Genomic DNA, 288,358 nt, shown 5'->3' with positions numbered 1-288,358 from the left:
TTAAGTAAGCTGAATTTTCTCAAATTTGTCCAACTCAGAAGGAAATGTACTATCTTAATTTGTGCTGCTTGGATTGACAGCTTGACTCTGAAAATACGGTTAAGCTTCCCTTTCCAACTCTTCATGACATTTCTATCATCACAGGTTTGGGTTTCTAAGTAGGAAATTCCTTCACGTAGAAAAAGCAGTAATGTACAATATCAACTATTCCTCACACCCAGCCGCTTCCCTAAAGACACTGCTACACTGACACTACTATCTGTTATTTGTTTGCATCTTTGCCGTTTAGCCCAGGCATTTATTTTGGGATGAAGGCAATATGCCCTCGTTTCTTCATACGCTGTCAATCATATCACCGTTGTTTTCCTTTTTTTCAGAGGCTTTGAACGTTGTCAGTAGGACTCTACAGTGGAAGATGACATTTTAATTTCAAAAGGCCTGACAGGAAGGCATGGGCAATATGAGCAGAGGTCTTCCTGTCTGCAGAGTGCTTTCAGAAAGAATAACCACAGACGACAGTCTTCCTGGGGGCAGCAACAGCATCCTCGAGACAGTGAGAAGCAGACAGGATGTGTAGGCATTGGGACTGGAAGAGTGTTATGGTACTGAGGAATAAATACTCACAGTGAGACCTCAGAACTCAGGGGAATCCCTCCCTCCCGAAGGTAGGCTGTGTTGAGATCAACCTGGCAGAGACAAAGGTTCTGTATTGCACTCCCAATAATACACCCCTTTCTGTGACATTTTATGTACTTTTATATTAAATTAATATACATTTGGTTACATTATTCTTATTATGAACAACTCTGGCCATTGAAATGTTCAAATATGTCATTTTATCACAACTCAGGATATGACACAGGAGGCGGATGAATCAGTTCTCCGATAATTTATCATAACACGCAAAGGGCAGGTCAAGGACAGGTAAAGGTTCGTAACCAGGTCAGAGGAGTCCGACAGGTACAGGACGGCAGACAAGCTCAGGGTCAGGGAAGGCAGAAAGGTCAGAAACGCAAAAGCTAAAAACAGAAACTAGAGCGCATGGACAAATAGGAAAGATGCTGAGACAACCTGACGAAACATGACCAACTGGCAAAAGACCAACAGAAAACGCAGGTATAAGTACACAGGGGATAATATGAGACACCTGGTGGGGGGTGGAGACAAGGGTGTGACACATTTTTAAAGCACCCCAGGGATGGGTAAAATAATCTGTAAAAAGAGCAAGCTATGGCCCTGAGATGTGTCACTACGCTGGATCAGCAGAAGCCCTCCCGTCACCATCATTATGAGCTAGTTAGCCATCACTAATGTGGATCTGCTTCAGTTTACACTCACTTTCATTTACTGGCAACAATGTGATTTTTATAGACCCTCTCTCTCTCTCTCTCTCTCTCTCATATGCAGTAAATGATGCTATAAAATAGATTTTATGGCTGCTTAGTAGCATTCAGGCAGCTGTCATAGGACAGCTTTTATATGTGTCACATTATATGCAGCTTTCCACATCAGTCCCCAGATGCTCATCAGAACCGTCCCTATTTGATCCAAATGACAGACATACAAGTAATGTTAATGTTTATCATTGGGACCGAGGCCTCTTAATCATGTCAACAAAGTCTGTTGGGTTTTTGATTACTCACCGCCACCCATAAAACATCGTTTTTTTTCAAGGCTCTTTTAGAAGGTGAGAGGATCTGTGTCCAATCTCCATTGTGCCTTCCTGGTATTCATTATCTACATGATGGAGTTCTCTCTGTGACCCTGACTGTCCTGACTGTCCTGAACAGTAATATCAATGGGCTGTATAAAAGCATTATTCATACTAATGCCTGCGGAGACCTCTGCTTCACTCTTGTTCTCTCTCTCTCTCTCTCTCTCTCCCTCTCTCTGCACCGTGCCACTGATGGAACGAGGGTCCAGTTAGTGGCATCAATCTGCAGGCGAGGCGCAGATAGAGGAGTGACACAGGCCCCATCTCTCACACACAGCCCTGCTCTGGTTGTGACATTAAGCTGGGAGATGATGGGGGGGTGTGACAGGGAGAGAAGGAGGAGGGATGGGGGCCCTCCATCAGAGGCAAGGCTCTGTCAATGCTTGTCTCTACAGTACTTTTTTATTGGACTTTAAGTCCCCGAAAAGCATATTGCAAACTGCCGCTCACAAATTCCCATTTCCAGGTCCCTTGCTGCGTGATAAAAAGTGGGAGATCATTCCAATTCAAATGTAATTTTAGCTTAGAAGAGTGCAGAGTTATTTTCTCCATTATAAAAAAGATAACCAATGTCTAGATGTTACCGTGAGTTTCTATTCTATTGCAGTAACACAGAGCTCTATGTCTTACTGTATTTGTTTTCATTACCATCCACTCAGAGTCATGGTTGACATAGATGGATATTGTTTTGGTTGCTGCCTGTTTAATTATCTCTCTCGTTCTCTGCAGACATCAATCCCTGGCTGTTAATGAGAGTGGTTATTGCAGTAATCATTCAGTGCTGATAAAAGTGAATGTCCTTGTGGGAGGAAATCAGTTGCTGCTGATACAGTCAACCTGGAATGAAACACTGGGCTCCTACCTGCCTGCCGCACCGCTGCGAAACGCTAATCACCTGGTCCCCAAATCTCATTTGTTGTTAATTGAAATTACCTTTTTTTATTCAATCAAACCAATAACTCATCTGGTGTGCACAGCATTTTAGGCCCATCTGGGGAGACTAGATAATGATTTTCAATACACTATAATTATATCTCTCTAACATTATTCTAACAAATGCAAAAATACAAATGCTCTTACTCAGTTCGCGAGGCACATCTTCTTTTCTTTGGAGGAAAAAACAGGAATATATTCCATTGAACATACTGTGTGGTAAACAGCTACAGCTGCAATCTATAGACGTATTCTCTATTCAATCTTTGACTTCTCTCATGTCAATTGAGGTTCATGATGGTTGGTTCTAAGGAATGTAACTTCAATACTGTGTATCTTCATTATATACAGCCGGCATTCAGGTCAAAATATACATGCAGTAGTTTTTATTAGAAATAGGTGGAATAGGCTCTGTCCATTACCCAAAGCACTGTGAAATAACTGTTCAGCATGCCTTCCACTTAATCCCTCCTGCTGTCAGTACAAGAGAGCAAGGAGCAGCCTTGGCAAGGGAATATAACGACACAAGGAGAGATCCAGATGCAGACACAGGAGGCAGATGGTTTGACTCTCTGATGTTTATTGAACAACTAGGGGCAGGTAAGAGGCAGGTCGAGGACAGGCAAGAGTTCATAACCAGGTCAGAGTCCAAACGGTACAGGGCGGCATGCAGGCTCGAGGTCAGGGACAGGCAGAATGGTCAGGCAGGCGGGCTCAGTGTCAGGGCAGGCAAAAGGTCTGAATCGGGAGGACTAGAAAAGCGTGACTAGGACAAAAAAGGACCTTGGAAAACCCATGGTTGACTTGGCAATACACAACGAACTGGCAACAGACAAACAGAGAACACAGGTACAAATACACTGAGGGTAATAAGATGGGTGACACCTCAAGGGGGGAGGAGACAATCCCAAGGACAGGTGAAACAGATCAGGGTGTGACAGAATAGTACTAGCTACATGTAGGATCTTAATTTGAGCCAGTTTGCTGCTTCAGGAAAATAATCCTGCAGCAATAGGACATTTGAATTATTATGTGAATTGTAATTAATGTAAATTTGTGTAGGGGTTGATACATTTGTCCTAAGGGAAAATCAAGTCTGAAATGTTAAAGTGGAAATTACAGACTTCAGAAGCATTTTAAAACCTTTAACACACTACACATTTTATATTTCCTGTATTACAGGAAGGTTATCTTGTAACAGGCTGATCAAATTAAGATCCTATATCTGTATGTCATACTGTATATGGACAGCAATGAATATGTTGTAGAGTTTGCTCTGCCTGACCACAGTGTTCCAGGGAGCCCAATAAACCTGTCACCTCTGGTAACTCCCTAATCACCGATATTACTACATATTACATCCACCCAGAGACGGCGACAAGAGCGTAACCATGTCAACCGCACTCCGCCACAGATTGGCCCCTGTGGTGTATTGGCCTGGACAGTGATCCATCTCTCCAGGGATCAAAGACACATCAGAGGGCCGTGGGGCCAGCTACAGTATCTGCCAGGGATAAAAATAGAGGTGGAACACAAAGAAAAACAAATGTGAGTCAGCATCCTTGATTTTCTGTCCACCTGTAGAAGAATGTGTCAAAACAGTGTACAGAGAACTGTTGATACCATATCAAAATGTTTTTCATCTAGGATGGGATCAGGTCTGTTTAATCACACATTATTCTTTGAAGGAGAATTTCCGAAGAGCATTATTTGGATCTGTTGTAATGAGTAGATGTAATTTGTTATTTGCAGGCTCTTTGACTGTTCTGCGCTTACAAATGCATGGACCAAAATAGAACAAAGTTTCACATTACTCAAATGAGCACATTACAGATGTAGGATCTTAATTTGAGCCAGTTTGCTACAGTAGGGACATAATCCTGCAGCAACAGGAAATGTGAATTATTATGTGGATTATATTTAATGGATGTTTTTGTAGGGGTTGATCATTTTTTAAAGGGAAAACCAAGTCTGAAATTTCAAAGTGGAAATTACAAACTTCAGAAGCCTTTTTAAACCTCAAAAACACTACAAGCTGTATATTTCCTGCATTGCAGGATAGTTATCCTGCAACAGGGTGATCAAATTAAGATCCTACATCTGCAGCTGCATACAAAGCTTTTATTTCTACAATATTTCTCTCAGAAGGACAAACCTTCAAAACAATCAACAGAAAATGGAGGAGTGACAGGTTCATTATCAGGATGGGAGTATTAGAGCATGTTTGTCTCCCAGAAGAGGAACACGATAGTGTCCTGGGGAACCCATGTCAACCTAGGTAATAACTATACCTCACTTGTCCTCAGCAATTCTCAGCACACATCCATGCTCTACAGAAACTCCTCCAGAATATATCCAGTGACAGTAAATCCCCTCGCTCGTAAACACGCACGCACGCATGCACGCCCGAATGCACAGACACACACACACACACACACACATATATATGCAAACAGGTAATTTAATGAGAAGAAACTTGCCCCCCGCCCATCCATTACACTCCTGTATATCTGTTGAATCATTCAGGCAAATATTAAGACCATTTATTAGTAATAGAAACTAGTTAGAGCAGTGTTTCTCTTGATTGTCCTAATTAGTTTCCTCTTCAGGGATATGTCTGCTCAGGTTGACAAGGTGTAACTAACTCAGTGTATCTTGGTCAGTCAATCCACTTACAAAGCCCATTAATCCTCCCTGGTTCTATCCCAAGACGACACCACAAACTGTGCTCTAAAATACCTGAAATTACTCACAAATTATGTATTATATCAAACACCTCCAATAATGTTGTTAAATTTGATCACACATGCATTTCTGAAAATGGCAGCAAGGTACTGATGCAGTTTATATAATTTGTTTTGAAACATAAGAATGTTGAAAAGGTCTGAGTAATCACTTAACATCTATTAGGTCTATGTCGGGCAGTATATACAGTGGGAGAACAAGTATTTGACACACTGCCGATTTTGCAGGTTTTCCTCCTTACAAAGCATGTATAGGTTTGTAATTTTTATCATAGGTACACTTCAACTGTGAGAGACGGAATCTAAAACAAACATCCAGAAAATCACATTGTATTTTTAAGTAATTAATTAGCATTTTATTGCATGACATAAGTATTTGATACATCAGAAAAGTAGAACTTAATATAGAGGAATGGGAGAAGGTCATGTGGTCTGACGAGACAAAAATAGAGCTTTTTGGTCTAAACTCCACTCGCCGTGTTTGGAGGAAGAAGAAGGATGAGGACAACCCCAAGAACACCATCCCAACCGTGAAGCATGGAGGTGGAAACATCATTCTTTGGGGATGCTTTTCTGCAAAGGGAACAGGACGACTGCACCGTAGTGAGGGGAGGATGCCCTCAATGGGGCCATGTATCGCGAGATCTTGGCCAACAACCTCCTTCCCTCAGTAAGAGCATTGAAGATGGGTCGTGGCTGGGTCTTCCAGCATGACAACGACCCGAAACACACAGCCAGGGCAACTAAGGAGTGGCTCCGTAGCCAAATCGACGCTGGGCCAATTGTGCGCCACCCTATGGGATTCCCAATCACGGTTGGTTGAGATACAGCCTGGAATCAAACCAGGGACTGTAGTGACGCTTATAGCACTGAGATGCAGTGCCTTAGACCGCTGCACCACTCGAGAGTCCATTGATTACTTTTTTCAAATCTAATCAGTTTTCCACATTGACTCAACCTCATCACATTGAAAATGTTTTGTTGAAATGACGTGTAAACAACGTTGACTCAACCCAGTCGGATGGACCTCCTACCACTCACAGACATTGTAAATCCTATTTGTCACAGGACTGTGTGTGGAGCTTAATTAGTTGAATTAATATGGCTTGTGGTTGTATACAATATAATACATCTATTAAAGTAAACAATGAGGGAATGAAGGGTATAGGGATCCTCTTGATTCACCATCAACAGTCAGAGAGAAATATTAGTTTTCCTGTAATAAGGTATTTCCTGCCTGATCAGAGCTTTCATGTAGTTTTGTCAGAATTCAGCACTGAATTGTGCCACACAATTTATAAGGTTATAAGTAGTGAGAAAAGCTCTGTTAAAAAATGTCCCCTTGCATACTCAGGGAAAATACCCTCCACTCAGTGTCATCTCCCTGCTCCTTACCCTGTGTTTGCTCTCACTTAGTTGTGCTGTCTTAGCAAAGTGAGTTCTCAAGGAGAAACATACACTTCCTGTGTCCTTGGAGAACTTTTGCTCACTGCTCTGAGGCAAACTCCTCTCTCTGATCTGCTGTGTATCACAACGGCACCCTGCCCTCCTACCTCAGACACCACTCGGGTACAGGCACTGACGAATAGTGCAGAGAGATAAATCTGGATCTCGGAGAAGCATTCTCTGGCGTATCTGAGATGACACTCCCCACATGGGGCTCCCATAGTCACAATGAGTAATGTGTTGCTGAAGTGGCCTATGGGTGGGGAATACAGATGCATGGTGCCGTCAGAGAAGAGATATACTGCAGAAGATGAATAAGGTTCATGAAGTGATGTAGTTGCTGTATGCACATGTCCTCTGGGGTCTGGTATATACACGTAGATCTTTCTTAATCAGAGTTGGTTTTAGGGGAAACTGCACAAGCAGAGAGGTGATGAGCTCCATACTATGTTGCTGATACTATCTCTGTCTTACCTTCCGTTCTTGAGGGGGTTGACCTCACCACATTTGCCTTTGAACGTTTCAAATCAAATTGATTTATAAAGCCCTTCTTACATCAGCTGATATCTCAAAGTGCTGTACAGAAACCCAGCCTAAAACCCCAAACAGCAAGCAATGCAGGTGTAGAAGCACGGTGGCTAGGAAAAACTCCCTAGAAAGGCCGGATCCTAGGAAGAAACCTAGAGAGGAACCAGGCTATGAGGGGTGGCCAGTCCTCTTCTGGCTGTTCCCGGATGGAGATTATAACAGAACATGGCCAAGATGTTCATAGATGACCAGCACGGTCAAATAATAATAATCACAGTGGTTGTCGAGGGTGCAACAGGTCAGCACCTCAGGAGCAAATATCAATTGGCTTTTCATAGCCGATCATTCAGAGTATCTCTACCGCTCCTATGGTCTCTAGAGAGTTGAAAACAGCAGGTCTGTGACAGGTAGCACGTCCGGTGAGCAGGTCAGGGTTCCATAGCTGCAGGCAGAACAGTCTAAACTGGAGCAGCAGCACGGCCAGGTGGACTGTGGACAGCAAGGAGTCATCATGCCAGGTAGTCCTGGGGCATGGTCCTAAGGCTCAGGTCCTCTGAGAGCGAGAAAGAAAGAGAAGAGAATTAGAGAGAGCACACAGGACACCGGATAAGACAGGAGAAATACCCCAGATATAACAGACTGACCCTAGCCCCCCGACACAATCTACTGCAGCTTAAATACTGGAGGCTGAGACAGGAGGGGTCGGGAGACACTGTGGCCCCACCCGATGATACCCCCGGACAGGGCCAAACAAGCAGGATATAACCCCACCCACATTGCCAAAGCACAGCGCCCACACTACTAGAGGGATATCTTCAACCACCAACTTACCATCCTGAGACAAGGCCGAGTATAGCCCACAAAAATCTCCGCCACGGCACAACCCAACTTTTGAGTTGCACTGTCCTACAATTTTCTGCTGTTTATGGATGAATTAGGAAATGCTGCTGTGGAGGTGTCTATCACTCAGATGTGCTCAGCCGGTATGTCATTAACTCTGCCTCCAGCCCTTGTGTATGCAAAGGTTACTGGAATCAATTGGAATTCGGCGACAGAAGGGCCTTTCAAGATTGGAAATTAAATTCCCATCATCGTGAAAGAAATCTGTTACCCACAAAATATCATGCTGTTCAGAACAGATCATAGGCAGCACATAAATTATTGGCCATTTGAATTATGGAATGCTGACATTTCCTTTACATTTTTCACTGTCGGCCTGACACGGTATAAAGGTTAATTGCATTATGTGGCCATCGCTGCTTTTGTTTCCCAGTGCACACAACAACGGAGTACTGATTATTCAGTATCATTACACTGTTCCCATTCACTCAATATTAATCCTACTCATATCACTGTTAGTCCTGGTTTAGGCTTTGCCCTGTTGGAGTCAGACTGGGCCCAAGCTCTGTGGGAAATGTGTGGTCATGCTGGTCTATGTCCCCTCATCACTAATTGATAAGCTTTGTTCTCTTAGCTGGGACTTCATGCTTCAGCTTGAATGACCAGCATTGTGGGTATTTCACCTCTCTGTTTGTACCTCCATCCATCACCCACCAACATGGCTTTAGAAATGGTGACCAGGCAGACAGATGGTCTAATCTAGAACAGGCCTGCATTCCACCACACTCTGAATACGTCTAAGAATGAGTCTCACTGGAGGCATGGAGCTCATGAATTTCTTTCCCATGTAGGCCTGGGATAAAGCACTCACACAGGGTTCTGCAGTGGCCCAGCCCATCCCCATTCACTCCCCATAGAGCCCAGGGTCAGAGTCCCATGGCAGGGTCAGGTGACAGGTGCTGGATCATGAATATGGATGGCGCCTCTCCATCTGCGCCACTGCAGTCTGTAAACAAGTAGACAGCACTGGCTGGTATCTGAGTCTCAATGAGTAGCACATGTTGTCCTGGGAGTTTGGATATCAAAAAGTGCAATGCACAGTCATATGTAAATCTGAAGTCCTCAAAGAGATGTGATTACACTACAGTTTAAGATAACTACTACAATACTTGTATTGTGAAACAAAAACCTGTAATTGTTTGTAATGTTACGTGCTTCTTTTAATTAAGTTAATAAAACTTTTGGGTTTGGTGAGTCGTTGGCCGAACATTATTTACAAATATAAAAGGTAATATAACAGCTTTTGGTTTTTTTCTTCATAAAATTGCACTTCAAACATGAATCAAATTATAATACTAATATAAGATCTTAATTTTATCTACTTGAGCGCACGTGAATTTTATACTCTTTTGTTGCTAATAATATTCGTGCACAGCAATGTATTTCAGTTTTTAAAATGGTTTAAGTTTGCATTTTCTTTTAAGTGTTAAATGTCAAACTTGATTTTCCTTAACAAAAAGTATTAACCTCTACAAAAATGTGTATGAATTATAATGCACATAATAATTCACATTTCCTGTTGCTGCAGGTTTATTTTCCTGCTCTAGCAAACTGTCTCAAATTAAGATCCTACAGCTGTATATCTTGACATCTACAACACATTTTGAGTACATCTGTATTACAATTATTAACAGTGTAGCATAGAAACTGCAACCAAGTGTCTATGTTCATAAGGCTAATAGCCTGAATATGTGCAGGGTGTAACAATTTGTTTTTGAATCAGTAAGTGACTGAAATGCATCGGAAAGGTATTGGAAAGTTCAGGAAAGGGAAACTCATCAGGTAATAATTGTGTCTGTAGAAAAGAAGATTGCATCGCTTTCAATCACAGTTCCTTCTCCTGCGTGGCGGATGAGCATTGTACAAGGAAATAGATAAGTGTGTGTTATTGAGAATCTTACCTTTCAGAAATGGGGTCATGAGATCTAAAAGCTCCAACTGTTCAAAATCTAAAGCCAAAGTAGAAAGAAGAGAACAGAAACTGCTCTGTTTATTTCAACCACATACAGGAGGTTACTCACATGACTACAAAAAAAGAACATTCAGGAACCTTCTGGCGGGTCATACCAAACTTCGTTCCCAGTTTGGTCGGACCTACTCTACATTGTGTTAACTGATTCTCATTGATTGAATGTTTAGGATGTGGGAAATGTTTCATGTAATTGCTGGGCAGATGAACATCTTAGCCAGTGGTATGAATCTTTGATAACAGTCCCTCGGGGACTTATCAGCCCTATCTGAGTCAGCCTAACTCATTCCTCTGGGAGGTTTTCTGTACAGCTCGGTTTAGTCACCTCCTAATGATGTGGAAGGTACTTGATGGGAGTATAAACAGAAGACCCTCTGTGTTGCTAAAGTTTTTAACTGAGAGGTGGCAAAGGGCGCACAGCTGAACAGAAGACAGACATGTTAGCAATACACATGGTGATGTGTAGCTCAGTGGAGATTGGTGACTTGAAAAATTGAGGAGGGTGGGAGACCCACGGCATTGGAACGAAACGCACGGAGACCACAAGGTGTGTTTCAAAAATCAAAGATTCATTATTTTAACCTAAAGCATTTAATAAAGTCAAATAAAATACATTATAAAAATATATTATGGGGAAGGGGAATGAGAGGGCTACTTACAGTGTTGGAAAGGAATCACAGCAGTGATTGAATGAGGGTATGTGGCATGAGTTGGTGTTCAGAGGCATGACCATTGCAGGACAGGATTTTACGGGGAAGACAAAAAAACAACACTACACAGTTAAACAAAAGAGCTAAGAATGAGTTAGTCCAAGCAAGGAGTAAAATATTTGATGTGCAATGTGATTGTGTATGGGATTGACTCTACACACAGTAATGAGAGAAAATTGATATGGGTACTCACAGTGCTTGGAAGGGAAACATTCAATGTGCCAGTGGATGAGTGGTCACATGAGATATTGTTGCTTCAGTTCATGTCAGGAGAAAGTTGACAATGGTAGTGGAGTGGAGTAGTCATCACCTCTTAATCAGGGAACACGAGGGGACTAAGCTGTAAATGCAAATAGCAGATACAGTGGGGCAAAAAAAGTATTTAGTCAGCCACCAATTGTGCAAGTTCTCCAACTTAAAAAGATGAGAGAGGCCTGTAATTTTCATCATAGGTACACGTCAACTATGACAGAAAAAATCCAGAAAATCACATTGTAGGATTTTTAATGAATTTATTTGCAAATTATGGTGGAAATTTGATCACATTCACATTTTCTCCTGACCCACAAATGGACTATAAATGCATCACGTTACCAATTAGTTTACCCTGACCAGATGTACAGGGTGCATAGGCTGTATGCAGCTGCTCTAATTAGGAGCCTACAGTTGATCAGATGAACAAGTAGTCTCGTTTTCATCTCACACAGCATGTCAGATTTCTAATGTTTAGGTGTAGCTAGGCTCCAGCAACATTTATGTCATGTGTTATTGCTTGTGTCTGTCTGGAGTGATTATGTGTGATCATCTTTGCTAAATAAATACCGGAAGAAAGTGCAAAACCTACTTGAGCGCACGTGAAAAAATGTGCTGCAGCAACCTCTCTCTTTAATCTAACTTTAAATGGATGATGCGATGGAAGCTATCAAATCACTCAGAATTGTTTTTTGACATCCCAGAAAATATGTTCAGCGTGTAAAGCATCGTAATGCGCAATTACAGGCAGCTTGACGATAGGCTCAGGGTTAAGCAGCTTTTCATTTGATACCCATTGGTATTGAACGCCCTCACTTTTTCATCCTTCTTCATGAAACTGATCTCAGGCAGAGGTCGACCCTCGCTTTTAATTCACACCTTTTCAGTGTACCCCAGAGAATGAAAGGGGTTCTTCAACAAAAAACACACTCCCGCTGGTAGCTAGCTAGATACTGAAGTTAGCAAGGAAAAATTGAAATAAATTGCACTAACTGGACACAAAAATAGAGTTCTAAACCCAAGAAAACTATTTGTAATATACATCCTCCATCTCCTGTAATTTGAAAAAAATTATTTGAATTGAATAATGTCCCAAAAATGCTCAACCATCACTCTTCACTCTTTATCTCTATCCAACAAATGTCACAAAGCTTCTCAACACATAAAACCCACATAATGCTCTGTGGCACCATCCCAATACAACACACTAGGTTCGTTCTCTGATCCTACATCTATGATTGGCTGGACAACATGTCAGTTCATACTGCAAAAGCTTTGATTGGTTGGAGGACCTCCTCCGGAATTGGTCATAATTACAATGTATGTCTATGGAAGGGGATGAGGCCTACCAGCCTCCTAGGTTCTGTATTGAAGTCAATGTAGCCCGAGGAGGACGGAAACTAGCTGTCATCCGGCTAAACCATGGTGCTAGGGCGGCAGGTAGCCTAGTGGTTAGAGCGTTGGACTAGTAACCGAAAGGTTGCAAGATCAAATCCCCGAGCTGACAAGGTAAAAATGGATTCTTCTGAACAAGGCAGTTAACCCACTGTTCCTAGGCAGTCATTGAAAATAAGAATTTGTTCTTAACTGACTTGCATAGTTAAATAAAGGTAAGAAAAATCAAAATACTTTGTCCTTCCACCACCATAGCATTTGGCAATCAGTCCCACTGGAGGAAAAATAACCCCAGCGGTATGGCCAAATCTAATCCCACTCTCTGCGTCAAGTTGGAGGTGAATACCACTACTTCTCTATGTTGAAAATATTCAAACTTGTACAAGTTCAAAAAAGGCCATGGTGGCGAAGTAAATACTGGAATGGTTGATTTGCAGTGAAATAATGTGCAAAGTAGAGATAGAATAAATACAGTAGGGAGATAAATAAATACAATAGGGAAAGAGGTAGTTGTTTGGGCTAAATTATAGATGGTCTATGTACAGGTGCAGTAATATGTGAGCTGCTCTGACAGCTGGTGCTAAAAGCTAGTGAAGATGCATGTGTTTCCAGTTTCAGAGATTTTTGTAGTTGCAGTCATTGGCAGAGGCGGCCAAATGAAGTATTGGTTTTGGGGGAGCGTGTGCTACAGGTGGGTGCTGCTATGGTGACCAGCGAGCTGAGATAAGGGGGGACTTTACCTAGCAGGGTCTTGTAGATGACCTGGAGCCAGTGGGTTTGGCGATGAGTATGAGGCGAGGGCCAGCCAACAAGAGCATACAGGTCGCAGTGGTGGGTAGCATATGGTGCTTTGGTGACAAAACGGATGGCACTGCATCCAATTTATTGAGTAGGGTGTTGGAGGCTATTTTGTAAATGACATTGCTGAAGTCGAGGATTGGTAGGATAGTCAGTTTTACAAGGGTATGTTTGAAGCTCGCCTGGAGGGTTGTTAACACATTGTCCAAAGAAGGGCCAGAAGTATACAGAATGGTGTCGTCTGCATAGTTGTGGATCAAAGACTCACCAGCAGCAAGAGCGACATCATTGATGTATACAGAGAAGAGAGTAGGTCCAAGATTTGAACCCTGTGGCACCCCCATAGAGACTGCCAGAGGCCCGGACAACAGACCCTCCGATTTGACACACTGAACTCTATCAGAGAAGTAGTTGTTGAACCAGGCGAGGCAATCATTTGAGAAACCAAGGCTGTCGAGTCTGCCGATGAGGATGTGGTGATTGGCAGAGCCGAAAGCCTTGGCCAGGTCAATAAATACGGCTGCACAGTATTGTTTCTTATCGATGGCGGTTAAGATATCGTTTAGGACCTTGAGCGTGGCTGAGGTGCACCCATGACCAGCTCTGAAACCAGATTGCATAGCGGAGAAGGTGAGATTTGAAATGGTCGGTAATCTGTTTGTTCACTTGGCTTTCGAAGACTTTAGAAAGCCATGGTAGGATAGATATAGGTATGTAGCAGTTTGGGTCAAGATTGTGTCCCCCTTTGAAGTGGGGGATAACCGCAGCTGCTTTCCAATATTTGGGAATCTCAGACGACACGAAAGAGAGGTTGAATAGGCTAGTAATAGGGGTGGCAACAATTTCGGAAGATAATTTTAGAAAGAAAGGGTCCAGATTTTGCAGCTGTTTCAGAACATCAGCTGACTGGATTTGGGAGAAGGAGAAATGGGGAAGGCTTGGGTGAGTTGCTGTGGGGAGTGCAGTGCTGTTGACTGGGCTGGGGTAGGGGTAGCCAGGTGGAAAGCATGGCCAGCTGTAGAAAACTGCTTATTTAAATTCTTAATTATAGGGGATTTATTGGTGGTGACAGTGTTTCCTATCTTAGTGCAGTGGGCAGCTGGGAGGAGGTGTTATTATTCTCCATGGACTTTACAGTGTCCCAGAACTTTTTTGAGTTTGTGTTGCAGGAAGAAAATTTCTGCTTGAAAAAGCTAGCCTTGGATTTTCTAACTGCCTGTGTATATTGGTTTCTAGCTTCCCTAAAAAGTTGCATATCACGGGGGCTGTAAAAAATAACCAGGCATCCTCTGCTGACGGGATGAGATCAATATCCTTCCAGGATACCCCGGCCAGGTCGATTAGAAAGGCCTGCTCGCTGAAGTGTTTCAGGGAGCGTTTGACAGTGATGAGTGGAGGTCGTTTGACCACTGACCCATTACGGATGCAGGCAATGAGGCAGTGATCACTGAGATCTTGGTTAAAAACAGCAGAGGTGTATTTAGAGGGCAAGTTGGTTGGGATGATATCTATGAGGGTGTCCGTGTTTACGGCTTTGGGGTGGTACCTGGTAGGTTCATTGATAATTTGTGTGAGATTGAGGGCATCAAGCTTAGATTGTAGGATGGCTGGGGTGTTAAGCATGTAAATATGGATTTGTTTGTCATGTTTTTATGATGAAATAAGTAAGAACACTTACCACATTTTCCTGATCCATCGTAGTATGATATTTCAAATAGGAAAAAACATATTTTCTTCTTGGTGCTACTCAAATAAAGAGAGAGTTCCTGTACAGCCCTCCCAGGGTCTTACACTTGATGTTCTGTAAAGATGGCTGGCTGCCAGTTACACTGACTCAGTATGTCTGCCATACTGCATTTTAAGACTGAAACCCCTAAAAAAAAAAAAAAAGAAACATATCCAACTCTGGGTTTCATTTCAGCTTAACATCAGTGATACGGATCACTTGATACTGTCCATAGTCATACTGATGAATAATTTATAATAAAATCCTTACCACAGGCCATGATTGAAAAATTCTAACCTTTCAATGTACTAAACAAAAATTCATTATAATGTATGTGGCTATGTGGATGACATCTATAAAAGAGATCGGTTACAGATTAATTTGGCTGTATTAACAGTTTGATGTTGGCAAGCAGACACTGTAGAGTATGGACATGCTGGCTGATTTTCTGCAGCCATCATTCCACTGGATATGGGAGAACACTGTAAAGATGAAGGAACACAAGAACTAAACAAAAAAGTTTTCAGAGACTCCCAGCAGACATAATCTTTGATCAGATTATATGGATTAAAGTATGTTGTTTACACAACATTAAGTATTTTAAGAGGATTTCTGGTTGTTATGCTATATTTTGGAAAATAGTAATTTTGGGTATTTAAAACAAATATCTTAATACTCACTTTAAGGTTTGTAGAATGGAATGCTATGATATTCATAGCATTTTGGTATTCCAAATGTAATACCTTGACCTTTTTGATTAGTGCTAGGATTGTGGGAAGAATCCTGTTTGTACAATAAGGAATAGCTGCTGCTTCGGCAAAAGCTAATGGGGATCCGAATAAACATTCATACAGATTCTGTCATGCTCCCAATGGAATATTCATGGGGAGGTGTGAAGTATGTGAAGTATGTGTGCAGGATTCTGTTCAGTGAGAATAAAGCAGAATCAACTCTAGACCCTACTAGTTATGTGCCCTTTTTGGTTCTGTGCTTGACGGGCGTTTTCAGAGGTGAGCTTCTATGAATTTGTCCTATAGTACTTTTGTGCCTCTGTCCGTGGAGCTGCAATCACCACGAGAGACTCTGGAGTGCTGTGGAGCATTTCCTGAAAGAGGTAAAACACATACAAATACACCTAGGGAGTATAACAGCCTCACAGCTGCAGTCTAAACGTTTCCCTACAGGCCCAGGGATATTACTCTGAAGGATAGTCTATACAAGTTTATAAAAACATGGGGCAGGTAGGATCTTGGTAGGATCTTGATCTGTCTTATGGATCCAGTGGGAGGTTTATTTCTACACATTACTTTATATCCTCTCTCTCTTACTCTTTATCTTAGACACTGCCTTTCTAATCCGTTGAACAGAAAACAAACCCCTCTCAGGCTAGGCATCCCTTACTGCTCTGTGGGTGATGGCTGTACACTATAGCAGCCTATGGAAGACAACCAGTCAACCCAGCAAGCTAACACAACAGCCCATTCAGCAACCCACTCAGGTCAGCGATGTCTGTTTGTCCCTCCCGGATAAGTATGACGGTACCCCATCTAATGCTGTGCTCCCTCTACTTTACACACCAAATGGGAGCCCCCACCACCGAGGTCCAAGGTTGCCACGCTTATTTCTCTTCTGACTGGCTGGGAACTTTATTGACCAGACCCTTGCCTCTCTTAACATAATCTCACACCCACTCTCCTCTCCTTTCCCGGTTCAAGCCCTCGATAGTTGGCCATTAAGATCCAGAGACTGTGTTTAGCACGATGTCTGGTCACTACGATTACTTGGTGATGTCATTTGGTTTAGCCAATGCTCCGTCAGCGTTCCAGGCATTCGTTAACGAGGTGTTCAGGGACATGCTCGGACGCCAGGTGGTCGTGTATATCGATGACATCCTGGTCTACTCGGCTACCCTGGAGGATCACATCACTCACGTTCGAGCAGTCCTGGAATGCCTCCTGGCTAACCACCTGTTTGGCTGAGAAGTGTCAATTTTATCAGAAGGCTGTCTCCTTAGGCTACCAAGTCAGCCCGCGGGGAGTGAGAATGGATGACAAGAAGGTAGATGCGGTCAGGTCATGGCCAGTCCCAACCACCATAAAAGGGGTTACAATGGTTTTTGGGGTTTGCCAACTTTTCTGCCGTTTCATCAGGAACATCAGCTCAGTTGCAGCCCCTCTCACCTCAAGGGTGGTCGCCATGGGTTGGTGTGGAGCCTAGCAGCTGACGGGGCCTTCCGTCTACTCAACGGACGTTTCACCTCCGACCCATTGCTCAAACGCCCAGATCCCACGATCTCCTTTGTGATGGAGGTGGATGCTTCAGAGGTGGGTGTGGGGGTAGTTCTGTCTCAACAACAGGATAATCTACAAAATGTTATTCGTGTGCATATTACTCTAAAAAACTGTACCCTGCAGAGACGAATTTACAACTTCGGTGAAGTTGGCAATAGAGGAGTGGCTGGAGGACGCCAAGGAACCATACGTCATCCTAACCAACTATCGGAACCTGGAGTACATATGGACAGCGAGGAGGCTGAATACGCGCCAAGCAAGGTGGGCCCTTTTCTTCACAATGTTCGACTTCACGCTGACCTATCGCCCATGTTAAAAAAACACAAAGGCTCTATGATTCGGGAGAGGGTCCTGTCCAGAATGCACCTATAATCCCATTCTCCCGAGTTGTAGCTCCTGTGGTCTGGGATGTAGATGTGGACATTTGCCAGGCTCTGGAGAGGGAGCCCGGACCCACTAACTGTCCTCCCGAGCACATCTACGTTCCCATGGGGATAAGGGACCGGCTGCTGACCTGGGCACACACAGCTGTTGTTGCTGGACATCCAGCTCTGAGAAGTACTGGTGGTCCACCTTGGCGCAGGACATCACTCGTTATATCAACTCCTGTTCCGTATGTGCCCAAACTAAATCCCCACTGGAACGCTCAGGCAGGGAAACTCCTTCCTCTTCTCATTCCTCAGCATCCCTGGTCCCATCTATCCATTGACTTTGTTACTGATCTCCCCTCTGATGGTTTCACCCCAATTGTGGTGGTTGTAGATAGATTTTCAAAATCCTGTAGTTATGGAGAGCCTTTATGGAGAAGCTCGGGGTCACGGTCAGCTTCACGTCCGGGTATAGGCCTCAGTCCAACGGGCAGGTGGAGAGGATGAACCAGGAGCTGGTGAGGTTGCTTTGGAGTCACTGTCAGGACTGGAAGGGAGAGTGGGCTCGATTCCTTGCATGGGCGGAGTAAGCCCAGAAATCGCTACGTCACTCCTCCACTGGGTTGACCCCCTTCCAGTGTGTTCTGGGTTTTCAGCCTGCCCTGGCTCCATGGACCCCAGGCCAGCCCAAAGCTCCAGCGGTTGATGGCACACAGAGGTGTGGAGCAACGCTCACGTGAGACTCCAGCGCGCCGTCCACAGTCAAAAGGAGCAGGCAGATTGCCACCGCAGTGAGACCCCCGTGTACCACCCTGGGGATTGTGTCTGGCTTTCTACCAGAAACCTCCCACTTCGCCTTCAAGAAGCTTAGCACCCGGTGTGTGTGTGGCTGTTCAAGGTTCTCTGGAGGGTCAATGAGGTGACAGGTTCCCAGTGACTAGCATTTCTCCATCAGATCTCTACTGGGCTCCCGACGTCGTGGGGGTCGGCTCCGGTATCTGGTGGACTGGGTATGGCCCAGAGGAGCAGTGTTGTTCTGGTGGAGGACATTCCCAACATCATCCATGATTTCCACCTTCACCGCCCGGACCAGCCCACTCCTCATCCTCGGGGCCATCCCTCTGGTCGGCGTCGTCCTGCGGCTGGACATCAGTGGGGGGTACTGTCACATCTACTCCCGCTCCTCCCCTCCGGTGTTGGATATCACCGGTATACAAACCACCGATCCTGGGATCAATCATTACACAGACCTGCACTCCATTACCTCCCCTATATCTGGCACTCCCTTAGGTTCTTTCCCCAGTCAGTATTGTTTGTTTCATGTCTATACACTTCTCATGTTTGTTATGTTGTTCAATGTTCCATTTATTATTAAACTCACCACCTGCACTTGCTTTCCAACTCCCAGGGTATACATTAGAGTTCCTTTGCATTTGCTGAGTATTCATTTAATTTCTTCCATCTCCAGTGATGCAGAGGCCCTCTCCCAGGAGGAGATGGGGGAGGATTCCTGTTTCACTGATGCTTCCACTATCACCATCTTTTATTTAAAAAAGGCAAGTCAGATAAAAACAAATTCTTATTTACAATGACGACCTCCCTCAGACAAACCCTAATGACGCTGGGCCAATTGTGTGCTTCCCGATGGGACTACCAATCACAGCCAGTTGTGTTACAACCTGGAATCGAACCAGGGTCTGTAACCAGGGTCTGAGATGCAGTGCCTTAGAGCACTGCCCCACTCGGGAGTGACCGCTTACAGTCAACCTCATACTGGAAGTTTGCTTATTCAAATACTTTGAGGTGGATGGTTTACATTTATATCAGGGCTATGTACACCTCTAGGAAGAGGGAACACAACACCCTGCTACAACTCAACTCCCTGTGGAGTGAATGCGGTATGGGACTGTAGGTGCGAGTAAGGATGACAAAAGGCAGAGAATTTACCGTTTACTGGGAATTTATTCCTTCATACGGTAATATGGGGAAAAGGGGCTGGACGGAACCAAAGCAAGGAAAGTAAATGTCAAAGCCCCCTCTGCTACCATACCTGCCTACCCACTAGCACCATCTGGTGCACTAACCAAAATACAGGGGGTGGTCCACCCAGGTCTTACCTAGTGTGCATAGACAGTAAACTACTACGGGTATATGTATGCCCGCAGGCCTCTTGCCTAAGCACTCCCAAGGTGCCTTCCCCTTCCCCCCTGGGAACAACAACAGAATAACAAAAACAATTTCAATAATTAAACCACTGCATCCTATTGACACAACAGACACAACCAATCAGCTCTCTCACTCACCCAACACAGGACACTAATCATCTCTCTCTCCTAACAACAACCAACACAGACTATCACCCTCATCGCTCTTCTCTCAGCAATTGTCTGTCTTCTCAGCAACAGAACACTGGCTTATATAGATGGAAAAGGAGTTGGTAATTGAAGACAGCTGCGTCCTCTGACGAGAGGGCGGGGTCAGCTCCAATTTGCCATGGAGTCAACCAATCAGCTGCTTGGGGGATTCCAGGAAGCCATCTTGAAACACACACATACAAATACACAAACCACAACACAGAAACTGGGGATCGTAACAATCAGCATTTCTTACCTGAGTATTTCTGTTAGCTATGTATTTTCTGTGTGTGTGTGAAATCAAAATGAAATCAAATGAAATTTGATTGGTCACTCACATATTTAGCAGATGTTATTGCAGGTATAGCAAAATGCTTGTGTTCCTAGCTTCAACAGTGCGTTAGTATCTAAAAACAATTCACAATTTATGAAATAAATTAGCTTGAGCAATGTCAGAGTGGCATTGACTAAGCCACTGAATTGCGACTCCACTTTGTCTCTGTACTGATGTTTTGCCTGTTTGATTGCCTTACGGAGGGAAAAGCTATACTGTTTGTATTCGGCCATATTCCCAGTCACCTTGCCATGGTTAAATGCGGTAGTTCTCACTTTCAGTTTTGCACGAATGCTGCCATCTATCCATTGTTTCTGGTTTGGGTATGTTTGAATAGTCACAGTGGGTACAACATCTCCTATACACTTCCTAAGGAACTCAGTCACTGTATCCGTGTATTTGTCGATGTTATTCTCAGAGGCTACCCAGAACATATCCTTGTCCAAGTGATCAAAACAATCTTGAAGCATGGATTCCGATTGTTCAGACCAGCGTTAAATAGATCTTAGAATGGGTATTTCCCATTTGAGTTTCTGCCTATAGGAAGGGAGGAGCAAAATGGAGTCGTGATCAGATTTGCCAAAGGGAGGGCAGGGGTGAGCCTTGTAGGCAGTGTGGAAGGAAATTTGCAACACAAACAAACATGGAAGAGACTGAATGTGACACAGAGTATGGAGACAAGGAGCTCGTACCTAAAAGAGGGGCAACTTCGGTCGCATGGCCGTGGTTTAGGTATGAAAAGTCTGACACGGACCAGAAAACTGTGGACTGCAAAATATGCAACAGGCTCAAACACCACTAACCTATTTTACCACCTACGGAAGAATCATGTGAAGCAGTATGGAGAAAGTCTACGGATGAGACCCAAAAAAGTACAGTCGAGTGCTCAAAACATACCCCCGACTCAAACGTTGCAAGATGGTTTTGCCCACAGCACACCATATGGCAAAGAATCACAAATATGGAAGAAGATAACTGCTGCCATTAAAACTTACATCTGCAAAGACATGGCCCCAATTTACATGGTCGAGAAATGGGGGTTTCCTGAGTTGGTGCTAACCCTCGACCCAAGGTACCAAATGCAAATTGATATGTGACACGTATTAATGCCCAAATAATATGCAAAGCAGGCAAGCCCCAAAAAATATAAATATATTTTAGGCCTATAATTATTTTGTTTGCAACTATAGTTGAAGTGTTTTCTATTTACCTTTTTAGATGTTATACATTCATATTTTATATTTTGTTACATGACTAATTGAAAATGTGCACAAGTTCTAAATAAAATAAAGAATCAAATATGAGAAAGTACCTTTTTATTTGTTGAGTATAATTCAAAATGATAAGACATAGGCCTTTACAAGTGGTCATTTTATATAAGTTATTTATTCATAGAATTTACAGAAAATGTGCTATATCGTGATATGCGTTGTTATCGGGATATGAAATTACCTATATCAGGATATGAGATTTTGACCATATCGCCCAGCCCTAATACACGGCTGTGACTATAACCAAAGATAATTCTCCTGTGAGGTAATACAGTCTGCATTTGATTGTGAGGTATTCTAGGCTTCTTCCGTACACAATGTACGGAGAACCCAGATGGCTGTATGGATGGGGACAGTATATCCCGAGAGTGCCATGTTTCCGTGAAACAGAGTATGTTACAATCCCTGATGTCTCTCTGGAAGGAGATCCTCGCCCTGAGCTTGTCTACTTTATTATCCAGAGACTGAACATTATGATTAATATACTCAGAAGCGGTGGATGGTGTGCACGCCTCCTGAGTTGGACTAGAAGTCCACTCTGAGAAGCTCTTCTCCGCCAGCTATGTTTTGGAGCAACCTCTGGAATAAGTTAAATTGCCCTGGGGGGTACGAACAAAGGATCTTATTCGGGAAAGTCGTATACCTGGTCGTAATGCTGGTGAGTTACAGTCACTCTGATGTCCAAAAGTTATTTCCGGCTGCATGTATTAACACCCAGAACATTCTGGGCTAATAATGTAAGAAATAGCACACAAAAAAACGAAATACTGCAAAGTTGCTTAGGAGCTAGAAGCAGAGCTGCCATATCTGTCGGCGCCATCTTACAGGTATTGTGTCGGTGTGTGTGTGTACGTTCATGCATGTTTGTTTGTGTGTAAGAGAGAGAGATGAAATAAATACATATTAGACCTGAGGGAGACAGAAAGAGCACAGGCATGCAGGAGAGATGAGGTTCCCCCAGTCAGGGAAAGGACAGGCTGCATAGCCAACGTCAAGCCATCAAATCTGCCTGGCAACTGTAGCTCATTATCAGTCTGCCTGTGAGATCTCTCTCTACCAGACTTTTCCTATCCCTATCACTCATGACCCTGTTATTCCCAGACATCCACTTCCTGATTCTCACATTTGACCCAAGGTCACCACATAGCCTGAGTATAGAGCCATTCTGAACTCAGAAACACTATAATGGGGGATTATAGTGCTGTTTTACAAGTCACAAGTAAGTCTCAAGTCTTAGCACTCAAGTCCCAAATCAAGACAGGCAAGTCCGAGTCAAGTCTCAAGTCAAGACCGTCAAGTATCAAGTCAAGTCTCAAGTCTTTAACTTTAAGTTTCGAGTCCTAAACAAGTCATAATGTGCTCTTTTTTCACCTTTATTTAACCAGACAGGCTAGTTGAGAACAAGTTCTCATTTACAACTGTGACCTGGCCAAGATAAAGCAAAGCAGTTCGACACATACAACAACACAGACTTACACATGGCATAGACAAACATACAGTCAATTATACAATATAAAAAAGTCTATATACAGTGTGTGCAAATGAGGTAAGATAAGGGAGGTAAGGCAATAAATAGGCCATGGTGGTGAAGTAATTACAATATACAAATAAAGCACTGGAGTGATAGATGTGCAGGAGATGAATGCGCTTTCGTGTGCTCTTCACCAAATGTAATACCATTTCACATTTTTAACATTAGTAATAGTTAGCATATTACATTTAAGCAAATCATGAATGCTTTTAAATATACGTATTACTTTCCAAATAAACATTATATTTCCATGGAAATACATGAGTAGCCATGAGAAAGACTCCCCCCCCCAATAGTGATCGACTATCGAGGATCGCAATGGGTCTGATATAGGCTTGCACACAATCGCCCAACCTTGTTTAGGAAAGTCAGGCAGGATTTAGGCTACCAACTGCCTAGCCAGTTGTAGCTCAATCTTGGGTGCAATGGTCTCGCACTGACTGACTGTGTGGAGGCTCATTGATTTAACTTTACGCTAGCCTACATGATACACTAGTAAAGTAATAAAATATATAGCTGTCGGCTATATTAGCCACAACTTACCGTTTTTTGTGCAGCTTCAAATGTTGGAAATTGTTGCGCCTTCATCTGTAATTTTCTTCCCGCATGTTTCAGCGTTGTCTTTATATCCAAAAATAATAATTTGGGGTATCATCATTCCAAGGGCTCCATCTGAATTCCCCCGCCGACTGTCAAGGTCACCGGTCTTCTAACCATCGCTGATCCATCTTTCATTTTCCATTGGTTTTGTCTTTATTTTCTACACACCTTGTTTTCATTATCCAATTACATGTTCATGTATTTAACCCTCTGTCTCCCCCATGTTTGTTGTGCATGATTATTTCTATGTTCAGTTCGGTTCATGATGGCTGGTTTTTTGATGGGTGCTGTGTTCCCCCGAGCATTATATTTGCCGTTGGTATTCGGTCAAGTGTGTTTGTCTACCTTGTGCCATTATTTTTTGAGTAAAGTATGTTGCTCACTCATTTTGCTCTCCTGCACCTGACTTCATGCACCAGCTACACTCACCTTCTGACACCGACGTTCCTCTGCACTGCCACTTGCAACTTTTTCTCAGCTGGCATAATTTGATTGGCTGCTGTCCGATTCAAACTGTAATCCGTTAAATGAAGAGTTGATGTGCTGCACACTTTTTTTAATAGCATCATTTTTAATATTTGGGCTTGGGGAGGGTATCAAGGAGGGAGGGACTGTGAGGAGACACACACAAACACGCGTGCACACACTGACAAACACATTTTTAGTTGTTGTATTGTTTGTACTAATATTATTATATATTTTTTATATCATTGTATTTTACATTTGTGTGACTGTCCCTGTCTATCAGTGTATCAGTGTTTTGTTACTTGTCATGTTTTGTGGTTTTTGTGGACTCCAGGAAGAATAGGCACTGCTTTCGCAAAAGGTGATGGGGATCCTAATAAACCAATAAATGAATAAACCAATGAACCGCACCTGGATGGTTAATTACTGAAAGGGTGGGGTGGGGTGAGGTGAGGGGTGACAGTGGGGACACTCAAACATAGAGGCACACACTCAGACTTTCACACATATGCATACACACACACACACACACACACACACACACACACACACACACACACACACACACACACACACACACACACACACACACACACACACACACACACACACACACACACACACACAGACAGACAGACATGTGAATGTGTCAGATGTTCATGTCCTGTGAACTAATGGAACCAGATTGTTTATGTGCTGGTTATGAAGAACACAACTGTGGATTCCTCAATTAGCCTATCAGAAGCTTCTAAAGCCATGATTCCAATTTTTGGAATATTCCAAGCTGTTTAAAGGCACAGTCAACTTTCCTTTTTTTTTAAAGGGGTGGATCAGCTTAATATTGCGGAAAGAATATTGGTTCCATCAATGTAATTGTCTGCATCATTTCCAATCGCCCATATATATTTTTGGTAAATATATATATATATATATCCATACACGCATGCATACAGTGGGGCAAAAAAGTATTTAGTCAGCCACCAATTGTGCAAGTTCTCCCACTTAAAAATATGAGAGAGGCCTGTAATTTTCATCATAGGTACACTTCAACTATGACAGACAAAATGAGAAAAAATCCAGAAAATCACATTGTAGGATTTTTAATGAATTTATTTGCAAATTATGGTGGAAAATAAGTATTTGGTCACCAACAAACAAGCAAGATTTCTGGTTCTCACACACCTGTAACTTCTTCTTTAAAAGGCTCCTCTGTCCTCCACTCGTTACATGTATTAAACATTTCTTCAAAAAATACCGTTTTTTTTTATCAATTAGTATATTTGAATTTAACCACAATGTTTGTTGTATTATTTGTTCTGTCTTTTCAGGTGGATTAAACTGAAATTGCAACCAACTTTCTAAGGCTTGTTTAAAAAATAAAGATATTTTGGAGATGATTTCCTTTTCAAACAACGGAAAGTGGGCCGGTGTAATCTGAATAAAGGGAGAAAGGCCCTTCTTGAACATAGGATGAGACATTCGTACCAATTTACTAGAGAACCAGTTTGGATTTAAGTATAACTTTTGTATGACTGATGCCTTTAGTGAGAGGTCTAATGCGTTAATATTTAATAATTTCTGCCCTCCGAATTCATATTTGTTATATAAATAGGCTTGCCGTTCCAAATAAAATGGAATATTTTATGTTCATATAATTGAAAAAGCAGGTCACTAGGTGTAGGCAAAACCATAAGCAAATAGGTCAACTGTGATATGGCTAAAGAGTTAATCAGGGTGATTTTTCCACAAATGGACAGGTATTTTCCTTTCCATGGTAGCAAGATCTTATCTATTTTTGCTAACTTTCTATAAAAATGTATTCAAGTGAGATAATTTTTTTATTTGGGGATTTGTATACCGTCCACATCTCAGTCAGACCATTTTATTGGTAAATAAAATGTTGTGATCCAATACGTAATACGTAATCCAACACTTATCATAATTTCTTTTTTTCATCTAAAATTGTTGAATGAGTTTCCTGTAAACAATAGATATTATATTCCTTCTCTTTTAGCCAGGTAAATACTGATCGTCTTTTCTTATTATCTGCTAGGCCATTACATTTGTAACTGGCTATACTTATTTCACCACTTACCATAATGAGACAACGTTCAAAATATATGTTTGTAAATGTACCATTGAAAAGTAACATGATGATTGAGTGTCTATATAGCTGTACCATGATATTTGCATTGCTAATAAGTAGCAATTGGTCCCTACTATTCCACCCGCTAAAAGCCCTCCTCATCTGAGTTGGGTTGTCATCCCAATGCCCGGCAGACCACCCCCGACCCCCCGTATCCCATAGCCCTGAACAGACTGGGATCCATCATTTGAAAAGAGCACACAGTGCCATTTACCGAATTGAAGTAGATCAACTGCATTCAGGTAGGTGTCTAGGGTATAGGGTTGTGGACTGTACCATTAAATAAGGATCATAAATAAATCATTAGATATAATTTATTTTTAAAATGTAGTTCCCCATGATAGGACAATAAATAAATCAAATGTATAATTTATTTTAAAACGGTTCCACCATGATAGGACAATAAATAAATAAGACATATAATTCATTATAAAAGTATATCCATCATCTGAACAACATTGAAAACCCTCTCATACCCCGGCTCACAGCAATACATTGGTTCTGGGATATGCAACCATTTCATTACTCACTCACTCAACTTTCCCAAACATAATAAATAAAATAAAAAAATAAACACACACCACACCATCCACACATACTGTGCCTTCTGTTTTATCTTCACCATGTTGAATTAGTGCTTGTGTGTTTCAATTAGTTATATGTGAAGATATATACAAAATATATTTTTTTAATTGTATTGTTACAATCCATATCCAGGCTAGAATTGTGTTTCATTATTTTCCTCTTCTATGAGAACTTTGTAATTTTAAAAATAACCATGGAGTAGTCTTTGTGTCTCTGAACAAGTGGTTATCAATATATAGTTTATCAACGACGAGAGCTACTCGTTTCCCTTTTAATCTATTTTCTTTGAAAATTGTATACAGAACTTTACGCCATTCTGCAATTTCCTTCGGGAACTGATCATTCATGACAATTTTGGTCCCAGCAAGTCTTTTACCCAGGCTTTTAACCATTATTTTATCTTTAAATTAAGCAGATTGGGCGTTCATACCTTTGGCCTCTCTGTCCGAAGCGGTGTACACGTTCAAGTTGGATTTTGTCACTAGCTTCGTGTGGGATCTGAAGCTCTGTAAGGAGGAACTCTAACTACAGATTCAGGAACTTCCCCTTCTTTCTCCTGGATATCTGTAAGTACCAGATTCTCTCTAATGGATCTAGTTTGTATGTCCAGTAAGGCTTCTCTCACAATGGTTTTCTCCTTTTTAATTTCATTCACTTCGGTTTCAATCTTATTGACTGTCCCTTTTAGCTTGTTTGTTTCCTTCTCCAATGTCGCAGCTTTTTCATCACTCATCGCGAGGCTTGCCCTCAACTCTTTTATATCCTTACTAACTAATTCAAGTATACCCAGTTTGTCATTTATTGATTTTAACAGATCGGTTTCGACCTTCACCATTCCCGGTGGTGAAAATATTATATTGTCTGTGTCGGTAGAAGAGTCACGTTTTCGTTTTGGAATCGGTTCCCCTGTCTTACTCTCCGTCATGATTGGGTGTTGCTTGTTTTCGTAATATTTGTCGATAAATGTCTCTACTCCTAAGATTTGTTTTGTGTTATTATCCAGATTGAAGGTTATCACCCACCAGATTGTGTAGTGCTAATATTTTAGTCTATCTTGCCAATATTGAATATTACGTTTTATCTTGAGGTGTTCTACATAACATCCTTCAGTCCACCATTTACCTGTCTGCCTTCAATCCGCATGTAAGTGTTAAGTGTAGACACGACCGAACACAAGGCACAGTCATCTTAGTGTATGTAAACTTCAGACCCACTGAAATTGTGATACAGTGAATTATAGGTGAAATAATCTGTCTGTAAACAATTGTTGTAAAAATTACTTGTGTCGTGCACAAAGTAGATGTCCTAACCGACTTGCCAAAACTATAGTTTGTTCACAATAAATTTGTGGAGTGGTTGAAAAACTAGTTTTAATGACTCCAACCTAAGTGTATGTAAACTTCCAACTTCAACTGTATGTCTTGGATGTCAGGAAGCTTGTTCGCAGTGATGTACTGGGCCATACGCACTACCCTCTATAGAGCCTTACGGTCAGATGCTGAGCAGTTGCCATACCAGGCGGAGATGCAACTGGTCAGGATGCTCTCGATGGTGTAGCTATTGAACTTTTTGAGGATCTGGGGACCCATGACAAATCTTTTCAGTCTCTTGTGGAGGAAAATGTGTTGTCAAGCCCTCTTTGCAACTGTCTTGGTGTGTTTGGACCATGATAGTTTGTTGGTGATGTGGACACCAAGGAACTTGAAACTGTCGACTCGCTCTACTTCAGCCCCATCGATGTTAATGGGGTTCTGTTCGACCCTCTTTTTCCTCTGATCTCCTCCCTATAGGCTGTCTCAACATTGTCGGTGATCAGGCCTACCACTGTTGTGTCGTCAGTAAACTTAATGATGGTATTGGAGTCGTGTTTGGCTATGCAGTCGTGGGTGAACTGGGAGTACAGGAGGGGACTAAGCACGCACACCTGAGGGGCCCCAATGTTGAGGATCAGAGTGGCAGATGTGTTGTTGCCTATCCTTACCACCTGGGGGTGGACCATCAGGAAGTCCTGGATCCAGTAGCAGAGAGTGGTGTTTAGTCCCAGGGTCCTTAGCTCAGTGATGAGTTTGGTGGGTATCATGGTGTTGAACGCTGAGCTGTAGTTAATGAACAGTAATCTCACATAATTGTTCCTTTTGTCCAGGTGGGAAATGGCAGTGTGGAGTGCATTAGAGATTGCATCATCTGTGGATCTGTTGGGGTGGTATGCAAATTGGTGTGGGTCTAAGGTTTCCTGCATGATGGTGTTGATGTGAGCTATGACCAACCTTTCAAAGCACTTCATGGCTACCGACATGAGTGTTACGGGGTGTCATCATTTAGGCAGGTTACCTTCGCTTTCTTTGGCACAGGGACTATGGTGGCCTGTTTGAAACATGTAGGTATTACAGACTCAGTCAGGGAGAGGTTGAAAATATCAGTGAAGACACTTGCCAGTTGGTTTTTGTATGCTCTGTGAATGTTGACCTGTTTAAAGGTCTTGTTCACATCGGCTACGGAGAGCGTGATCACACAGTCGCCCGGAACAGCTGGTGCTCTCATGCATGCTTCAGTGTCGCTTGCCTCAAAGCAAGCATAAAAGGCATTTAGCTCGTCTCATAGGCTCGTTTCACTGGGAAGTTTGTGGCTGGGTTTCCCTTTGTAGTCCGTAATAGTTTTCAATCCCTACCACAGTCCTATATTGACGCTTTGCCTTTTTGATGGTTTGTCTGAGGGCATAGAATAATTTATTCTAGGTGTCCGGATTAGTGTCCCGCTCCTTGAAAGCGGCAGCTCTAGCCTTTAGCTCAGTGCGGATGTTGCCTGTAATCCATGACTTCTGGTTCGGATATGTACGTACTGTTACTGTGGGGACAATGTCATGAATGCACTTATTGATGAAGCCGGTGACTGAGGTGGTGTACTCCTCAATGCCGTCGTATGAATCCCGGAACATATTCCAGTCTGTGCTAGCAAAACAGTCCTGTAGCGTAGCATCGCGTCATCTGACCACTTCCGTTTTGAGAGAGTCACTGGTACTTTGTGCTTTCGTTTTATCTTGTAACCAGGAATCAGGAGAATATAATTATGGTCAGACTTGCCAAATGGAGGGCGAGGGAGAACTTTGTGTGCATCTCTGTGTGGTGTGTAAAGGTGGTCTAGTTTTTTTTCTCCCTCTTCTTGCACATGTGACATGGTAGAAATGAGGTAAAGTGGATTTAAGTTTGCCTGCATTAACGTCCCTGGCCACTAGGATCACCGCTTCTGGGTGAGCATTTTCTTTTTGCTTATGGCCTTATACAGCTTGTTGAGTGTGGTCTTAGTGCCATCATCGGTGTATGGTGGTAAATAGGCAGCTACGAATAATATAGATAGTGTGGTCTACAGCACATTAAAACTTTTTACGGCTGAAATCCTGTTAATGGGATCGATTTAACAACAGCCAGTGAAAGTGTAGGGCGCCAAATTCGAACAACAGAAATCTCATAATTACAATTCCTCAAACATACAAGTATTATACACCATTTTAAAGATAGACTTGTTATTAATCCCACCACAGTGTCCGATTTCAAAAGGCTTTACAGTGAAAGCACACCATATGATTATGTTAGGTCAGCACCTAGTCACAGAAAAACAGCCAAAGGAGTCACAAAAAGCAGAAATAGAAATCAAATGAATCACTAACCTTTGATGATCTTCATCAGATGACACTCATAGGACTTCATGTTACACAATACATATATGTTTTGTTCGATAAAAGTTCATATTTATGAACTATATTTATAAAATATTTATATTTTGCTTCCAAAACATCCGGTGAATTTGCAGAGAGCCACATCAATTTACAGAAATAGTCATCATAAATGTTGATGAAAATACAAGTGTTATACATGTAATTAAATATATACTTCTCCTTAATGCAACCGCTGTGTCAGATTTCAAAAAAGCTTTACGGAAAAAGCACACCATGCAATAATCTGAGTACAGCGCTCAGAGACCAAAACAAGCCATGTTGTGGAGTCTACAGAAGTCAGAAATAGCATTATAAAGATTCACTTACCTTTGATGATCTTCATCGGAATGCACTCCCAGGAATCCCAGTTCCACAATAAATGTTTGTTTTGTTCGATAAAGTCCCAAATTTATGTCCAAATACCTCCTTTTTGTTTGCGTGTTTAGTTCACAAATCCAAATTCATGAGGCGCAGGAACTTAGTTCAGACGACAGTTCCATTACAGTTCGTAGAAACATGTCAAACGATGTATAGAATCAATCTTTAGGATGTTTTTATCATACATCTTCAATACTGTTTCAACCAGACAATTCCTTTGTCTATAGAAAGGAAAAAGAACGCAGCTAACTCTCTCTGGCTCATGGCATTCTGCCAGACACCTGACTCAAACAGCTCTTATTCGCTCCCCCTTCACAGTAGAATCCTGAAACAAGGTTCTCAAGACTATTGACATCTAGTGGAAGCCTTAGGAATTGCAACCGGACCAAATTTTACACTGTATATTGGTTAGGCAAAGACTTGAAAACCTACAAACCTCAGATTTCCCACTTCCTGGTTGGATTTTTTCTCAGATTTTTCCCAGCCATATGAGTTCTGTTATACTCATAGAGATCATTCAAACAGTTTTAGAAACTTCAGAGTGTTTTCTATCCAAATTGACTAATAATATGCATATTTTAGCTTCTGGGCCTGAATAGTAGGCAGTTTACTCTGGGCACCTTATTCATTGAAGCTACTCAATACTGCCCCCCAGCGATAAGAAGTTAAGAGGTATTCTACTTGAGGCGAGCAATGCCTCGTGACTTCTTTAATATTAGACATTGCACACCAGCAGTTATTGACATATACAGTGCCTTGCGAAAGTATTCGGCCCCCTTGAACTTTGCGACCTTTTGCCACATTTCAGGCTTCAAACATAAAGATATAAAACTGTATTTTTATGTGAAGAATCAACAACAAGTGGGACACAATCATGAAGTGGAACGACATTTATTGGATATTTCAAACTTTTTTAACAAATCAAAAACTGAAAAATTGGGCGTGCAAAATTATTCAGCCCCTTTACGTTCAGTGCAGCAAACTCTCTCCAGAAGTTCAGTGAGGATCTCTGAATGATCCAATGTTGACCTAAATGACTAATGATGATAAATACAATCCACCTGTGTGGAATCAAGTCTCCGTATAAATGCACCTGCACTGTGATAGTCTCAGAGGTCCGTTAAAAGCGCAGAGAGCATCATGAAGAACAAGGAACACAACAGGCAGGTCCGAGATACTGTTGTGCAGAAGTTTAAAGCCGGATTTGGATACAAAAAGATTTCCGAAGCTTTAAACATCCAAAGGAGCACTGTGCAAGCGATAATATTGAAATGGAAGGAGTATCAGACCACTGCAAATCCACCAAGACCTGGCCGTCCCTCTAAACTTTCAGCTCATACAAGGAGAAGACTGATCAGAGATGCAGCCAAGAGGCCCATGATCACTCTGGATGAACTGCAGAGATCTACAGCTGAGGTGGGAGACTCTGTCCATAGGACAACAATCAGTCGTATATTGCACAAATCTGGCCTTTATGGAAGAGTGGCAAGAAGAAAGCCATTTCTTAAAGATATCCATAAAAAGTGTATTTTAAAGTTTGCCACAAGCCACCTGGGAGACACAACAAACATGTGGAAGAAGGTGCTCTGGTCAGATGAAACCAAAATTGAACTTTTTGGCAACAATGCAAAACGTTATGTTTGGCGTAAAAGCAACACAGCTGAACACACCATCCCCACTGTCAAACATGGTGGTGGCAGCATCATGGTTTGGGCCTGCTTTTCTTCAGCAGGGACAGGGAAGATGGTTAAAATTGATGGGAAGATGGATGGAGCGAAATACAGGACCACTCTGGAAGAAAACCTGATGGAGTCTGCAAAAGACCTGAGACTGGGACGGAGATTTGTCTTCCAACAAGACAATGATCCAAAACATAAAGCGAAAATCTACAATGGAATGGTTCAAAAATAAACATATCCAGGTGTTAGAATGGCCAAGTCAAAGTCCAGACCTGAATCCAATCGAGAATCTGTGGAAAGAACTGAAAACTGCTGTTCACAAATGCTCTCCATCCAACCTCACTGAGCTCGAGCTGTTTTGCAAGGAGGAATGGGAAAAAATGTCAGTCTCTCGATGTTCAAAACTGATAGAGACATACCCCAAGCGACTTACAGCTGTAATCGCAGCAAAAGGTGGCGCTACAAAGTATTAACTTAAGGGGGCTGAATAATTTTGCACGCCCAATTTCTCAGTTTTGATTTGTTAAAAAAATTTGAAATATCCAATAAATGTCGTTCCACTTCATGATTGTGTCCCACTTGTTGTTGATTCTTCACAAAAAAATACATTTTTATATCTTTATGTTTGAAGCCTGAAATGTGGCAAAAGGTCGCAAAGTTCAAGGGGGCCGAATACTTTCGCAAGGCACTGTAGACAAACACCCCCGCCCATCGCCTTACCAGACGTAGCTGCTCTGTCCTACCGATGCACGGAGAAGCCAGCTAGCTCTATATTATCCGTGTCGTCAATTAGCTACGTAACGGTGAAACATAAGATATTACAGTTTTTAAATGTCCCGTTGGTAAGATAGTCTTAATTGTAGATCGTACAGTTTTTTTTCCAATGATTGCATGTTGGACAGTAACACGTAAGGTAGTGGTGGTTTACCTACTCGACTGCAAATTCTTACAAGGCACCCCGCCCTCCTCTGCCTTTTTCTCTGTATTTTCTTCACGCGGATGACAGGGATTTTGGCCTTGTCTAGACAAAGCAGTATATCCTTCGCGTCAGACTCATTAAAGAAAACATCTTTGTCCAGTTCGAGGTGAGTAATCGCTGTTCTGATGTCGAGAAGCTTTTTTCGGTCATAAGAGACAACATTATGTACAAAATGAGTTACAAACAAATCAAATCAAATCAAATCAAATGTATCTATATAGCCCTTCGTACATCAGCTGATATCTCAAAGTGCTGTACAGAAACCCAGCCTAAAACCCCAAACAGCAAGCAATGCAGGTGTAGAAGCACGGTGGCTAGGAAAAACTCCCTAGAAAGGCCAAAACCTAGGAAGAAACCTAGATTGGAACCAGACTATGTGGGGTGGCCAGTCCTCTTCTGGCTGTGCCGGGTGAAGATTATAACAGAACATGGCCAAGATGTTCAAATGTTCATAAATGACCAGCATGGCCCAATAATAATAAGGCAGAACAGTTGAAACTGGAGCAGCAGCACGGCCAGGTGGACTGGGGACAGCAAGGAGTCATCATGTCAGGTAGTCCTGAGGCATGGTCCTAGGGCTCAGGTCCTCCGAGAGAGAGAAAGAAAGAGAGAAAGAGAGAATTAGAGAGAGCACACTTAAATTCACACAGGACACTGAATAGGACAGGAGAAGTACTCCAGATATAACAAACTGACCCTAGCTGACCCCCGACACATAAACTACTGAAGCATAAATACTGGAGGCTGAGACAGGAGGGGTCAGGAGACACTGTGGCCCCATCCGAGGACATCCCCGGACAGGGCCAAACAGGAAGGATATAACCCCACCCACCTTGCCAAAGCACATCCCCCACACCACTAGAGGGATATTTTCAACCACCAACTTACCATCCGGAGACAAGGCTGAGTATAGCCCACAAAGATCTCCGCCACGGCACAACCCAAGGGGGGCGCATTTCTTTGTTTCTTGGGACCTAGAACAAGCATCTCTGTTTTGTCCGAGTGTAAAAGTAGAACGTTTGCAGCCATCCACTTCCTTATGTCTGAAACACATGCTTCTAGCGAGGGCAATTTTGGGGCTTCACCATGTTTCATTGAAATGTACAGCTGTGTGTCATCTGCATAGCAGTGAAAGTTAACATTATGTTTTCGAATGACATCCCCAAGAGGTAAAATATATAGTGAAAACAATAGTGGTCCTAAAATGGAACCTTGGGGAACACCGAAATTTGCAGTTGATTTGTCAGAGGACAAACCATTCACAGAGACAAACTGATATCTTTCCGACAGATAAGATCTAAACCAGGCCAGAATTCGTCCGTGTAGACCAATTTGGTTTCCAATCTCTCCAAAAGAATGTGGTGATCGATGGTATCAAAAGCAGCACTAAGGTCTTGGAGCACGAGGACAGATGTAGAGCCTCGGTCTGATGCCATTAAAAGGTAATTTACCACCTTCACAAGTGCAGTCTCAGTGCTATGATGGGGTCTAAAACCAGACTTAAGCATTTCGTATACATTGTTTTGTCTTCAGGAAGGCAGTGAGTTGCTGCCCAACAGCCTTTTCTAAAATGTTTGAGAGGAATGGAAGATTCGATATAGGCCGATAGTTTTTTATATTTTCTTGGTCAAGGTTTGGCTTTTTCAAGAGAGGCTTTATTACTGCCACTTTTAGTGAGTTTGGTACACATCCGGTGGATAGAGAGCCGTTTATTATATTCAACATAGGAGGGCCAAGCACAGGAAGCAGCTCTTTCAGTAGTTTAGTTGGAATAGGGTCCAGTATGCAGCTTGAAGGTTTAGAGGCCATGATTATTTTCATCATTGTGTCAAGAGATATACTACTAAAACACTTGAGCGTCTCTCTTGATCCTAGGTCCTGGCAGAGTTGTGCAGACTCAGGACAACTGAGTTTTGAAGGAATACGCAGATTTAAAGAGGAGTCCGTAATTTGCTTTCTAATAATCATGATCTTTTCCTCAAAGAAGTTCATGAATTTATCTCTGCAGAAGTGAAAGCCATCCTCTCTTGGGGAATGCTGTTTTTTAGTTAGCTTTGCGACAGTATCAAAAAGGAATTTCGGATTGTTCTTATTTTCCTCAATTAAGTTAGAAAAATAGGATGATCGAGCAGCAGTAAGGGCTCTTCGGTACTGCACGGTACTGTCTTTCCAAGCTAGTCGGAAGACTTCCAGTTTGGTGTGGCGCTATTTCCGTTCCAATTTTCTGGAAGCTTGCTTCAGAGCTCGGGTATTTTCTGTGTACCAGGGAGCTAGTTTCTTATGAGAAATGTTTTTAGTTTTTAGGGGTGCAACTGCATCTAGGGTATTGCGCAAGGTTAAATTGAGTTCCTCAGTTAGGTGGTTAACTGATTTTTGTCCTCTGGCGTCCTTGGGTAGACAGAGGGAATCTTGAAGGACATCAAGGAATCTTTGTGTTGTCTGTGATTTTATAGCACGACTTTTGATGTTCCTTGGTTGGGGTCTGAGCAGATTATTTGTTGCAATTGCAAACGTAATAAAATGGTGGTCCGATAGTCCAGGATTATGAGGAAAAACATTAAGATCCACAACATTTATTCCATGGGACAAAACTAGGTCCAGAGTATGACTTTGACAGTGAGTGGGTCCAGAGACATGTTGGACAAAACCCACTGAGTCGCTGATGGCTCCGAAAGCCTTTTGGAGTGGGTCTGTGAACTTTTCCATGTGAATATTAAACTCACCAAAGATTAGAATATTATCTGCCATGACTACAAGGTCCGATAGGAATTCAGGGAACTCAATGAGGAACGCTGTATATGGCCCAGGAGGCCTGTAAACAGTAGCTATAACAAGTGATTGAGTAGGCTGCATAGATTTCATGACTAGAAGCTCAAAAGACGAGAACGCCATTTTTTTTTTTGTAAATTGAAATTTGCTATCGTAAATGTTAGCAACACCTCCGCCTTTGCGGGATGCACAGGCGATATGGTCACTAGTGTAGCCAGGAGGTGAGGCCTCATTTAACACAGTAAATTCATCAGGCTTAAGCCATGTTTCAGTCAGGCCAATCACATCAAGATTATGATCAGTGATTAGTTCATTGACTATAATTGCCTTTGAAGTAAGGGATCTAACATTAAGTAGCCCTATTTTGAGATGTGAGGTATCATGATCTCTTTCAATAATGACAGGAATGGAAGAGGTCTTTATCCTAGTGAGATTGCTAAGGCGAACACCGCCATGTTTAGTTTTGCCCAACCTAGGTCGAGGCACAGACACGGTCTCAGCCTGCTGCCTGGCCTGCACCCTATTTCATTGTGGAGCTAGAGGAGTTAGAGCCCTGTCTATGTTGGTAGATAAGATGAGAGCACCCCTCCAGCTAGGATGGAGTCCGTCATTCCTCAGCAGGTCAGGCTTGGTCCTGTTTGTGGGTGAGTTCCAGAAAGAGGGCCAATTATCTACAAATTCTATCTTTTGGGAGGGGCAGAAAACAGTTTTCAACCAGCGATTGAGTTGTGAGACTGCTGTAGAGCTCATCACTCCCCATAACTGGGAGGGGGCCAGAGACAATTACTCGATGCCGACACATCTTTCTAGCTGATTTACACACTGAAGCTATGTTGCGCTTGGTGATCTCTGACTGTTTCATCCTAACATCGTTGGTGCCAACGTGGATAACAATATCTCTATACTCTCTACACTCGCCAGTTTTAGCTTTAGCCAGCACCATCTTCAGATTAGCCTTAACGTCGGTAGCCCTGCCCCCTGGTAAACACTGTATGATCGCTGGATGATTCGTTTTAAGTCTAATACTGCGGGTAATGGAGTCGCCAATGACTAGAGTTTTCAATTTGTCAGAGCTAATGGTGGGAAGCTTCGGTGTCTCAGACCCCGTAACGGGAGGAGTAGAGACAAGAGAAGGCTCGGCCTCTGACTCCGACTCGCTGCTTAATGGGGATGTGAAAACAATGTGGAAAAAAACAAACAAAATAGCACAGTTGGTTAGGAGCCTGCAAAACGGCAGCCATCCCTTCTGGCGCCATTATTAGATTAGAGGATAGTCTAACCTTCTTTCTATTGGCCAGTGCATTAAAGCTGTTATGTCTAAACTGCCCTAATCTTCCTTTATTACGAGCAAGGATGGGACGTTAAATGGAGATGAAAGAACAGAACAATCCATATCTGCAATTTGCACTACCTCTGCATTAGCTAGCAGATTAAAAGGACAAGTTGCTCTCAATATTCTGCGGAGGCTCTGCCTTAAGTCTGCAGTACATTCTCACTCTCATCTCAGAGTGAAATATGAACAGACTTCAATCAGCCAGTGGAGGAGAGCGGATGGTGTGAGGCTCGACAGTGGTAATTAAAGTGCTGCATTATGGAGGAAACTTCAGAGACATGCAGAGGAGAACAGACCTTTAGACAAGTCTGGGTAGTGCAGGGATGTGCTCTGTTGCAGGAAAGACACGTGAAGACATGTTGCTGAATGTTGAGGAGGTCATGTTCCAAGAGTGAAAGGTCACACTATACGGCAGCAAGACAATGTTTGACATGTCTGAGAGGAGGAATGTTTGAGCTCCTTCACCCTGGATCTGCAGATACTACTCAGTATAACAGCAAGATGAGGCTGAGTGAATGTCTCCATCTGGTCCTGCTTCCTCAGAGAAGTGTCAGTAGGCCCATACATGGCTGACGGGCAGTGGTCTTGACAGGCTGACCTCCCTGCTGCCTCACAGATAAATGCCATGTCACTCTGGCCAGGCATCATACTCACACTCTGATCAGAGTCTCTCACTGGCCCTCTCACTTCTACACATTATCCTGGAAATGAGCAACCATCAGTCACATTAATCTCACTCTGTCTTATCACTGTCCATCATCGGACATGTGTTGTTTAGCCTAAGATTTATTTGTTTTAGTTTTTACAGCTATCTACAGAGCTTAATTTAATCACACTGTTGCGGGGTAACTTTCCTGCAATGCAGGACATTTTAAACTTTTAGCGTATTTGAGGTTTAAAAAGGCTTCTGAAGTTTATAATTTCCACTTTGAAATGTAAGACTTGATTTTCCCTTATGAAAAATGTATCAACCCCTTCAAAACTGTCCATTAATTTTAATCCACATAATCATGTCCATTTCCTGTTGCTGCAGGATGATTATCCTGCTGTAGCTCAAATTAAGGTCCTACATCTGTATATCAAAGCACTCTTAAAAAGTATTAGTTACTTTTAAGTATTCCTTACATAGTCCATATTCTGAGCTGTTTTAGTTTCCCCCTCACTCCCCCTTACATTTCCCATAAACAACCCAGTCATTCAATTGCAGCTGGCAGCTGTGAGAGCGATAGCGATTTGGTCATTCCAGAGGCTGTTCCTTTGTGAGATCAAGCGGTATTAGAAACTGAGACACAGAGCACAAATGTGTTTGTTGTTTCTGCTCCCCAAGCTCTCCTTTGAAGCTGGTTATGTGATGTGGACTTTGGTATTCACAGAGACTCATCCTCTGGGCAGTTGACAGGGCCTGATAAACCACCCTGTTTAATGCACAAGTTAATGGGAGGAATCAATAGCAGGCATCGATACAGAGAATACAAATCACCGGAATTAAAGCAGGGCGCGCTTGCCCAATAGTCTATCATTACTGGAGCATTACTGTCCACACATCCCAGCGTGATATGCCTAGAGAGAGTGAGAAGGTCCACTCATCCCAGCGTGATATGCCAAGAGAGAGTGAGAGGGTCCACACATCCCAGCGTGATATGCCTAGAGAGAGTGAGAAGGTCCACACATCCCAGCGTGATATGCCTAGAGAGAGTGAGAGGGTCCACACATCCCAGCGTGATATGCCTAGAGAGCGTGAGAGGGTCCACACATCCCAAAAGTGATATGCCTAGAGAGAGTGAGAGGGTCCACACATCCCAGCATGATATGCCTAGAGAGAGTGAGAGGGTCCACACATCCCAGCGTGATATGCCTAGAGAGAGTGAGAGGGTCCACACATCCCAGCGTGATATGCCTAGAGAGAGTGAGAGGGTCCACACATCCCAGCGTGATATGCCTAGAGAGGGGTAGCTGTGCAAGATGCAGGCTTCTTCCTGATTCCTCTCTACCTATTTAATGAATTCATCTGTGCCCATCCAGCTCCAGACAGCCTGTGTTTTCACTGCAGCTTCTCTCTGACAGGGCCAGAGCTTGCCATCTGTCTTCATCTCTCTCTGTGGGCAGAGACGGACAAATGGACGTGGGCATGGGAGGAGAAGTGAAAATAAGACCTTTTCTCCCCACCTGTCCCCGCTTTGAAACCATGGCTCATGCACATTCTGCAATATCTACCTCTTGGTGTAGCCTACAATTTAAACTGTTTTGTTTCTCCTTCCAGAAAGGAGGAATACTCAGAGTAATTTTGTTAAAGGCTTGGTATCATTCCTTAATGTATCATGTTTGACCAGTTAATCAGTCCACAAATGCATATGTCTTTTTATGCCTAGGGATCCTAGATAGATGGTAGATACGGTTCAGTATTAAAGCTTTAAACCTGCAATGATTTTAGTTTCAACCTGACATGTTCACTTTCAACCGTAGTAAATTACTTGCCAGTTATAAACCTTAGATATCAAGAGTGTGCATGTCTCCTCTCTATAATGTGGTGGAATGCATTGGGATTATGGTGCTTTAAAGTGAAGAACACTTAAAGATACAATCCAGGATCTTCAAAGCTTACACATTTGTAATTGAACATTGAACCTCTGGAGCATCACTGGAGCACCTCTGGAGAACAGGCAGTGGGAGAACGCCAAGGAGGGAGGGTTCTTTTTCTTGATTTTTTCTTGTGAGAAAGTCTGCTCTCTTTACATCCATCCATCTCCTGCTCGCTTTACATCCATCCATCTCCTGCTCTCTTTACATCCATCCATCTCTTGCTCTCTTTACATCCATCCATCTCCTGCTCGCTTTACATCCATCCATCTCCTACTCTCTTTACATCCATCCATCTCCTGCTCTCTTTACATCCATCCATCTCCTGCTCTCTTTACATCCATCCATCTCCTGCTCGCTTTACATCAAGGCTTTATCATGAAATCAAGTAAAGTGACATTCTTGAAAATACATTTGACCATTTTGACATTTACAGACCACGGTAAGGATTGTTTGACAGAAACGGCACAACATTTAGGTCTACTCTATACAACATGACATGGATTGCTTGGAGTGTAAAGGGGCCAATATTGTTCTAATAAATAACAATTTTGTTTATTCCATGTGTAACTCTGTGTGGTTGTATGTGTCGAATTGCTACCCAGGTCGCAGTTGCAAATGAGAACTTGTTCTCAACTAGCCTACCTGGTTAAATAAAGGTGAAATAAAATAAATGTAAAGAGAGCAGGAGATGGATGGACGATAGAGGTAGAAGAGCAAGTATTCATGCAGGCAAGAAAAGCAACAAATTAATGGGTTGCATATTAAACAGCTCTAATTAGAGGAACTTAACAACAGCAAAACAAAGAGGTACACTGTCTCCCAACAAAAGCACCATTTCAGACGTCAAGGATGGAAGAGGTGTGTGTGTGTGTGTGTGTGTGGGGGGGGGGGGGGCGTTCTCCCACTGCGCAGACCTAGCGCCTGCCTATGTTCGCGACATAACAATCCTCGAACAGATGGTGCTCTGCTTGAGCGAGAATGACCAGCACCATCCAGCAGCCAATCGGAAGCAGCTGACTCGTTTGGACAGCGGTTCTCATATTTTCCTTGAAGGAGCACTAGGTTACGGTCGAAGAGGAGAATATCCGCAGACAACTAGTCAGTGAGGTTGCAGGTGGCGTTTCGAAGCGTTTAGATGTCTCTACAATCTACACCATGCTCTCCTCAAGGTTAGCCTACATGGGAACCGTGCCTGAATGAATATATAAACGACAAACCGCTGAAAATAGGCTACCCGTTGCTGCTTGAATGGAATAGATTAAGAAATGTTTTACACGATAATATTAAAGGAATCCGATTAGGCTATATATGTATTTATTGGATTTATTTGTTGGGTATGTAGGTTATTGACGCATAGAGGTGAAGGCTATTTGCACAAACCTTAAGTTACTGATGTCCAAATAAACGGGATGCAACTGAGAAGAGAGGGGCTTGCATGTCAATGAGGTGAGCCCTTATACTTCACTTGATTTATTTTGTATGAACAAAGTCAGAATATATTAAACTGAAGCTGCTTCTTCTGTAGCCTGCTATATCATCTTTCGAGGTATTGTGCAGTAGTATGAGAACAGGTGGATGTGAATGTTATGGAAGCAGGAACTCTGTTGCCGGACACTTACCTCCACAATAAGGTTGTGGCCAGGGGGTCATAGTATGCTATCAATTTTTCTGGAAATGTATCATTTTCCCTAACAAAATGGTATTTGTTTGCCAACAACATACCGTTACTGCATCTCTGCAAGGGCTTTATGTGCATGGGATGGAGGGACACACTGGCAATATTATACGAAGGAATAACTAATAGGCAATCGGTTTCTATAATAATGTCATATTATAGGCTATCTATATAATTAATAAGGAGTAGCCCTACGACTACTCTGCATCTGCTGTTCTATATCTGCATTTATAGTATTGTGATTTGGCTATATCCCAATCAGAAATATTACATTTTCAATCTCAATGCGTCAAATAACATGCTCGGAAACAAACTTTGATCCTCCTGCGGCACCGCTCACCGCTGCAACGTTGCAAAAATGTGATTTGCATATACATGTGAATGCATGTGGGCAAATGTCTCGATTCTTCCATTATCGGCAGAATAAATCGAACAGGAGACAGGTCTTCAAGAAAAAAAAGTCAAGAGAACGGGGTTATAAAGAGGGGCAGGGAGTGGGGTAGCCTATTGTCATTTTAAGAAACGCCTCTGCCGTTTTGCAGCTGTTGCTCCTGTGTAATAGCTGAGGTTAACTCAAACTGTTGTCTCAGAAGCTTCTTATTCACCCTTTGAATGTCCAACAGTGTTAACAACACTAAGGCTAGCCCATGGTAGTGAAACAGTATCTTTGGCACTGTTTTAACCCTCTTGTTGTGTTCGTTTCATGTTTAATTAATTCTGTGTTCCCGGTCCAAAATGACCGCCCCATTATAGCTGATTATAAATCCATAATAATACATATATTGTCACCTAATGTTGTGTTAGATCTTTTTACCAACTTAAGTTCTTGTGAACATTACACATTTTGAACTTCTATTTTCTATTCATGGCCTGTAGGCCTCATTGACCTGAGCTCATAGAACTTGTTTTTTAGTTTAAAAAAGCATAATACATGGATTATTTTTTACTATAACAAATACTCAGATGAAACATATTGTGCTATTTATAAGAGACTACTTTGTGTCAAAGTTTACAAGGAGTCTCTCCTCCTAACCAGGGTCATGATCAAATATATTACAGTATGTTTCAGGAGTCTCACACACAGTATATCGTTTGGATCACTGTGCTGCCACAGAATGAACTGTGAGCAAGGCCTCAAAAAAGCTTTATAAACCAGAGCTGCGAGAAAAGTTCTATATATTATTGAAAAAATGTTGCCATTGTTTGTGAGAATGCCAACAGGTGTGGTTCCTGTGGGGCGAATATTCTATTGGGGAAATGTTCCCGTGGGGGTTGCCATGGAAGCCAAGAAGGGGAGTGAGGTGTGTGTGTGTGTGTGTATGCTCAAATACACATGCATGTGGGGGTCTGGGAGAGGAAGTGTGAATGGGCATGTGCCTGAACTCAATTTTATACACTAATTGTCGTCTCACCCATTCATCTCTAATGACCGGTCATATTTGACCAGGAACACCACAGGTGTACAAAAGTTAAATAAAACACCCAAAATTGAATGAAAATCATCAAAATGTATTTTGTGTGTTCGGATGCCCTGTGTGGACAAAGTCATGGAACTTTGTGACAATCAGATTAAATTAACTACATTTTTCAGAGAGAACTGGTTGGTCCAATTTGACCGGAACACAGCAGGAGTGTTAAGGAGTTCAGTTGTGTTATCAGTCAGTCTGTTAAAGTTGTAATTCGTTAGTATCACTTAGATACAGAGTTCCATTGTTTTATACCCTGTCATAAATTGGTTGCTATGGTATCAAGTTGCCTGTGCTATAAGTACCAAATCATCACTTTGCCCACTGAGCCTCGGTCAGTGTTGGCAATACGACATAGACACTGAAAAATAAAGTGTTGAGTATGACCTTTTCTTACAGCAGGTCAAATAAAGAGATGTCATCCTAAAGACAACACTGGACCTTGTTTGGAGCCCTATGTGATATGTTGAGATACAATCTCATGTCAGATGGATCTTGAGAAACAGACAGTGAACAGCAGGGACATCCATTTCTCAAAACTCAAAGTATTAGGAGGGGAAGAGGAGTGGCAAGGTGCCTGAAGAAGGTTTTGGCTTTTTTTCTTTCGGTAAACCCTGTGGGCATAACTCCCCCTCCAACAAGCACACACACACACACACACACACACACACACACACACACACACACACACACACACACACACACACACACACACACACACACACACACACACACACACACACACACACACACACACACACACACACACACACACACACACACACACACACACACACACACACACACACACACACACACACACACACACTCCTTCAACTCATAGCGGTGAGAACCGTCTGTGACAAAGGCCTGATAATAGGGTGTGTGTGTCTGTCCACCAGGTAGGGTTATTAGGAGACATTGAGAATACTACAATGTCCTCCACCATGGAGAAGAGAGTTCCCTTGGGGCTGGGGAGAGGGGGGCTGGGGATGGAAAGGGAGGGGAGGGGGGAGTGAAGGTGTTGCAGCTCATGCTTCTCCCATTATTCTTGTAAAAAGGGTCAACACATTAGGATCTCAGAGGTAAGGCATGGTGCAGGCTAGGCAGCTGTTAAACTAATTATGTTCTCATAATCTGCTGAAGGAATCATTCTGTGCAGAGTGTAACTTTTACAGTGGGCTTATGGGCCCAAACCCCCCAGGCTTAGTAGTTGGACATTGCTGTTGTATTTTGTATTTTCTCAGTGCGGAGGGCACAGGCCACAAATACAAGCATACATTTCAGGTAACACTTCCCTTTACAGTATTTTTATTACTGGAAAGACTCAACACTCCTGTCTCACAGATAGTTTATTACCTCTGCAGAGGTGTAAAATGAAGAGTTAACAGTCCTTGGTTTGATGTAGGTGAATTTATCATATTCTAATCTAGACTACAATCAAAATGCAGCTTTTCGTGTTAATGCTATGGACATGAAGCAGCTGAACCCTTTTATGCAGGACATAACTTCAGTCTTCAGCCAGCCAGCTGTCTCTGCTTGTATTATACTGTATTCTGAAACAACACACGTTTTCCCCCTTAACCCTCCTGTATGTAGTAACATATTACCCCTCTACCACACTTTTAGGGGAATATAGTTATTTTAATCCTTTCTGGGGGGGTTTATCTTCTGTGGTAGTTACCAATTATCTTTGCCAATCCCAGCCCACCAGACTGTTCGCCTCTTAAAGTGGTGTAAATGTTCATGGGCTTTTAGGAATCAGCATGACAGATTCAGCGTTTTTTTTAAATCTTGGACTTTATGTTTGCACTACTCAAATGAATCAAAAGAGTGTGTGGAAAATCTAATTTCTAATTTTATATTGGTCCTTGTCACTTAATCATAAAGTCACCATAGGAAGTTTTTCCTTGAGTGTGAGTGTCCGTTTAGAAGAGCCATTTGTGATGGTGGAGAATTGACTTATTCGATTTATTTGGTTTTCCCTAAGGGAAGCCTTATCTTGGTTATGTTTATTATGTCAGAATTATGTGATCGGATTGTATGTCTTCTATTGCTCACATCTCTGGAAGGATTACGCCCTGTGAACACAGGATTGGAAAAGTAAACACCTTTCTCCTGGGGGAAAAAAAGGATTTCGCTCCTCAGCACATATCAAAGACCTGCTGTCTGACAGCCAGGGTACAAAGCAAATCATTAACCATAAGCATTCAAAAATAATCCTGTAACTCAAATCTTTATCAATTGTCAGTTTGTATTCATGTATTCTTTGCATAATTCTATTTGATCTGACAACTAGAGGTACTGAAGTGAAGTGAACTATTAGATGTTGCTGGACATTCTCTTCTGTTTGATTATGCAGGTTTTATTGTAATGTATAACTATATAACAAGAGTATAGCTAACAATTTAATCCAAAAAACTCTATGTTGTTAGTATAGTATATGTAGTCTGAGATTGTGTACCAGATATTTATTGTGCTCTTGTCCCCTTAGGGTTTGGTTGAAATACTGTGTATGAATGAATAATTTTTCCTTACATACCTTCCTTTGTTTAGTTTAGATGAATGTGAATAGACTCACACAATACTGCATCATTAAGGTAAATATGCAGTGACTTCAACCTCACTTCTATTAGACCTATAGTAAACTGAGTACAGTCCTTACGGAAACCAAAGAGAGCACAATTATTGTCATTACCATCTATTCAAAATGATTACATCGAATGAAAGCCAACATGGAAACTTTTAAATGAAATAGAAAATCATTCTGTAACATTGACCGCAATAACTTTTTTATTGGTGTTGAAAACACATTTTGTTCGAGACTGTTTTGCAAAAGAAATATGTCCCTCCATTGGACCCATAAGTGGTGGAAGTGGACTTTGTGTTCTTGACAAAGAACATTTTCTGGATTTACATGCCATTTTTGTTGTCACAGCAGGCAAGCTATGACTACTGTACATACCAGGAACCATAGATCCCCAAGAATCATGTCCACCAGGGAGTTTTGCAGTTATATGTCCTGTGCTAAAGTAGCATTGAACCCATATGAATTCATACACATACTCCATCTCAATAGTACTACAGACACCTGTGATCTTCAAATCACTTACCCATAGGATCACATAGTTTACTGTGACTACTGTAAGGTTAAGTAGGTTAAGTACCCAATTGGAAGATACAAAGAGCTTTCTGTTTCCTTCCATGTTGTGTTGTTTTCTTCCCCCTGATGTGTGGATGTGGAGGCCAGGTTTCAAGGCTGGTTTCCTCTGCATGCTTGGTTTCCTCTGGCTCTGAGCCCTCTGTGGGCTGTGTCAGGGTAGTCTCAACGCAGCTTTACAGCTGTTTATTAATACAGCATCTGCAAAGTTCACAAGCTCTCTTCAACTGTATTGTCATGGTTCCAGACACTAATTGTCACGTTCTGACCATAGTTCTTTTGTGTTTTCTTTGTTTTAGTGTTGGTCAGGACGTGAGCTGAATGGGCATTCTATGTTTTGTGTTTCTATATTGGGTTTGTTGTTTGGCCTGATATGGTTCTCAATCAGAGCCAGGTGTTTGTCATTGTCTCTGATTGGGAACCATATTTAGGTAGCCTGTTTTGTGTTGGGTCTTTGTGGGTGGTTGTCTTCTGTCTTTGTGTCTATGCACCAGATAGGACTTTTTCGGTTTTTCACATTTGTTGTGTGGTATTTTGTAGTGTTCACGTTTATGGTCTTTATTAAACATGTTGAACACTAACCACGCTGCATTTTGGTCCTCCTCTCCTTCAACGGAAGAAAACCGTTACACTAATGATACTCCCACCCCACTTAGACTTTCATATACATTTGTTAAATGTCACCCCCCTTGTAAAACTGAAATTTTTCCAATATAACTATTTTGATACTTGTGATAAATGTCACTGTTATCTCTGTCCGACATTTCAAAATGGAAACACTAACATTGGTTTTGTGTACACTGGTTTGGACTGTTGTCAAGGGAACCTATGAGAGCATGAAATAAACAAAACAAATTGTGGTTGAGTCAATATTGGATTTATCTATGGGTTTAACCTTTGGCTTAGACCTTCATTTGAAGCTTAATGACAATATTTAAACTAAAGCCTTTTTTTGGAATACAAAGTCTTAGATGAAATGATGCCCTCGTAAATGTTATCTCTCACACTGAAATGGTCCCTCTAATGTGGTTTGGAGTCATGGACAGAATCTCAGACTAACCCCACTAACCCATAGATATCAGATTTAAACCAATGGTATCACTGGGAATCCTTTATCCAAAGTTTGTTAAACATTTTAGGGTCCAGTGAGCATATTTTGAATACTCTAAAACAGAGTTCCCCAGCTGGCGGCCCACGCATGTTTTTGGTCCCAAGTATTCCGAGCCAAAAATAAATACATGCTGAAGTTGTCCAGCATTTATGAAGTTGTTTATTATTTTTTTTCATTGTTGATATGAAATACTGCAAAAACACCAGGAAATCAGCTCCAAGTTATTTACATTTTTGGAACTCTGTTCCACACACAATAGGGATTGTATACAAATGTAAGCGAGGTTTTAAATTATAATGTTTTAGTCAAATATTACATCTCAGCCTAGTTGATGATCCTTGCCCTAAAACCTCAGGATTTAGCAACTTGATTTATTTTACTGCAATTTCCTTTTGGAAGCAAGGCATCCTTGGCAGACATTTTTCGCTTTGCTGTATTTTTGATGCACTGTTGACTACATCTAAGCCTATTTAAGCCTATCAGTAATGGCTGTTTATAAACAGTGAATAAACATGATGAGGTAGGTTACAGACATTTGTAGTTAAAGAACACAGTGATCTCTATCTCTCCTGAGGGTTACATTTCCTCAAACTGATTTCTGACTCCACTAATCCTGATGGGTCAAGTCAATCTTAACCACTCACTCTGCCTTAGCATAAGAAACATGTCTGTATTACAAGTATTTCACCCCTTATTTCACCCTGTCCCGGAAGAAAAATCCCCTGTGCAGGAGGAGCTTGAACTTGTTTCATGTCACCCTTGCTCTGTTGCCAGACAGTTTTGCACTCTGATGAATACGCAGCGCTCTTCTTTCAAAGCCTCTTAGCAATATCTTCTTAAGTGAGTGTTGATCACAGATGTTGTTTGGTTGTAAGGCCTATGGCACTGTAGTACTAATGTATGTCTCTTCCATGGAAAGGGATACACTCTTCAGTAAATTCACCTAATTAGGTTAGGGGATTTCTCAGGGAGTGTTGCTCAGATTATAATGCCATACAGGACTCCGCCACGGTAGAACCAGCTAGCCTGGATATGGTGGCAGACCTTTCTGATTCCAACCTCCGCATTATATACGTTTACTATAAAAACAGAAAAGGTTGGTACTCATAGTAAAGAACTAATGTAAACCCTCTTCTCAGTTCAAATGGTCCTAATGCTTCAGTAGTTTCAGGGAGGAATCAGTACTTATTGATTTCCACATGCCACTTTCAGAACTCAATTACAGAGCCTTGTAGTTGCTCAAGTGTGCATATGTGCCAGCCTCTCCTCGGAAATCACTAACACTCTTTAGTGACGGTAGCAAAAGCTTAGGAACCAACTCAATAGTCAGTGAAATCATTATTCTGAAGAACATTACCACAATAAAATTATATTTTAATTGATATAACATATTCACTTTAGGTTTAAAGGTATTGTGGCCCATTTGTTAGAGTCGGAACTATAGTGCTATATGGGATGGCAAGATGCCTGGTGCTCCTGTTATGAGCTGCTCTTCTCCAGACTAGACCGTTGGGCCAGATTCTGGCTTCACAAGTCCTTCTCCTAAAATCTCTCTCCTTGGATAAAAATCATTCTGGATTATCACAATTTATTTGAATAAGTGACTGTTGAGGCTGAAGAGAAGTGTGAGGTATGTTCAACAAAATGCTGTGCTTGCAATGCTCACTGAAGGCTTCTCTCAGAAACACCCTAAATATGTTCAAAGAAATCCATCATATTTCTGTACCAAAACTAGGACACAGTGGACCCTTCATTAATAATCTAGGAACTTTTTATTTTTTTATACTTACGTATCTCAGAGTATTTAATGATGTGTGAAGAAGCTAATGATCTATTCCTGATGGGCCTATTGGATAGATGAGAGCGCTCAATGGAATTTGATCTTTGTCCAAATATACAAGTTCTGATGGGTGTTTTTAGTATTATTGTACATGCATTAAAACGAGCTGATTTCACATTTTTCCTCATAACTGATGATGCTGCATAATTCATATTAACAATCTCTCAGATGAAGATGTAAACAGAAGGCTTGCTCTCAACATCATCAGGAGCTGTGTTACGATCATGTTTTATTTAACATGACTGACATGTAACTTTCGGTAATATTATGTGACTGGACGTATGATACAGTGTACCCTTACATATACCCCTGACAATAGTTTTCATCAACTCCCTTTGTCTCATACATATCATTTTGTTATGCTATTTGTGCTCCTTTGTGTCCTTGTGTTAAACTAAACTATAGTGACTCAGTCTTTTTTTTAAATTTTTTTGTCTTTGTTTTACAGACTCACCTTGCAGTCCTGAGGTATTGATGAAAGAAAAACTCTGAACAGTGGGAGACTCACTGTAACACTGGAACTGTTTCATTGGAACCCCCTGGGCATATTTTTCCATCTGGATCATTTTAGAGGGATTCACCTACAGGTCAACACCCCCTCTGGTTAATGACAATCACACAGCTCCCTCCAAGTTCATCTACCCCTTCTGGTGTCCAACCCTGTGGGTTTAGACAGGTGAACGCAGACAGACAGCATGGCTAGAGGGAGGTTTATCTACTGTCTACTAGGCCAGTTGTTCACTGGCCTGATTCTGTTTTCCGTTGGACTATCCTCAATCCAGAGAGATAATGATTGTCCCCAGCAGTGTGTATGCGAGATCCGACCCTGGTTCACCCCTCAGTCCACCTACAGAGAAGCCACGACGGTGGACTGCAATGATCTCCGTCTCACACACATCCCAGGCAACCTGTCCAGTGACACGCAGGTGCTCCTCCTGCAGAGCAACTACATCGCCAGGACCAGTGAGGAACTGGAGCAGCTATACAACCTGACAGAGTTGGACCTGTCTCAGAACAACTTCAGCGGCATCCATGACGTGGGCCTCAGCAACATGTCCCAGCTCACCACCCTGCACCTGGAGGAGAACCAGATCACTGAGATGCCTGACTACTGCCTGCAGGACCTCAGCAACCTGCAAGAGCTCTACATCAACCATAACCAGATCAACATTATCTCCCCCAATGCCCTCTCTGGCCTGCACAACCTGCTCAGGCTCCATCTAAACTCTAACAGGCTCAAGGCCATCAACAGCCGCTGGTTTGAGTCTACTCCCAATCTGGAGATCCTCATGATCGGGGAAAACCCTATAGTTGGCATTCTGGAGTTTAACTTCAAGCCTCTTGTAAACCTGAGAAGCTTGGTTCTGGCTGGAATGGATTTAACAGACATTCCTGGAAATGCCTTTGTGGGACTAGATAACCTAGAGAGTCTCTCCTTCTACGACAATAAGCTAGTCAGAGTTCCTCAAAACGCTCTTCAGAAACTACCTAACCTCAAGTTCTTGGACTTGAACAAAAACCCTGTGCACAAAATTCAAGAGGGGGACTTGAAGAACATGCTGAGGCTGAAAGAGCTGGGCATTAACAACATGGGGGAGCTGGCCTGCATTGACCGCTTTGCCCTTGATAACCTCCCTGAGCTCACCAAGCTGGAAGCCACTAACAACCCCAAGTTCTCCTACGTGAACCGCCAGGCCTTCCGTGACCTCCCCGCCTTGGAGAGTCTCATGTTGAACAACAACGCCCTTAACGCCCTCTACCAGTCCACTGTGGACTTCCTGCCCAACCTGCGTGAGATCAGTATCCACAGCAATCCCATGCGATGCGACTGCGTCATCCAGTGGATGAGCTCCAACAAGACTAGCATCCGCTTCATGGAGCCCCTCTCCATGCTCTGTGCCATGCCAGCCAAGGTCAGAGGGCAGCATGTGAGGGAGGTGCTCCAGCAGGACTCAGCAGCGCAGTGCCTGCCGATGATCTCCCACGACACATTTCCCAACCACCTGAACCTGGACATCGGCATGACTGTGGATCTGGACTGCCGAGCCATGTCCCAGCCCGAACCGGAGATCTACTGGGTCACGCCCATGGGGAACAAGGTGATGATAGACACCATGTCTGAGAAGTACAGCCTCAGTAGCGAAGGAACGCTACGCATCTCTCACATCCAGGTAGAGGACTCTGGCAGGTACACCTGTGTGGCACAAAATGTTGAGGGGGCAGACACTCGGGTGACTGCTGTTAGGGTGAATGGTACTCTCTTAGACAGCACCCAGCTGATGAAGATCTATGTGAAGCAGACTGAGTCCCACTCTATCCTAGTCTCCTGGAAGGTCAACTCCAATGTCATGACCTCCAACCTCAAGTGGTCATCTGCCACCATGAAGATAGACAACCCCCACATCACCTACACAGCCAGGGTCCCGGTGGATGTCCATGAGTATAACCTCACACACCTACAGCCTGCCACCAAGTATGAGGTGTGTCTCACCGTCTCCAACATCCACCAGCAGACGCAGAAGTCCTGTGTCAACGTCACAACGAAGCATGCAGCCTTTGCTGTGGAGATATCCGATCAAGGCACTAACACTGCTCTCGCAGCTGTCATGGGAACCATATTCGGCATCATCAGCCTGGCCTCTATGGCTGTGTACATTGCCAAGCGGTGGAAGAGGAAAAACTACAATCACTCCCTGAAAAAGTACATGCAGAAAACATCCTCCATCCCACTCAATGAGCTCTACCCTCCCCTCATCAACCTGTGGGAGGTAGACAGTGAGAAGGACAAAGAGGTGTCCTCCTCCTCAGAGACCAAACCCAGCCAAGTGGACACTACACAGAGCTACTATATGTGGTGATAGCTACTGGGTCGTTCCACCAATTCGGTGCCTTTTGAGAAGTGTAACTTGGTAAAAAAAAATGTTTGATTTCACCTAATATTATCATTCTGTCATAAAGAGCACATGTTGAACTTCATTAAAAACACATTTTCTCATCTCAAAAGGTTAAATATAAAATTACTATGGTAAGTGTCTATTAAGTGCCAAATAAAGTAACAGGGTTGACGGTAACAGGGTTGACAATTTCATCTAATATCAGCCATAAATCCCCTTGTGACAGGGGGAATGGAAGCGTGTTGTGTACAACAGGGAATGCAAGCTTCACAACAAAATTGAAGTTGTTGAAATATTTCTAGCCTGTCTATTGGTAACATGCTCAGTTTTCAACCCGCTCAGTTTTCCACCCTCTCAGTTGTCCACCCCAAAACTCCAGAGAATGGCCAAAAAGAGTAGAAGCAGCTCACCTGCTTTTACACTTTTTTATATATACATATATATGTATATATAAAAGGAGAGTTCAGTTTACGTAACAAGGTTGACCTTAAAAATAAGGGACAGATGAAAATGAATCACTAATCACATTAAATAAATAATAATCTTTTGAAATGACTTTGTCAAAGTAACAATAGCCAAAAAAAGTATAACTTTACAATGATGGTGAAAACTTGGAGAAATGTTGGGGTTAAGTGGGTTCAAATCTTCCTAGAAGTCAGGTCACCGAGGGGGCACAGAGGGTCATGTAAAAATGCTGATTTTTTTTTACTTTACCAATTCTTTATTCATATGGAAAATCAGATTAATTTAATTCTCCATGTGGTCTATATTAATAAAGGGCACTTCATTTAATAAACAGAATTTAAAAATTAAATATTGTTCCACAATTTCTACTTAAAATATCAAAGGGATGCAAAAGGCACTCATTTCGTGGAATGACCCTACTATATGGTGAAAGACACTACATGTGGGGTAAATCAGAAATAATTTTCTTATAGGAGCACAAGGACATTTCTTTCGCTTCTTTGTGTGACAGTAATATTACTTGTTTTTCTTCTGTTTTCTGCTTTGCTCATATGAGGCAAAGGACTGACTAGTATTTCAGACTTTTTAGCATAGCACATTGCCTTTCTTCTCATGCTCCCTTTTTGACACTCAATATGACAACTTTGTTTAGCTCCCAGGACTTGGTAGTCACTGTGCTTTATTTTTAGTACTTGTTTTGATAGCACAGCATGGGTATTGTAAAGGATTCAGTCTGGATCAGCTTGCAGGAGCTGGAATTGGATCCATTTAGATTTCTTTCTCTGGCATTATTCTTAGAGAATGCAATGTTTTTTTCTCGTAAAACAGTTTAACTGTTAACTGTTGTGCACTGAAATATATAAACCAATTTGTCTATGGACTCCAATATAAGCTGACAAAGTACGTTTAGACTAGATATACTGTCTATTGAAAAACGTTAGCAATCGTTCTGTAATGTTGTATCAACTATAATTTGAACAACTTTTTTGACATTAGTAAACATTAATTTTTTATTTAGAACTTAAGTTTGCAGAGAAAACACTGTAAACCAGCAATATAAATATGAATGTTTATTAACTTGGTAAGTAGACATAAGGCTTTTTAAATTCTCAGAATATTTTATTTCATTTTGCTAGAATCTGTCAACGATCACTGATTTTGTTGTGATTTACACACGCAAATATGTTGTATATTGAGGAACAAGCAAAAATAAAATGTATTTTCCTCATATTTTTTATACGATTTCCAGGCCATGTGTCATTATTTGCAGGCTATGCTATGTCAGATATTTAAAACAGGAAAAAATCTACTTTAGAAACATTTATTTATTAGTATGCACTAATTTACCATAATTCCATATGACTATCAAACTTGAATAAAAATGAAAACATCCTCTGCGGGGAGATAAAAATGTGTTTTACAGGATGACATAATGTCAATCAGTTTGAGAGTAGGTGTAGGCACAGTGTAGATTGTGTTAAAGAGAGTGAAGAGATATAACGACAGAGATTGAAATGCTGCTAAAAGCAATTATCAGAGCATAATTCATATCTGCCCGTTTAGTCTCCAAATACTGTTGTAAAAAGCCTACGAGGAGCAAACAACCCTCCGTATGGGGATAAATGTCAAGACAAGCCTCCCAAGCTGATTGACTCCTATATTTCATTGGACACAGATGCCAGATCTTCAGGGTTTACATGCTGCCCACTGCCATTAATGACATGAAGGGCAACAGTGTCCTCCCTTGTCTTGTCCAGTCACCAGGATGAGACGAGATGGGTGTGGGGAGCAGGGAGAGGAGAATATGAAGTGGCCGAGCATAGATCAAAGGAGGAAGTGATTATGGATAATGGGCACAATTAAGCAGCACAGATTGCTGCATTTCTAACAGTCAGCAGCCCTGCCTTAATCAGACAGATGCTAGCAGCTTCCAATTCTCTGCATTCCTAATACAGTACGAGATGGAATTTCACAGGGGTCTAGAGGAGCATAACTGAGCCTTCTGAATGATTTTGTGTTTATGTGTAGTTCTCCATTTGGTTTTTACATTAATGTAGATTTCCATGGTAGAGATGGAATCAAACATCAGTCTGTTTCTCATCCACCATAACTGCTCTTTCACCAATAAGCTCACTGGGAGGTGAAGAGGAGGAGGGAAAATGAAGGTTAATGTTGAATGTTAATGATGAATCCTCTGCCACTTCAGTGCAGTGACTTTTTCGTAGCAGGTTAGGAGAACTTACGCAGCACGCTAGGATAATTAACGTAGCAGGTTAGGAGACTGAGGTTAAGGTTAGGAAAAGGGTTTTAGGGTTAGCGAAAATGCTCTCCTAAGTTGCTACGAAAAGTCACTTCCGGTCGTAGCTGTATCGAAGTGGTGTGAAAAGAGTGTGTCCCCTGTCACTCAACAGCTTTCTCATTGAAAATCAAATTTCATTGGCTCTGTCTCTAGGAAGGTCTGGGCCTATTGGGAGTTGATCATGCAGGAAGGCTATGTTGGTGTTTGATGTTGATTGACAGCTAAGAGCGTTGTAGAGCAATCAGACCATCTCAGTCGGTGTTCCCCTGATAACATGTTCATCACTCTGTTCTCTCAGTCGCTCTAACTGTCCCTCCCTATTTGTATCATCAGAGACCATCTCATAAACTCTAATGTACTACTTCACTGCAGAAAAATGAATAAGCAGGGCAGTAGAAGTAGTATATCTGCTACAGAATCTTTATGAATGTAATGGATGTGAGATTATGTCAACGTTTTAACCAGGTAGGCTAGTTGAGAACAAGTATTGGTGTTGTCTAAAATTATGGGATCTCTCACCTAGATATCAGTAAAATAACCTTGCAACCTTGCAAGCACCACCAAGGACATATTCATAACAACACTTGTCCTATTGTTTCCTGTCAAACCTTTTGAATCCATTTAGGAAATGTTGTTACTCATGTTACATTTTTATTTGTCATTGAATTGCTGCAACAAAACTGGCTAACATTTTATTTCCATTTCCATTATGCCTCAGAACATGCACTAGGTGTGTCCTCTCTCTCTCTCTCTCTCTCTCTCTCTCTCCCTCCCTCCCTCTCTTCCTCTATGTTTCTCTGACTAGTGAGATGCCAGGAGAAGTTGTGAGGAGATGTCATTAAATGTCACAGACCCTTTGGGGAGACTTATGTCCTGTGTTGTGTTGGGGCTGACAGAGCACAAGGCAAGGCTGTGTTTATGGGCATCTGACGATCGGAATGGAACTGTGATGCCAATCAATGAGTTATTTTGAAAATGTGTGTGGTTGTCTGCGCCATGTCCCATCCGAAAGGCATGTTTCCATGACAACCCCCGAACTGAGTACACCTTTTGAAGGAGGGGACCACAAAAACACCATGTACACTTTCACAGGTGTGTAGAGAGAAAAAAACAGTTGCCTTGGCATTAGAGGGCATGTATACGTACACTTAAGGCTAGGCATGCTGACCCAATGTGTTAATAAGCCATGCTTTTGAAGGAGCGTGGAAAGAACTACATGGATCAAAGTCAAGACAAGAATTTACTGAGAGTAGCTGTGATTTCATTGCGTTGGATTATTCTTACAATTCAGATAAATGCCAATGCACAGGTTGGCTGTGTCTGTGTTTCTGCCAATATTGCCTAAATCTTTTTCATTTGTCAAATCTGACAGAATGGGGACACCCCTAAATCTATGGCGACAAATGGAGATCAAATTTAAAGAGATATATTTGGCGAGGCTCTGGAGCAATAACTGAAACCAGATTAAGCGCTCCCTAATGACTGAAATATAAGCCTAATACTGTCTGTTGGCATAGTGTGTGGGAATACAGCTGGAGATTTGTCATATTCATGTTTCAGCCCAGAGCATGTTCTAGGTGGCTGGTGAGTCAGTGCTGGTGTCTGAGTTCTCTTTGCTGCTCTACTGGACTGTGGAGCTGGCAGCAGTGCAGCAGTCCAAAGCTGAGGTGACCTTCTGTCTCTGCCTCGACTCACAGCCCAGCTATCAGCTCTCCCCCAACAGGCCCATGGCCGCCGGCGCTCACTGAGAGAAATTAATCAAAATGTAATCTTTCTGCTCAGCGTGAGGAGGAAGCCAAGGCCTGCGCCAGGACCTGACACTTTCTATTAGACCGGCCCATTTAACAGAGATAGTAGCTCCTTTAAGAGGCAGGAAGTAACTTCCTGTAGGCACATATTTGTTCAGCAGCGTTCAGTAGATATTAAAGGGAAACTGGATATACAGTAGAGCCTAGGTACACCTATATAAATGCTGACTTTGGCCAATTGATTATTATCGGCAAGGGGATAAGTTTCCTTTATATCAAAGAAGAGGTTTTCAACTTATGAGAGGTGTCTATTGTATAAATAATAAGAAGAAAGTTTATCAAATGAAGATCGCAATAGCTGGGTGGAGGAAGTCACAGCGAGCATGAGAAATCACTGAGCAGCAACTGCTGTGGCTTAACTTTCTCTAAAATTGCTTTTCAGCCAACACAAAAGGTTATGCAATTTAAATATAACATTGTATGATTGACATGAAATGCATTTTCACAAAACACATTTTATGAAACTCTTGGTAACTCGATTTGTTTTCAGAATGCCTCCATAAAGTTACAGATACAAGTGTCAGCTGGAATGAAGGCTGTGCTTTGCCTTTCATGGAATGGTTGTGCCTTATGCTACAACAGATTGACCTTCATGGAATCTTGAGTGAAAGAGCAATTACTCATTCATATCTGAAGGCTTTTATGCCTAACAGATATGAATCATGATTTCTGTCATAATCTAAATAAGGACAATGATTGTAAGCAAATAACTCGGGACTGTGAATTAATCTTCCTCCAAATCCATTGGAGAAGTGATTTGACATGTTAATTAGCATCCCTGAATTGCTCACTCTGCTTAAATTAATGACAGCACATTACAAATTCCTAGACACATAATGTCACTTTTAACAGTGACGCTGGTAACATTTCCCTCCCTTTAATCGAAAGGTTCTCTTTCTCAAGTGACCTGCCTGTCACCACCAGCACAAGGTGTGGGTGTGGGGGAGTTGTTACCATGGCAACATTGATTTCTTTGTCTCCCCCTGGGATTTGACTTAATAAATATTGTTTAGATAACGAATATAATTACCTTGTTCATATAAAGAGTTTGTGAATGGGCTGTGATTTAATGCTCATCAGATTTATGTCCATGAACATAATCCCATTTTAGACGAGGGATAATTATGGAGTATCATGTATCAGGCCATTAAAATAAGGATTTGGAAGCTTATACTGTATTGCTGGCAGATTAGTTTCCGATATTTTGGACATTAATAGACTATGTGTATGTGGAGGCTGCTGAGATGAGGACGGCTCATAATAATGGCTGGAATGGAGTCAATGGAATGGTATCAACCACATGGAAACTACTTCTTTGATACCATTCCATTTAAGAGTGGCTGACCCAGTGCTTCAGTGGTCTTCAGAGATGTGGAGGTTTGGAACCTTTAGTTGGCTCTCCCTATTTGATTTCTAGAAAAACGATCCTTTTTATCTGATCTTCCCTGTTTTTGTTTTGCTCCATTATTTTGGTTTGCTTCCTTAAAGTCTTAACGTTTGGTGTGGGTTTTTCTTTTGTTTGCCTCTTAGTGGGCATATTTATTGGGTGCTCATGGGGGGCGTCATTTAGGTCCCAGTTGTTGTTGCTATGTAACTATCAGTGGACACCTCATGAGTGCCTTTTAGAACCCCTCTTAAAACACCACCTGTTTTGGGTTTTCTTGCTGGGGAACGTAACAAAATGGGGGCTCGTATCTTGTTTCCCATGGTAGTATGGTAGTCGCTCTAATCACCTACTCTGACGCTTTGCTGTGCGCAGATAGTTGAGTGTTCAAAATACACATTTTGTGGTTGAGTTTCCGTGACTGACATCCACCCCGAGGGGTTATAAGATTGATTGAAACATTTTGAAAGTTGCATAACACAGGCAAAAAAATGTAAAATCCATGGACTTTAAGTTGGAAGAATTTCTGGAAACCCTACATGGGAGATACTAGATACATGCATGAAGGCAAATCTGCTCCTCATTACAAAGCATTATGACATCAGGGTGACATCTGGTGATCCAAAAGCAGTAGTCAAAGAGTTGATCTGTACTGTTTTGGTGGAGGAAGAAATCCTTCTGGAAAGGGAGGATGATGAAAAGTGTCCTACGGGTGGTAGAGTACACCCCATATACGTACAACTGAGAGAGGAAGAACTAAAGCCAAAATGGGAGCAACAGAAATTAGAGTTGAAGCACAGGAAAAGACAAGATAAGTTGATTGAAAGAGTTGGAGCTGGAAATAAGACAATGGGAGATAGATCTGGAAGTACTCAAGTCAGGCCATCCTGCACCCTCAACAGTTTGGTTTTGGTCGGAGTAGTCAGCTTGTACTGCATTTCAACCAAAAAGGAGGTGGATGTATATTTTACTTGAGCGGATTGCCACATCCCTAAAATGGCCGCGTGGCATTTGGTCACTGCTCCTCCAAAGTGTTCTTGTGGGAAAAGCTCCGAAAGTGTACGGCGCTTTATCTCTTGACCATAGTTCAGATTAAGGCACTGTTAAAGCTGCTATCTTTCGGGCTTACGAGTTGATCCCAGAGGCATTCTGTCTTTAGTAATTTATGAAAGACAGAATCACAAAGCCATGTTGAGTTCGCAAGGGAACAAGCTTATCTTTTTGATCGGTGTTGTGGTTCTCAAGAGGTCAAGGGCCTGGAGGATTTAAAGAAAATCATACTTCTCGAGCAGTTCCAGAATTGCCTTCACGAAAGGGTTGCTATTTCTTTTGTTTGCCTCTTAGTGGGATAATTTAGTGAGCACTCATGGTGGGTGTCGCTATGCTGTTGTTGTTGCTATGCATCTTTCAATGGTCACCTCCATAAGTGTCTTTTATAACTCCTTTTAAAACCCCTCCTGTTTTGTTTTGGTTGTTGTCAATAACTCTTTGTTAGTTCCCCCTTCTGTTTGGGTGACCTTTTTGGGTTTCTTGCTGGGGAAGGTAACAGTATATACAGTATTATAGTTCAAGAATGAACCCCCATAATTTGTATTATTTTTCATAGGTCTCCCAAGTTAAAGGGTTTGCTCTTGTAGTCAACTTAGGTAAGAGAGATGGATATTAAGTGAACACAGGACACAGAGATGAAGGACACATCAAAGACCCAGTAGCTCTGCAGAGCAAAAACTTCTAGGCAGAGACAGCTAAATTGACCTTCAAATTGCTGTCATATATGAAAACACTCCGGAGTTCTCATGGAAGCATTTAGGGGCCCTTAGTCTGCCTGTGTCTACAGCTGGACATGTAATGGGCTACTATAACAGAGGTGGTTCCAGACTAAAACTGGATTTGCTTGTTTACTTAATTTGTATGTAGGGTTGCACATTTTGGGGAATATTCAGAGGTGGAAACTTTCCGTGCGAATTAACGGGAATATATTTGCAACCCTATTTGTATGACATGATTTCTCCCCCAACACGATCTCCAATCTCTCTCCTCAATCTCTCTCTCTTTTACTCGCTCTCTCTCTCTCTCTGTCTCTTTATACTTTGTAATAGATAAAGGAGATAGAAAGTTTTTTTTTTTTTTAATTCGATCAGCTAAAACATGAATATAAATTACTACTTTGTTCTATGTTCTCATGGTTGTGTCTGTTGACTGATGTTGTTGTAGTTCTGCCCACAGATTGGTCTCTGTGGTGATGCACTCTTTGTTGTGTTTGGAAGAGTTAATTGGGGGTGAACTAGCTGTACTAGCTCAGTGAAACTACCAAATGTACTTTATTTCAGAATCGTTCATCCTCTGTTAAATTCATAATGAATCGGGTGGACTGATTTTACTGTTGTATTGTATTCTCCCAAGGCCTCATTAAAATAATCAGTTGGCTTGCGGTGCAGTGTGTGCATTGCTGCGGGAAGATGTTTTGGGGTGGGGCTGCTGTCGAGGGGGGAGTGGGTATTTTCCTCCACTCATACAGGAGTAATAAAGACCTAGTGCACTAATTTGGTAGGATTTGTTTTTGGTATGGATATATATACTGTATATGTTTATATTTTTATTTATTTATCAGGGGGTGCTGCAGCTATGGCTATGAGTGTGTATAAATGTCACTGTTTGAGGACCTTTCAATTAATTATCAATGGAATAATATAGTAATAAACACCGGAGATGTCCAATAAAACAAAACAGGAGCCTTAAATCCCTGGATGGTCACTGGAATCAATGAGAGTGACTGGGGAATCTGTGTTAATACAGGTCTGTCTGTAAAACGGCCACTTCTCAGAGGGAAAAGCTATCAATCCACACCTCCCATTATACCTTGAACTCCCTCTTCATAGGCTGTCTTCCTCTCCTGCTGCTCCTGCCATATTTATGTGCCCGAGGATACGATCAAAGATGGTTCCACTCCATCACCCTTCTGATGGCCTAATTACTGATAGAAAGGAAACCTATTTATCAGCTCATCGTGTGTGAGTGTGTGCATGCATGTGCATTTGTGTGTGTGTGTGTGTGTGTGTGTGTGTGTGTGTGTGTGTGTGTGTATGTGTGTGTGTGTGTGTGTGTGTGTACTTACAGGCCCTTGTTTTTGCAACCTCAGCTAATATCCTTACTACAGTCAGCATCTTTTTGACGGTTCTTATGTCACTTCTAAGTTTTCACCTCACTCACTGACCTCGGCAATAAAAAGCAGGTCACAAAACATCTGCTATAATTTCTAATCCATTCATTTGTATGTAAACCTCCCTATGCAATTAAACTGTTAGATAAAATAAGGCACTTTCTATCTAGAAATCTAGCCCAAGGCACAACAATTAGGTAATTCAAGAGTGAAGATATACCTGACCGCCAAGAAAAGTATCCACAGACACACGGCTGAGGTATACGGGCCAGGAAACATGTTGACGGTCGTCACTCTTTCCCAGAGATATTATTTCATCATATGTGAATATTGTCACCTGTGAGGCTGTGCAGTTGCTCTTTTGTTTCTCTTAAAAAAATTACAGTTCAGCTTAATTACAGATTTGAGCCAAAGAGCCATGTTCATCATGTTTTCAATTTGAATATGGAACAAATGTTATTTGCATTGCTTGTGATAAACAGGTCTGAAGTGTTTCTCATTTTACACAAAATGTACTAGAGCTGTACAGTACTGATGTGATGACATTGAGAATGTTCCCCAATGTTTTGCTATTGTCTGCTGTAGCAATCATTCTCCTTTTGTAATTGGTGTAAATTGACTTCTCTCAGACAGCCCATTTCATGCCTGTGTGGTTTGTGTGGGCAGTTGACAGGCTGGTGGGAGAAATATGGAGCCACAATGATTGCAAAATCATAATTGAAGAATGAGCAATGCTCAGCATAGACTACAAAGTTGTATATCATCACTCATTGCTTAATTTCTACACTTAACAAGCACTATACATACTGGTACAAAAAGATGAATAATGGAATATGATATCAAACATGGGTTTCTTAACCTCTGTAAGTGCTGGTAGTCCCCTCTGTGGACTGGGGTTAAATATTGATTCAGCTGACAGCGTCTGTGAGTGCTCTTCATAAGCCAATTGGCTAAGACAGAGCAGTTTTGTGAAATATGTATTATCAGCAGGTCATGACTTGTACAATACAGGGTTGTTTCCCTTTCGACCAAGAGAACTGCTTATAGAATCTTCACCAATATGGTCACGGAACAATTCCTTTTCTGTTGTATTCAGGAGCAAGCATGCAACTCAAGTGATCATCTGTCAATTATCCAACACTTACTGTTGATTGCTCACTGATCTGACAGTCTTTTGTGAATGCTCGTTTCTCTACTGAGGGATTCAGCACCAAGCTACAGTGTGTGGGAGGGAGAAAGTGAAAGGAAGCGAGACTCTCTCTCTCCATGTGTTTTCTCTGCAGAGCTCAGAAAGTGGTAAATTACTTAGTAATTGCTGTGCTCAAATAGCAGAGCCCTCTACCAGAGCAGTGATGTGTACCTATTTTGGTGACCGGTTGGAACGTAATATTCCAAAAGCACTGAGACATGTTTTATGCCATAAGGCTTTTCAGTACATATACAATGTTGCCATAACAACACAATCATCATTATTAGTGCATGGCTAAATATCTGTTTTTCCTGGTATTTCAACTCCCAACACAGTAGTAGACTCTCATCACTGAGCTCCTCTGAGCAGGTATCAGTGGAAAAGTAAAAGACCTCAACAGGACGGGGGGAAAGCAGCTATTGACCCAGTGAGGCTTCAGTGCCATGAAAGTACTTACCAGAAGAAAATCAATCTCCTGAACATCGAAAGGATGTTTTGATAGGAAATCAACACTTCTTAATCTTTACTGCAATATCTGTAAATGTATTAATGAGATCACCTTGTTGGAATTAGATCAATCTGACATAAGTGATACAGTAAATACATATTGCCCACACTCAAGGAGAGTCTTTAAAAATTCTATAAAGCCATCACTTTAGGGGTTGGCTATTCTCAATGTGGGGGATTTTTTTTTTTTACTGACTTCTTTAGGCAAGGCACTCATGGGGGAAGTTTACTGTAATACTCCCTAGGAGTATTGTTTTCTAAAAGAACCTGAAAACATGCTTCCTCTAACTCATGTTCATGTGCATCATATAAACGTCACCTGCAGAAACAATTAAAAGATCAGTCTGGCTCTGTTTAACTTTGTAAATTACACTCCTCAAGGGCTTATTTGTTATAGGGAACACCGGTTGTGTTTTGTTTATATCTTTGTGAAATTGCTGTCAAAATATGTTAAAATCGACATGAATAAATATCAAACCATTATGTTATCCATATTTCTGGGGAAACTGGCTACTATTTTTAGGGTCTCACTCTCTCTCTATGTCTGTCTCTCTGTCTCTTTCTATCTCTCTCTCTCTCTCTCTCTCTGTCTCTCTCTCTCGCTCACCCCACCTCTCTCCCTCTGTCAATTCTCTCAGTTTAATTCAATTCAATGTAAGGGCTTTATTGGCATGGGAAACACATGTTGACAAAGCAAGTGAACTAGAGAATAAACAAAAGTGAAGAAAAAAAAAAAATAATAATATTATATGCAAATATGCATATATTATATGCAAATAGTTCAAGTACAGAAGGGAAAATAAATAAACATTAATATAAGATTGTATTTACAATGGTGTTTGTTCTTCACTGGTTGCCCTTTTCTTGTGGCAACAGGTCACAAATCTTGCTGCTGTGATTGCACATTGTGGTATTTCATCCACAAAATATGGGAGTTGGATTTGTTTTTGAATTCTTTGTTGGTCTGTGTAATCTGAGGGAAATATGTGTCTCTAATATGGTCATACATTTGTCAGGAGGTTAGGAAGTGCAGCTCAGTTTCCATCTCATTTTGTGGGCAGTGTGCCCCATTGCCTGTATTCTCTTGTGTGCCAGGTCTGTCTTCGGCAGCCTTTCTCAATAGCAAGGCTATGAACACTGAGTCTGTATATAGTCAAAGATTTCCTTAAGTTTGGGTCAGTCACAGTGGTCAGGCATTCTGCCACAATCTACTCTCTGTTTTTGGCCAAATAGCATTCTAGTTTGCTCAGTTTTTTTGATAATTCTTTCCAATGTGTCAAGTAATTATCTTTTTGTTTTCTCATGATTTGGTTGGGTCTAATTGTGTTGCTGTCCTGGAGAAAAGAGACGTTCAATTCTACAACCACCTAAAAAGAAGCGATTCCCAACCTCTGATAACAAAGCCATCACCTACAGAGAAATTAACCTGGAGAAAAGCTTAGTTGTCCTAAGCAAGCTGGTCTTGGGGCTCTGTTCACAAACACAAGCAGACCCCACAGAGCCCCAGGACCAGCTTGCTTAGGGGGCTTTTCTCCAGGTTAATTTCTCTGTAGGTGATGGCTTTGTTATCAGAGGTTGGGAATCGCTTCTTTTTAGGTGGTTGTAGAATTTAACGTCTCTTTTCTGGATTTTGATCATTAGCGGGTATGGGCCTAAGTCTGCTCTGCATGCATTATTTGATGTTTTACATTGTACACTGAGGATATTTTGCAGGATTCTGCATGCAGAGTCTCAATCTGGTGTTTGTGTTACGAATCCCGCCGAAGATGGTGCCTCTTCCTGTTCGGGCGGCGCTCGGCGGTCGTCGTCGCCGGCCTACTAGCTGCCACCGATTCCCCGATTCCCTACTTTAGTTGTCCGATTAGTTGCACCTGTTTCGTGTTTAGGTTTTGGTTGTGGGCTATTTAAACCCGGTAGGCCCGCCGGCTTTTGTGCAGGCTTGTTTTTCTGTTTATGGTGTGTGATTATTTTGTGGATTCCTTTTTTCCGAACAGTTTCGTCCTGTTTGTTGGACTGGGTCTTTATGCGCCCTTGTGTGTGTCTCCCGACATCCACCACAGCTCCCCCACAGACGACGCAACCCACTCCTCCAACGTCATCGTCTGGTCCCAGTGCGTTTTGTCTCACGCCCGCGAGGGAGTACGATGGAGCGGCGGCTGGGTGCCAGGGTTTTTTGCTCCAGCTTGAGCTCTACCTGGCTACCTTTCGTCCAACTCCCTCAGGTGAGGAGAGTGTGAGCCAACGTTGTCTGGAACGGCCCAGACTCGGCTCGGGACCACTACCCGGAGTTTCACCTTAGACAGGAGACAAGGACACTGTTTCACCTCAGACAGGAGACGAGGAGCACGCAAGACTTTGCCTTGGCGTTCCGGACCTTGGCTGCTGGTGCGGGGTGGAATGACAGGGCCCTGATGGACCACTACCGATGCAGCCTCCGGGAGGACGTCCGCAGGGAGCTAGCTTGTCGGGACACCACACTCTCCCTCGACGAGCTTATAGACATGTCAATCCGACTGGGCAACCTGCTAGCTGCCCGCGGGCGTTCAGAGGGGGTCCTGTCAGTTCCACCTCGCAGCCCTCCGATGGAGTTGGGAGGAGCTGCATCTAGGGGGACTGGGAGAGGAGGCTCCTCCTGCACCTACTGCCGCCGGAGAGGACACACTTCGGACCGGTGCTGGAGGAGTCCGTCTGGTAGTCGAGATAGCAGGCGGAACACTTCTCGGCCACCCCAGATGAGTAGGCACCAAACTCACCCAGAGCTCCCTGTTGGTCACATGTTTTTATTTTTATTTTTCCCTGTGTTTTTTCTCTCTCTCCAGCATAAGGCGCTAGTCGATTCAGGCGCAGCTGGGAGTTTTATGGATCGCGGACTCGCCCGTAAGTTGGGGATTCCGTTGGTGCAGATAGACCCACCTTTCCCTGTGCACTCCTTAGATAGTCGACCGTTAGGGTCAGGGCTGGTCAGGGAGGCCACGATTCCACTGGACATGGTAACGCAGGGGGATCATAGGGAGCGGATCAGTTTCTACCTTATTGATTCACCTGCGTTTCCAGTGGTGTTGGGGATTCCCTGGCTGGCTATTCACAATCCCCTCATTTCCTGGAAAGAGGGGGCTCTTCAGGAGTGGTCAGAGGAGTGTTCAGGTAGGTGTATGGGAGTTTCCATCGGTGCCACGTCGGTGGAGGGTCCAGACCAGGTTTCCACTGTGCGCATTCCCCCAGAATATACCGATTTGGCTATCACTTTTTGTAAAAAAAAGGCGACCAAATTACCACCCCATCGACGGGCGGATTGCGTGATAAACCTCCAGTAGAACGCTGCACTTCCCAGGAGTCACGTGTACCCATTGTCACAGGAGGAGACTTTGGCTATGGAGACATATGTCACGGAATCTCTGAGACAGGGGTACATTCGGCCCTCCATGTCACCCGTCTCCTCAAGTTTCTTTTTTGTGAGGAAAAATGAGGGAGGACTGCGTCCGTGCATTGATTATGGAGGTCTAAATTCGATCACAGTGGGATTTAGTTATCCGCTACCTCTCATCGCTACGGCGGTGGAATCATTCCCGGAGAACGTTTTTTCACGAAACTGGACCTCAGGAGCACGTATAATCTGGTGCGTATTCAGGGGGACACGAGTGGAAAACAGTGTTTAGTACCACATCAGGCCACTATGAGTACCTCGTCATGCCGTATGGAATAAAGAATGCTCCAGCCGTCTTTCAATCATTTGTAGATGAGATTCTCAGGGACCTGCACGGGCAGGGTGTGGTGGTATACATTGATGACATCTTGATCTATTCTGCCACACGCGCCGCGCATGTCTCCCTGGTACGCAAGGTACTTGGGTGACTGCTGGAGCATGACCTATACGTCAAGGTTGAGAAATGTGTGTTCTCCAAACAAGCTGTTTCCGTCCTCGGTTATCGCATTTACACCTCGGGGGTAGTGATGGAGTGTGACCGCGTTAACGGCGTGCGTAATTGGCCGACTCCGACCACGGTAAAGGAGGTGCAGCGGTTTTTAGGGTTTGCCAATTACTACGGATGTTTATCCGGGGTTTTGGCCAAGTGGCGGCGCCTATTACCTCACTGCTGAAGGGGGGGCCGGTGCGTTTACGGTGGTCGGCCGAGGCAGATGGAGCTTTCAACCAGTTGAAGGCGCTATTTACTGACACGCCCGTGTTGGTGCATGCGGACCCTTCGTTAGCATTCATAGTGGAGGTGGATGCGTCCGGGGCTGGGGTTGGAGCCGTGCTGTCACAGCGCTCGGGCACGCCACCGAAGCTCCGCCCCTGCGCTTTCTTTTCTAAGAAGCTGGGTCCGGCGGAGCGGGACTATGATGTGGGGGACCGGGAGTTGCTAGCTATGGTAAAAGCCCTGAAGGTGTGGAGACACTGGCTTGAGGGGGCTAAGCACCCTTTCCTCATCTGGACTGACCACCGCAATCTGGAGTATATCCGAGCGGCGAGGATACTGAATCCTCGTCAGGCTAGGTGGGCCATGTTCTTTACCCAATTTAGATTTTACGATCTCTTATAGACCAGGTTCCCTCAACACTAAGGCCGACGCGCTGTCCCGTCTCCATGACACTGAGGACCGGTCCATCGATCCTACAGCCAGTTTCGTCCTGTCTGTTGGACTGGGTCTTTATGCACCCTTGTGTGTGTGGCGTGACCGTCTCTCTGTTTTTTGGAAATAAAAGATCCACATCTTTGAACTACCCTGCTCTCTGCGCCTGACTCCTCCACACACTACCTCTAGAAGCTGTTACAGTTTGTCCCATTTAAGAATTCTTGGTTGTTGAGCGGACCCCAGACCTCACAACCATAAAGGGCAATGGGTTCTATAACTGATTCAAGTATTTTTAGCTAGATCCTAATTGGTATGTCTAATTTTATGTTCCAATTGATGGCATTGCCTTGTCTCTCAGATCATTCACAGCTTTGTGGAAGTTACCTGTAGCGCTGATGTTTAGGTCGAAGTATGTATAGTTTTTTGTGTGCTCCACAGGTCTCAAACATAAAAAAAAACATTAAAAAAAATACAGCAAGAGTCGCAGCACAGAATGAAGAAATAAAATAGTACTAAAATGTGTATTGGTTAGTTTCACCACTGTTGTTAGGTGTCTAGATGGAATTTGTGTTTGTGGTCCCGGCAACTGGACCTTTTTTGGATCACCATTATTTTTTGTCTTACTGAGATTTATTGTCAGGGCCCAGGTCCGACAGTATCTGTGCAGAAGATCTAGGTGCTGCGGTAGGCCCTCCTTGGTTGGGGTCAGAAGTACAAGATTATCAGCAAACAGGAAACATTTGACTTCAGATTCTAGTAGGGTGAGGCCGGGTGCTGCAGACTGTTCTAGTGCCCTCGCTAATTCGCTGATATATATGTTGAAGAGGGTGGGGCTTAACCTGCATCCCTGTCTCACCTGCCGGCCCTGTGGAAAGAAATGTGTGTGTCATACCCTGATCTGTTGCCAGTTCGTCTTGTCTTCTCAGGTCTTACCAGTGTGTTTTCCCGTCTCCCTGCTTTCTCAAGTTCTGTTTCCTAGTTTCCCCGGTTCTGACCATTCTGCCTGCCCTGACCCCGAGCCTGTCTGTACCTTCCTGACTCTGATCCCTTTACGAACCTCTGCCTGTCTTGACCCCAAGCCTGCCTGCTGTTCTGTACCTTATTGACTCTGCCCTGGGTTATGGACCTCTGCCTGCCTTTGACCTGTCATTTGCCTGCCCCCTGATTGGTTCAGTATACATCTGTGACTCTAGCTGTCTGCATCTGGGTCTTATCCTGAGTTCTGATAGTGTGTGTTTTTTGGCAATTTTAACCACACACTGTCATGTTTTTCCCCCAACACCACTTTCCTTCAATTTGTATAGCAGGCCCTCGTGCCAAATCGAGTCGAAAGCTTTTCTGAAATCAACAAAGCATGAGAAGAATTTGCCTTTGTGTTGGTTTGTTTGTTTGTCAATTTGTGTGTGCAGGGTGAATACTTGATCTGTCGTTCAGTAATTTGGCTAAAAGCCAATTTGACATTTGCTCAGTACATTGTTTTCACTGAGGAAATGTACGAGCCTTTTGTTAATGATAATGCAGAAGATTGCCGTTGACGCATGTCCTATGGTAGTTATTGGGGTCAAATTTGTCTGAACTTTTGTGGATTGGGGTGATCAGTCCTTGCTTCCAAATATTGGGGAATATGCCAGAGCTTAGGAGGATGTTAAAGAGTTTAAGCCAATTGGAATTTGTGGTCTGTATATTTTATAATTTCATTTAGGATACTGTAAGGGTTCCGTAACGACAGACGCTGGGAGATGGGAAGCAAGTACAGGGTGAGGATTTAGCAATGAATAGACATGAAACTAAACAAGAACAGCATCTGGACAAGAGAAACAAAACAACAGCAATGCAGACACAGGGATGAAACTGAGGAAGTGACAGATATAGGGGAGGCAATCAATTATGTTATGGAGTCCAGGTGAGTCTGATGACTGGTGCACGTAAAGATGGTGACGTGTGTGTAATGATGAGCAGCCAGGCAGCCTCGAGTACAAGAGAGAGGGAGCGGGAGCAGATGTGACAGGATACCATCAACCCCACAGGCCTTTTTGGGTTGGAGGGTTTGTATTTTGTCCTGTAGTTTATTCAATGTAATTGGAGAATCCAGTAGGTTCTGGTAGTCTTTAATAGTTGATTCTAAGATTTGTATTTGATCATGTATATGTTTTTGCTGTTTGTTCTTTGTTATAGAGCCAAAAAGATTGGAGAAGTGGTTAATCCATACATCTCCATTTTGGATAGATAACTCTTTGTGTTGTTGTTTGTTTAGAGTTTTCCAATTTACCAGAAGTGGTAAGATTGTATGGATTCTTCAGTTACATTGAGCTGATTTCTGATGTGACGTGCCATCTTTTTCCGTAGTGTATTTCTATATTGTTTTAGTAATTCACCATAATGAAGGCGTAGGCTCAGGTTTTCTGGATGTCTATGTGTTTGGTTGGATAGGTTTCTCAATTTCTTTCTTAGGTGTTTGCATTCTTCATCAAACCATGTGTCATTGTTGTTAATTTTCTTAGGTTGTCTGCTTGATATTTTTAGATTTGATAGGGAAGCTGAGAGGTCAAATATACTGTTGAGGTTTTCCACTGCTAAGTAAATTTCCAGGAAATTGTCTAGAAGGGATTGAATATGTTGTTGCCTAATTGTTTTATGGTAGATTTCCATTTATAGCTTTTGTTAATATTGTTCAATTCCTTTGGCTTTTATGCCTCATGATTAAGCAAAGCTCTGTTCGAGTAGTGTGTGTGTAACGAATCTCCTCTTCGTCTGAGGAAGAGTAAGAAGGATCGGACCAATATGCAGCGTGGTAAGTGTCCTTCATAATTAATTAACTGAACGCACGAAACAAAATAACAAATGGACAAAACGAAACAGCTCTGTAAGGTGACATACACTAAACAGAAAACCACCACCCACAAACAAGAGTGGGAAAACAGGCTACGTAAGTATGGTTCTCAATCAGAGACAACGATTGACAGCTGCCTCTGATTGGGACCCATACCAGGTCAAACACATATAAATACCAAACATTGAACAAAAACATTGAATGCCCACCCCAACTCACGCCCTGACCAACCTAAAATAGAAACATACAAAAGGATGTAACATACAAAAGGTCGTGACAGGACGTGACAGTGTGGTTTTGCTGTGATCTGATAGAGCGTTCAGTCAGTCCACTGACAACCCTAAGAGACTCTGGGTTGAGGTCAGTGTTAAAGTAGTTTACAGTACTACTGCCAAGAGATGAGCTATAGGTGTACCTACCATAGGAGTCCCCTCAAAGCCTACCATTGACTATGTACATACCTAGCGTCCGACAGAGCTGCAGGAGTTGTGACCCGTTTTTGTTGGTTATGTTGTCGTAGTTGTGTCCAGGGGTGCATATAGGGGAGGGAATGCGGTCACCTCCAGGTAGGTGTTTGTCCCCCTGTGTGCTGAGGGTGTTGAGTTCTTGTCCAGTTCTGGCATTTAGGTCGCCACAGACTATTACATGTCCCTGAGCCTGGAAATGGTTGGGGATTCTATAGGGGATATAGGTAGCACACATGAGGATGTTGTTCTCTGTTCAGATAATTTCCTTATTAATTTCTAGCCAGATGTAAAATTGTCCTGTTTTTACTAATTTAATAGAGTGGGTTAGGTCTGCTCTATACCAAATAAGCATACCCCCTGAGTCTCTTCCCTGTTTCACACCTGCTTTTTTGGTGGATGGGACTACCAGCTCTTTGTAACCTAGAGGGCAACCAGTCTCCTTTTTACCATGTTTCTTGCAGGATGACAATGTCTGTTTTTCCAGTTTCTTTGATGAACTCTGGGTTCCTGCTCTTAGGCCAAATGCAGATTACCTGGGGTGGGCAGAAGGGGCATAGGTATGATATGGGGGTGTGGCCAGGGTTTGCTTGGGGTGGTCTTAGCTGGTTGGGGTGTGGCTGGTGATGCTGTGGTCTCTCTATCTCTCTCAATTTCAATGTCAATTTATTGACATGGAAAACATATGTTTACATTGCCAAAGCAAGTGAAATAGGTAATAAACCAAACAAATTAACATGAAACATTACAAATCACTGGATCACGTTGTCCAGAATATGGACCGCTGGGAGAGACAGGGAGTTCATCCAGTGCCTCCACCAGCACAACCAGGGTATATCCTGGGCGCCCCTTTACCACCTGAACCCAGTGGGATCCGTCTACCCATGCCACGGGGATACGACGGAAGTCCTGCCAACTGCCAGGGTTTCCTCCTCCAATTAAACCTTTATCTGGCCACTGTCCAACCAGCTCCATCGGACCATGAGAAGGTTTTCTCCCTCGTCTTGTGCCTCACCGGGAAAGCACTGGAGTGGGCCAGCGCCGTGTGTGAAGATGCGGCGTTGGACCATTTTCAGGAGTTCACCCGCCTTTTCCGGGCAGTGTTCGACCACCCACCTGAGGGCAGAGCGGCGGATGAGCATCTCTATTATCTGAGGCAGGAGACGAGGAGCGCGCAGGAGTTTGCTCTGGAGTTTAGGACCCTGGCTGCCGGCGCGGGATGGAACAACAGGGCCCTGATTGACCATTACCACTGCAGTCTACGCGAGGACATCCGTCAGGAGCTGGCCTGCAAAGACACCACCCTCACCTTCGACCAGCTGGTGGACCTTTCCATCCGGCTGGACAACATGCTGGCTACTCGCGGACGTCCAGATTGGGGTCTAGTGGTTCCATCCTCTCACACCCCCTCTCCGATAGCTGGGAGGAACGGTGCGCAGGGAGACCGGAGGGGGTTCCTGCTCGTGCACCATCTGTAGCCGCAGAGGGCACACTGCTGGTCGGTGCCGGGTTGGTTCCTCTGGGAATCGAGGCAGCAGGCAGGGCGCTCTTGCATCACCCCAGGTGAGTTGGCACCATTCTCACCCAGAGCCCTTTGTCGCACATATATTTGTGTCTGTCACTTTTCCTGATTTCTTTTCCCTTTGTTCCCAGCATAAGGCATTCGTAGATTCAGGCGCGGCTGGGAATTTCATTGATTAAGTGTTAGCTTATAGTTTAGGGACTCCTATTGTTCCCATGGATGTACCTTTCCCATTCACGCCTTAGATAGTCGACCAATAGGGTCAGGGCTTGTCAGGGAGACCACCGCTCTTTTGAGTATGGTGACGTGGGGGGGTCACACGGAAAATATTAGTATTTTCCTTATTGACTCTCCTGTGTATCAAGTGGTGCTAGGCCTACCCTGGTTAGCTTTTCATAACCCCACTATTTCTTGGCCACAGAGGGGTCTCACGGGGTGGTCGCAGGAGTGCTTAGGTAGGTGTTTAGGGGTTTTCGTTGGTGCTACTATGGTGGAAAGTCCAGACCAGGTCTCCACCGTGCACATCCCCACAGAATATGCCAATTTGGCTCTCGCCTTCTGTAAAAAGAAGGTGACTCAATTACCACCTCAATTACCACCTCATCGAGGGATTGTGCGATAGATCTCCTGGTAGACGTTGCACTTCCCAGGAGTCACGTGTATCCCTTGTCGCAAGCAGAGACGGTGGCTATGGAGACATACAGTATGTCTCCGAATCCCTGCGTCAGGAGTACATTCGGGCCTCCACTTCACCCTTCTCCTCAAGTTTCTTTTTTGTGAAGAAGAAGGATGGAGGTCTGCGCCCGTGCATTGATTATAGAGGTCTAAATCAAATCACGGTGAGGTACAGTTACCCGCTACCTCTTATTGCCACGGCGATTGAGACAATGCACGTGGCACGCTTCTTCACTAAACTGGATCTCAGGAGTGAGTACAACCTGGTGCGTATCCGAGAGGGAGAAGAGTGGAAGACGGCATTTAGTACCACCTCAAGGCATTATGAGTACCTCGTCATGCCGTACGGGTTGATGAATGCTCCATCAGTCTTCCAATCCTTTGTAGACGAGATTTTCAGGGATCTGCACGGGCAGGGTGTAGAGGTATATATTGATGACATTCTGATATACTCCGCTACACACGCCGAGCATGTGTCCCTGGTACGCAAGGTGCTTGGTCGCCTGTTGGAGCATGACCTGTATGACAAGGCTGAGAAATGCTTGTTCTTTCAACAGTCCGTCTCCTTCCTAGGGTATCGCATTTCCATGTCAAGGAGTGGAGATGGAGAGTGACCGCATTGCGGCCGTGCATGACTGGCCGACTCCCACCACAGTGAAGGAAGTGCAGCGATTCTTAGGGTTTGCCAACTACTACCGGAGGTTTATCTGGGGTTTTGGTCAGGTGGCTGCTCCCATTACCTCAATGCTGAAGGGGAGCCTGGTGCGCTCCCAGTGGTCAGCTGGGGCGGACGGGGATTTTTTTGGCACTTGAAGACTGTGTTTACCTCGGCTCCTGTGTTGGCTCATCCGGATCCCTCTTTGGTCTTCATAGTGGAGGTGGACGCCTCCGAGGCTGGGATAGGAGCTGTGCTCTCTCAGTGCTCGGGTACGCCACTGAAACTCTGCCCCTGTGCTTTCTTCTCTAAGAAGCTCAGCCCGGCGGAGCGAAACTATGATGTGGGGGACCTGGAGCTGTTGGCTGTCGTTAAAGCTTTGAAGGTGTGGAGACATTGGCTTGAGGGGGCTAAACACCCCTTTCTCATCTGTACTAACCACCGCAATCTGGAGTACATCCGGGCAGTGAGGAGACTGAATCCTCGTCAGGCAAGGTGAGCCATGTTTGTCACCCGTTTTGTGTTTACCCTCTCTTACAGACCAGGTTCCCAGAACGTCAAGGCAGACACACTGTCCCAGCTATATGACACAGAGGAGCGGTCCATGGATCCCACCCCCATACTCCCAGTCTCTTGCTTGGTGGCGTCGATAGTGTCGGAGCTGGACGCGGACATTGAGCGGGCGTCACGTGCAGAGCCCACTCCCCCTAAGTGTCCAGCTGGGCGTCTGTACGTTCCGTCTGCTGTCCGCGATCTGCTGATCTACTGGGCTCACATGTCATCCTGGGGTCGGTCGGACGGTGCGCTGTCTTGGTGGGAAGTACTGTTGGCCCACTTTAGAAAGAGATGTAAGGGTTTATGTTTCCTCCTGCTCAGTGTGCGCCCAGTGCAAGGCTCCTAGACACCTGCCCAGAGGTAAGTTACAACCCTTACCCGTTCCACAATGGCCGTGGCCTCACCTGTCGGTGAATTTTATAACCGATCTTCCACCTTCATTCACAGTGTAAGACCACGATCCTGGTCGTTGTGGATAGTTTTTCTAAGTCCTGTCATCTCCTCCCTCTGCCCGGTCTCCCTACAGCCCTACAAATTGCTGAGGCCCTGTTTACACCCGTCTTCCGGCACTACGGGGTGCCTGAGGATATAGTGTCTGATCGGGGTCCCCAATTTACGTCAAGGGTCTGGACGGCGTTCATGGAACGTCTGGGGTCTCGGTAGGCCTTACCTCAGGTTTTCACCCCGAAAGTAACGGGCAGGTAGAGTGAGTTGGAGTGAACCAGGATGGTAGAGTGAACCAGGATGTGGGTAGGTTTCTGAGGTTTTATTGTCAGGACCGGCCGGGGGAGTGGGCGGCGTTCGTGCCCTGGCAGAGATGGCCCGGAACTCGCTCTGCCACTCCTCCACTAACCTTTCTCCATTTCAGTGTGTATTGGGGTATCAGCTGGTTCTGGCTTCATGGCATCCGAGTCAGACAGAGGCTCCTGCGGTGGACGACTGGTTCCAAAAAGTTGGGGCAGTGAGCGCAGTGAGCACTGGGGGACAGGGTCTGGCTCTCGACCTGCCCCTCCGCCTGCCCTGCCGGAAGCTGGGTCCGCGGTTTGTGGGGCCATTTAAAGTCCTCAGGAGGGTGAACGAGGTATGTTTTAGGTTACAGCTTCCCAACAATTACCGTATTAACCCCTCGTTCCATGTGTCTCTCCTCAGGCCAGTGGTGGCTGGCCCGCTCCAGGAGGCTGAGGTGCGGGAGGTTCCTCTGCCCCCTCTGGATATTGAGGGGGTCCGTTCGACCCATCCTGGATTCGAGACGTCGGGCGAGGGACCTTCAGTACCTCGTGGACTGGGAGGGGTACGGTCCGGAGGAGGGGTTCCGGTGGAGGACGTGTTAGATCCTTCCCTGCTACGAGAGTTCCACCGTCTCCATCCGGATCGCCCTGCGCCTCGTCCTCTGGGTCGTCCCCGAGGCCGGTGTCGACGCGCGGCTCTCCTTGTTCGGGCGGTGCTCGGCTGTCAACGTCACCGGTCTTCTAGCCATCATTGATCTATGTTTCATTTTCCATTGGTTTTGTCTGGTCTTCTTACACACCTGGTTCCAATCCCATTCATTAAGTGTTGTGTATTTAACCTTCTGTTTCCCCTCATGTCCTTGTCAGAGATTGTTTATTGTTGTGTTTTATGGATTGGTGTGCGACGGGTTCTTGTACCCACATTTATTTTATTATGGACTTTGTTTTTGGAGTTTGTTTTAAGTTGTTAAAATACTCCAATTATACCAAGTTTAATTCTCCTGCACTTGACTTCCCTGCCACCTACATATACGATGTGACAATCACAAAATGTCCAAAATAATAAAGACATTATGTCTATATACAGCGTTGTAATGATGTGCAAATAGTTAAAGTACAAAAGGGAAAATAAATAAACATAAATATAGGTTGTATTTACAATGGTGTTTTATCTTCACTAGTTGCCATTTTCTTGTGGCAACAGGTCACAAAATATTGCTGCTCTATCTGGTCAATAAAGACATTTCAAATGTCATATTATGTCTATATACAGTGTTTCTCCCTCTTCTCCCCCCCCCCCCCCCCCCCCCCCCCCCTCTCTCTCCCTCCCTGTCACGTTCTGACCATCGTTCGTGTGTGTTTTCCTTGTTTTAGTGTTGGTCAGGACGTGAGCTGGGTGGGCATTCTATATTGTGTGTCTGGTTTGTCGATTTCTATGTCTGGCCTGATATGGTTCTCAATCAGAGGCAGGTGTTAGTCATTGTCTCTGATTGGGAACCATATTTAGGTAGCCTGTTTGGTGTTGGGTTTTGTGGGTGATTGTTCCTGTCTCTGTGTTTGCACCAGATAGGACTGTTTAGGTTTTTTCATTTTATTATTTTGTAGTTTATTCATGTATAGTTTTCCTTCATTAAAAAACCATGAATAACAACCACGCTGCATTTTGGTCCGACTCTACTTCGCCTAAAGAAAACCGTTACAGAATCACCCACCACAGCAGGACCAAGCGGCGTGGTGAAAGGCAGCAGGAGCAGCGTAAAGAGGAATGGACATGGGAGGACGTTTTGGACGGCAAGGGTTGTTACACTTGGGAGGAGATACTGGCTGGAAGAGATCGCCTCCCATGGGAACAGGTGGAGGCACTTAGGAGAGCAGAGGCAGCCGGAGAGAGGAGCCGGTGATACGAGAGAACACGGTTGGCAAGGAAGCCCGGGAGTCAGCCCCAAAAATGTATTGGGGGGGGCTCACAGGGAGTATGGCTACGCCAGGTAGGAGACCTGCGCAAACTCCCTGTGCTTAGCCCGGTGCGGTACATTCCAGCTCCGCGTATCGGCCGGGCTAGAGTGAGCATCGAGCCAAGTGCCATGAAGCCGGCTCTACGCATCTGGTTTCCAGTGCGTCTCCTTGGGCCGGCTTACATGGCACCAGCCTTGCGCTCGGTGTCTCCGGTTCGCCTGCATAGCCCAGTGCGGGCTATTCCACCTCGCCGCACTGGCAGGGCGACCGAGAGCATTCAACCAGGTAAGGTGCAGCTCCCCGCACCAGGCATCCTGTGCGTGTTCTCGGCCCAGTACCACCTGTGCCAGAACCACGCATCAGGCCTACAGTGCGCCTCGCCTATCTAGCGCTGCCAGAGCCTTCCTCCTCTACAGCTCTGCCGGAGTCTCCCGCCTGTTCAGCGCAGTTGGAGCCTTCCTCCTCTCCAGCGCTGCTGGAGTCTCCCGCCTGTTTAGCGCTGCCAGAGTCTCCAGTCTGCAAGGAGCTGCCAGTCTGCAAGGAGCTGCCAGTCTGCAAGGAGCTGCCAGTCTGCAAGGAGCTGCCAGAGCTGCCAGTCTGCAGGATGCTGCCAGAGCTGCCAGTCTGCAAGGAGCCGCCAGAGCTGCCAGTCTGCAAGGAGCCGCCAGAGCTGGCAGTCTGTATGGAGCAGCCAGTCTGTATGAAGCAGCGAGGGCCGCCAGTCAGCATGGAGCAGCCAGAGCCGCCAGTCAGCATGGAGCAGCCAGAGCCGCCAGTCAGCATGGAGCAGCCAGAGCCGCCAGTCAGCATGGAGCAGCCAGAGCAGCCAGTCAGCATGGAGCAGCCAGAGCCGCCAGTCAGCATGGAGCAGCCAGAGCCGCCAGTCAGCATGGAGCAGCCAGAGCCGCCAGTCAGCATGGAGCAGCCAGAGCCGCCAGTCAGCATGGAGCAGCCAGAGCCGCCAGTCAGCATGGAGCAGCCAGTCAGCATGGAGCAGCCAGTCAGCATGGAGCAGCCAGTCAGCATGGAGCAGCCAGAGCTGCCAGTCAGCCAGGATCTTCCAGATCCACCAGTCAGCCAGGATCCGCCAGTCAGCCGGGATCTACCAGAACTGCCAGTCAGCCGGGATCTACCAGAACTGCCAGTCAGCCGGGATCTGCCAGAACTGCCAGTCAGCCGGGATCTGCCAGAACTGCCAGTCAGCCGGGATCTGCCAGAACTGCCAGTCAGCCAGGATCTGCCAGAACTGCCAGCCAGGATCTGCCAGAACTGCCAGCCAGCCGGGATCTGCCAGAGCCAACTACCTGCCTGGGCTTCCTCTCAGTGCTGAGCTTCCTCTCAGTGCCGAGCTTCCCCTCAGTCCCGAGCTTCCCCTCAGTCCCGAGCTTCCCCTCAGTCCCGAGCTTCCCCTCAGTCCCGAGCTACCCCTCAGTCCCGAGCTACCCCTCAGTCCCGAGCTACCCCTCAGTCCCGAGCTACCTCAGTCCCGAGCTGCCCCTCAGTCCAGTGGGGCCCTTGGTGAGGACTACTAGGCCAAGGTCGGCGGCGAGGGTTGCCTATCTAGGGACGCTAAGGAGGTGGACTAAGACAATTATGGAGTGGGGTCCACGTCCAGCGCCAGAGCCGCCACCGCGGACAGATGCCCACCCACACCCTTCCCTATAGCTTTAGGTTGTGCGTTCGGAGTCCGCACCTTGGAGGGGGGGGTACTGTCACGTTCTGACCATCGTTCGTGTGTGTTTTCCTTGTTTTAGTGTTGGTCAGGACGTGAGCTGGGTGGGCATTCTATGTTGTGTGTCTGGTTTGTCTATTTCTATGTCTGGCCTGATATGGTTCTCAATCAGAGGCAGGTGTTAGTCATTGTCTCTGATTGAGAACCATATTTAGGTAGCCTGTTTGGTGTTGGGTTTTGTGGGTGATTGTTCCTGTCTCTGTGTTTGCACCAGATAGGACTGTTTAGGTTTTTTCATTTCATTATTTTGTAGTTTATTCATGTATAGTTTTCCTTCATTAAAAAAACATGAATAACAACCACGCTGCATTTTGGTCCGACTCTACTTCGCCTAAAGAAAACCGTTACACTCCCTCCCTTTCCCACTCTCTCTCTCACCCCCCACCCTCCCTTCCCATCCACCTGTTTACATTACCAAAGCAAGTGGAATAGACAAACAAACGGGAAATAAACCATCAGAAATGAACAGTAAACATTACACAAGTTTTATAAGAATATAGACATTTCAACTGTTATGTTATTGGCTATTTACACTGTTGTAACAATGTGCAAGTAGTTGAAATATGAAAGGAAAAATAAATACACTGATAAATATAGGTTGTATTTACAATGTTTGTGCTCCACTAGTTGCTCTACTACTCTCTTCCTCTCTTTCACTCTCTCTCCCCATCCCCTCTCCCTCTTCCTCTCTTTCACTCTCTCCCCATCCCCCTCCCTCCCTCCATCTTCCTCTCTTTCTCTCTCTCTCTCCCCATCCCCCTCTCTCTCTCCCCATCCACCCCTCCCTCTCTCTCTTCCTCTCTCTCTCTCTCTCCCCCATCCCCCCTTCCTCTTCCTCTCTTTCACTCTCTCTCCCCATCCCCCTCCCTCCCTCTTCCTCTCTTTCACTCTCTCTCCCCATCCCCCTCCCTCCCTCTTCCTCTCTTTCACTCTCTCTCCCCATCCCCCTCCCTCCCTCCCTCTCCCTCTTCCTCTATTTCACTCTCTCTCTCTCCCCATCCCCCTCTCTCTCTTTCTCTCTCTCTTTCTCTCGTGGACACAGAGGTTAAAAAACAATCAGTACATCAAATGTACATATCTTTAAAGCCCTTTTTACATCACCAGTTGTCACAAAGTTCTTATACAGAAACCGAGCCTAAAACCCCAAAGCACAAAAAATGCAGATGTAGAAGTACTGTGGTTAGGAAAAAATCTCTAGAAAGGCAGGAACCTAGGAAGAAACCTATAGAGGAACCAGGCTCTGTGGGGTGGCCATTCCTCTTCTAGCTGTGCCAGGCAGATATTATAAGAGTACAGGGCCATTAAGGCCAGATCGTTCTTCAAGCTTCCAAAGGGTCTGAGGTCAGTTAAATTTGCTCCTGGGTCTGTGTTTTATTACCAGGGGATTGAGGTGAAGCTCTCCTTGACATCATCGCTGCTCTGTCACCGAGAAATACCTCAGATGACAAATATCACCATTTGTCAGCTACACTTTTCATGACTTATTTTGTCAGTGCATCGATCTCGCTTTAAAATATGTCTGGAACACATCTAAACATCATAATAGCACTCACAGTTATCTTTTCAACTGCCAGTGATTTAGAGATATCAATGTTACTGTAAACAGAAATAAAACTATGGTGAGCAAAACAGTTGCTGTAGGACTCCATGATGGGGGGGAACCATAGAATCTCTCCAGGGTATCTAACATCATGTTCAGTTGATAATGACTCCTTTGACATCCCACTGAGCATAGTCCAATATGTCTTTAAAACAATGTTAAGTTCAAACCCTGACAAATGAGGCAATATATTTTTTTTGTCTCTCCACAACTTAACAAGGTTTACTATATCCCATCTGTAACATGGATTTTGATCCATAGCAGGGTAAGTGGAAGTTGAAAATGAATCGATTGGATTCAGGGAGTTTCAGGGAGTGGAGACTCTTGAGCTTGGCTGGGCACGCTGCTCGCGAATTGCTCAAGGCCATAGGACGGGAAAATAATGATACTTATTTAGTTTGATATTATAAAAAACTATTCAAGATGTAATTTAGCATGTATTTAATGTGCATTCTCTATCCTCTTCATAGGATAACTGAATGTATATATTATATTGTATTTATATGTTCTATTGATTGTTTATTTTTGTTATTGTCTGAGCTGTAACGTCAATGCCTGTGCTTCTATTTTCTGCACTCACCCAGACCTATCTTCATCCTTCTAGCCTGACACTCAACCACACAGTACACGAAGGCCAAGGTCCATCCCTCTCCATTACTTCAATTCCAGCCAGATTAAGGGTTCAATTCTTTTCAAATCAGCAGAATGTTCTCTATTATGACCTCAACCTTTCTTCTCCATCTTTGTGAGATACAAATCTGTGGAATGGCTCTCTCCTCTCCTCCTTCCCCTGGGCCTCCTCCTCCTGGGCAGGCAGCAGTAACCTGCAGTCAGAAGAGAAGAGAAGAAGAGAAGAGAGAAGAGAGGACAAGGGAGCTGAGTAATGGGTGAGACGTCACTTTTGGGTTTTTCTGTGAAGAAATATCATCATGACACCTTCAGAGAGTCTCTCACCAGTGGCTTGTTCAGACTTGCAACACCAGGCATGTGATTCCCTTGGTTCCCCCTGCGTTAACATGAAAGACTCGTGTCCTCTATTCCACTACTGTATGAACATCTAGTCGGCTGTTTTGTTGCTGCTGTAATGTTCATCATCAGTTGTATTTAGCTGGGTAACAATTTAGTCATCAGACTTCACGCGACTGTAATAGACAGTTGAGTTTGTGCTCCAACAGTGATGGTTTAAAAACACTGCAAACCTTGGGGGGGGAGGATGACCATGCCTGACTCTACCTAATTGCTTTGTGAAATGTTGTCATGTGAGTAAATCATGCTGCTGTTGCTGTTGCCTAGCAGCAGAGGAAGTCTTCTGACAAGTCTCTGAGGATGCCTGCTCCAGGGCGTGAAAATTCAAGCTGAAGCCATTCTACACACAGACCTACATACAACCTTCATGTCACTTCACTGGAGAGGGAGGAAAAGTTTGTCAACATGTTTGTACATTGTGTCAATGTACATTACCTACATGTCTGTTAATGTGTTTAATTATTCTATATTTGTTTCTATGTTTTCTTTCTTTTTTACCTTTCACCAATCCTTCTTGTTTGGCAACCTCTGTTGTTTCCAGAAGCTGTGCTCCTCTTTGTTTCATTGGCAGTGGGTCCGTGGCCTTTTATGCACTGGGAGAACCGTGATGGGAGGCTCCTTTGAGAAGCACAGGGAAATGGCACAGGCAGAGTCCTAGTAATCAAGCCCATTCAGGCTAACAAAGGGAAACGGGGGTAGCCTTTGAAATGTTGTTTTTTTTTGTTCTCCAAAGTCAAACAAGACAGTGAGCAGCATGCCACAGCAACTTTCCCCACAAGCTGAGAGCAGCATCACTGGCAATTTGAAGCCAAGTCAATCAACAGAGAAGCAGAGGACATGGTCTATCATGGTTTTGATTCACTGGCTGTCCAACCACATGTATTATGCCCTTCAAAGTCCAGGTCTTCTGTGATGTTGTCTTCTCATTAAACACAAAATAGTTCATTAAAGATCCCCAACAAGCTCTGTCAACAGGAGAACAGAAGGTAAGGGATGTACTTCATCCTATTGTCAAGCACTATTGTGAGCGCCAGACAATGTAAAGTCATTTTAATTACATAGAGACCTTAATTAAGAAAAACAAGCTGGTACTTCTGGTACTTTAGCACCAATTTTCAAATGGGAAGTCAAAACACATTCCCTCTTTCTCAGTGCACATTACTTCCCTCTCTTTTATTGGATAGCAAACTCCCATTGGTAAATGTAATGTATTTGTGTGGACTGAGTTTACAGCACTCGGGGAATCCAGAGAGATAAACTTCAAGCTGTGCGGGTAGAATGTTATACAGTCTAGCTAAATACTATTTCAACCTGTACTGTTTGCTTATTTTTCAGCAGACAGGGAGGCAGGAGCACACAGTAAGAGGACAAACGTGCTGATCGGAGTTTGAAAAAGTGAATATTTTATAGAGATTGGAGGACATAAGAAAAAAATATATATACTGCATTTGCTGACTGTACAGACCTGGGCTCATCGATCAGTTAATCATTATGACAGCCATCAATAATCTTAAACGCTCTGTCCATATCTAAAGTCAGTTTCCCTAAAAAGTAATCTTGTTGGTGAGCATCTACTGTCCTCTTCAATGCCCTAACGGCATTCATTTGGTTTACATTATATTTCATTCCCAGGAGAAATTCAGTAAAACTCAAAATCACGAATTTAGTTTTTTCACACGGATATTGTAAACGAGAGAGGATAGCGGGAGTATTCTCAGAGGAAGAGGACAAACGGTCAGTTGTGTGTGCAGCTGAGATGCCAGCCAGCAATGTTGCAATGTGACCTCTCTCCATCTGCTTCCTTCAGCCACTTGAGTCCAAAACTATGCATTTATTATGTATGACAACATGGAAACAACATCATGCCATGGTACGGATATAGCTGAAAACTGCCAAAATGACTCCCCTGAAAATAAAATACAATTCTGCATCCTGTCCAACATCTATGCCTTTGTACAAAAAGCAAACTTAAAGGAAATCCTGATGACTGCAATGTTTGTTTTAAGGCCAGGCAGTATCTCTCCCAGCAGTATCACACCATATTGGACAGGATAGTGACTGAGGAAGAAGGTAAACAGAAGCCTGGAATCACGACTTTCCTTCTTAATTTCCTATCCACTCCCCATGGGTCTGAGGAACAGATGGAGCGTGGTGCTCCCAAACCCCATCATTACAGGATGGATGATGTCACTCACTGGCAGGACGGCAGGGTTGCTTCCAATGTTGTTCATTTGGTGTGTCATTATCTCCAAGGTAACACTGGTCAACCTGTTGCATCCTGACTGCTTGCATCACTGCCTGGCATCCGATCGTAAGGCGCTACAAAGGATAGTGCGTACGGTCCAGTACATCACTGGAGCCAAGCTTCCTGACATCCAGGACCTATATACTAGGTGGTGTCAGAGGAAGGTCCCAAAAATGGTCAAAGAATCCAGTCACCCAAGACATAGAGTGTTCTCTCTGCTACCGCACGTCAAGCGGTACCGGAGTGTAAAGTCTAGGTCCAAAAGGCTCCTTAACAGCTTCTACCCCCAAGCCATAAGACTGCTGAACAATTAGTCAAATGGTCACCCGGACTATTTACATTGACCCCCTTCCTTTGTTTTTGCACTGCTGCTACTTGCTGTTTATTACCTATGCAGCGTCACTTTTTTTTACTTTTTTTTTTTTTTTTACTTTACTTTATTTTTAACTTTACTTTATTTTTTACTTTACTTTATTTAGTAAATATTTTTTTAACTCTATTTTCTCAAAACTGAATTGTTGGTTAAGGGCTTGTATGTAAGCAGTTCATTTGGCTCATGTGACACATAAAATTTATTTGATTTGAGAGGAAGGGAAGGTCCTTGCTCCTCATTCACGCATGTGTCAGGTTGTCCCCCTCACTCTCCAGCTGGGTTCAAACTAATTTGTTTGTGCTCATATGATGTGGGAACCACAGTGCACGTTTCCCTCCTATGGCCATGTTTTATTAGCTCGATAACAATGGCCTACCGTGATTCATTACGCGATGACTGTACTTGGGTAGCTTTGTCAAGTCTCACAGCGCCACCTACTGCAAAAAATTGCATAAATGCATAGTGAGATTGTGCTCCAAGGCCGCTAGGTGGCGACATTGTAAAACATTCACACTAGACTTTCCGGAAGCGTCTCTACTTTCAGTGTTGTAGTGCCTTTTCTCGGTTGACATGTTTCTCTAGCTTGCTAAATTTGAGAGCTGAACATTTAGCGAGAAAATATGAGTATAATAAAGGTTTTTGATCAGTATTTGTGCAAGGGTCTCGAAAATGTTCCAGTTTTACGAGAGGGTAATGTCAGCAAAGAAGAATATTCTGCATTTCAGGTAAAATGCTTTATTGTAGCTAGTCGTAGCTGACTGGTTAGCCCATGCCAATACAACGAGCCAGCAATCTAACTTAGAAATAGTTCGGCACCATTATTCCACGTGTGTAATTGTTTATATGGATAAACCATAGTTACTTGGCCTATGCTACACTTTGATAATGAAACTATTGCATCTTCTTGCATTGGTGCTTGTAAACAATGCTCTGATGAGAACCATGTTGAAGTCAATGAAGTAGCAGTATTCTTTATATTCTGGGGGAAATAACAAAAGGTGCAACAACCTAATTTCTTTGTAATATGAACATTTAGAAATGTTTTCTTAGAATTAGCAACATCATGTCTGGTCGAGGACCTAAAATCAGTTGCGGTCAGTTCCGTTTAAGATGAGGGAGGACGTTTTTTTTTTAGTGAGCATGGCCTTCTTTCTATTATAGCATAAGGATGACTGTCATTCATCTTCCATTCACCCAGTTCAATGTAACAGCGATAGGTTTAGGCTACTACATGATACTAACATTTTCTCTATACCCATCATGAGGTTGCTACAACCTAGCCTATGAATTAAAGTTTATAACATAGGTGACACACTGACGGTGACATTCAATACCGCCTTGCACACTCTTGCCTGCATGTAGCTGATATAGGGTGTAATCATTAGTCCAAAAGTTGCAAACAAGAGTTTCTATTGGACAAATGTAGGTATGTTTATCCCCATTGTGTTCCATTTGCTTCTATTTAAGAAACATTTTTCAACAGAATCAGCGGAATGAATACACTCCATATCACACGTAAACACAGTTCACGTTCATAGTATTACTTCTCGCATGTGCTCTCCTCCTCTCACCTCTTCCATTCCCTTGTGGACTTCAATACACAACACATCAGCAGTATGTGACCAGGCAACAAACAAAAAAACATTCCAAGCCAAACCGCTACATACAGCCTACATCGTTGTCACCATATTTGCTAAAGTAACGTCATAGTCAGCATAGCTAATCTAATTAACTCGTTAGTATACCCGCTACAATAATGCAGTAATGTTAGTGTACAGTCAGTAAGCAGTTACACCGGTGGGCCCCGGTGGCAATACATTTGTAAAACCAGAAGCTTACCTTGAGTTGGAAGAGTTCCAGTGTTGTGTTTGATGTCATAGCCAGCTAGCTAACATAGCATCCCTCTGTTTGAGCAGGGTGTTTCAGTAGGCTGAACTAGCTAGCTTCATTTGCTAGTTAAGTCAATGAAACTGAAAGTGAAAAAAAGTCTCTATTTCTCTCTTGCTTCTCCTTCATTTTGGAAGAAATAAATGTTTTCAAAACTGTTAAACTATTGTCTTTATCTCTCTTTGAGGCAACTACTCACCACATGTTATGCACTGTAGTGCTAGCTAGCAGTAGCTTATGCTTTCAGTACTAGATTCATTCTCTGATCCTTTTGATTGGGTGGACATGTCAGTTCATGCTGCAAGAGCTCTGATAGGTTGGAGGACATCCTCCAGAAGTTCATAATTACTGTGCAAGTCTATGGAAGGGGGTGATATCCACAATCCTCCTAAGTTTTGTATTGAAGTAAATGTACAGAGAGGAGGACAAAAGCTAGCTGCACTGGCTACACCATGGTGCTACAGAGTGCTTTGGAGGCTACTGTAGACCTTCTTTGCAAAATAGTGTGTTTTAATCAATTATTTGGTGACTTAATTATATTTAGTATAGTTTCATCTAAAAAGGATCACTTTTTTAATGTTTATTTTATTTTTATGAAATTCACTGAGGAGGATGGTCCTCCACTTCCTCTTCTGAGGATCCTCCACTGTTTAAAACCAATGAAACCCATTGGAAACTGTGTGGTAATGATAATGGGCCTACATTTATACAGTTACTTGACTGTGTCCAGCTCACTAATAATCACCTACATTGAAATTAGATAGTCAGGGAGTATTGCAAATTTCAAATACAATGGCTAGAGGATCATCTTTTGCAAATTCTAATGGCAATGAAATAATTTATAACAAATTTTCAGTGTGGCTCTCCGGACCTCATTGAAGACCAAATGCGGTCCCCAGGGCAAAATTTGTTTGACACCCCTGCTGTAGACACCGGTATAAAGAACAGCTGTAGTTCTTCATTCAGGCTGTCTAAACTGTTTTCTGCCAGCTGGTGGCAGCACAATATCATCCCTGGCCACCACTTGGACTGTCTGGGTGAAATAGAGAGAATCTGAAATAGGCTATTGTAACTACTGAACCTTCGGAACTGCACCACTTTACAATCTCCTTACATGTCTTTCTCTTTGAGATTTTCACCACGGCTTGCTTAAAGGAACATAGCTATGCAGGATTGGATGATATTACAGGGAAGAAAAAACATAGCTTCTATGTGTGATTGAATAAACTATGTCCTCTAAACAAGTGAAATCCCCCAGAGCCTAATATCTTGAGTGTTTTTTTATTTTTATTTTTTTAATTGGTCTGATTACCTTTGTATCTGATAAAAATCTTCAGTCCTCTCTCCTCCATCTGTCTCCTTGGTTTCAGTATTCTCCAGAGAACATCCAGGGGCCGGGATGTGACATAGACCCCAGTGAGGTGACTCTTCCTGGATGCTCCTGCTACGCCCACTCCTGCCTTAGAGAGAGCTGCTCCTGCCTGCAGACTTACGGACAGACATGCAGACAAACGTACGACAGCCATGGCCGACTCCAAGACCAGGGGGATACGGAGACTGGTTACTGCAGGCCTGTGTTTGAGTGTAACGCCTTGTGTGGCTGTAGTGAGGCCTGCTGTAACCGGGTGGTCCAGAGAGGCCTGGGGCTCAAGTTGTGTGTCTACCCCACAGAGGACAGAGGCTGGGGCATGCGAGCGCTGGAGCCCATCCCCTGTGGAACCTTTGTGTGTGAGTATGCCGGGGAGGTGATTGGCTTTGAGGAGGCCAGACGCAGACAGCTTGCTCAGGGGCTTGAGGACAACAACTACATAATTGCTGTGCGGGAGTATGCTGGTCAGGGCCCGGTCAGTGAGACCTTTGTGGACCCAACTGTGGTTGGGAATGTGGGGCGTTTTCTGAACCACTCCTGCCAACCCAACCTGTTCATGGTGCCTGTCCGGGTGCACTCCCTGGTGCCCAGGCTGGCCCTGTTTGCTGGCCGGGACATCCCCCCTCAGGAGGAGCTCACATTTGACTACTCAGGGGGCTATAGCAATACACCCTCTGTGGAGAGGTTGGTCCAGAGTGACCCTGGGACAGAGGCCAGTGAGACAGGTACCCTCCAGAGGAAACCATGCCACTGTGGTGCCCAGAACTGTTCCCAATTTCTGCCACTGGATTTATCTGTTCTCAACAATTAGATTAGAGGGATGCATTTATTTGGTAAATGTTTATACATTCATGTTTTGTTATTTGAAGTGATCATGTTGTACTGGAAAGGAGAGACACTTTGCACTGAACCCTTTTTTTGTTGTTTCTGTTGAATACAACTCTCTGTTGAATCACTAACACAGGCTTCTGAGGCATTCATCCTATGCTTACCAGTGTGGCATCCATCTGGCTTAAAGATGAAATCTGGGATTGGTGCCTCCATCTAGAATAAAGGGGAAATCTGGGATTGGTGCATCCATTTTGAATTCATACTGTCATTGATTATAAAGGGCTCATGAGCTTAGTTCAACTGTCTTAACCCATCAGAACCCAAACTATAAGCCTGTTTGTAATTCTAAACAAACTGTAATTCTAAACAAACACGGTATAGTTTCAAAACATGGTTAAAATGTAATTGTTGGTCAGTAGCTCTCTATCAATTTTAGAGTGGATACAGCCCCAACTCTCAGCTGTTTACCATAACAAGTGCCAGGGTGCCATTTATGATGACCCACTTTTCTGTCACGACTGCCCACTATCTCACTGTCCCCACCCTCTTTCTGTTGGATGGCATCGCTGATCTGATATAAAGATACAGCATTTCTATCACAAAGTATAAACTTCATCTGTGTTGTGCAGACCAGCTAAAAGCTCTCTCTGTCAGAGAGTACTTGTGCTATGTGGGGCACGTCCCACCAGACCTAGCTATCAAAACACTTCAGTCCACAAGTGGCCTATATATAAGCCCTCGCCCCATATCTCACTGACAGCAGATTCATCTAGCAGGTCTTTATATTAACTATGCACTGACTGATATTGACTACAGCAAAAGACGGGCCTGGCTTTGTAGGGTTTTGTATACTTATAAGAATCATATGTGCTCATAGATTGGCACAACAATGTTGTATGCAAAGACATTTCTCTCTCAAAAGACATCCATTTAACCTTAAAAGATATATAGCATACACGTTGGTGGTATCTTGTCTCCATCCCTCAACTTTACAAATATCTCTGTGGTCTTTCAACACAGTGTCCTCCTGAAGGTATCTTCAGCTCTTCATTGGAGCCAATAATCTCCAGAGGTGTGAGCAAATAAGAAGGGCCGGAGGGTATTTTAATATAGTAACGGGTCTTATTCCCCTGCCACGGGAGGGGCCAAGGTGTCCTGCTTTACTGTGACCATTCTTAAATCAAGCCCCTCCTCTCAAACTGCCCCACTTTCAGTCTAGACCCGCTTTCATCCCAGCTGCTTATTAATATCCACATCTAGGTTAATTAGCACAGAGACCGTGGTGTGTTCCATCCAGAAATAAGACCAGCACTCCAGTCACGTTGGGGGACGGAGGAGAGCAGCGTGGCTCAACCACTGGGTGGACTCATTTTACTTCACCCAGGACAAAGGGTTGGCGGAATTGGCACATTTTAGACCGTCCTATTGGTCCTGAAGTAAATCTTTGCCCAGCCGAGGCACCATACGAGCTGAAATGAATGCACCCATCCTCTCTACCATGGTTTGGAGATGGAAGGCCTAAGCCAATCAGAGTTAACCATCAGGTGGATTTGTTTTTCTTTGTTAGAGAGAGAGATGAACTTTAATGCATCAACCTAGATTTTTTCTCAGCTAGTATGAGGGTTCCATTTGCTCTATTTGTTTAGTTATGTTTGGTTATGGTCCAAATGTTCCATGGCAACCCTTCTGCTGTCATCCCACTCCTATCGCAGATGGCACAGTATATCACAGAAACACCTTTGACCAGTGACATTTTGCTTTAATCAAGGTAGAGGTCTGGTTGGTATGTGTTAGCAGGTGACAGCTATTTTGGACAGGTGATTGGACACCAAGGATTATTTATTTAATTACGTTTATTTGAGATGGACAATGTACAACAAAACATACGTCTCAGTGTATGAGAAGTGATGTGTTGCACCAGATTGAGCTGACAGCTAATTTACATCTGCAGTCACCGGTTGTAGGCATGGTGCAGGCAGGCAGTGTTCCACACAAACTGTACAGGACTGGAGTTGGAACTCAGTGCCTCATTCCCAGGACAGTCATCTAGCAACCAGCAGTTAACCACATGATATGAACTTCGTCCTGGTGATTACAGTGGTCAGCTGCTAGAGCACAGCCCTGATGACAGTCACACTAGTCACAACACTTAAAAGGGACAGACATTTATTGTAGACTACAGTGAGGTTATACCCAGCTAGCACATTTGATTCCTTGGAAGTTGTGGGAATGTATGTTTTTGTTTTCCCATTTGTTCTGGTTACGAAGCCATACGTTTCCTGACCTTTAAACTGAACGTTTTCTAAATTTCGCCTGTTCTGGGAATGTTAATTGTTAGGTTGCAGGGAGGTTCTGTGAACGTTTTGCTATGAACGTTTTCCCTGAAAGTTTTCCTGGGAGGCTTTGCTAACGTTCTGAGATCGGAAATTAAATTTTATTTGAAGCTAATTAAATTACGTTCTTTGAAATTGTTTCAATAAGAATTTTATTAACACTGCTAGCTTAGGTTAACTGTTTTGAACTCCAAGCACAGAGAGGACACATGGGAATTCATTTGTTTAGTCATTAATCATGCAAACAGATAAAATGTTTTATTGTTCTATGACATCAGTGAGATTCAAACCTATGGTCTTCTACTCTCTATCCAGGGAATTAGTCCACTGCGCCACCAGGATGGAGCTAGTGTGCCATGTTTTTTTTAAACTCATACAAAACTGTTCATTTTAGTCTATTTAAACAGACTCAATTTTAAAGGAAACAAGCACTCATTAAGATGACACCTGAACACACTTAACGAGATAGAGGATAGAGATAGTTTTGTTGGTGCTGAGAACGGAATGTATATGTTTTTAAATAACATTTTTATAATTTTCTCTCAACATTACTAATGTTTTCTTGTGTTTTTTTATGGAAAGTTTCCTTAATGTTCTGAGCACATGACTTTAAATAGAACCATGCGGAAACCTGCAGAAAACGTTACTCTGAAGTACTGTTCCCACAGAAGAATGTTGTTTTTTAGCGTTCTCTTAATGATCTTGAGAATATGACTTTAAATAGAAACATGAGGAAACCTGCAGAAATGTTATGCTGAAATACTGAAATTACTACAGAAGAAAATTGTTGTTCTCTGAATAATCTGAGAACATTACTTTAAATAGAACCATGAGGAAACCTGTAGGAAACATTATGGGAAGGTTGTATGCTAAATAACCATAGGACAACCACGCTCTAAGAAACATATGGTTCTCAGAACGTTATGTGCTTTCTGGGTATTGTCCTTCTGTCTACAATATACAGTAGGTCATACCTGTACCATTTTAACTCTCTTTGACCTCAAGAAAAATGTATAGGGACAAATGTTTTGCTCAATTCTTCATCTAAAACGAGCATGGTATAGCCTGCTCTGAGTTCAGGGAGAATGTGTTATTGTCCTAGATGCATAGTACTGGTTGATCTAGTAGTTTGTCTTGAAAATAAAAACTTGACTTGCCATAGTGAGCTCCATACATATAATCAGCGGAATATTGAAGCCAGTGTTGTGGTGGTACACTTTCTGGACACTTTCTTTTGTGTGAGTGTCCAATGACACAATCTTTCTACATTTTACAGCTCTTAACTGGCCATTGCAGTGCCTTGTTTTCCACTGATGCTAGGTACATAAAGGGCTGCCAATATGACTTTAACGTGATAGAGACAACAAGAAGCGAGTGTAGAGTCTATTTCAGGATGAATCACCAGTGTAGTAATAAGGCCTGGCAGCCTGTCATCTCTGAAGTGGAGCACCTCTCTAATGAGGGAACAGATGTCATTGCCACCAAACTTGGGGCCAATTTTTTTTTTTTTATCGAGTCAACACAGATAAAAATAGATCTGTTGGAGCCACAGCTGGGAGAATAAAAAATCTAATTTCAAGACAATAGTTAATAGTGTTGCAGGGCTTTGGAGTTGTTTTGTAGATATTTGTATAGAGAAATTTGGCAAAATCGTGTATCATCAAAACATTTGTGTTTTCTCTCAAAGATGTAACAATCCTATTACCAGTGTTCTCTCTCTCACCACAGTCTGTGACAATCTCTGATAATACAACACATTTGGTGTTTGACTGGAACATCTTTGTGTGATGTTTTCACACATTCCAGTGCCTTGAATTGTCCCTGTTTTGGTAGATGGATTGTCTACTGTATATTCATGGAAACATATGTACATTGGGAGAGTACAACAGATACTGAACATATGTAACGTTAGTATGTATAAGCATGACAGTGAAAGCTTGTCAGTGAGGCTGTAGCTCTGTCTGGTTAGTTGGCTGACTGGGTCTAAAGGAATTACCTGCTGTTAAAGGAGGATCTGGTTCTATGGGTTAAATAGGTGAGTTGATCATCACCCCTGCATTGCTTTCTAGATGTTCACCTTGTTCAAAGGAGGGGCTCGTTGGTGCAGTCATCACGCTCTTGAAATGTGGAGAATCACACTCTTCCATTTTTAGGTCCACTAATTTAAATACTGACAATCTGAGGCAAACACCACCTGGTAGACAATATGTTCTAGTTCATCTCTATTATGCTGAAATCAAGAGCATGGGGTGAAGAGACATTAGTATTTTGGTCTACAAAATGCGTATGAGTGGATGGTATGACAATATACTGTACACATGAGCAGAATGAATGTCCCATGATATCAAGCATTTATTCTGTCACCCTTGAAGTGATGGGCTGTGTATTTCCTTTTACCAAAGATGCAAGTCAATTCTAAATGCCTGCAAAGAATAATGTGTAGGAAAATCCATGATGTGAAAATCATTTTTCACACTTTGAGAGCAGCAACAGAAATAATAGCACAAACCAGTAGGCCTAATTAGAATGTCTCTATAGCTGGTTTAATAAGCATGTTTCCGTAGGGGATAGCGAAGCCATTATACCGGCATAATTGTATTTTATTTTTAGTGAGGAAGAACTCTACCCTGTAGGGAACAGCATCAGTTCCTGTTCTTTTGACAACAAGACCCAAGTGAAACTGAACCCTAGACCTGTACTCTGAAGAGAGGAGAGGGCAGTGAAATTCACGAGAACGTGCTGTTTCACTAGACATTTGAAAAGCAACCGCATCTTGAATCTGTTGGGCATAAAAAATATATGTATCCTAAATTGTCATCTGGTCTCAACTCCAATTACAAGGGTTATTTTTTTCTCCCAACATCCTCACAGCAACTTTTGTCCTGTTTCTGTCACTCGCATCTCCATGCAACCAAACCCAGAAACCTGTCTGTCCGCAGGCTGCTGTCCTACGACACATTCTAGCCAATAGCATTTGAAACATCCAATGTTATCAATGGGGGTATTCTAGTTAATCTGGCATTTATTTTTACATTTCCGGCTTGGTTGACTTGATGGGATGCAAATGAAGGGAGGACAGGGAGGAAAGGAAGTTGCTTTCAGAGAGCTCAGTACTCCCATGCAGGCATGGCTTATAGTGTAATGTAGAGGGGGATAGATAAACCAACCAGCCTTGTTCTGTCTCACTGGGATCTGAACCACATGGTTCATAACAGAGGTGTAAGGGGCTGGCTGCTCCAGTCTGGTAAACTCCATTAGCTTTGAACATGCAGCGGCTCCTCTGAAGAAAGAGCTGATTCATAGTCTGCACACCACACGTCATAGATGGAACGAGCTGCATGGGGAAAGCAGCATAGAGACTGTTGACAGTTATGTGTCTCACCTGTCAGGGGAGCAAAATTAAAGTGGTTCTTTGGTAGAGTGTTAGGGTCAAAAGTACAACACCCTGATGGAATGAATATTTCTGTGTTTGAAGAGCCTTTCCTGGGTCTAACCTGATCTGCTCTGTTACATTCACTGTGTAGTGTAAGCTTCACATCGTCACAAAAACTAACTCATGCCAAAAAGCCCCATCAGTAGAGCAGAACATGGAGAAGACAGGATATAGTGGATTACTGACCTTGAAACCTGGCACATTCTGAAAAACAGAAGGTTTGACCCAGCTTGCATACACAGAAGCTAGAGAAAGGTAGTGCAATGTTAAATCTGAGGAATGGAGGAGAGAGGAACTGTCTCTGGAGTCATTGCTCCCAGCAGTGTCATGGTTCACTGTATCAGATACAGGAGACGGTGAGAAGCTTACACATCCTTGTGTTAGTGCAGTGCTCCCTCTTCATATCCATTACCATGTCTTTCCATATAGTTGTTTTGTATTTCTCCTATCAAATGCACATCACTTATGGTGTGCTGGCCTGGGCCAAAAAAATATTGTAATCAGAAAGTAGTGCCCATCTAGTTACATGAGAAAACTCAAGAGGGCTTACAGTTGGTCATCCACTACAAATGGAGACAGATTTCACCAGATAATGACACAAAACAAAGGCAGTACGTCTTTATTATGGAATATATCAGAGAGGAAGCACATAATTATTTCCTAATAATGAAAGCAATAGCTGCACATAATACCAGAGTTTCTTTGTTGCTTTGGTTGTAATTGAGTTTGGCCTCGCTATCATAATTTTGATCAAGACGAGGATTAGATTAGAGACAGGGCCCACACAGAAATAACAACCTTGAGACTCAGACAAGGCTTGTGAATCAAGATAACCATCTATAGGTAACTGCTAAAATAAAGGAAACACCAACATAAAGTGTCTTAATAAGGCGTTGGGCCACCATGAGCCAGAACAGCTTCAATGCACCGTGGCATAGATTCTACAAGTGTTTGGAACCCTAATGGAGGGATGTGACACCTACTTCCACAAGAAATTCCATCATTCTGTGTTTTGTTGATGGTGGTGGACAACGCAGTCTCATGCGCTGCTCCAGAATCTCCCTTGCTATTCGGGATCCCTACCCCATTGAAGATGAAATGTAAAAAGTTTAATGTAAGCGTTAGGGTAAGGATTAGGTTTAAGGTTAGGGTTAGGGTTTAGGGTAGGGATCCCAGATAGCACTAACCCTCCAGAGTCTCCCATAAGTGTTCAATTGGGTTGAGTTCTGGTGACTGAGATGGCCATGGCATATGGTTGACATTATTTTCATGCTCATCAAATCATTCAGTGACCACTCATACAAAGCCATGTAACCAAAATAATTGCCTGCCCAGAATTTGTATACATTACCCTAAGAATGATAGGATGTTAATTACTTAATTAACTCAGGAATCACACCTGTGTGTGGAAGCACCTGCTTTCAATACACTTTGTACATTATCCTTAAATTACTTACATTTCTAGTGTTTCCATTATTTTGGCATTTACCTGTACATTTACACCCACACACAACGTTGGCAGAGGAATGGCATCAGGCCGGATCAGTCAGACACAGTGGTTCTAAAACTGAAAACACACACACAAGCATTCACGTACACACATACTGCACATTCCCTCAAAACTCACATACACCCACACACACGGGGAATGCATTTAGTCATCCCACTCTCTGTTTAACATTCTGTGCATTAAGTAGTTGTTGCAGTCTTTTCTGTGTGAGAACAGAAAGGAATAGAAAATCCTATCAGAAACAGACACATGTCCCAGAGTACTAAAGGCCATATCCACCACAAGCCAGACTGTCAGTGTTTCTGGCTTTGTCACTGTCGCTAAGCTCCCTGTCTCTGACCGTTTACTGATAAAATAATCTATCTCGATGTCTGAGCAGTTTGTTGTTTTAGTTTAGCTGTGGGAAGAATAACTCTCTGGATAAAGCAAACACTACCAAATATCCCTATTCCTTTGTATGCTTACAACCATATGATTCTTATTAGAAACAAGGCTGACTGCTCTCTTGATAAAAGGCCTTATTTAAGCAATAAGCCTCGAGGGGGTGTGGTATGTGGTCAATATACCACGGCTAAGGGCTGTTCTTAACTACAACGCAACGCAAAGTGCCGCGTAGCCGTGGTATGTTGGCCATGTACCACAAACCCCAGAGGTGCCTTATTGCTGTTATAAACTGGTTACCAACCTAATAGAAGGGTAAAAATACATCTTTAGCCATACCTGTTGTATACTGTCTGATATACCATGGCATTCAGCCAATCAGCATTCAGGGCTCCCTCATCCAATTTACAATTACCATTATACAACGGGTGGGTCTAATCCTGAATGCTGATTGGTTAAAGACGCATTCCAGCCGGTGTCTAATCCACAAGTCACCACTGGCTAAATCTACAGTATGATGTTAAAATGCCGATTTACTCTATTCCACCTGACTGTGCAATCCACTGTCTCATCAGCCCAGCCAAACAATTTATAAACTTGATCTCTACTATAAAAAGCATCTAGACATTATCTCACATTTCTTTTCGACTAACATTTAGTTTTCAACAGCGGAGATTTGTATACACCTTGCTGTCTGGGTCTTTTTCTCCGACATTTGCGACATCTCCGACATTGTTTCAATATTCAAATTTGATCTCCAGCTGTCCCATTGTAATGAACGTGTCGGGAGTCGGGATGAGACATACAGGGAGGCAGCGTTTCTCAACCAGTCGAAATCATGAATCAGCTCTTATAATTTTTATGGATATATACAAGGAAATGTCAATTGAAAAAAGGTAAACCAAACTTAAGTTTGCAGTCTTTCTTTTGGGATGTTGGCTATCAACAGCAAGGCAACTCCTATGACTAATTGGGAATGGGACGCAAGTGTAGGATGGTTCACCCTGTCGCTGGCCGCCTTTGGGGAGGGTGTATAGTGTGAAAGGCCGAAACACCCTAGGAACCAAAGGTACACTACTGACGATGCGCTCCCAAATTTCACCAGGCTCACTGTTCATTAACTCTTGGAAGTGCTTGCACAAAGGATAGTAACATCTCCTCCTGTGTTCTTGGAATCAGCTAGTTTGCAGTCTTTCCAGCTTCAGTTTGGAGTGTTAGCTGTGTTGTTAGCTAGCTCCTCTGAACAACAGTACTAGTGAGCTCATTTTCTATGCCAGGCGAAATCGCTCCTCAATAGCTCATTGTTATGGATGTATCCAAATGAAATGTCTCTAGAACACAACTTCAAACAAATGCAAATGCAGCTACTTGGCTGTTATTCTGGCTTCACTTTATGACGTCACTGTAAGTTAGCCATAGTTGGCTAGCTAGCAAGCAAGGGATAAGAACGATGCCAGCCAGTATGGCAATGGAACATTTAGAATGAACGAATGGGTTGCTTCCACAGATACAGAACAAAAAGACTGAACGGCTGGGTCGCGTCTCTAGCGAACCAATAGAACGAACAACCAGCCGGCTTGAGTACCAACCCTAGATTTGTGTCGGGACTATATCTTGTGGAAGGATGAAATTCTATGAATAAATTAATCAAAATAATGTTGTAAATATATTTTGGTATAAAAGTGATAAAAGTGATAATGCCCTCGAAGCTGGTGTTTGGAGGATATATTGACACGGTTTGCCAGCCCTCGTCTTCGTCTCGGGCCTAACAGCACCCGTGCCAATATATCTTCCAAACACTGGCTTCTCGGGCATTAGCACTTAAACAACACTGCAATTGCACTTCTTTGATTATTGGTGCTCAAAGGAGAAATACTTCCAGGGGAAAGGTAATAGGTGGACTAAGTGTGACCAACTTACGTATTTTTGTGATGAATAATACATTTTCATTATGCAGCGTAGCAACTCGAGAACACCCTGCAGTGTAGCAACTTGAGAACACCCTGCAGTGTAGCAACTCGAGTACACCCTGCAGTGTAGCAACTCGAGTACACCCTGCAGTGTAGCAACTCAAGAACACCCTGCAGTGTACTAACTCGAGTACACCCTGCAGTGTAGCAACTCGAGAATGCCCTGCAGTGTAGCAACTCGAGTACGCCCTGCAGTGTAGCAACTCGAGTACACCCTGCAGTGTAGCAACTTGAGTACACCCTGCAGTGTAGCAACTCAAGAACACCCTGCAGTGTACTAACTCGAGTACACCCTGCAGTGTAGCAACTCGAGAATGCCCTGCAGTGTAGCAACTCGAGAATGCCCTGCAGTGTAGCAACTCGAGTACACCCTGCAGTGTAGCAACTTGAGTACACCCTGCAGTGTAGCAACTCGAGAATGCCCTGCAGTGTGCAAAGAGACAGCAGGTGCCATTTGGGTCCCTTCAGGAGTGTTCCTCCCATCATGCTTTCAAATGTGTCAAAGTGATCTGGTGTTACATGACACTCCCAATGCATTTGGGTCACACAGATCAAAGTGATGCTACAGTAAGGTCTACCACACAGCATTTAAATGAACTTCAAAGCATCAACTACAAAATGTATTACAGAGCGATCTGCAACTATTTACATCTCAAAGGCCTCTCAATGGCCTCCTTATTGTGCACTAATCGAAATCAGAGTGTACGGTGGATGTGGAAGGAAGCTCTCATATGTTAATAGATGCACAGAAGCTGAACATTACTCATCATCCCTTTAGAACTTGCAGTTCTCAAAGTAACATGATCTATCAACAAGATGTGAAGAAACTGAGCTGTGTGGCTGTGTCTGTTTCTGTGGCTGTGTCTGTGGCTGTGTCTGTGAGTCTATGTGTGTGTGTGGGTGCTTAAATACATGGTAATAATATAGTATTGAGAATATCACAGACCAGATGAGAAAGTGGACCCAGAGCCATATAGAGAATTGGGCAAATCCCAGTGGGCACACACTGGTTGAATCAACGTTGTTTCCACGTAATTTCAATTAAATGATGTTGAACCAATGTGGAAACAGCCATCACTAGCACATCAGAGGTGGCTGCCTATAGACATAGATTACGAATCACTAGCCACTTTAATAATGTCTTCGTATCTTGCATTACTCATCTCATATGTATAAACTGTACTCTATACTGTTCTATGGTATCTTAGTCACTTTAATTGTGTGTAAATATTGCATCACCTATCTCATATGTATATACTGTATTCCATCGGAGCTAGAAGCACAAGCATTTCACTACACCCGCAATAACATCTGCTAAACACGTGTATGTGACCAATACATTTGATTTGATTTGATTTGATTTTAATAGACATTTGTGCACAGTGGGATGCGGTTTCTGTCTGAACGTTCCTAGAGCCCACTTTCTCCTCCCTAGCCGTTGCTAAGTGATAATTGACGCTTCCACGTTGTGCTGTTTATTTCTGATAGCTTTCAAAATCTATTTAGATGTCCAGTGAAAGCGGATATGCAATCTGTGGACACCACTACACAGTACAGACTTATACATTATCCGAATGCTAACCAATAAATAGTCTGTTAAATTCACTATTCTATTTTGTTTGTTTATAGGAGGGTCATTTCATAGGGAATTATCGGAGGCACTCTAGTATTGTTACATCACAAAAATTCTGAGAATAAAGACATTAATGACATGATAGCCGTTCTTAAACCGGGCTGAACTCTCTAAACAGTGCCATCAGAAGGTATTCATAGCCCTTGACTTTTTCCACATCTTGTGGAAAAAAATGTGGTGTCCCTGGCCTACACACAATACCCCATAATGTCAAAGTGGAATCATGTTTTTAGACATTTTTACAAATGTATAGAAAAAGAAAAGCTGAAATGTCTTGTGTCAATACGTGTTCAACTCCTTTGTTATGGCAAGCCTAAATAATTTCAGTAAACATTTGCTTAACATGTCACATAATAAACATTTTCGCTCCCAACAGGCGCAGCAGTCTAAGGCACTGCATCTCAGTGTTGAGGCGTCACTACACACACCCTGGTTCGAATCCAAGCTCTATCACATCTGGCCATCATTGGGAATCCCATAGGGTGGCGAACAATTGGCCCAGCGTCGCCAGTGTCGTCTGGGTTTGGCTGGGGTAGGCCATCATTGTAAATACGAATTTGTTCTTAACTGACTTGCCTGATTAAATATAAATAAATTACAAAGCCCTGCTTCTGACTTACGTAACTTTACTGTTAAGATTTATAATGACAAGTTATCAAACCTGTTCACAGGGTTGGTTAACTCTGGAGATTCCTTTGGTGTCTGTGCAATATGTGTTTTGCTGTATTTTATTTGTTTTATATTGTATTAGATCTTCTATGTATTTTATGAAAAAGTCAAACGTATGGACACACCTACTCATTCCAGGGTTTTTATTTATTTTTACTAAGGTCTACATTGTAGAATAATAGTGAAGACATCAAAACTATGAAATGTCACATATGGAATCATGTAGTAACCAAAATAATGTTCAACCTCTTAAGGATCCACCCCTTTTTTTCCAATTTTTGCCTAAAATTACATACCCAAATCTAACTCCCTGTAGCTCAGGCCCTGAAGCAAGGATATGCATATTATTGGTACCAATTGAAAGGAAACACTTTAAAGTTTGTGGAAATGTGAAAGAAATGTAGGAGAATATAACACAATAGATCTGTGAAAAGATAATACAAAGAAAAACCAACTGTTCTTTTTTTATACCATCATCTTTGAAATGCAAGAGAAAGGCCATAATGTATTATTCCAGCCCACGTGCAATTTTGATTTTGGCCACTGTGTATTTGCAAAGTTTTAGACTGATCCAATGAACTGTTGCATTTCTTTTCAAAATTGTGCACTCTCCTCAAACAATAGCATGGTATTATTTCACTGTAATAGCTACTGTAAATTGGACAATGCAGTTAGATTAACAATAATTTAAGTGTTCTGCCAATATCAGATATGTCAACATCAACTGTTCAGAGGAGACTGCGTGAATCAGGCCTTCATGGTCAAATTGCTGCAAAGAAACCACTACTAAAGGACACCAATAATAAGAAGAGACTGGCTTGGGCCAAGAAACACGAGCAATGGACATTAGATCAGTGGAAATCTGTCCTTTGGTCTGATGAGTGCAGATTTGAGATTTTTGGTTCCAACCGCCGTGTCTTTGTGAGAAGCAGAGTAGGTGAACAGATGATCTCTGCATGTGTGGTTCCCACCATGAAGCATGGAAGAGGGTGTGATGGTGTGGGGGTGTGGGGGTGCTTTGCTGGTGACACTGTCTGTGATTTATTTAGAATTCAAGGCACACTTAACCAGCATGGCTACCACAGCATTCTGCAGCGATACGCCATCCCATCTGGTTTGCGCTTAGTGGGACTATCATTTGTTTTTCACCAGGACAATGACCCAATACACCTACAGGCTGTGTAAGGGCTATTTGACCAAGAAGGAGAGCGATGGAGTGCCACATCAGATGACCTGGCCTCTACAATCACCTGACCTCAACCCAATTGAGATGGTTTGGGATGAGTTGGACACACTTTCTCATTCCAGAGTGAAGGAAAAGCAGCCAACAACTGCTCAGCATATGTGGGAACTCCTTCAAGACTGTTGGAAAAGCATTCCAGGTGAAGCTAGTTGAGAGAATGCCAAGAGTGTGCAAAGCTATCAACAAGGCAAAAGGAGGCATTTTCGAGGGAATCTAAAATATATTTGGATTTGTTTAACACTGTTTTGGTTACTACATGATTCCATATGTGTTGTTACATAGTTTTTATGTCTTCACTATTATTCTACAATGTAGAAAATAGTAAAAATAAAGAAAACCCCTTGAATGAGTAGGTGTGCCCAAATTTTTGACTGGTACTGTATATGCAGGGCTGGCTCCCTTGTAAAAGAGACACTGGTCTCAATGGTGACTCCCTGATTAATAAAGGCAAATAAAATACTCTGTAACCCACACATACACTTCTCTGTAAGGTCCTTCAGTCAAGCAGTGATTTTTAAACACATATTCAACCACAAAGACCAGGAAGGTTTTCCAATGCCTCGCAAAGAAAGGGCAGCTATTTGGTAGATGGGTAAAAATAAAAAAGCAGACAATGAATATCCCTTTGAGCATGGCAAAGTTATTAATAACACTTTGGATGGTGTATCAATACACCCAGTCGCTACGAAGCTACAGGCATCCTTCCTAAGTCAGTTGCCAGAGAGGAAGAAAGCCGCTCAGAGATTTCGCCATGAGGCCAATGGTGACTTTAGAACAGTTACAGAGTTTAATGGCTATGATAGGAGAAAACTGGGGATGGATCAACAACATTGTAGTTACTCCACAATACTAACCTAAATGACAGAGTGAAAAGAAGGAAGCCTGTACAGAATAAAATATTATAAAACATGTATCCTGTTTGCAATAAGGCACTAAAGTAAAACTGCAAAAATATGGCAAAGAAATGAACTTTATGTCCTGAATAGAAAACGTTATGTTTTGGGCAAATACAACACAACACATCACTGAGTACCACTCTTCATATTTTCAAGCATGGTGGTGGTTACATAATGTTATGGGTATGCTTGTCATCGGCAAAAAATACACGGAATAGAGCTAAGCACAGGAAAAATCCTGCAGGAATATCTTGTTCAATCAGCTTACCAACAGACACTGGGAGACAAATTCACTTCCAACAGCACAATAACCTAAAACACAAGGCCAACTATACACAGGAGTTAGCGACATTGAATGTTCCTGGGTGGCCTTGTTACAGTTTTGGCTTAAATCGGCTTGAAAATCTATGGCAAGACTTGAAAATGTCTAGCAATGATCAACAACCAAATTGACAGGGCTTGAAAAAAAAATGTATGTGCAAATATTGTACAATCCAGGTATGCCAAGCTCTTAGAGACTTATCGAGAAAGACTCTCAGCTGTAATCCCTGCCAAAGGGTGATTCTAACATATATTGACTCAGGGGTGTGAATACTTACAGTATATAAATAAGATATTTCTGCATTTCATTTTCAATAAATTTGCATTTCTAAAAACATGTTTCCCCTTTGTCATTATGGTGTATTGTGTGTAGATGGGTGAGAAAAAAAATCAATTTAATCTATTTTGAATTCAGGCTGTAGTACAACAAAATGTGGAATAAGTCAAGGGGTATGAATACTTTCTGAAGGCACTGTATTTATGAATCTGAGTGGACGTAAGTGGTGTGATAGTTGATTAGGTAAAAATGCTGACATAGATTTTAAAAAAATGCACTTTATCCTGAAGTCATCGATATTGAAAAACGTATGGCAAATGCTACAAGATTTTCAACTGATCATCTTAGTGCGCCGCTGAATTCCAGTGGTAGGTGAAACAATCTCAAACCGTGCTATTTACTGTTAATTAAAATTATAATCCTTAGTTGCTACATTCATTTTTGGAGTTGTAAATTATTGATATATCCATTGATTCTTGAAGAATATAAATGCCTCATGAGCTTAGTTCAACTGTCGTACCCATCAGAACCCAAAACATAAGCTTGTTTTACTCCAATGTTTGTAAACAATGTAAATATAAACAAACACTGTATAGATGGATGGTCTGTCCTTGTATCCATTGCTCTGTCTATTAATTTGAGAGTGGTTACATTTCTCCAGGCCAATCCCTCAACTTTCTACCAAAAGAGTGGGGTGTCGCTTTGTTATTGTTTCAACTAAAGATTCTACCTTTAAGTGATCTCAATGTTATTTTTGTTAAAAAAATCAACAAGTGAATAAGTGGGATCTGGAAACAGCCAGGGGACCACTTAAATGTAGTAAATTCATCTGGGAAGTGTTTTACTGGCTTTAATGTTGCATGGATGTTTTTTAATGTTTTAGACAGAGTACACTGATTAGTCTGTGTTCTAATTCCAGAAGTTAAAAAAATAGAAAGACAAGACTTAATGGGGCATATTAAACTGAACTAGATCACTCACACTACGTCAGAGTTTCAAAACTTGAAAGCAAAGAGAGAGCTTGCTAGCTGAAAGAGAGAGCACAGAAACTAAATTAGCGTTATCGTAACCAAATTGTAATTTCTTTCTCTGGTTGTTTGTTTATGTTCATTGTCCACCATAGCTGAAGATTCTTTTCAAAACACATCATGCTCTCTAAGTTGCAGCATGGTTACAATACAGTTGCATTTTTCAGGATATTCCATCAAGGGCAAGGAATGATTATCTTTTTCTGTGTGAACAACAACCTAGAGGAAATAGACCATGCAGTTTCAATTGTTGAGGTGTCTGACTCGGTTGAATCCTTTTCATAAAACACAATTCATTGAACAGTGTTAGTGACAGAGTTGAAGAGTTTGTGTTTTTGGCAGCAGCGTTTCCACACAATGACTGTGTTTCTCTAATTTCCCTTCTAAGACTGGCATATACAGCATGAGGCCTGGCTATAAGGGAGAGTGGATGTTTTTGACGTTTCTGTTTTTGACATGGAAAACACTTCTATTACAAACAGATACAGTATATAATAAGGTCAAAACATCACTCAATCAGGGATTTCATCCTCCATCATCATCATCATCATGTGCATGGTAAATTCCATGTCATGTGACATTCTTTTTTTTCTTTTTTTTCACCTTTATTTAACCAGGTAGGCAAGTTGAGAACAAGTTCTCATTTACAACTGCGACCTGGTCAAGATAAAGCAAAGCAGTTCAACAAATACAACAACACAGAGTTACACATGGAGTAAAACAAACATACAGTCAATAATACAATAGAAAATATGTCTATATACAATGTGAGCAAATGAGGTGAGATAAGGGAGGTAATGGCAAAAAAAAGGCCATGGTGGCGAAGTAAATACAATATAGCAAGTAAAACACTGGAATGGTAGATTTGCAGTGGAAGAATGTGCAAAGTAGAAATATAAATAATGTGGTGCAAAGGAGCAAAATAAATAAATAAATACAGTAGGGGAAGAGGTAGTAATTTGGGCTAAATTATAGATGGGCTATGTACAGGTGCAGTAATCTGTGAGCTGCTCTGACAGCTGGTGCTTAAAGCTAGTGAGGGAGATAAGTGTTTACAGTTTCAGAGATTTTTGTAGTTCGTTCCATTCATTGGCAGCAGAGAACTGGAAGGAGAGGCAGCCAAAGGAGGAATTGGTTTTGGGGGTGACCAGAGAGATATACCTGCTGGAGCACGTGCAACAGGTGGGTGCTGCTATGGTGACCAGCGAGCTGAGATAAGGGGGGACTTTACCTAGCAGGGTCTTGTAGATGACCTGGAGCCAGTGAGTTTGGCGACGAGTATGAAGCGAGGGCCAGCCAACGAGAGCGTACAGGTTGCAGTGGTGGGTAGTATATGAGGCTTTGGTGACAAAACGGATGGCACTGTGATAGACTGCATCCAATTGATTGAGTAGAGTATTGGAGGCTATTTTGTAAATGACATCGCCAAAGTCGAGGATCGGTAGGATGGCCAGTTTTACGAGGGTATGTTTGGCAGCATGAGTGATGGATGCTTTGTTGCGAAATAGGAAGCCAATTCTAGATTTAACTTTGGATTGGAGATGTTTGATGTGAGTCTGGAAGGAGAGTTTACAGTCTAACCATTTTCTAATTCTGCTCCAGTCAATTATGGTGCCACCAACCTCCTGTGGTCAGATGTTTTGGCCTATACTACACTAGCTTAGATCAGGAACAGTTTTAAGCTATTAATCTGTTGCTATTCTGATGCTATTTATTTTGATGCTAGACACCCACATAGGTCCAATTGTCTCTGGACAAATCACTGCCAAAAAGAGACTGCAGTTTTAATAGATTGTTCATTCACAATGACACACTTCAGCCTACACTTTAGTCTACAAAGTTATTCATAGTGTCACAGTTTATAATAGAAGGCCTAATACGCTAAAATAATCATCACAGCAATAGTAAAACAGCTCTACACATAAGTCTATTAATATGTCTATTTTTAAATTGCAAACTTCAGTGTCAATACCATACAATGGATCGCAGCCTACAAGTTAAGCCTACAGTTTTTATCATTGAAACAACATTTCCCAAACACCACTGCTGCAATATATATATATATATATTGTTGTCCTCAGTGGCAATCAGCTTCTTACCTCCTCCACATGCGCATTGAAGAAACGCCCCTTTTGCTTATATTTATAAATAAATATATATAATATAAGCAAAAGGGGCGTTTCTTCAAAGCGCATGTGGAGGAGGTAAGAAGCGGATTGCCACTGAGGACAAATTCAGCTGTCAAAGAAGCTTTGTTCTAACTGGAGTTTCAGTCGGCGATCATGGATTTATACGAGGACGGCGCCGTGGAAATTCACGTTTGCTGATCCAGCCCGATTCGATCATTTTTTCGCCTCATTCTTTCTTTTGTGAAGGTAAAGTCTTATGCAGATTCTCACCCTGTAGCATAGTTTTGAGAGGAGCATCATCCTCTAACGTCATACATGAATTGTCAAGGAACCCACGCGTTATAGTCTACCTCGATATAGTAGGCTATGTATTCTATAGTCTTTAATGCATTGTGTTTTCAAGACCACCAAAATTGGTCTGTATCGTGGAATAAAACCTGAAACTTCAGACGTTAAAATGTCAGATTGTTGCATTTTGAATGAGCTGTGAGAAATTTCAAGGTGGCCACCGATACATTTTTGGTTTATGTGACTCGGTTACATTTGACAGCTTCAGGAAATGAAAGATGTAACAATGTAGCCTAAGCAACAAGCAAAGACTGACAATGTAGCATAACAATGTAATGATAATGTATCAATTGAATATATATATATATATATATATATATATATATATATATATATATATATATAAAACTACTAATTTTGTTTCATCCTGATGATTTAGGAGCCTATCCAAGACAATTAGTGTTGCCTACATCAATGATAGAATAGGCCAACAAACCAAGCGTAAAAACAAGCATTGTCAGATGGTTCTGATGGAGTCAGTTAGACCTATTTGCTACATTCTAGATGGCTACAATATTCCCTTCTGTTTGGATCATTTTTATATTGGGGATGTTGAGGCACAATGGTTTCGGGCAGGATTTGTACTAATGGAAAGGTCTGCAGACATTTCAGTTTGGACACTAGGTAATTAGAGTTGTAGGTTTTTCAGAATATTCCATAAAGAGTGAGGCCTACTTAAAAACATTCAGAAGCTATCTTTTGTTTGAGTGTAGGTTTCATGTACAGGTAACTGCCAAAAATAAAGGATACGCCAACATAGTTTCTTAATAGGACGTTAGGACACCACGAACCAGAAGAACTTTAATGCACCTTGGCATAGATTCTACAAATCTGTTCAACTCTATTATTAGAGGGATGCGACACCATTCTTCTGAGATATTACATCATTTGGCGTTTTGTTGATGGTGGTGGAGAATGTTGTCTCAGGCGCCACTTTAGAAACTGCCATACATTTTCAATTGGGTTGAGATCTGGTGATGGCCATGGCATACATTGTTTTCATGCTCATGAAACCATTCAGTGACCACTCGTGCTCTGTGGATAGGGGCATTGTCATCCTATGTGGGCATAGGCATGGTAGCCACAATAATGGCCTGCCCAGCATTTTTATACATGACCCTAAAAATGATGGGATGTTAATTGCTTAATTAACTCAGGAACCACACCTGTGTGGAAGCACCTGCTTTCAATATACTTCATGTCCCTTTATGTCCCTAATTTACTGAAGTGTTTCCATTATTACTTACTTGTATCGGTAGCCTATCACTACCCAGCAACCTGCATGAGCTGTGTTGAGTGTTGAAAACTATAATTTGAAACCATTAATTTCAAGTTCATTTGACCTAAACCGATATATAAAGGAGGACATCTGCCCTGTGGCGCAACAGAATTTGAGTGCGTCACCATTTCCAATAAAAGGAATACTGTCATGGACTAACTGCCCATGCAAAAGCCCAGAGATATTTACATGTTGAACTGGGGAATAAACTTTGCCAAATGACCTCAGTTAATTAATGCAAAAACAATTGAGACTAGCTTTAGTTCAAAGGTTACATGGTGTCTTGTAGTGAAAAGTATAAAAGAGCTCACTCAGCTGGTGATGCATTAAAAACAAAAAAATAAATTTGAAGTGAGATTCACATGAGCACCACAATGTCTTTTCCCCCCCATGCTCTACCAAGGTTTTCCAACACACAGCTTTGACCTACTACCGTAACTATATTGTACTTCCAACTATGTGTAGGTAGGTTGCTTAGGATTCAAACCTTCTCAAACAGTTTTTATAGAGGAGGTGCTTCCATAATAATGGGATTTGTACCGTATACAAGGTAAAGCATTGGAATCTTCACACACCACAGTAAGACATTATCTCATTACACTTCGTTTTCATGTTTTTAAAATTTGTATTAAATGAAAGCAAGCTTTGCTTTCATACTTACAAGACCATCAGGCTTGATTGAGCTGTGTTGTCTTGTAGTAATGTGGTGCATGCCTGTATTTTATTTCAGCAATAGATGTCATGGGGGGGGGGGGGGGGGGGGGGGGGGGGCATAGTAACATCCTTTTTTGGTCATTAGGTGCCAAACATAACAACAGGTGGTGGTGTGTTAGAGCCTGTCTGCATTCCTAATTTCTGTAACTATTAGCTTACCTGTGTAATATTGGCATAAGCTCACAACCACTTGTTTCAAACATGGTCCTATTTTATAAATTGCTGTGCTGATCAATGGACAGTTCATTACCTCTGTCAAAATAATATGTAGCTTAAAGTTATGTTTGTACTTGTATTTCTTTTTGCAATAAATATGGTGTCGCTACAATAATACACATTTACAATAGGCCTATATCTACAAATGCATACAGCCAAAGGATATATGAATATAAACTGGTATACATCATTTTAATAGCGGAACACTGTAAAGTCCATTATCCTTCTGAAGAGTATAAATTAGGCTGTTTGGGAAGCTTTGAATCCCAAGCAACCTGCCTACACTTAGTTTGAAGTACAATACCAACATAGCTACTGTAGTAGGTCAAAGTTGTGTGCTGGAAAACCTTGGTAGAGTATGGGTGGAATAGGCTTTGTGGTGCTCATGTGAATTTCCTTTTTCGGCTTCAGACGATGCCTATTCTGACTTAAATTGTAGTTTTGTTTTTAATTTCCATCGTTTTTACACTGGAAGGTGACTATTATAATACAGCTTAACACATGCTCTCCCTGTGAACCTCACAATGTTGTGCTTTTTATATTTTATTTATTGAATATCCCAGCTCATAATCCTACTGATCATTGCTCAAAGCAATTGGCGAGAGCAAGGAAACAAAGACTGAAGCAAATATTTACTATGCGATTACACAATGTAGCTGGCTAGATGACTACAATGAGCGCAAAATATGGATGAGCTGTTCTCATCGGAAGGGTTCTGAAATATTCTTTCTCGCCAAGGCGAGGTGTGACTGAATATATCATAGTCATCCTCCTCTGTGGAAATGACTTGGGACAGCCCTGGTGCGTCAGATGCGAGTTGATTTTGGAGGTAGTCCAGCTGAATTCTCCCCGGGACAACAGTGATCTACTCTGACAGCACACAGTGGAGGAATTAGATGTTCCAGTGCGACGAGGACATCAAAAAGCACAGAGATGGCCAGGCGCTCTGTCAACCAGCTGGTGTTTGCATTTCTCTGTGACAGGTGCATGCCCACAATCCTCCACTCAGACATAAAGCACTGTGTCCCCGGGAAGTACCGTAGGGATGGCGTGCATCTCACGGATGATGGAAATGACCTCTTCCATGAGAGTCTGAGAGCTGGGCCTGCATCCACAAAGTGTCTCCGAGTAGACAATTGGTCATAAGTGGGGCGGCAGCGTAGCCTAGTGGTTAGAGCGTTGGACTAGTAACCGGAAGGTTGCGAGTTCAAACCCCCGAGCTGACAAGGTACAAATCTGTCGTTCTGCCCCTGAACAGGCAGTTAACCCACTGTTCCCAGGCCGTCATTGAAAATAAGAATTTGTTCTTAACTGACTTGCCTGGTTAAATAAAGGTAAAATAAAAATAAAATAAAAAATAAGTGCTGAGAATAGAGACATTTTATTCCTACTCTTACGGGTGAAAATAAAATCTATGCATGAAGCCTCTTCAGTAATAAGGCACACCGAGTCTACAACTATTTAGGACACCTCCATGAGCTGTCCTAACCAATTAATGAAGAGTTACCAGCAGGTGTCTTGATAATAGAAAAAGGCAGAGATTCAGTGCTTCCTGCACCATAGACAGGCAATTGCTTTGGAGTTATAGAAATATCAAAACATTCCTTCATGATCAACCCATAAATAATCTAGACCTACATGCAACAGTACCGCTTGCACTTTTGACAATGATTTCTTATGAGGCCTTATTCTCATGACGTACAGTGCCTTGCGAAAGTATTCGGCCCCCTTGAACTTTGCGACCTTTTGCCACAGATTCTCGATTGGATTCAGGTCTGGACTTTGACTTGGCCATTCTAACACCTGGATATGTTTATTTTTGAACCATTCCATTGGAGATTTTGCTTTATGTTTTGGATCATTGTCTTGTTGGAAGACAAATCTCCGTCCCAGTCTCAGGTCTTTTGCAGACTCCATCAGGTTTTCTTCCAGAATGGTCCTGTATTTGGCTCCATCCATCTTCCCATCAATTTTAACCATCTTCCCTGTCCCTGCTGAAGAAAAGCAGGCCCAAACCATGATGCTGCCACTACCATGTTTGACAGTGGGGATGGTGTGTTCAGCTGTGTTGCTTTTACGCCAAACATAACGTTTTGCATTGTTGCCAAAAAGTTCAATTTTGGTTTCATCTGACCAGAGCACCTTCTTCCACATGTTTGGTGTGTCTCCCAAGTGGCTTGTGGCAAACTTTAAACAACACTTTTTATGGATATCTTTAAGAAATGGCTTTCTTCTTGACACTCTTCCATAAAGGCCAGATTTGTGCAATATACGACTGATTGTTGTCCTATGGTCAGAGTCTCCCACCTCAGCTGTAGATCTCTGCAGTTCATCCAGAGTGATCATGGGCCTCTTGGCTGCATCTCTGATCAGTCTTCTCCTTGTATGAGCTGAAAGTTTAGAGGGACGGCCAGGTCTTGGTAAATTTGCAGTGGTCTGATACTCCTTCCATTTCAATATTATCGCTTGCACAGTGCTCCTTGGGATGTTTAAAGCTTGGGAAATCTTTTTGTATCCAAATCCGGCTTTAAACTTCTTCACAACAGTATCTCGGACCTGCCTGGTATGTTCCTTGTTCTTCATGATGCTCTGCGCTTTTAACGGACCTCTGAGACTATCACAGTGCAGGTGCATTTATACGGAGACTTGATTACACACAGGTGGATTGTATTTATCATCATTAGTCATTTAGGTCAACATTGGATCATTCAGAGATCCTCACTGAACTTCTGGAGAGAGTTTGCTGCACTGAAAGTAAAGGGGCTGAATAATTTTGCACGCCCAATTTTTCAGTTTTTGATTTGTTAAAAAAGTTTGAAATATCCAATAAATGTCGTTCCACTTCATGATTGTGTCCCACTTGTTGTTGATTCTTCACAAAAAAATACAGTTTTATATATTTATGTTTGAAGCCTGAAATGTGGCAAAAGGTTGCAAAGTTCAAGGGGGCCGAATACTTTCGCAAGGCACTGTATGCCTAAATACTTACAACCACTAGACTAATAAATAGTCAGCTTTTCTTTCAATTATTTCATTAAGCTGCGTGTTATTTCAAGCAGAATATCACGTTGTTATAAAAGATGCCTATAAGTGGGTAATTGAAAACATTTATTTGCGTTTGGGTAAAAATGATAGACCTTTCAAACATTTTATCCCACATTATCGGCAAGTAACTACTGTGCCAAAACAATTGAGTTGGTTAATAGTATTGACAAGTGTGATATTCTGCTTTTAAACCTGTATGATTCAGTGCAAAATGCCTATCACATTATAATGTGTCTATCACATTATAAAAAATATTGGGATTGGTAAAAAAGAAAGAAATATGCATGCCAACCTTTTTAGAGTAAGCAAAGTGATCGTTTCAGGTGAAAATGATATCAAACTTTTTACCATTGCAACATTTGATGTATAGTCACACTCGTGGTTGTATGAAACCTGCTATACATTTCACAGCTGGCGATGCCTCATCACGATTGGTTTATTCCCCATAATTTGCTATGAGCCGTCATCACTATCACTTCCTTTGCGGTACCTCAAACTGTCATTACTAAGAGTTGACAGTTGATTTTACTCCTGGCTCAGAGTTTGTCTGAGCAGTGACTGAACATAATCCTAAAACCTACTCTGAGCTTTTTTTGTCTTAACTGGGTTTAACAGGATTCTTAGGACCTTTTCTGAGACGCTTTGTGGAGACGGGCCCTGGTCTCTCCTCCTTTCTAGCAAAATGCACGCAGTAGTACACACCCCACACTGCCATTTGTCTGCCTCTCCAGAAACCCAAAGGCTATTTTTAAGAGCCATCTAATGAATTAAAATAAGTGGGTGTGTGTCGGGAGGGGCTGTTAAAACTATTAAATAAATATTTTTCTAAATACTCCCACACCGACCTCGACAAACTGTTTCTGTATGGACCTCGCTTTGTGCATGGGGGCATTGTCATGCTGAAACAGGAAAGGGCCTTCCCCAAATTGTTGCCACAAAGTTGTATGCACAGAATCGTCTAGAAAGTCATTGTATGCTGTAGTGTAAAGATTTTCCTTCACTGGAACTCAAGGGCCTAACCCGAACCATGAGAAACTAGCCCCAGACCATTATTCCTCATCCACCAAACTTTACAGTTGGCATTATACATTGGGTCAGGTAGCGTTCTTCTGGCATGTGTCAAACCCATATTCATCAGTCGGACTGCCAGATGGTGAAGCGTGATTCATCACTCCAGAGAACGCGTTTCCACTTCTTCAGAGTCCAATGGCTGCAGGCCTTACTCTGTTCCAGCCAACGCTTGGCATTGTGCATGGTGATCTTAGGCTCGGCTGTGGAAACCCATTTCATGAAGCTCCTGACAAACAGTTCTGGTGCTTCCAGAGGCTGTTTGGAGCTCGGTAGTGAGTGTTGCAACCAAGGTCAGATGATTTTAACGCACTACGTGCTTCAGAACCCGGCAGTCCCGTTCTGTGAGCTTGTCGCCTACCATTTCGCAGCTGAGCCGTTGTTTCTCCTAGACGTTTCCACTTCACAATAACCACACTTACAGTTGACCAGGGTAGCTCTATCAAGGCAGAAATTTGACCAACTGACTTGTTGGAAAGGTGGCATCCCATGACAGTGCCATTTTGAATGTACTGAGCTCTTCAGTACGGGCCATTCTACTGCCAATGTTTGCTATGGAGATTTGTCGGCAACAGGTGTGGTTGAAATTGCAGAATCCATTAATTTGGAGTAGTGTCCGCATACTTTTGGCCATGTAGTGTATCTCCTTCAAGAGGGAAACCCGCATTGTTCTGATCCACAGGCAGGAACTCTAACCATTTATACTATTAATCCTGATCTTAACACATTCACTTCGACAGACCATTTAAACGCCTGGAAGCGTTTGTTTCTAAATGATTTTCTTCATTCACTCAGTAATAATTGCATGTTTATTTTTCTTGCTTGGTCAATATACAATAGTCTAAAATAGTTGATTTGTTGAAAACAGACTTATTTAGTTACGTAGTTAACCAAGGTAGCAAGCATTTAATTTTATTTTGATGGCAAGCTTCTGCGACCTGATCTCATAGCGTTTCGTTTTATTCCTAGACACTCCATTTAGTATGATATGTTATGTTTCGTATGGGTGTATTCATTTGTGGATGACCATCATCCTTTTTGTATATGTTACAAATTAAAATTTGTTTATGTTACGAAATGCACAAATTCCAATTCGTACAGTATGTTATGAATTTACAATACGTATGATACATTACGAATTACAATTTGTTGTGGCTAATGTTAGCTAGGTGGCTAACGTTAGCTAGGTTAGGGTTAGGAGTTAAGTTAAAGGAATGGCTAACATGCTAAGTAGTTGCAAAGTAGCTAAAAAGTAGTAAGTAGTTGCAAGGTTGGTAATTAGCTAAAATGCTAAAGTTGTCCATGATGAAGTTGGAACACTCAACCTTTTGGGTTGCTAGACATTCGTGTTATATGCCCATCCACACCATTATGATCCCCGCCTCCTACAAACAAAGACTGAAGAAGGAAGTTCTGGTAATCAGGTCTGTACAATGCTGGTCTGACCAATCAGAATCCAAGCACCAAGACTGTGGTGATCATGTGAACTGGAGTATGTTCCGGGTCACCTCTGGGTATTTTTTATTGAACCTATATTTAACTAGGCAAGTCAGTTAAGAACAAGTTCTTATTTACAATGATGGTCTAGGAACAGTGGGTTAACTGCCATATTCATGGGCAGAACGACAGATTTTTACCTTGTCAGCTCGGGGATTAAGTCTAGCAATCTTTCAATTACATGCCCAACACTCTAACCACTAGGCTACCTGCCGCCCTTATAACATCAATGAATACACCAACTCAGACACCGGATTTAGAAAAAATGCATAGATGTGATACCAATGGTTTCTTCCAAAACTTACCCAAGTCAAAAACTGTGGACCAGACGGCATCCCTAGCTGTCCCCTTAGACTAAGTGCAGCCCAGCTAGCTGTTGTGTTTTTGGACATTTTCAATCTCTCTCTAGCTCAGGCCGTTATCCCCACCTGTTTCAAGATGACCACTATCATCCCTGTGCCCAAGAAAGGGAAAGTAACTGAACTGAATGACTACTGACCCTTTGCACTCACTTCCGTCATCATGAAGTGCCTTGAGAGTCGAAGACCACATCACCTCCTTCCTTCCCGACACACTCGACCCTCTCCGAAGAAGATCATCAGGAACCTAAGCCACCCGAGCCATGGCCTGTTCTCCCCAATTCCATCACTCAGATCCTGGCAATACAGACATCCTACTCTGCCTCCACCCCAATGGACATTTTATCATGCTGAATAGCCACTACCCCTCCCCCCCTCCCCTGCCTTTCAATGGACAATTACCCTGCCCACACCCCAATGTACATTTTATATTTAAGCAATAAGGCCCACGGAGGTGTGGTATATGGCAAATATATTCATGGCTAAGGTCTGTTCTTAAGCATGATGCAATGCGGAGTGCCTGGACACAGCCCTTAGCCGTGGTATACTGGCCATGTACAGTATCACAAACCCCAGAGGTGCCTTATTGCTATTATAAACTGGTTACCAATGTAATTAGAGCAATAAAAATACATTTTTCCTCATACCCGTGGTATACGGTCTGATATACCACGGCTTTCAACCAATCAGCATCCAGAGCTCGAACCATCGTCACATTTGTCACTATAAAGTCCATGGAGAATAAGAGCACCTCCTCCTAGCTGCCCACTGCACTGAGGATAGGAAACACTGTCACCACCGATAAATCCATGATAATTTAAATAAGCATTTTTCCACGGTTGGCCATGCTTTCCACCTGGTTACCCTACCCCAGCCAACATCTCAGCACCCCCTGCAGCAACATCTCAGCACCCTACCCCGGCCAACACCCCCCGCGCTTTCTAAAATCTTCGAAAGCCAAGTTAATAAACAGATCACCGACCATCTCAAATCCCACCGTACCTTCTCCACTATGCAATCTGGTTCCCGAGCTGGTCACGGGTGTACCTCAGCCATGCTCAAGGTCCTAAATGATATCATAACCGCCATCAATAAGAGACAGTACTGTGCAGCCGTCTTCATCGACCTGGCCAAGGCTTTATACATCTGGCCCTTCTTTGGACACTCTGCTAACAAACCTACAAAAGAGCTTCTACGCCATACAACACTTCTTCCGTGGCGTCCAACTGCTTTTAAATGCTAGTAAAACTAAGTGCATGCTCTTCAACCGATGGCTGCCCGCCCCCTCCCGACCGACTAGCATCACTACTCTGTAGGGTTCTGACCTAGAATATGTGGACAACTACAAATACTTAGGTGTCTGGTTAGACTGTAAACTCTTCTTCCAGACTCACATTAAGCATCTCCAATCCAAAATTAAATCTAGAATCGGCTTCCTATTTCGCAACAAAGCCTCTTTCACTCATGCTGCCAAACATACCCTCGTGAAACTGACTATCCTACTGATCCTTGACTTTGGCGACGTCATTTACAAAATACGTCTACTCTACTCAGCAAACTGGCTGTAGTCCATCACAGTGCCATCCGTTTTGTCACCAAAGCCGCATTTACTACCCACCACTGCAACCTGTATGCTCTCGTTGGCTGGCCCTCAATGCATATTTGTCGCCAAACCCACTGGCTCCAGGTCATCTGTAAGTCTTTTCTAGGTAAAGCCCTTTTCTCAGCTCACTGGTCACCATAGCAACCCCCACCTGTAGCACGTGCTCCAGCAGGTACATTGCACTGGTCATCCCCAAAGCCAACACTTCCTTTGGCCGCCTTTCCTTCCAGTTCTCTGCTGCCAATGACTGGAACGAATTGCAAAAATCTCTGAAGCTGGAGTCTTATATCTCCTTCTCTAACTTTAAGTGACAGCAGTCAGAGCAGCTTAACAATCACTGTACATGTATACAGCCAATCTGTAAATAGCACACCTAACTACCTCATCCCAATATTATTACTTACCCTCTGGCTCTTTTGCACTCCAATATTTCTACTTGTACATCATCTGCACATCTATCACTCAAATCAGATTTGATTTGATTTGACATCTATCACTCCAGTATTAATGCTAAATTGTAATTTTTCTTTTCTATTGTGTTAATGACTATACGTTTGTTTGTGTAACTCTGTTGTTTTTGTCGCACTGCTTTGCTTTATCTTGGCCAGGTCACAGTTGTAAATGAGGACTTGTTCTCAACTGGGCTACCTGGTTAAATAAAGGTGAAATAATAAATAAAAAACAGTTGTAAATGCGTGTGTAATATATTTATTTATTTTTTCATTCACACCTGCACTATTGGAGCTCGGAGCTCAATAATTTTACTGTACACTGCAACTAGGCATGAGTCTAAATAAAAATCTATCTATAGTAACAATGTTATACATAGGAACCGCTATGTAATTACATGGTAATAGCTCTAGGCCTATAGGTTAAATATGCAGTATTTATCAGGGTAAATGACTGTACATCTGTGTGGTATATTTATCACACCAACTCTTGTCTCTTACATCTTTTCCAGGCACAGTCCAGGGTGAGGCAACATGTCAGACAAGATGTCCAGTTTCCTCCACATCGGGGACATCTGCTCTCTCTATGCAGAGGGCTCCACCAGTGGATTTATCAGCACTTTAGGGTATGTCTGTCTGCCTACTGTTATACTGCTGCATATGAATCCAATCCCTCTCAACTTGAAAGACGCACATGCTCATAGATTCATGTCTGTCACAGTACACATCCAATGTCAGACACGGGTTGGTATACATTTACACATAAACATGCACATACACACAGAGCCAGGTACCAGTGAAATAATGAACCTGGTTGGTTTTTGGGGCCAGGGAGACAGCTGGAACTGCTGCCAAGGTGATAATGTCAAATAATGTAGGGGTTTATTTAATGGCTTAGTCAGAGTCATGGCTTTATTTCACAAGCTTTAATAATGTTTGCTCCTCTAGTGTTATTAGCAGAATAAAGCCTTACTCATTCCATTGTTATTAAAGTAATGCCGTTTCATACCGGTTTCAGCTGAAGTGGTGGAGCATATAATAATAAAAGCTAGATTGCAGAATGCTTGTCGTTGAGGTGATAATGTTCTATGCCCTTAGAAGACATTTTGAGAAATGGAAAGGGGGAGAGTGTTTGGAGCTGGAGTGTGAGAGGCAGAGGTCACAGAACATTTTTGGAGTCCAGCTGAGGATGTAGAGAGGGAGGACTGAGGACACAGAAGTGAGGGGGTTAAAGGTGAGGGGGAGGAGAAAGTGAGTGTCAGGGAAGAGAGGAATGTGTTTGAACAAGTGAAATGTTATATTGAATGGGATAGTGTCAGTGGGATACGGAGCAGGAGATGTGATGTGTTGTGTTGGCTGTTTATAGGATGTGTTGGCTGTCCTTTTTGTCTCTTCCAAGTTGTACCAATTGTAAAACCATGAAATGATGGTCCTAAGTGGCTTAAATTATTTTGCTTCCTGTGTTTGAATTTAAATATTGAGAGCTTATGCTGTATACATTTATACAGAAGCGATTGCTCAAATTAAACTGTACATTTTAAACTGTACATTTTAACATTTTAACTCATCCTTCCCCTGTGTGATCACACCCATTTAACAGAATTTCACGCCTAAATTTTCATCACGGCTCAGTGAGGGTTGAGGGAGATCATTGACTGAAGCATGAGCTGAATTCACAACAAGGCTGATGGGCTTGACAACACTTCTAGTTCTCTGGTGTCAGAGCTGCGAAACTGCCTCGTCTCCTTCCTGTTCCTCCCTTCTATTTTCTGCTCCTGCCTGTTTGTTGTTCTTTTCCCTCAGTGAAAATGAACACGGTATCTGTGTTGCCATCTCCACTCTTAGCCTCCTTTTTAGCATTGTCATCCATGCCTCTTAATCATACATCGTCACTATCTGGCCCTTTGCTGGGCCCCCATTCAAGCCTTGCCCTGCCATCTCTCAAGAAGCCCCTGCTCTTACACAAATTGCGTAACCAGGCCATGGAAACAAATGTGTGCATGGCTTTGAAGAGCAGCACCTTGACCATACTCGGTTGTCAAGTTGCTAGCCTGGTAATCATTTTTTTTCTCTCCCCCTGGTCCCCTCTCTGTTGTGGTTGCCCTCTGTTAGGAGATGAGCTGAAGGGAATGAGCTATATTTAGAAACAGCAGGCAGTGTACAGGAGGCTGTGATACTGTTGGTTGTCTTTGTGTATCATACTGACCATTATAAAGCTTTGTAACGAGCCACCTGGTCTGCAGCTGGTTTTGAGAGGACAGTTCTGTTCACTACTGTAACAGGGGTCTGGCCTGGGCTGGCTGCTTCCTGGAGCACAGAGCAAGACTGCTGCCCTTTGCTGATTTTACATCAACGTTATTACACCTCTTTACATTATTACACCTCTTTACAGGCTCTGCATAGAAATTCAGTTGAATGACGTCTAGCATTTTCCTTGTAGTGTGTAGGCTGTATTGTTCTGTAGGACATTATTGTATTGTTTAAATAATGTGTAATTCATACAGATACATTTATCCATGATCTGTACAATTCAGGCCATCCATGTGATGCATGGACAAGATATTATTAAATGAAACAAAAAGTTTTAGGCAATCGTAACCCAATTCATTTCCCTTGGGGATATGCTTACAGTGTGTTTTTTAAAATTTAAACAATATAATAATGTCCTACAATACATAGCCTGCACAGGCTATAAATGGAAAATGCTGACTGGACTGGCTCCAGAACCCCATCGAGGTGTCATATTTATCTTTCCGACTACCTGCCAAGCATCCTGTGTTTTGCAGCCAGGAGTAAATCTGAGGCCTATAATGGACTGAGCTTTTATGAAATGGATTATTCCATGGGTGTTATACCTGTGTAGTAACACTGTAAATACTATAGTAACAGCATTGTAGTTCAATATTATTTTAATAAGTGCTTTGAGTGTGCTATATAATGACAAATGAAGGGAGTTGAGTGTTACTACACAAGTAGAATAAGGAACAGTCTCTATTCCACTTGTGTAATTACAATAAACATTCAACTCCATAAATGTTATTATTTAACAATACTATGTAACATGTCAATACAACGTGTGCCTTATGTAATGTGTTGCTACACAGGTTATAAGAGCAACAACTCTTATCAGACACCAATCGTGTTAATGGCTCAGCAGAATGCTCCAAGAATGATGATCCATATGAGGACTTAGTCCCAATCTTGCATGGCTGCACCAAAATAGGAATCAGACAGAGAGTGGTCCTCTGTAGCTCAGATGGTACAGAATGGCGCTTGCAACGCCAATGTCGTGAGTTTGATTCCCCCGGACCACCTGTACGTAAAAGGTATGCATGCATGACTGTACAGATGTAGGATCTTACACTGAACAAAAAATACATTCAACAATTTCAAAGATTTTACTGAGTTACGGGTCATATAAGGAAATCGGTCATTTGAAATAAATTCTAATCTATGGATTTCACGTGACTGGGAGTACAGACATGCATCTGTTTTTTCACAGATACCTTAAAAAAAACGTAGGGGTGTGGATCAGAAAACCAGTCATTATCTGTTACCACCATTTGCCTCATGCAGCGCAACACATTTCCTTCGCATACTCTTAGAGAAAAGGGTTCCAAAATACTTCTTTGTGTGTCCCCATAGGAGAACCCGTTTTGGCTCCTCTGTGGAAAAGGTTCTACCTGGAACCAAATAGGGTTCTCCTATGGGGACACCCAAAGAACCCTTTTGGAACCAGCTTGCCACTGGCCATCAAAGGTGAGCATTTGCACACTGAAGTCATTTATGACGCCGAACTGCAGTCAGGTCAAGACCCTGGTGAGGATAACGAGCAAGCAGATGAGCTTCCCTGAGACGGTTCCTAACAATCTGTGCAGAAATTCTTCGGTTGTGCAAACCCACAGTTTCATCAGCTGTCCAGATGGCTAGTCTCAGACCATCCCGCAGGTGAAGAAGGTGGATGTGGAGGTCCTGGGCTGGCGTGGTTACACATGGTCTGGGGTTGTGAGGCCGGTTGGACTTATTGCCAAATTCTCTACAACAACATTGGAGGCGGCGTATGGTAGAGAAATTAACCTTAAATTCTCTGGCAACAGCTCTGGTGGAAATTTCTGCAGTCAGCATGCCAATTGCAGATTCCTTCAAAACTGGAGATGTCTGTGGCATTGTTGTGTGACAAAACTGCACAGTTTAGAGTTGCCTTTTATTGTCCCCAGCACAAGGTGTACTGCCTGTGTAATTATCATGCTGTTTTAATTGGCTTCTTGATATGCCACACTTGTCAGGTGGATGGATTATCTTAACAAAGGGGAAATGCTCACTAACAGGGATGTAAACAAACTTGTGCACCAAATTTGAGAGAAATAAGCTTTTTGTGCATATGAAACATTTCTGTGATATTTTATTTCAACTCATGAAACATGGAACCAACACTTTAAATGTTGCGTTTATATTTTTGTTCAGTATAATTTGAGCCAGTTTGCTACAGCAGGAAAATAATCCTGCAGCAACAGGAAATGGAAATTATGTGGATTATAATTACTGGAATAGTTTGTAGGGGGTTGATACATTTTTTTGTTAGGACAAATCAAATCTGAAATTTCAAAGAGGAAATACTAACTATACTAACTTTTTCAAAACTCAAATACACTACAAGTTTGCATTTCACTTTGGACAAAAGCATCTGTTAAATGGCATATATTATTAAATTATTAAATATTAGAGTGCTTGATGAATGCCATTCACAGATGTTCAGGTGTTCAAATTCCAAGTGCCTCTATCAAGTCAGCTGTGTTTTCTTAAGTTTAATAAGGCTCAATGGATTTAGATGTTTAAAAGTTAGGCTAAATGTGAATAGCCATGTAATACTAAGTATTAGTAATAATAATGCAAAAAAATCTAGAGCCCTCGAAACCCAAGTGTTTTAACCACCGAAAAGCTTTATTTACAGGCACAGCCCCAATCGTTTAATACTCCTCATTTCACCAGCTTCTCCCAAACCAAATATTTATTTCCATAAAACCCCCTTAATACACATTTCAGCCAGGAATTCAGAGGAAATTTCAGCTAAAGCTGTTCTTGCTTTGTTTATTTTTAGCTCAGAAGGTTTGGTTTAGTTCTGAGTGAGCAGACTGACTTAGTATTGCTATGAATGCCCTTACAGCAGGTAGAGGATGAAACATAGTTCATCCACTAATTAGACTGCTTGATTTCAGGCCTTTATGTCCTTATACTGTAGCTCCTCTCAATGTGCGGCCTCCAGAGAGCACTGTGCCCTGCTCGGCGAAAATTAGGCATACTGAGTTTGATGGACAGTTCCCACAGCAATCTGCCCTCTACGCCTCTTGACCAATAATCTTGTCGTTGATACAATGAGGTAGTGCCATTATGCACTGTGATGCTGATTGGTGATGCATGCAGGGTTAACAGTCTCTCTGCCACCTAACTCCAAGTCCTCCTGACTTCAGAGTCTGGAAAGGCTCTTGATGTTGTCGGCACGATGGGTCGATAAGGATAACACAGTGCTACCAAGGACTGTGGGCTCTCCTTCCCCGTGACCGAGGTGAGTAAGACAGTTAAACGTGTTAACCTTCGCAAGGCTGCCGGCCCAGATGGCATCCCTAGCCACGTCCTCAGAGCATGCGTAAACACGCCAGCCAGCTGGTCTGTTTACAGACATATTCAATCTCTCCCTATCACAGCCTGCCATCCCCACATGTTTCAAGATTGCCACCATTGTTCCTGTACCTAAGAATGCAAAGGTAACTTAACTAAATGACTATCGCCCCGTAGCACTCACTTCTGTCATCATGAAGTGCTTTGAAAGACTAGTCAAGGATCATATCACCACCTTACCTGTCACCCTAGACCCACTTCAATTTGCTTACAGTCCTAATAGGTTCACAGACGATGCAATCGCCATCACACTGCACACTGCCCTATCCCATCTAGAGGAATACCTATGTAAGAATCCTGTTCATTGACTATACAGTAGCTCAGCATTCAACACAATAGTACCCTCCAAGCTGATCATCAAGCTCGAGTCCCTGGGTCTGAACCCCGCCCTGTGCGGGTCCTGGACTTTCTGACGGCCGCCCCCAGGTGGTGAAGGTAGGAAACAACAGTTCCACTTCGCTGATCCTCAACACTGGGGCCCCACAAGGGTGCGTGCTCAGCCCCCTCCTGTACTCCCTGTTCACCCATGCCTGCGTTGGCCATGCACGCCTCAAACTCAATCATCAGGTTTGTGGACGACACAACCTTAGTAGGCTTGATTACCAACAACGACAAGACAGCCTACAGGGAGGAGTTGAGGGCTCTGGGAGTGTGATGTCAGAAATATCCTCCCATTCAACGTCAACAAAACAAAGGCGATTATTTTGGACGTCAGCAGAGGGAGCACCCCCCTAGCCACATCGACGGGACAGCAGTGGAGAAGGTGGAAAGTTCCTCAGCGTACATATCACTGACCAACTGAAATGGTCCACCCACACAGGCAGTGTGGTGAAGAAGGCGCAACAACACCTCTTCAACCTCCAGGAGGCTGAAGAATTATGGCTTTGCACCTAAAACCCTCACAAACTTTTACAGATGCACAATTGAGAGCATCCTGTCGGGTTTCATCACCGCCTGGTATGGCAACTGCACTGCCCGCAACCCCAAGGCTCTCAAGGGCGGTGCGGTCTGCACAGCGCATCACTGAGGGCGAACTACCAGCCCTCCAGGACACCTACAGCACCCGATGTCACAGGACAGCCAAAAATATAATCAAGGACAACCACCCAAGCCACTGCCTGTTCACCCCACTATCATACAGAAGGAGAGATCAGTACAGGTGCATAAGAACTGGGACTGAGAGACTGGAAAAACAGCTTCTAACACAGAGAGGCTGCTGCCTACATCCAGACTTGAAATCATTGGTCACTTTTAATCATGTCATTTTAATAATGTTTACATATCTTGCATTACTCATCTCATGTAAATACTGTATTGTATACTATTTACTGTATCTTAGTCTGCCGCTCTGACATTGCTCGTCCATATATTTATATATTCTTAACTCCTTTCCTTTAATTTTTGTGTCTTGTTAGATATTGCTACACTGTCGGAACTAGAAGCACAAGCATTTTGCTACACCCGCAATAACACGTGTATGTAACCAATAAAATTTGATCATGATTGGTTTTCATTTGTGTCTTTCGCACTCAAACATCCACATGGACAGCCACACAAAGCCCTGAGCACCGCCCCCTTCCAATACAGTTGTTGTGTTTTCAAATCCAATCGACGTGAGGTCTCAACCCCCCCAGAAAAAGAAAACGTCTGAGAACCAATCAAAGCTCATTAAGAAATAAGCACAAATCTGTGCAAATATTGTATTTACAACGGCCTCCTGTCCAGACCGGTGTGTGAGCTGTCCCTCGCTGACCATGTGAGTTGCATCAGCCAGGCTAGGAGTAGCATAGATCAAACAGGTTGTAGTTATGAGTAAAAGAGAGGTTTTAAATCCGGATGGAGATTACAGTATTGAGCGACTCAACAGCATTCTGTGCTGTGTGTGTACCAGTAGCATTCACTGCTCAGAATGAAACTTGTGGCTGATGTATTGTTTGTCTGTTTCTGCAGGCTAGATGTATGTGTAGTTAGAGGGATGAGTGTTTGATTGACAGCTGTCATTGCTCCTCCTGTTCCCAGGCTTGTGGATGACCGCTGTGTGGTACAGCCAGACACAGGGGACCTCAACAACCCGCCCAAGAAGTTCAGAGGTAATGAGTACACCCCTTCTATCACTCTGTATAGGCTGCTGTTCAAATGCAAGCGTCCAACCCACACTGTGGGATCAAAGAGTCAGCAAGGAGTTAAGGCATTGACTTCATGTGACCTTTTTTTCACTCTAGTTTCCTCTTAGTCCAATCTCTGCTCAGATGTCATTACAATGGATATGATGTCAGCTGGAAAAGGCCTTGTAGAATCTCTTCCAACTCTGAGGCCATCATTGCAAGAGGATTATAACTAAGTACTGTGGGTTTAACCCAGTGGTTTGTGCTCCATGTAAGCATTACAACTAGTAGTTGACACTGAGGGGTTTTTAAAGGTATGTTGAGACATGGAGCCATGACCCCTGATCCTTTGTCATGACATGTGAACTGATGTCTGTGGAAATTAAACTCTACTGAAGCTAATTAACCTTGTATTCACCTGCCTCCCCTCACTGAAATGTGGCACTAGACTATACTACAGTACAGGCTACATTACAGTACAGTTAATACACCACATTGTGTCACCTAGTGAGAGGCCTGTGTTGACTGTGGTGGGGGTGGTTAACTCCGATGCCCTTTGTTCTTTCACCGCTAAACTAAAATGTTACTTATACTTGTATCTGGTAGTGGCAGCGTTTTTTTTATTTTTATTAAAGGTGTTGGCAAATGTATCTAATGTCTTCAGACTATGAAAAGATGGCAGAGTGCCATGTTTCTTTCATTATTGAGGCTGATTCATGCAGTCCATTTCCTGCAAATGTAAGCAGTGTGGATTACGCCAGAACAGAGTTTAGTGTTTCTGAGACTGTCTGGAACAGGCTTGTGTGTTCTGTGAGTAAGAGATAGTAGGCTATTTACTGACGGTTTCTCAAGGCATTTAGGATTGTCAGCAATACATTTTAGTCATTTAGCAGACGCTGTTATCCAGAGCGACTTACATTGCATTCATCTTAAGGTAGCTAGGTGAGACAACAGCATCACAATCGTAGCACGGGGGGAGGGGGGACTTATTTAAGATACTCTTCTTTTAAGATACTCGTGAGACTTATTTACGATACTCTTTAAAGAGATAGGCTATCAGACATTTTCAGAAGATGGGCAGGGACTGACAGAAGACGGAAGCTTTTTCCACCATTGGAGAGCCAGAACAGAGAAGTGCTTTGACTACAAGACTAAGCTAGTATATAGCCTGGTCATGAGTCGTGCTCAGGGTTCATGCATTAGATCTGATTGATCTACATACAGTACATCTTTCATGACAGGTCTGACAGGCTTCACTGCTCATATTCAAAGTATTTCTATGAACAGATTAGCATTCCAAATCATACAGATTGATGCAGTAGTGCCGATGATGCATCCTACTGGGTGTTGAACTCCTGTGTGTTGCCAGGGTTTGCCTACAGTAATGTTGCCTGTGAAATGTCAAACTATTTGGTGGTTTTGAGGCCCATTTGTCCCTAAAGCGAGCCCTGGACATTTTCTTGATGTTGATTGCAAACCCTTGTTCCCAGCTTGCTGTTATTGGGGTTTGGATTTGAGCAGGCTGAGGCAGCAACAAAAATGGTTGTTTGATGTGAGATTCTGTTTACTTCGCTTTCACTTTAACTAGAGCTTCATATCTTCAGAGGCATCTTAATCCATTAACAACACTATCCTCCTCCGAAGAAAAAATCATTCTACGAGTGTATTTTGATGCCACTGCTGTTTCATACTTGGATGTTTTGGAATTCACCTTTATTGCTTCAACACATCTAATGCCATGGGTTTGTTGTATAGTCATTCAACAACACCAAATTGTCAGCCCAATTACTGTGATTAAAGAGGTGATAGTACACTGGGATTCGTGCCTTCACTGGTGTCAGCCATGGCAATTAATGACGGTCTGTCAGTTTGAACTGGAGCCGGGTCAATCCTATTGCCATAGTAACAACATATTGGCCTTTCCCAGGTGGAGATTTCAATGGTGGATTACGTGTGCTACTGTCTCTTTAGCTCATGTGGAACACATCTGCTTAATTAATGCATAATGCAAATGCTGAATTTCATAATGAACTGTGTTTGGTACAGAATATGATGATGATGATAATAATAGACTACACTCTCATGTATAGTAGCACTTTGATTGAAACTAGATTAGGTTATTTGGGAGAAAAAGCTATCTACCAGCTATGGATTTGTATGATTGGTTGGGGTTTACTGTATATCAAGCTTCTGTGTTTAACTTTATTCTCAGTCTTGGCGAAGATATCTAACTTTTTCCCCCACTCAACCATACAACCTAGCCAAGACGTTAAGAATTCTAGTCTGATCAGTGATGTGTCAGACAGTAAAACAACCTGAGTGTTGACAGTTTTTACAGTGATTTTACAGTCCTCCCTTTAGCTCAAGGTCAGTGCAGAACGATTCTGATAGCAGCAGGGCGGGCCAGCTGGGAGTGATTGTGATGCTCCTGCTGATGGGCACCTGGAAGCTCTGGCTGCATACTGTCTCGGTCTCTAATGGAGCCCTTTTTAAATTAGCACAACACCTTGGCAGGCCTCCAGTGCAGACCTTTGAAAACACATTTTTGAGTGAAATGACGTGATTGCCAATGTGAGTTTCATTTATTCGAATCAAGGTCATGGAAATTAAATTTACCTTTTTATCCCTGAAAATGAAAGCCCTAGTTTACTTAATATAGCATGTCTGTGTCATTGTCACACAAATCACTCTATATTATGTCAACCTTCAGTGACAATGGTGACAAAATGAAGATGTAATGAAACACACCACAACTCCTCTAGTATATTGTACTCTCCTGCACTGTTGCACAATGGAAGATGATTCAATGTAAGGAGACATGCCTGTTGTTGCTCAGGGAAATGTATTGTTTCTGGTTAGTTGTGTGATTTACTAAATGGAGGGTTTTTGTTTTTGGCGCAGGAGCCCAAGATACAGTAACTCCTTCATGTCAAGCAGCTGTTCAGTCTCAATCTAGAGGCTCAGTAGACTCAGGAGGCAGCACCATCACTGTCTTTAGGCCTCTAACAAGACTGGCCCAAATATGTCACTGCTTAGTATTGAGAGAAGAGGAATCAATAGCTACTAAAGCAGCAGGGTACCTTACTATCTTTATGTTCCTTTTCATTCTCTTTTTGGACTGAGAAAACAGGCCTACGTAAAATGTCTTTAGCCACGATTGTTTCTGCTCAATGGCATGTGATTGTCTAAATGGTGAGCAGTTTTTGTTTGCACGGCTGTTGTTTCAGTTCCTCAAATAGCCACATTAGACATGCACACTACTGGACAAGAATCTATTTAATCATCTAGTCTTGGAACCTTAACTTCAGTCAATCCCATTGCTGCAACTATCTGGACTGATGGTTTATTGGGATGTTATAGGTCAGAGGAGTTAAAGAGTTTGTCTGAGGGGTAGGCCTTAAATAGTATTGGTAGACTCCAACTCCTTTTTAAGATGGCGCTGACAGAAGTATTTTGTATTCATTATTTGTTTTCATTATTTGCTCAATGTTTCTTGTGTCATTACCTACAGCAGAAAATAGCTTTTGGACATTAGATCAGCAGTCACTCAAGCAAAATTTGGGGAAGTGGGGCCCTAGTCAGACTCAGACGGCATGCATACCATCCACCAACTTCAGATTATTTTACTCGCTAATGTTCAGTCCCTGGACAATAAGGTAGACAATATCCTTCCTGACAGACACCAGGGACTGTAACATACTCTGTTTTACGGAATCATGGCTCTCTCCGGATATATTGTCCCCGTCCATTCAGCCAGTGGGGTTCTCCGTCCATCACGCAGACAGGAAGAAGGAACTCTCTGGGATAAAGAAAGGTGGAGGGGGTTATTTCATGATTAACAACTCATGGTGTGATTGTGTTAACTTACAGGAACTCAAGTCCTTTTGTTCTCCCGATATGGAATATCTCACCATCAAATGCAGACCTCATTAACTCCCAAGATAATTTTCTTTGGTCATCGTCACTGCCGTGTATATTTCCCCTCCAAGCCTACACTGTGTAAACTATGTACAAACTGGAAACGGCATATCCTGAGGCCGCAATTATTGTAGCTGTGGACTTTAATAAAGGAAATCTGAGGAAAACAAATGTTATTAACACACGCACATCAAGTACTTTGGCCGGCTACAAGGCCCTCCCTTCGGCAAATCAGATCATGCCTCCATTCTGCTACTCCCCACCTATAGGCAGAAACTTAACAGGAAGCACCCGTGGTAAGGACAGTTCAACATTAGTCTCATAAGAGCTTTGCAGACCTGTATTGTGCAATATTTGCCCATATATTATTTTTCTTCAAGCTCGGTGAAGGAGTTTGGTATTATGGTTAGAGCAATTCTTTATTTTTTTTAAAATTTGACCTCTTTTTCTCCCCAATTTCGTGGTATCCAATTGTTGTAGTAGCTACTATCTTGTCTCATCGCTACAACTCCCGTACGGGCTCGGGAGAGACGAAGGTTGAAAGTCATGCGTCCTCCGATACACAACCCAACCAAGCCGCACTGCTTCTTAACACAGCGCGCCAGCCGCACCAATGTGTCAGAGGAAACACAGTGCACCTGGCCACCTTGGTTAGCGCACACTGCGCCCAGCCCACCACAGGAGTCGCTGGTGCGCGATGAGACAAGGACACGCCTACCCACCAAGCGTGTGTTACACGGGCGACGCTAGGCCAATTGTGCGTCGCCCCACGGACCTCCCGGTTGCGGCCGGTTACGACAGAGCCTGGGCGCGAACCCAGGGACTCTGATGGCACAGCTGGCGCTGCAGTACAGCACCCTTAACCACTGCGCCACCCGGGAGGCCCGTTAGAGCAATTTTCAAGTCTTGCCATTTTGATTTTCAAGCAGATTTAAGTCAAAACTGTAGCTTGGCCACTCAGGAACACTCATGTTCTTCTTGTTAAGCAACTCCAGTGTATATTTGGCTTTGTGTTTTAGTTTATTATCCTGCTGAAAGATAAATTCCCCTCCCAGTGTCTGGTGTGAAGCAGACTGAAACAGGTTTTCCTCTTGGATTTTGCCTGTACTTAGCTCATCCTGTTTATTTTCATCCTGAAAAACTCCCCAGTCTTTGCCAATGTCAAGCATACCCATTCCATGATGCAGCCACCACCATGCTTGAAAATGAGGCAGCTACTCCGGGATGTGTTGTTGGATTTTTTTGCAGTATTACTTTCGTGCCTTGTTGCATACATATTCATGTTTTGGAGTATTTGTATTCTGTACATTTGTATTCTTCTTTTCACTTTGTCACTCAGGTCAGGGTTTCTCAAACTCTGCCATAGGGCCCCCTCTGGATGCACTTTTTGGTTTTTGCCCTGGCACTACACGGCTGATTCAAATAACCAACTCATCAAGCATTGATTATTTGAATCAGCTGTGTAGTGTTATTGCAAAAACCAGAACGTGCACCCAGAATTCAGAAAACCCTGATTTAGGTTATTATTGTAGAGTCCCCACAGTGTGGATTTATCCTCAGTTTTGTACAAACACAGCCACTGAAATCTGTAGCTGTTTTAAAATCCACATTGGCCTCATGGTGACACCCCTTAGCAGATTCCTTCCTGTCCTGCAGCTCAGTTCAGAAGGACGACTGCAACTTTGTGTCTGGGTGGTTTAATAGAAAATCCACAGCATAAATATTAACTTAACCATGCTATATATTCAATGTATGATTTGTTATTGTTACCCATCTACCAATCACTGCTCTTCTTTATGAGGCTTTTGAAATCTGTAGTTGAATCTGTGCTTGAAATTCAATACTTGACTGAGGGACCTTTTTTCATAGATGTTGTATGTTTGGGGGACAGAGGAAGGGGTAGTCATTAAAATGTCAACCCCTATTATTTCAGAGTCCATATAACGTATTATGTGATTTGTCAAATTTTACATCTAGGCTTGCATAAACAAAGGGGGAGAATACTTATCTAACTTTATTTTAGATATTTAATTTTTAGTCATTTGTAAAATTGTGTAGAATTCTTTTCACTTTGACATTATGGATTTTGTGTAGATCAATGACATTACTATTAAATCTATTCAATTGCACTTTGTAATGCAACAATGTGAAAGTTCAAAGGGGTGTAGACTTTCTAAAGGCACTGTATGTACATAGTCATTGAACACTGGTCACTTTAATAATGTTTACATACTGTTTTACATGTGTATATACTGTATTCTAGTCATGGCTCATCCTATAGAACTACTGCAAATTTTCTATTCATATACTGTCCAGTTGAAGTTAGAAACACAAGCATTTGGCTGCACCTGCGATAACATCTGCGTACACGACCAATACACTTTGATTTGATTTTCCCACTGACCTCCGTGCCTTATTTGGCCAATCTGTTTAACTGGTGACATATATGCAGAGGAAGAAAATATACAGTGCCTTGCGAAAGTATTCGGCCCCCTTGAACTTTGCGACCTTTTGCCACATTTCAGGCTTCAAACATAAAGATATAAAACTGTATTTTTTTGTGAAGAATCAACAACAAGTGGGACACAATCATGAAGTGGAACGACATTTATTGGATATTTCAAACTTTTTTAACAAATCAAAAACTGAAAAAATTGGGCGTGCAAAATGATTTGCCTACCATCAGTAACACACTATGCCGCCAGGGACTCAAATCCTGCAGTGCCAGACGTGTCCCCCTGCTTAAGCCAGTACATGTCCAGGCCCGTCTGAAGTTTGCTAGAGAGCATTTGGATGATCCAGAAGAAGATTGGGAGAATGTCATATGGTCAGATGAAACCAGAATATAACTTTTTGGTAAAAACTCAACTCGTCGTGTTTGGAGGACAAAGAATGCTGAGTTGCATCCAAAGAACACCATACCTACTGTGTAGCATGGGGGTGGAAACATCATGCTTTGGGGCTGTTTTTCTGCAAAGGGACCAGGACGACTGATCCGTGTAAAGGAAAGAATGAATGGGGCCATGTATCATGAGATTTTGAGTGAAATCCTCCTTCCATCAGCAAGGGCATTGAAGATGAAATGTGGCTGGGTCTTTCAGCATGACAATGATCCCAAACACACCGCCCGGGCAACGAAGGAGTGTCTTCGTAAGAAGCATTTCAAGGTCCTGGAGTGGTCTAGCCAGTCTCCAGATCTCAACCCCATAGAAAATCTTTGGAGGGAGTTGAAAGTCCGTGTTGCCCAGCAACAGTCCCAAAACATCACTGCTCTAGAGGAGATCTGCATGGAGGAATGGGCCAAAATACCAGCAACAGTGTGTGAAAACCTTGTGAAAACTTACAGAAAACGTTTCACCTCTGTCATTGCCAACAAAGGTGTTGAGATAAGTATTTGGTCAATAACAAAAGTTTATTTTCCACCATAATTTGCAAATAAATTCATAAAAAATCCTACAAAAATTTTCTGGATTTTTTTTCTCATTTTGTCTGTCATAGTTGAAGTGTACCTATGATGAATATTACAGGCCTCTCATCTTTTTAAGTGGGAGAACTTGCACAATTGGTTATTTTCATTTGTTTGGTTACTATGTGATTCCACATGTGTTATTTCATAGTTTTGTCTTCACTATTATTCTACAATGTATAAAGTAGTAGAAATATAGAAAAACCCCTTGAATGAGTTGGTGTGTCCAAATGTTTTACTGGTAGTGTGTGTGTGTGTGTGTGTGTGTGTGTGTGTGTGTGTGTGTGTGTGTGTGTGTGTGTTTGTGTGTGTATTTTTAGGAAAAATATGAATTCGAGGCTGAATTACAGACTTAGGCTACCTACTTGAACTTTTAATTTTCTAAACATCTCTTCTGAATATAATATACAGTATTTCCCACCTTTCTCAGAAATAGACCACAATGTCTTGCACTGGTAAACCGCTTCCCCTTGAAATGTCTACCCCCCTCCCCCCCCCCCCAGGCCCTGTCTTGTGCCGTTGTATAATATGGTGTTTGATGAGATGCAAGACCAGATGGTTAATTGTATTTTAGCAAGACAAGTTCACAGTGTGTTCATGCAACAGTAAAGCAGGAATACACTATGCAGATTTCCTGGAACCAAATCATGCCTAATATCGCTGACATACAGAGAGGCACACTCACTCATGGAGAAGCACCTTGCTTGGCGGGAGATTGATCAATACTCAACTGATTTACTGTGAGACGGACTGCACTAGTGTTTGTGGAGTGAGCTCATCATTCTAGAATCTATCATCATTGCCCAGTGGAATGAGAGAGCCATGTTTATGGAAGCTAACAAGGTGTACCACATCTCTTTTTGAATGTGCAGAAGAACAGGGGCATAACATTTTCTTGTGAATTTATAACTGACTTGCAAATAATAGGCAAAGCCCTGCTCAAGACTGTGTGACATGTAGCCTATGCGTTGGTTTGAAGACATGTAAGCATAGGAGGCCATAGTGCCTGGGCAAAGTGGGCAGCTGCCACACTACACTTTCAGATGAGGAAGCAGCGTTCTACCCCTTAAATTACAGATTTTTCACAAATGTGATTATAGAATTGTGAAACCCATTCAAAAGATTAGGGGATATGATCTGGAAGTAAATCAGAAGGAGCAATCACTTCACTTGGTCATTTTTCACGGGCTGCAGCTCATTCTAGCTATTTAATAAGCTAACTAGCTACAGAAATGAATTAACTACCTAGCAAAACAATACAAAAACATGAAAAGATGGCTAGATACAGTATCTTGTTTAAAAAAAACAGATGACCCACAAGTTTCAAACCAAAGGAAGAAATATGAAGGCTTTATTCAGCAGCCACTAGTTAGCTGTGCAATTTTAGCTAGCGTTAGCTACACCACTTTTTTTCACTGAGCTAGCTCCCTCGGTATATTGAAGCCAGTCACTAAATAAAATTGGGTGAAAATTCGTTACTCACTGAAGTAAAGTTGTTGCTGGAGTGCTGACAGAAGTTTTTAAGCTGTCATTTCACCATATGAAATAATTTATTTCTGAGCACTTTGCATTGTAGTTCAGATCTGACACATGCAGTTGGACCAGAGCAAAACATCAGCCTAGATTTAATCTTGATTAACCCAGAACTCAAATCTTGCGTAAATTGGTCGGATGCTATGTTTATGTCCATGAGAGATTAGCCTACATTGAATCCATGAGGTGAATACTATGCGGGTAGGTGGTGAACTACTTTGTTGTTTCAGGCAATGTCAGCAGTTTCTACTGTTACTGAAGCTCTACCATTGTGGACATCTATGGCAGATTCAAGGCACCAGGGTTATTGTGGTTCTGAAGAAAGTACTTTTGAGATTGGTGTAGAACAATCGAGCACTTGTGGTGTTCTGAGAGTCCTAACAAGCCTGGTTACAGTTCACCTGCACAGTGAAAGGATCGCGTTCTCTCTCTGTGTTTGACAGGCATTGCATTTGAAGTATAGGACGGCCTACTGAGGAGATGACCTCGAGATGACACATGACTACCCTCCTAGTAGGTGCTGTGATATGAACATGTTTCACCTGCAGGGGCCTCGGTGTCCTCGTGGTGCTCCAAGGTTTATGTGGGGTGGAGCAGCGTACTTGTGTTCACCCCACCTCTACAGCCTCTCCCAGGCCTCATCATCACTCCTCCAAGTAGTCACAATAACAGGACTGAGACTCCATGCTACGTCTCAGTGGGCCTGAGCACTGAGCAAAGGGAAAGTGTAGCAGACTAAGTCCTAAAATCCCTGTTGAGTATTAATAGCCCGGTTAAGCTGGTTTCTAAGGAGCATATGCCCAGCATTTTAAACCTCACTTTTTTCTCTCTGATCTGGAATTGGTACTATGCGACAGTAATTGCTTTGGTGTCATGTCTGACAGTTAGGTGTGTCTCTCAAGGAAATATTACCCTCTGCTAGGACGACTCGTTGCTCTCTGTGATAGTATTTATACACTTCTCAGAGAGCTGTGATCTCATGGATTGAAGGAGAGAAGGCAATGTTATTTGAAGAATGTGACCTGTTGAATCTTTTAACCTCTGATAATCACGATCATCCAAAGCATGTCGAAGTAATGTGAAAATTCTAAAATAAGTCTTTACAATATTTAGTACAGTGGGCTTCCTGCGTAAACTACAATTTATTTGATCTAAACTAGCATTGTTTTAAGCATTTCGATGGCCGCCTGTTTTATGTTGATTCCTGTCTCCGTTCCTCAGTGTATGCCCTCTGGGTTGCGTCCTACTGTACCCTGCCATTTCCTGCACAGTTTGCCAACTGTTCATAAAAAGGAAACTGTTCATTCCCTTCCTTCCCACTGTGTAGCATTTGCATATAACCCTCCCCATTCTGTCCCCCTAACCTGGTCTCCTTCACTCTCTAAACCCACTTCCTCTCCCTCTCTCATATAGCGGGCCCTCTCTTCTACCGCTCTGTTTTCTGTGTCTGGCTCCTCCTCCTGTGCTTACCCATCCAGCTCTTCCCTCTCTTCCTTCATGCGTCCCATGACAGCTAATCCCTGGACGCTGTGGCGTTTGTTGGCCAAGTTTTTGTGGTGTGCTTGGTGCTGGTCTGGAGCAGCTATTTTTACCCCTGTCACAGATAATCAGATCTCCCATCATTGTGCTTTGCAGGTAGCCAGCCTCGGAACCGGAGGAGGAACTAGTGTGTTTTCTGTCAGGACTCACACTGTTTAAGATCTGATCAGCTCTGTGCTATTTCTAAAGAGCTCTACTATCCCCAATTGGATCAGGCCAATGTGTTTACCTACAAGAGAATCAAAATGTCTAAAATCACCATCATCCTGTTATATCTATTTAGCTAGTCATGTCCTTGTTATACTGACAGCCTATTACTCTTCCATGCCCTTTTGGCAACTTTCCACTGCTTTATACGTCATGTAGTGAATGTTATGAACTTGATAATACATCTTCATCTGTTTTCTCTGTCTTTCCAGACTGCCTTTTCAAGCTGTGCCCCATGAACAGGTACTCTGCACAGAAACAGTTTTGGAAGGCAGCAAAACCAGGTGGAAACAGCACCACTGACACAGTGCTCCTCAACAAACTCCATGTGAGTACCTCATCTCACGGCTCATTATGCCTGCTGGTTCTAAACTGCATGCATTGCCGTGTTGCTGAGGTCGAGCAAATCATTACAAGTGAAACACTCTCCAAGTTTATAACACGACATAAACCCAGATCTATATTCCATAAAGTACGGCTTCTTATTCTTAATGTGTTTTTGGAGCAGTAAATCTAATTGGTGGCCATTATATTCTCTGACATCTCGTTTTATCCCTATATTTCAGCATGCTGCTGATCTGGAGAAGAAGCAGAATGAATCAGAGAACCGAAAGCTGCTAGGAACTGTTATCCAGTACGGAAATGTCATTCAGGTATGAGCAGGAAGAGTAGGGGTGATAAGGTAACAAGGAGATTGAGTTTGGTAAAGCCACAATATAACAGTGTCATTAAGGTTAGTGGAAAGCCTGGAGCAGAGAGGCAATACAGCTCTTCCATAAATGCAGCGAATTATCATCCAGGCCTTATCACCCCCTGCATGTGACCAGTGATAGTCTCCTATGCAGAAATTAGATCATCAGGCCACAGGGAAATGGGTCTAAAGTGTGTCAGTTGATTTCAAGTGACAGACCCTCAACCAGAACACCCTGATAGTTGTGATATCTGTCATCTAAAAACACCAACATATACTGTATCTATTTTAGGGCAGCTGTCTCCTGAACTTTAGTCCTGAACATGCTCACAGATTTGTATTGGCGGAAGTGGTACAGTAGGTGTATTGGGTTTATGTGTTTTAGGGGTGTGATGACAGGTAAGGTATTGAGGGCAGTAGGGTACAGCTATGCTCCTCTGCCAGTGTTTGATATTTACCACAGGCTTACTGTGGTATGTGGTTGCAGCACTTGAGAGCATGCATTGTAAACGCATGTATCTGTAATTGTCTGAGACATTTCAAACGACAGTTGTCTTGTTTTTTCAGTCCCTGCATTCTCCCTCAAAACAAACAACCACAAAGGTTGGTTAAGGTCTAGTCTCCCAGTACCAGACATCACACTGAATACTTGTTTGAGGGGTCGATGCTGGTTGAGTCAACATGGCTGATTTCTTGGGTGAAATTATGGGGCAAAGGAGGTCATGAGAAACATATTTGAAATAGGGCCTTGGAGTATTATAAAAACAATTCCAGGGGGAGAAAAGGGTCCAGAAAGAATTCAAGTGTGATATTTTCAAATGGCAGATTCTTTTGTGGATATTCAGGAATGGCCACTGTGCCAGTATTTGACATCTAACTCAATCTCTTCCTGTAGATATACTCCTTAATAGGCTCAGACCATGACATTAACAGTATCTGTCTATTAAACCCCAATATACAAAGTAAGAGACTTCTATAAGCAATACATATTTTAACTTGATAAAACTCTAATTGGAAATGTAAATTATGTTTACATGCACTTGCAACTGTGTCTGTTGTTTGCCACTCTGTTCCAGCTGTTGCACTTGAAAAGCAATAAGTACCTGACGGTGAATAAGCGTCTCCCTGCCCTGTTGGAGAAGAATGCTATGAGGGTGACGCTGGACTCTGCAGGCAACGAGGGCTCCTGGTTTTACATCCAGCCCTTCTACAAGCTGCGCTCCCTGGGAGACAGTGTGAGTGTCCAGCCCAGTGTTGGCTTTAGTGTGGGTCAGATAGGAAGTCTGGTCATGTCTCTGTAGATAAACAACGAAGCCCAGACAACAGCCTTTCCACTCAAGATCAAGATGCGATGCTCGTTTTTGTGATTCTTAGTTATTGGTAATGTTTCAATTTGTTAATTGGTTGTCTAGCATTTAATCATTCAGGCTAGCTGGTTCCAGTTGTATATGTCCATAGACATGTAGGTAGAGAGTGATTAAGAGCCTATGTAACGACTGTCTCCGGGTGAAAGAGAGGAGGACCAAAATGCAGTGTGATGATAATCCATAATTTAATGGGATACTTAAACAACGAACAAAACAATAAACTGACAGACAAAAATCAACGAAGACGAAACAGTCCTGTAACGTGAACACTAACACATAGGAACACTGGTAACATTCACCCACAAAATACCCAAAGAATATGGCTGCCTAAATATGGTTCCCAATCAGAGACAACGATAGACAGCTGTCTCTAATTGAGAACCAATCTAGGCAACCATAGACTTACAAAAACACCTAGATCGGAAAAACACCCCCATAAACATACAAAACCCCTAGATAAGACGAACATATACATCACCCATGTCACACCCTGAAACTTAACAAAATAACAAAGAAAACAAAGAATACTAAGGTCAGGGTGTGACAGTACCCCCCCTCAAAGGTGCGGACTCCCAGCCGCACACCTAACACTATATAGGAGGGTCTGGGTGGGCATAAATCCGAGGTGGCTGTTCTGGCTCGGGACGTGGTCCCCGCTCCATTTCTGACTCGTCACACTTAATGTCTCTGGAGCGGGAACCCTCACTGCCAACCACGGATCAGAGGACGCCACTGGACTGATGGTCAAGTCTGGAGTGAGTGGCGCCTCTGGATTGGAGGGAGATTCTGGCGGATCCGGACTGGAGGGAGATTCTGGCGGATCCGGACTGGAGGGAGACTCTGGCAGATCCGGACCGGAGGGAGACTCTGGCGGATCCGGACTGGAGGGAGACTCTGGCGGATCCGGACTGGAGGGAGACTCTGGCGGATCCGGACTGGTAGGTTCCGGACTGCGGCCCATCGCCGGACGCTCTGGACTGGGCACTGTCGCCGGACGCTCTGGACTGGGTACTGTCGCAGGACGCTCTGGACTGGGCACTGTCGCCGGACGCTCTGGACTAGGTACTGTCGCCGGACGCTCTGGACTGGTACTGTCGCCGGACACTCTGGACTGGGTACTGTCGCCGGACGCTCTGGACTGGGTACTGTCGCCGGACGCTCTGGACTGGGTACTGTCGCCGGACGCTCTGGACTGGGTACTGTCGCCGGACGCTCTGGACTGGGTACTGTCGCCGGACACTCTGGACTGGGTACTGTCGCCGGACGCTCTGGACTGGGTACTGTCGCCGGACGCTCTGGACTGGGTACTGTAGCCGGACGCTCTGGACTGGGTACTGTCGCCGGACGCTCTGGACTGGGTACTGTCGCCAGACGGTCTGGACTGGGTGCTGTCGCCGGACGCTCTGGACTGGGTACTGTCGCCGGACACTCTGGACTGGGTACTGTTGCCGGACGCTCTGGACTGGGTACTGTTGCCGGACGCTCTGGACTGGGTACTGTCGCCGGACGCTCTGGACTGGGTACTGTCGCCGGACGCTCTGGACTGGGTACTGTCGCCGGACGCTCTGGACTGGGTACTGTCGCCGGACGCTCTGGACTGGGTACTGTCGCCGGACGCTCTGGACTGGGTACTGTCGCCGGACGCTCTGGACTGGGTACTGTCGCCGGACGCTCTGGGCTGGGTACTGTCGCCAGACCCTCTGGACTGGGTACTGTCGCCGGACGCTCTGGACTGGGTACTGTTGCCGGATGCTCTGGACTGGGTACTGTCGCCGGACGCTCTGGACTGGGCACTGTCGCCGGACGCTCTGGACTGGGTACTGTTGCCGGATGCTCTGGACTGGGTACTGTCGCCGGACGCTCTGGACTGGGCACTGTCGCAGGACGCTCTGGACTGGGTACTGTCACCGGACGCTCTGGACTGGGTACTGTCACCGGACACTCTGGACTGGGTACTGTCGCCGGACGCTCTGGACTGGGTACTGTCGCCGGACGCTCTGGACTGGGCACTGTCGCCGGACGCTCTGTACTGGGCACTGTCGCCGGACGCTCTGGACTGGGTACTGTAGCCGGACGCTCTGGACTGGGTACTGTCGCCGGACGCTCTGGACTGGGTACTGTCACCAGACGCTCTGGACTGGGCACTGTCGCCGGACGCTCTGGTCTGGGCACTGTCGCCGGACGCTCTGGACTGGGTACTGTCGCCGGACGCTCTGGACTGGGTACTGTCGACAGACGCTTTGGACTGGGTACTGTCACCGGACGCTCTGGACTGGGTACTGTAGCCGGACGCTCTAGTCTGGGTACTGTCGCCGGACGCATTGGACTGGGTACTGTCGCAGGACGTTCGGGACTGGCGAGGCGCACTGTAGGCCTGGTGCCGGTACTGGTGGTACTGGGCTGGGGACATTCACCTCAGGGCGAGTGCGAGGAGCAGGAACAGGGAGTACTGGACCCAGGAGGCGCACTGGTGACCTGATGCGTGGTCCCGGCACTGGTGGTACCGGGCTGTAGACACGCACCTCAGGGCGAGTGCGGGGAGGAGGAACAGGATGTACTGGGCTGTGGAGGCGTACTGGAGGTCTGGTGCGTGGTGTTGGCACTGGTGGTACTGGATAGACCAGATCGTGAAGACGCACTGGAGGTCTCGAACTAATGGCCTGAACAACCCGTCCTGGCTGGATGGTGACTCTAGCCCGGCTCGTGCGGGGCGCAGGCCCAGGACGCACTGGGCTGTGCAGACATACGGGAGACACAGTGCGCAACGCAGGCAGCGCAACGCAGGATATCCTGGCCTGAAGAGACCCACTGGCTGTCTGGAGAGCAGGGCTGGCACTATCTGCCCTGGCTGGATCCTCACCCTAGCCCGGCAGATGCGGGGAGCTGGGATGTAGCGCACCGGGTTAAGCACGCGTACTGGGAACACCGTACGCATAACATGGTGCCTGACCAGTACGAAGCCCTCTCTCTCCACAGTAAGCACGGGGAGTTGGCGCAGGTCTCCTACCTGGCTTTGCCACACTCCCCGTGTGCCCCCCCCAAGACATTTTTGGGGCTGCCTCTCGGGCTTCCAGCCGTGCTGCTTCTTCAAACCGCCGCCTCTCCGCTTTAGCTGCCTCCAGCTCTGCCTTGGGGCGGCAATATTACCCAGGCTGCATCCAGGGTCCTTCTCCATCCAGTATCTCCTCCCAAGTCCAAAAGTCCTGATTGCGCTGCTCCTCCTGCTGCTGCCCGTTACTACGCTGCTTGGTCCTTTGTTGGTGGGTGAATCTGTAACGACTGTCTTCAGGTGAAAGAGAAGAGGACCAATATGCAGCGTGATGATAATCCATAATTTAATGGAATACTTAAACAACGAACAAAACAATAAACCAACAAAAATCAACGAAGACGAAACAGTCCCGTAACATGAACACTAACACATAGGAACACTGGTAACAGGAACAATCACCCACAAAATACCCAAATACAGCTGCCTCTAATTGAGAACCAATCTAGGCAACCATAGACTTACAAAAACACCTAGATCGGAAACACCCCCATAAACATACAAAACCCCTAGACAAGACAAACATATACATCACCTATGTCACACCCTGACCTAACCAAAATAACAAAGAAAACAAAGAATACTAAGGTCAGTGTGTGACAGCCTAACAGGTCTCACTGAAAGTTCACCTGAACAGTCTGGCATGCAAGATTCGAAAGTTCCTGGTATACACCATGAGATTCTTAAAACAGATGAATTAAAACACCATGAGATTCATTAAAACACCATGAGATTCATTAAAACACCCTGAGATTCTTAAAATACCCTGAGATTCATTAAAACACCCTGAGATTCTTAAAACAGATGAATTAAAACACCATGAGATTCATTAAAACACCCTGAGATTCTTAAAACAGATTAATTAAAACACCATGAGATTCATTAAAACACCCTGAGATTCATTGAAACACCCTGAGATTCTTAAAGCTCCGTTCGTCAGTGACCACAGCAAAGATCATTAACAAAGGGGTCTCTAGGACAGCACTTCTCTGACGCTTGATGCCGCTGAAGTTTACCTGCTTTACAAATAGAAGCCGTGGTGCAGAGAATTGACGATTAAATTAATACATAATTTCCTATTTTGACATTGTGTTGGCCTTAGGGTGTGTACCGGTTTAATTGCATGTAGGCTACTATAGGTCATCATCGTTAGCTTTAGTCATTAGGGTTTTTCAGGCTGAATTATTCCTGTGCTGATGAGAGGTCCAGTGTGGCCACTGAGTGCTTGGTAGCCAACATGGTCTGATGGGAACAAGTCGAACAATGTGTTATCATATTTTCCTGGTGTTACATAGCACCAGTAACTAGCTATAACAACATTGAGGACAGAGACTTTAAGGAAACATTAGGATAAAGGATGTTAAAAGGAATTCATTATGCAGTGCTCAGACCCGTTTGGCAGTACATCCTGTGCCGCAGCAGGACTTCACCTTGCTATTATGATACCACAGCTTTTCTCTCATATTATGCAATCAACTGATGCCAAAAGTTGAGAGGTTCTGTTTATCTTGAAGGGCACTCTAAACTGGACTGACCCTTTACTTTCTTTCCCTGTGTGTGTCTCTGGGCTGTCATGCGTAACAGCTCTCCTGGGGCCTCTGTAGATGAGCAGATAGCACGCTCTGGAGGACACTAGTGGTTGTACAAGTGTTACTTGTGGTTTTCTACTGGCTGATGGGTCTGATAAAGACAATCACACTGCCTCTCTGTTTGCTGTGTCTCTGAGGGTTTCTGTACAGTAAGTGTGGACAGCTGTGTGTTTCGGTGTGTGAACGTGTGTGGCTGTGTGTGAACGTGTGTGGCTGTGTGTGTGGCTGTGTGTGAACGTGTATGGCTGTGTGTGAACGTGTGTGGCTGTGTGTGAACGTGTGTAGTTGACCATGGATCTCTGTGTGTATAATAATGCTATTTGATTGCTCCCCTGTATGTCTAGGTGGTGATTGGAGACAAGGTGGTCCTTAACCCTGTGAATGCTGGACAGCCCCTTCATGCCAGCAGCCATCAGCTGGTCGACAACCCAGGATGCAATGAGGTAGAATACATGTTTCATCTTCATTGTCTCCTGGGTGGAGACTGCGTTTGTAACAGAAACCATATTCTCCATTGTTATGTAAACCGAGGTGTGCCTGCACATTTCACTTCCACAAATCACAAGTAGTGCAGGTTTTAACCATGTTGAGAAGTGTGCCTTATTCTTAATTCTCATGTCCTCTCAAAGATGAGGAAACATATTCACTGTACAACTAGCTCCTCTCTTATGCTTGTTTCATATATACTAATCATCGGCAGTATTTTCTTGAGTTCATTAAGTGAGGGTCCTTAATCCACTCTTAAGGCTCAACCGCCATTAAGACAAAAGATTATATCATTACTGTGCTCCTCCTTACAAACCCAGCAGACTCCAAGGCTCATTTGTTTTTGTCACTTTTTTAAGCCAAACTAAATTATGTGAATAAATGTCTTTACCTTAGCCTTTCCTGACTCATCCTCTTGGTTTTCAGGTGAACTCCGTGAACTGCAACACAAGTTGGAAAGTAGTTTTGTTTATGAAATGGAGCGACAACAAGGAGATTATTCTTAAAGGGGTAGGTACTCTGATAGTTGATCAAATGTATTAGACACAATAACACATTAAATAGGTTAGCTGGCTCTCCTTCCCCATGATACTGACTGGTGTCTATGTTTGTGTTGCCAGGGTGACGTCGTTCGGCTGTTCCATGCAGAGCAGGAGAAGTTCCTGACATGTGACGACTTCAAAAAGAAGGAGTATGTATTTCTCAGGACTACAGGACGCCAGTCCGCCACCTCCGCCACTAGCAGCAAGGCATTGTGGGAAGTGGAGGTGAGCATAGAACAAGTAGATAGTAGATACATGGTCTGAGTCATGTTACACAATCATGCTACAGGAGGCTGCTGAGGGCAGGATGGCTCATGATAATGTCTAGAATGGCGTGAATGGAATGGTATCAAACACAAGAAAATCATGTTTTTAATGTGTTCGATACTATTCCGTTCCAGCCATTACTATGAGCCCATCCTCCCCAATTAAGGTGCCACCAGCAGCTTGTGAATCACACATACAGTGATATTTATCGACATGGTTACACACAACCTTTGATTGTGGAAGCCTTGCATTGCCATGACATTCTGTAGACTGTTCCAAAGCTTAAGGCCTGGAACAGAGAGAACCAGGTGAAACTATGTGGGTTGTCCTGCATCTTACAATGTGTTTTTACTTGTATGTTATCAGTCCAGACGTTGTCCTCATGCTGTCAGGTGTTGCATTCTTCTGTCAGGTGGTCCACCATGACCCGTGTCGGGGCGGGGCTGGCTACTGGAACAGCCTGTTTAGGTTCAAACACCTTGCCACAGGGTCTTACTTGGCTGCTGAGGTGAGTCCCCTTACAGTGACAGTAGGCATATTACATGGTAGTCTACCTGCCAACCACTTGCAACGATCATTTGATTTATACCTGGGAGTATAATGCACACAATCATCTTGCAGTACTTCATTATGCGATCTGAAAGTCTTAACGACAGGGCTTGATTAAGTTTAAGTTGGATTGACTTTATAGTCATTTACAAGAGGACTATGTATTACCTCTTGCTTCCTCACATGTTGGAGTTAAGTATCCTATTCTGGTTCTTGATCTATTTTCAGGTGAATCCTGACTATGTGGAAGAATGTCCTGAGCCCCGATCCTCAGTAAGTCAAACAGAGACAGCTCTATATCTGTGTTTCATGTCTATGTTGTGTTTGCTGTCTTGCCCTACCTACTGCTGCTGATCTGTGGTGGATCTTGTTTCCTCTCCAGGTGGTGGATTTTGTTCCCTTTAACTTCCAGGTACTGTGCCTGTCCCTGTGTTTCATCCTTTCAAATACTTCACAGATGAGTTGAGGGACTCTTTAACCATGTTTTAATAATCAACTCACCCTCTTGAAGAGAACTAACTTAGCTAAATTAGTGTCCCCCAATTCAGGCTACTGTTTGTGTGTAGTGTGTTTGAGTGGTTATTATGAAAACAATTCACTATATGGGGTCGAAAGCTGAGGCCAAAACCTGTCCGTTTGTTCTGACCTCTGCTGCAAAAATGTTTTAAAGTAAAGAATAGTTCAGTGAGTGCAGGTTTTTCCTTTATTCAACATTCTCTATTACCATCTATCATTTGAAGCTATTTCTGTATATTCTAAAAGGAGAGTTTCTTTTTGTAACATTGGCAGTTCTGCTAGTTGTGGGAGAGCACCACAGCATATAAGCACACCATATATTTAGATGATCTGTATATGGTACTAGAGCTCACATATAGATGGCAGCATAACACCATATTACTGTGGATGAAGTCATTATACCGTGTATATATGGAAAGAATATGCCAAAGAATATTATTTTCTGGGGTGGAATCCAGGGTCTGCTTTCCAGTGGCGATTTTAGCATGTAAATCTTGGTGGGGCAAAAAAAAATTGAAAGTAGGATGCATGCCAGCAAAGCCACTAAACAACACAACATTAAACAATACATTAATTGCACTAACGGTGACAAACGGTGCCCACAAACTGTTAGGGCCTACATAAAGCTGTTCAAACAGCAGTCCCAACACCACTGCTACACCTGGCTATCAGCGGAGCCTTGTCTGGCAGCGAAATAGTTCATTCAGCCTCATTTACTGCCTTTATAAAAGCATAGCTTATTTGGCTGACTTGTTTAAATAAATGTGGTTTCTAATGACAATTGTACAAACTGATGTACAAACTATGGCGGATAAGAAGCAATCCGTAATTCGATTAAGCCATTAATGAGCTAGTACGGATAAAGGGTAAATGGACCAAATTATTAGGGTGAGGCACAAAGGCTACTAACATCTTACTACACAACATACACATACACAACATTTCTTAGATACAGTATATATATCCCCCTGGCATATTACATAATTTATGCAGCAGTATACAATAAATGTTTGGACTCACCTTGTTGTGCTGTGCTCACTTGAACAGGAAGGGGGCAGGACGGTCCTTCGAGGCAAATTTTGTCATCCAAAGTCTGGCATTCTCTGGATTTATGGTGCTTTCAAAACAACTGGGAACTCTGGAAAAAAACAAGGTAGAATCATGATGATGTCATTGAGCTTGTGGTTGTAGCTCTAGAAAGAGTCCGAATTTACAGTTCTGAGTTGGATGACCGTTCAAAACATATTTCCCCAGCCGGAGCTCATTCAATCCCGACTTCCCAGCTGTCTTGAACTCACTGAAGTCAAGTTTTCACAGTTCCCAGTTAACAGTTGTTTTGAGCGCGGCACAAATCATGCTTCATTGACAGCATGGCCAATGTTGAAAGTTTATTATTTTAAACTTGGAAAAGAGCCCATTAATCCCAGATTTGGGACCACACAGCCACTGTCACTGATTCCTTCCAAACCACTCATTGTTGAATTTGCGATTTTCAACTTGTTGTGTAATGTCCAATAGCTGAAACACCTACATATTGGAGCTGCCTTACACAGTAAAACAAAAAAGAGACCATGGTTGTATGCGGCTTTATTAACTCAATTATATTTATATTTATTTTTTTACATTGTTTGCAAACTGATATGTGATATGCTAGAAATGTTGGGCTCAAAACAGGTGGGGCTCTGCCCCTCTCCTCTCCCTGACCTGAATGATGGGTCGCCACTGCTGCTTTCCACGATTCGTTTCCGTCACTGAATTTACAGCTTTCAAAAAATACTTACAGATGATAAAATATGATCATATGAGGCTAAATACATCACGAATTGACTTAGCTTTTCGATCCGTAAACTTGACAGGATGAGTCAACCACACATTATCTCTTCTAAAAGTGGAAAATGTCTCTGAATTGGCATGACTTCAATCTCAATATAACCTCATGCTCAGTCTTCATCTGATTGGTACTGATGAGTACAGCAAAGGAAATATGTTTGGGTGGGTGTATTTGTCTTGGGGGAAGCTGGATGAAGTTTGGTCAATTATTCCCGATGATGATTTCTCTCTTCTTACTCTACTATAAAGCTGCAAATTAGAAAATGTCTTTAACGACTGTGGTAATCCAAACAATGTTGCAATGCTTTATCATCTTAATGTGATCCCCTGATATAGCATTGATTAAGCTATTGTTGCCATGCATAAGTCAAACTATAAACAGATTGGCGGAAATGTGTGCAACATCTTCATGCTCTCAGCCTCATCTGTTACACACAGTCATAGACAGTAATATCACTGCATTGAAATTATGAACTGAATTGCTGAGTCGGGATTTTAGTATGAAGCTCCATAAACTGACAGCGTCCTCTCCCTACTGTACCTGCAGTTGGACTCGGATCATGAAGCCCTGCGAGCGCGTCTGCGAACCCCTCAAGAGAGAGTCATGTACCAACTGGTGTCTGTCCCTGATGGCATGGACATCTCCTCTATCTTTGAGCTGGACCCAACCACCTTGAGAGGGGGTGACTCCCTGGTGCCCAGGTACATAGACAAATATCACTCCCCTCCACACATGTATTACATTCTATGATCTGCCTTTTGTCGCATCTTCAATCAACCTGGTCTAAATAGCACGGGTGTGATGCTTGATACAAATCTGTCTCGTCAGGGCAAGAGGTGGCCATGTGTGGGGCTCTGCTTCCTCCTGTAGCGTCCATGTTACAGACTGCTGCTGCTGACAGTCACGTTGTGTTGACTGGACGGGGGACCCACCATGACATATGAAACTGCTGTTGATGCGGCTGCTCTTCACACCTTTCCTGTCTGGCAGGGGCTCTGGGCTCAGTCCGTTCGTAGACAGGATTAGGGCATTTCATGGGCTTCAGATTTCTGGGCAGTGACAGAGGAGGGCCTTTGGGGTTGTCTAATCACACAGCCTAGTTAGTCTAAGAAACCCAGGAGCAGCATTTACAATTCAGAGATGATAATTTCAGGGCAATTGTAGGATAGCTAAAAGATGGCCGATTGTTTGCTCTTTGATCTGAATAGTGAGTTTGCAGGACAGCTGAGCTCAGTGCAATTTTGGAGCTTTTGTTTTCAAAGTGATTCATATTTTTCGAATGAAAAGATATCTCACCGTCTACCACTGCGTGTGTGTGCACCTGTGTGTGCGCGCCTGTGTGTGCCCGCCTTTGTGTGCGTGTGTGTGTGTTGTAGGAGGTAGCACAGTTTGTTAACACTAGCTAATGATAGTCAGGAAAGTCCCGGTATGGTTTGAAGCAGGAAACCATGGTGATGGGGCAGACTGCAGCGCTACAGACTGGATCAGGATATCCAGAAGATGTTGCAACATGCCGTGATTTAGTCATATCTTCCAGCTGAAAAGAGAAGCCAGATGTTGCATAACCATCCATCCACCCACACACCATAAACACACCATCATCTGGAAGGCATATTTTCCCATGAAGTAATTTGATCTTTCAGAGGGCTGCTGCCAACTACATGGGAATAGTCAGGTCCTGTCCATAGTACTGCATATACTTCTATATTCACATCTGGTGTGTTCCTTCCTTTTCACCTCCTGACTGCATCATGTGTTGGCTAAAATAACAATTGTGTGGTTGTTTCTGTCACCAGCGCCACATAAGACAAGGTGTGTGCCCCCTCCCCCCGTGGTGTCAGTCGGCATTATGTCATGTTGTGAGGTGCCTGCCTGCTGGCTGGCTATCATTGGCAGCACCCTCGCCCTCTGGTCCCCCTCCCTACCTGAAATAACCCATATTCGCCAGGACAAAGGCAGCCAAGCTGGGCTTTAGGTGCCAGTCATTAAGAGTGAGTGTGGTAGAAGTAAGCCTGTTATCCTAACAGGCCATTATGAAACCAGGCCAAGAATACAGCCAGAGAAGGTGGACACACACATAGAGCCCAACCGGTATATTGTTTCACCGAAATACAGGGCCTTCAGAAAGTATTCATACCCCTTGACTTATTCCACATTTTGTTGCGTTTAAGCCTGAATTCAAAATGGATTAAATTATTTATTTTTCCCACCCATCTACACACAATACCCCATAATGACAAAGTGAAAACAAGTTTTTAGAGAACTTTGCAATTAAAAAAAAAATTAAATAACAATTTTACATAAGTATTCACACCTCTTTGTAGAAGCTCCTTTGGCAGCGATTACAGCTTTGAGTCTTTCTGAGTAAGTCTCTCAGAGCTTTCCAACACCTGGATTGTGCAACATTTGCCCATAATTATTTTCAAAATTCTTCAAGCTCTGTCAAGTTGGTTGTTGATCATTGCTAGACAACCATCTTCAGGCCTTGCCATAGATTTTCAAGTAGACTTAAGTCAAAAATGTAATTTGGCCACTCAGCAACATTCACTGTCTTCTTGCTAAGCAACTCCAGTGTAGATTTGGCCTTGTGTTTTAGGTTATTGTCCTGATTAAAGGTGAATTCCTCTCCAAGTGACTGCTGGAAAGCAGACTGAACCATGTTTTCCTCTAGGATTTGGCCTGTGCTTAGCTCCATTCCATTTATTTTGTTACCCTGAAAAACTATCCAGTCTTTAACAGTTACAAGCATACCTATAACATGATGCAGCCACCGCTATGCTTGAAAATATGTGGTACTCGGTAATGTATTGGATTTAGCCAAAACATAACTTTTTGTATTCAGGACAAAAAATGTATTGCTTGCCAAATGTTTTGCAGTATTTCTTTAGTACCTTGTTGCAAACAGGATGCATGTTTAAGAATGTTTTTAATCTATAAAGGCATCCTTCTTTTCACTATGTCATTTACAGGTGAAGTCGGAAGTTTACCAACACTTAGGTTGGAGTCATTAAAACTCGTTTTTCAACCACACAAACTATAGTTTTGGCAAGTCGGTTAGGACATCTACTTTGTGCATGACATAAGTAGATTTCCAAACAATTGTTTACCGACAGATTATTTCACTTATAATTCACTGTATCACAATTCCAGTGGGTCAGAAGTTTACATTCACTAAGTTGACTGTGCCTTTAAACAGCTTGGAAAATTCCAGAAAATGATGTCATGGCTTTAGAAGCTTCTGATAGGCTAATTGACATCATTTGAGTCAATTGGAGGTGTACCTGTGGATGTATTTCTAGGCCTACCTTCAAACTCAGTGTCTCTTTGCTTGATATCATGGGAAAATCAAAAGAAATCAGCCAAGAAAAATAATTGTAGACCTCCACAAGTCTTGTTCATCCTTGGGAGCAATTTCCAAACGCCTGAAGGTACCACGTTCATCTGTACAAACAATAGTATGCAAGTATAAACACCATGGGACCACACAGCCGTCATACCGCTCAAGTAGTAGACACATTCTGTCACCTAGAGATGAACGCACTTTGGTGAGAAAGGTGCTAATCAATCCCAGAACAACAGCAAAGGTGAAGATGTTGGAGGAAACAGGTACAAAAGTATCTATATCCACAGTAAAACGAGTCCTATATCGACATAACCTCAAAGGACGCTCAGCAAGGAAGAAGCTACTGCTCCAAAACCGTCATAAAGAAGCCGGACTACGGTTTGAAACTGCACATGGGGACAAAGATCGTACATTTTGGAGAAATGTCCTCTTGTCTGATGACACAAAAATAGATTTGTTTGGTCATAATGACCATCGTTATGTTTGGAGGAAAATGGGGGAGGCTTGCAAGCCGAAGAACACCAACCCAACCGTGATGCACGGGGGTGGCAGCATCATGTTGTGGGGTTGCTTTGCTGCAGGAGGGACTGGTGCACTTTACAAAAATAGATGGCATCATGAGGAAGGATTATGTGGATATATTGAAGCAACATCTCAAGACATCCGTCAGGAAGTTAAAGCTTGGTCGCAAACTGGTCTTCCAAATGGACAATGACCCCCAAGCATAATTCCAAAGTTGTGGCAAAATGGCTTAAGGACAACAAAGTCAAGGTATTGGAGTGGCCATCACAACGCCCTGACCTCAATCGTATAGAAAATTTGTGGGCAGAACTGAAAAAGCGTGTGCGAGCAAGGAGGCCTACAAACCTGACTCAGTTACACCAGCACTGTCAGGAGGAAGGGGCCAAAATTCACCCAACTTATTGTGGGAAGCTTGTGGAAGGCTACCCGAAACATTTGACCCAAGTTAAACAATTTAAAGGCAATGCTACCAAATACTAATTGAGTGTATGTAAACTTCTGACCCACTGGGAATGTGATGAAAGAAATAAAAGTTGAAATAAGTACTTTTCTCTACCATTATTCTGACATTTCACATTCTTAAAATGAAGTGGTAATCCTATCTATCTACCTAAAACAGGGAGTTTTTAGTAGGATTAAATGTCAGGAATTGTGAAAAACTGAGATTAAATGTATTTGGCTACGGTGTATGTAAACTTCCGACTTCAATTGTATGTTAGCATTGTAGAGTAATTACAATGTTGTTGATCCCCTCTCAGATTTCTCCTTTCACAGCCATTAAACTCTGTTTTAAAGTCACCATTGACCTCATGGTGAAATCCCTGAGCTGTTTCCTTCCTCTCCGGCAACTGAGTTAGGAAAGGCACCTTTATCTTTGTGGTTGAATCTGTGTTTTGATATTCACTGCTCGACTGAGGGACCTTACAGATAATTTTTTTTGTGTGGGGTATAGCTGAGGTAGTCATACAAAAAAAAACATTTTAAGCACTATTATTGCACACAGAGTAAGTCCATGCAACTTATTATGTGACTTGTTTTGCACATTTTCACATAACAAAAGGGTTGAATACTTATTGACTCAAGACATTTCAGCTTTATTTTATTTTACTTCTTAAAACATAAGTCCACTTTGACATTATGGGGCAGTGGGCCAGTGACAAAACAATCTAAATGTAATCAATATTAAATTCAGGGTGTAACACTACGAATTGAGGAAAAAGTCAAGGGGTGTGAATATTTTCTGAAGGCTCTTTAATGGAACGATATTGGTCTTTTTCCATTTTATTGGTCATATGTACAGAATACACATTATATACACTGTCCAACAAATTGCTTACTTGCCACAACAACAATAAGAAACAACAATAGGAAATAAGAAAACAAACATCAAGATAAATGGCTCAGTAGAACAGAATAAACATTTTAGCATGAGCATAATAGAGGACGATACAATATTTACACATTTTTGTGCAGTATTTTGTAATAAGAGTCTGGTAGCAGCAGTTGTGGTGTGTGTGTGTGTGTGTGTGTGTGTAGCATTAATGTCTATTTGTGTGTGGATGTTTATGTGAATTAGTGCATATGTGCTAAGGTGTGGAGAGTCAATCCAAGTGGTCAGTCCAGTTTAAGTGTTCAGCAGTCTGATGGAGCCTGGTGGAATCAGGAAAACCTCCCACAGACCTAGCCTCAGTCCAAATCTGCATGTGCTTCAGGGAAGGGAACAGAGCTGTGAAGTAGCAGAAAGCCATGAAGGAGTGACTGCTCAACTGCAGTTTTTCCCATTAAAACCCAGGAGTTATTATTTGTCATGTTGTGTTTCTACTGTTGTGTGAGAATCTGTTTTTGGGTGTGTGTGTTCATGCGTGTTCAATCATGTTCCTAGGTGTGGATTGATGCTGGCCCTCAGATCATCTTCTCCTATGCCATTGGCACCTACTATGCTGCAGCGGCCTCAGGAAAAAAATTCTCCATTTAGATTTGTTTCATCAAATTGTGAAATAATCCATGTCTGTTGTGAATATAGGTGATTATGATTCTTGGCATCATAACAATGACAGTCAAAGGAGTTGGACTGCAAGTTCCAACACAATCACCTATATTTACAACAGCCCTATTTTCCTGCCATTTTTTGTCTAGACGGCATAGTTGTGCAAGAAAGCAACGCTTGGTACCCTTAGTGTTGGTACACAAAAAAAGTGTTTGAATTTTGGAAATGGATGCTCATAGAGTCTTAAGAGTTTTGAGAGTTTTGAGAATGACACAAATATTAATTTACACAAAATTTGCTGCTTCAGTGTCTTTAGATATTTTTTGTCAGATGTTAGTATGGAATACTGAAGTATAATTACAAGCATTTCATTAGTGTCAAAGGCATTTACTGACAATTACAGGAAGTTGATGCAAAGAACCAGTATTTGCAGTGTTGACCCTTATTTTTCAAGACCTCTGCAATCCGCCCTGGAATGCTGTCAATTCACTTCTGGGCCACATCCTGACTGATGGCAGCCCATTCTTGCATAATCAATACTTGGAGTTTGTCAGAATTTTGATTGTCCTCCAGCCTCTTGAGGATTGACCACAACTTCTCAATGGGATTAAGGTCTGGGGAGTTTCCTGGCCATGGACCCAAAATATTAATGTTTTGTTCCCCGAGCCACTTATCACTTTTGCCTTATGGCAAGGTGCTCCATCATGCTGGAAAAGGCATTGTTCATCACCAAACTGTTCCTGGATGGTTGGGAGAAGTTGCTCTTGGAGGATGTGTTGGTACCATTCTTTATTCATGGTTGTGTTCTTAGGCAAAATTGTGAGTGAGCCCACTCCCTTGGCTGAGAAGCAACCCCCCACATGAATGGTCTCAGGATGCTTTACTGTTGGCATGACACAGGACTAATGGTAGTGCTCACCTTGTCTCTCCGGACAAGCTTTTTCCGGATGCCCCAAACAATCGGAAAGGGGATTCATCAGAGAAAATTACTTTACCCCAGTCCTCAGCAGTCCAATCCCTGTACCTTTTGCAGAATATCAGTCTGTCCCTGATGTTTTTCCTGGAGAGAAGTGGCTCCTTTGTTGCACTTCTTGACACCAGGCCATCCTCTAAAAGTCTTCGCCTCACTGTGCGTGCAGATGCACTCACACCTGCCTGTTGCCATTCCTGAGCATGCTCTGTACTGGTGGTGCCCCGATCCCGCAGCTGAATCAATTTAAGGAGATGGTCCTGTTGCTTGCTGGACTTTCTTGGGCACTCTGAAGCTTTCTATAGAAAAATTGAATCGCTCTCCTTGAAGTTCTTGATGATCCGATAAATGGTTGATTTAGGTGCAATCTTACTGGCAGCAATATCCTTGCCTGTAAAGCCTTTTTTGTGCAAAGCAATGATGATGGCACGTAATTCCTTGCAGGTAAGCATGGTTGACAGAGGAAGAACAATGATTCCAAGCACCACCCTCCTTTTGAAGCTTCCAGTCTGTTATTCGAACTCAATCAGCATGACAGAGTGATCTCCACCGTTGTCCTCGTCAATACCCACACCTGTGTTAACGAGAGAATCACTGACCTGATGTCAGCTGGTCCTTTTGTGGCAGGGCTGAAATGCAGTGGAAATGTTTTGGGGGGATTCAGTTAATTTGCGTGGCAAAGAGGGACTTTGCAATTAATTGCAATTCATCTGATCACTCTTCATAACATTCTGGAGTGTATGCAAATTGCCATCATACAAACTGAGGCGGCAGACTTTGAGAAAATTCATATTTGTGTCATTCTCAAAACTTTTTGCCATGACTGTACACTTGTTTGAGGATGTTACAGAATGCCATCACACCCACCAATGGTGAGGGCCCGCTGTAGCTGTTATTACCATCATCTATGCCTAAGTAGGTTTTGGGTGATTTAAACAACACATTGATACACACACAAACACACGCTCAAAGAGCAAGCATCCTGCGAGGGAGAGGAATAACTCATCACGTTAGAGCAATGACAGTGTTGTTGTTATTGTAGAGGTTACTACTAGGGGGGGATACTACCGACTCGGCCATCTATGACCATGCAGAGTGACCATGCAGACAATGCACTGTTATAGATTGTTGAGCTTGAATCAGGAGCAGAGCATGAGTAATCATTAACATTTTATTTTATTATATTAGGATCCCCATTAGCTGATGCCATGACGCCAGCTTGTCTTCCTGGGGTGACATGAGTTATTGAGCATCCTGTCCCGTCCTCACAGGTCTTGGTTTACATAACAGGACAACAACATTTGCCCATCCAAGTTAACAGAGCATAGCAACGATGGCAGTAATTCTGTAGCTGGAAGGTGTGATAACAGGGTAAACCCAGCTGGTATTCCCCAGTATTACCACACACTTCTATGAATGTTTAAGCAATGCTCACTTTTCAAAGCTACTGTAAGGTTGACACCTAAGGAATTACAATCCACAGACATTATTTTGAATATACAAGACCTACTATAGTGTTTTTTTTAATATTGTTGCTGTCCTCTGAGTTGCTCTGTCTTGATCCCTCAGGAACTCTTTCGTGAGGCTCAGGCACCTCTGCACCAACACATGGGTCCACAGCACCAACAACCCAATTGACAAGGAGGAGGAGAAGCCTGTCATGTTACGGGTGAGTGGCTGGGAAGGATAATAGTGTGTGACCGTTGGTCGGACTTGAAAATCTATTTATTGAAAGTATGTTTTACATGTCCCTGTTTAGATTGGTACATCAGCGGTTAAAGAAGACAAAGAGGCCTTTGCCATAGTGCCTGTCCCCCCAGCAGAAGTCAGAGACTTAGACTTGGCCAACGATGCCAGTAAAGTGTTAGCATCCATCGCTGGCAAGCTGGAGAGGGGCACTATAACCCAGAATGAGAGGAGGTAAAGTGTGTCCCTGCCGCACTCCTTTGACCTACTGTATTACTTTATCGTACATACACTACCGTTTGTGGTCACTTAGAAATGTACTTGTTTTTGAAAGAAAAGCAAAAAAAAATGTCCATTAAAATAACATAAAATTGATCAGAAATACAGTGGGGACTGTTGTCCTGATTAAAGAAGCAGTAAAACTGGCCTTCTTTAGGCTAGTTGAGTATCTGGAGCATCAGCATTTGTGGGCCTGAAACAAAGTACTTTCCTCAGAAACTCGTCAGTATATTGTTGTTCTGAGAAATTAAGGCTATTCCATGCGAGAAATTGCCAAGAAACTGAATATCTCGTACAATGCTGTGTACTACACCCTTCACAGAACAGCACAATCTGTCTCTAACCAGAATAGAAAGAGGAGTGGGAGGCCCCCGGTGCACAACTGAGCAAGTACATTAGAGTGTCTCGTTTGAGAAACAGAATACTCACAAGCCCTCAACTGGCAGCTTCATTAAATAGTACCAGCAAAACACCAGTCTCAACTTCAACAGTGAAGAGGCGACTCCAGGATGCTGGCCTTCTAGGCAGAGTTGGAAAGAAAAAGCCATATCTCAGACTGGCCAATAAAAAGAGAAGATTAAGATGGGCAAAGGAACACAGACACTGACAGAGGAACTCTTCCTAGAATGCCAGTATTAGTTTTCAGTTTTCAGCTGTGCTAACATAATTGCAAAAGGGTTTTCTAATGATCAATTAGCCTTTTAAAATGATAAATATGCCTATGTAGATATTCCATTAAAAATCAGCCATTTCCAGCTACAATAGTCATTTACAACATTAACAATGTCTACACTGTATTTCTGATCAATTTGATGTTATTTTAATGGACACATTTTTTTGCTTTTCTTTCAAAAACAAGGACATTTCTAAGTGACCCCAAACTTTTGAACGGTAGTATATCTGGTAGGTTGAAAGTATTTTTAGAAGGCTGTTGTTGGACTTTTGACATTTGGTAGAACTAATATTTTTCATGTTGAGATTGTCATCATTTAACACCTACACCAGGTAGTAGTTTTTCTTTAACACCTACACCATAGTTTTTCTCCTTTAGCTGTTGTTCCTAGCTCATCTCTCTGGAGAGGCTGGCTGTAGGAGTTGGTGTTATCTGGTACCTTGGTAGAACCAGTCACCTCCCTGGCCCTGTCACTTTGGTCTCTAGGTTTGTCACTAAGCTTCTAGAGGACCTGGTCTTCTTCGTGTGTGACATCCCCAACACTGGCCAGGATGTGCTGGAGATCATGGTCAACAAGCCCAATCGAGAGAGACAGAAACTCATGAGGGAGCAAAACATTCTTAAACAGGTACACCTCATCGTACAATACAGCGGTAGTATCATCTACATTGGGCTTGGTTAAGTTGACCTCTCTGCATTGTCATTTTGAGCATCACAATTAAAAATTACACATGGAATCCATATCCCTTTTTAGATTTTCAAACTTCTCCAAGCCCCGTTCACGGACAGCGGGGATGGTCCCATGCTGCGATTGGAAGAGCTTGGTGACCAGCGCCACGCCCCCTTCAGGCATATCTGCAGGCTCTGCTACAGGGTATTACGGCACTCCCAACAAGACTACAGGAAGAACCAGGTTGGTGTGCATAAATTATTGATTGATTGATGTTGTATCAGACGCAGAGATGCAGAATTTATTTTGTTAAAAGGCTAAGTTTACTTGACCTGTTAGTTGTACGTTCGAATGGTGCTGACCCTCACTGACTCCCCCTCTACAGGAGTACATAGCCAAGCAGTTCCGCTTCATGCAGAAACAGATAGGCTACGATGTTCTGGCTGAGGACACGATAACAGCCCTGCTCCACAACAACCGCAAGCTCCTTGAGAAACACATCACAGCTGCTGAGATTGACACCTTCGTCACCTTGGTCAGGAAGAACCGGGAGCCCAGGTGAGACCAAGAGGAGGGGCAATAGGATGGGGGCATGCCATGAGCCTGATTCAGAAGGTTGTTTGTGGGCAGTTTGGGTGGATCTTTTTTTGTACAGCACCAGCCAGGGAATGTAGTAGATGTAGATTTATTCAAATGTATGCATGAGGATATCAGAGGAAGGGATTGTGTGGGATCATGGCACTGGAGGTAATTGCTGTCATTACTGCTGTCAAGCTCCAGTCATGCCTTATGCTACTGGTGATATGAGAAACATGCTGGTCCAATGGCCTGGATGAAGAGGGCTTTTACTGGAGTCTTATGGAGCTGGTAGGGGAACTGGGACAGAGCCAGAATAAGCCTACTCTGGGAGCCTGTAGTGTAGCCACTGGCAGTTTGACCTGTACATTGACAATCATTCCCTTTCTCTTCGTCTCTTATCTTCAGGTTTCTGGACTACCTGTCTGACCTGTGTGTGTCCATGAACAAGTCCATCCCAGTGACTCAGGAGCTAATCTGTAACGCCGTGCTGGACCCTTCCAATGCAGACATCCTCATCGAGACTAAGTATACCCCCCTAGATATGATGATTTTGTTTTACCCTAGCATTGAAAACATGAGCGTGGGTGTGTGCATGTGTTTGAACATTGATCTGATGCTTTCTAATTAGACTGGCTCAATTGCTGTTATTAGTAATGCTGTCGATTTATGGAAACAAAACACAGATGTGTTGTTTCAGTATTCATTATTTTCTGCAGTTTCTTTGTTGACTGTCTGTTTTATTTGCCGCCGACCAGGCTAGTGCTGTCGCGCTTTGAGATTGAGGCTGTAACAATTGGGGAGGCTCCCGTGGAAACGGAGGAGGACGAAGAAGAGGTGTGGCTCTTCTGGAGGGACAACCTCAAGGAGATCAGGAGCAAGAGTGTCAGAGAGCTGGCCCAGGATGCCAAGGAGGGCCAGAAGGAGGACCAGGAGGTGGTCAGCTATTACAGGTCAGGGATCAGGGCATTACAGGGTTCACAATGCGTTTTGGTTGGATAGTTAGTGTTATGACAGTATGTAGAAGCATATGCACCAGTAATTTGATTGTCTGTGTGTAGGCCTGCTTTCAGACTAGGGCCCTGACCAGATGTTAAAGTATGTTCCTCTCCCTCCTGCAGGTACCAGCTGAACCTGTTTGCGCGGATGTGTCTGGACCGTCAGTACCTGGCCATCAATAAGATCTCTGGCCAGCTGGACGTGGACCTGATCCTGCGCTGCATGTCTGACGAGGACCTGCCCTACGACCTGCGCGCCTCCTTCTGCCGCATGATGCTGCACATGCACGTGGACCGCGACCCCCAGGAACAGGTCACCCCCGTCAAGTACGCCCGCCTCTGGTCTGAGATTCCCTCCAAGATCGCCATCGGCGAGTGAGTGGGGTTTATGAACGTGTTATTAGAGTCCTTTCAGAGATATTCTACATTACCTGAGTTCATCTACAGGCTACCCTTTACACAATAATATTCTCTCCCTTTCTAAGCTACGACAATGATGGGACAACCAGAGATGAGATCAAGGAGAGGTTCTGCCTGACCATGGAGTTTGTGGAGAACTACCTGATGTCTGTGGTGTCTCAGAACATCCCCTTCGACGACAGAGAGAAAAACAAGCTAACCTTCGAGGTAGGTTTCCCTGGAAACAGCATGATGTCAACCAGACAACTTTACTTTGAGGTAGGAATGCATAATGTATATGTGGAGAATTTATTCCCCTCCTTTTTCTCTATTATCTATGAAGGTAGTTAACCTGGCAAGGAACCTCATTTACTTTGGCTTCTACAACTTCAGTGACCTGCTGCGACTGACTAAGATCTTATTGAACATCCTGGACTGTGTTCATGTCAGCACCATATACCCCGTCACCAAGCTGGAGAAGGGAGAGGAAAAACAAGGTGAACAGCACACTGCTGCCTGTCTGTTACCCTTCTGTCAATTGGTATTGGATGTTACTGATGTACTGTAATTGAGGCGCACTATCTCTCTCTCTCACTCTTTCTCAATGGTGGAGTTGATAAGGTTTGGTTAATGTGTTGTCTGTGAGTAAGTGCCCCATTTCAATTCTGAGGTGTGTGTGTGTGTGTGTGTCCACAGGCAGTAATGTGATGAAGTCTATCCACGGGGTGGGGGAGCTTATGACCCAGGTGGTCCTCAGAGGTGGGGGTTTCCTACCCGTCACCCCCACCCACCAGCCGGAGGAGGGCGTGGTCAAGACCCAGACGGAGCCGGAGAGGGAGGACATCATGGTGATGGACACTAAGCTCAAGATCATCGAGATCCTCCAGGTAACTCCTGCCCTTTTCATCTGGCTTTTCATGTAGATTGTCTGATAATTGAATCCAATTATCATGGCTTTGATTTCCCATAGTATCAAATAAAATTGTATACAAAATCGACAACATATTTTTCTCTGTATGATTATTCTTAGTGGGGAGCTCGAAAGCCTGGTGTTTTAACTAAATTATGCGTTCTGTTTCTGTCCGCTAGTTCATTCTGAATGTGCGGCTGGACTACAGGATCTCCTGCCTACTCTGTATCTTCAAGCGGGAGTTTGATGAGAGTAATCCTCAGGGTGATGGCACAGCATCTAGTGCTAGTCAGGATGGAAATAATATGACAGGTCAGCATACTGACAGCCAGAGCCTTGTCCTTTGTTGTTACTGCTTTTACCCTCAAGCTACTGACCCTACAGACATACCAGATGTTCATTTTCAGAATGATTAAATTAATGTATGGTGTTGATGGTTTCTGAAGGGAAGTATGGCCTTCAAATGGCTTCACAATAATGTAAATGCTTCATTTTTTTTAGGGGCTCTAGATTTTGAGAACATTGAGGAGCAGGCAGAGGCGATCTTTGGAGGAAGGTAAACCCTCTCATTTTAAATCTTGATACAATGGAATGCAGTGTCCGTTTCCATAATTACACTGTATTAACACTGGCGTAGGTCTTATGAAAGTGTCCCAGTGTCTGAGCCTGGTGTGTTGTCCTGCAGTGAGGAGAACACCCCTCTGGACCTGGATGACCATGGCGGGAGAACCTTCCTGAGGGTGCTGCTACACCTCACCATGCATGACTATCCTCCCCTGGTGTCTGGGGCCCTCCACCTGCTCTTCAGACACTTCAGCCAGAGACAAGAGGTCCTCATGGCCTTCAAACAGGTAGACCACCGCCCAAACCCATAGGCTCCACAGCCACAAGAACACACAGGTGCTCTGTATCATAGCTCCTCACACCCATCAATAATATTATCTTTAGTTAGAAAGTCATTTTATGAATTAGCAGCAGTCGTTGGGTTAAAAGGCGCTTGAAGGCCTAGCTTGCTGTGAATATTCAACGCCCAGGGGGCGGGGCACAATTGGCCCAGCGTCATTAGGGTTTGGCCAGGGTAGTCCATCATTGTAAATAAGAATTTGTTCTTAAATGACTTGCCTAGTTAAATTAAGGTTAAATAAAAAATCAGTACAATTAAGTCTACATTCAGGTATATGTCTTCCTCTTCCTCTTAGGTCCAGCTCTTGGTAACCAGCCAAGATGTGGACAACTACAAGCAGATCAAGTCAGACCTGGATCAGCTGCGCTCCATTGTAGAAAAGTCTGAGCTGTGGGTTTACAAGAGGCAGGGGGATGATGACGGAGGGGACGGACCCTCAGAGTCCGACCATAAAAATAAGGTATTGTTTCAACTGAACTAATGGTTACTGTACATCTGAAGGCTTTCGCTGAATGCTTCACATGAATATGAACAAGCTCTCATTCTAACTCTGTCCATGTGCAGGGGGATTCAGGCAGCTCAGACAAAAAGAAGACGGAAACCACCAGCAGTTACAATTACAGGGTTATGAAAGAGGTACAATCTTCTTAATTTTCTCTCGTTGTTCCATCACACACTGTAAGGAGTCACATCAGATATGTATGAGGTAGTCAGTCTCTGAGCCCCTTCTCTCTTCCCCTCTGTTCAGATCCTGCTGCGGCTCAGTAAGCTGTGTGTCCAGGAGGGAGCGTCAGGGAAGAAGAGTAAGAAGCAACAACAGAGACTACTGAGGAACATGGGAGCCCACAGTGTGGTGCTGGAGCTACTGCAGATCCCCTATGAGAAGGTACTGAAAGATAGGATGGGCCAGACCTATACTCTCATCACCTCATGCTTTAGAGAGACTAAAAAGGCATAAAGGCATGAAGCAAGCACATAGACTTGTACAATTACGAGGTCAACAATGACATTTGTGGAAGGTTTGAATGATAGCTCCAGCTCTTGGGTTGTGTGTCTGTCTGTACTTGTGATGAACACTTTAGGGTGAGGACGTCCGCATGCAAGAGATCATGAAGCTGGCCCATGAGTTCCTCCAGAACTTCTGTGCAGGGAACCAGCAGAACCAGATCCTACTGCACAAGCACATTAACCTGTTCCTCAACCCAGGGGTGAGTGGACTCCTGGGGTAAGGGTTGGCGCTGGGCTGGGAAGAACCAGTGGTACTCCATCATTCCAATGCCAATAAAGCAGCTAGTTTAATGCTTATCTTTCTCTTCAGATTCTGGAGGCAATCACCATGCAACACATCTTCATGAATAACTTCCAGCTGTGCAGTGAAATCAACGAGCGTGTGGTGCAGCACTTTGTCCACTGCACCGAGACGCACGGCCGCCATGTACAGTACCTCAAATTCCTGCAGACCATTGTCAAGGCTGAGAACAAGTTCATCAAGAAGTGTCAGGACACCGTCATGGCTGAGGTGGGGCAGGATAATTGCAGTGCACACATGATTATAATGCAAATGAAACACACTATGCATTTCTGTAATATAAACCAGCAATACTACCCAAACAAACGTGCTTTCAAATCTATATGGTGTGTCAGTAGAAGCTGATAAGAACAGCATGTCTGTCTTCCTCCCGCTAAGCTGGTGAACTCAGGCGAAGACGTGCTGGTGTTCTACAACGACCGTGCATCCTTCCAGACTCTGGTCACGATGATGCGGTCAGAACGGGACCGTATGGATGAGAACAGCGCTCTGAGGTACCACATCCACCTGGTAGAGCTGCTAGCCGTCTGCACCGAGGGAAAAAATGTTTACACAGAGATCAAGTGCAACTCTCTGCTGCCTCTGGATGACATAGTGAGGGTGGTCACCCATGAGGACTGCATCCCTGAGGTGAGTGAATGTCGGTTGGGCCAACAGGCAAGCGGGGTAGACCGCTGGAAATATATGATGAGCCCTATTTGTATATTGTGGAACTCATCTGAACAGATGCTTCTTGAAGCAAGTTAGGCTAAATTATAATTATTTGGCTCTTGAGAATAATGATGTACTGTACCTAGGTAACTCTAAAGTTGTTAAAGGTCAACTGTCTCTTAGAACCATCTTTTCTGTTTTTAAACAGTCTATGTGGCATCAATATGAGTCAGAAACATAAATTCTAGTGTCAAAATTTACTACAAAGTGTAAATAGGATAGTTTTGGTCATAAAGTCAGTCTCGTCCAAAACAGAGTTTTGTAAGTGAGGTAGTCATGACTTACTGGATGGTTTTGGTATGGAAGCAGCTGTGCTGATTGCGCTCTATCAGCTGTACGCACTCTATCCAATCATAGCAGCCAGAACCTCCAGACAGTGCGACAGACCTGCCCATTTTACAGCGCCTCAGACTATTTTACATAAGAAAGCACATCGCCAATATTATATTGAAATAACCCTTGGCCCTAAGCCCTTTATGAAGTGGCCACTTGCTGATGTGTTTGATAGCGTCTATCACTCGAGTGTACCCGTTTTTTGGGAAAAATTTGAATTGAGACGATCAGATTACACTTGTATCCCAACTGCAACTTGTCAATATTCCATTGTTCCAAAAACCCAGGCATTCGCAAGCATCTTGTGACTCCTCGCAATCTGTTTTTGTAACATGATTCTCTATGAGAACTGCCAGACAGACGCGCACTCTGATAATAGATAGTGAGAAAGTTGTAAAAAACTAAATGGCACCGAAACACACACTTTGCCACTCCCCAGTGACATGATAAGCTGATTGTGGCCTGGCTGCTCAATGTGCCTGTTACAGTAGCTACTACTAGCTTCATTGACAATCAGAGTTGAAACTTAGCTAGCTACCAAGTGATTTTGGGAACTGATAAACAGTGTGTAGCTTGTGCTTTATTTATCATCGTATGACAGCTTGCCGATAATGTTATAGACTTGTTATTGTTCTCAGAAATCAGTCCTGAGCTCGTAGCTAGACTTTCCCGACTTGATAGACTGTACGGAGTGCACTGACTAATTTTCCATGCTATTTTTTTTACGTGAGAAATACTGCACCAAACACCTAAATTAGACCTCTGCAAAAAGTCTACATTTAATTTCAGATATCTTGATTTATCTTAGATTAATTCTGACTATTTTAACAAAGTGACTATTTTGAAGAAGTGGCTATCTTGTTGCTACGGTGACTCAGGAGGGACAAACAACAGTACCTGCCAGGGTATGATTAAGCAATAAGGCCCGAGGGGGTGTGGATACAGCCCTTAGCTGTGGTATATTGGCCATATACCACAAATCCCAGAGGTGCCTTATTGCTATTATAAACTGGTTACCAACATAATTAGAGCAGTAAAAATAAATGTTTTGTCATATCCGTGGTATGCATACCCGTGGTATACCACGGCTGTCAGCCAATCAGCATTCAGCGCTCGAACCACCAGTTAATATGCAAACGTTACAGACCCATATCAACCCACACAACCAAGACGGCTCTCATTTGGTTCCTGCTTGGCTTCAGTTCTATAGCATTTCCTAATGAGCAATCTTCAAAATGAGGCCAAATCACAAAGTGCCGTCGCCCTTTAATTCCGACCTTCCTCTCTAGGTGAAGATAGCCTACATCAACTTCCTGAATCACTGCTACGTGGACACAGAGGTGGAGATGAAGGAGATCTACACCAGCAACCACATGTGGAAGCTCTTTGAGAACTTCCTGGTGGACATATGCAGGGTAAATAAACACACATCACATCTGTTCCATATCTTATGGCTTGTCAACAGACATGCAGGTGACATGTTACTGATAGCTTGTTGATCGTTTGTTAAGCGTTCTACAGGGAGACTCTCCAAATAAAGTGTTATGGTTTCAAAATTCCGGTAACTTTCCCAAAATTCTCAGGTTTCCCAGAAATCACAAGAGCCTAACCCTCCCCTAACCCCGGCCAAACCCTCCCCTAACCCAGCCAAACCCTCCCCTAACCCTGGCCAAAGCCTCCCCTAACTCGGACAAGGCTGGACCAATTGTGCACTGCCCTATGGGACTTCCGATCACAGTCAATTGTGATACAGCCCAGGATCGATCCCGGGTCTGTAGTGACCCCTCTAGCACTGTGATGCAGTGGCTTAGACCACTGAGGATGCAAATTAAATTGTATTTGTCACATGCACCGAATACAACAGAATACAACCTTACCGTGAAATGCTTACTTACAAATCCTTAAAACCCCTGCAGAGTTTTAAAATTGTAAGAAAAAATGTACTAAATAAACTAAAGGAAAAATAGGAACACAATAAAATAAGAATAATGAAGCTACCGGTACCGGTACCGGTACCAAGTCAATGTATAGGGGTACGGGGTAGTCGAGGTAATTGAGGTAATATGTACATGTAGGTAAGGGTAAAGTGACTATTCATAGATAATAAACAGAGAGTAGCAGCAGCGTGTGTGAAGGAATGTGTGTGTGTGGCGTCCATATGAATGTATGTTTGTGTGTGTTGCAGTGCCAGTGTAGTATGTCTGATTGTGTGGTTAGAGTCCAATGACTGTACATCGAGCCTGTGTAAGACAGTCAGTGCAACAAATAAGAATAAAATAAGCGGGTCAATGTCAATATTCCGTTCAGCAGTCTCATGGGTTGGGGGTAGAAGCTGTTAAGCCTTTTGGTCCCAGGCTTGGCGCTCCAGTACTGCTTGCTGTGCAGTAGCATAGAGAACCGTCTATGACTTGTGTGACTAGAGTCATTGAAGTGTTTTAAGGGAGGAAGTGTGATCCAGTGAATGCTCACCCATTACCCACTGTCTGATGAGTCAACCTTGTATATCTGTGTCTGCTGTCTGTAGGTCTGCAACAACACCAGTGACAGGAAGCATGCAGACACGGTTCTGGAGGGTTACGTGACAGAGACGGTCATGAGCATCGTCACCACATTCTTCAGCTCGCCCTTCTCTGACCAGAGCACCAGTCTGCAGGTAACCATGACTGCAAAACAACACAACTTAAATAACCACCATAACACACAACATGTTACAATCCAAGCAGTTGAATGGTGGATATTCTGAGCTGTCGGATGAAATCTGGTATCAATCATTTTCTGTTGATAGTGATCTGTGTTAACTTATTGTTTTATAAAGGGCATTCATGAACATTACATTTCTTCAAATAGGTGGCGCGTCAAGTGTATGTAAGTATGGGTAAATGTCCAGCTGTGGTTAGCTTCCTGTCCCCTGGGTGTGTTCCTTACCAGCAGTCCTAGACTAGCAATAGATTTCATATGGAACTGAGTCAGCACCTTCCAAGAACCCTTTACAGATGCTGGCGTCTTGAGAATCCTCCCCCGAGTTCCTTCCCAGATCTTTGTTTCGCAAGATGCCATCACTGCTGGGATGTGGTTGCAAACAGCAAGTAGAGAATGGTCAATCACTCTGTGGTCTACTGTAGCCTAAAGAGGTTGGGACATGTCCCGTGTGAGGGAGTAGCCCATTGCTTTTCTTGGAAGACTTGTCCACTTCACTCTATGGCTTTTTCAACCACTCGTGGTGTAGGCTAGTAATACCAATGCAAGATTAGCTTGTAAGGAATTGCGTTTCCTGTTTTGCAGGAATAGTTTCACTCCCATTAGACTTTATTAGGTTTTGTTTTTCTCATTTTCTCACCCTTAAAACTCCCTCCTCCATCCACCATCCCACATCCCTAGACACTTACAGTAATATGCGTGTACACAATTTATGTGAAGCACCTAATGATGATATTCATTCCCTTCTATCCCATGACAGGCAAGCATTCTGGGAAAGATGACCGAGGTATATGTTGTGCTGTAGGTTTGTGTGCAGCTTGCTTACAGGGTGTTGTTAGGTCCTGATGGTAGTGGTGATACTGTATGTATTAGACATTGGTACAGCAGAACTGGTTGATACCTGAACTGATTCTGGTGATAACCAACAGGCATACTAGAAGTGATAGACCGTCTTACCTACTGTAGGTGTATAATAGAGCACGTCTACAGCACATACGGTTAAAGATTCTAGGATTCTACGGGCAAACAGGAGAAAACGCTTTGAAACAGAAAACATAAATTAGCATTCAGGTAATACCTTGTCAGTTTCAAACTTTTCTCTGGTTTCTCACTGCAGAACATGACCCGTTTGTGTCTGAGAGCACCCTATGGTCTGAGATAAACCACAAAAGCCTTTGTTGATCACCACTGGGGATTTTAACTTTGGTTAATGTGTAGCTTCTGACTCATCTTTTGACGTCTTCTCTCCTCTCATATCTCCTCTACTTTCTTCCTGTCTGTTTCTATCGGCTCTCTCTCTCTCTTTCTCTTTTTTTCTCTCTCCCTCAGACTCGCCAGCCGGTGTTCGTTCAGCTCCTTCAGGGGGTGTTTAGGGTGTTCCACTGTAATTGGCTCACCCCCACACAGAAGGCCTCAGTTGAGGCCTGTATTAAGGTGCTGTCTGATGTGGGTAAGATACCTGCACTTGGTCTCCACCTGTTTCCCAAACACTGTCTTGATAAAGTCTGAGAAATAAATCCAATGAGTTCATTTTGTCTATCAACTACAATATATATATATATATATATATTTATATATATATATTTCAACATCTTTTGAAACTATTGTGAAACGAGCGCCCCTCTTAAGTTTGCATCCTACTGTTTCATTGCACACAGCCAAGAGTAGAGCCATTGCCATCCCTGTGGACCTGGACAGCCAGGTGAACAACCTGTTTGTCAAGTCCAACAATGTGGTCACCAAGTCCATCCTGAGCTGGAGGCTCTCTGCTAAGAATGCCCCCAGGAGGGACTCTAACGCCACCACGTCGGTCAGCTACAGGAACATAATAGAGAGGCTACAGGTGAGACTTCATAATGACCATGTCCATCACCTACAGGAACATCATAGTGAGGCTAAGGGTGAGACTACATACTAACCATGTTTAAGCTACAGGAACATCATAGAGGCTACAGGTGAGAGTTCATACTGACCATGTCCGTCAGCTACAGGAACATCATAGAGGGACTACAGGTGAGACTCTGGAATATATTGAGGAGTTAACGTTTACTGTAGCTTTGCATCTAACAGTGGGTTCAAGCCTAGTTCTGACAACATTTGATATGGGTAATCAGGGAATCAGTTTCATTATGATTTTGAATTCAATAACATCATGCTTCTGTTGTTGGGAAAATTAGCCATGACTTCAGGTGCTGAGGTTTTGGAACTCCAGGTCAATTGGCCAATCCATTCCCAGAAATGGAATGCATGGAAGTGCAATAGTAAAGGAAATACTTGTAATTCCCAAGAAGGATAATACAGACTTTGTTACAATTTCTTTTCAGCCAACATACTGAGGATACTAGCAGACAATATTGCCACTCCTATTTGCCCTATTTTCAATTTAAGCCTACTAGAAAGTTTGTGCCCTCAGGCTTGGCGGAAAGAAAAAGAAATTCAGCTACCTAAGAATAGTAAAGTCCCCTATACTGGCTCAAATAGCCGACCAATTAGCCTGTTACCAACCCTTAGTAAACTTTTGGAAAAAATTGTCTTTGACCAGATACAATGCTATTTTAAAGTAAACAAATTGACAACAAACTTTCAGCATGCTTATAGAAAATGACATTCAACAAGAACAGCACTTACACAAATGACTGATGATTGGCTGAGAGAAATTGACTATAAAAAGATTGTGGGGGCTGTTTTGTTAGTCTTCAGTGTTGCTTTTGCCATTATTGATCAGAGTCTGCTGCTGGCAAAACATATGTTATGGCTTTACACCCCCTGCTATATTGTGGATGAAGAGTTACTTGTCTAACAGAACACAGAGGGTGTTCTTTAATGGAAGGCTCTCCAACATAATCCTGGTAGAATCAGGAATTCCCCAAGGCAGCTGTCTAGGCAATTGAAGTTTTTCAATATTTTCTAATGAATTGCCACTGGCTTTGAGTAAAGCCAGAGTGTCTATGTATGCGGATGACTCAACACTACACATGTTAGCTACTACAGCGACTGAAATGACTGCAACACTTAACAAGGAATTAGTTAGTCCTAAATATTTCTAAAACTAAAAGCATTGTATTTTTGACAAATCATTCACTAAACCCTAAACCTCAACTAAATCTTGTAATAAATAATGTGGAAGTTAAGGTGGCTAAACTGCTTGGAGTTACACTGGATTGTAAACTGGCATGGTCAAACATATTGATACAACAGTAGCTAAGATGGGGAGAAGTCTGTCTATAATAAAGATCTGTTCTACCTTCTTAACGGCACTATTAACAATACAGGTCCTACAGGCCTTAGCTTTGTCGCACCTGAACTACTGTTCAGTTGTGCCACAAAAAAGGACTTTGGAAAATGGCAATTGGTTCAGAACAGGGCAAAACGGTTGTTCCTTGGATGTACACATAGAGCTAATATTAATAACATGCATGTCAATCTCTCCTGGCTGAAAGTGGAGGAGAGATAGACTTCATCACTACTTTTATTTATGAGAGGTACATGTTGAATGCACTGAGCTGTATGTTTGAGCTACTGGCACACAGCTTGGTCATCCATGCATACCCCACAAAACGTGCCACAAGAGGTCTCTTCACAGTCCCCAAGTCCAGAACAGACTATGGGAGGCACATAGTACTACATAGAGCCATGACTACATGGAACTCTATTCCACATCAAGTAACTCATGCAAGCAGTACAATTTGATTAAAAAAACAGATAAATGGAACAGTGGGGGCTGTGAAGCAACACAAACAGGCACAGACACATGCATACACATACACGACAACATACGCACTATACACACATGTACACAAGGATTTTGTTCTGTAGATATGTGGGAGTTGTGGAGTAGGGACCTGAGGGCACACAGTGTGTTGTGAAATCTGTGAATGTATTTTAATGTTTTTAAAATTATATAAACTGCCTTAATTTTGCTGGACCCCAGGAAGAGTAGCTGCTGCCTTGGCAGCCATTGTTTTTGGTAAACAATGGTTAACTTCTGCTTTTATTTGTTTGTCGAGTGAGCAGTTTGAGACAATAAGGTCACAATGTTGACCAGCATGTTTTTCAGTTTTGTCAGCTTCCCTGTTGGGGCAGGACTTCAACAGTAGGGGCTGGCACCCAGGCACCAAACTCATAGAGACAGTTAGGTTGGGATCAGACCTACCCCTGATCTAACACTCAGTGTGCCAATGCCCTGAGTTTGCCTGTGCCCTGTCTGTGTCCTATCTCTGTTTCTGCAACGCCTCAAACCGTGCCTGTCCTCTGCTCTGCTTTGTGTTGTAGGACATAGTGTCAGCCCTGGAGGACCGTCTGCATCCCCTGGTCCAGGCTGAGCTGTCTGTCCTGGTGGACGTGCTGCATCGCCCTGAGCTGCTGTTCCCTGAGAACACAGACGCCCGCAGGAAATGTGAGAGCGGCGGCTTCATCTCCAAGTGAGACTCCAGTACCCACAAACCACGGCAAGCCACCCACATACCTGACAAGTTTACAAACAATCGACGCGCCTCTTGCCACGTCCAGTGATGGACCATAGTCTGCAATTTTCTTAGAAATTCTGCAATTTCTTCCAAAGCATTCGTAAACCAAATAAGGGTTAGTCCACTAGGAAATTACCTAGCTGTGGTTTGACTGGAAAGTCTGTACAGTCTCATGATACTGTCTCAGTGTTCAGGAATGCATGGTGTTAACCTGATCTGAGCTCTTTCATACTGTACCTGTTGCACTATAACTAGAGTTGGGACACATTTCCCCTGTAAGTCTACACAGTAACTGAATTCATCATTGTGCAGGGCGTCCCGCTCCAAACAGGCTAAGTACGGAAGTGACCCAGGGCTTTGTTTTCACATGTCCTACCCTGAGCCTACTGGAGCTCTGGCTCCCTCACACAGTCCTCCCTCCCTCCCTCTCTCCCTCCAAGCCTGCCTCCCCTACACAGGCCAGGCCACTCCTGTGTGTGTTGTGCTTGATAAGGGCTGAGATTGGATAACAGGGTGGGAGTGTGGATGTCTGTGCTCTTTGAACAGATTCCGGCTCAGGGATTAGCCTACGTAAAGGGCCGCAGGGAGGGGAAATTCATATGTGGAGGAGCACGTGAGACACCACCAGTTCACACTGATTCAGGAAACTGATTTACGGTACAAAGGCAATACAGTACAGTACTAGCCTCAATGTGTAGAATACAATGGGACCTTTATGGAAAGCCTGTATGCCAGAAGAGATTGGGTCTACTGGTTCATTGAAGCTTCAGCACTTGACTCATATACAGGATTGGTAATTTGGATTGAAAGGCTCCTAACCATGAATACAGTAAAACGCAGAACCTGATTGACCGCTCTAAGACCCACGTGAGGTCAAATCTCTACCCAAACATTTACAGCCAATAATACATTAAGCCAATCAATTAGGATTATGCCAAGAAGACATTTACCCTCATCTCTAAACTACAAGATTAACAGTAATTACTGTAGTAGAATCTCTCTTAAATCAGGGTATTTTTTAGTTGTTGTGGTATGCAGTTCTGTACAGTGCAGTATGTGTGATCCACCTGCCCCTGACCTCTGACCTCTGCCCAGGCTCATCAAACACACCAAGCAGCTGCTGGAGGAGAACGAGGAGCGGCTGTGTATCAAGGTGCTGCAGACTCTGAGGGAGATGATGACTAAAGACCGTGGCTATGGGGAGAAGGTACCTACACTAAAATGGCCCTCTTCACCACCTCACAATACTCATCTGGTTCTCTCTACGCTGGGATTTATCATGAGAGGAAACAGAGTTACTAAGAGGCCTGGTATTCTGTAGCTCTTTACAGAGGTCAGTGCAGAGGTCAGGGTTTAAGAGCAAATATGGAGTTGGAGGTTCAGGTTTCCTCTGCTGACCTGTGCCCTCCCCAAGATACTGGGTGTACTCAGGTCTGTGATGGATGGGATGAGTCTTTTGGCTTGGTTTATAACCTACAGTAGCAGTTGCCCTTCTGCAGGAATAAGATGCCAAGGGTGTGTGTATATACGGTAGCCTCCGTGCTATTCACAATCACACACTAAGACACGCGCTTAAACACTAATACACCATTTATGTGCCAATGACCCTCTGTACTAATCTCTGATTAATGCACTTTGTTCTCTCTGCTGTTCTGTTGATATTTACAAATCCATTGCTTTGAGATGTAGTAACTTGTGTGTTTTTTACTAACTGACATGGTGTGTGTTTCTGTCCAACTGTTTGTCTGTTTCCAGCTGCCTCCCCTCCCCTTAACCCAGCTCTACTAACTCTGCCACTATACTCTTCTCTTCCAGCACATTGCCTTTGATGATGAGATGGATGTGGCTGAGGTTGATCATTTTCCTTCTTTCGTTTGATTTCCGTCTCATACTAGTGGTGTAGCTAGATGCACCTGTGCTAGAGTTTTGCTGTATTATGTGCTGCTGACCTCCGTGAACTCTTCCCCATGCTCTCTCTGTGTCTGTCAGAGTAGCTGCCAGTTGCCATGTGTTGTACTGTGTAACTGTGCCACCACTAGCATGCTAAGAACTGTCTGGTAATGTTGCCAACTTGCCATACTCCTGTGTCTTTATTGTAGTAATCTGCTTGAAGTTTAGTTGCTGGTCATTGTGTACTTCTGTTGTACGAGTGTGTCAGAAATTGTGTGTCTTTTCAGAATGGACTTGCACATTGTCAATCTTTTATTTTAGGAAACAGTGCATACAGACTGTAATGATAGACCACAACGAGCAAAATGAGTCTACACGTCAGTGGATGTAGCCATTTAGTACATAACTGGAACACGGTGATGGCTTTATGGTTCAGTCATAATGATGTACTTTCTAGTCTTAGCAGCTTTGGAATTTCTGTAGTGAAATACTTAATGGTGCCATTCCTTTCTCCATCTGCACATTTGTTTGTGTGCATTTCCTTGATTCATTTTTCCCCCCTTGTGTTCAATGCACTTTGTCACTTAAGATGTACAGTAATTTGCAGTGCTACGCCATATAGTATATTTATGTATCCTTTGAATGGGAAAAGTGGAGATATTTATTGTGCAAACTGCAAGCAACTTTGAAACAAGTTCAATTCGGTTTGCAGCTTTATTCACCAGTTTCTCCTCACAGAACTGAAGCTAGACAGAACAAATTCCTTTGGGAGATCAAGTGGGAGGCTATCTGAATGGAGGCAGGACATGAACAGGCAGCACCCAGGGTTTGGCTTGAGGGGGGAGCAGCAAGGGGGAAGGTTGGTGTCGGGGTGTTGATCATACCCAGTCTCTCTTTGGATGGTGGTCAGAGGGACAGGGGCAGGGTGGTTGCCCTTAAGCACCCCATCACCATTACCACAGCAGGTGTGTGAGTATTTATACACATGGAACTATCCCTTAAACGTAGTGGTGGAAACCAGATCATCCCCACATCCATAGAGGGTAACGGGGTGTTTGTGTGCGCAGGTGTTCTTGCTTTGCGAGTGTGTACTGTATATGTACATCAGGGAGTGTGTCTGTGCGTGCCCTAGAGGAAGTGGAAACTGCAGATATCCTCTTTCTTCCCTTTCATCTTGTACTGCATCTGTCAGGGGACTTTCAGAAAGCCTGAGGCCGGTGCCATATGGGAGGGACTAATGTGGCATCACATTCTCACTGATGTCATAGAACAGAACACCTCTTTTACTCAGAAGCTGTTCTATTATTATTCCCCTTCTCCATGTCAACGCACATGTCGACTGTACAGGACACCACATTGACCAACACCTATATTGAGAATGTATGACATTTAAGAGCACAACCTTCAGTCACAGATTATATCGTTTTTTGTTTTTTTTTACCTTTAGAAGGTTTTGTTTAGTATTAGTTGCAGTATTACTGTAGTTATATTTTTGGTCACAATAACATCATCTAGTCAACTTGTATTGTCTAGTAAATGAGCATGTACACAAGATAGTAATGAGTTACAGCAGTAGAGACTAACTTCCTTTCAGAAAAAAAGGAAAGCACACAATGGAGTGAGAGAGACTGATAAGAAGGAGAGGTAAACACAGATATCAGTTAGACTGACCGTTGGAGAGTCTACGATCTGAGCTGTATGTCTGCCAGGAGGTCACATACTCACATGAGTGTCTTCTCTCTCTTTTTCCTCCCTCCATTCCTCCCCCCAGTGTTATCCAGTGATGGAAATCCCCGGCTACTTCTTTGTTGCCTGAACGGACCCTTCCCATTCGTAGTGTCTGAAGAATGTGTACACCCCACCCACACATCCGGCACGTGCATGGACCCAGGAGGGCCCCCCTATGGGACGCAGTGTCCCAGGCTCCATGCTGATCCAAAGCCCACACTTCCCCTCCGCGGCAGAAATGGCAGCAGCAGCACTGGGCTGTCTGTCAGTTAGCTTTTAAATTAGCCCTGTGTTCAGCCCGCATTTCTGCTCTGCCCGACATTGCACCTCCTCTGTGGCGTACCCCGCTACAGGCCTGACATATAGTACAGTACTCCCCCTATCCATCTGGGAAGCACTGGGGACTGTAGGTCTGATCCTGTTTGTCTGTGTGTGTGCCGTGTGACTCTTTCGCTCCCTTTCCTTGCTGTGTGTGTCCATGTCGGCTGATCGCTATTGTCTCATTATCCCTGGCAATGTCGCTCTTTCTGTCCCCCTCTCTATTTCTCTCTCTATACCAATCTGTTTCTCTCTGTCTCCCCCTCTTCTCTCCATTCACGGCTATTCTGCATCACTTAGTGCTGGTGTCCTCTCTGCCTCAGTATGTCCCTGCTTGTCCTCAGCTATTCCCAGAGCTTCTGCAGTGTGTGTGAGGCGAGGGGACGCTAGTTGTTTCTCTGATCCCCTCCAACAGGGGGAACTATAGGCATTTCTGCTGGCCGTGCAGCTCTGTCCCAGTTTCCATGTAGCCTGCCTTCGTCCTGCACGATTCTTGGGCTCCCGCCAGCTCGCAGGCAGCGGTTACATAAGAGTTAACGTTATTTTTTCCCCCTGGAATTCAGACTCTCCACTGATGTGTGACCTTCAGCAGTAATTGCCAGTAAAAGTGCGGCGGGGCTGTTTACTGAAAGACTGGCAGTGCCTCGTGTTGGGCGGCGCTGGGGCGAGCAAGGGAGCGTGGCAAGGGAGGGCAGGAGTACAGGCCATTTTCACAGCATACACCTGTTAACTGTTTCAGGGTGGGGGGCACTGCACAGCCTACACCTGTTAACTGTTTCAGGACCACCTCTGGTTCACGGAAGACCACTGATGTAATGGTGTCAGACAAGAACAAAGGAAATCATCTCTCTGTCCTCCCCCTTTGATTATCCCCTCTACCTGCCTATTTACTGTACTCTCTAGGCTATACTAATAATGCTAGGGGATATGTGGGGGATCAGCGGGGATGGGGGCCAGGGACAGGTAGTTATTGCTAGGGTGCCGATGACAGTCCTGTCACTAGACGAAAGGTCAGGCAGGTTATATAAAACAGAATGAAGGGGGTGGTGTTATTCATCTTCACACCTTGAGACAAGTGCAGAATCCTTTCATCTTTCCACTGCTGAAATGTGGCAGTAACTGAAATGTGACAGATGACCTAATGTTTGTAGTGATCCCGCCCATTATACTACTATATACTTATACTATACTACTATATAGTTGACGTCATATAGTCTGAGAAAACGTATAAGTGGAACCAATGTTGGCAGTCATGGGTCGAGCTGTGTCTAGGGCTGATGCCAGCAGTTCCGTGGGGAAATTATTTGCGACCCTGCCCCAGTAACTGTGCGTTCAAGATGGCTCTAACGCCCAGGAAGCGCCGATTCAAACTCCCATTGAATGTCAAGATATATTAGTCACTCACAAAATAGGGAGTTTTGCTGAGCACCTATCTTAGTTTACTCCGGTTATGGCCGGTATGTACTTCTAAAAAAGCAACCGAAAAAATGCCTCTTCGGCACCTTAAATGTGCGTGCTTGTAAATGTTTACTGAGACCAATTTTGGAAGTACATACCCGCCGTAATGGGAGTGTTTGAAGATAGTTACTCAGAGAAACTGCATATTTGGTGAGTAACTAATGTATTTTGACATTATAACTCTAGCAGAGCTGTCTAATGCGAGTTTGAATCTGAGCTTCCTGGGCATTAGAGAGGAGACACATCATACTCATCGTCAACATCTCTAACACAGACACTTGGGCAGGTCGACCTCAGCCTTCAGCTCACTGGAACATGGAAGACAAATCAGGTCCAATGAGGACCGTAATGAATGTCATTCTCCACCACTCAAAATGTGACGAATGGGAAATACACTTGAAAGTAACATTGTGATTGAATTGAAATAGACAAGTGAATCAGGGTTGACACATTTGAGCCTTGTTTGCATGCATCATCCTTTTTCCTGTGGATATTGATGTTTTATGTAAAGAGGGGCCTGATAAGGGGAGATTCTTGTCTAGTCTAACAATTACTCAGTCAGCATGACTGGGCTACTGGGGCAGAGTCAACCCCATTGTGGTCTGTCTATCTGTCTCTCTGCCTTTTCACTTTGCATTTCCATTTCAATGTATCACATCTGTCTACTCCTTCTAAAGGTCCTTTTTAACAAGGTGTTTAAGCAAGCATTTGAGTCTGAGTATGAGTCTGAGTGTCAGCTGAGGTGTTAGGTTTTTTTGTTTGTGATGTTTGTTTTAATGCTTTTTTTCATTTGCATATATTATTATGCACTGTATCACTAATACACTATATATACAAAAGTATGTGGACACCCTTTCAAATTGGTGGATTCGACCGTTTCAGCCACACCCGTTGTGGGCAGGTGTATAAAATTGAGCACACAGCCATGCAATCTCCATAAACAAACATTGGCAGTAGAATGGCATTACTGAAGAGCTCAGTGACTTTCGACGTGGCAACCGTGATAGGATGCCACCTTTCCAACAAGTTAGTTCCTCAAATGTCAGCCCTGCTAAACCCGGTCACCTGTAAGTGTTGTTATTGTGAAGTGGAAATGTCTAAGAGCAATAACGGCTCAGCCGCGAAGTGGTAGGCCACACAAGCTCACAAAATGGGACCGCCGAGTGTTGAAGCGCATAGCACATACAAATTGTCTGTCCTCGGTTGCAGCACTCACTACCGAGTTCCAGTAAGGCCATTCTACTGCCAATGTTTGTCTAGATTTCGTGACTGTGTGCTCAATTTTATACACCTGTCTCGGGCTGTTTTTCATGGTTCGGGCTATCCCCCCCCCCCCCCCCCCCCCCCCACATACAGAAATGTCTTGTCAAGATTGGTGTGGAAGAACTTGACTGTCCTGCACAGAGCCCTGACCTCAACCCCATCGAACATCTTTGGGATGAATTGGAACGCCGACTGCAAGCCAGGCCTAATCGCCCAACATCAGTGCCCGACCTCACTAATGCTCTTGTGGCTGAATGGAAGTCCCCGCAGTAATGTTCCATCATCTAGTGGAAAGCCTTCCCACTACAGTAGCAAAGGGGGACCAACTCCATATTAATGTCCTTGATTTTGGAATGAGATGTTTGACGATCAGGTGTCCTAATACCTTTGTTCATGTAGTGTACTTCTGTCATGCCACTAAAAGCCATATCTGCAAGTCTGATTTGTCCGTCGTAACCCCTTAGTCCTTCATGTTAGGACATGAAATTTCTAATCCTTTCACATAAAAAACTAAACAGTACATTTGTACATGCAAGCAACTGTGCGAAAGCATTGGCATGTGAACACAAGGAGCGTAGAATAGTGATGACACAGAGTGCTCCAATAACCGCATAAACTTAGAATACTGCAGATACGTTAGATAAGGGCATGTTTGTTGTCCCCTTGCTTCTCCGTGGCTGGCTTTGAGTCATGCGCTTTTATTACTGTTGGGCACATGACAATCCAACTGATTGACTGTAACCAGCCAGACGGGCAGGGAGCTTCTTTGCAAAGCGGCATGGCCTTGTATCGGTCTGTTTGCACTGTGAGGCAGGTGACCTGAGAGCTGCCTGAGGTTAATTTGCTCAGGGAGAGTTCTGCTCTTTGTAGCAACAACATGACTAACTGTAGTCTAAGCCACACCTTGACTAACCCAGACCTTTTATTTATCTATCCAATCAGCTGGCCCCTCCGCTGGCTGAGCCAGAAGTTCCTGCTGCAGATGTGAGTTCAACACCCATATTGGCCCTGGGCCTCAGCATATGGGTTGTTGTTGAATATACTGTAGTTGGTAGATTGTCCGTCCTCTACGTTGTGGTGGCCGCATTCCATTACAGTTGTCATCACTCCTCCCCGCTCATCTAGATGGAACAAGTCAAACCCTTCCCCACGTCTTTCCTTTTTCAGGTCCGACTCACCAAAACACACATAACAAACGCCAATGTTTCCAGCTTGTGGACTTTCTATAATACTGTGAACCGACATATGTTTGTCCCTTTCTCCCTCCCTCTGTTCATCCCTCCATCCCAGTCCAGTTTCCTGACCTTCTTTCTGCAGGGTTTTGGAACTGCGCGCTGGGTGTTTTTCCACGGCAGATGGGAACATGGGTTTACACTGTGTCTGTGGCCTTACTAGCACACAACACTGACTCCATTATGTAACCTGGATAGGGCTGGGTTTTTTCTCATGGCTTGAGTTGTGTTTCTGCCCCTGGCAGCTTCTCGCTACCTTATGTAATTAACATGGTTTCATTTGTGTGACGACTGCAAAGTAACAAGGGAGATACTCTGACCTGTACAGTTTATCGGTTGAAATGTATCCAATATTAAAGGAGTGAGCAGCAATATTTAAGCCTTGTTTAACATTGTTAATGTAAATGTTTCAAATGAAAAGGGTTTTAAATGAATTACCTTTTGTTCTGGCAGCAAGCTACCTTATGTTATTAGTTTTTTTTCTCTCGTCTCTAAGCCTGCATGGTTATGTTCCTACCCCACATCCACCCCAACACACCACCCACCTCCCTCTGTTAACTGCATGATGTCATTTGGCCCAGTTTCCTGCATGTCAGGAAAGTGACTAATGTGCACAGGATTAACACCCCTCTTTTGTTTTTGTTTTCCCTAATTTCCTTTTTGGACTTGATTTGCTTTCTGCTAACTCACCTCACCCTCAGGAGCTTGACCCCAACCAGCCCGAGAAGCAACTGGAGGACCAGAGGAGGGTAGGTAGAGTCCATTCTGGTCTGATCCTTTCTGGTCCAGTGTCCCCCAACACTGCTCTCTCTGGCCCACCATTGCTGGGCTGGTTGTCTTAATGCATTGATGCACCACTCTGCCCTAGCCTGCAGCCACTCTGCTTCCACAGCATGCCCACCTACAGTACTCACAGGGTTACCCCCCTACTAACTAACTGGCCACTGGGTGTGAGTGTCAATGGGTTTAAAGAGGAATATACAAAACTGATATGTATAAATATGAGTTGGAACATTCCGAGGCTCATGCAATACCAGGTATCGATGGAACTGCAGATTGGATGTAAGTTATCTAAGTAACAGAAGGTTGGGCTGCAGTAAGAAGTTCATATCAAGGAGGATTTAGCTATTTTATTTTGAATTTTATGGCCCCATGAAATATAAAAAATATATAAAAAAATGATTTGATGAACATTTGGCCTTACTTCTATTAGCCCATACAAATGCATTGAATAAAAGCTTCACTACATAGAACAACAGATAGTCCCAAAAGAAAATCAAAAGAAAGAAGTGTCCGTCCTATATCTGTGAGATATATCTGTGAGATATAAAAAAGATCAGGATTTGTTTTATTTTTTTAATTAGATTTTTTATGTATTCAACACATTATTTTTGGCACTAAACTGTCTCCATACTGTATATACTTCCATAAATGTTTTTCAACGGGTAGCGGTGGACTTCAGACGAGTCTTGTGAGGTATCCTACTGCAAAACAATCGACGTGTTTGTGAGAGTCTCATCTTCCCACAGATGGGTCTTAGTGTGTAGCCCAACTGTTTGGCCTCGACAGACAGAAGTTGGCAGATCGGCTGTACCGACTTCAGACGAGTCCCAAACGCTTGTGGAGCAAATGGAGAACACTATTGTGTTCGCGGCAGTCTCATCTTTCCATAGAGAGGTCATAATAGTTTGTAGGGCAAACCGTTCGGACCCTCTAGCTCTGTCACCTTTCACTGCAGATGGGGGAGTGGTGTGGTGGATTGAGACGCATCCAATGCAAAAAAACGTATATATCTCTAGTTTAAACTTACAGATTTTATGGGGATTATTTAGTATTATGCTAATTTGATGTCCTTGGGGGCGCAAACATCGACTCTAGGGTTTATCTCATGATGATGATGTAGGCTTCATCCTCTGACATCACCTCTTTCCACCAGGGTGAAGCCTTGAGGCAGATTCTGGTGAATCGTTACTATGGGAACATCAAGCCTGGGGCCAGAAGGGACAGTGTGACGACGTTCATCAATGGTCCTGTCCCCCCTGGAACAGAAGGGAAACCTCGAGCAGGTACCTGTGTGTCAATGTATCTCTGTGACACTCTGTATCTGTTTGTCTGAACTGGCTGACGTACAGTATACAGTGGAGTCATTTTGAACACTATATTTCTGCGATGTTATTTTTTACTTGTCACACAAAATATTTTTCTTTGAACAATTGGATTAGTATAAAATAATATATATATGTGTATGTATACATATACAGTTGAAGTCGGAAGTTTCCATACATCTTAGCCAAATACATTTAAACTTCGTTTTTCACAATTCCTGACTAAATTCTAGTCCAAATTCCCTGTCTTAGGTCAGTTAGGATCACCACTTTATTTTAAGAACGTGAAATGTCAGAATAATAGTATCACATTCCCAATTGGTCAGAAGTTTACATTCACTCAATTTGCTAGCATTGCCTTTAAATTGTTTAACTTGGGTCAAACGTTTCGGGTAGCCTTCCACAAGCTTCCCAAAATAAGTCGGGTGAATTTTGGCCCATTCCTCCTGACAGAGCTGGTGTAACTGAGTCAGGTTTGTTGGCCTCCTTGCTCGCACACGCTTTTTCAGTTCTGCCCACAAATTTTCCTCCAAACATGACGATGATCATTATGGCCAAATACTGTAGTTCTATTTTTGTTTCATCAGACCAGAGGATATTTCTTCAATGATCTTTGTCCCCATATGCTGTTGCAAACCATAGTCTGGCTTTTTTGGGGCGGTTTTGGAGCAGTGGCTTCTTCCTTGCTGAGCGGCCTTTCAGGTTATGTCGATATAGGACTCATTTTACTGTGGATATAGATACTTTTGTACCCGTTTCCTCCAGCATCTTCACAAGGTTTTCCCATTAAATGTTTTCCCATTCCTCCTTGCAAAACAGCTCGAGCTCAGTGAGGTTGGATGGAGAGCATTTGTGAACAGCAGTTTTCAGTTCTTTCCACAGATTCTCGATTGGATTCAGGTCTGGACTTTGACTTGGCCATTCTAACACCTGGATATGTTTATTTTTGAACCATTCCATTGTAGATTTTGCTTTATGTTTTGGATCATTGTCTTGTTGGAAGACAAATCTCCATCCCAGTCTCAGGTCTTTTGCAGACTCCATCAGGTTTTCTTCCAGAATGGTCCTGTATTTGGCTCCATCCATCTTCCCATCAATTTTAACCATCTTCCCTGTCCCTGCTGAAGAAAAGCAGGCCCAAACCATGATGCTGCCACCACCATGTTTGACAGTGGGGATGGTGTGTTCAGCTGTGTTGCTTTTACGCCAAACATAACGTTTTGCATTGTTGCCAAAAAGTTCAATTTTGGTTTCATCTGACCAGAGCACCTTCTTCCACATGTTTGGTGTGTCTCCCAGGTGGCTTGTGGCAAACTTTAAACAACACTTTTTATGGATATCTTTAAGAAATTGCTTTTTTCTTGCCACTCTTCCATAAAGGCCAGATTTGTGCAATAACGACTGATTGTTGTCCTATGGACAGAGTCTCCCACCTCAGCTGTAGATCTCTGCAGTTCATCCAGAGTGATCATGGGCCTCTTGGCTGCATCTCTGATCAGTCTTCTCCTTGTATGAGCTGAAAGTTTAGAGGGACGGCCAGGTCTTGGTAGATTTGCAGTGGTCTGATACTCCTTCCATTTCAATATTATCGCTTGCACAGTGCTCCTTGGGATGTTTAAAGCTTGGGAAATCTTTTTGTATCCAAATCCGGCTTTAAACTTCTTCACAACAGTATCTCGGACCTGCCTGGTGTGTTCCTTGTTCTTCATGATGCTCTCTGTGCTTTTAACGGACCTCTGAGACTATCACAGTGCAGGTGCATTTATACGGAGACTTGATTACACACAGGTGGATTGTATTTATCATCATTAGTCATTTAGGTCAACATTGGATCATTCAGAGATCCTCACTGAACTTCTGGAGAGAGTTTGCTGCACTGAAAGTAAAGGTGGCTGAATAATTTTGCACGCCCAATTTTTCAGTTTTTGATTTGTTAAAAAAGTTTGAAATATCCAATAAATGTCGTTCCACTTCATGATTGTGTCCCACTTGTTGTTGATTCTTCACAAAAAAATACAGTTTTATATCTTTATGTTTGAAGCCTGAAATGTGGCAAAAGGTCGCAAAGTTCAAGGGGGCCGAATACTTTCGCAAGGCACTGTATATATATATATATATATATATATATATTTGTTTTGTATACAATATAGCTCATCTTTATCAAGGGACCCAACTGTACATCTCAATACCTCAGAGTATTAAAGCTTGTTGACGTGTTCCAGACTCTAATCAGGATGATGAGTCATGGTTAGTCTCTTCTCCACGTCTGGAGAATAGGAATGAGTTCCTTCCTGTTCACGCTTGTGTCTGCATGCCTGCCTGCCCCCACCATGTCCGCCATTAAGACTTTGGACCCAGGCTCTGTCCCTCAGCATTTGAGCACTCTCCTCTGACTGAGCCAAGCCGTGCTGTTGCCAGGCGACCAGAGAGACGAGCTCTTGATTAGAATATTTCGTGGAGTGTGGACACCTGCTCCCACAGCCAGAGAGTGGCCCTCTGGGTAACATTATCACACATCTGCGTCCTTGTGTGGCTGGAGCAGGTGTCATCACTAGACAAGGCTAGCTAGTCTTAGCTAAGAAATACAGCTATTTTCAAGACATGGAATGATCATCACTATACTTTTGGCATCCGGTTTTTGGTTTAGTTTAGAGATCATATCCATCAAGATTCATCTCATTAAATTATATAATAAGCTAATTATGCAGTGAATCAATGAACAGGAAAGAGACAGACTGACCTCTTTAATCTGCCCGTCAAGCAATCCTCTTGATTGAGGAAATCCCTGTGAGATGATGCAATTGTACTTTTACTCTCATTTACAGTGACAGGTTCTCATGTCTGTCTGTCTGTCTATCTGTCTGTCTGTCTGTCTCTGTCCTTCCTTCCTTCCTTCCTTCCTTCCTTCCTTCCTTCCTTCCTTCCTTCCTTCCTTCCTTCCTTCCTTCCTTCCTTCCTTCCTTCCTTCCTTCCTTCGTTTGTTTGTTTGTTTGTTCTGGCTCTTGATGACTATCTGCCTGTCCCGCTCTCCCCGTCTCTCTCTCCCTGTCCCTCCCCAGTGGTGAGTTCAGGGGCGGCCGCAGCCCGAGGGGAGCTGACCCTGCATGAGGTCCAGTGCCGTCTGGATAAAGAGGGTGCGTCCGACCTGGTAATTGACCTCATCATGAACGCCACGAGCGACCGTATCTTCCAGGAGAGCATCCTATTGGCCATCGCCCTGCTGGAGGGCGGGAACACGGTCATCCAGGTGAGAATTAACCCGTGCCAGGGGCACAATGTGATATGAGTAGAACATGTTAGAGAAGAGGTAGAGTGGGAGAGACTGGGCCCAGAGGAGGAGAGCAAGTAGTGGAGGCAGAGCAGGAACTAATGGTCTATCTGCTGGGAGAGGTCCAAGCTCTAAGCTCTGAGTAGCTCCCCAATGCGTCACTACCTCCCCTCCTCTCAGCCAGCCAGAAGGGGTTGCTATGGCAACAAAACCAATTACTTCTCTGACCGCACAGCAAGGTTAAGAGAGGAACATGGGGAGCGGGGTGGGTGATTGTTGGGCAGTTGCATTTTCTTACTTTGAACCTGCGTTTTTTGAGAGTGTGTGTATCTCTGTGTGAGTTAATGTGTTAACAGGCTTGTTATGTAATAGGGCTTGTATTTGTATAGTGGTTTTACCTGATGAACCCTGGCTTGGCTTCCCACTGCACAGGCAGTTTACTCAAAGGAACTCACATATGACTCCTGTTATATAACCACAGCATGTCACTGGTTGAATAATGCAAAGACCACAGAGCCTTATTAACTGCGTCTCACTGTGCTGTCAGAACAAGGGGAGGAGGAGCAGCCCTGGGAGCCAAATGTTCTAGAAAGACCAGACACCTGTAGAAAACCACACCCTAGTTTGTAGTTCTCCATCCCACTGTCTCACCTCACACAGATCCACATATCACACACATACACACACCCAGGGCAGCTGTTTATATGTAGATCTGTTGAGTGTTTTGGTCAGGTTGGGTTCAAAAGGCTATATGTCTTCCTTTTTTGCTGATAGTAGATAACAGTGGGTGTGTGCCATGAGTGTGTATTTCTTTTGGCATTGTGGCGATGCGCCCTGTGAAGTTTGGGTTAATATTTGCAAAGTTGTGTGTGTGTGTGTGTGTTTGGTTGGTGGTTACCAACCTCATGCAAGAGTGTTCATTCTGAAGAGTTTCTCACTGCAGTGTGGGTGTGTGAGAGAGTTGAGCCGGGGAATTACTGCCATTACTCATTGAGACTTCTATTGTAAGGGGATCGCTGATCCTCATGCCTTTTTTTTTAGTTGAAGCATAATTTACTCCCACTCTTAAACACCATTATGCTATCCTGCACACGCACTGGGGCCTTGGAAAGGACCTCCCTGCAGGAAAACATTACAGGTAGTAGTCAGGGAAAGAGATTGGCAGGATAATGTATTATTTGGAGGGGGTGGAGGTGGGGTTCTCTCATTGTAGCCAAGGAGCCTGCACAACTACACACAGGGCTTCATTCTTTCATAATCCCCAGATTGTTTTTTCACTCACAATTTGCAGGGGACAAGTCAGCTTTGTTGCGGGATCACGTATGGTGCTGAGTGAATCATATCAGCAGTCGCATCACATTTCTGTCTCTTAGAAAATGCTGGACCTCTCTTCAATGACAAAAAGGCTCTTGATGTCAATTTTTTTGTGGTAATCTGGGGCAGTTGCCGGGCCAACGGGAAAGAGGTAGGGAAGGAGGGAGTAGTATGAAGGGCCAGTAGTATGAAGGGCCAGTAGTATGAAGGGCCAGTAGTATGAAGGGCGAAAGGGAAAGAGCTGAGATGAGCTGCAGCCCTGCAGGGGGAAAGAGGAAGTGCATTAGTGAAAACCAAGATAATTTATTTATATTTGCACACAAGAACATACCAAACAATATGATAAGAGTTTAAAAGGCAAAAGAAAGGACCTCCTGAGTGGCACAGTGGTCTAAGGCACTGCATCGCAGTGCTAGAGGCGTCACTACAGATCCGGGAGACCCATGAGACAGCGCACAATTGGCCCAGCATCGTCCGGGTTAGGACAGGGTTTGGCAGGCCGGGATGTCTTTATCCAATCGTGCTCTAGCTACTACTCTGGTGGGCCTGGTGCATGCATGCTGGCACGGTCGCCAGTTGGACGGTGTTTCCTCTGACATTTGTGCGGCTGGCTTCCGGGTTAAGTGAGCATTGTGTCAAGAAGCAGTGTGGCCTGGCAGAGTTGTGTTTCAGAGGACGCATGGGTCTCGACCTTCGCCTCTCCCGAGTCCGTACGGGAGTTGCAGCGATAGGACAAGACTGTAACTACCAATTGGATGTCACAAAATTGTGGAGAAAAAGGGTTAAAACATTTGTTTTTTAAAGGCAAATGAAAAGAGCATGTGCAGGAGAGGTAGAAAACACAGAGGTGTGTCAGGCCCCTCCCTGTTTCAAAATATGCTATATTAAAAACAAACAGAAAAGGTATCCAGATTTTTAAGACTAAGAAACTTATTTTGCAACCCAGGCAGGCTAAGGCTGTAGTATTGAGCCAACCAACCCACAGGAGCAAGGAAGCAGAGGCTTGTACTGTACATTGGCTACTGGTGGTCACCTGTATGGAGATATCTATCACCTGTGGCTACTCCCGTTCAGAGCCTTAAAGTCAATGTAAGGCTCTGCTCCAGCGTAGACATCCAGATAGGTCAGACAGTAGTGACTACTGCCAATTGGATTGTGACGCTCCTTGCTCTGTTTGGAAGGCTCTCTGACCCACACTGGAAGTTGATGCCCACACTATTGGCTATTACAGCACTGACAGTGGGCAGAACAGCCTGCAGGCTGTGGTGAGGTCATTATGCTGTTTCAAGGGATAACTAACTTGATTCCTCCTCTGTAGAAACTCAAATTAGGTCATTGTTCAGTTTTTTACTTGTTTTAATTGAGTCTGAATTGATTGTCCTTTGCATGATGGAACACTGTCTTGAACAAGCTTTCTGGTCCACTATTGGTTATTATCAGTGCTCAAAGGCAAAATTGGCTTATTTTCTATTTTCTTCTTTGTCTTGTGAGAGTGATATAAAAAACTGAACTTCTTAGAAAACCAATCCCTTCAGGCCTGTAGGTTCGAGAGAAAAGTATAAATAGAATTGTCAGAGGGAGAGGGGGCGTTGGACGGGAGGCTGGAAACTGACATCCCATTTTGATCAACTCGGCCTTCTGACTGACCTGTCATTTCAGAGGAAGCTCATGCTGCTGGTGTTTTGGCACATGTGCAGATCAAATATGCCGCTGGAATTCCGATTAAGGTGTTCCTAATACTTCAAAATATTTCTTAGAAATCCAGGTATTTTAATCGGCGTATGATGATTATGACCTTGTGGCAATTAAGAGAAGAGTAAGGTGTTTACATGACTAATACCATACTCGGCCTACTGCCGTAATCCGTTTAATATTGTGTTGTTAGTGTGCATATAAACATACTCACTGTTCCAAACTCTCCTGAACTCCCCCCTACAATTCCACCATCCTGATGGAAGTGGCTGGTAGGGTTGTGATTGGAGGTAGGTGGTTTATTTGTTTGTTTTTCTATCCTCTTATACTGTATGTGACCGGGCCTTGTGTGAGAGCGGGTCTCCTTGGTTACCGACTGGTGGGCATGGTACGGTGCAGGAGCCCTCCAATGATTACAGCCACAGCTCTGTCGCTCACTGAGGAAGGGAGGGAGGGAGCGGGAGCCTGCGATATAAATAGACCTTACATAACTGCCCCTTGTTGATGCCAAGAGCCAGCATAGCAGTGAAGGGAGAACAATAAAAAAGAGAAAGAGAGGAATGCAGAATTACCTTGTTTTTTTTTATGGAGGAGGCCCCTTTGCCAAACATTGGGGAGAGACAGAGACCATAGTGCACCCAGTGGGCCCTACAGGTAGGGTCTAGTCTGCTGCAGAGAAGAGGATAAGCTGGTGGTTTCCTAGAAGAAGGAATCAGCAGGTTGATGGTGCATATCAAGGGCCCAGGGATAAAAAAGCTCACCACCACAGCCGTGCTGGTGTAAATTACACTTAGCAATGCCCAAGTACTATTGAGTATCACCTAGTAACTACACCTTAATGCCTAGTCTACACTCTTAGGAAAAAGGGTTCCAAAAGGGTTTTTCAGCTGTCCCAATAGGGGAACTGTTTTGGTTCCAGATAGAACCCTTTTTTGGTTCCATGTAGAACCCTCTGTAGAAAGGGTTCTACCTGGAACCAAAAGTGTTCAACCTGCAACCAAAATGGGTTCTTTAAAGGGTTATGCTATGGGGACAGCTGAAGAGCCCTTTAAGGTTCTAGATGGCACCTTTTTTTCTGAGTGAATAATAAAACCCCTCAATTTTCCCATAGAGAAAAATGTCAATCTTCCTTCCGTGTTGTGCTATTGTTGCAGACTATGACATGTTGTTATGTACCCAAGATATAGATTTGAAACCTGTTTCAGATAATTGGAAACTGATAGCAAGTAAGTCAGCAAACTGACAAGTTCCTTGATATGTGTAGATGGAACAACAGGCAAATTGCCCTGACAGGGTTTCCCTTAGCAGGCTCTGTTCCTGCTTGTGCTGCTGCTGCTGCTGCCGCTGCTGCTGCTGTTGTTGTTGTCTTGAACATAAGGCGACAGTCAGGTGTTGGCATAATGATGGTCATCCAAGTGATCCGAGATGGAAGTACTTGTTTATGGCCACAGTCATGAAGGCTTCCCAATCAAACTAGGTAATGTTTTTAAAAAGTTGCTTTCTGGCAGTTTTCCCCTCTGTGTGGCAATGTGGGTGGATGTTTGCCTGCTTACATAGCCACTGTTGATTTCTGATCCTAAGCACCATCAATGAATGAGCCTGGTGTTGTAAACAAGGTTGACTTAACCTTGTTGAAAGAGGGACAAACTACAGTACTTTGATTAACTTAATGGTGGACCTCCCCCACTCTCTTCCCTCTCACCCACCTGCCTTTGGTCTCGCCTCCCCTCCTCTCTCCCCCCTTTCCCTCTCACCCACCTGCCTCTTGTTTTGGTTATATTATTGCTAAAGTACTTGCTGAATATGCTGAGTTGACACACTTCCTGTGAATGTTGTGTACCTGGCTGGGATTGTTGTGTACCTGGCTGGGATTTCTGTGTACCTGGCTGGGATGGCTGTGTACCTGGCTGGGGTGGCTGTGTACCTGGCTGTGATTGCTGTGTACCTGGCTGGGATTACTGTGTACCTGGCTATGTTCTCTGTGTGAATGTGTGTACAGTGCAGCCTGCCCTGCACGGTACCAGTAGAGTTGTGCCCCTGGGGCAGAGAACAGATGGTAGGATTTCAGGTGAGCACAAGGAGGGTTATGTAACAGAGCTGCAGAGAGAGAGCCTCTGGCTGCATAACAGACAGGCTGGCAGGCTGTCTGTCTGTCTGTCAGGGTAGATGTGGTCAAACGGAACAACAAACATGCTAGACCTTTAGGCTGTTTACCTTGTATTTGTTAAATGGGAAATGTGCGTATGTAGATAATCTGACAACATAATCATAATACGTCACTATGAAAACCTCTAGCTACCAATTCCCTTATTAACACAGAATTATCTGAAACAAAACCTCTTAAATCTGCAACATTGACTTGTTCTTCTTGTCCAATTCTAGAAATCCTTCTTCATGCGTCTGACGGGAGAAAACAAGTCAGAGATGTTCTTCAAGGTGTTCTATGAGAGGATGAAGCTGGCCCAGCAGGAGATCAAGGCCACTGTGACTGTCAACACCAGCGACCTGGGCAGCAAGAAGAAGGACGAGGAGCCCCCAGACAAGGACACGCCCACCGCTAAAGGAAAGAAAGGTCAGGGGTCAGGGTAGTAGGGCTGGTGTGAACAGCATCCTGGTCCTGTCAAGTGGGACAGTTAATACAGTGAATTTACTACACTCGGAAGATGGTAGAAATCATAAATCAGTCATTCACAAATACCTAGTTGTTTGACACTGCAGTGCAAGCTGGGGCCAGATAATGAAGTTCAAGGTCTGTGACAGCTCCAACTCTGCTCCTGTGTACACTGTACAGTGAGACTATCCTCTATGTTACTTTGGTGTCCCCTTCGTTGTGAGTGTCTCTTATTCCTCATGTTATTCTTTTACCAGGGAAGGTGGTGGCTACAGTGGTGGTTGCTGCGGTGACGGAGGAGGTCAAGGAGCAGCTGGTGGAAGCGTCCACGGTCACAAAGAAGGCGTTCACCACGTACCGCCGTGAGGCCGAGGCCGAGGAGCACCTGGCCACCGCCGAGTGTCAGGGCCCCGCCAGCACGCCTGATGACCAAGAGGGGGAGATGAGTGTCATCATTACCATCATGCAGCCCATCCTGCGCCTCATGCAGCTGCTGTGTGAGAACCACAACAGGGAGTTGCAGGTTGGTCAGCCACACCACCAGGGGGCACTACTGTGGTTTACGATGCACCAGTTAGTTATAAAGGGGGGCTGCAATGGTTGCTCAGGCCCTATGGCACACTTACAGTTTCAGTATTGCTACATTTCCATCACCAGATCGTTATACAGAAATGAAACCAGATGGTGAAAATAGACATGATTTGTTGGAACAACGTGATGCAACTGTTTCCGTATCTGATAGTGGTTGGTCTGGTTTAACTACGAGGACAAGTGTGGTTGTGTTTTTAAATGGGGAGGTTCAATATCTCAGACAGACATTGAACTTCCCCCACTAACATACTCTGTGGAGTAAGGTCAAGACTCCACATCATTGACAGATAGCTGGATGCTGAATCACCATGGCTCACCATCAGTTTTGTGCACTGTATTTGGCCTGTTTGGATTGATCCTGGGGCAAACACAGCGGGCTAAGCTAATCATGGTTTAATCTCATTGACATGTTTAGACATGAGTTAAAGATGCGTCTCATCCCTAAATAATCCAGCCATTGATTTAAACTTGAATAAAATGTCATTTGATTCGTCACATGCTTCGTAAACAACCAGTGGCGTGTATTCATGGATGCCAAGGGAAGCCAGGCTTCCCAAAAAATGTAAAAAATGAGAATATTTAGTCTCTCTTTTTTTCATAATTTGTTTGTACAGATGAATGTGGTACCTTCAGGCGTTTGGAAATTGCTCCCAAGAATGAACCAGACATGTGGAGGTGTACAATTTTTTTTCTGAGGTCTTGGCTGATTTATTTTTTATTTTCCCATGATGTCAAGCAAAGAGGCACTGAGTCTGAACGTAGGCCTTGATATACATCCCAGATACACCTCCAATTGACTCAAATTATGTCAATTAGCCTATCAGAAGCTTCGAAAGCCACAACATAATTTTCTGGAATATTCCAAGCTGTTTAAAGGCACAGTCAATTTAGTGTATGTACATTTCTGACCCACTGAAATTGTGATACGGTGAATAATAAGTGAAATAATCTGTCTGTAACAATTGTTGGTAAAATGACTTGTGTCATGCACAAAATAGATGTCCTAACCGACTTTCCAAAACTACAGTTTGTTAACAAGAAATGTGTTGAGTGGTTAAAAAACGAGTTTTAATGACTCCAACCTAAGTGTCTGTAAACTTCTGACTTCAACTATATTTCATTGACTATTTAACTATTTAACTAACTCTTTAGCAGTCTTATGGCTTTGGGCTAGAAGCTGTTCAGGGTCCTGTTGGTTGCAGACTTGTTGCATTGGTCCTGGATGGCAGGGAGCTCGGCTCTGCTGATGTACTGGCACTTACGCAAATGCACCGCCTCTTAGGCAGTGGGCAACTATAACAGGCAGCCTTTTTAACATAGCACATTAATCATTTATATTTTCTGATAATATTATACTCAAAGCCAGTACTTTTGTAGTTTTTCAGTGGAATAACCCATTTGTTCATAGAGGGATCTAAGGTTATTGTTCATAATGTTTAGAGTGAATGTATGAATTAGTGTGTCTCTAATTTATAACTTGTGTGTCTCTTTCCGCTCCAGAACTTCCTGAGGTGTCAGAACAACAAGAACAACTATAATCTGGTGTGTGAGACGCTGCAGTTCCTGGACTGTATCTGTGGCAGCACCACGGGAGGCCTGGGGTTGCTGGGACTCTACATCAATGAGAAGAACGTAGGCCTCATCAACCAGACAGTAGAGAGCCTCACAGAGTACTGCCAGGGACCCTGCCATGAGAACCAGGTGGGCACACACACTCACACCTCCTGCTACCTGTTTTTAATGTGTGGATGGAGTATCATGAAACGTTGTAGTCAAATAACCCAGTGTTTGCGTATAACTGCTGTCACCCATTTCAGTAATTGCAGGGTTGGTCTTATTTGGCAGTGCTTTAATTAAGCTTTTAAATTCTCTTTACAAGACCAGATAGGTCCCAGTACACACCTCCATACAAAAAATGTGTTCCTTGCATGGCTTTTTCTTGCAGGATCATGTCAGACTAAACAAAGGCCTTTGTAATATTGTTTTCTGGTTAATCTGGAGATATTTTGACTCAATCATAAACACAACTTCAAAATGTTTCCTGTTTGTCTGTTTCTCTGTCAGAACTGCATCGCCACTCATGAATGCAACGGTATCGACATCATCATCGCTTTGATCCTCAATGACATCAACCCCCTGGGCAAGAAGAGGATGGACCTGGTGCTGGAGCTCAAGGTTGTCTTGGTTTAGTAGTGATGTTGCACCCTGTTTGTTTTCCTTTATTATCCATTTGACATATTTCTTTGTTCTGTCTTGGTTTAATGCATTTTTTAACCAACAGCACTCATGACAACCTGAATGTTATTCATCCTCCTGATGTTCTGTATCCCTTGTAGGGTTGCAAAGGGTCTGAAACGTTCTCAGGAAATTTTCCATGGGAAGTTAATCCCGGGAAATTTGGGAATTTTGCTTAAATTCATCAATAAAGTTAGCTTATAACAGTGAACCTTTTTTGTTGGATACACATAAGGCGATTCTAGGTCTTGTGGCATATTTTAGTTAAACTATCCCCAATTCAATGGAATTGCAACCCTCTGCAAGGCACAGTGCATTCTTCCATCACTTGTGCAGTGTACTCTTCCATCACATGTACAGCTGATTCTCAAGATCTTGCACACTAATGAGATGCTATTGAGGCCACACTACTATACTGTCTGAGCCAAGGACTACATGCTTTCCGGTAAGTTTTGATTACAATACAGGGTGAGGGTGAATATACACTGCTCAAAAAAATAAAGGGAACACTTAAACAACACAATGTAACTCCAAGTCAATCACACTTCTGTGAAATCAAACTGTCCACTTAGGAAGCAACACTGATTGACAATACATTTCACATGCTGTTGTGCAAATGGAATAGACAACAGGTGGAAATTATAGGCAATTAGCAAGACACCCCCAATAAAGGAGTGGTTCTGCAGGTGATAACCACAGACAACTTCTCAGTTCCTATGCTTCCTGGCTGATGTTTTGGTCACTTTTGAATGCTGGCGGTGCTTTCACTCTAGTGGTAGCATGAGATGGAGTCTACAACCCACACAAGTGGCTCAGGTAGTGCAGCTCATCCAGGATGGCACATCAATGCGAGCTGTGGCAAGAAGGTTTGCTGTGTCTGTCAGCGTAGTGTCCAGAGCATGGAGGCGCTACCAGGAGACAGGCCAGTACATCAGGAGACGTGGAGGAGGCCGTAGGAGGGCAACAACCCAGCAGCAGGACCGCTACCTCCGCCTTTGTGCAAGGAGGAGCACTGCCAGAGCCCTGCAAAATGACCTCCAGCAGGTCACAAATGTGCACGTGTCTGCTCAAACGGTCAGAAACAAGACTCCATGAGGGTGGTATGAGGGCCCGACGTCCACAGGTGGGGGTTGTGCTTACAGCCCAACACCGTGCAGGACGTTTGGCATTTGCCAGAGAACACCAAGATTGGCAAATTCGCCACTGGCGCCCTGTGCTCTTCACAGATGAAAGCAGGTTCACACTGAGCACATGTGACAGACGTGACAGTCTGGAGACGCCGTGGAGAGCGTTCTGCTGCCTGCAACATTCTCCAGCATGACTGGTTTGGCAGTGGGTCAGTCATGGTGTGGGGTGGCATTTCTTTGGGGGGCCGCACAGCCCTCCATGTGCTCGCCAGCGGTAGCCTGATTGCCATTAGGCACCGCAATGAGATCCTCAGACCCCTTGTGAGACCATATGCTGGTGCGGTTGGCCCTGGGTTTCTCCTAATGCAAGACCATGCTAGACCTCATGTGGCTGGAGTGTGTCAGCAGTTCCTGCAAGAGGTAGGCATTGATGCTATGGACTGGCCCGCCCATTCCCCAGACCTGAATCCAATTGAACACATCTAGGACATCATGTTTCGCTCCATCCACCAACGCCACGTTGCACCACATACTGTCCAGGAGTTGGCGGATGCTTTAGTCCAGGTCTGGGAGGAGATCCCTCAGGAGACCATCCGCCACCTCATCAGGAGCATGCCCAGGCGTGGCCACACACACTACTGAGCCACACACACTACTGAGCCTCATTTTGACTTGTTTTAAGGACATTACATCAAAGTTGGATCAGCCTTGTAGTGTGGTTTTCCACGTTAATTTTGAGTGTGACTCCAAATCCAAACCTCCATGGGTTGATACATTTGATTTCCATTGATTATTTTTGTGTGATTTTGTTGTCAGCACATTCAACTATGTAAAGAAAAAAGTATTTAATAAGAGTATTTCATTCATTCAGATCTAGGATGTGTTATTTTAGTGTTCCCTTTATTTTTTTGAGCAGTGTATTTTATATGCCATACATCATTTCTTTGTTAACTAGTAAATAGTAGCCTACAGTAAAGTGTGTTTAAATAATTTCGAACTTGTTAACAACTTCTGCTCGTTACTTTTTGCTACATGTGGGTTTTAGCTTGCTTGAGTGTTAATTCACCTGTTTCCATACATGTTTAATTATCAAACATTTATCTTACAAATGAGTTGTTTAATCTAACTGCACAACTATTTATCTGTACATGGAATTATATTTGTTGTTTTCTTACTCTTTTTATGATCTTTACAGGAAAATGCCACGGGCACTATCTGATGTGTCGAGATATTTCACTGCAGCTAATGTAGAAGGAAAAGCTGTGTACATTTGCAAATACTGTGCCAAATCATATGTGAAGAATACAACAAAGATGCAGAATCATTTGGCCAAGTGCATAAAGTTCCCTCTGCATTCACAACTAGCAACCTCTGACAAAAGTCCCTCTATTTCTATTCAAGGTGAAAATTATGAATCAGAAACCTTATCGATAGCAGCAGCTCATGGTCCTCCTGGAATCAGAAGTTTTTTGACTCAATGAAGCAATGTAGTCAAAGACATGCTGATGAATGTCTTGCTGTGTAAGCAAATGGTTCACCTCTGATGCTCACAGGCAATGTGTATTGGAAGAGATTTCTGAATGTTCTTCAACCAGCATACACCCCTCCAACCAGACATGCTTGATCTACTCTGCTGGATGCAGAGTTCAACAGAGTTCAAGTGAAGGTCAAGAGTCAACAGTGAAGAGGCGACACCGGGATGCTGGCCTTCTAGGCAAAGGTCCTCTGTCCAGTGTATGTGTTCTTTTGCCCATCTTAATCTTTTATTTTTATTGGGCAGTCTGAAAGGCCAGCATCCCGGAGTCGCCTCTTCACTGTTGACATTGAGACTGGTGTTTTGCGGGTACTATTTCATCAAGCTGCCAGTTGAGGACTTGAGGCATCTCAAATCAAAACAAATTGTATTTGTCACATACACATGGTTAGCAGATGTTAATGCGAGTGTAGTATGAGATGAGAAATGTAGGGTATGTAAACATAAAAGTGGCATAGTTTAAAGTGGCTAGTGATACATGTATTACATAAAGATGGCAAGATGCAGTAGATGATAAAGTATAGTGGCTCGGGTGGTTGTTGTCCTTGATGCTCTTAATGGCCTTCCTGTGACATTGGGTGGTGTAGGTGTCCTGGAGGGCAGGTAGTTTGCCCCCGGTGATACGTTGTGCAGACCTCACTACCCTCTGGAGAGCCTTACGGTTGTGGGCGGAGCAGTTGCCGTACCAGGTGATGATACAGCCCGACAGGATGCTCTCGATTGTGCATCTGTAGAAGTTTGTGAGTGCTTTTGGTGACAAGCCGAATTGCTTCAGCCTCCTGAGGTGCTGCTGCGCCTTCTTTCCAACGCTGTCTGTGTGGGTGGACCAATTCAGTTTGTCGGTGATGTGTACGCCGAGGAACTTAAAACTTACTACCCTCTCCACTACTGTCCTGTCGATGTGGATAGGGGGGTGCTCCCTCTGCTGTTTCCTGAAGTCCACGATCATCTCCTTTGTTTTGTTGACGTTGAGTGTGAGGTTATTTTCCTGACACCACACTCCGAGGTCCCTCACCTCCTCCCTGTAGGCCGTCTCGTCATTGTTGGTAATCAAGCCTACCAGTGTAGTGTCGTCCGCAAACTTGATGATTTGAGGTGGAGGCGTGCATGGCCACGCAGTTGTGTGTGAACAGGGAGTACAGGAGAGGGCTCAGAACGCACCCTTGTGGGGCCCCAGTGTTGAGGATCAATGGAGGTGGAGATGTTGTTACCTACCCTCACCACCTGGGGGCGGCCCGATAGGAAGTCCAGTACCCAGTTGCACAGGGCGGGGTCGAGACCCAGGGTCTCGAGCTTGATGACAAGTTTGGAGGGTACTATGGTGTTCAATTCTGAGCTGTAGTCGATGAACAGCATTCTCACATTGGTATTCCTCTTGTCCAGATGGGCTAGGGCAGTGTGCAGTGTGATTGCGATTGCGTCATCTGTGGACCTATTGGAGCGGTAAGCAAATTGGAGTGGGTCTAGGGTGTTAGGTAGGGTGGAGGTGATATGGTCCTTGACTAGTCTCTCAAAGCACTTCATGATGACGGAAGTGAGTGCTACGGGGCGGTAATCTTGGGAACAGGAACAATGGTGGCCCTCTTGAAGCATGTGGGAACAACAGACTGGGATGAGGATTGATTGAATATGTCCGTAAACACACCAGCCAGCTGGTCTGCGCATGCTCTGAGGACGCTGCTGGGGATGCCGTCTGGGCCTGCAGCCTTGTGAGGGTTAACACGTTTAAATGTTTTACTCACGTCGGCTGCAGTGAAGGAGAGTCCACAGGTTTTGGTAGCGGCCGTGTCAGTGGCACTGTATTGTCCTCAAAGCGAGCAAAGAAGTTATTTAGTCTGTTTGGGAGCAAGACATCCTGGTCCGCGACGGGGTTGGTTTTCTTTTTGTAATCCGTGATTGACTGTAGACCCTGCCATATACCTCTTGTGTCTGAGCCGTTGAGTTGCAACTCTACTTTGTCTCTATACTGACGCTTAGCTTGTTTGATTGCCTTGCGGAGGGAATAGCTACACTGTTTGTATTCGGTCATTTTTCCAGTCACCTTGCCCTGGTTAAAAGCAGTGGTTCGCGCTTTCAGTTTCGCGCGAATGCTGCCATCAATCCACGTTTTTTGGTTTGGGAATGTTTTTATAGACACTGTGGGTACGACAACGCCGATGCACTTTCCAATGAACTTGCTCACCGAATCAGCGTATTCGTCAATGTTGTTTTTGGACGCAATGCGGAACATATCCCAATCCACGTGATCGAAGCAGACTTGAAGCGTGGAATCAGATTGGTCGGATGAGTGTTGAACAGACCTGAGCGCGGGAGGTTCTTGTTTTCGTTTCTGTCTGTAGGCTGGAAGCAACAAAATGGAGTCGTGGTCAGCTTTTCCGAAAGGTGGACGGGGGAGGGCCTTCTATGTGTCGCAGAAGTTAGAATAACAATGATCCAGGGTTTTACCAGCCCTGGTTGCACAATCGATATGCTGATAGAATTTAGAGTCTTGTTTTCAGATTAGCCTTGTTAAAATCCCCAGCTACAATGAATGCAGCCTCAGGATATGTGGTTTCCAGTTTACATAGAGTCATATAAAGTTTGTTCAGGGCCATCGATGTGTCTGCTGGGGGGGGGGAATATATACGGCTGTGATTATAATCGAAGAAAAGTCTCTTGGTAGATAATGCGATCGACATTTGATTGTGAGGAATTCTAAGTCAGGTGAACAGAAGGACTTGAGTTCCTGTATGTTGTTATGATCACACCACGTCTCGTTAATCATAAGGCATACCCCCCCTCCCCCGCCCCTCTTCTTACCAGAAAGTTGCTTGTTGCTGTCGGCGCGATGCATGAAGAAACCAGCTGGCTGCACCGACTCCAATAGCGTCTCTCTAGTGAGCCATGTTTCTGTGAAGCAAAGAACGTTACAGTCTCTGATGTCTCTCTGGAATGCTACCCTTGCTGTTTCTCTCTGTTTCTCAAACTAGACACTCTAATGTACTTCTCTTCTTGCTCAGTTGTGCACCGGGGCCTCCCACTCCTCTTTCTATTCTGGTTAGGGTCAGTTTGTGCTGTTCTGTGAAGGGAGTAGTACACAGCATTGTACAAGATCTTCAGTTTCTTGGCAATTTCTCGCATGGAATAGCCTTAATTTCTAAAAAAACAAGAATAGACTGATGAGTTTCTGAAGAAAGTCTTTGTTTCTGGACATTTTGAGCCTGTTATCGAAACCACAAATGCCGATGCTCCAGATACTCAACTAGTCTAAAGAAGGCCAGTTTTATTGCTTTTTTAAATTGGTACAACAGTTTTCAGCTGTGCTAACATAATTGGAAAAGGGTTTTCGAATGATCAATTAGCCTTTTAAAATGATAAACTTTAACAATGTCTACAATGCATTTCTGATCAATTTGATGTTATTTTAATGGACAAAATGTGTGCTTTTCTTTCAAAAACAAGGACATTTCAAACTTTTGAATGGTGGTGTATGTTAACCTTTTTGGGAGATGCGATGGATCGTTGAGGATCATTCAATATTCCCTTTTGTTTTTCATTAAAATCATGTGAAGAGTCAACTAAGGTTAAATTCGTAACTACATTTATTTTATTTTTTTTCTATTGGAAGTCATTTAATCATTTGAAATTATATCTACTTATGATGAGGTAGAATGTTTCTGTTTCCATATGATGTGGTAAATATATCCAATGCAAAACACATCTACATTTAAATGGTATTAATATTAATTTACATATATTTACATATATTCCTGTTAATTCCCATATATTCCCGTTAATTCCCACGGAAAGTTTCCACCTCTGAATATTCCCCAAGATGTGCAACCCTAACCCCTTGCCCTTCTCTCCCCTCTCTGTTCCAGAATAATGCCTCCAAGCTCCTCTTGGCCATCATGGAGAGTCGCCATGACAGTGAGAATGCAGAGAGGATACTGTACAACATGAGGCCTAAAGAACTGGTGAGTGCCATGTATTGGTAGTCAGATATACCTGCAGCATGGCATGGCACAGAGGACATTTTTAAGGGGAAGTTATCTGACGGTCTGGTTTGTGACGTTCATATGCAGGTGGAGGTGATAAAGAAGGCCTACATGCAGGGAGAGGTGGAGCCGGAGGAGCCTGCTGAGGAAGATGAGGATGGTGAGGAAGAGCATGCTGCCTCTCCACGAAATGTGGGCCACAACATCTACATCCTGGCTCATCAGGTACTGTAGACCGCTGACTGACTGCATGCAGCTTTACACCTCCTGTAACAGCTCCTATACAACCTATAAACGTATTACATCAGAGCTCTTCCACTCTAACCCCCTTTAGGCGCAATTCAGCTCTATTCTATTAGTCTATTCAAGAAGTTATGTGGGTGAACAACACAGACAGTTTCAGTTATGTAAATAAAAATGTTGATCCCAATGCATGATATCCAGCATGCTAGTGTGTGAAAACTGAATAGTCCACATATTGTACACAAACAATGGCATGTACTGTCAGATGCGTCTGGTGTTGCAGTGATCTGGTGTCAGTGTCAGTTCCCTGTCCTCACAGGCAGCTAGAGGAAGTTCCAGAACACACCTACTGTAACACATTTCATGCCACCTATCAGATACAATGAGGAAAAATAGACCCCAAAAAATGAATTTGGTGACTTAGAAGACGCTGATTGTAAATTTTGACCAAAAAATTAATTAGTATAATGTGATACATCACCCGATGGCATTGGTGCATTCATGCAATGCATTGGTGCGTTCATCCAGTTGGCCCGCCACAACAAGGAGCTGCAGGCCATGTTGAAGATCTATGGGGAGGGGGATGATGCCCTGGAGTTCTATGCCAAGCACACAGCTCAAATTGAGGTCAGTCATTTTATCCATCTGTTTTCACCATGTTGTTTTCTGTTTTATTACCCCTGTATTAACTTTGGTGGATTACAACATGTATTTTGACTTCTTGTTATCCTAGGCATGTGACATATTGTCTTTCTTTGCCTGCTGTCAGTATTTTGTATGTTATTAGGGAAAGAATGCTGTCAAGGAAGAGCTTATCAAATGAGTGTTCAAGGTGTTGTGCAGTGCTTTTATACACACAAACAATCACCTTCTTTACTCCTCTTCACTTGTATAACAGTATATTATAGCCAGATCATGTCTTAGCCAGTTTTCCAAGATGAAGAATAGGCACCAACATGCCACTGTCAAACCATAAAGTATTGGGCCTACCCAGTCCAGGGCCTAGAGTTGCCCATCCTCCCCCAGAGAGAGAGGGTTTGTGATGGGCAGCACTGGCTGCATGTGGTTGTGCCCAGATTGTGCGTCTGGATCGCACCATGGAGCAGATAGTCTTCCCCGTGCCCAACATCTGTGAGTTCCTCACCAACGAATCCAAGTTGCGGGTGTACTACACCACGGAGCGTGACGAGCAGGGCAGCAAGATCAACGACTTCTTCCTGCGCTCCGAGGACCTCTTCAACGAGATGAACTGGCAGAAGAAGCTGCGAGGTACTCAAGAGCCAACCACTGGTAACGCAAACACGGTTCCCTGTGCGTCTCTCTCCTTACCTCTCTATACTAGGTACCTGCTTTACATGCCCTCACCCCTCCCTGGCCCCTCAGGGCTCCTCAGGAAACTCCCCAGGCTGGGTCAGGGCCTCCATGTATGGGCCAGAGACCCACCCTGAACCCTGGAGGAGAGAGGGCATGTAAAGGTTATATGTTAAGTTAAAGTACATAACATAAGGTGGATAAATTTTAAGATATTTACAATGTAAGGTTGCAGGGCTCCAGAATAACATCTCCTTGGTGTCACTGGTCCCACTAGCTTTTTCAATTGGTGGCACCCAAAAACACATTTCTGCAGCGTCCCACATCAGAATACATTTGAATCATAATCTTATACAGTATCTTATATCCTCTCATTATAGAGTCATTCACAATGCTTTATTAAAAACAGATGGTATTTCATCTATAAATTGTTACATCTAACCTCCCTTTAAAAGCAGGATGATCATTCTTCCATGGGCAGAGAAATATTTGCTGTATTATAGCTTATCTCATGCTACTTTACACATTTTGCCATGAGGCTGACATTTTTTTTTACAGTTTTAAATTTCAGGGATTCTTGAAAGACGGGACAAACAACTTTTTTCCACAAAAAGATGTGAAATATATATTTTGATACAACAAAGTATCAGCTATCACAAATCAAATCAAATTGTATTGGTCACATACACATATTTGGCATGTAAAGGAACAACCTCTTAATATGTCTCCATCAGACAGCATAAAAAGCATTACATTTTTTATTTGATTGTCCAACAAGTGTTTAATGGCCTTGATTGTTTCATTCTAACATTAGATTATTCAAATATAGTATGTAATACAAATCTCCAAACTTCTTTTTGTTTTGTTTTATAGCACTATTAAACGGTCCAGGGCTAATTTTATTAGCATTTTGGCATGTTTTTCTAGATTTAGAACATAAAACAACATTTATAAAGCAAACATTATCCCTTAGGTCTAGCACAGCTAATTATTCAGTTGATTAATCATACTGTATGTTGCAGAACAGTGATTTTAAATATTTTTTCAGAATATTAACAGTAAATATGCTACATCAGTGACTGAGTTGACAAATCACTGACAGAGTTGACAACAGACACTCAAACCAGACATACAGTGCATGCAACTCAATATTAGGAAGGTGTTCTTAATGTTTTGTACACTTAGTGTATCTTGATTGGATAAGTATTCAACCCCTGAGTCAATACATGTTTGAATCACCTTTGGCAGCAATTACAGCTGTGAGTCTTTCTCTGTCTAAGAGCTTTGCACACCTGGATTGTACAATATTTCAATCAAGCTCTGTCAAATTGGTTGTTGATCATTTCTAGACAACCAATTTCAAGTCTTGCCAAAGATTTTCAAGCCGATTTTAAGTCTAACTGTAACTAAGCCACTCGGGAAGATTCAATGTTGTCCTGGTAAGCAACTTAAGTCGCCTTGTGTTTTAGGTTATTATCTTGCAGAACGGTGTATTTTTCTCCCAGTGTCTGTTGGAAAGCAGATTGAACCAAGTTACAGGCTCCCGAGTGGCGCAGCGGTCTAAGGTAGAGCATCTCAGTGCTAGATGCGTCACTACAGACCCTGGTTTGATTCCAGTCTGTATCACAACCGCCCGTGATTGGGAGTCCCATAGGGCGGCGCACAATTGACCCAGCGTAGTCCGGGATAGTGTTTGGCAAGGGTTGGCCGTCATTGTAAATAAGAATTTGTTCATAACTGACTTGCCTGGTTAAATGAAGGTTAAATAAAAATATGCTCATTTTTCAGTTAATATCCATTATCATTTTTTTTCCCTCTAGGATTTTACCTGTGATTAGCTCTGTTCCATTTTTTTATCTAAAAAACTCCCTAATCCTTGCTGATAACAAGCATGCCAATAACATGAGGCAGCCACCACCATGCTTGAAAATATGAAGAGTGGTACTCAGTGACATGTTGTGTTGGATTTGCCCCTAACAGAAGTTTCTATTCAGCATGAAAGTTAAATTTCTTTGCAGTTTTACTTCAGTGCAGTGGTCAACAACCGGTATTCCTAGTTGACCAAACATTTCTGTAAAAAACAACAACGATAAAGCATTGTTTCACGCTGTTGGCGGTGGGTGCACTTGATTTTGCAGCCCTAGTGCCGGGAAGGCAAAGTGTTCCCATTTTGAACCATTTCATGTGTCTGAAGGTAGAACCCCGCCTACCCAACAGGCCCAGAAAGCAAAGCAAGTGCACTTGTAAGCCTACCACTTGCCAATCAGATAGCACTGATCACCGTGTCTGCACTGTTTCCTCATGCCATAGACTGTAAAAAGAAGCCTCTAACACACTGCAAAGTTACTGTGAGATTTCCAAACTGTTTAAACCATGACTGAAGAGAAAATGAACAAATACAGCAAAGAGCTGCTGTTGTTATGAGTAAGTTCATGTTTAAGTTGTTATTCAGCCCTGTCAACGCTTTGTTCAACACTTTTATAAGCCATACAAATTGCGTTCCCCTTGGTTACACTCACGCTACAACCAGCACTGCAGCCGCAATGAATGAGTATAGCAAAGTGCTTTGATTATTAGTGGCTTGTGTCTTTTTTAATATCTTGGAATATTTAACTGTCTCTGGTCATAGGAATAACAACATGAATTGGTGCATAATGCAGTGCGACTTAAGTTTCGCCACATGCTGGAAGACTGTCCCCTTTTCTCAGTGGAGGTAGGGAGAAATGCTTTTAATTGGTTAATGTTGCATAGGCATAAGTTTTTTAAAGTAATGTTTTGAGCGGTAGATCTCGGCTTGCATTTTGACTCAAAGTGATCTTGATTCAGAAAAGGTTGGTGACCACTGCTTTAGTGACAAATTGAAAACATAATGCATGTTTTGAAATATTTGTAGTCTGTACAGCCTTCCTTCTTTTCACTCTGTCATTTATGTTAGTATTGTGGAGTAACTACAATGTTGTTGATCCCCCCTCAGTTTTCTCCTATCACAGCCATTAAACTCTGTTTTAAAATCAACGTTGACCTCATGGTGAAATTCCTGAGCAGTTTCCTTCCTCTCCGGCAACTGAGTTAGGAAGGACGTCTGTATCTTTGTAGTGACTGGGTGTATTGACACACCATCCAAAGTGTAATTAATAACTGCACCATGCTCAAAGGGATATTCAATGGCCGTTTTTATTTTTGTAAATTTTTTTACACCAATCTACCTTCTTTGCGAACCATTGGAAAAACTCCCTGGTCTTTGTGGTTGTATCTGTGCTTGAAATTCACTGCTCAAATGAGGAACTTTACAATTATTTCTATGTGTGGGATACAGAGATCATTTAAAAATTATGTTACACACGATTATTGAAAACCGATTGAGACCTTGCAACTTATTATTTTACTCCTGAAATTATTTAGGCTTGCCATGACAAATGGGTTGAATACTTATTGACTCAAGACATTTCAGTATTTCATTTTTAATTATTTCGTAAAACATTTCTCAAAACATTATTCCACTTCGACATTATGGGCTTTTGTGTGTAAATCAGTGACACGAAATCTAAATTGAATAAATGTTAAATTCAGGCTGTAACACAACACAACTTTCTGAAGGCACGGTATTTTTGTTTAATACAAACATTCGTAAAATATGGAAAATGATTCATTTGAAAATCCCTTATAAAAACAACCATTCTATCAGATCTTTCAGCACTCTGACGGAGTTGACAAAATGCCACTTTTCTTCTTCTTTCAAGTGGTATACACAGTAGCAATTTTGTTTTCCATAGTTGATTTATTACTCTAAAACCAAATGAAATGTAATAGAATATTCATTTTGGTTCAAATATATCAGGCAGAAAGAGTTGACAGTTTATGGTTGTAACCATGGTGAATCCAATATTGTTTGTTTAAATCTATCAAAAGTAGAGAACTTTCCAGAGTATGAGTGGTATTGTTGCGGACATGAATAAGGGGTCCTTATGGTATAGCTGACCCTGACGGAGTTGACCAAATGTCTGGGGACATCTTTTAGGAATCACAGTTTTGAGAGAAATATTGTTTAAAGTTACAGAGGGCTATTGTAAGAAACTGCATAAGAGTGCTAGAGGCGTCACTACAGACCCTGGTTCGATTCCAGGCTGTACCACAACCGGCCGTGATTGGGAGTCCCGTAGGGCGGCGCACAATTGGCCCGCCATCGTCCGGGTTTGGCCGGGGTAGGCCGACATTGTAAGTAAGAATTTGTTCTTAACTGACTTGCCTAGTTAAATAAAGGTTAAATAAAAAATATGTAAAGATCATTTTTCAGTTAATATCCATTTATTATCAGTAAAAAAAACTATTTAAACACTTTTTCCGCTATTTTGGGGGGGGATCCTTTGCTCATGACAAGGGGATTTCCAGGCATAGAGTCGACATGGAAATTAATAATATTGAAAGTATTTAGAAATTTCCCAAAACAAATCTTTCCCCTATAAAATTCCCCTAAATGTATATTTTAAACTCAAATAATGCAACAAAATATCTTTTTTAGTTTTACAAAAAAAAATAGGTTTACCTGCCGAACAAGGATTGTCCCAACTTCAAGAATCTCTGAGCTAATTTCCTGCTATTTTCCACTTTTCCATAAGGCTGAGAGAAAATTATGCAATTTCTTTCTTGGCTTCAGATGTGTTCATATGCTATCCACAACCCCCAAAAATGGGGGCTGCCTCACCTTGCGGGGGCTGTTGGGATATGTGCTACGCCAGTAATACACACACAAATAATCAAATGGGATATATTCTGATTGTTTACTTCACCGAGTACATGTGATATAGGAGGGAGAGTATAGCTAGCTAGGCAAGAGGCTGGGCTTCTCTGAGAATAGGGAATGATCCTCTCCCAGGGTGTAATGAGATTGGAGGTCAGTCTGAGTGGGTCTCTTCCAGAGAGAGTCAGTCCAGAATCCAGCAGACAGTCAGTACAGGAGCAGTCAATACTCCCTTCACACACATCTGCTGGCACCAGGCCCACAAGGGTTAAGGCAGAACAGACTGAGAGAGTAGGTAGTCTGCTGACATGAGCGATCTATAGGACTGCTCCCTGGTGTAGGACATGACCAGATTAGGCCTAACTACTGAAGAATGGGATCCAGACACCATTAGAGTGACTGAGGGAGAGAGTGATTCAAGAGAGCTAGAGAGGAAAGGAGTTTCTGAGGAGGATGAGACGCTTTGAAAATGAGATGTCTCTCAGAATCTGTTTGCAGACACTAAGCCTGTGACGGAAGAGTCATTATCTGAATAAGCATTGTCCTACAATAGTAACTCCTGGTGCAATCGTTGGAGCTCTCATCACCAAGTCTACCCACCCAACGTACCCCATGTTGCACATCTAGTAGGGCGTCTCCTTATTGACGCCTAGCATTTGATCCCTTCATCCCCCTTCAGGCTGCGGTCGCTGTATGACTGCACTCTTTGTTTCCTCAATGGGAGCGTGTTTCTGCCTGTCTGTCCCTCTGTGAGCCCTGTACTGCAAGAAGGGACTGTACTCTGACACACATGGCGCACTTGTCTTATCTGAATGAATCAGCAGCACAGCGACTGAGAGAGCATGTTGTTTCAGTGGTGCATGAGTGCGGTTGCTGCTGTTTATAAAAGTCCCCACCCTTAGTTCCTCTTTTCAAATGAAAAAAGGGTTGACTGTTGAGATTACGAGTTGAAGTTCAAATCCCCAGGTTTGGACAGTACTGAACACACTCCAAAATCACCCAACAGGTTTAATATACACCAAATAAGCATGCTAATTGGCTTTGCACCCTTTTGATGTTTAGGTGATGTTTTTGCTTTGCTGTTTAGTGTGTTTTTGACCCTTGCAAATTACCCAATGGACCATACCCTTACGCTATTTAATAAACTGACTGTGAACCCTAACCTGGAAGTTTAATGCAGAATTAACCCTCAATTTGATACATTTCTAAAGACATTAAAATGAAAACACTGCTCTGAGGTGAAAAAGTATAAACTTATTTTCCACCATAATTTGCAAATAAATTCATAAAAAATTCTACAATGTGATTTTCTGGATAATTTTTTCTCATTTTGTCTGTCATAGTTGAAGTGTACCTATGATGAAAATTACAGGCCTCTCATCTTTTTAAGTGGGAAAACTTGCACAATTGGTGGCTGACTAAATACTTTTTTGCCCCACTGTATCTATTGTAACTATGTAGTACTATTTACTAGTATCATCAAGCTTTGATTATTAGAATCAACTGTATAGTGCTAGGGCAAAAAACTAAATGTGCACCCATTGGGGTCCCCAGTACCGAGTTTGGGAAACACTGCCCTACTGTGTATCATGCTTCAGCTGGCACAAACAAGGAAACAACTTCAGTCATTTCCTGCATCATTTGCAGGATAGTCACAAGACATCCCACTGGGGTGTATTACTTGCTGCAAGGAAAAACTGATAAGTGAATCGCCCAATCACCCCATGATGTTTGGGTACCAGTTAACAATAACCTTACTACAACTAACCAACTGATACAACATTGTCACTCCTTCCCCCTTTCAAAACTTGAAACATACTTGACCTACAGTACCAGTCAAAAGTTTGGACACACCTACTCATTCCAGGGTTTTTCTTTATTTCTACTATTTTCTACATTGACGATGATAATAGTGAAGACTTCAAAACTATGAAATAACACATATGGAATCATGTAGTAACCAAAAAAGTGTTAAACAAATCTAAATATATTTTATATATTGTTCAAAGTAGCCACCCTTTGCCTTGATGAAAGCTTTGCACACTCTTGGCATTCTCTCAACCAGCTTCATGAGGTAGTCACCTGGAATGCATTTAAATTAACAGGTGTGTCTTGTTAAAAAAATAATTTGTGGAATGTCTTTCCTTCTTAACGCGTTTGAGCCAATCAGTTGTGTTGTGATAAGGAAGGGGTGGTATATAGAAAATAGCCCTATTTGATAAAAGACCAAGTCCATATTATGGCAAGAACAGCTGAAATAAGCAAAGAGAAATGACAGTCCATCATTACTTTAAGACATGAAGGTCAGTCATTCTGGAAAATGTCAAGAACTTTTAAAGTTTCTTCAAGTGCAGTCGCAAAAACCATCAAGCGCTATGAAGAAACTGGAGCTCATGAGGACCGCCGCAGGAAAGGAAGACTCAGAGTTAGCTCTGCTGCAGAGGATAAGTTAATTAGAGTTAACTGCACCTCAGATTGCAGCCCAAATAAATGCTTCACTGAGTTCAAGTAATAGACACATCTAAACATCAACTGTTAAGAGACTGCACGAATCAGGCCTTCATGGTTGATTTGCTGCAAAGGAACCACCACTAAAGGACACCAATAATAAGAAGAGACTTACTTGGGCCAAGAAACATGAGCAATGGACATTAGACCGGTGGAAATCTGTCCTTTTGGTCTGATGAGTCAAAATTTGAGATTTTTGTTTCCAACTGCCGTGTCTTTGTGAGACGCAGAGTAGGTGAACAGATGATCTCCGCATGTGTGGTCCCCACCATGAAGCATGGAGGAGTAGGTGTGATGGTGTGAGGGTGCTTTGCTGGTGACACTGTCTGTGATTTATTTAGAATTCAAAGCAAACTTAACCAGCATGGCTACCACAATATTCTTCATGCCATATGCCGTCCCATCTGGTTTGCGCTTAGTGGGACTATCATTTGTTTTACAACAGGAAAATGACCCAAAACACACCTCCAGGCAGTGTAAGGGCTATTTCACCAAGAAGGAGAATGATGGAGTGCTGCATCAGATGACCTGGCCTCCACAATTGCCAGACCTCAACTCAATTGAGATGGTTTGGGATGAGTTGGACCGCAGAGTGAAGGAAAAGCAGCCTACAAGTGCTCAGCATATGTGGCAACTCCTTCAAGACTGTTGGAAAAGCATTCCTCATGAAGCCGGTTGAGAGAAGGCCAAGAGTGTGAAAAGCTGTCATCAAAGCAAAAGGTGGCTACTTTGAAGAATCTCACATATAAAATATACACTACCGTTCGGGTTTGGGGTCACTTAGAAATGTCCTTGTTTTTGAAAGAAAAGCACATTACTTGTCAATTAAAATAACAGCAAATTGATCAGACATACAGTGTAGACATTGTTAATGCTGCAAATGACTATTGTAGCTGGAAACAGCTGATTTTCTTTTAATGGAATATCAATCAATCAATCAAATGTATTTATAAAGCCAGCTGATCAGCTGATATCATCTGTCACAAAGTGCTGTACAGAAACCCAACCTAAAACCCCAAACTGCAAGCAATGCAGGTGTAGAAGCACGGTGGCTAGGAAAAACTCCCTAGGAAGAAACCAGGCTATGAGGGGTAGCTAGTCCTCTTCTCGTTGTGCCGGGTGGAGATTTATCTACATAGGCGTACAGAGGCCCAATATCTACAGAGGCACATTATCAGCAGCCATCACTCCTTTGTTCCAATGGCATGTTGTTAGCTAATCCAAGTTTATAATTTTAAAAGGCTAATTGATCATTAGAAAAGCCTTTTGCAATTATGTTAGCACAGCTGAAATCTGTTGTACAGATTAATGAAACAATAAAACTGTCCTTTAAACTAATTGAGTATCTGGAGCATCAGCATTTGTGGGTTTGATTACAGCCTCAAAAGGTCCAGAAACAAAGACTTTCTTCTGATACTCATCAGTCTATTCTTGTTCTGAGAAAGGAAGGTGAGAAATTGCCAAGAAACATAAGATCTTGTACAACGCTGTATACTACTCCCTTCACAGAACAGCGCAAACTGGCCCTAACCAAAATAGAAAGCGGAGTGAGAAGCCCCGGTGCACAACTGAGCAAGAGGACAAGTAAATTAGAGTGTCTAGTTTGAGAAACAGATGCTTCACAAGTCCTCAACTGGCAGCTTCATTAAATTGTTCCCGCAAAACACCAGTCTCAATGTCAACAGTGAAGAGGCGACTCTGGGATGCTGGCCTTCTAGGCAGAGTTGCAAATAAAAAGTAATATCTCAGACTGGCCAATAAAAATAAAAGATTAAGATGGAGAAAAGAACACAGACATTGAACAGAGGGACTCTGCCTAGAAGGCCGAATGTGTTTACATGTGCAATAGATACTGTATGTGTATTTGCATCTCCTTTGAATCGTGACTTAGTTCGATGAGTGCAGCAGTATTGTGATGGTGATGTAGTTGTAGTAGTGAAAGCACTGTGTGGTTGTCTGGTGTAGAAGTGATACTGTTGACTGTCTATTGACTGTGTGTGTTGGCACTCCTCGTCCCCTCTCCAGCCCAGCCCATTCTATACTGGTGCTCTCGCAACATGTCCTTCTGGAGCAGCATCTCCTTCAACCTGGCTGTACTCATGAACTTGCTGGTGGCCTTCTTCTACCCTCTGGAAGGAATCCGCAGAGGTCAGTGAGTTCTGTCCTCCACCTCCCCTTCCTCCTTTTCCTCCCCATCTGCCGTCTCTTAATCATCTGAGTAATTTGCAGGTTGTCTGTGCCAATCAATGGCTGATCTCTGTATGTGTAATATTAAATCAATCACATTTTATTGGTCACATACCCGTGATTAGTAGATGTTATTGTGGGTGTAGCGAAAGGATTTAGCTTCTAGCTATGAGAGTGCAGTAATATCTAACAAGTAATATCGAACAAATTAAACAACATATACGCACAAATCTTAGTAGGAATGAATTAAGACTATATACATATGGACGAGCGATGTCAGAGCGGAACGGACAAAGATACAGGGGAATAGTATAGTAAAAAACAGTATATACAGTTGAAGTTGGAAATTTACATACACCTTGGCCAAATATATTTAAACTCAGTTTTTCACAATTCCTGAGATTTAATCCTACTAAAAATTCCCTGTTTTAGGTAGATAGATAGGATTAACACTTTATTTTAAGAATGTGAAATGTCAGAATAATGGTAGAGAAAAGTACTTATTTCAACTTTTATTTCTTTCATCACATTCCCAGTGGGTCAGAAGTTTACAGTACATACACTCAGTTAGTATTTGCTAGCATTGCCTTTAAGTTGTTTAACTTGGGTCAAATGTTTTGGGTAGCCTTCCTCAAGCTTGGGTGAATTTTGGGCCATTCCTCCTGACATAAGTGTTGTAACTGAGTCGGGTTTGTAGGCCTCCTTGCTCGCGCACACTTTTTCAGTTCTGCCTACACATTTTCTATCGGATTGAGGTAAGGGCTTTGTGATGGCCACTCCAATACCTTGACTTTGTTGTCCTTATGCCATTTTGCCACAACTTTGGAAGTATGCTTGGGGTGATTGTCCATTTGGAAGACCCATTAGCAACCACACTTTAACTTCCTGACTGATGTCTTGAGATGTTGCCTCAATGTATCCACATCATTTTCCACCCTCATGATGCCATCTATTTTGTAAAGTTTGCCAGTCCCTTCTGCAGCAAGCTCCCTCACAACATGATGCTTCCACCCCCGTGCTTCACTGTTTCACTGTTGGGATGGCGTTCTTCCGCATGCAAGCCTCTACCTTTTTCCTCCAAACATAATGATGGTAAATATGGCAAAACAGTTCTATATTTGTTTCATCAGACCAGAGGAAAAAGTACAATCTTTGTCCCCATGTGCAGTTGCAAACCGTAGTCTGGCTTTTTTTATGGCAGTTTTGGAGCAGTGGCTTCTTCCTTGCTGAGTGGCCTTTCAGGTTATGTCAATATAGGACTCGTTTTACTGTGGATATAGATACTTTTGGTCCTGTTTCCTACAGCATCTTCACAAGGTCCTTTGCTGTTGTTCTGGGATTGATTTGCAATTTTTGAAACCAAAGTACGTACTTCTAATGGAGACAGAACGCATTTCCTTCCTGAGCGGTATGACGGCTGCGTGGTCCCATGGTGTTTATACTTACGTACTATTGTTTGTACAGATGAACATTCAGGCATTTGGAAATTGCTCCCAAGGATGAACAAGACTTGTGGAGGTCTACATATTTTTTTTCTAAGTTCTTGACTGATTTCTTTGGATTTTCCCATGATGTCAAGTTAAGAGGCACTGAGTTTGAAGGTAGGCCTTGAAATACATCCACAGGTACATCTCCAATTGACTCAAATTATGTCAATTAGTCAATCAGAAGCTTCTAAAGCCATGACATAATTTTCTGGAATTTTCCAAGCTGTTTAAAGGCACAGTCAACTTAGTGTATGCGAACTTCTGACCCACTGGAATTATAAATTAAATAATCAGTCTGTAAACAATTTTTGGAAAAATTACTTGTGTCATGCACAAAGTAGATGTCCTGACCGACTTGCCAAAACTACATTGTTAACAAGAAATTTGTGGAGTGTTTCAAAAACGAGTTTTAATGACTCCAACCTAAGTGTATGTAAACTTCCGACTTCAACTGAACATATGAGATGAGTATTGCAAGATACGTCAGCATTATTATGTGAATGAGATGCCGTAGAATAGTATAGAAAACAGTATATACACATGAGAAGAGTAAGGCCAGGTATGTAAACATTAAGTGACTAAGATAGTGTAGAATAGTATAGAATACAGTGTGTATATATACAGTGCATTGCGAAAGTATTCGGCCCCCTTGAACTTTGCGACCTTTTGCCACATTTCAGGCTTCAAACATAAAGATATAAAACTGTATTTTTTTGTGAAGAATCAACAACAAGTGGGACACAATCATGAAGTGGAACGACATTTATTGGATATTTCAAACTTTTTTAACAAATCAAAAACTGAAAAATTGGGCGTGCAAAATTATTCAGCCCTCTCAAGTTAATACTTTGTAGCGCCACCTTTTGCTGCGATTACAGCTGTAAGTCGCTTGGGGTATGTCTCTATCAGTTTTGCACATCGAGAGACTGACATTTTTTCCCATTCCTCCTTGCAAAACAGCTCGAGTTCAGTGAGGTTGGATGGAGAGCATTTGTGAACAGCAGTTTTCAGTTCTTTCCACAGATTCTCGATTGGATTCAGGTCTGGACTTTGGCCATTCTAACACCTGGATATGTTTTTTTTTAACCATTCCATTGTAGATTTTGCTTTATGTTTTGGATCATTGTCTTGTTGGAAGACAAATCTCCGTCCCAGTCTCAGGTCTTTTGCAGACTCCATCAGGTTTTCTTCCAGAATGGTCCTGTATTTGGCTCCATCCATCTTCCCATCAATTTTAACCATCTTCCCTGTCCCTGCTGAAGAAAAGCAGGCCCAAACCATGATGCTGCCACCACCATGTTTGACAGTGGGGATGGTGTGTTCAGCTGTGTTGCTTTTACGCCAAACATAACGTTTTGCATTGTTGCCAAAAAGTTCAATTTTGGTTTCATCTGACCAGAGCACCTTCTTCCACATGTTTGGTGTGTCTCCCAGGTGGCTTGTGGCAAACTTTAAACAACACTTTTTATGGATATCTTTAAGAAATGGCTTTCTTCTTGCCACTCTTCCATAAAGGCCAGATTTGTGCAATATACGACTGATTGTTGTCCTATGGACAGAGTCTCCCACCTCAGCTGTAGATCTCTGCAGTTCATCCAGAGTGATCATGGGCCTCTTGGCTGCATGAAAGTTTAGAGGGACGGCCAGGTCTTGGTAGATTTGCAGTGGTCTGATACTCCTTCCATTTCAATATTATCGCTTGCACAGTGCTCCTTGGGATGTTTAAAGCTTGGGAAATCATTTTGTATCCAAATCCGGCTTTAAACTTCTTCACAACAGTATCTCGGACCTGCCTGGTGTGTTCCTTGTTCTTCATGATGCTCTCTGCGCTTTTAACGGACCTCTGAGACTATCACAGTGCAGGTGCATTTATACGGAGACTTGATTACACACAGGTGGATTGTATTTATCATCATTAGTCATTTAGGTCAACATTGGATCATTCAGAGATCCTCACTGAACTTCTGGAGAGAGTTTGCTGCACTGAAAGTAAAGGGGCTGAATAATTTTGCACGCCCAATTCTTCAGTTTTTGATTTGTTAAAAAAGTTTGAAATATCCAATAAATGTCGTTCCACTTCATGATTGTGTCCCACTTGTTGTTGATTCTTCACAAAAACAGTTTTATATCTTTATGTTTGAAGCCTGAAATGTGGCAAAAGGTCGCAAAGTTCAAGGGGGCCGAATACTTTCGCAATGCACTGTATATATGAGATGAGTAATGCCAGATATGTAGACATTAAAGTGACTAGTGTTCCATTCCTTAAAGTGGACAGTGATTCCTAGTCTATGCCTATAGGCAACAGCCTCTAATGTGCTAGTGATGGCTGTTTAACAGTCTGATGGCCTTGAGATAGAAGCTGTTTTTCAGTCTCTCAGTCCCAGCATTGATGCACCTGTACTGACCTCACCTTCTGGATGATAGCGGGGTGAACAGGCAGTGGCTCAGGTGGTTGATGTCCTTGATGATCATTTTGGCCTTCCTGTGACATCAGGTGCTGTAGGTGTCCTGGAGGGTGGATAGTTTGCCCCCGCTAATGCGTTGGGCAGACCGCACCACCCTCTGGAGATTCTTACATTTGCGGGCAGTGCAGTTGCCGTACCAGGCGGTTATACAGCCCAACAGGATGCTTTCAATTGTGCATCTGTATAAATGTGTGAGGGTTTTAGGTGACAAGACACATTTCTTTAGCCTCCTGAGATTGAAGAGGCTCTGTTGCACCAGGTTCTCTGTTTATTCTACATGTGTGACTGTTACAAAACAGGATATTTGAACGAATGACACACAGCGACCATTAATGTGATGGGAGCTGCATTACAATGCATAATACACACAACCACAATCTGTTTGGGAAGGTGAATGGAGCGAAAACTGGTTCACCCCTTTTCTTTTAGTATTTTATGAAGTTATTGTGATTTTACTTTGCCATACTTTACATGTCAACAGTAATTTACAATACACATGCTTATTTAGACGTTTAGTGACTTGATGCCTACTGTGCCAAAGTGATTTAGAGTTGTTAAATGGGAGTGACCAGTGTGTTGCTATTAGGGTGGCTCTAGCCTTCATGGCAGAGAAAAGTTTTAAAGAAGGTTTTCTGCAGTCCTACACATTTTGCCATTGGCTGAGATAAAATGTTGCATTTTCGGCCATGATTAGCAAAAGTTTAGATAACTGACACATTTACAAATCTAATAATTATTAGCCTACATGGTTAATTGTGACTGTCAGTGACTGACAAAACAAGAGAAAAACTGCTGATGCACAACCAAATGTCAAATTCTACTATTCTGACTCTAACAGTAAGTTGAAACCCTGAGTGTAATCACAATTTTTCCTTTGCGGTAAAAATATCAAATAAAAAATGTTTTATTGTCACATACACCTGATAGGTGCAGTGAATATGTTGTTTTACAGGGTCAGCCATAGTAGTACAGTACCCTTGGAGCAAATTATGGCTAAGTGCTTTGCTCAAGAGCACATCAACATATTTTTCACCGTGTTGACTTGGGTATTCAAACCAGCAACCATTTGGTTAGTGGCCCAACTCCTCAAACTGCTAGGCTACCTAGTACCTGTCTGGGCAGTGTCTTAAAATCATCCTAAAATCTGCTCTGAGCGGGAAGTTTATTTAGTCTTATAACAGGTTTTAACAGGATTGCTAGGACCTTTTCTGAGATGCTTTGTAGATACAGGCCATGAGCTGATTATTGATACAGGGTTTGAGCTAAAGTTAACACACACACCCACTTAATGAACCTGTCACCAGATTCCTGTCTTCACGCTGACACTGATGAGCCTTCAGTCAGGATCCACTGCCATGTACAGTATCTGTCTCTATTGTTTGTAAATTGGGCTGTGTGTTTGTACTATGTGTTGCCTCCGTGTGGTCTGGTTACCCTAAGCCTGGCAGGAACCATAATGCCCAGAACGCAGACTGCAGTGTTTGGTCTACCTTGAAAAGTGACATCTAACCGATAAGGACTGGGGTGGGTCCCCCTCAGCTCTTAGATCATTCCCAACTGTCTCGTCAAATAATTAATGTCCGATAAGCAGCAACAAAGTAGAAGAAATTAGAATGTGCTTGGAAATCAATATTTCTGTGGACATAAAGAAAAAGATGAATTCACAATACAAGTAGTACTCATTCTTTCTCTTGCTCTCTCTCTCTCTCTCTCGCCTCTCCTCTCCATGCCTCAGAGCAGTGTTAGTCTGTGGTGGTGTGTAAACCACAACCCCAATCATTAAGGCCTCTATTGTTCCAAGGCAGATGCAGAGAGAAGACTCACATTGTGACTCACATAAACTTTACATTGTTCTGTCTAACTGGGGTCAAGCAGTGCAGTCCCTTTTGTGTGTGTCTGTGTGTCTGTGTGTGCGTGCGTGTGAGCTAGCGATCGAGCATAGCATCAGAATCAAACTGTAGGGCTCAGGGCACGTCTGCTGGTGTGCAATGGGGGAAATGATGTCAGCTTAACAATGTAGCCAGCCATCATGGCTTGCATATCATTATTGCTCATATTAAATCTTAAACGCCCATACAACTGATTGGTCCATACTAATGTATGTCTGGATGTATGCCAGCTCTAATGCTGCTTGTTGTTAATGTTCAATCCAGCTGCTTGTAAAATAGAAGTGAACTTCAGTGGCCTGGTAGACTTTTACAACTTTTTTAGCAATACTTCCTAAGTATATTGTGTGGAAGTGTGACATTTAGATAAAAAACTAAGCTTTTATTTAAATATATTTTTGAGAGCAGGAGAAATGCAAAGACTTGTGCTTACATTATGCAGGTGTAGAGATAGGTGAACAAAAAGTAGGAATAATAGGATTAGATTAGTGAGAAATAACACCTGTAATACTGTGTCTCTGAAAGGTGGTTTCTCTAAAGGTCCTGTGAGTTAACAGAATTGAGCTTTGCCGAGAGCTCGGCAGATGCACTCTCCTATAAAACATTCCTGGGCTTGGCTGTGGAGTCCAGCTCCTTGGCGGGCTGTCAGCCGGCAGACCTGGGATCACTCCCAGACCATCCCTCATGAATTTCTCAGGAGCCAGGTGTATTTTTAGCTGCCCCAGTAATGTAACATGCACCTGTCATGTGATCTCTGCACGGAGAGGAGAAGAGGGGGCAAAACTGGCCTCTGGCTGGGGCCTAGAAGTGAATACGGCAAAACCGACGATATTGTTTTCGTCTTAACACACAGGCACGAACACAGTTATCCGACTGACTTTGTCACAGACAGAGCTGGGACTTAGCCACCAAGTTAGTGCCAGTTAAGCTCATGTTAAAGCTTCACTGAACCACAACATTCTGATGTGTCACACTTTCACCTCTGTTGTAACCGGCAGCATTGTGAAGTTCTAGAGCTCTGCCTCGTCTCCCCGAGGAGATATTTTGCCTGAGCATGTCCAACAGGTGAAATTACTGCAGAGGGATGTCCCGCACTGCAGGTCTAGAACAGATTGTTTGCTTGTTAATACGACCCAATGTGTTGCCATCTATCATTACAGCGGTTGGATGACGCTTGTAGTGTTGGCTGCTTTTGTCTTTTGATTCAACATTCAATATAAACATATCTTTAACTGTATCTACCGTAGGCCTATGTGTCACTGTATGAATATTCCATGTAGGTATCTTGTATGGACAACACTATCAACGCCCCATCTCTACATTTACCCCCCCTTCTCACCTCTCTCCTCTCCCCCTCCTTCCAGGTACTCTGGATGGTCACCTGTCAGCCCTGCTGTGGATCGCCATGCTGGTGTCCCTGGCGATCGTCATCATCCTGCCCCAGCCCCACGGCGTCCGGGTCCTCATCGCCTCCACCATCCTCCGCCTCATCTTCTCTGTGGGCCTGGAGCCCACCCTCTTCCTGCTAGGGGCCTTTAACGTGAGTGTGTGTGTGTGTGTGTGTGTGTGTGTGTGTGTGTGTGTGTGTGTGTGTGTGTGTGTGTGTGTGTGTGTGTGTGTGTGTGTGTGTGTGTGTGTGTGTCTCTGTGACTGGAAAGGTTTGTGGTCACATGGTCCTGTCACAGTAGCGCTTGTGCCCTCAAATACCTTATCCAGTGTCCTTGCCTGACCTGTATGTGAGGTGAAGTGTGTAGTATGTCACTGTGGGATTCCACAGAGCTGTGGCGCTCTTGTGTCAACCAGACCAAATGAACACTCACTGTACCTATCCAGTGTATGTGACAATAAAACATTATTATTTGTTGTTGTTGTTGTTGGATGGATGCATGACCAATGCTTCTTGCACCACAAGTTTTTTGGAGTGATGTCATCTTTTCCGGGAGCAATTTTTCACGTATATGCCAGTCTCTGTAAAATAACAAAAGTTTGTTGAGTCTTAGTCTGCTGTGCTTTATTGGTTCTTGAATATCTTTACTTAGTTGTTACAGATGCCAGTATGTACTTTTAAATGAACATGGCAAAGGTTTTGCTCTTTCACTCAATCCTTCAATGTTTTCCACTGTTCCTCAGGTGGGCAATAAGATGATCTTCTTGATGAGTTTTGTGGGGAACAGAGGGACGTTCACGCGGGGCTACAAGGCCATGATCATGGATGTAGAGTTTCTCTACCACCTCCTCTACCTGATCATCTGTAGTCTGGGTGTCTTCGTCCATGTTTTCTTCTACAGTCTGCTGGTAAAAACTGTACTCTCACTCACTCGCCTTCTCGCTCGCTCACTCTCTCAAATCAAATCAATTAAAATTTGATTGGTTGCATACACATATTTAGCAAATGTTATTAATTAAGGGTGTAGCAAAATGCTTGTGTTCCGAGCTCCAACAGTGAAGAAATATCTAACAATACACACAAATGTAAAATAATATAATTAAGAAATATAAAAATATTAGGACAAGCAATGTCGGAGTATGGAGTATGTGTGCATACACAGTTGAAGTCGGACCTTTAAATACATTTAAGCTTAGTTTTTCACAATTCCTGACTAACTCCTAGTAAAATTCCCTGTCTTAGGTCAGTTAGGATCACCACTTTATTTTAAGAATGTGAAATGTCAGAATAATAGAAGGGAGAATGATTTATTTCAGCTTTTATTTCTTTCATTACATTCCCAATATGTCAGAAGTTTACATACACTCAATTAGTGTTGGATAGCATTGCCTTTAAATTGTTTAACTTGGGTCAAACATTTCAGGTAGCCTTCCACAAGCTTCCCAAAATAAGTTGGGTGAATTTTGGCCCATTCGTCCTGACAGAGCTGGTGTAACTGAGTCAGGTTTGTAGGCCTCCTTGTTCGCACACGCTTTTTCAGTTCTGCCCACAAATTTTCTATAGGATTGAGGTCATAGCTTTGTGGCCACTCGAATACCTTGACTTTGTTGTCCTTAAGACATTTTGCCACAACTTTGGAAGTATGCTTGGGGTCATTGTCCATTTTGGAAGACCCATTTGTGACCAAGCTTTAACTTCCTGACTGATGTCTTGAGATGTTGCTTCAATATATCCACGTAATTTTCCACCCTCATGATGCCATCTAGTTTGTGAAGTGCACCAGTCTCTCCTGCAGCAAAGCACCCCCACAACATGATGCTGCCACCTCCGTGCTTCACGGTTGGGATGGTGTTCTTCAGCTTGCAAGCCCCCCCTTTTTCCTCCAAACATAACGATGGTCATTATGGACAACAGTTCTATTTTTGTTTTTCAGACCAGAGGACATTTCTCCAAAAAGTATGATCTTTTTCCCCATGTGCAGTTGCAAACCATTCGAAGAGGAATGGAGAAGCAGTGGCTTCTTCCTTGCTGAGCGGCCTTTCAGGTTATGTCGATATAGGACTCGTTTTTACTGTGGATATAGATACTTTTGTACCCGTTTCCCCCAGCATCTTCACAAGGTCCTTTGTTGTTGTTCTGGGATTGATTTACACTTTTCGCACCAAAGTACATTCGTCTCTAGGAGACAGACCTTCCTGAGCGTTATGACGGCTGTGTGGTCCCATGGTGTTTATACTTGCCTACTATTGTTTGCACAGATGAACGTGGTACCTTCAGGCGTTTGGAAGTCTTGTCTGATTTCTTTTGATTTTCCCATGATGTAAAGCAGAGGCACAGAGTTTGAAGTTAGGCCTTGAAATACATCCACAGGTACTCTTCCAATTGACTCAAATTATGTCAATTAGCCCATCAGAAGCTTCTAAAGCCATTACATAATTTTCTGGAATTTTCCAAGCTGTTTAAAGGCACAGTCAACTTAGTGTATGTGAACTTTTGACCCATTGGATTTATAAGTGAAATAATCTGTCTGTAAACAATTGTTGGAAAAATTACTTGTGTCATGCACAACGTTGATGTCCTAATCGACTTGCAAAACTACAGTTTGTTAACAAGAAATTTGTGGAGTGGTTGAAAAACGCGTTTCAATGACTCCAATCTAAGTGTTTGTAAACTTCCGACTTCAACTGTAGGGCAGCAGCCTCTAAGGTGCAGGGTTTAGTAACCAGGTGGTAGCCGGCTAGGGACTAAGTTCAGGGCAAGGTACTGGATGGAGGCCGGCTAGTGATGGCTATTTAACAGTCTGATGGCCTTGGGATAGAAGCTCTTTTTCAGTCTCTCGCCCCAGCTTTGATGCACCTGTACTGACCTTGCCTTCTGGATGATAGTGGGGTAAACAGGACGTTGCTTGGGTGGCTGAGGTCCATGATGATCTTTTTGGCCTTCCTGTGACCCCGGGTGCTGTATGTGTCCTGGGGGACTGGTTAGTGTGCCCCCGGTGATATATTGGGCAGACCGCACCACTCTCTGGAGAGCCCTACGGTTACGGACAGTGCAATTGCCGTACCAGGTAGTGATACATCCCGACAGGATGGTGCTTCTGTAAAATTTTCTGGGGGTCTTAGTGTAACCGTTGTGAAATGGCTAGCTAGTTAGCCGGGTGCGCACCAGTCGGTGATGTCACTCGCTCTGAGACTTGAAGTAGTTGTTTCACTTGGCTTTTGTGGCGCGATGGGTAACGGATGCTTCATGGAAGGCAGTTGTTGATGTGTGCAGAGGGTCCCTGGTTCGAGCCCTGTTAGAGGTGAGGAGGGGGACGAAAGCAATACGGTTACGTTGATGCTGTTGACTTGGATCACTGATTGCTGCGGAAAAGGAGGAGGCCAAAAGGGGGGTGAGTGTAACCGGTGTGAAATGTCTAGCTAGTTAGAGCGGTGTGCGCTAATAATGTTTCAATGGGTGATGTCACTCGCTCTGAGACTTGAAGTAGTTGTTTCCCTTGCTCTGCAAGGGCCTCAGCTTTTCTGGAGGGATGGGTAACGGCGCTTTGAGGGTGACTGTTGTCTATGTGTGCAGAAGGTCCCTGGTTTGAGCCCAGGTAGGGGCGAGGAGAGCGACAGAAGCAAATGCTGTTACATTAGGGCCAAGCAACATTTCTTAAACCGGAGTATGCATACCACCTCAAAACATCTTCCTGGGGTTGCAATCCATTTCAGCAGACTGTCTGTGTGGGTGGACTGTTTCAGATTGTCAATGATGTGTATGCTGAGAAACTTCTCCACTGCGGCCCTGTCGATATGGATGGGGGCATGCTCCTTCTGCTGTCTCCTGAAGTCCACAATCAGCTCCTTCGTTTTGTTGGCGACTCTCCACCATGGACCCCCATGTCCTCCCTGTAGGCTGTCTCGTCATTGTTGGTAATCAAACCTACCTCTGTTGTGTTGTCTGCAAACTTGATGATTGAGTTGGAGGCGTGCACGGCCACGCAGTCATGGGTGAACAGGGAGTTCAGGAGGTGGCTGAGGACGCACCCTTGTGGGGCCCCTGTGTTGAGGATCAGCATAGTGGAGGTTTTGTTACCTACCTTTACCACCTGGGGGCGACCGGTCAGGAAGTCCATGACCCAGTTGCACAGGGCGGGGCTCAGACACAGGGCCCAGAGCTTAATGATGAACTTGGAGGGTACTATGGTGTTGAAGGCTGAGCTCTAGTTAATGAACAGCATTCTTACATTCTTACAAGTATTCCTCTTGTCCAAATGGGATAGGGCAGTGCGATGGCGATTGCATCATCTGTGGATGTTTTGAGGTGGTATGCAAATTGCAGTGGGTCTAGGGTGTCAGGTAAGGTGGAGGTGATATGATTCTTAACTAGCCTGTCAAAACACTACATGATGTCAGCTGTGAGTACTACGGGGCAATAATAATGTATTTTAGTTACCTTCACTTTCTTGGGTACAGGAACAATGGTAGACATCTTGATGCAAGTGGGGGCAGCAGACTGGGATTGGGAGAGATTGAATATATCCGTAAACAGCCTGCGCATGCTCTGAGGATGCGTCTAAGGATGCCGTCTGGGCTGGCAGCCTTGCGAGTGTTAACATGTTTAAATGTCTTACTTTAGCCACGGAGAATAAGAGTTCTCGGGAGTGGCCCGCGTCGGTAGCACTGTGTTATCCTCAAAGCAGGCAAAGAATGTGTTTCGCTTGTCCAGGAGCAAGATGTTGGTGTCCGCGACCTTGCTGGTTTTCCCTTTGTATCCCTGCCACATATGTCTCGTGTCTGAGCCGTTGATTGCAACTCCGCTTTGTGTCTGTACTGATGTTTTGCCTGTTTTATTGCCTTACACAGGGCATAACTGAACTGGGCCATGTAGCCATCCCGGAAGGGAGAACAATGTCCCAAAGTTGTTGAACCGCAAGTACTGCAGGCAATGTGTTCGTAGAACTACAGATTTGCTTTATTGAAGTCCCCAGCTTCAATAATTGCGGCCTCAGGATATACACATAGTCCAGTGTACTTCCTTGCGTGCCGTCGTGGTATCGGATTGAGGGTGAATATACACCCTTTGACAGTGACCGAACAGAATTCTCTCGGTAGGTAATGCGGTCTGCATTTGATTGTGAGGTATTCTAGGTCGGGTGAACAAAAGGACTTGAGTTCCTGTACATTACCACAATCACACCATGAGTAGTTAATCATGAAACATACACCTCCGCCTTTCTTCTTCCCAGAGAGTTCTTTATTCATATCTGCACAATGTACTGAGAACCAAACTGGTTGTATGGGACTGGGACAGTGTATCTCACTCACTCACTCACTCACTCACTCACTCACTCACTCACTCACTCACCCTCCCTGTCTCCCACTAAGCTGTGTTTGTTTCTCCTGTAGCTCTTTGACCTGGTGTACAGGGAGGAGACGCTGCTGAACGTGATCAAGAGTGTAACCCGTAATGGCCGCTCCATCCTGCTGACTGCCGTGCTGGCTCTCATCCTGGTCTACCTCTTCTCCATTGTTGGCTACATCTTCTTCCAAGATGACTTCCTCCTCAATATTGACAGGATACCTAATAAAACACTAGGTAAGGTCAAAGAGCAGGCACTATGACACTTAGGGGTTCCCAAACAGAACAACTTCTTCTGTCTATCCTCCCCATTCTGATTGTCATTCTGATTGTTAAAATTACTTACACCAGATTTCCTGCTGTGAAATAACTCTGCAAGGCCAAATAGGGTCCCTCCGTTACAATAGACAATATTGAGCCAACAAAGGCACGAGTGTTCCTCCTGACCTTTTGTTTTCCTGTTTGGCAGAGAGTGGAGCCAGTATGGTGGGAGATTTTCTGTCAGCAGGAGTGTGTCGGAAGGACAGCGGGGAGAACTGCTCCACAGAAGCTGTTATGGATGGTATGTGCTCCAGGAAAAGTGTGGGTATATGTGTGTGCACACAGGCTTGCATGTATGTTCTCCTGTATCCTCACAGACCACCTGAGTCAGTCCTCCCCCAGAGAAGACGCTTCCCACAATTCCACTCAGACGGAAATCTGTACTATGAGGCAGTCATGGGATTAGGCCTTGGTTGGGCCTGGCTGGGTTTGGCTGGGGGAAGCACACAGGGTTTTAGACCTGGCTAGGTTTGACTGGGCTGGGAGAGGCTATACCGACACTCCTGGTGCCCAAATTGATGACATATGTTGTGCAGCGGAGAGTCGATGGATTCTGTTCAGTCAGTCGTCCTGATAAGCCTTTCGTTCCCAGGTAGCTAGTTTATGCTGGCAACAACAGCATGGCGCAACTTAAAACTTGTCAAAGAAAATGTGATGTTTATTTCAATGGGAAAAGGAGAAATAACTTGTAGTATTGGTCACCCTATGGAATCTGGATATCTCCGTGTCATGCCAATTAGCTAACGTTACGACAAGCCGGTGTGAATGACCAATGCAACGGTGTTGTGAGGTGCTTCCCACTGGGCAGCAATTGCTTCACCGGGCAGCTGTATCACGTCGCTGGGGGTAGTTGACGTTGCCAATTTCTTCCATACTCCATTATATTTTGAGCAGCCTACACAATAAATAACTTGTAATGGTAGTAAACATCTTGATGGCACGGTGCTACAGTCTACTGCTGCTCAATGGCAAGAGTTTACGCTGCAAACCTGCAACTTAACACGTGGTACAGTGTCCTTGCTCCCGAGTCCCGCGTGCCGAGCACTGCTGTCTTGAGGTAACTTAGAGGGAAGGATAGATAGTGGAGCTAATTTCAGGCCAGGGTGACGGGCAGCTGAAGCACATTTGTTGATTTTGTAGTCTGATAAAAACTGAATGATTCTCAACTCTCAAGTTCAAACTGCCTTCAAGTTTCAAATTCACGCTGAAATTTCTAGCAACAAGCATTAACTAGCTTGCCAGGCTGGGCTCATTAGGAAAAGACAACTGACAGACCCAGGGGTTTAGGCCTGGCTGGGTTTGGCTGGGCTAGGGAAAGCATAGGGGTTTATGCCTGGCTGGGTTTGGCTGGGCTGGGGGAAGCACACAGGGGATTAGGCCTGGCTGGGCTAGGGAAAGCGCACAGGGGTTTAGGCCTGGCTGGGTTAGGAAAAGCATAGGGGTTTATGCCTGGCTGGGTTTGGCTGGGCTGGGGGAAGCGCACAGGGGTTTAGGCCTGGCTGGGTTTGGCTGGGCTGGGGGAAGCTCACAGGGGTTTTGGCCTTGCCGTGTGTGTCTGCTACTGGAGGACCAGGATCCAGAGGGAGGTTGGAGGAGAGGTTAGGTATTAATTGCCATCAGGCACAGGACGGGTTCGCTCTGAGAGGGTGCCGGGTGGCAGCTCATTGGGATCCTGGCATTCTAACAGACACTGTTGACTTCTTTAGAAAAATCTCCCAAATTAAAGATGACCTCAATGCTGCCTTAATGTGCTGAGCCAACCTTTTCTGACCTTGTCAGGCCTGACGGTGTCTGTGTTCAAACCTCATGTAGGCCCAAATTAATGACACTAGTCTGGTGACCTGTTGTTTTGTGAGAACTGTTTTGGAGGGTTACATTGGTATTTTCAGTGGTTCCTGTGCTGGGAAGAAGCAGGCTGTGGTAGGGTTGATTTGCAGGTTTATTTGGAGTGAGATGTTAAGCTTTTGTTTACACAACATTGTCCTAATTCACTAAATCGTCGTGTGTGTCCCCCCCCCCCCCCCCCCCCCCTCAAGACAGAATTTGCCATGAGGTATTGTATATGAGAAATGTAGATGTGAGTTAGAGGATTGGATTTGTTGTGGATATACACAATGTCCCTGATGTCCCTCTGTAGCTGCCATAGCCACCCAGCCGTCGGCGGTGGTGATTGAGGACAAGGAGCGGTCGTGTGACTCCCTCCTCATGTGTATCGTCACTGTCCTGAGTCACGGCCTGAGGAGTGGAGGTGGTGTGGGGGATGTTCTGCGGAAGCCATCCAAAGAGGTATGCAAATGCCCATGTTGAACACCATCAATCCATTTACATTTCCCACAGGTCCAGAAAGAGGAAGAAACCAACACAGTTTAGCTTCACCTCAATCTCAATTATTGCTAATCAACAAGGAACAATTTTGCTGCAGTTATGTTTCATAGCTGCAGTTGTCTTTTGATAGTTGACTTGTTGAAATGTACAGCTGTATGTTATCAAATTCCTGTTCCTTTCTCTCATGTATTTGCTAGGAGCCTTTATTTGCTGGCAGGGTGATATATGACCTACTTTTCTTCTTCCTCGTCATCATCATCGTCCTCAACCTCATCTTCGGAGTCATCATCGACACCTTTGCTGACCTCAGGAGTGAGAAACAGAAAAAGGAGGAAGTCCTGAAGACAACATGCTTCATCTGTGGTGAGTGGCCCTACCTGGGTCTGACTGGGCTCTTCTGGCCTGTGTCCACCGCGAGTGTTCAGTGGGCTGATGCTCAGCTATCATGATGGTAGCTGTAATTTGAGCTGGGGTTGGAATGACTAGTGGATTTGGTCTGTAGAGTCTATGAAAAGTAGTTTTATTTAACACTAGGCAGTCCAGTGAGTGTTGGATGAGGATGAACATATGAGTGGTCTAACCTGAGACTGCACTGTAAGTCTGTCTGAGGCTGTTACTTAAGCAGTAAGGCCCGAGGAGGTGTGGTATATGGCCAATATACCACGGCAAAGGGCTGTTATTTTGCATGACGCAAAGCGGATTGCCTGGATAAAGCCCTTAGCCGTGGTATATTGGCCATATATCACACACCCCCGAAGTGCCTTATTTATATTATGAACTGGTTACCAACGTATTAGAGCAGTAAAAATAAATGTTTTGTCATACCCGTAGTATACGGTCTGATATACCACGGCTGTCAGCCAATCAGCATTCAGGGTTCAAACCACCTAGTTTATACTGTTGCATGCCTCACAGCTGGCCCGTGGTAGAATGGGGGCTGTTTTGCTCCGCTCAGCAGCATAGACATCACAACACCTCCTCTTCCCAGAACCAGAGTGGTTAGTCATGGATGATGCGATGCGGAGGAGTAACTTCCTCCTGTTACCATGCAGGTTCTTGACCATGTTAGTGTGCAACACTCACTCAGCCATGAAACACTCCTCCCAAAGTGCAACGCAATGGAAATGAACTGTATCACATCGGCATACACAAGCTATTAGTTAATGTAGCCTTAGTTACTTTAGCCTATACATTTGTTTTTCATGCATTTTACGTATGGCTGGCCCCCACGGGGGAAGTAGGGTAAATGGGCAAGTAAAATACAAATGTAAGACATTAAGAACCAGCTTTAAGACCCTATTCTATTCTCCCACTGAAGTGTATTGTATTCTTCTCTCCAATGACAGAACTTCCCCATGCTATAGTTGTCATGACTAAAGTCATCACAGACAATAACCAGACTGATAATGAATGGCTCATTATTGCCACACATGGATTTGTTTGTTTACAGATTAAGTAACTGCCATGCATTTATGTTCCGGCATGTGTTTGACAATTTGTTTTTGTGTGTCCCTTCGTGTGCAGGCCTAGAAAGGGACAAGTTTGACAACAAGACGGTGACATTTGAAGAGCACATCAAGGTGGAGCACAACATGTGGCACTACCTGTTTTTCATAGTACTGGTCAAGGTGAAGGACTCCACAGAGTACACAGGACCAGAGAGCTACGTCGCTGAGATGATCAGGGTACGACTAGACTACTACGCGTATTATGACCTAGATATCTTATAACTTGTAAAGCACCAGCCAAAACAGCTTATTATGAAGGAGATTATTGATGATACACATCAAGATAGGCAGGTATGTGGTCATAAATAGATATCTGACAGGGAGTTGGCAGTTCTGCATGACTTCATCAGAAGCGCTCACATATCTGAGCTTTGATCAAATGTGTCTCCTCAGAATGAGGGTCAGCTCCTATACTAGATAGAGAGATTTTGGCATGCAGTAAAATAACTCTGTTCCATGGCGAGAATAAATCTAAAAACATGTTCAGAAACAGAAAACCACATAAGCGCCAATACATTGTAGACTTTTTAAAGGTCCTCCTCCACTGCTTTGCTGCAGATGGCCCAGTCCACCATCTACTAATCTAAATTAACTCAACCTAGGGATATGTGGGTCCTGAGTCGAGGAGAGTTGATTGCTATGGCTGGCCAGGTTTTTCTACCATTAATTGGCAGCTGGCCCAAAGCAGTGGCATTGTGTTGTGTAATCCCTGCCTTCGTGACCATTGAATCCCTCCAAAGTATTATCACATCTGTAAGCTTTGTGAATAGAGAATTAAGATCCAGACAATGTTCCATTGGCATGGAGAATTAAGATCCAGACAATGTTCCGTTGGCATGAAATGTGTTAATCCCCGAAAGCAGCCATCCCAGCAAACCAAAATTGGTTCTGGGATAGTTCCTAGAACATTTATTCGGTTGTGGTAAATGTTCTCATAACACCAAACTGCCCAGTCGTGCTGATAATTATAGAATGTTTGTGTAAAACTTTCACCTGATCCCCATTAGTTGCTGCCAAAGCAGCAGCTACTCTTCCTGGGGTCCAGCAAAATGAAGGCAGTTTATACATTACAATACATTCACATATTTCACAACACAAGGTGTGCCCTCAGGCCCATACTCCACCACTACCACATATCTACAGTACTAAATCCATGTGTATGTATAGTGTGTATGTTATCGTGCGTGTGTGTGTGTGTGTATGCATGTGTCTGTGCCAATGTTTGTGTTGCTTCACAGTCCCTACTGTTCCATAAGGTGATTTTGATATGTTTTTAAAAAAAATCTAATTTTACTGCTTGCGTCAGTTACTTGATGTGGAATAGAGTTCCATGTAGTCATGTAGTACTGTGTGCCTCCCATAGTCTGTTCTGGACTTGGGGACTGTGAAAAGACCTCTTGTGGCATGTCTTGTGGGCTTTGCATGTAGTTTAGACAGACACCTCAGTGCATTCAAAATGTCAATACCTCTCATAAATAAAAGTAGTGATAAAGTCAATCTCCCCTCCACTTTGAGCCAGGAGAGATTGACATGCATGTTATTAATATTATCTCTCTGTGTACACCCAAGGGCCAGCCGTGCTGCCCTGTTCTGAGCCAATTGCAATTTTCCAAAGTACTTTTTTGTGGCACCTGACCACACGACTGAACAGTAGTCCAGGTGCGACAAAACTAGGGCCTGTAGGACCTGCTTTGCTGATAGTGTTGTTAAGAAGGAAGAGTATCACTTTATTATAGACATACTTATCCCCATTTTAGCTACTACTGCATCAATATGTTTTGACCATGACAGTTTATAATCTAGTGCTACTCCAAGCAGTTTAGTCATCTCAACTTGCTCAATTTCCACATGATTTATTACAAGATTTAGTTGAGGTTTAGGGTTTAGTGAGTGTTTTGTTCCAAATACAATGCTTTTAGTTTTAGAAATGTTTTAGTTTTAGAAACTCCTTTCTAGGGAGTTTTTCCAGGCCACAGCGCTTCTATATCTGCATTGCTTGCTGTTTGGGGTTTTAGGCTGGGTTTCTGTATGAGCACTTTTGACATCCACTGATGTAAAAGGGCTTTATAAATACATTTGATTGATGGAATTAACATACAGCATTGACACACACACACTTACCCCACCAGCTATGTGTGACGTTTTATATGTATGCAGTTCTGTCCTTGAGCTGTTCTTGTCTATTAATGTTCTGTATTATGTAATGTTTTATGTTTTGTGTGGACCCCAGGATGAGTAGCTTAGAAATGCTAACGTATTCCTTGCCACCCACTCTGAAACTAACTGCAGCTCTTTGTTGAGTGTTGCAGCCATTTCAGTCACTGTATTAGCTGGCGTGTATAGTGTTGAGTCATCCACATACACAGAAACTCTGGCTTTACTCAAAGTCAGTGGCATGTTGTTAGTAAAAATTGAAAAAAAGCAAGGGGCCTAAACAGCTACCCTGGGGAATTCCTGATTTCAACTGGATTATATTTTAAAGGCTTCCATTAAAGAACACAGTCTGTGTTCTGTTAGACAAGTAAGTATTTATACACATTATAGCAGGGGGTGTAAAGCCATAAAACATACATTTTTCCAGCAGTAGACTATGATCAATAATGTCAAAAGCTGCACTGAAGTCTAACAAGACAGCCCCCACAATCATTTTATCATCAATTTCTCTCAGCCAATCATCAGTCATTTGTGTAAGTGCTGTGCTTGTTGAGTGTCCTTTCCTATAAGCATAATGAAATTGTTGTCAATTTTTTTACTGTAAGATAGCATTGTATCTGGTCAAACACTATTTTTTACAGAAGTTTACTACGGGTTGGTAACAGGCTGATTGGTTGGCTACTTGAGCCAGTAAAGGGGCTTTACTATTCTTGAGGGCACACGTTCTCTAGTAGGCTTAAATTGAAGATGTGGCAATATCGTCTGCTATTATCCTCAGTAATTTTCCATCTAGATTTTCAGACCCCGATGGCTTGTCATTATTGATGGAAAACAAAAAATGTTTCACCTCTTCCACACTGACTTTACGGAATTCAAAAGTACAATTGTTGTCTTTCATAATTTGGTCCAATATACTTGGATGTATCGTGTCAGCGTTTGTTGCTGGCATGTTATCTCTAAGTTTGCTTATCTTGCCAATGAAAAAGTAATTAAAGTAGTTTGCAATATCAGTGGGCTTTATGATGAATGAGCCATCTGATTCAATGAATGAAGGAGTCGAGTTGGCTTTTTTTTCCCCAAATTGTATTTAAAGTGCCCCTAAGCTTTTTACTATCATTTGTCGTGTCTTTGGCTATGCCGAATTAAGTGATATTATATGCTATTCTATAAAATTATTTATCTGTAATTAATATTACCTGAATGAGCTGATCATGTAAATGTAATTAACTAGAGAGTCGGGCACCACAAAATAATATTTATAGAGCTGTTATCTTCTGAATAAACTCTTAAAGACCTAGTAATATTTTACATCAATAGCAGTCTATATCAATCGTCATCTTAATTCAGTCTCATCTGAAAGATGTAAATTCTTGGTTTTCTGCACGAACCCTGGCTAACAATTTGAGTCAGGAATACAAAATTGTGTTTAATTATTTATTTACTAAATAACTAACTAATCACACAGAATTACACATACACGTAATTAAAACATAACTTGATTACAAATTACGTCATAAAGGAAACATCCCATTCGCAACCAAAGCTCACGCTGATGTTGGCTTCGTTCTGTAGTTATTATCTGAACCATTCTGATATCGGACCGCCGCCCTACATCCTCGGAACAGGAGGTTATATTGTCGTCAACCTGCACCAGGTTGCAGGCACAGGTTACAGTTTGGAGTTTTACCGGAGCTTTACCTAGAAAATACTTATAGATGACCTGGAGCCAGTGGGTTTGGAATACAAATATGTAGCGAGGACCAGCCAACAAGAGCATACAGGTCACAATGGTGGGTAGTATATGGGGCTTTGGTGACAAAACAGATGGCACTGTGATAGACAACATCCAATTTGCTAAGTAGGGTGTTGGAGGCTATTTTGTAATTGACATCGCCAAAGTCAAGGATCGGCAGGATAGTCAGTGTTACGAGGGTATGTTTGGCAGCATGAGTGAAGGAGGCTTTGTTGCGAAATAGGAAGCCGATTCTAGAATTCATTTTGGATTTCAGATGCTTCATATGAGTCTGGAAGAAGAGTTTACAGTCTAGCCAGACACCTAGGTATTTATAGTTGTCCACATATTCTAAGTCAGAACCGTCCAGAGTAGTGATGCTAGGCGGGCGGGCGCGTGCGTACAGCAATCGGTTGAAGAGCATGCATTTAGTTTTACTAGCATTTAAGAGCAGTTGGAGGCCACGGAAGGAGCGTTGTATGGCATTGAAGCTCATTTGGAGGTGTGTTACCACAGTGTCCAAAGAAGGGCCAGATGTATACAGAATGGTGTCGTCTGCGTAGAGGTGGATCAAAGAATCACCCGCAGCAAGAGCGACATCATTGATATATACAGGGAAAAGAGTCAACCCGAGAATTGAACCCTGTGGCACTCCCATAGAGACTGCCAGAGGTCCGGACAACAGGCCCTCCGATTTGACACACTTAACTCTAGCTGAGAAGCATTTAGTTAACCAGGCGAGGCAGTCATTAGAGAAACCAAGGCTGTTGAGTCTGCCGATAAGAATACGGTGATTGACAGAGTTGAAAGCCTTGGTCAGGTTGGTGAAGACTTCTGCACAGTACTGTTTTTTATCGATGGTGGTTATGATATTGTTTAGGACCTTGAGCATGGATGAGGTTCACCCGTGAACAGCTCGGAAACCGGATTACATAGCGGAGAAGGTACGGTGAGTTTCGAGATGGTCGGTGATCTGTTTGTTCACTTGGCTTTTGAAGACTATAGAAAGGCAGGGCAGGATGGATATAGGTCTGTAACAGTTTGGGTCTATTGTGTCTCCCCCTTTGAAGAGGGGGATGACCGCGGCCACTATCAAATCTTTAGGAATCTCAGATGAAATGAAAGAGGTTGAACAGACTAGTATTAGGGGTTTGGACAATGGCGGTGGATAATTTTAGGAAGAGAGGGTCCAGATTCTCTAGCCCAGCTGAGTTGTTGGGATCCAGATTCTGCTGCTCTTTCGGGACATCAGCTGTCTGGATTTGGGGGAAGGAGAAGCGGGGGAGGGGGCTTTGGCCAGTTGCTGCGGGGGGTGCAGAGCTGTTGTCCGGTGTTGGGGTAGCCAGGTGGAAAGCGTGGTACACTGTAGAGAAATGCTTATTGAAATTCTCGATTATCGTGGATTTATCGGTGGTGACAGTGTTTCCTAGCCTCAGTACAGTGGGTAGCTGAGAAGAGGTGCTCTTATTCTCCATGGACGTTACAGTGTCCCAAAACTCTTGGGAATTAGTGCTGCAGGATGCAAATTTCTATTTGAAAAAGCTAGCCTTTGCTTTCCTAACTGATTGTGTATATTGGTTCCTGACTTCCCTGAAAAGTTGCATATCGCGGGGACTATTCAAAGCTAGTGCAGTGCGTCACAGGATGTTTTTGTGCTGGTCAAGGGCAGTCAAGTCTGGAGTGAACCAAAGGCTATATCTGTTCTTAGTTCTACATTTTTTGAAAGGGGCTTGCTTATTTAAGATGGTGAGGAAAGCACTTTTAAAGAGCAACCAGGCATCCTCTACCTACGGGATTAGGTCAATATCCCTCCAGGATAGCCAGGCCAGGTCGATTAGAAAGGCCTGCTCGCAGAAATGTTTTAGGGAGCGTTTGACAGTGATGAGGTGTGGTCGTTTGACAGCAGACCCATAACAGACACAGGCAATGAGGCAGTGATCGCTGAGATCCTGGTTGAAAACAGCAGAGGTGTATTTGGAGGGCAAGTTGGTCAGGACGATATCTATGATGTTGCCCATGTTTATGGATTTGGGGTTGTACCTGGTAGGTTCCTTGTTAGACTGAGGGCATCTAGCTTAGCTTGTAGGACGGCCGATGTGTTAAGCATATCCCAATTTAAGTCACCTAGCAGTACGAACTCTGATGATAAATCAATTCACATATGGTGTCCAGGGCACAGCTGGGAGCTGAGGGTGGTCTATAACAAGCGGCAACAGTGAGAGACTTATTTCTGGAGAGATGGATTTTTAAAAGTTGTAGCTCGAACAGTTTGGGCATAGACCTGGATTGTAGGACAGACCTCTGCAGGCTATCTTTACAGTAGATTGAAACTCCGCCCCCTTTAGCAGTTCTGTCTTGACGGAAAATGTTATAATTGGGGATGGAAATTTCTGAATTTTTGGTGGCCTTCCTAAGCCAGGATTCAGACATGGCTAGGACATCAAGGTGGCGGAGGGTGCTTAAGCAGTGAATAAAGCAAACTTATGGAGGAGGCTTCTGATGTTAACATGCATGAACCCAAGGCTTTTCCGTTTATAGAAGTCAACAAATGAGAGTGCCTGGGGACACACAGGGCCTGGTTTAACCTCTACATCACCAGAGGAACAGAGAAGGAGTAGGATAAGAGTACGGATAAAGGCTAAACGAACTGGTCGTCTAGTGCGTTCGGAACAGAGTCTAAATGGAGCAGACTTCTGGGTGTGGTAGGATAGATTCAGGGCATAATGCACAGACAAGGGCATGGTAGGGTGCGAGTACAGTGGAGGTAAACCTAGGCATTGAGGGACGATGAGAGAGGCTGCATCTCTGGAAGTGCCAGTCAAGCTAGGTGCGGTCTCCGCATGTGTAGGGGGTGGGGCAAGGGAGCTAACCGAGGCATGTAGAGCGGGGCTAGGGGCTCCGCAGTAAAACAAAACAATGAGAGCTACCCTAAACAACAGTATACAAGGCATATTGACAATAGAGGGAGGCATAAAAAAATCACAGGTGTTGATTGGGAGGGCTAAGACAACAATGGGTAAACAGCTAAGACAACATGGTTAAATGGTGATGAATGGGCAAAGAGGGTCAGTTAGCAACACACAAGGCCTGAGTTTCGAGGCTGGGGCTGACAGATAAACAAAATGAAGTGCCGTGTTAATGAACAGTCCAGTAGGCATTAGCTGTGTAGCCGAGTGATCATAGGGTCCAATAAGCAGAAATAAACGAAACCGGGAGCCGCTTGGCAGTCGTCACTATGCTAGCCCATTGGGAGACATGGCGCTCAGAGAGTTAGCAGGCCGGGGCTATGAGCTGGGTCCTCACCGACATCAATGACTCAGAGGCCGGTTGAGAGCACATCGGCCGAATTACGTCAGCAGACCAGTCGTTTTGGATCGGCAGGGCTTCTTGTCGACAAAGGGTCCAGGCCAATAGGTAAGAGAGGTATTGTAGTTGGTGTACTACGTTTCCTATCCGGGGGAATGGGAAGGGGCCTAGCTTGAGGCTAACTGGTGCTTGCTTCTGGACAAGAACGTTAGCCACGGCAGCCACTCGGTAGCAGCTAGCTAGCTGCGATGATCCGGTGTAATGGCCCAGGGTATGCGGCAGGAATCCGGTGATGTAGTGGGGGAAAAAAGCAGTCCAATATGCTCAAGGCTGACATCACACTGTGCAGACAGACCGATATTATCCGGGCTAAAGCAGCTGGTGACTGTGCTAAAGGTAAAGACTGCTAGCAGTAACTAACGATGACGAAATAGATAGCAGCTAATTAGCTGGCTAGCCTCTGAAGGCTAGCTTCTGTTGGAGGGTCCAGTTATAAGGTCAACAACAAAAAAATTGCAGATCCATACCACGTTGGGTGAGGCGGGTTGCAGGAAAGTATATTTTATTCGAAAATGAAAAAACAGATTGAAATATATGTATATAGAAAAGCAAAAAAAGCTGAATATTTACACGGGACAAAAACGGGACAAAAACAAACATGTCTTGCTGCTATGCCATCTTGGACAAGGAAAAAACTTTATCTTGTCCTTGGCCTATATCCTAATCTGACTTTGGTGCAGGTCATGTTGTTCTTCAAATTACTGTCTCTGGTAAACACACACTATATCAAAAATAGAAAGTGTCCAGATACATATACTGTATAATTTATTAGATGATGCTTACCCAGAGACACTTGTCTAAATTGAAGGATCATGTGAAAGAATGAGTCACTATTATCTAGATATGTACAATAGATTGCTGTAATCCTCCCCAGACACACCTGGCTAACTTGATGGATCATGTAGTCATCTGTTTTAGTGGAGTCTTTTAGCTAGCTAGCTAAACAATGAATCCATAATCCCAACCCATACGACTAGCAGTAGCAACACTTTTGCCGTTCTCCATGGCTAATGTTATATCTTTCAAAAAAGTCACGGTAGCAAGGATTATCTACACATACTGAGCAGCTCATGTTATAAACAGAAGCATGCTACATTGCAGACCAATCCGAACTCATCTCTCGGCATGTCCGACCCATCCATTATCTCAGCCAATCATGGCTAGCGGGAAGTCTTTTTCTGAGTCTAAACCAACTAGGCTCGCAATTTAACAATTTAATTAATATTTACAGATGGCATACAAGCTTGTTATTAAGGCATATGAAGTTCACCTGTTCCAGAAGGCATTTCTGCCAAAAAAAAACAAAATTTTGACAAATGCCTCTCATGTGACATACACTTCAAAATATGTTCATTTATTTTTTATTTAACTTTTATTTAACTAGGCAAGACTGTTAAGAACAAATTCTTATTTACAATGATGGCCTAGGAACACTGCCTTGTTCAGGGGCAGAACGACAGATTTTTACCTTTTGTCAGCTCGGGGATTTGATCTATCAACCTTTCGGTTACTGGCCCAACGCTCTAACCACTAGGCTACCTTCTGCCCAAAGTTAGTGCAGGGCTCTCTAACCCTGTTCCTGGAGAGCTACCCTCTTATAGGTTTTCAATCCAACTCCAGTTGTAACTAACCTGATTAATCTTATCAACTAGCTAATTATTAGAATCAGATGCGCTAGATTATGGTTGCAGCGAAAACCTAACAGGGTTGGAGAGCCCTGTGTTCTAGTGTAATAGGTTTAATACTGTATAATAGGCTAATTCTATTGATCCATTTTCCCTTCTTACTCTGCTGGTTAACCTAACAAGTATAACAGTGTCAGATTCTGCTTGTTGTTGTGAAGATGCCTCAGATGCACAGAGGGGATTGAAGAGATCAGGGGGTGTAAAAGAAGTCAGACAACTCTGACAATGACTGGGACTGACGTCAATGGCAGAAGGCTTTAGCTGAAATGTCGGATTGAAGGTGTAAATTGATGATGCTTGACTCCGGTCCACCAGAATCTGTTTCCTTCATTATTTTTGAGGCCCACGCTCACTGCTCCAAGATGCATCCGCATCTTGATTTGAACTTTGAATCGCATTGATAAGAAAATGCATTAGAGTCATTTCAGAAGAAGGGAGAGTGAGGAGTTTTTTTGCTGTGTTTTGCACACTGTTACTATTTGTTTGTTAGGTCTAGTTTGAAATGTGAACTGTGTCTTTAATTTGCATAGAAGAATAGTAGATGTAGTGGCTTGCCTGTGACGTTTCTGTTGCTGTCAAAACCACACAGCTTCCTGTTTCTCTGTCATGGCCCTTGTGGTTTTAATAGTGAAAAATGCACTTCTTTCATTTCCATTGAACCATTTTGAAGATTAACTTAATGTCAGCGTTGACCGCACGCGGTCTGAGACTTACTGGAAGTGTTTTCACTTGTAAACACCCAGCCCCCCAAACACACTGGTTTGGGGGGCTGGGCTGTTAAACTGACTCTTGACACAGATGGCAAAGGGCAGAATTAAGCAATATTGCTGTACGTTACGTCTCTGCTCCCCTCTCGTCCAAGATTAGCCTGGCACTTTTGATTGAAATTGATTGCAGACAAACAGGGGTCTAATTCTACATTCAGCAGTATGCTAGCATAGGAAACTAGTATACTGTGTCTATTGGGGGTGCGTCTCTAGTATATTATAGTATGCAGACATCCAATACAGAATGTACTTGATAACATGCGGGACAGCAGCACTGTGTGATTTTGGATGTTCAGGAAGTGGAGCATGCACACAGCACTCCTTTCCTCCTCTCAGAATGAGTACATGTCTCTGTGTGATTCCCCTGTCCTGCTGTTTGTCTGATCCAGGACCAACCTGTGGCCCACTGCAGTCGCCACTCTCACCCCCCACTTCTCAGACTACACCACTGAAACCAAGGGACTTTTCCATCCATGCAGCTGTGCTCACAACAGACACAGGCCACAGTGCAGGTGCTCCCCAGCACCCTCCTGTTCAGGCAACACTGTGCTTCTGTTAACTGTTGGGTCTGTAGTAAGGCTAATTGATAGCGTAATGCTATTTTGTAAGGTGAGAGAGTGCATATGCATGTAGCTAAAGGAGTGACTATTTTGTATGGTGTGTGTGTCTACGCACTTGTGTTTTTGTTGAAGGGAACTCCAGACAGACCCATTCACACGGCCTTGGCTTGTTTGAGGTCAGGTTCAGACAGTGCACAATAACATTGGTATGTCGTGGCCTAGTGCTGGAGGAGATGGAGGGGTGAAAGAATGCGTTTGGAGTGACCCTTGGCTGCTCGCCTGGATGATTGCAGCAACCCTTTCACTGTCTCAAGGCTCTAAAGTGACTGGCTGCCACTCATACTCTCCACGTGTAAAACTGTATGTACACTGTGTGCACTAGGCAGACCTTGTGCAGTAGAGCAATTCCACGGTAACAGAATGACGCTGAGGCTCACTTCACTTTAAACGTATGCCAAACAAAAACCATTGATTGCCAAGTTAAACCATACAACACTATGCACAAGGACTACTTTGAACAATTTCCACCAAAAATGTTACAGAAACACATTTACTGGAACAACAGTGCAGTTTGGTAACAGAATGACAGTAAAATCTCCCTCAGTTTTTTATGTGACCACATTTTCCAAAAATGATATGATATGACACCTTGAGTTTGAAAAAATCTATTCTGATTATTGAACTACAGTAAGTGAAGTGGATCAACACCCGGTAACATATGGATGGTAACAGAATGACATCATGGGTCTGTGATCTATACTATACAAAAATGCATAATTATGAATGTCATATTCTTCATGGTGATGTATCCTGAATAGGTACACAAAGGTAGAAAGAGGCATTGTCCTCCTTTGCATGTTTGGGTATTATTCTACACATTGGCTATTATTCTAATTAGCTCTCCCCCAAACAAGACTACATTTGGTTGGTCCGGGCCGCATCAAATCTGTACCAATCATAGACGTCTATGTTTCACAAGTTTGGACCTCACAGTAGAGCAGAGCAGAGTAGAGTACAGCGAAGCACAGCAGAGTAGAGTACATCCCAGTACAGCACAGCACAGTATAGTTCAGTAGAGTAAAATACAGTTCAATAGAGTATAGTTCAGTACAGTAAGAGTAAAGTTCAGTACAATACAGTAAATTATACTGTAATCTACTCTAGTGTGCTCTGCTGTATTAAACTCTTTACTGTACATTACAGTACCTTACTGTATTGCACTGACCCATACTCAAGTTTACTGTACTGTACTGTGCTCTACTGTACTGTGCTGTCCAAACTTGTGAAACAGATGTCTATGATTGGTATACATTTGGACTGACCACATTTCATCTACTTTTCAGCGTCCATAGACCTCCGTTGTCAGTCGGTGCTCAGTGGGTGAGAGGGCTGGTTACAGTAAATGGAAAGAGAGGGGACTCATGGGTAGGGGTCTGTAAGAGCCGGGAGAGGTGACATTAATTGGAGAGAGAGAGAGGGAGAAGTTGTCTCAACTGTTTTCACACTCTTGCTTTGACCACCATGCGACAGAAAGAGAGATAAACAGTTATGAGCTGAACGTAACAGTATGCCAAGGGAGGACAGTAGCAGGTATTCCAACTTTTTGGGAACAGAATGACAAGACATTAAGCAATATTTCTTAAACTTACAGAAGGCAAATCATTTCTGTAAAACTAAATATCAATGTTGATAATACCTTTTAAGACTTTTTCTGCTAGATTTTTTCTAAGACATATTTTCCAGCTCTTTGGCCAGAAATCAAAGCCTTTGCTTATTCCTAATTTTTAGGATGCCTTAATAAACACTGGATGTACAAAACATTAAGGACACCTGCTCTATCCATGACAAAAGGGGGTGGGGGGTGCAACTCAATATTAGGAAGGTGTCCTTAATGTTTATATACACTTAGGTTTCATTTGACTCCAAACTGTGCTCCTACGAACTTCATATGTTTGTGCTCATGTGGGTTTTTACACGGAAAAGCCCAGTACATTTTCTCTTTTATGCACAGATAGAGCCCAACACTCTTAGACAAAAAGGGTTTCAAAAGGGATCTTTGGCTGTCCACACAGGAGAACCCTTTTCGGTTCCATGTAGAACCCTTGTTGGAAAGGGTTCTACATTGAACCCAAAGCGGTTCTTCCTAGAACCAAAAAGGGTTATTCAAATGGTTCTCCTATGGGGACTGCCAAATAACCCTTTTAGGTTCTAGATAGCACCTTTTTTTCTAAGAGCATAGGGGTGCTGAAGAACCTGCCCTTTTGCCCTCTTGATCATTTGATTGGTGGTGTAAAAAAAAAAAGTGTAATTCTATTTTTTTGTCTATTTTCTCTATTGTAACTTTAAATACAATGAATTGTCCATCAAAGTAGATAGCTTTTCATGAACTGATGAATCTTAAGAAATATGAAATAGTTCAAATCACAATGCGGATGCACCTCGGAGAAGCGATTGGTGGGCCGCAATAATAATGAGGGCCACAGATACTTGCAGACTTGAGTCAAGCACCATCAATTTACACCTTCAACCCGACATTTCAGCTAAATCCTTCTGCCATTGACGTCAGTCCCAGTCATTGTCAGAGTTGTATGACTTCTTTTACACCCCCTGATCTCGCCAATCCCCTCTGTGCATCTGAGGCATCTTCACTACAACAAGCAGCATCTGACACTGTTATACTTGTTAGGGTAAAAAGCAGAGTAAAAAGGGAAAAGGGATCAATAGAATTAGCCTATTATACAGTATTAAACCTATTACACTAACACAGGGATCTCCAACCCTGTTCCTGGAGAGCTACCATCCTGTAGGTTTTCTCTCCAACCCTGATCTAGTGCATCTGATTCTAATAATTAGCTGGATTAAATTCAGATTTTCGGTCACTGGCCTACACACAATATCCCATAATGTGAAAGTGGAATTATGTTTTTTTTTAAACATTTTTACAAATCAATTAAAAATGAAAAGCTGAAATGTCTTCAGTCAATAATCATTTAACCCCTTTGTTATGGAAAGCCTAAATAACTTAAATAAATGTTTTTAACAAGTCACATAATAAGTGCAATAATAGTGTTTAATTAACATGATTTTTGAATGACTACCTCATCGCTGTACCCCACACATACAATTATCTGGAGGTTCCTCAGTCGAGCAGTGAATTTCAAACACAGATTTATCCACAAAGACCAGGGAGGTTTTCCAATGCCTCACAAAAAAAGGACACCTATTGCTGGATGGATATATTTTCAAGCTTAGTGGCAGCTGCATTATGTTATGGGTATGCTTGTAATTGTTAAGGACTGGGGAGTTTTTCAGGATAAAAAAGGGAATGGAGCTAAGCACAGGCAAAATCCTAGAGGAATACATGGTCCAGTCGGCTTTCCACCAGACACTGCGAGATGAATTCACCTTTCAACAGGACAATAACCTAAAACACAAGGCCAAATCTATACTGGAGCTGCTTACCAAGAAGACAGTGAAAGTTCCTGAGTTATACACCCAGCAACTGTGCTACTGTCAACAATTTAATTACGCTTTTTTGCCAACGTTTACTGACACAGGCCATATTCAACGGGTGTTGAGCGTTCATAAATTTGTCAGTTATTCTGCGCTCTGGCACACTCAGACGAGAGTGCTGTGAAATCGGAGTAGATTGCCAGAGCGAATTTACCAGCTACGTCTATCAACATCAATCGCAGTGAAATCATAAACATTCTATTGAAATGGATACTTGCATAGTGGAGTATTTTGTTATGACATGTAACTAGCAAGCTAAACAATGAACCATAATTTAAACTCATGACGTTACTACCCTTCATGAATCTGCTGGTATCTAACCAACCAGGTTCAATATTAGCTAGCTAACATTAGGATATAACTAGCAAAACAAATGACTCTGAGATATGAATAATATTACTACACAAATCATACACGTAACGTTAGCAAGCGAGCCAGCCAGCTAACGTTAGCTAGCTAGCTAGCAGTACATTTGAAATGAAAACGACTTTCTGACTAAATTTGAAACGTGTAATATCTGAAAATGGAGCTAGCTAGACTATCTTACCCGTATACATGGATGGATGCTTCTCCCTCTCTGTCACGGATTCCATGGTTGCCCTTAGTTTGAAGATGTAATTCGGAGACAGGTGTTTTCTCCATCTCCTTAGCTATCAAACTCTAATTCCACAGCACTTATGCTGTTCTACTATGCAATATATATTTTTAAAAGCCATGTTAGACAGGATTACCAACAATACACATACTGACCAACTCAAATAGACAGAAGCATGCTACATGGCAGACCAATCCGAACTCATCTCTTGGCATGTCCAGCCCACTCATTATTTCAGCCAATCAGGGCTAGCAGGAAGGTTGCTTACTTTTTCTGTGGCTAAACCAACTAGGCTCATAATTGAACAATTGTATTCGTATTTAACGATGGCATACATATTTGTTATTAAGACACATGAAAGTTTACCTATTCCAGAAGGCATTTTGATCAAATAAAATAAAAATTACTTGCAAATGGCTCTCCTGTGACGTGCGACATATGCTCAGTTTCCTGAAACGAGCAGAGGTGTAAATAACCTAATTAAGTAAAAATACTTTAAAGTACTACTTTAATCGTTTTTGGGGGTATCTGTACTTTACAATACTATTAATATTTTTGACTAACACCCAAAAGTACTTGTTACACTTTGAATGCTCAGCAGGACAAGAAAATGGTCTAATTCACACTTATCAAGAGAACATCCCTGGTCATCCCTACTGCCTCTGATCTGGCGGACTCACTTAACACATGCTTCATTTGTACATTTTGTCAGAGTTGGAGCGTGCCTCTGGCTCTCCGGAAAGAAAGAAAAACTAGAAAATATGGCCGTCTGCTTTGCTTAATATAGGGAATATGAAATGATGTATACTTGTACTTTTGATATTTAAGTACACTTTAGCAATTGCATTTACTTTTGACACTTAAGTATATTTAAAACCAAATACTTTTAGACTTTTACTCAAGTAGTTTTTTACTGGGTGACTTTCATTTTCTATTAAGGCATTTTTACTTTTACTCAAGTATGACAATTTGGTACTTTTTCCACCACTGGAAAAGAGCCACATTTATGGTCAGTTTACATATATATTATATATTATATTATATATTAGAGGGTATTTATGTCAAAAAGTTGTATAATACACTGTACAATAAACTGTAAAGTAATAATTGTATTACATCATTTCTGATATCACATGCCTTACTTTTATATTCCTGCATAAGTAAAATCAGGATTATGCCTGTACTGCCATTCATTCCAATTAGACTGGTTTGGATTACTCCCTGGCCTATATGGGTGCCATTTTAAACCCATTCTGGAACTTTGAGGGTTCTAGTAATTGAATAGGATCTCTATTGTTCATTCTAAGTAAATGATGTGTTCTCTGTTTGGCCCTCACACATTCAACAAGGCAAATGGTAGACCTGACTGTGTTTTTAAGGAAGTTAAATTGGAACTCCCTGGTATGGAAAGTCCCCAAATGTAATTCTATTACATTGTATTATAGACTTGATTTGTGCACACAGAGAGTGAAACAAAGAGTTGCTTATTTGAAAGAAACACAAGTCAAAGCAGCATATGTATACCAAGTGAAGCCTTAGCTAACTAATACATTTGATGTCATTTGAGTTACATTAATGTGCAAGGCTTTGTCCCCCCCAAAAACAAAGGGTATTAGCATGTTAGTGGTGAAATAAAATAAAATAAGTGTATATCAGAAATTGTACTGCATTAAATGAATGACAACATGTATGAAAATATTTATTTTTCCCTGAGCAAGCAATTGTAAAGATTTGATTGATGTTTAAATTGTAGCTTATTTGATCAATTCTGAACATTAATAGGGTTGTACAGCTACCAGTAATTTACCAGTAAGTTACCGGAATCTTCTGTAATTCTGGTCATTTTAATTTTTATAAAAATGTGTTCATATATAGTATTTTCTTCATAAAAAAATAATCTGTGTCCATATTGTCAATGACTTTCTAGTGGATAGACCACATTGTTCAAAAGAAAAGGGCCTAATTAATGAAAAGAAAGCATCTAATCAACAATGGCATTTTCTTTTATTAACTCTTCCAACTATAGATTTTTTTCACAACTGCCACGTTTGGCGCCAAAACATTTACAACAAAGACATTTTGACATAGTAAAATAAATAAATGAGTAAAAAAAAAATCATGCTGAATCCCTCATATGGTATTTACTAAGTTAATGGTAAATATTTAGGATAATGTTTTAATTATATTTTAAAATCATCTTATTTTATATATTTTACATCTGTTAAGGCCACACAGAGGGCCAAATATAATTAGACTTGTGATAATCTGAAGTCATATGCTAAAATTCCCAAAGCTCATTGAAAGTTAATAAAATTCTTGTAGTTTACAAGTAAACTTAAACGTTTCCAGTAATTTACCCTCTCTTTGCAACCCTAGATATACAATATAAAATTAGTATACAAAAGATTAGGAACGACTGCTCTTTCCATTACATAGACTGACCAGGTGAATCCAGGTAAATGCTGTGGTCCTTTATTGATATCACCTGTTAAGTCCACTTCAATTAGTGTAGATTAAGGCAAGGAGTCAGTTTGAAGAAAGATTTTTAAGCCTTGAGACAATTGAGACATAGATTGTGTATGTGTGCCATTCAGAAGGTGAATGGGCAAGACAAAATATTTACAGTTGAAGTCAGAAGTTTACATACAGTTAGGTTGGAGTCATTAAAACTTGTTTTTCAACCACCCCACAAATGTCTTGTTAACAAACTATAGACTATAGTTTTGGCAAGTCAGTTAGGACATCTACTTTGTGCACGACACAAGTAATTTTTCCAACAATCGTTTACAGACAGATTATTTCAATTATAATTCACTGTATCACCATTCCAGTGGGTCAGAAGTATACATACACTAAGTTGACTGTGCCCTTAAACAGCTTGGAAAATTCCAGAAAATTATGTCATGGCTTTAGAAGCTTCTGATAGGCTAATTGACATCATTTGAGTCAATTGTAGGTGTACCTGTCGATGTCTTTCATGCCCTACCTTCAAACTCTGTGCCTCTTTGCTTGACCTCATGGGAAAATCAAAATAAATCAGCCAAGACCTCAGGATAAAAATTGTAGACCTCCACAAGTCTGGTTCATACTTGGGAGCAATTTCCAAATGCCTGAATGTACCACGTTCATCTGTACAAACAATAGTACGCAAGTATAAATACCATGCGACGACGCAGCCATCATACCACTCAGGAAGGAGATGCGTTCTGTCTCCTAGAGATGAACGTACTTTGGTGTGAAAAGTGCAAATCAATCCCAGAACAGCAGCAAAGGACCTTGTGAAGATGCTGGAGGAAACGGGTACCAAATTAACTATATCTACAGTAAAACGAGTCCTATATCGACATAACTTGAAAGGCCGCTCAGCAAGGAAGAAGCCACTGCTCCAAACCCGCCATAAAAAAGCCAGACTACGGTTTGCAACTGCACATGGAGACAAAGATCGTACTTTTTGGCTGGCCAAAAATGTTATGTTTGGAGGAAAAAGGGGGAGGCTTGCAAGCCAAAGAATACCATCCCAACCGTGAAGCATGGGGGTGGCAGCATCATGTTGTGGGAGTGCTTTGCTGCATCTCAGGACATCAGTCAGGAAGTTAAAGCTTGGTTGCAAATGAGTCTTCCAAATGGACAATGACCCCGAGCATACTTCCAAAGTTGTGGCAAAATGGCTTAAGGACAACAAAGTCAAGGTATTGGAGTTGCCATCACAAAGCCCTGACCTCAATCCCATAGAAAATGTGTGGGCAGAACTGAAAAAGTGTGTGCGAGCAAGGATGCCTACAAACCTGACAAAATTCACCCAATTTATTGTGGGAAGCATGTGGAAGGTTACCCGAAACGTTTGACCCAAGTTAAAACAGTTTAAAGGCAATGATACCAAATACTAATTGAGTGTATGTAAACTTCTGACCCACTGGGAATGTGGTGAAAGAAATAAAAGCTGAAATAAATAATTCTCTCTACTATTATTCTGACATTTCATGTTCTTAAAATAAAGTAGTGATCCTAACTGACCTAAGTCAATTAATTTTTAATAGGATTAAATGTCAGAAATTGTGAAAATCTGAGTTTAAATGTATTTGGCTAAGGTGTATGTAAACTTCTGACTTCAACTGTAAGTGCCTTTGATCGGGGTATGGTAGTCGGTGCCAGGTGCACCGGTTTGAGTGTGTCAAGAACTCCAGAGCTGGCGCATTTTTCTTGCTCAACAGTTTCCTATGTGTATCAAGAATGGTCCACCACCCAAAGGACATCCAGCCAACTTGACACAACTGTTTTGAACACTCAGCGTTTTTTTTGGAAACATTTTTACAATATGTACTTATTACAGTGTAAGGCATAGTAATGTGAAGTGTTACCAAATATTTTCTATAACTTTTATAATTATGATGAGAGACCGGAATTAAAATGTATTGCCCTTATTTACAGTGTTTCAACAAATGTTCTAGTCATGCTTGAATAACATATCTCCTCCCTCTGTTCACCAGGAGCACAACCTGGACTGGTTTCCACGGATGCGGGCCATGTCCCTGGTATGTAGCGATGCGGACGGGGAGCAGAATGAGATCAGGAGCCTGCAGGAGAAACTGGAGTCCACCATGAAGCTAGTCTCCAACCTCTCTGGACAACTGACCGAGCTCAAGGAGCAGGTGAGGGGGCCATCTAGCCTCGTAAAGTGAACTGATCATAGTCTGTATAGATATTGATATGAAAATAATTTTTATTTTCCATATATTTTGTGTAGCATTTGATGTGTTTAATGGTAACTTGCCTTGTTCAGTTCAATAACATTTTTCATAAATCATTTCATCAAACTCGGCACACTGTTTCCTGTAAATACAATACTATTTTGGTCTTTCAATGAAATGAGAAGTGTTTGAGGATACGGGTGGTATCTAGACCCAGACAGGAGGAAATGGTTGTTGTATGGCTAATGGTTTAGATGAGGACACAACTACCCTTTCCCCTTGATTTTTCAGGATTAAATATCTCCATAAATAAATCTTTGTTTGGTTGATGTCTACTTAGTTTTTCAAAATTCTTTCACATGTACACTAACATCGACCAAATTTAAAATGTTACTTTAGGAGTTTAGTTGACCGACAAATTCAAACTTAACTGTGCTTTTACTTTTAGATTTTTTTCAGTCTTATTTTCCCAGAAGTCAGGGCAGTGCCCCCCCCCCCCCCCCCCCCCCCCCCCTTACCCGGAAGGTTCATGAGCATGCTCCATGGCACTCAAAAGTGGCACACAAACAAGAACATCGTCTCACAAACAACAGACCCAAACAAGAGCTCCCTCTGTTACATCATTCCAATGAAAATTGACTTAATTAGTTTGCTGTGACACAAATAAAGAGTCACATTCTACTATAACTGAGTTTAGCCAGTGGCCACCCCTATGGCTCTCTATCGTAATACTATAATGCTGCTCTTTCTAGCACTTCCCGACATCTAATAATGATTTCCTTTATAATGCTCAACTCATGATGACCAACAGCATTGTTATGAGGGTATTTGTATTGCCGTTGCAATATTAAGATGACAAAGAAAACATTTTTTTGTTAAACTTATTTTGTTTGTTTTAGAACTTTAATTTATTTAAAATAGTTGTTGTCCCTATTGCCATAAAGGCCAACATCTTTCATTATTACTCATGCGCCTGGCTTGAAAGTTTCACTATTGGTCTTTTCTTTTGGTCTTTTGGTCTTTTCTTTTGTTTCCTGTGGTTTACTTGTTGTTAGAGGAGATGACATTCTGAAAGGATAGAGGATACGTTTCAAATGAAACCCTGAAACCCTCCCGTCAAAGCCAAAAGCTCTCAGCACATTGCTGTGCAAAATTTGCAGGCACGGGCAGTTTATACTTTTGTTTCTCTGAACAAGAAACGTAGTAGCAGCTTGTTTGGTGGTACTGTAAGTGTCAGACACAGACAACCTATATCCCACCCATAGAAGTTACAAAAGCAGCAGATGTACAGATACAGGAAATGAGTAATGAGTAAATAACCTAGCATCTGTCCTGTGTGTTGTCCTCTAGATGACAGAGCAGAGGAAGCAGAAACAGAGGATCGGACTGTTGGGTCATCCTCAGCATCCTCAACATGCCAACCCCCAGCAAACTGCGTGAGGCTGAGGCAAGGACGCCCCCCCTACCCAACCACAAGACCCAGGGAGAGCTACTTCTACTGCTTTGTGTTTGAATAGGGAACAGATTGCAGAGTCTTCACTTAGTGCTCCTTCCCGTCCTGCATATATACTGTAGCTACCAAATGTGTTTGTGAAGCGTAGCACATTGAATTAGCTAGTCAAATAATTGTAATATGTAGGTTAGCCTACAAAGGTATAACTCAAACAAAATCACTCACCATGCCCAGGCAACCCATCCTTTTTCCAGTCCAGTTGGGATCTGTGCCAAATGTTTTCTATGTAAAAATGTAAGTGAATTCTCATTACATGGCCTTTACTGGGTGAACTTGAAATACAGCAGAGCAGGGCCGGCGTTATGGGCGGGCTGTAGGGGGCCTGGTCCACCCTACCGTTCCTCCTTGAAATATTGATGATTTATTTGACTGAGAAGTCAAAGACGCATCAATCTCAGATAAAGCATCCGAGCGAAACAGCGCCCCTCTGTCTCCGTATGTGTAGACCATATATCTGATGCTGTCTGAACAAAAGGAGTATGTCATGTCATACTTTTTCTGGCCAGACAGCATCAGATACATGGGCTACACGTAGTAATACAGAGTGGTGCTGTTTCACTCAATGGTTTCAGCAGAGAGGCAGAGGTGAAGCAAGAGGGCTCACTCTCGCCACAAATCTGTCCTGAATGCGTTTCTATGGGCATAATATGCAGACCTAAGCTTGTTGCCTGCATTCCCACAGTGACTCGCACTGTTAGGGCGGAGACATGAGCATCTCGTCATTATATACAGACATCTAGTTTCAGCCACTTGCGAATTACAAAGAAAAGTTGGTGGGTAAACAGTGTACTGTTAGCTTCCCCTAAAGTAAATTGATGTTTTGCCAAAATTATATAATGATTTCTGTCTAAATAAAATAATAGTAAATACTTTACCAGAGATCATGACTTAGCCACAGAGGATCATTTGTTTTTTTGTTTTTTTAGATAGCTGTGGATTATTTCAAATCACAAGTGCATAGGCCTGTGCCTATTAGGAAAGCCAGCCATTTGGGCAGAGCACGTGGCAATAAGCCTAGCTAATTATTGAATTGTGGCTGTCAGCGGAAAAACATCTAAAATGTGTGAAGATACTGTGTCTTGAGTATAATTTAAAATGTTGAGACAAGAAGCAGAGGGTTATGGCGAAGATATGGGCGTCTCTCTCCAGAATGCATGCACTCAGCTCTCCAGAATATGCTCCGCTGTCTCCTGTGAATTCTTGCTCATTCATTGTGTGAATGGTTTTCCCTTTGATCATTTATTTTGATAAATTCCCCATTACACATGTAACCAGTAGGCCTAGTAAATGTACTGTTAATCTCTGTTATTTGGTTACATTAATTTCTGCAGTCATTTACTGTTCTCATTCTCAGAGTGGAAACATTGTTTACAGAGTTCACAACCTGCTACACTTGTGAGAAACAAGTTTTGGTTTATTTCATAACCATCATTTTAGAAGTTTTGTCATTGTATTTTGTTTGGAGTGCTCCATGTGAGCAATGAGCATGTGAGTGGTTTCTCTCCCCTGATAACGTTGAGGGAGCGCCTGAGCACGCCAACCTGCTGAGTTGATGCAATGTTGCACTAGCAAGTCAAGACAGATAGATAGAAAGAGAGGCAGGCAGGTACAGTAGAGCGATGAATGTGATTGAAATAACCTGAATTTTCTTCAGGATATTTTCTACAGTTTTTATTTGTCGCTTTAGGCCTATGTATTTTACTTAGTTGACGATGGAAGTTGTTGGCCTAGGTGCTGCATTGGCCTATAGGCTATCTCTGAACTCTGTGTTAATTTCTTTAGCCTATAAACTATAAAAAAAACAAAGGGAGTCGCACACTCCATATATAAACTCTCAGTAATTTATTGGGTAAATCACCAACGTTTCGGCGTGACTCTCTATATTTTTATAGTTTATTCGCCATTAGTCAGTACCTCCACACAAAATAAGTTTTCTGGATGTGCGCCAGCTCATGTTTATTTTATACATTTCTTTAGCCGCCAATGGATCACAGTGTATCGATGTGTCCATTTGGCAGAGGCTGATGCTCTTGCATTGGTTGAATTTTAACTTTTAGATTTGTGTCATTTTAATTCAGATTTTTATGATTAACCACGTAACAATAATTTTGAGAAACAAAAACATTATTATGAAAATGAAACTGTTCCACAAAATGTGCATATACAAATAATCATAACTGATACGCAGATAGGTAGAAATGGCGGGATAAACTGTAAGCTTTCCCAAACTTGAAACTCACAAGCTGCCTATGGCCTTTATTATAACACCCACCAACAAAATGTGTGCAAGCGCGTGCACGCAAGAGGTCCTGTGAAAAAAATGGGTCCGCCTATAGAAATTAAATGCCTGTCCAACTGATTCGTTCTGGCGCCGGCCCTGCAGCAGAGCTGTACCGGACACAGGAAGATGTAGTGCGACGTGAAATGGCACTGGGATACATGGAAATAAACATCTTTTTGTATTTACTACTGGTATAGCAAGCAGTATTTAATGTCTTATTTTTGTATCCTGTGCAATATCACTACTTTAATATGCAAACTCCTTGGTGTGTGAATTTAAGTTGTTCCTAAAGTAATGTCTTATTTAATAGGGACAGAACTTTTTTCCACATGGGAGCTTTATTTTGTATTATTTTGCTTTTAAATGAAATAGGGACCTGTTGGACTTCACATATGAAAATGACTCCATGTAGAATAGCAGTTGGTCAGACAGATTAAGCATTGTTCTAGCCTTTCTGATTTTACTTGTTTTATTTCTTTCAGAAGGTTGCATAAAAAGTCTTAAATGCACTTCATAGAGATAGTATATTGTCTGAGAGCAAGTATAGGTCTTGTTTTCGGTATCATTTCTGCAAATAAGATTGTGTCCTGTCTTGTACTATTTTATGGTATTTGCTTTCTTATATAAAACTGCCATTTAAAGCTTTTAGGATACTTGCTTTTCTTCATCCAAACAAATGTATTATGTAAAAATGTCATCATGCTGTTATGTTTATGAATCATATTTCCACATTGTCTTGCACTACATATGATTAGCATCTGTCATCAAGGTTTATCCTCTTGTAATTATAACACCTGTCATGTGTGCCATTTGTCCCTTTAAGACCTTTTTTGTTCTGATTTACTACTTGTGACAAAGCCACTATCTTTTTCCTTTGTTTTATCATTCACCGCAGATTTCTGTTCTCAATGCAGCTGTTTATTTGATATATTATTATTTATTGATTTGTATTGTTGTACTTATGTCGCTTAAGCACTATGTCGCTTAAGCCATTGTTTTTTTGTATAGGGACCCATGTTTTCAGAAAAGTAATGTGGAATTTAAAATCAGTGTTACTAAAAATGAATGTGCAAAGGACTAATTTTAAAGATTTAACCACTGTTAGAATTGTAAAATAATGTAGAATTGTCTAATAAAATATATGTAATTCTCCTTTACATCCACCACTGAATTGTGTCACTACATTGTATGCTACTGGGCTACCATATGAAGGGAAGCTGTAGTCCAGTCTTCTCGTGTCCCTCTGCTCACTGTGTAAATGGACAGTCTTGTAGTCCATTGTAAAATCTAGCTGAAAAGGTCAGAGGTAACTTCCCCACATTTTTCACCTACTTATGCAGTGTCTGCTTCTGTTAAAGAAATATTACTTTATTTGTAGTCAACTCTTTGTAAGTATTGTCACAAATATTGATGAATTTATACACAGTATATAGTATATGCGGATATGCTGGTGCACCGAAGAGTGTTGGAGATTCAGATCCTCTCAGGGTGACAATTGAGTTATTCAGAGAAACGGAGCATGTTAATAAAATATGAATAGACTTGTGCGTGTCTGTAGACTTGAGAACATCAGCAAGTTTACAGAGTAACCAAACGCAAAGGCACAAAAGGAGCTTTTAATTGTCCAGCTTCATCGGTGGACTTTCCTGCAGTATTTTCCACATACCTAAGGTTTATTAAACAGCAGTGGTGGAAAAAGTACCCATTTATCATACTTGAGTAAAAGTGAATATACCTTAATAGAAAATTATTCAAGTTAAAGACACCCAGTAAAATATTACTTGAGTTAGTCTTTGGTTTTAAATAGATTTAAGTATCGAAAGTAAATGCTATTGCTAAAATATGCTTCAGAATCAAAAGTAAAAGTATAAATCCTTTAACATTCCTTATGTTAAGCAAACCAGATGTCACCATTTTCTTGTTTGTTTTTTATTTATGGACAGCCAGGGGCTCACTCCAACACTCAGACATAATTTACAGACAAAGCATTTGTGTTTGGTGAGTCTGCCAGATCCGAGGCAGTAGGGATGACCAGGGATGTTCTCTTGATAAGTGTGTGAATTTGACCATTTTCCTGTCCTGCTAAGCATTCAAAATGTAACGACTACATTTGGGTGTCAGGAAAAATGTATGTAGTAAAAAGTATATTATTTTCTTAGGGAATGTAGTGAAGTAAAAGTTGTTAATAGTAAAGTACAGATACCCCAAAAAACAACTTAAGTAGTACTTTACACCTCTGCTAAACACTGACAAATGAATATGGAGTGAATGCTTGTAATCTGTGCAAAGGCAATACAGTATGAATATGGTTGTGACTAAATACAGTCACCTCAAATTATTGACACCCTTGATAAAAATGAAAAAAATATGATGTATACAATAAATAATACAAATACTGAGCTACAGTGCCTTCAGAAAGTATTCACACCAATTTACTTTTTTCTACATGTTGTTGTTACAGCCTGAATTTAAAATGTCACTGGCCTACACACAATACCCCATAATATCAAATTGTAATTGTTTTTCTTTATTTTCTTCAAGGTGCACCTGTGTAATGATCATGCTGTTTAATCAGCTTCTTGACATGCCACCACTGTCAGGTGGATGGACTACTTGGCAAAGCAGAAATCCTCACAAACAGGGATGTAAACCAATTTTTGCCCAATATTTGAGATAAATAAGCTTTTTGTGCGTATGGAAAATCTTTAGGATCTTTTTTTTTAAACTCGTGAAACATGGGACCAACACTTTACATGCTGCGTTTATATTTTTGTTCAGTGTAAGCTCAGGGGTAAAAATGTTGTTAACAAGTCACATAAGTTGCATGGACTCAATCTGTGTGCAATAATAGTGTTTAAAACAGTTGTATAATACTGACTCATCTCTGCACCCCACTCATACAATTATCTGTAATGTCCCTCAGTCGAGCAGTGAATTTCAAACACAGATTCAACTACAAAGACCAGGGGGATTTTCCAATGCCTCGCAAAGAAGGGCACCTATTGGTAAATGGGGGGAAAAAAACATTGAATATCCCTTTGAACATGGTGAAGTTATTAATTACATTTTGGATGGTGTATCAACACACCTAGTCACTACAAAGACATAAGTGTCCTTCCTAACTCAGTTGCCGGAGAGGAAGGAAACCACTCAGGGATTTCACCATGAGGCCAATGGTGACTTTAAAACAGTTACAGAGTTAAATGGCTGTGACAGGAGAGAACTGAGGATGGATCAACAACATTGTAGTTACTCCACAATACTAACCTAATTGACAGAGTGAAAAGAAGGAAGCCTGTATAGAATATGCAACAATGCACTAAAGTAGTACAAAAAATGTGGCAAAGCAATTAACTATTTTTCCTGAATGCACATTACTGAGTACCACTCTCCATATTTTCAAGTATAGTGGTAGCTGCATCAAGTTGTGTATGATTGTGATTGCTTTGGACTGGGGAGTTTTTCAGGTTAAAAAAGAAACAGAGTAGAGCTAATCACAGGCAAAATCCTAGAGAAAAACCTGCTTCAATCTGCTTTTCACCAAACCGCTTTCAGCAGGGCAATAACGTATAACACAAGGACAAATATATACTGGAGTTGCTTACCAAGAAGACAGTGAATGTTCCTGAGTGGCCGAGTTACAGTTTTGACTTAAATCTGCTTGAAAATCCATGGCAGGACTTGAAAATGGTTGTCTAGCATTGATCAACAACCAATTTGACAGAGCTTTGAATTTTGAAAAGAATAAAGAATATTTTCTCCAGAAAGGTGCTTCTACAAATGATTGACTCAGGGGTGTGATTACTTATGTAAATTATATATTTCTGTATTTAATTTCAATACATTTGCAAACATTTCTAAATACATGTTTTCACTTTGTCATTACTCACCCATCTATACTTTGTGTAGATGGGTGAGGGGGGAAAACAATTGAATCCATTTTGGATTCAGGCTGTAGCACAACAAAATGTGGAATAAGTCAAGGGGTATAAATACTTTCTGAAGGCACTGTTTTTTGGTAATACAATTGCACAGAGAAATAGATTTTGTTTAACAAGTTATATATTTTTGCTCTCAAAAAGATAGGTGTGATAAAATTATTGACCCTCACAAACCTCTACAAATGCACAATTGAGAGCATCCTGTCAGGCTGTATCATCGCATGGTATGGCAATTGCACCGTCCGCAACTGCAGGGCTCTCCAGAGAGTGGTGCAGTCAGCCCAATGTATCACCAGGGGCACACTGCCTGCCCTTCAGGACATCTACAGCACCCAGTGTCACAGAAAGGCAAGGAAGATCATCAAGGACATCAGCCACCCGAGCCACAGCCTGTTCACCCCACTACCATATACAAGGCAGAGACAGTAAATGTGCATCAAAGCTGGGACAGAGAGACTGAGAAACAGCTTCTATCTCCAGGCCATCAGACTGTTAAACAGTCACTACTAGTCTTAGTCACTGTTCTACCCAGCTACCACCTGATACTCTACCCTGCCCCTTAGAGACTGGTCACTTAAATAATGTTTACAAACTGTTTCACCTACTTCATGTATATCAAATAGAATAAAATATGAAAAGGTATTATATAAACGGTATGTACTGTACTCTAGTCATTGCTCATCCTATATACTGCTGTACACACATTTTCTATTCATATTCTGTCCATACTGTCAATAGACACCATTATTTGTATGTACAGTGCCTTTGGAAAGTTTTCAGACCCCTTGACTTTTACCACATTTTGTTACATTTGGTTTTTTCCCTCATCAATCTACACACAATACCCCATAATGACAAAGCAAAAACAGGTTTTGAGAACTTATTAATTTATAAAAATAAAAACTGAAATATTACTTTTACATAGGTATTCACCCTTTGCTCAGTACTTTGTTGAAGCACCTTTCTACTCAACAAATTGGATGCAGTCTATCACAGTGCCATCCATTTTGTCACCAAAGCCCCATATACTACCCACCACTGCGACCTGTATGCTCTTGTTGGCTGGCCCTCGCTTCATACTCGTCGCCAAATACACTGGCTCCAGGTCATCTACAAGTCTCTGCTAGGTAAAGCCCCGCCTTATCTCAGCTCACTGGTCACCATAGCAGCACCCACCCGTAGCACGCACTCCAGCAGGTATATCTCACTGGTCACCCCCAAAGCCAATTCTTCCTTTGGCTGCCTCTCCTTCCAGTTCTCTGCTGCCAATGACTGGAACGAACTGCAAAAATCTTCTGCACATCCTACCATTCCAGTGTTTAATTGCTATATTGTAATTACTTTTCCACCATGGCCTATTTATTGCCTTACCTCTCTTATCCTACCTCTGCTGTATATAGATTCTTCTACTGTATTATTGATTGTATGTTTGTTTATTCCATGTGTAACTCTGCGGTGTTGTATGTGTCGAACTGCACAGAAGATCTCCACAGAAGAACTCTCACCTCCCTGACCAAGGCCCAAGGCCCAAGGCCCGATTGCTCAGTTTGGCCGAGCGGCCAGCTTTAGGAAGACTATTGGTGCTTCCAAACTTCTTCCATTAAATAATGATGGAGGCCACTGTGTTCTTGGGGACCTGCAAGCTGCAGAAATGTTGTGGTACCCTTCCCCAGATCTGTGCCTCCACACAATCCTGTCTTAGAGCTCTACAGACAATTCCTTCAACCTCATGGCTTGGTTTTTGCTCTGACATGCACTGTCGAATGTGGGACCTTATATAGACAGGTGTGTGCCTTTCCAAATCATGTCCAATCAATTGATTTTACCACAGGTCTAGTCTAATCAAGTTGAAGAAACATCTCAAGGGTGATCAATGGAAACAGATTCTCATGCGCACAATTTTGAGTCTCATAGCAAAGGGTCATGATATTTATGTAAATCAGGTATTTCTGTTTAATATTTGTATTAAATTTGCTAAATTTCTAAAATCCCGTTTTCACTTTGTCAACATGGGACATTGTGTGTAGATTGATTAGTTTAATATATATATATATATATATATATATATATATATATATATATATATATATATATATAAATACTTTCCGAATGCACCGTAAACATATTGTAATAAACAATGGAATATTTTGAATAGGCTAATGGATTCCAAATTAGAGAACTGGTCTGTTCCATATTTATCTACAGTGATGGACTGGGACTAAAATCAACCCTGGCATGGGACCAAAAAATCAACCTGGCATTTCTAACATTGAGCCCCCCCAATTATTAGCCAGATAATGATCAGTTTGAGCAACAACAACAAAAAAAGTTAGACAGGCCCATTGGGCTAAAAATGGACCAGCCCATCTGGTATTTGCCCAAAATGTCAGATGGCCAGTACTCCCCTATTTATCGACCTTCTAATCTAGGTACAGTATATTGTCCAGACTTATCATACTACAGTGTAAGCCTACTATGCTATTTGTAATTATCTGCCATGAAAATATATGTTGTTCTTGCTGGGAACATACATGTGTGTGGTGTGTGGCCACTAGGTAGACCGGGACGCTCAGCTCTAAAGTGTATGACGTCAGTGGCAGGGAGCTGGTTTCGGTTCGCGTGGCCATGTTGGAGCTCAACGTGACAGCTCAGTGCAGCAGGTAACACACCGATCAACAAAATCATCCATCTGCAGTTGCACGTGTACCCTCAAATTATTAATGTGTGGAAACCGTGTCCACTCTGAGCCTATTGGCACATGCGAGAATACAGAGCAGCGTGGGGAAAATAAAACATTAGGCTATGCACCACACCAAATAATTATTCCCACGGGGCATTACAGTTGTATATAATAGTTTACATATTGACTGTAGTCTACTTTTAGGTTAGGTGGATTGGTTTATAAGGAATTATTGTCATGGACACAGGCAGGCCTATATAGGCTTTATCTAAACCTAAAATTGAAAACCTACTAAAGATAATACTTAAAAGAGAAATATATGAAATACAATTTTCTCATCATGAAGGTAAAAAAAACATTCGCAAACATTTTTATTTTAAATGGGCAATTTGCATTTGCTACATCAATTTGTGGACGTATACATTAATATACATTACTTTTGCATTAATATACTTATACATCATGAAGGTAAAAAAAACATTCGCAAACATTTTTATTTTAAATGGGCAATTTGCATTTGCTACATCAATTTGTGGACGTATACATTAATATACATTACTTTTGCATTAATATACTTATACATATGTATAAGGCCTACCCACTGATTTTTGAAGAATATAATTTATAAATACCTGATGAGCTTAGTTCAACTGTGGAATACCCCATCACAACCCAAACGATAAGCTTGTTTTACTCCATGTTTGTAAACAATGTACATATAAACAAACACTATATAGCCTCAACACATGGTTAAAACTGTAATGTTATAATGGATAGTCAGTTCTTGCATCAATAGCTCTGTCTATGAATTTGAGATTGGTTACATTTCTCCAGCCCCATCCCTCGGTTTTTTTTACCGAAACAGGGGCGAGTACACGCGTTGTTATTGCTTCTACCGATACCTGCAGCTTTAACCCTCACACTGACACAAGTTGAATATGTGAGGCTACACGCGAAATAAGTTATATGTTCTTCCCTGTAAATGTTCTGTGGATATATTCTGAATTTTAATAAAATTAAGCCATAGAAGGGGTAGCTTACCTTCTCTCCCCTATAAACCACTATTCTGCATATGACTATAGAATAACAGGAATGTGATAATGCATCTATTGTATCTTAATTCTGACACTTTCCTATAATAACTTTATATATGCCATGTCAATATTATGCATATGAATGCTGTACATGGAACAGAAGCCGGAATGTAGAACATACAGTAATAACAAACGGTAGTCTTTAAGGCTAAGTGTGTAAGGAATTCTGCTCTACTTCCTATATAGTAAACATATACTTGCACGTTCTGCCTAGAGTTGTCTTATGTTCTCGTAGCATAGCTGTAGCATGGTGGTACACGGGACACAGCCCGCTAGAATAAGAGGGAGGGCCATTCTCGTGCAGATCCTCTTTAACTATAGAAATGGGTTGTACTCTAGATGGCTTGAAAGCACCGTCCAACACGTGAGTCTCATGTGACGGAGGTAGATCAGCTCTCCAACGGAGAGACGTGTCTAGTCACAGGGTTTATTTAACACGTAGACCAAACCACCCCTCTATCACACATTTACCCGGGAGTAGAGCATCTGAACTATTGCTGTGCTTGGATCTCAGAGTGACAACATCACATTGACAGTCTCTGCAAAGCAATAGCCTGATGAAATAATATTCTTTATAGAAAAAGTGTTCACTATTGAATAAAATAACATAACAATAATTTTAGCAGTAAGAACAAACTTTTTTTCTCTCAGATGGCAGTATTAGCTGAATATTGAAAGACAACTGAAGCCTAGTTTTAATATTGAATTGTTTTGATACCAATATTTGGATTTCATAAAGACGCAAAATGGAGAGGATTACAAGTGCGCAACCTCCTCCTTGTATGGCAAAACACCAGTCGCAGGAGATGGCAGACATGCAAGGGTAAGCCCCCAGAAACAGCTTACAATGTATGCATTACAAAACTGCAAAACAAAATAGTATTCTTATGTAAATAATAAATTTTAAAAAACAATATAAGCATGACTTATCAATACTTTCTATTATTTTTGTCCTATAGAAAAGATTTCCCAAAGTACGTGTGCAAACACCGAAAGGGAATGAAGCGCGTGGAAGACAGTAAGGTATGCTTATGTTCTTTACTTAAAACATTTTGTACATCTTAGGTTTACTTTTGTCGGCAATTTCGTATTTCTTATTCCCTATTGAATACATTTTACACATCTACTAACAAATGTACTTTTTTTTCTCCCACAGGAGACATACAAGTTACCCCACCGATTGATTGAGAAGAAAAGACGTGACAGAATCAATGAATGCATTGCCCAACTGAAGGATTTATTGCCAGAACATCTCAAACTCACAGTGAGTACTGTGTAGCCTACTACTACTGACTGTGTAATAGGAATGCAAAAGCGCCACCTGGTTGTTCATGATTAATTTGTTGTTAAAATCAATGCCTTGATTAGTCTGATTCCTTAATCCAAAAATGTTGCCTGCTATGACAAAGGCAACATATTATTCTTTTTTTTTTCATAATGTAAATAACTTGTTTATTATTATTATTATTACATCAATAGTATTTCATATTATCCGATTGAAAAGTTTGGTTAATTATAATAATTTAATTAACTGCCTACGCATATTGCCTCAAACCCTTTCAAAACAATTTACATAAACAATATGTTGATAAACTATGTCTTAAATGTACTGTGTTGTGTTGGTGTGCAGATTGCCTGCCTCCCTACCCTGTGGCAGTTTGTCTTCTGTTCAGCTGCTAAAACTGTTATATAAGAAAGATCAACATGCTTATCAAGGTCTTCCTGTTTTAGACTCTAGGCCATTTGGAGAAAGCTGTGGTGTTGGAACTCACCCTGAAGCATGTGAAAGCCCTGAGCACTCTCCTGGAACAGCAGCAGCAGAAAATCATTGCATTTCAAATCAGTAAGTTTGATACCTTGAGTTACACTGTTTCATTTTATTATGGGCTACACTCTTTCCCCCCAATCAATAGTATTACTTATTATTGACAGGCCATACCATTGAGACGATGCTGCTCAATCAAAGCTAAAATTGTATCTTTCCCATTAAAAAATAAATAAAACAAGTAACCTGTTTCATTGCCAACACTGTAGCATTATTAAATATGAACCTAATACCTGATATTACTTTGTTTCTCTCAGGGGATCAGAGCAGTGTTAGCTCAGAGAACAGTGAGGAGATGTTCCACTCTGGCTTCCATGTCTGTGCTAAGGAGGTCCTCCAGTACCTGGCTAACCAGGGGAGCAGCAGAGACCCCCTGACCTCCTCTGAAATGATCAGCCACCTCCACAAAGTAGCATCAGAGGTGCTCCAGGGTCCATTCAGCCCCCAGTCCGAAGAACCCACCCACAAACCCATCGATAGCATGGAGAAGCCTACTGGTCAGATGCCTAAGGGCAAGGAGGGTCACCCCAAGAACTTTGTGTCTGTCATTCAAAGGACATACCCCCACGGACATGGAGAGCAGAGTGGCAATGACACAGACACTGACAGCGGCTATGGAGGGGAACACGAGAAACGGGACCTCAAAGCCCAACGCTCAAGCTACTACAGCAAGGAGGGGGAGCTCAAATATGCTCTGGCTGAGAGGATGGCAGGAGGTGGCGTCAAGCAGGAGGGTGCTGAGCCCCAGGCCAAGAGGTTAAAATCTGACTACTCAGAGGACGAGTCTTCCTCTGGGCAGGTGGTTAGCAGCCATCACAGCTACATGAGCTTCTCCCAACACCAGACCCCCCTCTGCGTGCCCTTCTACCTCATCCCCCAAGCAGCTGCATCGTGGCCCATGATGGAGAAGTGCTGGTTCCCAGGGGGCATGCCCTTTTTGTACCCGGGCATGAATGTCTCAGCAGCCAGCTTGTCTCCAGAGAAAATACCTAAAAACTTAGTAATGTCTCCCAGGGCAGGTTCCCCGACACTCTACCAAGCACCCATGGACTCACCAGCCCTCCTTCAAGCTTTAAAACAAGCCCCCCCATGAACTTGGAATCCAAAGACTGATACACTTTTGTGTTTGCACCCTGCTCTATGAATGTTTGGGGTTGAACGGATCGCCTGCTGGAAGGCGTCCAGGTTAGCAAGGACAAACACGAGAGCACCAGTTTGTCTCCCTCAGCAACAGCAGCCCACACTCTCCCTTTGAGAGCAAACAACAACTGTCACGCACAAACCCAGTGGCCACAACCCTCCAAACCAGCCCACAGATCAACCTTGGAGCCAGTTAGCACTGAAGCTCTGACCCTATGGAGGATCACAGATGACCTGTTGCAAAGCTCTGAGTCACTGTGAAGAGCTGGTCAACACAAGGACATGATAAAAGTGGTTAAGAGAAGGACTTACTGTGGGGATGGCTTCCCTGCACTTGTGTTGAATGTCCGAGTTAAACATGGAGATGAGCAGACAGCACAGCCCCCAGCCATTCAGACCTGCCCTTTGCACACACACCGGTCTGTATTGATTGTAAGAATTTAACAAAACCCCTGTAGATGCTGCTTGAGGTTCTATGTGTTTTAGACGTGCGACCGGAGGATCCACATTTTCTGCATCTGTAACTGCTGAAACTGCAACGGACCCGCCTTTAGACCAGAACGCTACCAAATACGTCTCTGGTTTATGTTGACCAGGGTTGTCACAAAATCCATTGCTCCCTCTTCACCCACCAAGTGTACGCTACATTGCAGCTAAATGGACTCCACTGGATTTTATTCTTTAGAAAAAGTCAGGATGGTGTCACCGGACCTGATATGTGTCACTCATGTAAATAGAGGAGTGATGCATTCAGTTATGCATTTTAGTTTTGAGTTTGTAAGTCGCTACCATTCGTGCAAGTAGTTCTTGTGAGGTAATGTCTTGTAATTATTTTGTTTATACTACTTGTACATCTCTATTTTTGATACATGACCTATAGAGTGTATTTGCATTGTAACTAGAGGGAGGGAATTTTAGATGGCCATTTTGCTGTTTGCCAAGAGAACATGTACATAGCATTGTGCTAAACCTGATTTGCATCATGCTCATTATTCATTTCGGGTCTGGTCAATTTCTGGCCTGTTCGTAGTTCATGCTTGATTTTGCTTAAAGCAGACAAATTATGGCAGATGCCTAAATGTATTTGTATCAATTATTGAGGCTGTGTCAAAGAGAGGAGAATGAATGTAATGCTACAGCAAAATGTTAGTTTTGTATAGGATAAGGTACTTGGGATTTTCATTTTGGGACATAACAGAAGGTTGCTTGTTGTACATATTTTGTCTATAAAGTATTGTTTACATAAAGTTTTTTTTCGGTGGAAATAAGAGTTCGGGTCTGAATCTTGGTAGAACCCTAGCATGTTGCACAGCAATGCAACCCAACCTTGCTTCTCATCATAACATCACATGCTTACATAACATTAACACTCACATAATCCATAAAGCAGCAGTCAGGGGCAGACTGGGACTAGAAATCGTCTCTGGCATTTCTGACACAACGGCCTATTTTTTCCTAGAGGCCCCCACAACAGCCCATTTTTTTCCTTGAGGCCCCCATTATTAGATAGATAATTATAATTTTGTGCAACAACAAAACAATAAAAGTTAGACAGGCCCACTAGGATAAAAATGGACCAGCATATATGGCATTTGCCATTGTAGACCTAAATCAAGAAGACATGAAAAAAAAGAAGACTTGGATTTAAGCAGGTTGCTGTAGGTAACTATATATTTACAATATCATGTTCCACACGACACAACTTGATAGGGATTCTATAACAGACTAATAGGATATTGTAGTATGACTACCTGACATTTTTGGAACTAGTGGATTGATTGATAGAAAAAAATGGATTAGTCTTCATCATATAAAGGATAGCCTAGTCAAGCATATATTCAATAATATTTTGAGTGATTGTAAGTTTTATCAGTTAGAGGAAAAGTTATGTGAAAACGTTTTATATAGGCATATGCCTATTCATCAGAAAATAAGAACTAACCAACAGAACCAATATAGGCCTGCCTGTTTTAGGCCTATAGCCTTTTTTTCATACAGCATGTGGGCCTATTCCTAAAGCAAAAAGATAGGTAGCAGAAGCATAATCTTCCAGCACCAAACTGGACAAGATCTGGACAATGTGCATAACAAGTGATATGGAGACATTATAGGCTGCTATACTTGTTGAAGTCGAATTGCAGTTCCCATTGCTAATGCTGGTCAATCTGAATAGTGCAATAGGCTACCAGTTTATCATATCTGTTTACCTGTCCCACCGTTAATGCATTAACTGTATTTTCATTGCAGTACAGTTGACTGTTAAAGAATAACAATGTAAGACACAGCAATAATCTCATACTGGCATAAAGCATAGCCTATCTTCCATCACCAAACTGAACAAATGTGCATAACAAGTGGGATGGATCTAGCTATATTAATGTATTCTATATATATTTGTTTACATTATAGGCTGCTAAAGGCTACTTGTAGTTGCATAGGCAGCGGGACCTTACAGCACACATAGTTAATTCATTGCAAATGCTGGTCAACCTGAATAGTGAAATAGGCTATCTGTTTAACATCTCATTAATGGCTGCCGCACCATAAAAAGACTGTAGGTCATGGCAAGCGCCGCTGCGCTGTGAACATGAGGCACGTTTCTCCCAAGAATTTATATATACGCTAGATGACTGACGGGCGCTCTTTTAAACCATTTTTGGAAGCTATAGAAATGCATTTATTAATGTCTACATTTGTTTTTGCCATTTTTATGCAAGCTAAACATGTATTTTTTTTAGAATAAAAAAACAAACAAAAACAAAAATAATCCAGTCCCTATAAGGGTTTTAAAATAATAGAAGCAAGTTACAAAATAAAAATAGAACAAAATTGTGAAAAAGAAATTACAAAAAAACAAATAGTACAACAGCAACAAAAAAGGTTAATAAGTGGCTATATTAAACTAGTATAGGCCTAAGTGCATATTGCCTAATAGGTATAGATGTAGGATATTAGTTTGAGCTCATCTCCTACAGAAAGAAAATAATCTTGCCGTAACAGGAATTGTGAATTATTATGTGGATTATAGTTCATGGACATTTTTGTAGCAGTTGATACATTTTCCGGAAAAGGAAAATCAAGTCTGACATTTCTAAGTGGAAATTGCAAACTTAGAAGCCTTTTTAAATCTCAAATACACTACAAGTTATCCTGCAACAGTTGTATAGGACCAAATAAAATAATTGAAAAGTGACAATACAATCTATAATAATTTAAATGCAGAAATGTCAGGACTTATTTATCTTTATTTTGTATTTTATTTATTTCACCTAACCAGGTAGGCTAGTTGAGAACAAGTTCTCATTAGCAACTGCGACCTGGCCAAGATAAAGCAAAGCAGTGTGACACAGACAACAACACAGAGTTACACATGGAGTAAACAATAAACATGCCAATAACACAATAAACAAGTCAATGACACAGTAGAAAAAAGAAAGTCTATATACAGTGTGTGCAAAAGGCATGAGAAGGTAGGCAATAAATAGGCCATAGGAGCAAATAATCACAATTTAGCAGATTAACAATGGAGTGATAAATGAGCAGATGATGATGTGCAAGTAGAGATACTGGTGTGCAAAAGAGCAGAAAAGTAAATAAAATAAAAACAGTATGGGGATGAGGTAGGTAGATTGGGTGGGCTATTTACAGATGGACTATGTACAGCTGCAGCGATCGGTTAGCTGCTCAGATAGTTGATGTTTAAAGTTGGTGAGGGAAATAAAAGTCTCCAACTTCAGCGATCTTTACAATTCGTTCTAGTCACTGGCAGCAGAGACCTGGAAGGAAATGCGGCCAAATGAGGTGTTGGCTTTGGGGATGATCAGTGAGATATACCTGTTGGAATGTGTGCTACGGGTGGGTGTTGTTACCGTGACCAGTGATCTGAGATAAGGCGGAGCTTTACATAGCATAGACTTATAGATGACCTGGAGCCAGTGGGTCTGGCGACGAATATGTAGCGAGGGCCAGCCAACTAGAGCACACAGGTCGCAGTGGTGTGTGGTATAAGGTGATTTGGTAACAAAACGGATTGCACTGTGATAGACTGCATCCAGTTTGCGGAGTAGAGTGTTGGAAGCTATTTTGTAGATGACATCGCCAAAGTCGAGGAGTGGTAGGATAGTCAGTTTTACTAGGGTACGTTTGTCAGGATTTGTGAAGGAGGCTTTGTTGCGAAATAGAAAGACAATTCTAGATTTGATTTTTGATTGGGGATGTTTAATATGAGTATGGAAGCAGAGTTTACAGTCTAGCCAGACAGCTAGGTATTTATAGTTGTCCACATATTCTAGGTCAGAACCATCCAGGGTGGTGATGCTAGTCGGGTGGGCGGGTGCAGGCAGCGAAAGGTTGAAAAGCATGTATTTGGTTTTACTAGCGTTTAAGAACAGTCGGAGGCCATGCAAGGAGTGTTGTATGGCATTCAAGCTCGTTTGGAGGTTAGTTAGCACAGTGTCCAAGGAAAGGCCAGAAGTAAATAGAATGGTGTCGTCTGCGTAGAGGTGGATCAGGGAATCGCCCGCAGCAAGAGCGACATCATTGATATATACAGAGAAGAGAGTCGGCCCGAGAATTGAACCCTGTGGTACCCCCATAGAGACTGCCAGAGGTCCAGACAACATGCCCTCCGATTTAACACACTGAACTCTGTCTGCAAAGTAGTTGGTGAACTAGGCGAGGCAGTCATTAGAAAAACCAAGGCTATTGACTCTGCCGATAAGAATACGGTGATTGACAAAGTCGAAAGCCCTGGCCAGGTCGATGAAGACGGCTGCACAGTACTGTCTTTTATCGATGGCGGTTATGATATTGTTTAGTACCTTGAGCGTGGCTGAGGTGCACCCGTGACCAGGTATTTAATCAGGGAGTCACCATTGAGACCCGTCTCTTCATTACAAGGGAGCTCTGCATACACAATTTCATAAAATACATAAGACAGTAGCCTATCATCTGAGAATGAATAATTAAACGAGACGCTCAATCATGATCACCACAGTGACCCTTGATGTCAGATTTTCTAAATAACAATACTAACTCGCCATCTTGTGGTGAAAAATAAGACCTACACGTAATGTTGATTGAGTCTCGAGACAAAGCCGTCATGGTCATATGACAGCGGGTATGCTACTTCCTGTAGACATACTTTTGTTTGGCCGAACGGAACAGCTGTCTGGAGGCGGATAGAACCATATCATTAGGAATTAATAGGATCTCTGAATAGAAGTTACTGGTCTTGCTGTACTACTTTTGTGTTCAGTGGCACTCATCAAGATGCTGGCGTTAATTAACAGACTTTTGGACTGGTTTAGGTCTCTCTTCTGGAAAGAAGAGATGGAGCTCACGTTAGTTGGACTTCAGTACTCCGGGAAAACCACCTTTGTCAATGTGATATCAGTAAGTAATAAGGATTTAATTACCACACCACATTAATATTATTTTTTCGTATTGACATGCTGGTGTTGGATAGGAAGAGACCACGAGCCGCTGGACTGTCTAGCCCAGGTAGCTAGTATGTAAGGAACCTGTGTGCTTAGTTGAGTTGGTTAGCTACCATCTGAGCTGATACACTGTTTGCTAACAAAATGCTATGCTAGCATAGCAGTAAGTACAGGTGCTCTGCAGTGTCATCAGCTAGCTAGCTAGCAAGTAGCCGACTCAACTCCACGATTTACGATGGAGTTGAGTGGCGACTACAGTGAGCGGACTGTAACTCCGACGTAAAATAAAAGTACGTTTTATATGTTTTTACAGATTTCTGCGCCCAAAGAATGTGTGTAATTGGGCTATTTTTGTGCTGAAATTAGTAGTCTTTGATGTGACGTTGGAGTTCAGTTTAATCGGTTACAGCTATAACGTTAGTAGTTAGTAAGCATCATGACTGGCTAACTTAAATAAATAAGGCTACTTTATCATGTAACTAACGTTAGCTATGTCACGCGTATTCTAAAGTCAAATCCGTTAATTGATTTATCTAACTCTAATATGGCAACGTTGGAGTTAATATGTAACGTTAGCAAGCTGAGGGGCATCACTTTTTTTGTTTCTGCAGTCAGCTAAATGTTGGCAAGCTAGTTAGCATAGCTAAAGCATAACAAACCGTCAATCTGTCTTTGTCAACACATTAAATGGACAGTCAACATCACTCAAGTTGTAACGAAGTGTGACCATTTGAAATTATTAAACCCACAGTCCTTTGTTTTGGCCTAAACCACAAAGTAGCTAGCTAGCTATAGGCTAGGCCCTACTTCTGAGAGCTGAATCACGAGGCTACCAACATTTTTTTACTCCAAACTGTACAATCCAACTTTAGTTTTTTTCTGGCAGCCTTCTGCTGTTATTACATCATCCAAGTGAGATGAAGAGTCAGGTTTCATTCATATCAAGGGGAGTGACTGCCTCCCTGCACTGATACAAGACACATGGAAACATAACATCAACAGTTAGGCCTATAAGAATTGCACAGTTTACAACGAGAACTCCGAGACCAGATTAACATCCTATCTAGGCTACTGTTTTAAAAGTGCACACTACATAGTACTTAAGGGTATTTAAGAAGGTGGAGTTGGTTCACTTTCTCAGACCATGGCTGTGTTCAGCTGACCTACTGCTGATTAGGCTACATTTCCCTCTCCACAAGCCTTATCAAATGTGTCCCAATGTCCATATTTGCTCTTTGGCAATATACTTGTAGACCGGCAGGCATGTAGAATTTTGGGCCTGATTTGCCAAGTCATTTAGAAGGACAAATAGTGTTGCACAAGGAAAGCAGGTCCTTTGTTTTCCCTAGTTGTTCCACAATGTTGGCGTTCTACCCCATGCAGAGCACACTTGTTACAGTCCCCTAAAAATAAATTTAGCCAATCCATACACTAATTAATATATATATATATATATATATATATATATATATACACACACATATATACAGTGCCTTGCGAAAGTATTCGGCCCCCTTGAACTTTGCGACCTTTTGCCACATTTCAGGCTTCAAACATAAAGATATAAAACTGTATTTTTTTGTGAAGAATCAACAACAAGTGGGACACAATCATGAAGTGGAACGACATTTATTGGATATTTCAAACTTTTTTAACAAATCAAAAACTGAAAAATTGGGCGTGCAAAATTATTCAGCCCCTTTACCAGTAAGAATTCCAGCTCTCACAGACCTGTTAGTTTTTCTTTAAGAAGCCCTCCTGTACTCCACTCATTACCTGTATTAACTGCACCTGTTTGAACTTGTTACCTGTATAAAAGAAACCTGTCCACACACTCAAACACTCCAACCTCTCCACAATGGCCAAGACCAGAGAGCTGTATAAGGACATCAGGATAAAATTGTAGACCTGCACAAGGCTGGGATGGGCTACAGGACAATAGATAAGCAGCTTAGATGTTGCTTTCTCACTGTTGGCACAATTATTAGAAAAGGGAAGAAGTTCAAGATGACGGTCAATCACCCTCGGTCTGGGGCTCCATGCAAGATCTCACCTCGTGGGGCATCAATGATCATGAGGAAGGTGAGGGATCAGCCCAGGACCTGGTCAATGACCTGAAGAGAGCTGGGACCACAGTCTCAAAGAAAACCATTAGTAACACACTACGCCGTCATGGATTAAAATCCTGCAGCGCACGCAAGGTCCCCCTGCTCAAGCCAGCGCATGTCCAGGCCCATCTGACGTTTGCCAATGACCATCTGGATGATCCAGAGGAGGAATGGGAGGTCATGTGGTCTGATGTGAAAAAAATAGAGCTTTTTGGTCTAAACTCCATTTGCCGTGTTTGAAGGAAGAAGAAGGATGAGTACAACCCCAAGAACACCATCCCAACCGTGAAGCATGGAGGTGGAAACATCATTCTTTGGGGATGCTTTTCTGCAAAGGAACAGGACGACTGCACCGTATTGAGGGGAGGATGGATGGGGCCATGTACCGTGAGATCTTGGCCAACAAACTCCTTCCCTCCTTCCCTCAGTCCCTCAGAGCATTGAAGATGGGTTGTGGCTGTGTCTTCCAGCATGACACCGACCCGAAACACACAGAAGCACCTCAAGGTCCTGGAGGGGCCTAGCCAGTCTCCAGACCTAAACCCAATAGAAAATCTTTGGAGGGAGCTGAAAGTCCGTATTGCCCAGCGACAGCCCCGAAACCTGAAGGATCTGGAGAAGGGGAGAAGGTCTGTATGGAGGAGTGGGCCAAAATCCCTGCTGCAGTGTGTGCAAACCTGGTCAAGAACTACAGGAAACGTTTGATCTCTGTAATTGCAAACAAAGGTTTCTGTACCAAATATTAAGTTCTGCTTTTCTGATGTATCAAATACTTATGTCATGCAATAAAATGCTAATTAATTACTTAAAAATCATACATGATTTTCTGGATTTTTGTTTTCGATTCCGTCTCTCACAGTTGAAGTGTACCTATGATAAAAATTACAGACCTCTACATGCTTTGTAAGTAGGAAACACTGCTGATTTCAAATCAAAATCAAATCAAATTGTATTTGTCACATACACATGGTTAGCAGATGTTAATGCGAGTGTAGCGAAATGCTTTGCATTTAGCAGGTTATCAAATACTTGTTCTCCCCACTGTATGTATGTGTATATCAAGTATGTGGACACCCCTTCAAATTAGTGGATTTGGCTATTTCAGCCACACCCATTGCTGACGGGTGTATAAAATCAAGCACACCGCCATGCAATCTCCATAGACAAACATTGGTAGTAGAACAGCCTTATTTAAGAGCTCAATGATTTTCAACAGGGCACTGTCATAGGATGCCACCTTTCCAATAAGTCAGTTTGTCAAATTTCTGCCCTGCTAGAGTTGCCCTGGTCAAATGTAAGTATTATTGTGAGGTGGAAACGTCTAAGAGCAACAACGGCTCAGCCGCGAAGTGGTAGGACACACAAGCTCACAGAACGGGAGTGCTAAAAATCCTCTGACCTTGATTGCAACACTCACTACCGAGTTCCAAACTGCCTCTGGAAGCAACGTCAGCACAATAACTGTTGTGAGCTTCATGAAAAGGGTTCAGCTCGAGTGGTGTAAAGCTTGCCGACGTTGGACTCTGGAGCAGTGGAAACACGTTCTCTTGAGTGATGAATCACACCTCGCCATCTGGTGGTCGGACAGATGAATCAGGGTTTGGCGAATGCCAGGAGGATGCTACTTGCTCGACTGCATAGTGACAATGGTAAAGTTTGGTGGAGTAGGAATAATAGTCTGGCCCCTTAGTTTCAGTGAAGGGAAATCTAAAGCATACGATGACATTCTAGACGATTCTGTTCTTCAAACTTCGTGGCAACAGTTTGGGGAAGGCCCTTTCCTTTTTCAGCATGTCAATGCCGCTGTGCACAAAGTGAGGTCCATACAGAAAGGGTTTGTCGAGATCCGTGTAGAAGAACTTCACTGGCCTGCACAGAGCCCTGACCATCGGACACCTTTAAATCAATTGGAATGCCAACTGCGAGCCAGGCCTAATTGCCCAACATCAGTGCCCAACCTCACCTTACCAGAAGAGTGGTGGCTGTTATAGCAGCAAAGGGTAAACCAACTCCATGTTAATGCCCACGATTTTGGAATGAGATTTTGGAATGAGACGTTCAATGAGCAGGTGTCCACATACTTTTGGTCATGTAGTGTGTGTGTCCATCACAGGTTGGTGGCACCTTAGATGGGAAGGACAGGCTTGTGGTAATGACTGGAGCGGAAAGATTGGGATGGTGTCAAATGTATCAAACGTATTATTATTATGAGCCGTCCTCTTCTAAGCAGCCTCCACTGGTGTCCATTATCAAATCAAATTTATTTAGAAAGCCTTTCTTACATCAGCTGATGTCACAAAGTGCTGTACAGAAACCCAGCCTAAAACCACAAACCGCAAGCAATGCAGGTGTAGAAGCACATTGGCTAGGAAAAACTCCATAGAAAGGCCAAAACCTAGGAAGAAACCTAGAGAGGAACCAGGGCATGAGGGGTGGCCAGTCCTCTTCTGGCTGTGCCGGGTGGAGATTATAACAGAACATGGCCAAGATGTTCAAATGTTCATAGATGACCAGCAGGGTCAAATAATAATAATCACAGTGGTTGTCGAGGGTGCAACAGGTCAGCACCTCAGGAGTAAATGTCAGTTGGCTTTTCATAGCCGATCATTCAAAGTATCTCTACCGCTCCTGCTGTTTCTAGAGAGTTGAAAACAGCAGGTCTGTTCCATAGCCGTAGGCAGAACAGTTGAAACGAACAGCAACACGACCAGGTTGACTGGAGACAGCAAGGAGTCATCAGGCTAGGTAGTCCTAAGGCATGTTCCTAGGGCTCAGGTCCTCCGAGAGAAAGAAAGAAAGAAAGAGGGAGACAATTAGAGAGTAGAGGTCAACCGATTTATGATTTTTCAACGCCGATACCGATTTATTGGAGGATCAAAAAAAAGCCGTTACCGATTTAATCGGCCAATTTAAAAAAATTTTTTATTTGTAATAATGGCAATTACAACAATACTGAATGAATGCTTATTTTAACTTAATATAATACATAAATAAAAATCAATTTAGCCTCAAAAAAATAATGAAACATGTTAAATTTAGTTTATATAATGCAAAAACAAAGTGTTGGAGAAGAAATTAAAAGTGCAATATGTGCCATGTAAAAAAGCTAACGTTTAAGTTCCTTGCTCAGAACATGAGAACGTGTGATAGTTGGTGGTTCCTTTTAACATGAGACTTCAATATTCCAAGGTAAGAGGTTTTAGGTTGTAGTTAATATAGTATTTATAGGACTATTTCTCTCTGTACTGTAGAGACCCGCACAGACAACTGTGTGTAATGTGTTAGGCTAGTAGGTGGTTGTGTTGTACTTACCAGTACCCAGTGTTCGTGGGGTCTGACATGCTAATCAACCTGCTATCTGCCAATCACGGGAATGCCTGGAATGGTCTGATGCCGGGCATCTTGGCGGAGGGGGGTTGGGCAGGGGGATGGAGCATTGTGTCTGGCCTTCACAAGAGAAGGTCACGGTTGGCTTGTGGGTTATCTTTCATTTATTTGGCATGGGCTACGGCCAAACAGTAGCCTGTGTAAAGTTGGGTTGATAAACCGTCAATTCGTAAACTCAAACCTCTGTCTGGACAATTGTTCCTTTATGATCAAGTCAGGTCATTACAATACCATTTATATTTCATATAACTTTGACTATTGGATGTTCTTATAGGCACTTTAATATTGCCAGTGTAACAGTTGCCAGTGTAACAGTATAGCTTCCGTCCCTCTCCTCGACCCTAACTGGGCTCGAACCAGGAACACATCGACAACAGCCATCCTCAAAGCAGCGTTAGCCTTGCAGATCAAGGGGAACAACCACTCCAAGTCTCAGAGTGAGTGACGTTTGAAACGCTATTAGCGCGCACCACCCTAACTAGCTAGCCATTTCACATCGGTTACACCAGCCTAATCTCGGGAGTTGATAAGCTTGAAGTCATAAACAGCGCTGTGCTTGTGAAGAGCTGCTGGCAAAATGCACGAAAGTGCTGTTTGAATGAATGCTTACGAGCCTGCTCCTGCCTACCATCGCTCAGTCAGACTGCTATATCAAATCATAGACTTAATTAAACATAATAACACACAGAAATACGAGCTTTTGGTCTTTTAATATGGTCGTATCCGGAAACTATCATTTCGAAAACAAAACGTTTATGTCAGTGAAATACGGAACCGTTTATCTGACTGGTGGCATCCCTAAGTCGACATATTCCTGTTACATTGTACAACCTTCAATGTTATGTCATAATTACGTAAAATTCTGGCAAATTAGTTCGCAATGAGCCGGGCTGCCGAGACTGTTGCATATACAACTGACTCTGCGTGCAATGAACGCAAGAAAAGGGATACAATTTTACCTGGTTAATCTTGCCTGCTAACCTGGATATCTTTTAGCTAAATATGCAGGTTTAAAAATATATACTTCTGTGTATTGATTTTAAGAAAAGCATTGGTGTTTATGGTTAGGTACAGTCTGGCAACGATTGTGCTTTTTCGCAAATGCGCTTTTGTTAAATCATCCCCCCGCGTTGCATCGATTATATGCAACGCAGGACACACTAGTAATATCATCAACCACGTGTAGTTAACTAGTGATTATGATTGATTGTTTTTTATAAGATAAGTTTAATGCTAGCTAGCAACTTGCCTTGTCTTCTACTACATTTGCGTAACCGGCAGACTCCTCGTGGAGTGCAATGTGAGGCTGGTGGTTAGAGCGTTGGACTAGTTAACTGTAAGGTTGCAAGATTGAATCCCGGAGCTGACAAGGTAAAAATCTGTCGTTCTGCCCCTGAACAAGGCAGTTAACCCACCGTTCCTAAGCCGTCATTGAAAATAAGAATGTGTTCTTAACTGACTTGCCTAGTTAAATCAAGTTTTTTTTTTTTTTTTTTTTTTTTTTTTTAAATGGCCAAATCGGTGTCCAAAAATACAGATTTCCGATTGTTATGACAACTTGAAATCGGCCTTAATTAATCGGTCATTCCGATTAATCGGTCGACCTCTATTAGAGAGCATACTTAAATTAACACAGGAGACCGGATAAGACAGGAGAAATACTCGATATAACAGACTGACCCTAGCCCACTGACACAAAGTACTGCAGCATAAGTGCCTTTTGGTAAACTTCCGGCGCCGACAGAGATGGCCGCCTCGCTTCGCGTTCCTAGGAAACTATGCAGTTTTTTGTTTTTTTTACGTGTTATTTCTTACATTAGTACCCCAGGTCATCTTAGGTTTCATTACATACAGTCGAGAAGAACTACTGAATATAAGATCAGCGTCAACTCACCATCAGTACGACCAAGAATATGTTTTTCGCGACGCGGATCCTGTGTTCTGCCTTACAAACAGGACAACGGAGCGGATCCCATGCAGCGACCCAAAAAAAGACTCCGATAAAGAGGGAAACGAGGCGGTCTTCTGGTCAGACTCCGGAGACGGGCACACCGTGCACCACTCCCTAGCATTCTTCTTGCCAATGTCCAGTCTCTTGACAACAAGGTTGATGAAATCCGGGCAAGGGTAGCATTCCAGAGGGACATCAGAGACTGTAACGTTCTTTGCTTCACGGAAACGTGGCTTACTGGAGAGACGCTATCCGAGGCGGTGCAGCCAACGGGTTTCTCCACGCATCACGCAGACAGAAACGAACATCTTTCTGGTAAGAAGAGGGGCGGGGGCGTATGCCTTATGGCTAACGTGACATGGTGTGATGAAAGAAACATACAGGAACTCAAATCCTTCTGTTCACCTGATTTAGAATTCCTCACAATCAAATGTAGACCGCATTATCTACCAAGAGAATTCTCTTCGATTATAATCACAGCCGTATATATCCCCCCCCAAGCAGACACATCGATGGCTCTGAATGAACTTTATTTGACTCTTTGCAAACTGGAAACCATTTATCCGGAGGCTGCATTCATTGTAGCTGGGGATTTTAACAAAGCTAATCTGAAAACAAGACTCCCTAAATTTTATCAGCATATCGATTGCGCAACCAGGGGTGGAAAGACCTTGGATCATTGTTACTCTAACTTCCGCGACGCATATAAGGCCCTGCCCCGCCCCCCTTTCGGAAAAGCTGACCACGACTCCATTTTGTTGATCCCTGCCTACAGACAGAAACTAAAACAAGAGGCTCCCACGCTGAGGTCTGTCCAACGCTGGTCCGACCAAGCTGACTCCACACTCCAAGACTGCTTCCATCACGTGGACTGGGACATGTTTCGTATTGCGTCAGACAACAACATTGACGAATACGCTGATTCGGTGTGCGAGTTCATTAGAACGTGCGTTGAAGATGTCGTTCCCATAGCAACGATTAAAACATTCCCTAACCAGAAACCGTGGATTGATGGCAGCATTCGCGTGAAACTGAAAGCGCGAACCACTGCTTTTAATCAGGGCAAGGTGTCTGGTAACATGACCGAATACAAACAGTGCAGCTATTCCCTCACTTCCGTCATCATGAAGTGCTTTGAGAGACTAGTCAAGGACCATATCACCTCCACCCTACCTGACACCCTAGACCCACTCCAATTTGCTTACCGCCCAAATAGGTCCACAGACGATGCAATCTCAACCACACTGCACACTGCCCTAACCCATCTGGACAAGAGGAATACCTATGTGAGAATGCTGTTCATCGACTACAGCTCGGCATTCAACACCATAGTACCCTCCAAGCTCGTCATCAAGCTCGAGACCCTGGGTCTCGACCCCGCCCTGTGCAACTGGGTACTGGACTTCCTGACGGGCCGCCCCCAGGTGGTGAGGGTAGGCAACAACATCTCCTCCCCGCTGATCCTCAACACTGGGGCCCCACAAGGGTGCGTTCTGAGCCCTCTCCTGTACTCCCTGTTCACCCACGACTGCGTGGCCACGCACGCCTCCAACTCAATCATCAAGTTTGCGGACGACACAACAGTGGTAGGCTCGATTACCAACAACGATGAGACGGCCTACAGGGAGGAGGTGAGGGCCCTCAGAGTGTGGTGTCAGGAAAATAACCTCACACTCAACGTCAACAAAACAAAGGAGATGATTGTGGACTTCAGGAAACAGCAGAGGGAACACCCCCCTATCCACATCGATGGAACAGTAGTGGAGAGGGTAGCAAGTTTAAGTTCCTCGGCATACACATCACAGACAAACTGAATTGGTCCACTCACACAGACAGCATTGTGAAGAACGCGCAGCAGCGCCTCTTCAACCTCAGGAGGCTGAAGAAATTCGGCTTGTCACCAAAAGCACTCACAAACTTCTACAGATGCACAATCGAGAGCATCCTGGCGGGCTGTATCACCGCCTGGTACGGCAACTGCTCCACCCTCAACCGTAAGGCTCTCCAGAGGGTAGTGAGGTCTGCACAACGCATCACCGGGGGCAAACTACCTGCCCTCCAGGACACCTACACGACCCGATGTCACAGGAAGGCCATAAAGATCATCAAGGACATCAACCACCCGAGCCACTGCCTGTTCACCCCGCTATCATCCAGAAGGCGAGGTCAGTACAGGTGCATCAAAGCTGGGACCGAGAGACTGAAAAACAGCTTCTATCTCAAGGCCATCAGACTGTTAAAAAGCCACCACTAACATTGAGTGGCTGCTGCCAACACACTGACACTGACTCAACTCCAGCCACTTTAATAATGGGAATTGATGGGAAATGATGTAAATATATCACTAGCCACTTTAAACAATGCTACCTTATATAATGTTACTTACCCTACATTATTCATCTCATATGCATACGTATATACTGTACTCTATATCATCGACTGTATTCTTATGTAATACATGTATCACTAGCCACTTTAACTATGCCACTTTGTTTACATACTCATCTCATATGTATATACTGTACTCGATACCATCTACTGTATCTTGCCTATGCTGCTCTGTACCATCACTCATTCATATATCCTTATGTACATATTCTTTATCCCCTTACACTGTGTACAAGACAGTAGTTTTGGAATTGTTAGTTAGATTACTTGTTATTACTGCATTGTCGGAACTAGAAGCACAAGCATTTCGTTACACATGGTTAGCAGATGTTAATGTGAGTGTATGTGACAAATAAAATTTGATTTGATTTAAATACTGGAGGCTGAGACGGGAGGATTCGGGAGACACTGTGGCCCCATCCGACGATACCCCCGGATAGGGACAAATTGGCAGGATATAACCCCACTCACTTTGCCAAAGTACACCACTAGTGGGATATCTTCAACCACCAACTTACCATCCTGAGACAAGGCCGAGTATAACCCACAAAGATCTCCGCCACGGCACAACCCAAGAGGGGGCGCCAACCCGGACAGGAAGATCACGTCAGTGACTCACCCCTCCTAGGGACGGCATGGAAGAGCACCAGTAAGCCAGTGACTCAGCCCCTGTAATAGGGTTAGAGGCAGAGAATCCCAGTGGAGAGAGTGAAAAACCCACTGGACCCACAACCTGCTTAATTCATGACCCCAAATACCAAGACCATTTGAAGTCTAGGCATATGTATTGGCTTGACTTAAGAATGTCCTTTACAGTAATTGTTGGATACTCTAGTCTGAGTAGAAGAGGATAATTACCAAAGAGGCTTTGCAATAGCAGATTGGAATAGTTTCCCCATGCTTGTATTCATCACAAGAATGCAGCACGTTTTCACTTCGTTATGGTCAGGTGACCTGGATGTGGTCTGGAGCTGGACAAAGCTGCGCTCTCACCCAATCCCTCTGTTTGCCTCAAGTGTTTGTATAAAACTATACTGATGGCAATGGTGCCTGTCATTGGAGTTTAGCTTTTCTGGAGCTCATTCCTACAATCCCCTTTGGAGCAGACATGGGATACCCCTCTCAATCTGTTGGTGTTAAATTTTTGCAAGATGGTGCTTGTGAACTCCCTCCTGCACTAAAAGGGAACTGTGAAGTGAATGTGTCATTTGACCAGGTGGCCAGGAAGGCACCATAATAGAACCAGATGTTAATGGGCCTCATTTTGGGGGGGGGGGAACTTGGTTGAACCTCAGTGTGTCACTTTCTTCCTGTTTTAGTTCTCACTCCATCTGAAAGTCCAAACCCTTCAGCAATTTTGATAAGCTTATGTTCCCAGAATAATTTTTTAAATTCAATTTTAAGTGTAATTTTGTGTTCTAAAATGTTACATATTTTCAGTGTCTGGAATATTTGAAATTCTAGGCATAGCCAAAGTTGTTTTTAAGAGGGCCTTTTGGAAAAATGGTCATGCAACTGACAATGACATTATTATATAGAGCATCCCAAAAATTGTTGTAATCTTTAAAAAAAAAATTGCCTTATAATAGCCTCAATGTAGAGACAATATCGTAGACAATCATACCCCTTTAGATTTCTGTGACCTTTAACTGACCATACCTACATTTTATGGAGTCTTTGATACCATAATCGGTAGTGAATTTTGTTGGCAAACGTCCTTCAAATGTTCCAGGCTCAAGCCTGGCCACCAACTATCCCCCAAATCTGCAAAAATACATTTTGGTAATTTTCAAATTGCTGTTCAATGTGTAGCCAAATGCTTGTGTCTAGCTTTGTGTGCTAAATGTCCATATAGCCGATAAAGCATTCCTCATGTCCTTAGTTCACTTTTCCTTGTTTTGGTTTCTCACAGTCTGGTCAGTTTAGTGAAGACATGATTCCCACAGTCGGCTTCAACATGCGGAAGGTTACCAAAGGCAACGTGACGATTAAGGTAAAGGTTTGCCATTAAACTCTGCTCAAATTGCTGTCTGTGCTGTGCATCTCCCCGGGAACGGTAGGGAAAGATGAGTGTCTGTGCAGTGTCCACATTGACCTACTGTCTGTCTGTATTGTGTCTACTGTGCAGATCTGGGACATAGGTGGACAGCCTCGCTTCAGAAGCATGTGGGAGAGGTACTGCCGAGGAGTCAATGCCATTGTGTAAGTATCTGGACCAGAGTAAGCCACCTTGCGGCTCCACTCTAACCATAACATGCTACTCTGTATCAACGTTTGCTGTGGTCAGTGTGTGTCAATGCCAGGACTGTTTCCTCTCACCAATGTCTCTACCCGGTCTCATTATATGCCCTTGGCTCTGAAATGCAGGCTCCTACCCTCTCAAACGCTGTGGTTCCTGTCCTAATTTGAACCAAAAACACTTAGAGCTGCATAAAGATATGCTCTTTTATGGTCTACTTTAGCAATCACGCTGGGTTCAGGAGATAACTATTATCTTTTCAGGATGCATTTAGTTTAGAACTCGGCCGTCTGACTGTTCTTCTCCACCATTTTCCTTGCTGCAGCAATACGAGATGGCATTTTCATGTTTTTCGTCAACTGTCTTTTTTGTGCTTTTAAGTCTTCACTCCATGTGGCTAATATCTTAGAAGTAGTTTTCAACAATATTTGCAAAATGGCATTGGATATTTATACAGTGGGGCAAAAAAGTTTAGTTAGCCACCAATTGTGCAAGTTCTCCCACTTAAAAAGATGAGAGGCCTGTAATTTTCATCTTAGGTACACTTCAACTATGACAGACAAAATGAGAAAAAAAAATACAGAAATTCACATTGTAGGATTTTTTATGAATTTATTTGCAAATTATGGTGGAAAATAAGTATTTGGTCAAAAACAAAAGTTTCTCAATACTTTGTTATATACCCTTTGTTGGCAATGACAGAGGTCAAACGTTTTCTGTAAGTCTTCACAAGGTTTTCACACACTGTTCCTGGTATTTTGGCCCATTCCTCCATGCAGATCTCCTCTAGAGCAGTGATGTTTTGGGGCTGTTGCTGGGCAACACAGACTTTCAACTCCCTCCAAAGATTTTCTATGGGGTTGAGATCTGGAGACTGGCTAGGCCTCTCCAGGACCTTGAAATGCTTCTTACGAAGCCACTCCTTCGTTGCCTGGGCGGTGTGTTTGGGATCATTGTCATGCTGAAAGACCCAGCCACGTTTCATCTTCAATGCCCTTGCTGATGGATGGAGATTTTCACTCAAAATCTCACGATACATGGCCCCATTCATTCTTTCCTTTACACGGATCAGTCGTCCTGGTCCCTTTGCAGAAAAACAGCCCCAAAGCATGATGTTTCCACCCCCATGCTTCACAGTAGGTATGGTGTTCTTTGGATGCAACTCGGCAATCTTTGTCCTCCAAACACGACGAGTTGAGTTTTTACCAAAAAGTTATATTTTGGTGTCATGGTCAGATGAAATTCTCCCCATCTTCTTCTGGATCATCCAAATGCTCTTTAGCAAACGGGCCTGGACATGTACTGGCTTAATCAAGGGGACACGTCTGGCACTGCAGGATTTGAGTCCCTGGTGGCGTAGTGTGTTACTGATGGTAGGCTTTGTTACTTTGGTCCCAGCTCTCTGCAGGTCATTCACTAGGTCCACCCCCCGTGTGGTTCTGGGATTTTTGCTCACCGTTCTTGTGATCATTTTGACCCCACGGGGTGAGATCTTGCGTGAAGCCCCAGATCGAGGAAGATTGTCAGTGGTCTTGTATGTCTTCCATTTCCTAATAATTGCTCCCACAGTTGATTTCTTCAAACCAAGCTGCTTACCTATTGCAGATTCAGTCTTCCCAACCTGGTGCAGGTCTACAATTTTGTTTCTGGTGTCCTTTGACAGCTCTCTGGTCTTGGCCATAGTGGAGTTTGGAGTGTGACTGTTTGAGGTTGTGGACAGGTGTCTTTTATACTGATAACAAGTTCAAACAGGTGCCATTAATAAAGGAAACGAGTGGAGGACAGGGGAGCCTCTTAAAGAAGAAGTTACAGGTCTGTGAGAGCCAGAAATCTTGCTTGTTTGTAGGTGACCAAATACTTATTTTCCACCATAATTTGCAAATAAATTCATACAAAAATCATACAATGTGATTTTTCTGGATTTTTTTTTTCTAATTTTGTCTGTCATAGTTGAAGTGTACCTATGATGAAAATGACAGGCCTCTCTAATATTTTTAAGTGGGAGAACTTGCACAATTGGTGGCTGACTAAATACTTTTTTTGCCCCACTGTACTTAATAAAAAATATAAATGCAACATGTAAAGTGTTTGTCCCATGTTTCATGAGCTGAAATAAAAGATCCCAGAAATGTCCCATGTGCACAAAAAGCTTATTTTTCCCAGATTTTGGACACATTTGTTTACATCCATCCCCCTGACAGGTGTAGCATACCAAGAAGCTGATTAAACATTATCATTACATAGGTGCACCTTGTGCTGGGGACAATAAAAGGCAACTCTAAAATGTGCAGTTTTGTCACACAATGCCACAGATGTTTTGAGGGAGCATGCAATATACATGCTGACTGCAGGGATGTCCATCGGAGATGTTGCCAGAGAACTTGATTTTTCAACCATAAGCCGCCACAATGTCGTTTTAGAGAATTTGGCAGTATGTCCAACCGGCCTCACAACCGCAGACCACGTGTCGCCATGCAAGCCCAGGACCTCCGACTCGTCTTCTTCACCTGCGGGATCATCTGAGGCCAGCCACCAAGACAGCTGATGCAACTGAGGAGTATTTGTCTGTAATAAAGTTATTTTTATGGGGGAAAAAATATTCTGATTGGGTTGGCCTGGCTCCCAGGTGGGTAGGCCTATGCCCTCCCTGGACCACCCATGGTTGCGCCCCTGCCCAGTAATGTGAATTCCATAGATTAGGGCCTAATGAATTTATTTCAATTGACTGATTTCTTTTATATGAACTGTAACCCAGTAAAATCATTGCATGTTGCGTTTATATTTTTGTTTAGTTCAAATATAGTCTAGTTGAAGCTACAGCCTCTTTTTCGCTGGAAGTCTGGATTCATTCCCTATGACGATGTTGATCAGTGAAAAAATGCAATGTTACTGAATGCCTTTGAACTTTGAGTTTTATATATGTTTTGTGTCCATTTGCATATGAATCTACTAGACCGAATGTTTTGAAAAACCTACGTCTGAGCATTATTTTTCTCCAGTTACATGGTGGATGCAGCAGACCGTGAGAAGGTAGAGGCCTCCAGGAACGAGCTCCACAACCTGTTAGACAAGCCTCAGCTACAAGGCATCCCTGTAAGTCAGTTATTCAGTCAAATCTAATGCTATATCAATCCCAATGAGTGGCCAATCAGTGACACTTATCTCCCTTGAGTTCTTCAGACCCAATGTTAAGCACATCTTGGTTGACCTTGACCCATGCCATACATCCCCAGGAATGTCCAATGACTCCAATCAGATGCATTTGATCATCACTCCTAATTGGCAATTACGGCCACTAATGGTTTAAGTTACTCAGGCTAAGTGGCATTGGAAGTGCTCAATTTTGTACCCAGCCAAGATTTTTTATTAGATTTCAGATTCCAGCCCAGCAGCTTGCCAACTGACAGAACAATGTTTGTCATGCTGACTCTGTTGCCTTCCAGCTTGCCATATAGGGGTTGTCTTTTTCCACCAACAGAGAAGGTTCTGTAATGGCAAAGAGGTAATGCAAAACGTATAGATTATCTGTCCAGAAGGTGTGATGTATCTGCAGTAACGGGGAAGGGCAGCCCAGTGGGATTGGCTCTGCTGAGAAATCTGAGTCACAGAGAGAGATGGTCATAAAGCCTGCTCTGTCTCCATACACCCACTGACCGCTCTTCTCTCCTCAGGTTCTAGTGCTTGGTAACAAGAGAGATCTTCCCAGTGCGCTTGACGAGAAGCAACTCATCGAAAAGTTGTAAGATACTCTGTTTCTCCCTGTTCCTTGAATGATCCATTTGTCATATTGGTCAAAATGAGGACAGACATGTTAACCTATATATCCTTCATTTGTATGTGATCTTGACAGTGTAATCTTCCCATGGGTAATGAAATGGCCATGACTCCAATGCACATTTGAACTTTTGTAGCCCATTTCTTGCTAACCATTTATCTTGAGTACGTTTTTACGGATGGCTGGTTGATGCGAGGTTGAAGAGAGAAATACCCTGCCAGGTCCTTAAATGCCTTTTTATCTTGGCATGGTTTAGAAGGACTATTACTTACATACATCATTGGAAGGTGATAAAAGGTGTACTGTATATTTAATTCACCTATAAGACACTTTTATCCTGTATACAATCAAGGGGGGGCGCAACAACAACAACAACCAACAAAAGTGCCCCAAAAGTAGAAGGAACCAAAGCACTTACTGATTTAACTCTCTACAGGAATTTGTCAGCCATCCAGGACAGAGAAATCTGTTGTTACTCTGTTTCCTGCAAAGAGAAGGACAACATAGGTGAGTAGTAGTATGAGGTAGGCAATTCACACAGCCACTACCAACGTTCAGTTTCTGCATTTCTAATTCAATTAAGATGGAGTGCTGTGCTTATGCTCATTATTTTAATGTGTTTGTCCCCTCTTTGTAATACATGGTGTCTGTCTTCTGTTTTGCAAAGTTTTGTGATTTTTAAATATCTCCGCAATAATGTGACAAAGTTTTATCCCATCTTCAGATATCACTCTGCAGTGGTTAATCCAGCATTCCAAGTCTTGAAGGAGCTGAGTGTAGGTCAAGCCTGCTTCTGTGTCCTCCTTGCTGCCTCTGAAGTGGTTCTCTACCGCCCTGTCTACTCTCAACCCACCACCACCACATTCTGCACCGTTTGTGTAGTCTTCAATTCACCACCACAACACCAACCACTGCTTACACTGCTTAGTCTTTCAGTTGTCACAATACAGTGATGAAGGACAGCGGAGAGTACCTACTCATCATACCTGTTTTCAGTGGAGAAGTTCTACGGGTTTGTGTCCATCCTTTGGTTTTAACGCTACTAACTGGGTTCAGGGAGTCTCATGACCTCCCAGCCCACTGGCATCATATCAGTTTGACTCTGTATTTAGGTGGTGGAATCCAGTCTCTTCATTCAGTATCTACTCCAGTTCAATGTCCCCATTTGGTGTCAATGTAATATTGTTTGATTATAATTAAGGTTTTTGCCAAAACACGTCGCATGTGTGAATGCCTTTATATCCTGACACACTGTGATATATATATATATAATGTACGTTAATTGATTTGCTGGTCAATGGACATATTTAATGATGTATTTTATGAAGTGGCTTACAGTTTACATGACATGGAAAGTAAGACTGTATGCAATGCTGTAGTCTTGAGCTCAGTCCTAAAAGGGGTCTGCAGAGTTTTAAGTGCCTTCTGCAAATTAGCTTTTCATGCAAGAAGATGATCCTCACACCATACAGATATGCTGTACATAATGAATGTTTTGATTTTTGACCCACGTCATTTACTTAGTTGTCTCTGGACATGTTCATTCAACTCTGTAGAATCCCACGTTATTTAATGCACTTGTGTAAATATGCTTCAATAATGAAAAGTCATTGATGTAAATAGGATGAAATGTAGCTTGATTTGAAGGGGAAGCAGAAAAACTGGAAGTTCGCCACATTTTGTGAAAGATGAATAATAATGATACTTTTCAGGTTGTAACTGCTTTTTGAGTGTCTGTCTCATTGGTTACTCTTGAATATCAAGCCCACAGAGGGTCATTATAATTAAATTGATCAGAAAGCCAGCCAGTGTTACTCATGGAGGAGGTTATGGCAGACGTCACTCAATTCCTCACAATGATGATCAGTCTCCCTCATCTGTTGTCTGAGACCGTTTTACATGGATGCTTTGTCATCTCTAAGCTTTTGCTTGAATAATGATGTATTTTGTGAAGCCTTACTGATCCAAGGAAAATGCTGCAAGCCACAAGATGTCACTTGTCTTAGTTTCACATGTTATATTAAAGAGTCATTATCAGTTCTACAGTGAGTAGACAATTATTTATTGAAATGTTCTCCAATTGTGACCTTATGACACACTAGATTTCAGAGTTATTTTCTGAATAGAAAGGTCTTGTGCTGGCTGCCTAAATGTGTTATGGACATTTATGTGTAAACAAACAACTAAAACTAGATACAAAGTGTATATATAAAAGATAATGGACCTATAGATTTAAAATTTAAGTTCATCTTTGAGAACTAACAACATTTTGGGAATTTCAGGAAATTTGCTTTAGAGGGCCTCAATGTCAGTGCTACTGTACATTTGGCCATGGCCATGCCCCACCACCAAATTCTATTCTGTCCCTTGACAGTAAATTGTTTACTGCACTCAAATGTGAAGTGCTTTCAATGCTAAAATATCCCTGCTTTGCTGCTTGTACTGTACTAGCTATTCTGCACCTCATCTAGTTTGCTTGAGGATGTCCTCAGTATAGTACCTCACATTCTGTTGTTTTGCATTGGGGCATCTCTCTTTGTATACTTGTAATGCTAGTGGTCTGGTAGATATACTGAAAGTGGGGGGCCAGGTAAACCATGTGCTTTTGCAGAATTGGGTGGTTAAAGCGTGTTACCTCTAATCCTATGTTTGCTGTCCCAGACATTTTATGGAAGAATGACACCATATGGAATGAAAGACATCGCTGTTCCCCCCCCCCCCTGTATTCAGGTGAATGCTCTTGTATGTGTTTATTGCATTTTTTTCTGTGGCTGCTTAATAAAATACTCTTAATTTTTTAAGGTTCTATTTACTTACGATATTTAGCGCTGGGAATGCATTCCCAAATAAATGCCTTGCTGATGTTTCTGTCCACAAGAGGGAAGCAAAGTACTGTGGAAGCTGAAAGCAGAGTGATCAAGTCATGGGACCATGGTCCAGGTTTTCCCAAACACGGTCCTGCCCCCCCCAGGGCAAAAAAACAAAACGTGCACCGGGGGGCAGGACCCGAGTTTGAGAAACCCTGCCACAGCCTAAACTTGTAAGCTACTTCCTTCTCTTGAAATGTTATTGAAGCCTTCTAAGCCTGCAGCAACAGGATTTGGAAGTTCAGTCCATTATGTTAGCTTAGGGCGGTAAGTAGCCTAGCGGTTAGAGTGTTGGGCCAGTAACTGAAAGGTTGCTAAATCGAATCCCCGAGCTGACAAGGAAAAAATCTGCCCTTGAGCAAGGCAGTTAACCAATTGTTCCTAGGGTGTCATTGTAAATAATATTTTTTTTCTTGACTGACTTGCCTGGTTAAATAAAACATTTTAAAAATGTTGCTTGATCAGTGTTAAGGCTAGGTTGGTGGTTAGATGGCTAGATCTGTGGTTGGGCAGTTATTAGCTGGTCAAAAGGAGGCTACATGAAAAGTGGAATACTGTGGATACAATTGTGTGTTAGTGCAGGTAATTCAGTGAATTTATGTAAATCACAAAGCTCATCTGCATTTCCTGCGGTGCAGGTGTGATCAAATTGAGATCCTACATCTGTATTTGTGGGTCAAAAAGACTTTACAGTCGCTCTGTGGTGAATTGATCTATGTACATTACCAGTCAAAAGTTTGGACACCTACTCATTCAAGGGTTTTTCTTTATTTTTACTATTTTCTACATTGTAGAATAATAGTGAAGACATCAAAACTATGAAATAACACAGGGAATCATGTAGTAAACGGAAAAAAAGTCTTAAGCAAAACAAAATATATGTTATATTCTTCAAAGTAGCCTTGATGACAGCTTTGCTGTCCGACAGTCTTTTCCAACAGTCTTGAAGGGTTTCCCACATATGCTGAGCACTTGCTGGTTGCTTTTCCTTCACTCTGCTGTCCAACTCATCCCAAACCATCTCAGTTGGGTTGAGATCGGGTGATTGTGAAGGTCGGGTGATTGTGAAGGCCAGGTCAAATAGCCCTTACACAGCCTGGAGGTGTGTTTTGGGTCATTGTCCTGTTGAAAATCAAATGATAGTCCCACTAAAGGCAAACCAGATGGGAATCGTTGCAGAATGCTGTGGTAGCCATGCAGGTTAAGTGTGCCTTGCATTTGAAATAAATCACAGACAGTGTCACCAGCTATGCACCCGCACACCATCATACCTCTACCTCCATGCTTCACGGTGGGAACCACACATGAGATCATCTGTTAATCTAGTCTGCGTCTCACAAAGACATGGCAGTTGGAACCAAAAATCGCACATTTGGACTCATCAGACCAAAGGTAATGAGTTCAAACAGGTGCAGTTAATACAGGTAATGAGTGGAGAACAGGAGGGCTTCTTAAAGAAAAACTAACAGGTCTGTGAGAGCCGGAATTCTTACTGATTGGTAGGTGATCAAAAACTTATGTCATGCAATAAAATGCTAATTAATTACTTAAAATCATACAATGTGATTTTCTGGATTTTTGTTTTAGATTCCGTCTCTCACAGTTGAAGTGTACCTATGATAAAAATTACAGACCTCTACATGCTTTGTAAGTAGGAAAACCTGCAAAATCGGCAGTGCATCAAATACTTGTTCCCCCCACTGTATCTGGTGTACAGTATCTCCATCTCCAGTGAACTTGTTGGAAAATGTACCAAAAAAATGTTTATCTCCCATAAATGTGAAGCAATCTTACATATTGGCTTGACACAACCTAAACATCCTGCCTTATCTGATCGTTACATTACTGCATATTTCAATAAAAGGCTACGACAAATTGTGGAGTCCACAATGCACTCTCAGTTTTTTGGTGTGTAAATTCACTGTCATATACAATATTGAAATAAAACTCCTACCATAATAATGGGAATGAGTGTAGGGGGAAACGAAGTGATTCCTGTTCTCACAGCTGTAAGGTACAGACCCTTTAGAGAAAAGCCCAGAGTAGTTCAAAGACCAGACTTAACTTAATCTAATTTCTTAAACACGGCTTTTAAATGAACAGCTGCTGGGTTTTATTGTACGCATAAGCAGTAGTTAATGTGTGGATGGATTTAGGTGTTTAGTGACAAGGTCCATGAGCATTGTAGAGAGTGGGTGTGTGTGTAGTTTATGATTATAAGGAACACAGTGGATTAAGTGGTGGTTATGGCCTTGCCTCAGGGGTTTATGAACAGAAGGTCATGGACTTGACCTGAAGGTGTAACGTGTCTTCATGTATGAAAAATGACTTCACTCAGTCTCCAGACAGTGTAACAAGTGTACAGTATATCAATGCCTTCATGTATGTACACCGTGTACCAGACATACATCATTATTATTACACAACCAGCCACAACACTTACTGTATGTAATGTGACACAGCATGTTCTGTTCCAATCATCTGATGTCACAAACCCACAATGGTTAGTAGTTTATTTTCTTACATCTTCAAAGTAGCAGTTTAGTGTCTTCAGCCAAATGACCATTATTTTTCTTAAATTACAGGGATCCTCCTTAGAGAAATTATTCTAGCACAGCCTGCTTCTCCAAACTTGTTTCAACTCTTCATGATGTCCAGTGGTCCAGTTGAAAATGATGCAGCCCTTATTGACAGCAAAGGCACCCATGCCACCTGAACTGCAGGGAACCAGTGATAAAAGTTGCTAGGTTAGGAGGATTAGAAATGGGCTGAACCAGACAGCGTTTACAAGTGCTTTATCACAGGTGATGTGTTCCAATGAAGAGATAGTAGCTAGTCATATTGGGCTGGGGCCTCATTTATAAAACGGATTTACGATCAGTTTTGATCTTAAGTATGACTTACGCAGAAAACCACATAAGTAGTTATTTATAAAACCTTACTTTGACGTGAACATGATTTTATCTCTATGCAAAGTCTAGACTTGACGTAAGTGATTTGCCTGCTGGTTATGTAGGGGTATTGCAGTTTGGGACGCATATGCGTCCAAGCCTGTTGTAAACTTTGCATTAGCTTTATGAACAATTTTTTAGGTTGTGAATTAAAAACAGGATGTGATGCTCTATAAATAGCGTGTCAAATTAGAAAAAAGTAACCGTGGCTGTTCTTAAGTTATTGGAAGACATTGAAAACCGTGCTGTTAGAAGGGAGCGAGTTTTCAGAGACCGGAATTACTTTTTTGCGGATGATGATCGTTATCGCCTCCCAAGAAATGTTCTGTTATATTTGTGCGTGAATTTAGCCCCTAATCTGGAAAGGAAGACACACTGTAATCATGCCATACCTGTATCCAGCGGAGGATTTAGGTAAAGGCCACATGGGCAGACGTCATCTTGCCGGGAGGGCACCGGGCGCCCGCACAAAAAAATAAAGAAAAGAAAAGAAAATCGGAATGGTGACATTTGCGCGATCGGTTTTCTATCCCTCATTTGCACATCACGTCAATGATATCATGTCACCGTGTGGTACTGTTGGTCAATTAACCTTATCGGATTGGGAGCCCTGATTCTAGTTTGTGAGCTAGGCAGGCTATACTGCCTGGGAAGGTCTCCCACTCAAAAGTTCGAGATGGGGAGGCGGGCAGGGGTAGGTTGCAGATGCAGTGCATCTCCTGCTCATGGACTGCACCAGATTTGCCAGTTCTTGCTGTGAGATGTTACCCCACTCTTCCACCAAGGCACCTGCACTTTCCTGGACATTTCAAAACGAGCAGTATGGCTGGTGGCATTGTCATGCTGGAGGGTCATGTAAGGATGAGCCTGCATGTCTTCCCTGTAACGCACAAGCTCAGTCCGATGATGCTGTGACACACTGTCCTAGACCATGACGGACTCTCCACTTCCAAATCGATCCCGCTCCAGAGTACAGGCCTTGGTGTAACGCTCATTCCTTCAACAATAAACGCAAATCCGACCATCACCCCTGGTGAGACAAAACTGCACTTTTTTCCAGTCCTGTCTGGTCCAGCAACGGTGGGTTTGTTGCCATAGGCGACGTTGTTGACGGTGATGTCTGGTGAGGTCCTGCCTTACAACAGGCCTACAAGCCCACAGTCCAGCCTCTCTCAGCCTATTGCAGACAGTCTGAGCACTGATGGAGGGATTGTGCGTTCCTGGTGTAACTCAGGCAGTTGTTGTTGCCATCCTGTAACTGTCCCGCAGGTGTGATGTTCGGATGAACCGATCCTGTGCAGGTGTTGTTACACGTGGTCTGCCACTGCAAGGACGGTCAGCTGTCTTTCCTTTCTCCCCGTTGCACTGTTTTAGTCGTCTCACAGTACGGACATTACAATTTATTGCCCTGGCCACATCTGCAGTCCTCATGCCTCCTTGCAGCATATCTAAGGCACGTTCACACAGATGAGCAGGGACCCTGGGCATCTTTCTTTTGGTATTTTTCAGTAGAAAGGCCTCTTTAGTGTTCTAAGTTTTCATAACTGTGACCTTTATTGCCTACCGTCTGAAGTTAATGTCTAAACGAATGTTCCACAGATGCATGTTCATTAATTGTTTGTGATTCATGGAACAAGCATGGGAAACCGTGTTTATACCCTTTACATTGAAGATCTGTGAAGTTATTTGGATTTTTACGAATTATCTTTGAAAGACAGGGTCCTGAAAAAGGAACATACATTTTTTAGCTGAGTTTATATACTACCATTTGTTTATATTTGCCTTTGTTACTTATTTTTGATATTTGAGTCTTATATTTCTATTTATATAGTTTTAAATGTAATGCTTATTTATTTGTGTTGGGGGTGCTGAAGGGGGGGTTCGCCTAGGGAGCCATACAAGCTAGAACCGCCACTGCCGGTATCTGTCCAAGTAGCCTACTGTCCACTCTGGTATTCCTCGCTATTGGGACATTCCAGAGCTAAATTAATGACAGGTTGGGTATATCTCAGCCGCATCCTGCCACAAGTAAT

The 288,358-nt window shown here is 42.8% G+C and overlaps 5 protein-coding genes across 14 annotated transcripts; all 5 read left to right on the top strand.

Annotated features, from left to right (window-relative positions):
• Positions 1-41,446: 41,446 nt before the first annotated feature.
• lrrn1 (leucine rich repeat neuronal 1) lies at positions 41,447-54,343 on the top strand. Of its 2 annotated transcripts, none has more exons than XM_021569793.2 (2): positions 41,447-41,659; positions 50,191-54,343. In XM_021569793.2, exon 2 carries the CDS (start codon positions 50,438-50,440, stop codon positions 52,598-52,600), a length of 2,163 nt encoding a protein of 720 aa, XP_021425468.1. In that variant the 5' UTR covers positions 41,447-41,659; positions 50,191-50,437; the 3' UTR covers positions 52,601-54,343. The 2 variants fall into 2 exon arrangements, with proteins under 2 accessions (XP_021425468.1, XP_021425467.1); XM_021569792.2 differs by having other exon boundaries at positions 41,448-41,936.
• A 30,562-nt stretch (positions 54,344-84,905) lies between these two features.
• setmar (SET domain and mariner transposase fusion gene) lies at positions 84,906-90,938 on the top strand. The gene is made up of 2 exons (XM_021569791.2): positions 84,906-85,108; positions 87,641-90,938. The coding sequence occupies exons 1-2, from the start codon at positions 85,004-85,006 to the stop codon at positions 88,448-88,450; spliced, it is 915 nt and encodes a 304-aa protein (XP_021425466.1). The 5' UTR covers positions 84,906-85,003; the 3' UTR covers positions 88,451-90,938.
• A 15,429-nt stretch (positions 90,939-106,367) lies between these two features.
• LOC110494585 (inositol 1,4,5-trisphosphate receptor, type 1b) lies at positions 106,368-249,707 on the top strand. Of its 9 annotated transcripts, none has more exons than XM_021569780.2 (62): positions 106,368-106,539; positions 117,384-117,497; positions 124,567-124,637; positions 135,528-135,643; positions 135,882-135,968; positions 137,083-137,241; positions 142,356-142,454; positions 142,924-143,007; positions 143,118-143,264; positions 143,719-143,814; positions 144,084-144,128; positions 144,238-144,267; positions 146,749-146,903; positions 154,594-154,693; positions 154,784-154,944; positions 156,149-156,290; positions 156,417-156,575; positions 156,718-156,890; positions 157,317-157,436; positions 157,667-157,861; positions 158,030-158,281; positions 158,392-158,533; positions 158,649-158,802; positions 159,002-159,192; positions 159,395-159,527; positions 159,717-159,771; positions 159,901-160,066; positions 160,415-160,579; positions 160,684-160,755; positions 160,868-161,005; positions 161,202-161,327; positions 161,438-161,638; positions 161,807-162,058; positions 163,762-163,887; positions 164,997-165,125; positions 166,499-166,619; positions 166,828-167,012; positions 169,442-169,590; positions 170,731-170,842; positions 171,451-171,486; positions 177,235-177,276; positions 178,226-178,273; positions 179,461-179,590; positions 182,689-182,876; positions 188,286-188,475; positions 188,772-189,037; positions 190,606-190,806; positions 191,170-191,280; positions 197,862-197,957; positions 198,066-198,203; positions 198,750-198,848; positions 199,298-199,490; positions 208,804-208,926; positions 216,168-216,343; positions 216,934-217,098; positions 221,581-221,770; positions 222,003-222,095; positions 223,992-224,140; positions 224,377-224,542; positions 225,704-225,864; positions 244,547-244,708; positions 246,098-249,707. In XM_021569780.2, exons 2-62 carry the CDS (start codon positions 117,406-117,408, stop codon positions 246,185-246,187), a joined length of 8,313 nt encoding a protein of 2,770 aa, XP_021425455.2. In that variant the 5' UTR covers positions 106,368-106,539; positions 117,384-117,405; the 3' UTR covers positions 246,188-249,707. The 9 variants fall into 9 exon arrangements, with proteins under 9 accessions (XP_021425455.2, XP_021425452.2, XP_021425451.2 ...); XM_021569777.2 differs by having other exon boundaries at positions 199,298-199,511; XM_021569776.2 differs by having other exon boundaries at positions 199,298-199,532.
• Positions 249,708-256,678: 6,971 nt separating this feature from the next.
• On the top strand, positions 256,679-260,491 carry LOC110494584 (class E basic helix-loop-helix protein 40-like). The gene is given in 6 exon segments (XM_036950677.1): positions 256,679-257,079; positions 257,216-257,279; positions 257,413-257,520; positions 257,988-258,099; positions 258,339-259,160; positions 259,163-260,491. Coding segments are annotated over 6 exon segments (1,215 nt in total). The 5' UTR covers positions 256,679-257,002; the 3' UTR covers positions 259,195-260,491.
• Positions 260,492-264,335: 3,844 nt separating this feature from the next.
• On the top strand, positions 264,336-282,550 carry LOC110494583 (ADP-ribosylation factor-like protein 8B-A). Its single transcript, XM_021569774.2, has 7 exons — positions 264,336-264,615; positions 276,406-276,486; positions 276,622-276,695; positions 279,732-279,825; positions 280,404-280,471; positions 280,944-281,014; positions 281,232-282,550. The coding sequence occupies exons 1-7, from the start codon at positions 264,493-264,495 to the stop codon at positions 281,270-281,272; spliced, it is 552 nt and encodes a 183-aa protein (XP_021425449.1). The 5' UTR covers positions 264,336-264,492; the 3' UTR covers positions 281,273-282,550.
• The last annotated feature ends 5,808 nt before the right edge of the window (positions 282,551-288,358 follow it).

Source organism: Oncorhynchus mykiss, chromosome 17 (assembly GCF_013265735.2).
Source record: "Oncorhynchus mykiss isolate Arlee chromosome 17, USDA_OmykA_1.1, whole genome shotgun sequence".
NCBI classification, from domain to species: domain Eukaryota; kingdom Metazoa; phylum Chordata; class Actinopteri; order Salmoniformes; family Salmonidae; genus Oncorhynchus; species Oncorhynchus mykiss.
This window is presented reverse-complemented; position numbering and strand designations above follow the sequence as displayed.

What these genes read in the sequence shown, in the direction of transcription:
- setmar (XM_021569791.2), top strand. Translation starts at nt 85,004, where the DNA reads ATGAGTATAATAAAGGTTTTTGATCAGTATTTGTGCAAGGGTCTCGAA. An exon ending in AAGAATATTCTGCATTTCAG is followed by an intron (nt 85,109 to 87,640) that starts GTAAAATGCTTT and finishes CCTTGGTTTCAG; the next exon opens with TATTCTCCAGAGAACATCCA.
- lrrn1 (XM_021569793.2), top strand. Translation starts at nt 50,438, where the DNA reads ATGGCTAGAGGGAGGTTTATCTACTGTCTACTAGGCCAGTTGTTCACT.
- LOC110494583 (XM_021569774.2), top strand. Translation starts at nt 264,493, where the DNA reads ATGCTGGCGTTAATTAACAGACTTTTGGACTGGTTTAGGTCTCTCTTC. An exon ending in CGAGGAGTCAATGCCATTGT is followed by an intron (nt 276,696 to 279,731) that starts GTAAGTATCTGG and finishes ATTTTTCTCCAG; the next exon opens with TTACATGGTGGATGCAGCAG. An exon ending in CAAAGAGAAGGACAACATAG is followed by an intron (nt 281,015 to 281,231) that starts GTGAGTAGTAGT and finishes TCCCATCTTCAG; the next exon opens with ATATCACTCTGCAGTGGTTA.
- LOC110494585 (XM_021569776.2), top strand. Translation starts at nt 117,406, where the DNA reads ATGTCAGACAAGATGTCCAGTTTCCTCCACATCGGGGACATCTGCTCT. An exon ending in AGCACACAGCTCAAATTGAG is followed by an intron (nt 198,849 to 199,297) that starts GTCAGTCATTTT and finishes GGTTGTGCCCAG; the next exon opens with ATTGTGCGTCTGGATCGCAC. An exon ending in CACAGAAGCTGTTATGGATG is followed by an intron (nt 222,096 to 223,991) that starts GTATGTGCTCCA and finishes GTCCCTCTGTAG; the next exon opens with CTGCCATAGCCACCCAGCCG.